Consider the following 288,358-nt stretch of genomic DNA (forward strand, 5'->3'; position numbering starts at 1 on the left):
TTTATTATTTTGCTAAGTACGTGGATTATACAAAGAACAGAAGGTACACTGGATTATGTGAGTATAATTTTTTTTTTCCACAGGTACCCCTAGGATTCTACATGGAGAAGAGGACCGAGCCTCGTGGGAACATAGTTAAGTATGTGTGTATGTTGGTGTGCATGTATGTAATAAAGTTGTACTGTCACGGTGTTTGTGTCCTGTTTTTATTGGGGTATTTTTTTAGTAGTAGTACTACAGGTACCAGCGGGCCCGGTTTTCCACCGCATGCTGGTACTTGTGGTTGTCCAAGTACCAGCTTGCGGGGGAGGCTTGCTGGGACTTGTAGTACTGCTACTAAAAACAATATTCACATTTTGTAAACAAGGCTATCAGCCCCCCATCCGCCGCCCTTGGATGGGGGGACAGCCTCGGGCTTCACTCCTGGAGCTTGGGTGGCTGGAGGGGGAGGATCCCTTGATTGAAGGGGTCCCCACTCCTCCAGGGTACCCCGGCCAGGGGTGACTAGTTGGGGTTTTAATTAGAGATGAGCGGGTTCGGTTCCTCGGAATCCGAACCCGCCCGAACTTCAGCTTTTTTTACACGGATCCGAGCGACTCGGATCTTCCCGCCTTGCTCGGTTAACCCGAGCGCGCCCGATCGTCATCATGACGCTGTCGGATTCTCGCGAGGCTCGGATTCTATCGCGAGACTCGGATTCTATATAAGGAGCCGCGCGTCGCCGCCATTTTCACACGTGCATTGAGATTGATAGGGAGAGGACGTGGCTGGCGTCCTCTCCATTTAGATTAGAAGAGAGAGAGTGAGATTGAGACAGAGACACTTGATTTACTGGAGCTTAGGAGTACTAGAGAGTGCAGAGTTTACTAGTGACTGACCACTGACCAGTGACCACCAGTGCAGTTTTATTTAATATAATTCGTTCTCTGCCTGAAAAAAACGATACACAGTGACTCAGTCACATACCATATCTGTGCTCAGCCCAGTGTGCTGCATCATCTATGTATAATGGCCCTCATTCCGAGTCGTTCGCTCGGTATTTTTCATCGCATCGCAGTGAAATTCCGCTTAGTGCGCATGCGCAATATTCGCACTGCGACTGCGCCAAGTATCTTTGCTATGAAGAAAGTATTTTTACTCACGGCTTTCTCATCGCTCCGGCGAACGTAATGTGATTGACAGGAAATGGGTGTTACTGGGCGGAAACACGGCGTTTTATGGGCGTGTGGATGAAAACGCTACCGTTTCCGGAAAAAACGCAGGAGTGGCCGGAGAAACGGGGGAGTGGTTGGGCGAACGCTGGGTGTGTTTGTGACGTCAAACCAGGAACGACAAGCACTGAACTGATCGCACAGGCAGAGTAAGTCTGGAGCTACTCTAAAACTGCTAAGTAGTTTGTGATCGCAATATTGCGAATACATCGGTCGCAATTTTAAGATGCTAAGATACACTCCCAGTAGGCGGCGGCTTAGCTTGTGTAACTCTGCTAAATTCGCCTTGCGACCGATCAACTCGGAATGAGGGCCAATATCTGACTGTGCTCACACAGCTTAATTGTGGGGGAGACTGGGGAGCAGTTATAGGTTATAGCAGGAGCCAGGAGTACATATTATTAAAATTAAACAGTGCACACTTTTGCTGCAGGAGTGCCACTGCCAGTGTGACTGACCAGTGACCTGACCACACTGACCACCAGTATAGTATACTATATTGTGATTGCCTGAAAAAGTTAAACACTCGTCGTGTGACTTGTGTGGTGTTTTTTTATTCTATAAAAAACTCATTCTGCTGACAGACAGTGTCCAGCAGGTCCGTCATTATATAATATATACCTGTCCGGCTGCAGTAGTGATATATATATATTTTTTATATCATTATTTATCATCCAGTCGCAGCAGACACAGTACGGTAGTTCACGGCTGTAGCTACCTCTGTGTCGGCACTCGGCAGTCCATCCATAATTGTATACCACCTACCCGTGGTTTTTTTTTTCTTTCTTCTTTATACATACTACATCTCATTATCATCCAGTCTATATTAGCAGCAGACACAGTACAGTACGGTAGTCCACGGCTGTAGCTACCTCTGTGTCGGCACTCGGCAGTCCATCCATAATTGTATAGCACCTACCCGTGGTTTTTTTTTTCTTCTTTATACATACTACATCTCATTATCATCCAGTCTATATTAGCAGCAGACACAGTACAGTACGGTAGTCCACGGCTGTAGCTACCTCTGTGTCGGCACTCGGCAGTCCATCCATAATTGTATACCACCTACCCGTGGTTTTTTTTTCTTTCTTCTTTATACATACTACATCTCATTATCAACCAGTCTATATTAGCAGCAGACACAGTACAGTACGGTAGTCCACGGCTGTAGCTACCTCTGTGTCGGCACTCGGCAGTCCATCCATAATTGTATACCACCTACCCGTGTTTTTTTTTTTCTTTCTTCTTTATACATACTACATCTCATTATCATCCAGTCTATATTAGCAGCAGACACAGTACAGTACGGTAGTCCACGGCTGTAGCTACCTCTGTGTCGGCACTCGGCAGTCCATCCATAATTGTATACCACCTACCCGTGGTTTTTTTTTTCTTCTTTATACATACTACATCTCATTATCATCCAGTCTATATTAGCAGCAGACACAGTACAGTACGGTAGTCCACGGCTGTAGCTACCTCTGTGTCGGCACTCGGCAGTCCATCCATAATTGTATACCACCTACCCGTGGTTTTTTTTTTCTTTCTTCTTTATACATACTACATCTCATTATCATCCAGTCTATATTAGCAGCAGACACAGTACAGTACGGTAGTCCACGGCTGTAGCTACCTCTGTGTCGGCACTCGGCAGTCCATCCATAATTGTATACCACCTACCCGTGGTTTTTTTTTTCTTCTTTATACATACTACATCTCATTATCATCCAGTCTATATTAGCAGCAGACACAGTACAGTACGGTAGTCCACGGCTGTAGCTACCTCTGTGTAGGCACTCGGCAGTCCATCCATAATTGTATACCACCTACCCGTGGTTTTTTTTTCTTTCTTCTTTATACATACTACATCTCATTATCAACCAGTCTATATTAGCAGCAGACACAGTACAGTATGGTAGTCCACGGCTGTAGCTACCTCTGTGTCGGCACTCGGCAGTCCGTCCATAATTGTATACCACCTACCCGTGGTTTTTTTTTCTTTCTTCTTAATACATACTACATCTCATTATCATCCAGTCTATATTAGCAGCAGACACAGTACAGTACGGTAGTCCACGGCTGTAGCTACCTCTGTGTCGGCACTCGGCAGTCCATCCATAATTGTATACCACCTACCCGTGGTTTTTTTTTTCTTCTTTATACATACTACATCTCATTATCATCCAGTCTATATTAGCAGCAGACACAGTACAGTACGGTAGTCCACGGCTGTAGCTACCTCTGTGTCGGCACTCGGCAGTCCATCCATAATTGTATACCACCTACCCGTGGTTTTTTTTTCTTTCTTCTTTATACATACTACATCTCATTATCATCCAGTCTATATTAGCAGCAGACACAGTACAGTACGGTAGTCCACGGCTGTAGCTACCTCTGTGTCGGCACTCGGCAGTCCGTCCATAATTGTATACCACCTTCCCGTGGTTTTTTTTTCTTTCTTCTTTATACATACTACATCTCATTATCATCCAGTCTATATTAGCAGCAGACACAGTACAGTACGGTAGTCCACGGCTGTAGCTACCTCTGTGTCGGCACTCGGCAGTCCGTCCATAATTGTATACCACCTACCCGTGGTTTTTTTTTCTTTCTTCTTTATACATACATACTACATCTCATTATCAACCAGTCTATATTAGCAGCAGACACAGTACAGTACGGTAGTCCACGGCTGTAGCTACCTCTGTGTCGGCACTCGGCAGTCCATCCATAATTGTATACCACCTACCCGTGGTTTTTTTTTCCTTCTTTATACATACTACATCTCATTATCATCCAGTCTATATTAGCAGCAGACACAGTACAGTACGGTAGTCCACGGCTGTAGCTACCTCTGTGTCGGCACTCGGCAGTCCGTCCATAATTGTATACCACCTACCCGTGGTTTTTTTTTCTTTCTTCTTTATACATACATACTACATCTCATTATCAACCAGTCTATATTAGCAGCAGACACAGTACAGTACGGTAGTCCACGGCTGTAGCTACCTCTGTGTCGGCACTCGGCAGTCCATCCATAATTGTATACTAGTATCCATCCATCTCCATTGTTTACCTGAGGTGCCTTTTAGTTGTGCCTATTAAAATATGGAGAACAAAAATGTTGAGGTTCCAAAATTAGGGAAAGATCAAGATCCACTTCCACCTCGTGCTGAAGCTGCTGCCACTAGTCATGGCCGAGACGATGAAATGCCAGCAACGTCGTCTGCCAAGGCCGATGCACAATGTCATAGTACAGAGCATGTCAAATCCAAAACACCAAATATCAGTAAAAAAAGGACTCCAAAACCTAAAATAAAATTGTCGGAGGAGAAGCGTAAACTTGCCAATATGCCATTTACCACACGGAGTGGCAAGGAACGGCTGAGGCCCTGGCCTATGTTCATGGCTAGTGGTTCAGCTTCACATGAGGATGGAAGCACTCAGCCTCTCGCTAGAAAAATGAAAAGACTCAAGCTGGAAAAAGCACAGCAAAGAACTGTGCGTTCTTCGAAATCCCAAATCCACAAGGAGAGTCCAATTGTGTCGGTTGCGATGCCTGACCTTCCCAACACTGGACGTGAAGAGCATGCGCCTTCCACCATTTGCACGCCCCCTGCAAGTGCTGGAAGGAGCACCCGCAGTCCAGTTCCTGATAGTCAGATTGAAGATGTCAGTGTTGAAGTACACCAGGATGAGGAGGATATGGGTGTTGCTGGCGCTGGGGAGGAAATTGACCAGGAGGATTCTGATGGTGAGGTGGTTTGTTTAAGTCAGGCACCCGGGGAGACACCTGTTGTCCGTGGGAGGAATATGGCCGTTGACATGCCTGGTGAAAATACCAAAAAAATCAGCTCTTCGGTGTGGAAGTATTTCACCAGAAATGCGGACAACATTTGTCAAGCCGTGTGTTCCCTTTGTCAAGCTGTAATAAGTAGGGGTAAGGATGTTAACCACCTCGGAACATCCTCCCTTATACGTCACCTGCAGCGCATTCATAATAAGTCAGTGACAAGTTCAAAAACTTTGGCCGACAGCGGAAGCAGTCCACTGACCAGTAAATCCCTTCCTCTTGTAACCAAGCTCACGCAAACCACCCCACCAACTCCCTCAGTGTCAATTTCCTCCTTCCCCAGGAATGCCAATAGTCCTGCAGGCCATGTCACTGGCAATTCTGATGATTCCTCTCCTGCCTGGGATTCCTCCGATGCATCCTTGCGTGTAACGCCTACTGCTGCTGGCGCTGCTGTTGTTGCTGCTGGGAGTCGATGGTCATCCCAGAGGGGAAGTCGTAAGCCCACTTGTACTACTTCCAGTAAGCAATTGACTGTTCAACAGTCCTTTGCGAGGAAGATGAAATATCACAGCAGTCATCCTGCTGCAAAGCGGATAACTGAGGCCTTGACAACTATGTTGGTGTTAGACGTGCGTCCGGTATCCGCCGTTAGTTCACAGGGAACTAGACAATTTATTGAGGCAGTGTGCCCCCGTTACCAAATACCATCTAGGTTCCACTTCTCTAGGCAGGCGATACCGAGAATGTACACGGACGTCAGAAAAAGACTCACCAGTGTCCTAAAAAATGCAGTTGTACCCAATGTCCACTTACCCACGGACATGTGGACAAGTGGAGCAGGGCAGGGTCAGGACTATATGACTGTGACAGCCCACTGGGTAGATGTATGGACTCCCGCCGCAAGAACAGCAGCGGCGGCACCAGTAGCAGCATCTCGCAAACGCCAACTCTTTCCTAGGCAGGCTACGCTTTGTATCACCGGTTTCCAGAATACGCACACAGCTGAAAACCTCTTACGGCAACTGAGGAAGATCATCGCGGAATGGCTTACCCCAATTGGACTCTCCTGTGGATTTGTGGCATCGGACAACGCCAACAATATTGTGTGTGCATTAAATATGGGCAAATTCCAGCACGTCCCATGTTTTGCACATACCTTGAATTTGGTGGTGCAGAATTTTTTAAAAAACGACAGGGGCGTGCAAGAGATGCTGTCGGTGGCCAGAAGAATTGCGGGACACTTTCGGCGTACAGGCACCACGTACAGAAGACTGGAGCACCACCAAAAACTACTGAACCTGCCCTGCCATCATCTGAAGCAAGAAGTGGTAACGAGGTGGAATTCAACCCTCTATATGCTTCAGAGGTTGGAGGAGCAGCAAAAGGCCATTCAAGCCTATACAATTGAGCACGATATAGGAGGTGGAATGCACCTGTCTCAAGCGCAGTGGAGAATGATTTCAACGTTGTGCAAGGTTCTGATGCCCTTTGAACTTGCCACACGTGAAGTCAGTTCAGACACTGCCAGCCTGAGTCAGGTCATTCCCCTCATCAGGCTTTTGCAGAAGAAGCTGGAGACATTGAAGGAGGAGCTAACACGGAGCGATTCCGCTAGGCATGTGGGACTTGTGGATGGAGCCCTTAATTCGCTTAACAAGGATTCACGGGTGGTCAATCTGTTGAAATCAGAGCACTACATTTTGGCCACCGTGCTCGATCCTAGATTTAAAGCCTACCTTGGATCTCTCTTTCCGGCAGACACAAGTCTGCTGGGGTTGAAAGACCTGCTGGTGAGAAAATTGTCAAGTCAAGCGGAACGCGACCTGTCAACATCTCCTCCTTCACATTCTCCCGCAACTGGGGGTGCGAGGAAAAGGCTCAGAATTCCGAGCCCACTCGCTGGCGGTGATGCAGGGCAGTCTGGAGCGACTGCTGATGCTGACATCTGGTCCGGACTGAAGGACCTGACAACGATTACGGATACGGACATGTCGTCTACTGTCACTGCATATGATTCTCTCCCCATTGAAAGAATGGTGGAGGATTATATGAGTGACCGCATCCAAGTAGGCACGTCACACAGTCCGTACTTATACTGGCAGGAAAAAGAGGCAATTTGGAGGCCCTTGCACAAACTGGCTTTATTCTACCTAAGTTGCCCTCCCACAAGTGTGTACTCCGAAAGAGTGTTTAGTGCCGCCGCTCACCTTGTCAGCAATCGGCGTACGAGGTTACATCCAGAAAATGTGGAGAAGATGATGTTCATTAAAATGAATTATAATCAATTCCTCCGCGGAGACATTGACCAGCAGCAATTGCCTCCACAAAGTACACAGGGAGCTGAGATGGTGGATTCCAGTGGGGACGAATTGATAATCTGTGAGGAGGGGGATGTACACGGTGATATATCGGAGGATGATGATGAGGTGGACATCTTGCCTCTGTAGAGCCAGTTCGTGCAAGGAGAGATTAATTGCTTCTTTTTTGGGGGGGGTCCAAACCAACCCGTCATATCAGTCACAGTCGTGTGGCAGACCCTGTCACTGAAATGATGGGTTGGTTAAAGTGTGCATGTCCTGTTTTGTTTATACAACATAAGGGTGGGTGGGAGGGCCCAAGGACAATTCCATCTTGCACCTCTTTTTTCTTTTATTTTTCTTTGCGTCATGTGCTGTTTGGGGAGGGTTTTTTGGAAGGGCCATCCTGCGTGACACTGCAGTGCCACTCCTAGATGGGCCCGGTGTTTGTGTCGGCCACTAGGGTCGCTTATCTTACTCACACAGTCAGCTACCTCATTGCGCCTCTTTTTTTCTTTGCGTCATGTGCTGTTTGGGGAGGGTTTTTTGGAAGGGACATCCTGCGTGACACTGCAGTGCCACTCCTAGATGGGCCCGGTGTTTGTGTCGGCCACTAGGGTCGCTTATCTTACTCACACAGTCAGCTACCTCATTGCGCCTCTTTTTTTCTTTGCGTCATGTGCTGTTTGGGGAGGGTTTTTTGGAAGGGACATCCTGCGTGACACTGCAGTGCCACTCCTAGATGGGCCCGGTGTTTGTGTCGGCCACTAGGGTCGCTTATCTTACTCACACAGTCAGCTACCTCATTGCGCCTCTTTTTTTCTTTGCGTCATGTGCTGTTTGGGGAGGGTTTTTTGGAAGGGCCATCCTGCGTGACACTGCAGTGCCACTCCTAGATGGGCCCGGTGTTTGTGTCGGCCACTAGGGTCGCTTATCTTACTCACACAGTCAGCTACCTCATTGCGCCTCTTTTTTTCTTTGCGTCATGTGCTGTTTGGGGAGGGTTTTTTGGAAGGGACATCCTGCGTGACACTGCAGTGCCACTCCTAGATGGGCCCGGTGTTTGTGTCGGCCACTAGGGTCGCTTATCTTACTCACACAGTCAGCTACCTCATTGCGCCTCTTTTTTTCTTTGCGTCATGTGCTGTTTGGGGAGGGTTTTTTGGAAGGGACATCCTGCGTGACACTGCAGTGCCACTCCTAGATGGGCCCGGTGTTTGTGTCGGCCTCTAGGGTCGCTTATCTTACTCACACAGTCAGCTACCTCATTGCGCCTCTTTTTTTCTTTGCGTCATGTGCTGTTTGGGGAGGGTTTTTTGGAAGGGACATCCTGCGTGACACTGCAGTGCCACTCCTAGATGGGCCCGGTGTTTGTGTCGGCCACTAGGGTCGCTTATCTTACTCACACAGTCAGCTACCTCATTGCGCCTCTTTTTTTCTTTGCGTCATGTGCTGTTTGGGGAGGATTTTTTGGAAGGGCCATCCTGCGTGACACTGCAGTGCCACTCCTAGATGGGCCCGGTGTTTGTGTCGGCCACTAGGGTCGCTTATCTTACTCACACAGCGACCTCGGTTCAAATTTTAGGACTAAAAATAATATTGTGAGGTGTGAGGTATTCAGAATAGACTGAAAATGAGTGGAAATTATGGTTTTTGAGGTTAATAATACTTTGGGATCAAAAAGACCCCCAAATTCTATGATTTAAGCTGTTTTTTAGGGTTTTTTGAAAAAAACACCCGAATCCAAAACACACCCGAATCCGACAAAAAAAATTCGGTGAGGCTTTGCCAAAACGCGGTCGAACCCAAAACACGGCCGCGGAACCGAACCCAAAACCAAAACACAAAACCCGAAAAATTTCCGGCGCTCATCTCTAGTTTTAATGGCATGACCGCAGGGACCGATATCAAAGTGTCCCCCGGCTGTGGCATTATCTCCCCAGCTAGTGGAGCCCGGTGCTGGTTTCAAAAATACGGGGGACCCCTACGCTTTTTGTCCCCCATATTTTTGGAACCAGGACCAGGTGCAGAGCCCGGTGCTGGTTGATTAAATATGGGGGAACCCATGTAATTTTTCCCCCCATATTTTTGTAACCAGGACCGGCTCAAAGAGCAATTTTTTATTCAGATTTTACACTAAACAGACCCTTTCCCAAAGATAACCATGCACAGATCTCACTGATCCGTGCATGGTTATCCAAACTCGACTGGAAAAAGCAGGTCTATTTTATTGCTGCTTTTTTTAACGAATCGAAAAAAAAACAGACCCGCACTTGAGCACTCAGAAACTAACACCCAAATACGAATGAATAGTGAATGCCCGTATTCTATGAAATAACAGCCGCGTTTTACCGATGGTCTATTCATTCGTATTTCTGAACGTTGTCATTCAAACCATTACGAATAGTCCAAACACTGCCGAGATTGGTGCTTAGTGAATTCCCGGATTGGGACTTAGAAAAAAAACCACAAATTGGCCAAACTCGGATTTTTAGTAAATACTGGCCCTGGTCTCCACAGCTATAGCTGGTAATTCTGATCTTTTGCCTTATATTCCCGCACAGCCTAAGAAAGCACAACATTATCAAATGCAGTCCTTTCGATCACAAAGCAAGAAAGTCCGAGGTGCGTCCTTACTTGCCAGAGGCAGGGGCAGAGGAAAGAAGCTGCACAACACAGCTAGTTCCCAGGAACAGAAGTCCTCCCCGGCCTCTACAAAATCCACCGCAGGTCGCTGGGGCTCCACAGGCGGAACTAGGCCTGGTGGGGGCACGTCTTCGAAATTTCAGCCACAAGTGGGTTCACTCCCAGGTGGATCCCTGGGCAATAAAAATTGTGTCTCAGGGATACAAGCTGGAAGTCGAAGAGTTCCCCCCTCACCGATACCTCAAATCGGCCCGACCAGCTTCCCCCCACGAGAGAGAAATAGTGTTAACTGCAATTCACAAATTGTATCTTCAACAGGTGGTGGTCAAGGTTCCCCTCCTTCAACAGGGAAGGGGTTATTATTCGACCATGTTTGTAGTCCCGAAACCGGACGGTTCGGTCAGACCCATATGGAATTTAAAATCCCTGAACATATACCTGAAAAGGTTCAAGTTCAAGATGGAATCGCTGATAGCGGTCATCGCAAGCCTGGAAGGGGGGGATTTTATGGTGTCTCTGGACATAAAGGAAGCATACCTTCATGTCCCCATTTATCCACCTCATCAGGCGTACCTCAGATTTGTGGTACAGGATTGTCATTACCAATTTCAGACGTTGCCGTTTGGTCTCTCCACGGCACCGAGAATATTTACCAAGGTAATGGCGGAAATGATGGTACTCCTGAGGAAGCAAGGGGTCACAATTATCCCATACTTGGACGTTCTCCTCATAAAGGCGAGATCAAGAGAGCAGTTGCTGATCAGCGTAGCACTTTCTCTGGAAGTGTTACGGCAACACGGCTGGATTCTAAATATTCCAAAGTCGCAGTTGGTTCCTACGACTAGTCTGCCTTTCCTGGGCATGATTCTAGACACAGACCAGAAAAGGGTCTATCTCCCGATAGAGAAAGCTCAGGAACTCATGATACTGGTTAGGAACCTATTAAAACCAAAACAGGTGTCAGTGCATCACTGCACTCGAGTCCTGGGAAAGATGGTGACATCATAGAGGCCATTCCCTTCGGCAGGTTCCATGCGAGGACCTTTCAATGGGACTTACTGGACAAGTGGTCCGGATCACATCTTCAGATGCATCGGTTAATCACCCTATCCCCCAGGGCCAGGGTGTCTCTTCTGTGGTGGCTGCAGAGCGCTGACCTTCTAGAGGGCCGCAGATTCGGCATTCAGGACTGGGTCCTGGTGACCACGGATGCAAGCCTCTGAGGGTGGGGAGCAGTCACACAGGGAAGAGATTTCCAAGGGCTGTGGTCAAGTCAAGAGAATTGCCTTCACATCAACATCCTGGAACTAAGGGCCGTATACAACGCCCTGCGTCAAGCGGAGAACTTGCTACGCGACCAACCGGTTCTGATTCAGTCAGACAACATCACCGCAGTGGCTCATGTAAACCGACAAGGCGGCACAAGGAGCAGAGTGGCGATGGCGGAAGCCACCAGAATTCTTCGCTAGGCGGAGAATCACGTAAGCGCACTGTCAGCAGTGTTCATCCCGGGAGTGGATAACTGGGAAGCAGACTTCCTCAGCAGACACGACCTCCACCCGGGAGAGTGGGGACTTCATCAGGAAGTCTTCGCACAGATTACAAGTCGGTGGGGACTGCCACAGGTGGACATGATGGCATCCCGCTTCAACAAAAAGCTACAGAGGTATTGCGCCAGGTCAAGAGACCTTCAGGCGATAGCTGTAGACGCCTTGGTGACACCGTGGGTGTTCCAGTCGGTCTATGTATTCCCTCCTCTTCCTCTCATACCCAAGGTGCTGAGGATAATAAGAAAAAGAGGAGTGAAAACAATACTCATTGTTCCAAATTGGCCACGAAGGACTTGGTATCCAGATCTGCAAGAAATGCTCACAGAGGACCCGTGGCCTCTTCCTCTAAGACAGGACTTGTTGCAACAGGGGCCCTGTCTGTTCCAAGACTTGCCGCAGCTGCGTTTGATGGCATGGCGGTTGAACGCCAGATCCTAGCAGAGAAAGGCATTCCGGATGAGGTCATTCCTACGCTGATAAAGGCTAGGAAGGACGTAACAGCTCAACATTATCACCGTATATGGCGAAAATATGTTGCTTGGTGTGAGGCCAGGAATGCCCCTACGGAGGAATTCCAGCTGGGCCGTTCCTTCACTTCCTACAGTCAGGAGTGAATTTGGGCCTAAAATTGGGTTCCATTAAGGTCCAGATTTCGGCCCTATCCATTTTCTTTCAAAAGGAGTTGACTTCTCTACCTGAAGTTCAGACGTTTGTAAAGGGAGTGCTGCATATTCAGCCCCCTTTAGTGCCTCCAGTGGCACCTTGGGATCTTAACGTGGTGTTGAGTTTCCTGAAATCCCACTGGTTTGGACCACTCAAAACGGTGAAGTTGAAATATCTCACGTGGAAGGTGGTCATGCTATTAGCCTTGGCTTCGGCTAGGCGTGTGTCAGAATTGGCGGCTTTGTCACATAAAAGCCCCTATCTGGTTTTCCATGCGGATAGAGCAGAATTGCGGACCCGTACATAATTTCTGCCGAAAGTGGTTTCATCCTTGCATATAAACCAACCTATTGTGGTGCCTGTGGCTACTACTGACTTGGAGGATTCCGAGTTGCTTGATGTGGTCAGGGTTTGAAGGTTTATGTAGCTAGAATGGCTAGGGTCATTAAAACAGAGTCTTTGTTTCTCCTGTATGCTTCCAACAAGCTTGGTGCTCCTGCTTCAAAGCAAACTATTGCTCGCTGGATCTGTAAGACGATTCAGCAGGCTCATTCTGCGGCTGGATTGCCGCTGCCAAAATCAGTTAAGGCCCATTCCACTAGGAAGGTGGGCTCTCCTTGGGCGGCTGCCCGAGGGGTCTCGGCATTACAGCTTTGCCGAGCGGCTACTTGGTCAGGTTCAAACACTTTTGCAAAGTTCTACAAATTTGATACCCTGGCTGAGGAGGACCTTGTGTTTGCTCAATCGGTGCTGCAGAGTCATCCGCACTCTCCCGCCCGTTTGGGAGCTTTGATATAATCCCCATGGTCCTTACGGAGTCCCCAGCATCCACTAAGACGTTAGAGAAAATAAGATTTTACTTACCGGTAAATCTATTTCTCGTAGTCCGTAGTGGATGCTGGGCGCCCGTCCCAAGTGCGGACTTCTTCTGCAATGCTTGTATATAGTTATTGCTTCAATAAGGGTTATGTTATGGTTGCATCAGGGTTGGACCTGATGCTCTGTTGTTGTCATACTGTTGACTGGTTGTTATAAACTCATGTTATACGGTGTGATTGGTGTGGCTGGTATGAATCTTGCCCTGGATTACCAAAATCCTTTCCTTGTACTGTCAGCTCTTCTGGGCACAGTTTCTCTAACTGAGGTCTGGAGGAGGGGCATAGAGGGAGGAGCCAGAGCACACCAGAACCTAAATTCTTTCTTAAAGTGCCCATGTCTCCTGCGGATCCCGTCTATCCCCATGGTCCTTACGGAGTCCCCAGCATCCACTACGGACTACGAGAAATAGATTTACCGGTAAGTTAAATCTTATTTTGTTAATTAAATACTTGTGTATTACTATTAACCTATAAATCCAGCGCTGGTATATCACCCTTTTTTCACATATTTTGCGAATTCACCTTGTTTTATCTCCTCCTTCAATTTCTCCGGTTGTTTTTCCAAAAGCCTAATTTGGGGAACCACCTAGCTCAAGCTAGCAGTGTTGGAACTCACTTCACAGGTGGCTACTTCGAAGGGTTTGAGCACCAGCTTCGCCCACACTGCGTGGCGCCAGACCGCTTTCACACATGGTACTATAGTTTGGTGTACTGGGGTGCAGTGCACACCAGGGGCGTATCTACCATTTGGCCAGGATGGCACTCGCCAGGGGCGCCCGTAGAAGGGGGGCGCCGCCCGGATGTGCCACCTGCGGCCAAGTGATAGAGCAGTCCGGATGGGCAGGGAGTGAAGCAAAGGCTGCACAACTTACACGGAGTTTAATCAGCGGCTGGAGGAGACAGAAGCTGTGTGCTGCCGAGTCCTGACTTAAAGTCCTGGCTGCAGCAGTTTCTGCTACAGCTGAATATATCGCTCCCCTCAGCTCCTGCACCTCCGAGTCACTCCCTCCCTCCACTGTTCCCTTGAAAGCAGTTAGCCCTGCCCCCTGGAGGCGGAGATCCAGCCCAGGCCCATGATTACCAGGGCAGTGTGAGGAGGATTACTGGGGGTGCCTGCAAGGAATCACACCGCGGGAGGAGGAGAGACTATGGCTGGAGACTGATGGACAGACCCCTTGAAGTGCTGAGACACCATGGTGAGTCCTTGTCCCAAGAAGTCCGTGACAGCTGTCTGTGTGGAGGAGGGGATATGTGTGGGTGGGAAGTGAGAAAGATGTCAGTATGGGGGGGGGGGGGGGGTGTTGATGGATGTGTGTGAGCCTGTGAGGGAGCTGTTGGTGGACAAGGGAGGAAGGGGAGATCTATGCATGTGACACACACAGTACATCAATACCTGCAAATATCCCACATTTCAGACCCCCCCCCAATCATTACAGTAATACCATCCACATAACAATAATCGTTTCTTCTGCACAGTATGTGTGCTGTCAGTGTGTGTGTGTGTGTGGGGGGGGGGGGGGTCGGGGGGTTGAGAAAATTGTCAGTATTGGGACTGGGGCATGTATATATGAGAGCTGTCAGTGTGGAGGGGGGGAAGGGGGAATTGGTGTGATGGAGCTGACAGTGTGGAAGGGGGGGATTGGTGTGATGGAGGTGTCAGCATGGATGGGAGGAAGGGGGGGATTGGTGTGATGGAGCTGTCAGTGTGGAGGGGAGGAAGGGGGGATTAGTGTGATGGAGGCGTCAGTGTGGAGGGGAGGAAGGGGGGATTAGTGTGATGGAGGCGTCAGTGTGGAGGGGAGGAAGGGGGGATTGGTGTTATGGAGGTGTCAGTGTGGAGGGGGGGAAGGGGGGATTGGTGTGATGGAGGTGTCGGTGTGGAGGGGAGGAAGGGGGGATTGGTGTGATGGACGTGTCGGTGTGGAGGGGAGGAAGGGGGGATTGATGTGATGGAGGTGTCAGCGTGGAGGGGTGAAGGGGTGGATTGGTGTGATGGAGCTGCCAGTGTGGAGGGGAGGAAGGGGGGATTGGTGTTATGGAGGTATCAATGTGGAGGGGGGGAAGGGGGGATTGGTGTGAGAGAGGTGTCAGCATGGATGGGAGGAAGGGGGGATTGGTGTGATGGAGGTGTCAGTGTGGAGGGGAGGAAGGGGGATTGGTGTGATGGAGGTGTCAGTGTGGAGGGGAGGAAGGGGGATTGGTGTGATGGAGCTGTCAGTGTGGAGGGGAGGAAGGGGAGCGTGGTGTGATGGAGGTGTCGGTGTGGAGGGGAGGAAGGGGGGATTGGTGTTATGGAGGTTTCAGTGTGGAGGGGAGGAAGGGGGGATTGGTGTTATGGAGCTGTCAGTGTGGAGGGGAGGAAGGGGGGATTGGTGTGATGGAGGTGTCACTGTGGAGGGGAGGAAGGGGAGATTGGTGTAATGGAGGCGTCAGTGTGGAGGGGGGGGAGGGGGGATTGGCGTGATGGAGGTGTCAGTGTGGGAGTGGTAAGAGTTGTCAGTGGGGGAGGTATGTTTGTGTTTAGATTTGTGCGTATGAGGGTAATGTGTGTTAGAGAGTTTTCAGGGGGGGGCACATTGTTCATAATTGTTTTGACAAGAAGAACTACATCTCCCAGCATCTGCAGCGTGCTGGAGATGCTGATAAGCTTTATCAAAAAGTTTAAAACGCTTATTGCTTTTAAAACTGGGTGGTTAATAAGGGAGAGCTGTACAGTACGGCATTTTTCCAGTGCATATGTTTGCCAGTTGAGCTGCCACATTTCACTGAACCATCCCCAAATGTAATTGCACCCACCTCCGTCCTCCTAGAGGGAGATAGTTACAGCTGTTATACTAATAGTGGGTTGTTGAATGTAGGCCCTCATTCTGAGTTGCTCGCTCGCAAGCTGCTTTTAGCAGCATTGCACACGCTAAGCCGCCGCCTACTGGGAGTGAATCTTAGCGTCTTAAAATTACGAACGAAAGATTCTCAAAATTGCGATTACACACCTCTTAGCAGTTTCAGAGTAGCTCCAGACTTACTCGGCATCTGCGATCAGTTCAGTGCTTGTCGTTCCTGGTTTGACGTCACAAACACACCCAGCGTTCGCCCAGACACTCCTCCGTTTCTCCAGCCACTCCTGCGTTTTTCCCAGAAACGGTAGCGTTTTTTCGCACACACCCATAAAACGGCCTGTTTCCGCCCAGTAACACCCACTTCCTGTCAATCACATTACGATCACCAGAACGATGAAAAAGCCGTGAGTAAAATTCCTAACTACATAACAAATTTACTTTGCGCAGTCGCAGTGCGGACATTGCGCATGCGCATTAGCGACTAATCGCTCCGTTGCGAGAAAAGAAGTCAACAGTACTTATGTCGACACTACAATGCCAGCACCAGATTCCCAACTCAGTTCTAAGGCTGCTTAAAGTATTTTTTCCCTATCCTACCACTCACTACTAGACACCTACCTCCACCCCTCCACGCACGCGCACACACACACACACACACACACACACACACACACACACACACACACACGCACGCACGCACGTACGTAGAAGTGAGCCAGTGGAGAAATTTCCCCATCAACCAATCAGCAGCTCTGTATAATTTAATACAGGTTGAGTATCCCATATCCAAATATTCCGAAATACGGAATATTCCGAAATACGGACTTTTTTGAGTGAGAGTGAGATAGTGAAATCTTTGTTTTCTGTGGCTCAGTGTACACAAACTTTGTTTAATACCCAAAGTTATTTAAAATATTGTATTAAATGACCTTCAGGCTGTGTGTATAAGGTGTATATGAAACATAAATGAATTGTGTGAATGTACACACACTTTGTTTAATGCACAAAGTTATTAAAAATATTGGGTAAAATGACCTTCAGGCTGTGTATATAAGGTGTATATGAAACATAAATGCATTCTGTGCTTAGACTTACGTCCCATCGCCATGGTATCTCATTATGGTATACAATTATTCCAAAATATGGAAAAATCCGATATCCAAAATACCTCTGGTCCCAAGCATTTTGGATAAGGGATACTAAACCTGCAGTATGCAAATTATAGATGTTACTTCAGTGCTGATTGGTTGCCATGGGCACTTCTCCACTGGCTCACTTCTCCGCTCTTATCACTGCTTAGTAAATGTACCCCTTAGACTCTCTCCTCTGTCTAGACTGCAGTGGTTCTCAAACTCGGTACTCGACAGTTCCAGGTCACCTGTGGATTTTTAAAATGTGGCAGTTGGTGATACACAGTACACATGCCGTGTGACATGGAAAACGTGACTTGTTAGGGATCCTTCAGGACCGAGTTTGAGAACCACTGGTCTAGCGTGTCAGTATCTGTTGTCCACTGTATCCTTTGTCTTATTTTTCGCAGTATTTCTCTGTCTCTGATGTAGTGCGGAGAGGTAGTACAGTGATGTTTTACAGTGTAGTGTAACCTATAGAAGGGTCAGCAATTAGTGTAGGGTGTAGAGGCGTCAGTGATGTAGTGTAGGGAGGTCGGTTATGTAGTGTAGGGTGTAGAGGCGTCAGTGATGTAGTGTAGGGAGGTCGGTCATGTAGTGTAGGGTGTAGAGGCGTCAGTGATGTAGTGTAGGGAGGTCAGTTATGTAGTGTAGGGTGTAGAGGCGTCAGTGATGTAGTGTAGGGTGTAGAGGCATCAGTGATGTAGTATAGGGTGTAGAGAAGTCAGTGATGTAGTGTAGGATATAGAGGGGTCAGTAAATATACTAATCCCAAGTACTTACTACACTTATTAAATTAAAACACAAACTGCAGGAAAAAGTATGCAATCTGGGTCAAAGAAAAAAAGCAAAGGGCAGAGGTTAATAAGAGTGACCAACGCCATGCCTTGCGCCACATAGCATTATGTTAAACTGAGATGTTCCATAGTCTGGGGTGGGTGGAACACCATGACACATAGTCTGGGGCAGGCAGGTTAGCTAGCCTATAGAAGTCTGTTGATAGCAGAGGTTGGGGGGGGGGGGGGGTGGACTGATCCAGTGAGGGTAGGCAGGGGAGGCAGAGCCTCACCTGTTATACTCGAGTATTCTCCAGTTTTTTTTTTACTATAAATAACATATATAGGGTAACAAAATATGTACAACCATGTTTCATGCCCACATGAACCCTACGGTTCATATGGGATGTGAGTCTTCGCATCCACCCCCTGCGATTAGCCATAGCTGCCCCCCCCCCCTGAGTTTTAGCCCTAGCCACCTACCCAGGGTGGTTAGGGTAGGGGGCAGAGGAGGGGTAAATTAATTACCTTGTCCTCTGTCAGCATTCTAAAAATCACAATGTCGCAGTTTGTCATCTGACCGCCTGCATCCCGAACATCACCATTTTCTAACACACCCATTCATATATGTGTATGTAACTCTGACTCTGATACTAGCCAGTGCCTCCTCAGCCACTGACCTCACCGCACCTCACTGGGCAGTTCATGATCCAATGCTGCTTGTTTTCCTGTCTGCTGTTGCTACCAGCCAGTTCCCGTTGACAGTGAGTCCCAAACAGCAATGTTTGGCAGCGTTTGTGGGATGCAGTTGGTGTGGCCCCCTATTTCAAATTGGGGGGGGGGGGGGGCGCCGGGCCCTTACTTTGCCAGGGGCTCTCGGACCCCTAGATACACCCCTGGTGCACACAACAAAACATTGTAAACAGCAAACAAGTTTTTATTAAAAATTTTTAGGGACGCAGCTTGTCCCACACTGCGTGGAGTTAGACCACTTTCACACACGGTACTATACAACTATGGTGTACTGGGGTGCGGTGCACACAACAAACAATTTTATTTTATTTTTGGGGGGATGCGCCTTTTCTGCCACTGCGTGGAGTCAGACCGCTTTAATACAGAGTAATATACAGCTATGGTGTAAAGGGGTGCTGTGCACACAACAAACAATGTTATTTTTTTTGGGGGGGCATGCACCTTGTCTCACACTGCGTGGAGTCAGACCGCTTTCACACACGGTACTATACAATTATAGTGTACTAGGGTGCAGTGCAAACAACAAACAATTTTATTTTATTATTTTGGGAACGCACTTTATCACACACTGCATGGAGTCAGACCGCTTTCACAGGGTACTATACAACTATGGTGTACTGGAGTGCAGTGCACACAACAAACAATGGCCCTCATTCCGAGTTGTTCGCTCGTTCTTTTTCATCGCATCGCAGTGAAAATCCGCTTAGTACGCATGCGCAATGTTCGCACTGCGACTGCGCCAAGTAACTTTACTATGAAGAAAGTATTTTTACTCACGGCTTTTTCTTCGCTCCGGCGATCGTAATGTGATTGACAGGAAATGGGTGTTACTGGGCGGAAACACGGCGTTTCAGGGGCGTGTGGCTGAAAACGCTACCGTTTCCGGAAAAAACGCAGGAGTGGCCGGAGAAACGGTGGGAGTGCCTGGGCGAACGCTGGGTGTGTTTGTGACGTCAACCAGGAACGACAAGCACTGAACTGATCGCACAGGCAGAGTAAGTCTGGAGCTACTCTGAAACTGCTAAGTAGTTAGTAATCGCAATATTGCGAATACATCGGTCGCAATTTTAAGAAGCTAAGATTCACTCCCAGTAGGCGGCGGCTTAGCGTGTGTAACTCTGCTAAATTCGCCTTGCGACCGATCAACTCGGAATGAGGGCCAATGTAAAGAAAGAAGAGCAAACAATTTTTTCCATTTTTTTTGAGGATGCAGCTTGTCCCACACTGCATGGAGTCAGACCGCTTTCACACACAGTACTTTAATATTAACTATGGTGTACTGGGGTGCAGTGCACACAACAAACAATGTAAAGAAAGAAAAGCAAACTGTTTTTTACATTTTTTGGGGGATGCAGCATGTCTCACACTGCGTGGAGTCAGACCGCTTTCACATACAGGTTGAGTATCCCTTATCCAAATATTCCGAAATACAGAATATTCTGAAATACGGATTTTTTTGAGTGAGAGTGAAATAGTGAAACCTTTGTTTTCTGATGGCTCAATGTATACAAACTTTGTTTAATACAGAAAGATATTAAAAATATTGTATTAAATGACCTTCAGGCTGTGTGTATAAGGTGTATATGAAACATTAATGAATTGTGTGAATGTACACACACTTTGTTTAATGCACAAAATTATTAAAAATATTGACTAAAATGACCTTCAGGCTGTGAGTATAAGGTGTATATGATACATAGATTCATCCTGTGCTTACTGCTTAGACTTGGGTCCCATTGCCATGATATCTCATTATGGTATGTAATTATTCCAAAATACGGAAAAATCCGATATCCAAAATTAGAGATGAGCGGGTTCGGTTTCTCTGAAACCGAACCCGCACGAACTTCATGTTTTTTTCACGGGTCCGAGCAGACTCGGATCCTCCCGCCTTGCTCGGTTAACCCGAGCGCGCCCGAACGTCATCATCCCGCTGTCGGATTCTCGCGAGGCTCGGATTCTATCGCGAGACTCGGATTCTATATAAGGAGCCGCGCGTCGCCGCCATTTTCACACGTGCATTGAGATTGATAGGGAGAGGACGTGGCTGGCGTCCTCTCCATTAGAAATTAGATTAGAAGAGAGAGAGAGATTGTGCAGAGTCAGACAGAGTTTACCACAGTGACCAGTGCAGTTGTTGTTAGTTAACTTTTATTTATTTTAATATAATATATCCGTTCTCTGCTATATCCGTTCTCTGCCTGAAAAAAAACGATACACAGCAGCAGCCAGTCACACAGTGTGACTCAGTCTGTGTGCACTCAGCTCAGCCCAGTGTGCTGCACATCAATGTATAAAAGGCAAAGCTTATAATAATTGTGGGGGAGACTGGGGAGCACTGCAGGTTGTTATAGCAGGAGCCCCCAGGAGTACATAATATTATATTAATTTAAAATTAAACAGTGCACACTTTTGCTGCAGGAGTGCCACTGCCAGTGTGACTAGTGGTGACCAGTGCCTGACCACCAGTATAGTAGTATATTGTTGTATGTATTGTATACTATCTCTTTATCAACCAGTCTATATTAGCAGCAGACACAGTACAGTGCGGTAGTTCACGGCTGTGGCTACCTCTGTGTCGGCAGTCGGAACTCGGCAGGCAGTCCGTCCATCCATAATTGTATTACAATATATACCACCTAACCGTGGTATTTTTTTTTCTTTCTTTATACCGTCGTCATAGTGTCATACTAGTTGTTACGAGTATACTACTATCTCTTTATCAACCAGTGTACAGTGCGGTAGTTCACGGCTGTGGCTACCTCTGTGTCGGCAGTCGGCAGGCAGTCCGTCCATCCATAATTGTATTATTATTATAATATATACCACCTAACCGTGGTTTTTTTTTCATTCTTTATACCGTCATAGTGTCATACTAGTTGTTACGAGTATACTACTATCTCTTTATCAACCAGTGTACAGTGCGGTAGTTCACGGCTGTGGCTACCTCTGTGTCGGCAGTCGGCAGGCAGTCCGTCCATCCATAATTGTATTATTATTATAATATATACCACCTAACTGTGGTATTTTTTTTTCTTTCTTTATACCGTCGTCATAGTGTCATACTAGTTGTTACGAGTATACTACTATCTCTTTATCAACCAGTGTACAGTGCGGTAGTTCACGGCTGTGGCTACCTCTGTGTCGGCAGTCGGCAGGCAGTCCGTCCATCCATAATTGTATTATTATTATAATATATACCACCTAACCGTGGTTTTTTTTTCATTCTTTATACCGTCGTCATAGTGTCATACTAGTTGTTACGAGTATACTACTATCTCTTTATCAACCAGTGTACAGTGCGGTAGTTCACGGCTGTGGCTACCTCTGTGTCGGCAGTCGGCAGGCAGTCCGTCCATCCATAATTGTATTATTATTATAATATATACCACCTAACTGTGGTATTTTTTTTTCTTTCTTTATACCGTCGTCATAGTGTCATACTAGTTGTTACGAGTATACTACTATCTCTTTATCAACCAGTGTACAGTGCGGTAGTTCACGGCTGTGGCTACCTCTGTGTCGGCAGTCGGCAGGCAGTCCGTCCATCCATAATTGTATTATTATTATAATATATACCACCTAACTGTGGTATTTTTTTTTCTTTCTTTATACCGTCGTCATAGTGTCATACTAGTTGTTACGAGTATACTACTATCTCTTTATCAACCAGTGTACAGTGCGGTAGTTCACGGCTGTGGCTACCTCTGTGTCGGCAGTCGGCAGGCAGTCCGTCCATCCATAATTGTATTATTATTATAATATATACCACCTAACCGTGGTTTTTTTTTCATTCTTTATACCGTCGTCATAGTGTCATACTAGTTGTTACGAGTATACTACTATCTCTTTATCAACCAGTGTACAGTGCGGTAGTTCACGGCTGTGGCTACCTCTGTGTCGGCAGTCAGCAGGCAGTCCGTCCATCCATAATTGTATTATTATTATAATATATACCACCTAACCGTGGTTTTTTTTTCATTCTTTATACCGTCGTCATAGTGTCATACTAGTTGTTACGAGTATACTACTATCTCTTTATCAACCAGTGTACAGTGCGGTAGTTCACGGCTGTGGCTACCTCTGTGTCGGAACTCGGCAGGCAGTCCGTCCATCCATAATTGTATTATTATAATATATACCACCTAACCGTGGTTTTTTTTTCATTCTTTATACCGTCATAGTGTCATACTAGTTGTTACGAGTATACTACTATCTCTTTATCAACCAGTGTACAGTGCGGTAGTTCACGGCTGTGGCTACCTCTGTGTCGGCAGTCGGCAGGCAGTCCGTCCATCCATAATTGTATTATATACCACCTAACCGTGGTTTTTTTTTCATTCTTTATACCGTCGTCATAGTGTCATACTAGTTGTTACGAGTATACTACTATCTCTTTATCAACCAGTGTACAGTGCGGTAGTTCACGGCTGTGGCTACCTCTGTGTCGGAACTCGGCAGGCAGTCCGTCCATCCATAATTGTATTATTATAATATATACCACCTAACCGTGGTTTTTTTTTCATTCTTTATACCGTCATAGTGTCATACTAGTTGTTACGAGTATACTACTATCTCTTTATCAACCAGTGTACAGTGCGGTAGTTCACGGCTGTGGCTACCTCTGTGTCGGCAGTCGGCAGGCAGTCCGTCCATCCATAATTGTATTATATACCACCTAACCGTGGTTTTTTTATACCACCTAACCGTGGCAGTCCGTCCATAATTGTATACTAGTATCCAATCCATCCATCTCCATTGTTTACCTGAGGTGCCTTTTAGTTCTGCCTATAAAATATGGAGAACAAAAAAGTTGAGGTTCCAAAATTAGGGAAAGATCAAGATCCACTTCCACCTCGTGCTGAAGCTGCTGCCACTAGTCATGGCCGAGACGATGAAATGCCAGCAACGTCGTCTGCCAAGGCCGATGCCCAATGTCATAGTACAGAGCATGTCAAATCCAAAACACCAAATATCAGAAAAAAAAGGACTCCAAAACCTAAAATAAAATTGTCGGAGGAGAAGCGTAAACTTGCCAATATGCCATTTACCACACGGAGTGGCAAGGAACGGCTGAGGCCCTGGCCTATGTTCATGGCTAGTGGTTCAGCTTCACATGAGGATGGAAGCACTCAGCCTCTCGCTAGAAAACTGAAAAGACTCAAGCTGGCAAAAGCACCGCAAAGAACTGTGCGTTCTTTGAAATCCCAAATCCACAAGGAGAGTCCAATTGTGTCGTTTGCGATGCCTGACCTTCCCAACACTGGACGTGAAGAGCATGCGCCTTCCACTATTTGCATGCCCCCTGCAAGTGCTGGAAGGAGCACCCGCAGTCCAGTTCCTGATAGTCAGATTGAAGATGTCAGTGTTGAAGTACACCAGGATGAGGAGGATATGGGTGTTGCTGGCGCTGGGGAGGAAATTGACCAGGAGGATTCTGATGGTGAGGTGGTTTGTTTAAGTCAGGCACCCGGGGAGACACCTGTTGTCCGTGGGAGGAATATGGCCGTTGACATGCCTGGTGAAAATACCAAAAAAATCAGCTCTTCGGTGTGGAGGTATTTCACCAGAAATGCGGACAACAGGTGTCAAGCCGTGTGTTCCCTTTGTCAAGCTGTAATAAGTAGGGGTAAGGACGTTAACCACCTCGGAACATCCTCCCTTATACGTCACCTGCAGCGCATTCATAATAAGTCAGTGACAAGTTCAAAAACTTTGGGTGACAGCGGAAGCAGTCCACTGACCAGTAAATCCCTTCCTCTTGTAACCAAGCTCACGCAAACCACCCCACCAACTCCCTCAGTGTCAATTTCCTCCTTCCCCAGGAATGCCAATAGTCCTGCAGGCCATGTCACTGGCAAGTCTGACGAGTCCTCTCCTGCCTGTGATTCCTCCGATGCATCCTTGCGTGTAACGCCTACTGCTGCTGGCGCTGCTGTTGTTGCCGCTGGGAGTCGATGGTCATCCCAGAGGGGAAGTCGTAAGCCCACTTGTACTACTTCCAGTAAGCAATTGACTGTTCAACAGTCCTTTGCGAGGAAGATGAAATATCACAGCAGTCATCCTACTGCAAAGCGGATAACTGAGTCCTTGACAACTATGTTGGTGTTAGACGTGCGTCCGGTATCCGCCGTTAGTTCACAGGGAACTAGACAATTTATTGAGGCAGTGTGCCCCCGTTACCAAATACCATCTAGGTTCCACTTCTCTAGGCAGGCGATACCGAGAATGTACACGGACGTCAGAAAAAGACTCACCAGTGTCCTAAAAAATGCAGTTGTACCCAATGTCCACTTAACCACGGACATGTGGACAAGTGGAGCAGGGCAGGGTCAGGACTATATGACTGTGACAGCCCACTGGGTAGATGTATGGACTCCCGCCGCAAGAACAGCAGCGGCGGCACCAGTAGCAGCATCTCGCAAACGCCAACTCTTTCCTAGGCAGGCTACGCTTTGTATCACCGCTTTCCAGAATACGCACACAGCTGAAAACCTCTTACGGCAACTGAGGAAGATCATCGCGGAATGGCTTACCCCAATTGGACTCTCCTGTGGATTTGTGGCATCGGACAACGCCAGCAATATTGTGTGTGCATTAAATATGGGCAAATTCCAGCACGTCCCATGTTTTGCACATACCTTGAATTTGGTGGTGCAGAATTTTTTAAAAAACGACAGGGGCGTGCAAGAGATGCTGTCGGTGGCCAGAAAAATTGCGGGACACTTTCGGCGTACAGGCACCACGTACAGAAGACTGGAGCACCACCAAAAACTACTGAACCTGCCCTGCCATCATCTGAAGCAAGAAGTGGTAACGAGGTGGAATTCAACCCTCTATATGCTTCAGAGGTTGGAGGAGCAGCAAAAGGCCATTCAAGCCTATACAATTGAGCACGATATAGGAGATGGAATGCACCTGTCTCAAGTGCAGTGGAGAATGATTTCAACGTTGTGCAAGGTTCTGATGCCCTTTGAACTTGCCACACGTGAAGTCAGTTCAGACACTGCCAGCCTGAGTCAGGTCATTCCCCTCATCAGGCTTTTGCAGAAGAAGCTGGAGGCATTGAAGAAGGAGCTAACACGGAGCGATTCCGCTAGGCATGTGGGACTTGTGGATGCAGCCCTTAATTCGCTTAACAAGGATTCACGGGTGGTCAATCTGTTGAAATCAGAGCACTACATTTTGGCCACCGTGCTCGATCCTAGATTTAAAGCCTACCTTGGATCTCTCTTTCCGGCAGACACAGGTCTGCTGGGGTTGAAAGACCTGCTGGTGACAAAATTGTCAAGTCAAGCGGAACGCGACCTGTCAACATCTCCTCCTTCACATTCTCCCGCAACTGGGGGTGCGAGGAAAAGGCTCAGAATTCCGAGCCCACCCGCTGGCGGTGATGCAGGGCAGTCTGGAGCGACTGCTGATGCTGACATCTGGTCCGGACTGAAGGACCTGACAACGATTACGGACATGTCGTCTACTGTCACTGCATATGATTCTCTCAACATTGATAGAATGGTGGAGGATTATATGAGTGACCGCATCCAAGTAGGCACGTCACACAGTCCGTACTTATACTGGCAGGAAAAAGAGGCAATTTGGAGGCCCTTGCACAAACTGGCTTTATTCTACCTAAGTTGCCCTCCCACAAGTGTGTACTCCGAAAGAGTGTTTAGTGCCGCCGCTCACCTTGTCAGCAATCGGCGTACGAGGTTACATCCAGAAAATGTGGAGAAGATGATGTTCATTAAAATGAATTATAATCAATTCCTCCGCGGAGACATTGACCAGCAGCAATTGCCTCCACAAAGTACACAGGGAGCTGAGATGGTGGATTCCAGTGGGGACGAATTGATAATCTGTGAGGAGGGGGATGTACACGGTGATATATCGGAGGGTGAAGATGAGGTGGACATCTTGCCTCTGTAGAGCCAGTTTGTGCAAGGAGAGATTAATTGCTTCTTTTTTGGGGGGGGTCCAAACCAACCCGTCATATCAGTCACAGTCGTGTGGCAGACCCTGTCACTGAAATGATGGGTTGGTTAAAGTGTGCATGTCCTGTTTTGTTTATACAACATAAGGGTGGGTGGGAGGGCCCAAGGATAATTCCATCTTGCACCTCTTTTTTCTTTTCTTTTTCTTTGCATCATGTGCTGATTGGGGAGGGTTTTTTGGAAGGGACATCCTGCGTGACACTGCAGTGCCACTCCTAGATGGGCCCGGTGTTTGTGTCGGCCACTAGGGTCGCTAATCTTACTCACACAGCTACCTCATTGCGCCTCTTTTTTTCTTTGCGTCATGTGCTGTTTGGGGAGGGTTTTTTGGAAGGGACATCCTGCGTGACACTGCAGTGCCACTCCTAGATGTGCCCGGTGTTTGTGTCGGCCACTAGGGTCGCTAATCTTACTCACACAGTCAGCTACCTCATTGCGCCTCTTTTTTTCTTTGCGTCATGTGCTGTTTGGGGAGGGTTTTTTGGAAGGGCCATCCTGCGTGACACTGCAGTGCCACTCCTAGATGGGCCCGGTGTTTGTGTCGGCCACTAGGGTCGCTAATCTTACTCACACAGCTACCTCATTGCGCCTCTTTTTTTCTTTGCGTCATGTGCTGTTTGGGGAGGGTTTTTTGGAAGGGACATCCTGCGTGACACTGCAGTGCCACTCCTAGATGGGCCCGGTGTTTGTGTCGGCAACTAGGGTCGCTTATCTTACTCACACAGCGACCTCGGTGCAAATTTTAGGACTAAAAATAATATTGTGAGGTGTGAGGTATTCAGAATAGACTGAAAATGAGTGTAAATTATGGTTTTTGAGGTTAATAATACTTTGGGATCAAAATGACCCCCAAATTCTATGATTTAAGCTGTTTTTTAGTGTTTTTGGAAAAAAACACCCGAATCCAAAACACACCCGAATCCGACAAAAATAATTCGGTGAGGTTTTGCCAAAACGCGTTCGAACCCAAAACACGGCCGCGGAACCGAACCCAAAACCAAAACACAAAACCCGAAAAATTTCAGGCGCTCATCTCTATCCAAAATACTTCTGGTCCCAAGCGTTTTGGATAAGGGATACTCAAACTGTACAATACTATAAAACTATGGTGTACTGGGGTGCAGTGCACACAACAAACAATGTAAACACCAAACAATTTTTTATATATATATATATATATATATATATATATATATTTTTTTTTTTTTTTTTTTTGGGGGGGGGGAGACGCAGCTTGTCCCACACTGCGTGGAGTCAGACCGCTTCCACACACGGTACTATACAATTATAGTGTACTAAGGTGCAGTGCAAACAACAAACAATTTTATTTTATTATTTTGGGAACGCACTTTATCCCACACTGCATGGAGTCAGACCGCTTTCACAGGGTACTATACAACTATGGTGTACTAGAGTGCAGTGCACACAACAAACAATGTAAAGAAAGAAGAGCAAACAATTTTTTACATTTTTTTTGATGACGCAGCTTGTCCCACACTGCATGGAGTCAGACCGCTTTCACACACAGTACTATTAATATTAACTATGGTGTACTGGGGTGCAGTGCACACAACAAACAATGTAAAGAAAGAAAAGCAAACAGTTTTTTACATTTTCTTGGGGATGCAGCTTGTCCCGCACTGCGTGGAATCAGACCGCTTTCACATACAGTACTATAAAACTATGGTGTACTGGGGTGCAGTGCACACAACAAACAATGTGAACACCAAACAATTTTTTTTATATATATATATATTTTTGGGGAGACGCAGCTTGTCCCACACTGCGTGAAGTCAGACCACTTTCACACACGCACTGTGATGGACTTAGGGAACTAGTCACTGGACACAGTGACAGCACCACAGCCCATTTGATGGACAGTGACAGCACCAAAAAACCAATTAGCTGTACTGGACACAATGACTGACAGTCCCTTAGATGTACAGTACTGTCTGACAACCTCTTATAATATGTACACTACTACACTGACTGACACAGCCCCAGGCTGTTAAACAGATGTACTGTAGCCATGTTTATTTTTCTTGCGATACGACACACCACATCATGACTTGCTGCATGGTGTACTAGGCTGCGACTATTCGCAGCCAGCGATTGCTCCATTAATTCCTATAGACTTGCGGTGCGTACTCCTGCACATGTCCAACGATGAGCATGGCTACATCTGTACCTGTTTAAATATGGTGGGAGCTACTGCACTGTCCACATGTATGCTCGAAAAGTGAAGCATTCTTTTACCAAGTTACTATAACCACTATTTTGGTATTCTGAATAAACATAGCACCATTTTGTTACTGTGTTTGACCCTGTATTATATCTTGCAAATATCCGGCATTATATCCTGCATATGCCACTGTAGTTCTGAACCGATACACTCATACATGACTGGCTGTTTCTCTGGATGTTCTGCTTAATAGACCATTCCACCCAGATCCACTGATGGCATATCTGTGAGTACGGCTGTACACAGGCACACAACAAAGAAAAAATTCTGGTTAAGTACTTGAGCTGTCAGCTGTATGTGAATTTAGCTGGTATCTACTACTTATAACCAGAGCCGGCCCTAACCGACATGATGCCCTAGGCAAGATTTTGGCTGGTGCCCCCTAGCACCGCCGCTAGTTCTGCAGGAGATGCCTGGCATGAGTCATGGCAGCTCTGCTAACGTCGGGCACCGTTTGTTTATGAAGATGAATCTTATTTGCATTACTATGTGGCTAGGACGCACAAGCAGCTTCTGCTGATTAAAATTATATGCAGCATGTCTATATTCTGTGTGCGACTGCGGCTGTATCTGCATACAAAATGCTACATTACTGTGATTTCCAGGAATACACTGCAACGTAGCATTTCGTATGCAGATACAGCCACAGTCACACAGAATATAGGCATGCCGCATATCATTTTAATCAGCAGAAGCTGCTGGTGCCCCTAAGCATACCAAATGCCCTAGGCATTTGCCTAGTTTGCCTATGCCTAAGGCCGGCCCTGCTTATAACCTGGGTTTCACTACACACATTAACAGTTCTTAGGGCCACCATCTTGGGGAGGGGAGGGGGGGTCTGTAGTATGGGGAAAGAAAGGACCAAGGGCCTGGCATGAAACAGACATACTAAAGGGGCTCTTAGAAAAATTGCAGCTTCTAACATGCAATAGCTAAGATAATGGTAGCATACTTCCCAGCCATCCCAGTTTTGTCTGGACAGTCCCTCTTTTTGGGCACTGCTACCCTGAGGCCACAGTTTTCCACAAAGGAAGGAAAGTTGGGGGAGCACTCTATCTCACCACTGCTCTGCATGGTATGGCAGAGCAGCAGCACAGGGAAGCTGTGCACATATATGGCATCTAAACACTAAATAGAAGGGCTAGGGTCAACCCAGCAGCTTGGGAAGTGCGGGGCCAGCCCCCAGAGTAATGTGTGGGGAAAAATTGTATAGCCTCATCCACATTATGACACCCTGCGATCACATCTCAGGAAGGGACAGGAAGGACTAGGAGGCAGCTGGCATTGGGGAAAAGGACTGTTTCCTTCACAGTTTCTTTGGTGTCGCTAGCTTCCATGCGACTGCAAGTCTGAGTAATGTCAGATTTACGCAGACTGCAGTCGCAGATGAACATCATGACCAATGGTCACGATGTTCATTATGAACTGTGATAGCATCGCTGTTTTTAGCAATCGCAAATGCAGGAAGAAGATGGTATGCACCTCATTCTGTATTTGCATTGCAAAGAATCGTAAAGCAAAACTGCTAAGAGCAGCTTTGCAATTACGATCCAACCTGAATAAGGCACTTAGGCTCAGTGTGGTTTGCAACTTTGCATCAGAGATGCAATCACATACTGACGATTTCCTGTCCAGTGTACATGCACAAGGCCCGTTCTGCATGTGCGTGGGCAGGGCAATATGATCACATCGCACTGATGCGAACGTCTCTGTAGGGCGGTCGAAGGCAGCACTGCGAGGAGCATGACATCCGAAGTGGGGGTTCAACTGCCTTTGCAGCCAGGCTGCTTAGGCAGGGGGGCTTCCCTTATTCAGCAACTCAATCGCAATTGAATTGCAACTGCATTGCTGGCAGTCATTAGTAGTGATGAGCGGGTTCGGTTCCTCGGAAACCGAACCCCCCCGAACTTCACCCTTTTTACACGGGTCCGAGGCATACTCGGATTCTTCCGTATGGCTCGGTTAATCCGAGCGCGCCCGAATGTCATCATCCCGCTGTCGGATTCTCGTGAGATTCGGATTCTATATAAGGAGCCGCGCGTCGCCGCCATTTTCACTCGTGCATTGGAAATGTTAGGGAGAGGACGTGGCTGGCGTCCTCTCCGTTTATTAATGTTGCTGCAAATATTTGTGCTTATTGCTTAATTGTGGGGACTGGGGAGCAGCTGTATTATATAGGAGGAGTACAGTGCAGAGTTTTGCTGATCAGTGACCACCAGTTTTATCCGTTCTCTGCCTGAAAAACGCTCAATATCTGTGCTCAGTGTGCTGCATATATCTGTGCTCACACTGCTTTATTGTGGGGACTGGGGACCAGCAGTATTATATAGGAGGAGTACAGTGCAGAGTTTTGCTGACCAGTGACCACCAGTATTATACGTTGTCTGCCTGAAAAACGCTCCATATCTGTGCTCAGTGTGCTGCATATATCTGTGCTCACACTGCTTTATTGTGGGGACTGGTGACCAGCAGTATTATATAGGAGGAGTACAGTGCAGAGTTTTGCTGACAGTGACCACCAGTATATATAGCAGTACGGTACGGAAGGCCACTGCTCTACCTACCTCTGTGTCGTCAAGTATACTATCCATCTAGATTCTATACCTGTGGTGCATTTTAGTTTTGCAGTTTTCTGACAGTGACCACCAGTATATATAGCAGTATGGTACGGAAGGCCACTGCTCTACCTACCTCTGTGTCGTCAAGTATACTATCCATCTAGATTCTATACCTGTGGTGCATTTTAGTTTTGCAGTTTGCTGACAGTGACCACCAGTATATATAGCAGTACGGAATGGAAGGCCACTGCTCTACCTACCTCTGTGTCGTCAAGTATACTATCCACCTAGATTCTATACCTGTGGTGCATTTTAGTTTTGCAGTTTGCTGACAGCGACCACCAGTATATATAGCAGTACGGTACGGAAGGCCACTGCTCTACCTACCAGTGTGTCGTCAAGTATACTATCCATCTAGATTCTATACCTGTGGTGCATTTTAGTTTTGCAGTTTGCTGACAGTGACCACCAGTATATATAGCAGTACGGTACGGAAGGCCACTGCTCTACCTACCTCTGTGTCGTCAAGTATACTATCCATCTAGATTCTATACCTGTGGTGCATTTTAGTTTTGCAGTTTGCTGACAGTGACCACCAGTATATATAGCAGTACGGTACGGAAGGCCACTGCTCTACCTACCTCTGTGTCGTCAAGTATACTATCCATCCATACCTGGGGTGCATTTCAGTTGTGCGCAGTATATATAGTAGTAGGCCATTGCTATTGATACTGGCATATAATTCCACACATTAAAAAATGGAGAACAAAAATGTGGAGGTTAAAATAGGGAAAGATCAAGATCCACTTCCACCTCGTGCTGAAGCTGCTGCCACTAGTCATGGCCGAGACGATGAAATGCCATCAACGTCGTCTGCCAAGGCCGATGCCCAATGTCATAGTAGAGAGCATGTAAAATCCAAAACACAAAAGTTGCCAACATGCCATTTACGACACGGAGTGGCAAGGAACGGCTGAGGCCTTGGCCTATGTTCATGGCTAGTGGTTCAGATTCACATGAGGATGGAAGCACTCATCCTCTCTCTAGAAAACTGCAGTGCCACTCCTAGATGGGCCAGGTGTTTGTGTCGGCCACTTGGGTCGCTTAGCTTAGTCACACAGCTACCTCATTGCACCTCTTTTTTTCTTTGCATCATGTGCTGTTTGGGGACTATTTTTTAAATCTGCCATCCTGTCTGACACTGCAGTGCCACTCCTAGATGGGCCAGGTGTTTGTGTCGGCCACTTGTGTCGCTTAGCTTAGTCACACAGTGACCTTGGTGCGTCTCTTTTTTTCTTTGCATCATGCGCTGTTTGGGGACTATTTTTTTGAAGTGCCATCCTGTCTGACACTGCAGTACCACTCCTAGATGGGCCAGGTGTTTGTGTCGGCCACTTGTGTCGCTTAGCTTAGTCACACAGTGACCTTGGTGCGCCTCTTTTTTTCTTTGCATCATGTGTGTCACGATCCGGGTATCTGGACGCCATTTCTTACCTATCAGATGCCTCCTAAGGCTGGCTCAGCGCTCCAGGACCGGATCCCATCTGTCATCCTGATGTGCACATTCCCGCATCCTCACCTGTCTCTCTGGACGCAGTCACAGTAACGCCTTATACATCTGGCATGGCGTCTCCCGCGGCCTCCGCCGCCGTCCCTGAGCTTCTGCATTCAGAGTGGCGATTACGTCAGCCGCGGCCTCCGCTGTGTCCGCGTGGTTGGACGTGCATCTGTCAGCCTGGCGTCTCCTGTCTCCGGTGGCCGGCGCCGCCATTACTGTTTTCCAGACCACATGGATTACAATCCAAACTTCCCTCCAAGTGTCTGCATGGGCGCAGCCATCTTGGATTCTGTCAGCTGATCATTCCTACCAATCCGATGTCAGTATTATTAATTTGCATAATTGCCTAGCCAATGCCTTCCTTGCTGCAGGTATAAATAGGTTGTGCCTGAGCAAGGAAGGCGTCAGTGCTTTGGTTGTCAAACCTAGTTCCAGTTTGTCTCTCTTCTGTGAATGTCTTCCAGGTTCCAGCTCCTGTTTCCAGACTTCTGCTATAGAGACCCGCACCAGCATTCCATCTGCGGTGTAGCCTGACTCTCCGATCCATACTGGACTCACCTGTTTCCAGCTACAACATCACCTGCTTCCAGCTCAGCTTCCAGCAGTGTACAGCTTCTCTTAAAGGGCCGGTGTCCTTTCTGCAGTTTACCACTCTCCACCGGTATTATTATTTCTCCGCTCTCAAATTCTACATTTCATCTACATTGCATCGCTCTCAAGCTTTATTTATTATTTAACTGGTTCCAGCCAGTATCCACTCCGTGCCAACACCTGTCTGGTTCCAACCAGTACCCACAGCAGCATTTTATCTACAGCAGTCCAGCTTTCCCTGGAACACCAGCTGGTACGACCCTGGGCTTTCCTCATTGCTACAGTTGAGCCTGGTAAGGACTTTCCAACTTGCAGATAATAAGAACTGTCTCATACCACCAGAGCTCTGTGGCCCCTGCCACCCTGTAGTACCCAGGAACTGTATTATTATTTCTCTGCTGATTTTTATGTTACTTTTTACTGCTACTGTGATGCATGGAGTTTGTCATAAATAAATATCATTGACTTTTACTCAAGTTGTCGTGGTCACGCCTTCGGGCGGTTTCTCTTCATGTTACTTACATGTCCAGGGGTCTGATACAACCTCCCAGGTTCCGGTACATCTCAGCCCCTACAACTGAGGCTGCCTTCCGTCAGCTCAGGCCCTCAGTTGTGACAGTAAGCACTGACCTAATGAATCCAGACGGAGACCAGGATCAAGCGGCCAGGCCGATGCAAGAACTGGCAGCCCGACTTGAACATCAGGAGGCTGCACAGGGCCACATCATCCGCTGTCTCCAGGATCTCTCTACTCGGCTGGATGGGATTCAGACAACTCTCCGTGGATCAGGCGCATCTGGGGCGTCAACCACAGTGACTCCAACTATAACCCCACCCACCTTACCCGTTTCTGCTCCACGTCTTCAGCTTCCAACGCCAGCAAAATTTGACGGATCTCCAAGACTCTGCAGGGGATTTCTCAACCAGTGTGAGATTCAGTTTGAGCTACAACCTGGCAATTTCCCCAGTGACCGTACAAAAATTGCCTACATCATCTCACTTCTCAGTGGCTCAGCCCTTGACTGGGCATCACCGTTATGGGAGAGGTCCGACACCCTGCTATCTTCTTACACTGCATTCGTGTCAACATTCAGGCGCATCTTCGACGAGCCAGGCCGGGTAACTTCAGCTTCGTCTGAGATTCTCCGCTTATGCCAGGGATCACATACTGTAGGACAATATCTTATACAGTTCCAGATCCTGGCATCTGAACTGGCATGGAACGACGAGGCCCTGTATGCTGCATTCTGGCATGGTTTATCCGAGCGTATTAAAGATGAGTTAGCTACCAGAGACTTACCCTCCAAGTTAGATGAGCTAATCTCACTTTGTACAAAAGTTGACTTACGTTTCAGAGAGAGAGCAACTGAGCGTGGAAGATCATCTGCTCCAAAATCTTCTGCTCCTCCTCCTCGCCAACTGTCACCAACTAAAGATGAACCCATGCAAATTGGCCGTTCCCGTTTAACTCCTGCTGAGCGCCGAAGACGTCTCTCTGAGTCTCTCTGTCTGTATTGTGCAGCCCCGTCTCACACTATTAATGCCTGTCCCAAACGTCCAGGACTCCAGACCCTAGCTCGCCAAGGAGAGGGCCGGCTAGGAGTCATGATCTCCTCTCCATCTCCTCAAGATTGTAATCTCCCAGTCTCGCTTCAAGTTGCTCAACGTTATCGGAACGTCATTGCCCTCCTTGATTCCGGAGCAGCTGGGAACTTTATTACCGAAGCCTATGTTAAACGGTGGTCCCTACCCACCGAGAGACTTCCTTCCTCCTTTTCCTTAACTGCCGTGGATGGCAGTAAAATTTTTGATACAGTTATTGCTCTAAGGACTCTACCAGTTCGTCTGAGAGTGGGAGTTCTTCATTCCGAACTTATTTCACTTTTAGTGATTCCAAGAGCCACACATCCTGTGGTCCTGGGCCTTCCATGGCTCCGTCTTCACAATCCTACAATTGATTGGACGACTACGCAAATTCTGGCATGGGGTCCCTCCTGTGCTGAGACATGTTTGTTTAAAGTGTTGCCTGTCTGTTCTTCCTCCCCCAGGTCGTCTGATGATCCACCTCCTCCATATCAAGATTTCACGGATGTGTTCAGTAAAGCTTCTGCTGATATCCTTCCTCCTCATAGAGAATGGGACTGCCTGATTGATCTCGTTCCAGGGAAGGTTCCACCTCGAGGCCGAACTTATCCGTTGTCTCTGCCCGAGACGCATTCTATGGAGGAATACATTAAAGAGAACCTAGCAAAGGGGTTCATTCGACCTTCTTCTTCTCCTGCCGGCGCAGGCTTCTTTTTTGTAAAAAAGAAAGATGGTGGTCTGCGGCCGTGCATCGACTACAGAGGTTTGAACGACATTACCATCAAGAACCGCTATCCTTTACCCCTGATTACTGAGCTCTTTGACAGAGTTAGCGGAGCTACCATCTTTACAAAGCAGGACTTGAGAGGTGCATACAATCTCATCCGGATCCGTGAGGGTGTTGAGTGGAAGACCGCATTTAACACCCGTGACGGACATTATGAGTACCTCGTCATGCCCTTCGGATTGAGCAATGCTCCAGCTGTCTTCCAGCATTTCGTCAATGAGATCTTCAGAGACATTCTATACCGTCATGTCGTGGTCTATCTAGATGATATCCTCATTTTTGCCAACAATTTAGAGGAACATCGTTTTTGGGTAAAGGAGGTTCTGTCCCGTCTCCGTGTCAATCATCTCTATTGCAAATTAGAGAAATGCGTCTTTGAAGTCAAGTCCATTCCGTTTCTAGGGTACATTGTGTCCGGTTCCGGACTAGAGATGGATCCTGAGAAACTACAAGCAATCCAGAATTGGCCGGTACCCTTAACCCTTAAAGGGGTCCAGAGGTTCTTGGGGTTCGCCAATTATTACCGAAAGTTTATACGAGACTTTTCCACCATTGTGGCGCCTGTTACTGCTTTCACCAAGAAGGGTGCTAACCCGTCCAAGTGGTCTGAAGAAGCCATGCAAGCTTTTCATCTTTTAAAACAGAGGTTCATCTCTGCGCCTGTCCTGAAACAGCCTGACATCGACTCTCCTTTCATCCTAGAGGTGGATGCCTCCTCCGTTGGAGTAGGAGCGGTGTTATCTCAGAGGGCTAAAGATGGCCATTTACATCCTTGCAGTTTCTTCTCACGGAAGTTCTCCCCAGCGGAGCGCAACTATGCCATTGGCGACCAGGAGTTGCTAGCCATCAAGCTCGCTCTAGAGGAGTGGAGATATCTGTTGGAGGGAGCTTCTCATTCAATCACCATCCTTACAGACCACAAGAACCTTCTATATCTGAAAGGCGCACAATGTCTCAACCCTCGTCAGGCCAGATGGGCACTTTTCTTTTCCAGGTTCGACTTTAAACTCCAGTTCTGTCCGGGCTCTCAGAATTGCAAGGCCGATGCCCTTTCCCGCTCATGGGAGCAAGAAAATGAGTCAGAGTCTTCAGACAAGCATCCTATTATAAATCCGTTGGCATTCTCCACGGTAGGGATGGACTCTACGCCCCCATCAGGGAAAAGTTTTGTGAAGCCGACACTAAGGAAGAAGCTCATGCATTGGGCCCATGCTTCCCGCTTTGCCGGACATACAGGTATCCAAAAAACCCTGGAGTTTATCTCTAGGTCCTATTGGTGGCCAACTCTGAAAAAGGACGTTTTGGAGTTCATTGCATCTTGCCCAAAGTGTGCTCAACATAAAGTATCCCGCCAGTCGCCTGCGGGGCAACTGGTTCCACTATCTGTTCCCCGTCGTCCATGGACCCATTTGTCGATGGATTTTATTACAGATTTGCCCATGTGCAACAAGTTTAATACCATCTGGGTGGTAGTTGACCGGTTCACCAAGATGGCACACTTCATTCCTCTCACCGGTCTTCCGTCAGCTTCCAAGTTGGCTCAAGTATTCATACAAGAGATCTTTCGACTCCACGGTCTTCCAGAAGAAATTATCTCAGATCGAGGAGTTCAATTCACAGCCAAATTCTGGCGAAGTTTATGTCAAGCCCTCCAAGTCAAGCTAAAGTTTTCCACGGCTTACCATCCTCAGACCAATGGTCAAACTGAGAGGGTGAATCAGGACTTGGAGTCCTTCCTCCGCATCTATGTGTCCTCCTCTCAAGATGACTGGGTTCAATTACTTCCCTGGGCCGAGTTCTGTCATAACAACCAGTATCATTCTTCATCTTCTTCAACACCATTCTTCACCAACTTTGGATTCCACCCTAAAGTCCCTGAGTTTCAACCGCTTCCAGCAACTTCTGTTCCCGCAGTGGATATCACCTTGCATCAGTTTGCCAATATCTGGAAGAGCGTACGATCAGCTCTGCTCAAGGCATCGTTCAGATACAAGAAGTTTGCGGATAAGAAGCGTCGAGCAGTTCCTGCTCTCAAGGTGGGTGATCGGGTATGGTTATCCACGAAGAATTTGAGGTTAAGAGTTCCCAGTATGAAGTTTGCACCTCGCTACATCGGTCCTTTTAAAATTGATCAGGTCATCAATCCTGTTGCTTACAGACTCCAGTTGCCTCCCTTCTTAAAGATACCCAGGACATTCCATGTTTCCCTGTTGAAACCGCTAATCTTGAATCGGTTTCATTCCTCACTTCCTCCAACTCCGAAAGTCCAAACTCAACGAGGCGTTGAGTATGAAGTAGCCAAGATCCTGGACTCACGTCACCGTTACGGTCAACTTCAGTATCTTATTGACTGGAAGGGTTATGGCCCTGAGGAACGTTCATGGACCAATGCTTCTGATATCCATGTTCCTGCCTTGGTCCGGAGATTCCATTCCAAGTTTCCTCAAAAGCCAAAGAAGTGTCCTGGGGCCACTCCTAAAGGGGGGGGTGCTGTCACGATCCGGGTATCTGGACGCCATTTCTTACCTATCAGATGCCTCCTAAGGCTGGCTCAGCGCTCCAGGACCGGATCCCATCTGTCATCCTGATGTGCACATTCCCGCATCCTCGCCTGTCTCTCTGGACGCAGTCACAGTAACGCCTTATACATCTGGCATGGCGTCTCCCGCGGCCTCCGCCGCCGTCCCTGAGCTTCTGCATTCAGAGTGGCGATTACGTCAGCCGCGGCCTCCGCTGTGTCCGCGTGGTTGGACGTGCATCTGTCAGCCTGGCGTCTCCTGTCTCCGGTGGCCGGCGCCGCCATTACTGTTTTCCAGACCACATGGATTACAATCCAAACTTCCCTCCAAGTGTCTGCATGGGCGCAGCCATCTTGGATTCTGTCAGCTGATCATTCCTACCAATCCGATGTCAGTATTATTAATTTGCATAATTGCCTAGCCAATGCCTTCCTTGCTGCAGGTATAAATAGGTTGTGCCTGAGCAAGGAAGGCGTCAGTGCTTTGGTTGTCAAACATAGTTCCAGTTTGTCTCTCTTCTGTGAATGTCTTCCAGGTTCCAGCTCCTGTTTCCAGACTTCTGCTATAGAGACCCGCACCAGCATTCCATCTGCGGTGTAGCCTGACTCTCCGATCCATACTGGACTCACCTGTTTCCAGCTACAACATCACCTGCTTCCAGCTCAGCTTCCAGCAGTGTACAGCTTCTCTTAAAGGGCCGGTGTCCTTTTTGCAGTTTACCACTCTCCACCGGTATTATTATTTCTCCCCTCTCAAATTCTACATTTCATCTACATTGCATCGCTCTCAAGCTTTATTTATTATTTAACTGGTTCCAGCCAGTATCCACTCCGTGCCAACACCTGTCTGGTTCCAACCAGTACCCACAGCAGCATTTTATCTACAGCAGTCCAGCTTTCCCTGGAACACCAGCTGGTACGACCCTGGGCTTTCCTCATTGCTACAGTTGAGCCTGGTAAGGACTTTCCAACTTGCAGATAATAAGAACTGTCTCATACCACCAGAGCTCTGTGGCCCCTGCCACCCTGTAGTACCCAGGAACTGTATTATTATTTCTCTGCTGATTTTTATGTTACTTTTTACTGCTACTGTGATGCATGGAGTTTGTCATAAATAAATATCATTGACTTTTACTCAAGTTGTCGTGGTCACGCCTTCGGGCGGTTTCTCTTCATGTTACTTACATGTCCAGGGGTCTGATACAACCTCCCAGGTTCCGGTACATCTCAGCCCCTACAACTGAGGCTGCCTTCCGTCAGCTCAGGCCCTCAGTTGTGACAATGTGCTGTTTGGGGACAATTTTTTTGAAGTGCCATCCTGTCTGACACTGCAGTGCCACTCCTAGATGGGCCAGGTGTTTGTGTCGGCCACTTGTGTCGCTTAGCTTAGCCATCTAGCGACCTCGGTGCAAATTTTAGGACTAAAAATAATATTGTGAGGTGTGAGGTGTGGCTATGCGAACGCTGGGCGGGTGTGTGACGTCAAATCCGGAACTGAATAGTCTGAAGTGATCGCAAGCGCTGAGTAGGTTTTGAGCTACTCTGAAACTACACAAAAAATTTTTGCAGGTACTCTGCGATAAAACTATTCGCACTTCTGCTAAGCTAAAATACACTCCCAGTGGGCAGAGGCATAGCGTTTGTATGGCTGCTAAAACTAGCTAGCAAACGATCAACTCGGAATGACCACCTATGTGCACTGCAGAGTGGGCAGATATAACGTGCAGAGAGAGTTAGATTTGGGTGGGTTATTTTGTTTCTGTGCAGGCTAAATACTGCCTGCTTTTTCTCAAACGTCCTAGAGGATGCTGGGGACTCCGTAAGGACCATGGGGTATAGACGGGATCCGCAGGAGACATGGGCACACTATAAGACTTTGAATGGGTGTGAACTGGCTCCTCCCTCTATGCCCCTCCTCCAGACCTCAGTTAGATTATGTGCCCAGGAGTGACTGGACACACACTTGGGGAGCTCTACTGAGTTTCTCTAAAGACTTTATTGTTAGGTTTTTTATTTTCAGGGAGACCTGCTGGCTACAGGCTCCCTGCATTGTGGGACTGAGGGGAGAGAAGTCAGACCTACTTCTTCTTAGTTCAAGGGCTCTGCTTCTTAGGCTACTGGACACCATTAGCTCCAGAGGGTTCGATCACTTGGTGTGCCTAGCTGCTTGTTCCCGGAGCCGCGCCGTCACCCCCCTCACAGAAGCCAGAAGAAAGAAGCTGGGTGAGTATTAGAAGAACAGAAGGCTTCAGACGGCAGAAGACTTCAGTACCGGAGGTACAGCGCAGCGGTAGCGCTGAGCTCCATGCTCCCACACACCAACGGCACTCACAGGGTGCAGGGCGCTGGGGGGGGGGGGGGGGGGGAGCGCCCTGGGCAGCAGTTACTGAGGATCTCTTTTATACTGGCAAGAAAGCATATTCATTGCCCGGGCACCGTGTACGATACCCCCGCCAGTATAACGGCAGCGGTCGCGCTGCGCGCCATTGCTCCCACACACCAACGGGTTTACATGGGTGCAGGGCGCAGGGGGGAGCGCCCTGGACGGCGGAATATATATATCAATCGAGTCAGGAAAAACAGGTATACAGTGCATAGACACTATGGCCCTCATTCCGAGTTGATCGGTCGCAAGGCGAATTTAGCAGAGTTACACACGCTAAGCCGCCGCCTAGGAGTGAATCTTAGCTTCTTAAAATTGCGACCGATGTATTCGCAATATTGCGATTACTAACTACTTAGCAGTTTCTGAGTAGCTCCAAACTTACTCTGCCTGTGCGATCATTTCAGTGCTTATCGTTCCTGGTTGACGTCACAAACACACCCAGCGTTCGCCCAGGCACTCCCACCGTTTCCCCGGCCACTCCTGCGTTTTTTCCGGAAACGGTAGCGTTTTCAGCCACACGCCCCTGAAACGCCGTGTTTCCGCCCAGTAACACCCATTTCCTGTCAATCACATTACGATCGCCGGAGCGAAGAAAAAGCCGTGAGTAAAATTACTTTCTTCATAGTAAAGTTACTTGGCGCAGTCGCAGTGCGAACATTGCGCATGCGTACTAAGCGGATTTTCACTGCGATGCGATGAAAAATACCGAGCGAACAACTCGGAATGAGGGCCAATATACGGGTCCCCTGCCTGCATACCAAGCTATATTCATAACGGGGCTGAAGCGCGCCAAAAAGGGGCGGGACTTAGCCCTCACAGCTGTGTTCAGCGCCATTTTCTCTCTGTCCCCACCAAAAATGTGTACAGTGCAAATGAGGGGGGGGGGGGGGGGGGGCACAGTGTTTTAGTGTTATATTGAGGGAAATAGAGCACTATTTCTCTAACGTCCTAGTGGATGCTGGGGACTCCGTAAGGACCATGGGGAATAGACGGGCTCCGCAGGAGACATGGGCACTTTAAGAAAGAATTTAGATTCTGGTGTGCTCTGGCTCCTCCCTCTATGTCCCTCCTCCAGACCTCAGTTTTGAATCTGTGCCCGGACGAGCTGGGTGCTACTTAGTGAGCTCTCCTGAGCTTGCTATAAGAAAATATTTTGTTAGGTTTTTTATTTTCAGGGAGCTCTGCTGGCAACAGACTACCTGCATCGTGGGACTGAGGGGAGAGAAGCATCCCTACTCTCTGAAGATAGGTCCTGCTTCTTAGGCTACTGTACACCATTAGCTCCAGAGGGATCGTACACAGGATCTCACCCTTTGTCGTCCGATCCCGGAGCCGCGCCGCCGTCCCCCTCGCAGAGCCGGAAGACAGAAGCCGGGTGAAAGAAGCAAGAAGACTTCAAAATCGGCGGCAGAAGACTCCAGTCTTCACATTAGGTAGCGCACAGCACTGCAGCTGTGCGCCATTGCTCCCACACTACACCAGGGACGTGCAGTCAGGGGAGGCAGTGCCTCCCCAGTCATTAATGATTAAGTTAATACAAAGAAGATGCATATGACACATATTCTGTGTCATATGTATCTTCTTAATATTATTCTTTACATTGCTCCCCTCTGTATGTGTTTGGGAGGCACCGATCGTGGTGCCTCCCGTTGTCACTGGGGAAAGGTATGGGAGCGGGGGGCGGGCACGGGCGGGGACTAGCCATGGGCTGTAAAAGCCCATTGAAAATATATGGGAAAGCGGCACCATTAGAGGTGCCGCTTTCCTACAGGGACGTGCTGTCAATCACTGTGTCGGCGACGCTGGCGGAGCAGGTGCGGGCGGCTGGATGCGGCGATGGTGCGGGCGGCGGGATGCGGCGGTGGTGCGGGCGGCGGTGAAGCGGGCGGCGGCAATGCGGGTGGCGGGTTGCGGCGGCGGTGCGGCGGCGGAAATGTACCTTTATCTGCAGAGTTTGGCCGCGGAGCGGTTCCAGATTAAAAAATGGCGCCTCAGCGTAATTTTTTTAATTCAAGATGGCCGCCGCGAGCCAATCACGGCTCGCCGCGTCATCGCCCCGCCCCCTCCGGCTGACTTATATAAGTCAGCGCGAGGCGGAGGAGAGTCAGTCCGACGGCGGAGGAGGAGCAGTGAAGAGCTCCTGAAGAAAGAAGACGGCGGAAGTCCTGGCTGGGTGGCGGCTATGCAAAAGAGCTTAGCAGCCGCCGCCCACCAGGTGAAGACGCTGGAAGCCCTGGGGGGGGTGGCGCTCCCCAGGTGAAGACGCCGGAAGCCCTGGGAAGGCAGCGGCCGCGCAAAAGAGCTTAAAGGCCGCCGCCCCCAGGTGAAGACTCAGTTTAATAAAGCTTATTTTTGTGTGGTGTTTTATTTTAATATTTTCTTTACAGGTGGACTACTGGTGCCAGCGGGCCCTTTATGTCCGGGCATGCTGGCACTTGTGGTTCTCCAAGTGCCAGCATGCTGGGGCAGGCTTGCTGGGACCTGTAGGCTACCTGTAAAGAACAATATTACTATTCTTTGCAGGTGGACTACAGGTGCCAGCAGGCCCTTTATGTCCGGGCATGCTGGCACTTGTGGTTCTCCAAGTGCCAGCATGCTGGGGCAGGCTTGCTGGGACCTGTAGGCCACCTGTAACGAACAATATTTACGCACAATGAACCCCGCACCCACCGCCACCAGGGGTGCGGGGCATAGCACTGGGCTATCAGCCCAGTGCTGGTTATTGCTCGGGAGGGGGGACCCCATTTTTATTTTTTGGGGCTCCCACTTTCCGAGGAATTCCAACCCTGGGCTGACTGGCAGATCAATGTTATGGCAGGGGGACACCACACTGAGCGTCTCCCCTGCTATGGCATTACTCCCCCTGGCTGGTTCTGCCTAGTGCTGGTTTTACTGATGTGTTGGGGGGACCACACTTTTTTTTTTTCTTCTCGGGGGGGGGGGGGGGGGGGGGCTTGTTAGCTGCCAATGCCTCCCCAACCAGTGACCTCACCGCACGTCACTGCACTACACCCACATACTCCGGTCACTGTAAGGGTACAGGGCGCAGGGGGGGGGGGGGGCGCCCTGGGCAGCAATTAGAGACCTCTTTGGCAAAAGTTTGCATAATATACAGTTGGGCACTGTATATATGTATGAGCCCCCGCCAAAATTGTACATGAAAGCGGGACAGAAGCCCGCCGTCGATAGGGCGGGGCTTCTTCCTCAGCACTCACCAGCGCCATGTTTTTTCTCCACAGCCCCGCTGAGAGGAAGCTCCCCAGTCTCTCCCCTGCAGTTACACGGTAGAAGAGGGTAAAAAGAGAGGGGGGGGGCACATAATTAGTAGTGATGTGCACCGGAAATTTTTCGGGTTTTGTGTTTTGGTTTTGGGTTCGGTTCCGCGGCCGTGTTTTGGGTTCGAACGCGTTTTGGCAAAACCTCACCAAATTTTTTTTGTCGGATTCGGGTGTGTTTTGGATTCGGGTGTTTTTTTTCAAAAAACCCTAAAAAACAGCTTAAATCATAGAATTTGGGGGTCATTTTGATCCCATAGTATTATTAACCTCAATAACCATAATTTCCACTCATTTTCAGTCTATTCTGAACACCTCACACCTCACAATATTATTTTTAGTCCTAAAATTTGCACCAAGGTCGCTGGATGGCTAAGCTAAGTGACACAAGTGGCTGACACAAATACCTGGCCCATCTAGGAGTGGCACTGCAGTGTCAGGCAGGATGGCAGATTTAAAAAAATAGTCCCCAAACAGCACATGATGCAAAGAAAAAAAGAGGTGCACCAAGGTCGCTGGATGGCTAAGCTAAGCGACACAAGTGGCCGACACAAACACCTGGCCCATCTAGGAGTGGCACTGCAGTGTCAGGCAGGATGGCACTTCAAAAAAATACTCCCCAAACAGCACATAATGCAAAGAAAAATGAAAGAAAAAAGAGGTGCAACATGGAATTGTCCTTGGGCCCTCCCACCCACCCTTATGTTGTATAAACAGGACATACACACTTTAACGAACCCATCATTTCAGCGACAGGGTCTGCCACACGACTGTAACTGAAATGACTGGTGGGTTTGGGCCCCCACCAAAAAAGAAGCAATCAATCTCTCCTTGCACAAACTGGCTCTACAGAGGCAAGATGTCCACCTCCTCCTCATCGTCCGATTCCTCACTCCTTTCACTGTGTACATCCCCCTCCTCACAGATTATTAATTCGTCCCCACTGGAATCCACCATCTCAGGTCCCCGTGTACTTTCTGGAGGCAATTGCTGCTGGTGAATGTCTCCATGGAGGAATTGATTATAATTTATTTTAATGAACATCATCTTCTCCACATTTTCTGGAAGTAACCTCGTACGCCGATTGCTGACAAGGTGAGCGGCGGCACTAAACACTCTTTCGGAGTACACACTGGAGGGAGGGCAACTTAGGTAGAATAAAGCCAGTTTGTGCAAGGGACTCCAAATTGCCTCTTTTTCCTGCCAGCATACGTACGGACTGTCTGACGTGCCTACTTGGATGCAGTCACTCATATAATCCTCCACCATTCTTTCAATGGTGAGAGAATCATATGCAGTGACAGTAGACGACATGTCAGTAATCGTTGGCAGGTCCTTCAGTCCGGACCAGATGTCAGCATCAGCAGTCGCTCCAGACTGCCCTGCATCACCGCCAGCGGGTGGGCTCGGAATTCGTAGCCTATTCCTCGCAGCCCCAGTTGCGGGAGAATGTGAAGGAGGAGATGTTGACGGGTCGCGTTCCGCTTGACTTGACAATTTTCTCACCAGCAGGTCTTTGAACCTCTGCAGACTTGTGTCTGCCGGAAAGAGAGATCCAACGTAGGTTTTAAATCTAGGATCGAGCACGGTGGCCAAAATGTAGTGCTCTGATTTCAACAGATTGACCACCCGTGAATCCTGGTTAAGCGAATGAAGGGCTCCATCCACAAGTCCCACATGCCTAGCGGAATCGCTCTGTTTTAGCTCCTCCTTCAATGCCTCCAGCTTCTTCTGCAAAAGCCTGATGAGGGGAATGACCTGACTCAGGCTGGCAGTGTCTGAACTGACTTCACGTGTGGCAAGTTCAAAAGGTTGCAGAACCTTGCACAACGTTGAAATCATTCTCCACTGCGCTTGAGACAGGTGCATTCCACCTCCTTTGCCTATATCGTGGGCAGATGTATAGGCTTGAATGGCCTTTTGCTGCTCCTCCATCCTCTGAAGCATATAGAGGGTTGAATTCCACCTCGTTACCACCTCTTGCTTCAGATGATGGCAGGGCAGGTTCAGGTGTTTTTGGTGGTGCTCCAGTCTTCTGTACGCGGTGCCTGTACGCCGAAAGTGGCCCGCAATTCTTCTGGCCACCGACAGCATCTCTTGCATGCCCCTGTCGTTTTTTAAATAATTCTGCACCACCAAATTCAAGGTATGTGCAAAACATGGGACGTGCTGGAATTTGACCAGTTGTAATGCACGCACAATATTGCTGGCATTGTCCGATGCCACAAATACCCAGGAGAGTGCAATTGGGGTAAGCCATTCTGCGATGATCTTCCTCAGTTGCCGTAAGAGGTTTTCAGCTATGTGCGTATTCTGGAAAGCGGTGATACAAAGCGTAGCCTGCCTAGGAACGAGTTGGCGTTTGCGAGATGCTGCTACTGGTGCCGCCGCTGCTGTTCTTGCAGCGGGAGGCAATACATCTACCCAGTGGGCTGTCACAGTCATATAGTCCTGAGTCTGCCCTGCTCCACTTGTCCACATGTCCGTGGTTAAGTGGACATTGGGTACAACTGCATTTTTTAGGACACTGGTGAGTCTTTTTCTGACGTCCGTGTACATTCTCGGTATCGCCTGCCTAGAGAAGTGGAACCTAGATGGTATTTGGTAATGGGGGCACACTACCTCAAGCAATTCTCTAGTTCCCCGTGAACTAACGGCGGATACTGGACGCACGTCTAACACCAACATAGTTGTCAAGGCCTGAGTTATCCGCTTTGCAACAGGATGACTGCTGTGATATTTCATCTTCCTCGCAAAGGACTGTTGGACAGTCAATTGCTTACTGGAAGTAGTACAAGTGGTCTTCCGACTTCCCCACTGGGATGACGATCGACTCCCAGCAGCAACAACAGCAGCGCCAGCAGCAGTAGGCGTTACACTCAAGGATGCATCGGAGGAATCCCAGGCAGGAGAGGACTCGTCAGACTTGCCAGTGACATGGCCTGCAGGACTATTGGCTTTCTTGGGTAAGGAGGAAATTGACACTGAGGGAGTTGGTGGTGTGTTTTGCGTGAGCTTGGTTACAAGAGGAAGGGATTTACTGGTCAGTGGACTGCTTCCGCTGTCGCCCAAAGTTTTTGAACTTGTCACTGACTTATTATAAATGCGCTGCAGGTGACGTATAAGGGAGGATGTTCCGAGGTGGTTAACGTCCTTACCCCTACTTATTACAGCTTGACAAAGGCAACACACGGCTTGACACCAGTTGTCCGCATTTCTGTTGAAATAATTCCACACTGTAGAGATGATTTTTTTTGTATTTTGACCAGGCATGTCAATGGCCATATTCCTCCCACGGACAACAGGTGTCTCCCCGGGTGCCTGACTTAAACAAACCACATCACCATCAGAATCCTCCTTGTCAATTTCCTCCCCAGCGCCAACAACACCCATATCCTCATCCTGGTGTACTTCAACACTGACATCTTCAATTTGACTATCGGGAACTGGACTGCGGGTGCTCCTTCCAGCACTTGCAGGGGGCGTGCAAATGGTGGAAGGCGCAAGCTCTTCGCATCCAGTGTTGGGAAGGTCAGGCATCGCAACCGACACCATTGGACTCTCCTTGGGGATTTGTGATTTCGAAGAACGCACAGTTCTTTGCTGGGCTTTTGCCAGCTTAAGTCTTTTCTTTTTTCTAGCGAGAGGATGAGTGCTTCCATCCTCGTGTGAAGCTGAACCACTAGCCATGAACATAGGCCAGGGCCTCAGCCGTTCCTTGCCACTCCGTGTCGTAAATGGCATATTGGCAAGTTTACGCTTCTCCTCAGACGCTTTTAATTTTGATTTTTGGGTCATTTTACTGAACTTTTGTGTTTTGGATTTTACATGCTCTGTACTATAACATTGGGCATCGGCCTTGGCAGACGACGTTGATGGCATTTCATCGTCTCAGCCATGACTAGTGGCAGCAGCTTCAGCACGAGGTGGAAGTGGATCTTGATCTTTCCCTATTTTTTTAACCTCCACATTTTTGTTCTTCATATTTTAATGCGCACAACTAAAAGCCACCACAGGTATACAATGTAGATGGATGGATAGTATAGTATTATATTACTTATGGACGACGAGTGCACTGACGACACAGAGGTAGGTACAGCCGTGGCCTACCGTACTGCTATATATATATAATATACTGTATAATAATAACGGACCTGGTGGACACAGTCAGCAGACTGCTAAACTAGTATGAAGAAAAAAAAAGCCACCACAGGTATACAATGTAGATGGATGGATAGTATAGTATTATATTACTTATGGACCACGAGTGCACTGACGACACAGAGGTAGGTACAGCCGTGGCCTACCGTACTGCTATATATATATATAATATACTGTATAATAATAACGGACCTGGTGGACACTGTCAGCAGACTGCTAAACTAGTATGAAGAAAAAAAAAGCCACCACAGGTATACAATGTAGATGGATGGATAGTATAGTATTATATTACTTATAGACAACGAGTGCACTGACGACACAGAGGTACGTACAGCCGTGGCCTACCGTACTGCTATATATATATATATATATATATAATATACTGTATAATAATAACGGACCTGGTGGACACTGTCAGCAGACTGCTAAACTAGTATGAAGAAAAAAAAAGCCACCACAGGTATACAATGTAGATGGATGGATAGTATAGTATTATATAACTTATGGAGGACGAGTGCACTGACGACACAGAGGTAGGTACAGCCGTGGCCTACCGTACTGCTATATATATATAATATACTGTATAATAATAACAACGGACCTGGTGGACACTGTCAGCAGACTGCTAAACTAGTATGAAGAAAAAAAAAGCCACCACAAGTATACAATGTAGATGGATGGATAGTATAGTATTATATAACTTATGGAGGACGAGTGCACTGACGACACAGAGGTACGTACAGCCGTGGCCTACCGTACTGCTATATATATATATATAATATACTGTATAATAATAATGGACCTGGTGGACACAGTCAGCAGACTGCTAAACTAGTATGAAGAAAAAAAAAGCCACCACAGGTATACAATGTAGATGGATGGATAGTATAGTATTATATTACTTATGGACGATGAGTGCACTGACGACACAGAGGTAGGTACAGCCGTGGCCTACCGTACTGCTATATATATATATATATATATATACTGTATAATAATAACGGACCTGGTGGACACTGTCAGCAGACTGCTAAACTAGTATGAAGAAAAAAAAAGCCACCACAGGTATACAATGTAGATGGATGGATAGTATAGTATTATATTACTTATGGACGACGAGTGCACTGACGACACAGAGGTAGGTACTGCCGTGGCCTACCGTACTGCTATATATAATATACTGTATAATAATAACGGACCTGGTGGACACTGTCAGCAGACTGCTAAACTAGTATGAAGAAAAAAAAAGCCACCACAGGTATACAATGTAGATGGATGGATAGTATAGTATTATATTACTTATGGAGGACAAGTGCACTGACGACACAGAGGTAGGTACAGCCGTGGCCTACCGTACTGCTATATATATATATATATAATATACTGTATAATAATAACGGACCTGGTGGACACTGTCAGCAGACTGCTAAACTAGTATGAAGAAAAAAAAAGCCACCACAGGTATACAATGTAGATGGATGGATAGTATAGTATTATATTACTTATGGACGACGAGTGCACTGATGACACAGAGGTAGGTACAGCCGTGGCCTACCGTACTGCTATATATATATATATATATATATATAATATACTGTATAATAATAACGGACCTAGTGGACACTGTCAGCAGACTGCTAAACTAGTATGAAGAAAAAAAAAGCCACCACAGGTATACAATGTAGATGGATGGATAGTATAGTATTATATTACTTATGGACGACGAGTGCACTGACGACACAGAGGTAAATACAGCCGTGGCCTACCGTACTGCTATATATATATATATATATATATATATATATACTGTATAATAATAACGGACCTGGTGGACACTGTCAGCAGACTGCTAAACTAGTATGAAGAAAAAAAAAGCCACCACAGGTATACAATGTAGATGGATGGATAGTATAGTATTATATTACTTATGGACGACGAGTGCACTGACGACACAGAGGTAGGTACAGCCGTGGCCTACCGTACTGCTATATATAATATACTGTATAATAATAACGGACCTGGTGGACACTGTCAGCAGACTGCTAAACTAGTATGAAGAAAAAAAAAGCCACCACAGGTATACAATGTAGATGGATGGATAGTATAGTATTATATTACTTATGGAGGACAAGTGCACTGACGACACAGAGGTAGGTACAGCCGTGGCCTACCGTACTGCTATATATATATATAATATACTGTATAATAATAACGGACCTGGTGGACACTGTCAGCAGACTGCTAAACTAGTATGAAGGGAAAAAAAGCCACCACAGGAGTGTTTTTCAGGCAGACAAACGTATACTGGACTGGTGGTCACTGTCAGCAAAACTGTGCACTGTACTCCTGCTATAACTGCTCCCCAGTCCCCACAATTAGGCAGTGTGAGCACTGCAGTGCACTCAGCACAGATATATCATGCAGCAGTGCAGCACACTGAGCACAGATATGGTGGAGCGTTTTTTTTCCAGGAAGAGAAACAACGGATTAAACTCACTGGTGGTATTATAATCAAAACCCTGCACTGTACTCCCTAACAGCTGCTCCCCGTCCCCAATCCTCCCCACAATTATAACTAAGTCACTCTTTTCTACTATAACGGAGAGGACGCCAGCCACGTCCTATCCCTATCAATCTCAATGCACGTGTGAAAATGGCGGCGACGCGCGGCTGCTTATATAGAATCCGAATCTCGCGAGAATCCGACAGCGGGATGATGACGTTCGGGCGCGCTCGGGTCAAACGAGCAAGGCGGGAGGATCCGAGTCTGCCTCGGACCCGTGTAAAAAGGCTGAAGTTCGGGTGGGTCGGTTTCCGAGAAACCGAACCCGCTCATCACTAATAATTAGGCGCAAAAATCAATATAAACAGCAGCTACTGGGTTAACATTAAGTTACTGTGTTATTCCTGGGTTAATAGCGCTGGGGTGTGTGCTGGCATACTCTCTTTCTGCCTCTCCAAAGGGCCTTATGGGGAATTGTCTTCAGATGAGCATTCCCTGAGTGTGTGGTGTGTCGGTACGTGTGTGTCGACATGTCTGAGGTAAAAGGCTCCCCTAAGGAGGAGATGGAGCAAATATGTGTGTGAGAGGGTGTCTCCGTCGACAACGCCGACACCTGTTTGGATATGTGTAATTAAGTGCTAAGGTGAATTTATTGCACAAAAGATTAGAGAACAGACAGGAAATCTACACATGTCTGTCCCTATGTCGCAGAGACCTTCAGAGTCTCTCAATGCTCACTATCCAAAATAATAGACACTGATATCGACACGGAGTCTGACTCCAGTGTCGACTACGATAATGCAAAGTTACAGCCAAAATGGCAGAAAAGTATTCAATATATGCTTATTGTAATAAAAGATGATTTGCATATCACTGATGACTCATCTGTCCCTGACACAAGGGTACACATGTTTAAGGGGAAGAAAGCTGAGGTAAATTTCCCTCCTCTCATGATGAAAAAGAGTGGGAATCTCCAGACAAGAGACTGCAGTTTCCCACAAATAATTCTCAGGCAGTATCCTTTCCCCACTAGGGCCAGGATATGATGGGAATCTTCCCCTAGGGTGTCACCTTTGCCCAAAAGGTAGCCCTGACATAACAGCTATTCCCAGGGATCCTGCAGATAGCGTGCACATTCTGGTACACTACTCAGACCGGCGATTGTGACGGCATGGGTTTATAGCGCAGTGGCAGCGTGGACAGGTACCTTATCAGCAGAGATTGAGACCCTAGTATGTATATATATATATATATATATGTATATATAGAGATATATATATTAAAGATGCTGTCTTAAGAGATATATATATATATAAAACATGCCCAAAGAGACATGAGTATACTTGGTCCTAGAGTCAAAGCTATGTCGATTTCTGCTTGACGTGTCCTGTAGAATATGCAATGGACAGATGATGCCGACTTAAGAGGCATATGGAAGGCTGAGGATTGTGTGGAGAAGGGTTCTCGGACCTGGTCTCCACAGCTATAGCTGGTAATTCTGATATTTTGCCTTATATTCCTGCACAGCCTAGGAAAGCACGACATTATCAAATGCAGCCTTTCGAACAAAGAAACAAGAAAGTCCGAGGTGCGTCCTTTCTTGCCAGAGGCGGGGGCAGAGGAAAGAAGCTGCACAACACAGCTAGTTCCCAGGAACAGAAGTCCTCCCCGGCCTCTACAAAATCCACCGCATGTCGCTGGGGCTCCACAGGCGGAGCTAGGCCCGGTGGGGGCACGCCTTCGTAAGTTCAGCCACAAGTGGGTTCACTCCCTGTTAGATCCCTGGGCAATAGATATTGTGTCTCAGGGATACAAGCTGGACTTTGAGGAGATGCCCCCTCACCGACGGCCCTGCCGGCTTCCCCCCACGAGAGGGAAACAGTGTTAACTGCAATTCACAAATTGTATCTTCAACAGGTGGTGGTCAAGGATCCCCTCCTTCAACAAGGAGGGGGTTATTATTCGACCATGTGATAGTCCCGAAACCAGACGGTTCGGTCAGACCCATATTGAATTTAAAATCCCTGAACATATACCTGAAAAGGTTCAAGTTCAAGATGGAATCGCTAAGAGTGGTCATTGCAAGCCTGAAAGGGGGAGATTTTATGGTGACTCTGGACATAAAGGATGCATACCTTCATGTCCCCATTTATCCACCTCATCAGGCGTACCTCAGAATTGCGGTACGGGATTGTCATTACCAATTTCAGACGTTGCCGTTTGGTCTCTCCACGGCCCCGAGAATATTCACCAAGGTAATGGCGGAAATGATGGTGCTCCTGTGGAAGCAAGGTGTCACTATTATCACGTACTTGGACGATCTCCTTTTAAAAGCGAGATCAAGAGAGCAGTTGCTGAACAGCGTATCACTTTCTCTGGAAGTGTAACGGCAACACGGCTGGATTCTATATATTCCAAAGTCGCAGTTGGTTCCTACAGCTCATATGCCCCTCCTAGGCATGATCCTAGACACAGACCAGAAAAGGGTTTATCTCCCGATAGAGAGAGCTCAGAAGCTCGTGACACTGGTCAGGAATCTATTAAAACCAAAACAGGTGTCAGTGCATCACTGCACTCGAGTCCTGGGAAGGATGGTGGCATCATATGAGGCCATTCCCTTCGGCAGGTTCCATGCGAGGACCTTCCAATGGGACTTACTGGACAAGTGGTCCGGATCACATCTTCAGATGCATCGCTTAATCACCCTATCCCCCAGGGCCAGGGTGTCTCTCCTGTAGTGGCTGCAGAGTGCTCACCTTCTCGAAGTTCGCAGATTCGGCATTCAGCTCTGGGTCCTGGTGACAACGGATGCAAGCCTCTGAGGGTGGGGGGCAGTCACACAGGGAAGAAATTTCCAAGGGCTGTGGTCAAGTCAGGAGACTTGCCTTCACATCAACATCCTGGAACTAAGGGCCATATACAATGCCCTACGTCAAGCGGAGTCCCTGCTTCGCGACCAACCGGTTCTGATTCAGTCAGACAATATCACCGCAGTGGCTCATGTAAACCGCCAAGGCGGCACAAGGAGCAGGGTGGCGATGGTAGAAGCCACCAGAATTCTTCGCTGGGCGGAGAATCACGTAAGCGCACTGTCAGCAGTGTTCATTCCGGGAGTGGACAACTGGGAAGCAGACTTCCTCAGCAGGCACGACCTCCACCCGGGAGAGTGGGGACTTCATCAAGAAGTCTTCATGCAGATTGCAAGTCGGTGGGAACTGCCACAGGTGGACATGATGGCATCCCGCCTCAACAAAAAGCTGCAGAGATATTGCGCCAGGTCAAGAGACCCTCAGGCGATAGCTGTGGACGCACTGGTGACACCGTGGGTGTTCCCGTCGGTCTATGTATTTCCTCCTCTTCCTCTCATACCCAAGGTGCTGAGAATCATAAGGAAAAGAGGAGTGAGAACAATACTCTTTGTTCTGGATTGGCCAAGAAGGACTTGGTTTCCAGATCTGCAAGAAATGCTCACAGAGGATCCGTGGCCTCTGCCTCTAGGACAGGAGTTGTGCAACAGGGGCCCTCTCTGTTCCAAGACTTACCGCGGCTGCGTTTGACGGCATGGCGGTTGAACGCCGGATCCTAGCAGAAAAAGGCATTCCGGATGAGGTCATTCCTACGCTGATAGAGGCTAGGAAGGATGTGACGGCTCAACATTATCACCGTATATGGCGAAAATATGTGGCTTGGTGTGAGGCCAGGAATGCCCCTACGGAGGAATTCCAGCTGGGCCTTTTCCTTCACTTCCTACAGTCGGTAGTGACTTTGGGCCTTAAATTGGGTTCCATTAAGGTTCAGATTTCGGCCTTATCCATTTTCTTTCAAATAGAACTGGCTTCTCTGCCTGAAGTTCAGACGTTTGTAAAGGGAGTGCTGCATATTCAGCCCCCTTTTGTGCCTCCAGTGGCAGCTTGGGATCTTAACGTGGTGTTGAGTTTCCTGAAATCACACTGGTTTGAACCACTGAAAACGGTGGAGTTGAAATATCTCACGTGGAAGGTGGTCATGCTATTAGCCTTGGCTTCGGCTAGGCGTGTGTCAGAATTGGCGGCTTTGTCACATAAAAGCCCTTATCTGGTTTTCCATGCGGATAGAGCAGAATTGCGGACCCGCCCACAATTTCTGCCGAAAGTGGTTTCATCCTTTAATATAAACCAACCTATTGTGGTGCCTGTGGCTACTACTGACTTGGAGGATTCCGAGTCACTGGATGTAGTCGGGGCTTTGTAGGTTTATGTAGCCAGAACGGCTAAGGTCAGGAAAACAGAATCTTTGTTTATCCTGTATGCTTCCAACAAGCTTGGGGCACCTGCTTCAAAGCAAACTATTGCTCGCTGGATCTGTAACACGATTCAGCAGGCTCATTCTGCGGCAGGGTTGCCGCTGCCTAAATCAGTTAAGGCCCATTCCACAAGGAAGGTGGGCTCTTCTTGGGCGGCTGCCCGAGGGGTCTCGGCATTACAGCTTTGCCGAGCGGATACTTGGTCAGGTTCAAACACCTTTGCAAAGTTCTACAAGTTTGATACCCTGGCTGAGGAGGACCTTGTGTTTGCTCATTCGGTGCTGCAGAGTCATCAGCACTCTCCCGCCCGTTTGGGAGCTTTGGTATAATCCCCATGGTCCTTACGGAGTCCCCAGCATCCACTAGGACGTTAGAGAAAATAAGATTTTACTTACCGGTAAATCTATTTCTCGTAGTCCGTAGTGGATGCTGGGCTCCCGTCCCAAGTGCGGACTTCTTCTGCAATGCTTGTATATAGGCCCTCATTCCGAGTCGTTCGCTCGGTAATTTTCATCGCATCGCAGTGAAATTCCGCTTAGTACGCATGCGCAATATTCGCACTGCGACTGCGCCAAGTAATTTTACAATGAAGATAGTATTTTTACTCACGGCTTTTTCTTCGCTCCGGCGAACGTAGTGTGATTGACAGGAAATGGGTGTTACTGGGCGGAAACACGGCGTTTTCGGGGCGTGTGGATAAAAACGCTACCGTTTCCGGAAAAAACGCAGGAGTGGCCGGAGAAACGGGGGAGTGTCTGGGCGAACGCTAGGTGTGTTTATGACGTCAAACCAGGAACGACAAGCACTGAACTGATCGCAGATGCCGAGTAAGTCTGAAGCTACTCTGAAACTGCTAAGTAGTTTGAAATCGCAATATTGCGAATACATCGGTCGCAATTTTAAGAAGCTAAGATACACTCCCAGTAGGCGTAGGCTTAGCGTGAGCAACTCTGCTAAATTCGCCTTGCGAGCGATCAACTCGGAATGAGGGCCATAGTTATTGCTTAAATAAGGGTTATGTTATAGTTGCATCAGAGTTTATCTGATGCTCTGTGATTGTTCATACTGTTAACTGGGTAAAGTTATCACAAGTTATACGGTGTGATTGGTGTGGCTGGTATGAGTCTTACCCTGGATTCCCAAAATCCTTTCCTTGTACTGTCCGCTCTTCCGGGCACAGTTTCTCTAACTGAGGTCTGGAGGAGGGACATAGAGGGAGGAGCCAGAGCACACCAGAATCTAAATTCTTTCTTAAAGTGCCCATGTCTCCTGCGGAGCCCGTCTATTCCCCATGGTCCTTACGGAGTCCCCAGCATCCACTACGGACTACGAGAAATAGATTTACCGGTAAGTAAAATCTTATTTCTCTAACGTCCTAGTGGATGCTGGGAACTCCGTAAGGACCATGGGGATAGCGGGCTCCGAAGGAGGCTGGGCACTCTAGAAAGATCTTAGACTACCTGGTGTGCACTGGCTCCTCCCACTATGACCCTCCTCCAAGCCTCAGTTAGATTTCGTGCCCGGCCGAGGTTGGATGCACACTAGGGGCTCTCCTGAGCTCTTAGAAAGTTATAGTCTTAGAATTTGTTATTTTCAGTGAGACCTGCTGGCAACAGGCTCACTGCAGCGAGGGACTAAGGGGAGAAGAAGCGAACTCGCCTGCTTGCAGCCGGATTGGGCTTCTTAGGCTACTGGACACCATTAGCTCCAGAGGGATCGACCGCAGGCCCAGCCTTGATGTTCGGTCCCGGAGCCGCGCCGCCGTCCCCCTTACAGAGCCAGAAGCAAGAAGATGGTCCGGAAAATCGGCGGCATGAAGACTCTGTCTTCACCAAGGTAGCGCACAGCACTGCAGCTGTGCGCCATTGCTCCTCTCACACACTTCACACTCCGGTCACTGAGGGTGCAGGGCGCTGGGGGGGGCGCCCTGAGGCAGCAATAAAAACACCTTGGCTGGCTAAAATACCTCAATATATGGCCCCAGGGGCTATATATGAGGTAAATACCCCTGCCAGAATTCCATAAAAAACGGGAGAATAGGCCGCGAAAAAGGGGCGGAGCCTATCTCCTCAGCACACTGGCGCCATTTTTCCCTCACAGCTCGGCTGGAGGGAAGCTCCCTGGCTCTTCCCTGCAATTCTACAGTACAGTAAGAGGGACAAGAGAGGGGGGGCATTAAAATTGGCACTGTATACAGTATATTATATAAAAGCTATTAGGGACATAACTCAGTTAGTCCCTGTATATATATAGCGCTCTGGTGTGTGCTGGCATACTCTTACTCTGTCCCCCCAAAGGGCTTTTGTGGGTCCTGTCCTCGTTTAGAGCATTCCCTGTGTGTCTGCGGTGTGTCGGTACGGCTGTGTCGACATGTTGAATGAGGAGGCTTATATGGTGACAGAACAGAGGCCGATATATGTGATGTCGCCCCCTGTGGGGCCGACACCAGAGTGGATGGATAGGTGAAAGGTATTAACCGACAGTGTCAACTCCTTACATAAAAGGGTGGATGACGTAACAGCTGTGGGACAGCCGGCTTCGCAGCCCGCGCCTGCCCAGGCGTCTCAAAGGCCATCAGGGGCTCAAAAACGCCCGCTCTCTCAGATGGCAGACACAGATGTTGACACGGAGTCTGACTCCAGTGTCGACAAGGTGGAGACATATACACAATCCACTAGGAACATCCGTGACGTGATCCCGGCAATAAAAAATGTGTTATACATTTCTGACTTTAACCCAAGCACCTCTAAAAATGGGTTTTAGGTTTGGGGAGAAAAAACAGGCAGTGTTTTGTTCCCCCATCAGATGAATAAATGAAGTGTGTGAAAGCGTGGGTTCCCCCGTTAAGAAACTGGTAATTTATAAAAAGTTACTGATGGCGTACCCTTTCCCGCCAGGTGGATAAGTTACGCTGGGAGATATCCCCTAGGGTGGATAAGGCGCTCACACGTTTGTCAAAAAAGGTGGCACTGCCGTCTTAGGATACGGCCACTTTAATAGGTACCTGTTGATAAAAAACAGGAGGCTATCCTGAAGTCTGTATTTACACACTCAGGTACTAGACTGAGACCTGCAGATAGTGCTGCTGCAGCGTGGTCGGTGACCCTGTCAAACAGGGATACTAGTTGGAAAACATAAAAACATATTAAAGACGTCGTCTTATATATGGGGGATGCACAGAGGGATATTTTGCCGGCTGGCATCCAAAATAAATGTAATGTCCATTCTGTCAGGAGGGTATTAGAGACCTGTCACTGGACAGGTGATGCTGACTTAAAAAGCGCATAGAGAGCCTTATAAGGGTGAGGAATTATTTGGGGATGGTCTCTGGGACCTCGTATCCACAGCAACTGCTGGGAAGAAATAATTTTACCTCAGGTTTCCTCACAGACAAAGGTACAGTCCTTTCGGCTTCAGAGTCAGCCTGTTCCCAGAATCAAGATTCTTCCCCCGCCTCCTGTGAGGCCACACCATGACGCGGGTGCTCCACAGGTGTAGCCAGGTACGGTGGGGGGCCGTCTCAAAAATTTCAGCAATTAGTGGGCTCGCTCACAGGTGGATCCCTGTTTCTTTCAAGTAGTATTTCAGGGGTACAAGCTGGAATTCGAGATGTCTCCCCCCAGCCGTTTCCTAAAATATGCCTTGCTGACAACTCCCTCAGGCAGGGAGGCTGTGCTAGAGGCAATTAATAAGCGGTATTCCCAGCAGGTAATACTCAAGGTGCCCCTACTTCAACAAGGACGGGGTTACTATTCCACACGGGTTGGGGTACCGAAACCGCATGGTTCGGTGTGACCCATTTTATATTTAAAATCCTTGAACACAAAAATTCAAGTTCAAGATGGAATCGCTCAGGGCGGTTATTCCAAGCCTGGACGAGGGGGATTACATGGTATCCTGGGACATCAAGGATGCTTACCTGCATGTCCCCATTTACCATCCTCGCCAGGAGTACCTCAGATTTGTGGTACAGGATTACCATTACCAAGTCCAGACACTGCCGTTTGGACTGTACATGGCACCGAGGGTGTTTTATCAAGGTAATGGCCGAAATGTTGATACTCCTTCAAAAAAAGGGAGTTGTAATTATCCCGTACTTGGACAATCTCGTTATAAGGGCGAGGTCCAAGGAGCAGTTGGTAGTCGGGGTAGCACTATTTTGGAAAGTGCTACAACAGCATGGTTGGATTCTAAACAGTCCAAAGTCACAGCTGGTTCCTATGACACGTCTACTGTTCCTGGGGATGGTTCTGGACATAAACCAGAAATAGTGTTTCTCCCGGAGGAGAAAGCCAAGGAGTTGTCATCTCTAGTCAGAGACCTCCTGAAGCCAAAATAGGTAGCGGTGCATCATTGCACGCGAGTCCTGGGAAAAATGGTAGCTTCCTACGAAGCAATCCCATTAGGCAGGTTCCATACAAGAACTTTTCAGAGGGACCTGTTGGACAAGTGGTCCGGATCGCATCTTCCGATGCATAGGCTGATAACCCTGTCTCCAAGGACCAGGGTATCTCTACTGTGGTGGCTGCAGAGTGCCCATCTTCAAGAGGGCCGCAGGTTCGGCATACAGGACTAGGTCCTAGTGACCATGGATTCCAGCCTTTGAGGCTGGGAGGCAGTCACACAGGGAAGAAATTTCCAGGGACTTTGGTCAAGTCAGGTTATTTCCCTACACATAAATATTCTGGACCTGAGGGCCATTTACAATGCCCTGAGGCCGGCAAGGCCTCTGCTTCAAAACCAGCCGGTACTGATCCAATCAGACAACATCACGGCAGTCGCCCATGTAAACCAACAGGGCGGCACAAGAAGCAGGATGGCGATGGCAGAAGCCACAAGGATTCTCCGATAGGCGGAAAATCATGTGTTAACACTGTCAGCAGTGTTCATTCCCGGAGTGGACAACTGGGAAGCAGATCTTCTCAACAGACACGACCTCCACCCGGGAGAATGGGGACTTCCTCCAGAAGTCTTCCAATAGGATTGTACACCATTGGGAAAGGCCACAGGTGGACATGATGGCGTCCCGCCTCAACAAAAAGCTATAAAAGATATTGCACCGGGTCAAGGGGCCCTCAGGCGATAGCTATGGACGCTCTGGTAACACCGTGGGTGTACCAGTCGGTTTATGTGTTCTCCCCTCTGCCTCTCATACCAAAGGTACTGAGAATAATAAGAAGGCGAGGAGTAAGAACGATACTCGTGGATGGCCAAGAAGAGCTTGGTACCCAGAACTTCAAGAATTTATATCAGAGGACCCATGGCCTCTGCCACTCAGACAGGACCTGCGGCAGCAGGGGCCCTGTCTGTTCCAAGACTTACCGCGGCTGCGTTTGTCGGCATGGCGGTTGAACGCCGGATCCTGAAGGAAAAGGGCATTCCGGAGGAAGTCATTCCTACGCTTACTAAAGCCAGGAAAGAGGTTACAGCAACTCATTATCACCGCATATGGCGAAAATATGTTGCATGGTGTGAGGCCGAAAGGGCCCCAACAGAGGAATTTCAACTAGGTCGATTTCTGCATTTCCTGCAAGCAGGAGTGACTATGGGCCTTAAATTGGGTTCCATTAAGGTACAGATCTCGGCTCTGTCGATTTTCTTTCAAAAAGAACTAGCTTCAGTACCTGAAGTTCAGACATTTATAAAAGGAGTGCTGCAGAGTCAGCCCCCGTTTGTGCCTCCTGTGGCACCTTGGGATCTCAACGTGGTGTTGAGTTTCTTAAAATCACATTGGTTTGAACCACTAAAAACCGTGGATCTGAAATATCTCACGTGGAAGGTGGTTATGTTATTGGCCTTGGCTTCTGCCAGGCGAGTATCAAAGTTGGCGGCTTTGTCTTGTAAAAGCCCTTATTTGATTTTCCATATGGATAGGGCAGAATTGAGGACTCGTCCCCAGTTTCTCCCAAAGGTGGTGTCAGCGTTTCACCTGAACCAGCCTATTGTGGTGCCTAGGCTACTAGGGACTTGGAGGACTCCAAGTTGCTAGACGTTGTCATGGCACTGAAAATATATGTTTCCAGAACGGCTAGAGTCAGAAAATCTGACTCGCTGTTTATCCTATATGCACCTAACAAGCTGGGTGCTCCTGCTTCTAAGCAGACTATTGCTCGTTGGATTTGTAGTACAATTCAGCTTGCACATACTGTGGCAGGCCTGCCACAGCCAAAAATCTGTCAATGCCCATTCCACAAGGAAGGTGGGCTCATCTTGGGCGGCTGCCCGAGAGGTCTCGGCTTTACAACTTTGCCGAGCAGCTACTTGGTCAGGGGCAAACACGTTTGCAAAATTCTACAAATTTGATACCCTGGCTGAGGAGGACCTGGAGTTCTCTCATTCAGTGCTGCAGAGTCATCCGCACTCTCCCGCCCGTTTGGGAGCTTTGGTATAATCCCCATGGTCCTTACGGAGTTCCCAGCATCCACTAGGACGTTAGAGAAAATAAGAATTTACTCACCGGTAATTCTATTACTCGTAGTCCGTAGTGGATGCTGGGCGCCCATCCCAAGTGCGGTTTATCTGCAATACTTGTACATAGTTATTGTTAACTAAATCGGGTTATTGTTGAGCCATCTGTTGAGAGGCTCTATTGTTTCATACTGTTAACTGTGTTTCATATCACGAGTTGTACGGTGTGATTGGTGTGGCTGGTATGAGTCTTACCCGGGATTCAAAATCCTTCCTTATTGTGTACGCTCGTCCGGGCACAGTACCTAACTGAGGCTTGGAGGAGGGTCATAGTGGGAGGAGCCAGAGCACACCAGGTAGTCTAAGATCTTTCTAGAGTGCCCAGCCTCCTTCGGAGCCCGCTATCCCCATGGTCCTTACGGAGTTCCCAGCATCCACTACGGACTACGAGAAATAGAATTACCGGTGAGTAAATTCTTATTTTTTTTAGATAATGGGCATGTAAACATTGTTGTACATGTTTCTCTGTGTGTTCCCTGTCAGATATACCCACTATAGTCCACATGTGTCGACATGCGTGAGTGCTCTGTCACAAACAGCTATGGGGATCACTGTCGGCATCGCCGACGCCTGTTGGTACTTGATACAGTAGATGCAGAGTTAACAGGTCGGTAGTTGTATACTTGTCAAAAGTAAACACTGTATGGGAGACACAGTTGTATGTGGGTGACCCTGTCGGCACCAACTGTTATTACTGGGTGTAAATTAACATGCGGTAACTGTCTTATACCTGTATATATATTTATATGTATATGTATGGTACGGTTCCATGGGCCTGTAGCTCGAGCACAGACATGGTAGTATATGTGGGGGAGTGTTATCAAACTATTTATGTATACTTCCCTAGGAACCCTCGGGGTCGAAAATATGTTATTTTGCCTGGTTACTACTCCCTGCCGTCGACGAATACTAGGTGTTCTGTCGACCATAAGGTTTCCTGTTAGATCCACAAATGGGGCATTCAGTACATCAGTGATTTTCAACCTTTTTCAAGTTGGGGCACACCAGCCAAGATCTTAAAATTGCCAAGGCACACCATCAGTAACACTCCCCCCCCAAAATAAAACACAAAAAACCCCACACATTGGCCCACACGGGGATAAAACACACACATTGGTCCCCACAGTAATTGAACACATTGCCCCCCCCCAGTAGTGCCACACATTTGCCCCCACAGTAATACCACACATTAGCTCCCACTGTAATAAAACAGATTTATAGTAATGGCACACACCTGCCCCCATAGTAATTATACACGCCTGCCCCCATAGTAATTATACACGCCTGCCCCCATAGTAATTATACACACTTGCCCCATAGTACTTATACACACCTGCCCCCATAATAATGACACACACCTGCCCCCCAGTAATGCCACACACCTGCCCCCCATAGTAATGCTACACACCTGCCCCCCCCCCCCTGTAATTCCACACATTGCCTGCCTGCCCCCACCCACTGTAATTACACAGATTAATATATATATTTTGATATACAGTTACACAGTACCTGTTCAAAGGGAACCTGAAATATTTCCCTTTCAGTGGGGAGAAGTGAAAGCAGGCAGCACGGAGCGAGGAGCAGCAGTGGGCGGGCAGACATGAATGTGACGGCCTGGGTAGCATAGCGCTGCACTTCCGTGAAAACAAGCCTGCTCTCACGGAAGTGTAGCACTGTGCTACTCGTGCACTGGATAGTAAGGGCGGCAGAAGTCATCTGGGGCTGGCGGCAGCGGCGGGTCTCTAGCGGCGCGGAGGGCACCTCTGGCCGGCAGCAGCGGCGGGTCTCTAATGGCGGCGGAGGGCACCTCTGGCTGGCGGCAGCGGCGGGTCTCTAGTGGGCGGCGGCAGGCATCACGGGCGGCGATGGCGGCACACCTGGCAATGCCTCGCGGCACACTAGTGTGCCGCGGCACACCTGTTGAAAAACACTGCAGTAAATGGTCATACACATTCAGAACACAGTAATGTCACTAGGGACCCGACGGTTCCGGACAATCCGCTTATATGTATGTTTTATATATATATATATTAGTGATGAGCACCGGAAATTTTTCGGGTTTTGTGTTTTGGTTTTGGGTTCGGTTCCGCGGCCGTGTTTTGGGTTCGAACGCGTTTTGGCAAAACCTCACCGAATTTTTTTTGTCGGATTCGGGTGTGTTTTGGATTCGGGTGTTTTTTTCAAAAAACCCTAAAAAACAGCTTAAATCATAGAATTTGGGGGTCATTTTGACCCCAAAGTATTATTAACCTCAATAACCATAATTTCCACTCATTTTCAGTCTATTCTGAACACCTCACACCTCACAATATTATTTTTAGTCCTAAAATTTGCACCGAGGTCGCTGGATGGCTAAGCTAAGCGACCCAAGTGGCCGACACAAACACCTGGCCCATCTAGGAGTGGCACTGCAGTGTCACGCAGGATGGCCCTTCCAAAAAACACTCCCCAAACAGCACATGACGCAAAGAAAAAAAGAGGCGCAATGAGGTAGCTGTGTGAGTAAGCTAAGCGACCCTAGTGGCCGACACAAACACCTGGCCCATCTAGGAGTGGCACTGCAGTGTCACGCAGGATGGCCCTTCCAAAAAACACTCCCCAAACAGCACATGACGCAAAGAAAAAAAGAGGCGCAATGAGGTAGCTGTGTGAGTAAGCTAAGCGACCCTAGTGGCCGACACAAACACCTGGCCCATCTAGGAGTGGCACTGCAGTGTCACGCAGGATGGCCCTTCCAAAAAACACTCCCCAAACAGCACATGACGCAAAGAAAAAAAGAGGCGCAATGAGGTAGCTGTGTGAGTAAGCTAAGCGACCCTAGTGGCCGACACAAACACCTGGCCCATCTAGGAGTGGCACTGCAGTGTCACGCAGGATGGCCCTTCCAAAAAACACTTCCCAAACAGCACATGACGCAAAGAAAAAAAGAGGCGCAATGAGGTAGCTGTGTGAGTAAGATAAGCGACCCTAGTGGCCGACACAAACACCTGGCCCATCTAGGAGTGGCACTGCAGTGTCACGCAGGATGGCCCTTCCAAAAAACACTCCCCAAACAGCACATGACGCAAAGAAAAAAAGAGGCGCAATGAGGTAGCTATGTGAGTAAGCTAAGCGACCCTAGTGGCCGACACAAACACCTGGCCCATCTAGGAGTGGCACTGCAGTGTCACGCAGGATGGCCCTTCCAAAAAACACTCCCCAAACAGCAGCACATGACGCAAAGAAGAAAAAAAAGAGGCGCAATGAGGTAGCTGTGTGACTAAGATAAGCGACCCTAGTGGCCGACACAAACACCTGGCCCATCTAGGAGTGGCACTGCAGTGTCACGCAGGATGGCCCTTCCAAAAAACACCCCCCAAACAGCACATGACGCAAAGAAAAAAAGAGGCGCAATGAGGTAGCTGTGTGAGTAAGCTAAGCGACCCTAGTGGCCGACACAAACACCTGGCCCATCTAGGAGTGGCACTGCAGTGTCACGCAGGATGGCCCTTCCAAAAAACACTCCCCAAACAGCAGCACATGATGCAAAGAAAAAAAGAGGCGCAATGAGGTAGCTGTGTGAGTAAGCTAAGCTACCCTAGTGGCCGACACAAACACCTGGCCCATCTAGGAGTGGCACTGCAGTGTCACGCAGGATGGCCCTTCCAAAAAACACCCCCCAAACAGCACATGACGCAAAGAAAAATGAAAGAAAAAAGAGGTGCAAGATGGAATTGTCCTTGGGCCCTCCCACCCACCCTTATGTTGTATAAACAGGACATGCACACTTTAACCAACCCATCATTTCAGTGACAGGGTCTGCCACACGACTGTGACTGAAATGACGGGTTGGTTTGGACCCCCACCAAAAAAGAAGCAATTAATCTCTCCTTGCACAAACTGGCTCTACAGAGGCAAGATGTCCACCTCATCATCATCCTCCGATATATCACCGTGTACATCCCCCTCCTCACAGATTATCAATTCGTCCACACTGGAATCCACCATCTCAGCTCCCTGTGTACTTTGTGGAGGCAATTGCTGCTGGTCAATGTCTCCACGGAGGAATTGATTATAATTCATTTTAATGAACATCATCTTCTCCACATTTTCTGGATGTAACCTCGTACGCCGATTGCTGACAAGGTGAGCGGCGGCACTAAACACTCTTTCGGAGTACACACTTGTGGGAGGGCAACTTAGGTAGAATAAAGCCAGTTTGTGCAAGGGCCTCCAAATTGCCTCTTTCTCCTGCCAGTATAAGTACGGACTGTCTGACGTGCCTACTTGGATGCGGTCACTCATATAATCCTCCACCATTCTTTCAATGGGGAGAGAATCATATGCAGTGACAGTAGACGACATGTCAGTAATCGTTGGCAGGTCCTTCAGTCCGGACCAGATGTCAGCATCAGCAGTCGCTCCAGACTGCCCTGCATCACCACCAGCGGGTGGGATCGGAATTCTGAGCCTTTTCCTCGCACCCCCAGTTGCGGGAGAATGTGAAGGAGGAGATGTTGACAGGTCGCGTTCCGCTTGACTTGACAATTTTGTCACCAGCAGTTCTTTGAACCCCAGCAGACTTGTGTCTGCCGGAAAGAGAGATCCAAGGTAGGTTTTAAATCTAGGATCGAGCACGGTGGCCAAAATGTAGTGCTCTGATTTCAACAGATTGACCACCCGTGAATCCTTGTTAAGCGAATTAAGGGCTCCATCCACAAGTCCCACATGCCTAGCGGAATCGCTCTGTGTTAGCTCCTCCTTCAATGTCTCCAGCTTCTTCTGCAAAAGCCTGATGAGGGGAATGACCTGACTCAGGCTGGCAGTGTCTGAACTGACTTCACGTGTGGCAAGTTCAAAAGGTTGCAGAACCTTGCACAACGTTGAAATCATTCTCCACTGCGCTTGAGACAGGTGCATTCCACCTCCTATATCGTGCTCAGTTGTATAGGCTTGAATGGCCTTTTGCTGCTCCTCCAACCTCTGAAGCATATAGAGGGTTGAATTCCACCTCGTTACCACTTCTTGCTTCAGATGATGGCAGGGCAGGTTCAGGCGTTTTTGGTGGTGCTCCAGTCTTCTGTACGTGGTGCCTGTACGCCGAAAGTGTCCCGCAATTCTTCTGGCCACCGACAGCATCTCTTGCACGCCCCTCTCGTTTTTTAAATAAATCTGCACCACCAAATTCAAGGTATGTGCAAAACATGGGACGTGCTGGAATTTGCCCATATTTAATGCACACACAATATTGCTGGCATTGTCTGATGCCACAATTCCACAGGAGAGTACAATTGGGTTAAGCCATTCTGCGATGATCTTCCTCAGTTGCCGTAAGAGGTTTTTAGCTGTGTGCGTATTCTGGAAAGCGGTGATACAAAGCGTAGCCTGCCTAGGAAAGAGTTGGCGTTTGCGAGATGCTGCTACTGGTGCCGCCGCTGCTGTTCTTGCGGCGGGAGTCCATACATCTACCCAGTGGGCTGTCACAGTCATATAGTCCTGAGCCTGCCCTGCTCCACTTGTCCACATGTCCGTGGTTAAGTGGACATTGGGTACAACTGCATTTTTTAGGACACTGGTGAGTCTTTTTCTGAGGTCTGTGTACATTTTCGGTATCGCCTGCCTAGAGAAATGGAACCTAGATGGTATTTGGTACCGGGGACACAGTACCTCCAACAAGTCTCTAGTTGCCTCTGCAGTAATGATGGATACCGGAACCACGTTTCTCACCGCCCAGGATGCCAAGGCCTCAGTTATCCGCTTTGCAGCAGGATGACTGCTGTGATATTTCATCTTCCTCGCAAAGGACTGTTGGACAGTCAATTGCTTGGTGGAAGTAGTAAAAGTGGTATTACGAGTACGACTTCCCCTCTGGGATGACCATCGACTCCCAGCAGCAACAACAGCAGCGCCAGCAGCAGTAGGCGTTACACGCAAGGATGCTTCGGAGGAATCTCAGGCAGGAGAGGACTCGTCAGAATTGCCAGTGACATGGCCTGCAGGACTATTGGCATTCCTGGGGTAGGAGGAAATTGACACTGAGGGAGTTGGTGGGGTGGTTTGCGTGAGCTTGGTTACAAGAGGAAGGGATTTACTGGTCAGTGGACTGCTTCCGCTGTCGCCCAAAGTTTTTGAACTTGTCACTGACTTATGATGAATGCGCTGCAGGTGACGTATAAGGGAGGATGTTCCGAGGTGGTTAACGTCCTTACCCCTACTTATTACAGCTTGACAAAAGCAACACATGGCTTGACAAATGTTGTCCGCATTTCTGTTGAAATACTTCCACACTGAAGAGCTGATTTTTTTGGTATTTTCACCAGGCATGTCAATGGCCCTATTCCTCCCACGGACAACAGGTGTCTCCCCGGGTGCCTGACTTAAACAATCCACCTCACCATCAGAATCCTCCTGGTCAATTTCCTCCCCAGCGCCAGCAACACCCATATCCTCATCCTGGTGTACTTCAACACTGACATCTTCAATCTGACTATCAGGAACTGGACTGCGGGTGCTCCTTCCAGCACTTGCAGGGGGCGTGCAAATGGTGGAAAGCGCATGCTCTTCCCGTCCAGTGTTGGGAAGGTCAGGCATCGCAACCGACACAATTGGACTCTCCTTTGGGATTTGTGATTTCGAAGAACGCACAGTTCTTTGCTGTCCTTTTGCCAGCTTGAGTCTTTTCATTTTTCTAGCGAGAGGCTGAGTGCTTCCATCCTCATGTGAAGCTGAACCACAAGCCATGAACATAGGCAAGGGCCTCAGCCGTTCCTTGCCACTCCGTGTGGTAAATGGCATATTGGCAAGTTTACGCTTCTCCTCAGACGCTTTTAATTTTGATTTTTGGGTCATTTTTTTCCTGATCTTTTGTGTTTTGGATTTTACATGCTCTGTACTATGACATTGGGCATCGGCCTTGGCAGACGACGTTGATGGCATTTCATCGTCTCGGCCATGACTAGTGGCAGCAGCTTCAGCACGAGGTGGAAGTGGATCTTGATCTTTCCCTATTTTTTTAACCTCCACATTTTTGTTCTCCATATTTTGCGCACAACTAAAAGCCACCACAAGTATACAATGTAGATGGATGGATAGTATAGTATTACTTATACTTATGGACGACGAGTGCACTGACGACACAGAGGTAGGTACAGCCGTGGCCTACCGTACTGCTGCTTAGTGCTTATATATAAATATAATATACTGTATAACGGACCTGGTGGACAGTGTCAGCAGACTGCTAAACAAACTAGTATGAAGAAAAAAAAAAAAAACACCACAGGTATACAATGTAGATGGATGGATAGTATAGTATTACTTATACTTATGGACAACGAGTGCACTGACGACACAGAGGTAGGTACAGCAGTGGCCTACCGTACTGCTGCTTAGTGCTTATATATAAATATAATTTACTGTATAACGGACCTGGTGGACAGTGTCAGCAGACTGCTAAACAAACTAGTATGAAGAAAGGAAAAAAAAAACACCACAGGTATACAATGTAGATGGATGGATAGTATAGTATTACTTATACTTATGGACGACGAGTGCACTGACGACACAGAGGTAGGTACAGCCGTGGCCTACCGTACTGCTGCTTAGTGCTTATATATAAATATAATATACTGTATAACGGATCTGGTGGACAGTGTCAGCAGACTGCTAAACTAGTATGAAGAAAGAAAAAAAAAACACCACAGGTATACAATGTAGATGGATGGATAGTATAGTATTACTTATACTTATGGACGATGAGTGCACTGACGACACAGAGGTAGGTACAGCCGTGGCCTACCGTACTGCTGCTTAGTGCTTATATATAAATATAATATACTGTATAACGGACCTGGTGGACAGTGTCAGCAGACTGCTAAACTAGTATGAAGAAAGAAAAAAAAAAACACCACAGGTATACAATGTAGATGGATGGATAGTATAGTATTACTTATACTTATGGACGACGAGTGCACTGACGACACAGAGGTAGGTACAGCCGTGGCCTACCGTACTGCTGCTTAGTGCTTATATATATGATATACTGTATAATGGACCTGGTGGACACTGTCAGCAGACTGCTAAACAAACTAGTATGAAGAAAGAAAAAAAACCCACCACAGGTATACAATGTAGATGGATGGATAGTATAGTATTACTTATACTTATGGACGACGAGTGCACTGACGACACAGAGGTAGGTACAGCTGTGGCCTACCGTACTGCTGCTTAGTGCTTATATATAAATATAATATACTGTATAACGGACCTGGTGGACAGTGTCAGCAGACTGCTAAACAAACTAGTATGAAGAAAGAAAAAAAAAACACCACAGGTATACAATGTAGATGGATGGATAGTATAGTATTACTTATACTTATGGACGACGAGTGCACTGACGACACAGAGGTAGGTACAGCCGTGGCCTACCGTACTGCTGCTTAGTGCTTAATTATATATATAATATACTGTATAACGGTCGGACCTGGTGGACACTGTCAGCAGACTGCTAAACAAACTAGCATGAAGAAAGAAAAAAAAAACACCACAGTGTTTTTCAGGCAGACAAACGTATACTGGACTGGTGGTCACTGTCAGCAAAACTGTGCACTGTACTCCTGCTATAACTGCTCCCCAGTCCCCACAATTAGGCAGTGTGAGCAGTGCACTCAGCACAGATATATGATGCAGCAGTGCAGCACACTGAGTGAGCACAGATATGGTGGAGCGTTTTTTTTCAGGCAGAGAAACAACGGATTAAACTCAAAACCCTGCACTGTACTCCCTAACAGCTGCTCCCCGTCCCCAATCCTCCCCACAATTAAAACTAAGTCACTCATTTTTTTTTTTTTCTAATACAACGGAGAGGACGCCAGCCACGTCCTCTCCCTAACAATCTCAATGCACGTGTGAAAATGGCGGCGACGCGCGGCTCCTTATATAGAATCCGAGTCTTGCTAGAATCCGACAGCGGGATGATGACGTTCGGGCGCGCTCGGGTTAACCGAGCAAGGCGGGAGGATCCGAGTCGCTCGGACCCGTGTAAAAAAAAGGTGAAGTTCGGGCGGGTTCGGATTCCGAGGAACCGAACCCGCTCATCACTAATTTGCAGTGACAATCCATCAATATGTTCCGTTGATGAAGAAGATCGGTGCGGCCTAAGAGGCCTTTTCGGTGAGCAGGTCAAATGCCAGAGTGGTTTCCACGGGGCCAGTTGGAAATGTGGTCCGGATCTCACCTGCGCATGCGCCGGAATATAATCCTAATGGCCAGGTTTTCGCTCCTGTGGTGTCGGCTCAGTTCTCACCTCCTAGAGGGACGAAGATTCGGAATCCAGGATGAGATCCTGGTGTCCATGCATGCAGATCTCCGAGACTGGGGAGCAGTCCTTGCAAGGGAAGTATTTACAGAGGAAAAGGTCGAGCTGGAAGGCTTGTCTGCAATAAGCTTTCTTGAATTAAGAGCTATTTTCAATGAACATATGCTTTGTGATCTGTCCGTGTTAATTCTGTCGGACGACTTGACAGCAGTGGTGTAAGTAAGCCGCTAGGGCAGAACAAGGAGCAAAGTGGCAATGACAAAATAGATTCCTCTGCAGATGCGATCTCCATCTGGGAGAAATACGGTCGTCATCGAGAAGTTTTCGCTGAAGCGACAAGTCGTTGAGGAGTGCCTCAATTGGACATGTTGGCGTCTCGCCTCAACGAGAAATCTCAGAGATATTGTTCCAGGTCAGAGGACACTCAAACTATAGCAGTGGACGTCCTCAGGACACCTTGGGTGTTTTCAGTTGGTCTATGTGTCCCCTCCGGTGTCACTCTTCTGAAGGTGATAAACGTAAGAAGAACAAAGGTTCAGGGGATCCTCATTGTTCCGGTCTAACCGAGGAGGGCTTGGTATCCAGTTCTTCAAGATTTACTCATAGAAGATCCCTGGCCTCTTCCTCTACATGAGGAACTGTTACAACAAGATCCGGGTGTGTATAAAAACTTACCGCGGCTGCATTTGACGGCATGGCGGTTGAACGCCATATCCTAACCAGAAAGGATTTTGCCAGTGAAGTTGTTTCCACACTTCTTCGGGCTAGAAAAGATGTAACGGCAAAGCCTTACCACCATGTTTGGAGAAAATGTGTGTCTTGGTGTGAATCCAAGAAGGCTACTACGGAAGTTTCAACTGGGTCGTTCTTCTCCATTCTTTGCAAGCAGGTGTGGGTGCATGCCTAAAGTTAGGCTCTATTTCAGTGCGGCTTTGGCCTTGTAAATTTTCTTTCGAGAAAAAATTGGCAACCTTTCCGGAAGTTCGGACCTTCATGGAAGGAGTACTGGACATCCAATCTCCATTTGTGCCCCCATTGGCACCGTGGGACCTTGACGTGGTGTTGCGGTTTCTTGTGTCAAAATGTTTGGAACCTTTATGAAAGGTTGTGTTAAAGTTTCTCTATTGGAGAGTGGTCATGCTTTTGGCTTTGGCGTCCGCAGGGCGGATGTCGAAAGTAGCGGCTGGGTCTCACAAGAGCCCCTGTTTGATCTTCCAGGTGGATAGAGCGGAATTGAGAACTCGGATAATAGTTCTGCCAAAAGTGGTTTCGGTATTTCGCAGAAACCTGCCTATTTGATGCCTGTGGTTGCTTAAGCATTGGCTGATTCAAGGTCTCTCGATGTGGTCAGGGCTTTGAATATTTATGTAGCCAATTTGGCTCAGATTGGGGAATCAGAGGCTCTGTTTGTCCGGTATGCCCCAGCGTGATTGGGGCACCTGCGTCTCTGCAGTCTGTTACACGCTAGATTTGTGACACGATTCGGCGTGCTCATTCTACGGCTGGATTGCCGTTACCGAAGTCGGTGGTGACCCATTCTACTAGGTAGATGGGCTCTTCTTGGGCGGATGCCCGAGGAGTCTCGCCGGTTCAACTTTGCCGAGCGGATACTTGGTCGGGTTCAAACACTTTGACTAAGCTATACAAGTTTGATACCCTGGCTGATGGGGACCTCATGTTTGCTCAATCGGTGCTGCAGAGTCGTACGCACTCTCCCGCCCGGTCTGGAGCTTTGGTATAAGCCCCATGGTCCTTACGGAGTCCCCAGCATCCTCTAGGACGTTTGAGAAAATAGGATTTTAATACCTACCAGTAAATCCTTTTCTCTTAGTCCGTAGAGGATGCTGGGCGCCCGTCCCAGTGCGTACTGTGTCTGCAGTTATTGGTTATGGTTACACTCTTGTGGTGTTTCTTTTCTGTCAGGCTGTTGCTGACGTTGTGCATATCATGGCATGCGGTGTCTTATTATTGGTTGTGTTGACACACTGGTTGTGTTACATATTCTCTCAGCATGCGGCTGTGTATTGTCCATGTTGTGGGCTGGTATTCTTTTGAATACCACGTTCTGCTGTATGTTCGTGGTGTGAGCTGGTATGACACTCACCGTGTTTAAACAATAAATCTTTCCTCGAAATGTCAGTCTCCCTGGGCACAGTTTTCTAACTGAGGTCTGGAGGAGGGGCATAGAGGGAGGAGCCAGTTCACACCTATTCAAAGTCTTATAGTGTGCCCATGTCTCCTGCGGATCCCGTCTATATCCCCATGGTCCTTACGGAGACCCAGCATCCTCTACGGACTAAGAGAAAAGGATTTACCGGTAGGTATTAAAATCCTATTATTTCTACACTGCAATTTAGATTTCAGTTTGAACACAACCCACCCATATCTAACTTTCTCTGCACGTTATATTTGCCCCACCTACAGTGCACATGCTTTTACCCATTAGAGAACAAATTTGCCGATCAGGTCTGAATTAGACCCACTGGCTGCTATTAGAGATGAGCGGGTTCGGTTGCTGAGGAACCGAACCCCCCCTGAATTTCCCTATCCGAGCCGGGATACGAGTCTGGCTCAGGACTTCCCGCCTTCCTCAGATCCCAAAACGAGGCAAAACGTCATCATTCCGTAGTTGGATTCTCACAGGTTTTGGATTCTTTATAAGTCCTGGTGATCGGTGCCATCTTCACTACGGCTTTAGATGTTGTACAGTATGGACGTATCCGCAGACTTGCCTACTCTCCCGGAATGGCCGGGAGGCTCCCGAAAATCGGGTGACCCTCCCGGCCCCCCGGAAGAGCAGGCAAGTCTCCCGATTACAGGGGTCCCCCCAAGCCCGGCCGCCCACTTAGCGAGTAAAGTGGGCGGTCCGGGCAGGCGATGACGCGATTCTTGTTGAATCGCGACATCGTAGACATGCCCCCTGCTGTACAATGCCATAATAGCGGCATTACACAGCGGGGGTGGGGCTTACACGGCACGACCCCCGTAGCCATGCCCCCGACCCGCCTCCGCCACGCCCCCGGACCGCCTCCGGTCCGCCCCCCTCTGCACACACATCGCAGCCCGCCCTCCTGCCGAACCGACCTGGCTGCTCTCTCCCGGAGAGAGCAGCAAAAAAGTCGGTAAGTATGCGTATCCGTGCTCTCTGCTGCTGCGGGCTCACATTTAGGGGCTGTTTTGACATCTATTTAAGGGGCTGCACTGACATCTAAGGGGCTGCTGTTGGCTCACATTTAGGGGCTGCTGTGTCATCTAAGTGGCTGTTGTGTCCTCATTCAAGGGCTTCTGTGTCCTCCAGGGGCTGCTCTGTCTGTCAAGGGGGTGCTCTCAGTCAATCCACCCAGGGGCTTTGCCCCAGTGTTAAAAAAATAAATAAATCTGTATATTCATTTCTATTTTGTGCTGTACCCCAGTATACATCCAGAGGCTGCTGCTGCTGGTCCTTCAAGGGGCTGATCTGTCCATTAAGGGGTGCTCTGTCGGTCCATCCAGCGGCTCTGCCTAAGTGTTAAAAATATATATAAAAAATATAAATGTAATTCTATTTTGTGCTGTACACAAGTATACATCCAGAGGCTGCTGCTGGTCCATCAAGGGGCTGCTCCGTCCATTAAAGGGTGATCTGTCCGTCCGTCCATCCATCCATCTATCCAGGGGCTCTGCCCCAGTGTTAAAAAAATATAAAAAATGTATATTTACAGTAACTTTATTTCTCATACGTCCTAGAGGATGCTGGGGTCACATCAAGAACCATGGGGTATAGACGGGATCCGCAGGAGACATGGGCACTTTAAGACTTTGAATGGGTGTGAACTGGCTCCTCTCTCTATGCCCCTCCTCCAGACTCCAGTTTAAAATCTGTGCCCAGGCAGACTGGATGCACACTGAGGAGCTCTACTGAGTTTCTCGGAAAATACTAGTGATGTGCACCGGAAATTTTTCGGGTTTTGTGTTTTGGTTTTGGGTTCGGTTCTGCGGCCGTGTTTTGGGTTTGGACGCGTTTTGGCAAAACCTCACCGAAATTTTTTTGTCGGATTCGGGTGTGTTTTGGATTCGGGTGTTTTTTTCAAAAAACCCTAAAAAACAGCTTAAATCATAGAATTTGGGGGTCATTTTGATCCCATAGTATTATTAACCTCAATAACCATAATTTCCACTCATTTTCAGTCTATTCTGAACACCTCACATCTCACAATATTATTTTTAGTCCTAAAATTTGCACCGAGGTCGCTGGATGGCTAAGCTAAGCGACCCAAGTGGCCGACACAAACACCTGGCCCATCTAGGAGTGACATTGCAGTGTCAGACAGGATGGCCCTTCAAAAAAATTGTCCCCAAACAGCACATGATGCAAAGAAAAAAAGAGGCGCAATGAGGTAGCTGTGTGACTAAGCTAAGCGACCCTAGTGGCCGACACAAACATCTGGCCCATCTAGGAGTGGTACTGCAGTGTCACGCAGGATGGCCCTTCAAAAAAATACTCCCCAAACAGCACATGATGCAAAGAAAAATGAAAGAAAAAAGAGGTGCAAGATGGAATTGTCCTTGGGCCCTCCCACCCACCCTTATGTTGTATAAACAGGACATGCACACTTTAACGAACCCATCATTTCAGTGACAGGGTCTGCCACACGACTGTGACTGAAATGACTGGTTGGTTTGGGCCCCCACCAAAAAAGAAGCAATCAATCTCTCCTTGCACAAACTGGCTCTACAGAGGCAAGATGTCCACCTCCTCCTCATCGTCCGATTCATCACCCCTTTCACTGTGTACATCCCCCTCCTCACAGATTATTAATTCATCCCCACTGGAATCCACCATCTCAGGTCCCCGTGTACTTTCTGGAGGCAATTGCTGCTGGTGAATGTCTCCACGGAGGAATTGATTATAATTCATTTTAATGAACATCATCTTCTCCACATTTTCTGGAAGTAACCTCGTACGCCGATTGCTGACAAGGTGAGCGGCTGCACTAAACACTCTTTCGGAGTACACACTGGAGGGAGGGCAACTTAGGTAGAATAAAGCCAGTTTCTGCAAGGGCCTCCAAATTGCCTCTTTTCCCTGCCAGTATACGTACGGACTGTCTGACGGGCCTACTTGGATGCGGTCACTCATATAATCCTCCACCATTCTTTCAATGGTGAGAGAATCATATGCAGTGACAGTAGACGACATGTCAGTAATCGTTGGCAGGTCCTTCAGTCCGGACCAGATGTCAGCACTCGCTCCAGACTGCCCTGCATCACCGCCAGCGGGTGGGCTCGGAATTCTTAGCCTTTTCCTCGCACCCCAAGTTGCGGGAGAATGTGAAGGAGGAGCTGTTGACGGGTCACGTTCCACTTGACTTGACAATTTTCTCACCAGCAGGTCTTTGAACCCCTGCAGACTTGTGTCTGCCGGTAAGAGAGATACAACGTAGGTTTTAAATCTAGGATCGAGCACGGTGGCCAAAATGTAGTGCCTGAACGCCGAAAGTGGCCCGCAATTCTTCGGGCCACCGACAGCATCTCTTGCATGCCCCTGTCGTTTTTTAAATAATTCTGCACCACCAAATTCAAGGTATGTGCAAAACATGGGACGCGCTGGAATTTGCCCAGATGTAATGCACGCACAATATTGCTGGCGTTGTCCGATGTAACAAATCCCCAGGAGAGTCCAATTGGGGTAAGCCATTCTGCGATGATCTACCTCAGTTGCCGTAAGAGGTTTTCAGCTGTGTGCGTATTCTGGAAAGCGGTGATACAAAGCGTAGCCTGCCTAGGAACGATTTGGCGTTTACGAGATGCTGCTACTGGTGCCGCCGCTGCTGTTCTTGCAGCGGGAGGCAATACATCTACCCAGTGGGCTGTCACAGTCATATAGTCCTGAGTCTGCCCTGCTCCACTTGTCCACATGTCCGTGGTTAAGTGGACATTGGGTACAACTGCATTTTTTAGGACACTGGTGAGTCTTTTTCTGAGGTCTGTGTACATTTTCGGTATCGCCTGCCTAGCGAAATGGAACCTAGATGGTATTTGGTACCGGAGACACAGTACCTCAATCAAGTCTATAGTTGGCTCTGAATTAACGATGGATACCGGAACCACGTTTCTCACCGCCCAGGCTGCCAAGGCCTCAGTAATCCGCTTTGCAGCAGGATGACTGCTGTGATATTTCATCTTCCTCGCAAAGGACTGTTGGACAGTCAATTGCTTACTGGAAGTAGTACAAGTGGTCTTCCGACTTCCCCTCTGGGACCAGCAAGAGGAAGGGATTTACTGGTCAGTGGACTGCTTCCGCTGTCGCCCAAAGTTTTTGAACTTGTCACTGACTTATGATGAATGCGCTGCAGGTGACGTATAAGGGAGGATGTTCCGAGGTGGTTAACGTCCTTACCCCTACTTATTACAACTTGACAAAGGCAACACACGGCTTGACACCTGTTGTCCGCATTTGTGTTGAAATAATTCCACACCGAAGAGCTGATTTTTTTTGTATTTTGACCAGGCATGTCAATGGCCATATTCCTCCCACGGACAACAGGCGTCTCCCCGGGTGCCTGACTTAAACAAACCACTTCACCATCAGAATTCTCCTTGTCAATTTCCTCCCCAGCGACAGCAACACCCATATCCTCATCCTGGTGTACTTCAACACTGACATCTTCAATTTGACTATCAGGAACTGGACTGCGGGTGCTCCTTCCAGCACTTGCAGGGGGCGTGCAAATGGTGGAAGGCGCCCAGTGTTGGGAAGGTCAGGCATCGCAACCGACACAATTGGACTCTCCTTGGGGATTTGTGATTTCGAAGAACGCACAGTTCTTTGCTGTGCTTTTGCCAGCTTAGGTCTTTTCTTTTTTCTAGCGAGAGGATGAGTGCTACCATCCTCATGTGAAGCTGAACCACTAGCCATGAACATAGGCCAGGGCCTCAGCCGTTCCTTGCCACTCCGTGTCGTAAATGGCATATTGGCAAGTTTACGCTTCTCCTCAGACGCTTTTAATTTTGATTTTTGGGTCATTTTACTGATCTTTTGTGTTTTGGATTTTACATGCTTTGTACTATGACATTGGGCATCGGCCTTGGCAGACGACGTTGATGGCATTTCATCGTCTCGGCAGTGACTAGTGGCAGCAGCTTCAGCACGAGGTGGAAGTGGATCTTGATCTTTCCCTATTTTTTTAACCTCCACATTTTTGTTCTCCATATTTTAATGCGCACAATTAAAAGCCACCACAGGTATACAATGTAGATGGATGGATACTAGTATACTTATGGATGACGAGTGACGACACAGAGGTAGGTACAGCAGTGGCCTACCGTACTGCTATATACAGTATAATGGACCTGGTGGACACTGTCAGCAGACTGCGTTTATACTTAGTATAAAGAAAAAAAGACACCACAGGTATACAATGTAGATGGATGGATACTTAGTATACTTATGGACGACGAGTGACGACACAGAGGTAGGTACAGTAGTGGCCTACCGTACTGCTATATACAGTATAATGGACCTGGTGGACACTGTCAGCAGACTGCGTTTATACTTAGTATAAAGAAAAAAAGACACCACAGGTATACAATGTAGATGGATGGATACTTAGTTTACTTATGGACGACGAGTAACGACACAGAGGTAGGTACAGCAGTGGCCTACCATACTGCTATGTACAGTATAATGGACCTGGTGGACACTGTCAGCAGATTGCGTTTATAGTATCAAGAAAAAAAGACACCACAGGTATACAATGTAGATGGATGGATACTTAGTATACTTATGGACGACGAGTGACAACACAGAGGTAGGTACAGCAGTGGCCTACCGTACTGCTATATACAGTATAATGGACCTGGTGGACACTGTCAGCAGACTGCGTTTATAGTATAAAGAAAAAAAGACACCACAGGTATACAATGTAGATGGATGGATACTTAGTATACTTATGGACGACGAGTGACAACACAGAGGTAGGTACAGCAGTGGCCTACCGTACTGCTATATACAGTATAATGGACCTGGTGGACACTGTCAGCAGACTGCGTTTATAGTATAAAGAAAAAAAGACACCACAGGTATACAATGTAGATGGATGGATACTTAGTATACTTATGGACGACGAGTGACGACACAGAGGTAGGTACAGCAGTGGCCTACCGTACTGCTATATACAGTATAATGGACCTGGTGGACACTGTCAGCAGACTGCGTTTATACTTAGTATAAAGAAAAAAAGACACCACAGGTATACAATGTAGATGGATGGATACTTAGTATACTTATGGACGACGAGTGACGACACAGAGGTAGGTACAGCAGTGGCCTACCGTACTGCTTTATACAGTATAATGGACCTGGTGGACACTGTCAGCAGACTGCGTTTATAGTATAAAAAAAAAAGACACCACAGGTATACAATGTAGATGGATGGATACTTAGTATACTTATGGACGACGAGTGACGACACAGAGGTAGGTACAGCAGTGGCCTACTGTACTGCTATATACAGTATAATGGACCTGGTGGACACTGTCAGCAGACTGCGTTTATAGTATAAAGAAAAAAAGACACCACAGGTATACAATGTAGATGGATGGATACTAGTATACTTATGGACGACGAGTGACGACACAGAGGTAGGTACAGCAGTGGCCTACCGTACTGCTATATACAGTAAAATGGACCTGGTGGACACTGTCAGCAGACTGCGTTTATAGTATAAAGAAAAAAAGACACCACAAGTATACAATGTAGATGGATGGATAGTATACTTATGGACGACGAGTCATGACACAGAGGTAAGTACAGCAGTGACCTACCGTACTGCTATGTACAGTATAATGGACCTGGTGGACACTGTCAGCAGACTGCGTTTATAGTATAAAAAAAAAGACACCACAGGAGTGTTTTTCAGGCAGACAAACGTATACTGGTGGTCACTGTCAGCAAAACTGTGCACTGTACTCCTGCTATAGCTGCTCCCCAGTCCCCACAATTAAGCAGTGTGAGCACTCAGCACAGATATCTCATGCAGCACTGCACACTGAGCACAGATATGGTATGGAGCGTTTTTTTCAGGCAGAGAACGGATAAAAAACTGGTGGTCACTATTAGCAAAACTCTGCACTGGACTCCTCCTAACAGCTGCTCCCCAATCCTCCCCACAATAAGCTAAGCAATCAGATCAACTGTGTAGTATATAACTAGTATATAAACGGAGAGGACGCCAGCCACGTCCTCTCCCTATCAATCTCAATGCACGTGTGGAAAATGGCGGCGACGCGCGGCTGCTTATATAGAATCCGAATCTCGCGAGAATCCGACAGCGGGATGATGACGTTTGGGCGCGCTCGGGTTAGCCGAGCAAGGCGGGAGGATCCGAGTCTGCTCGGACCCGTGTAAAAAAGGTAAAACTCGGGTGGGTTCGGTTTCTCGGAAACCGAACCCGCTCATCACTAGAAAATACTTTATGTTAGGTTTTTTATTTTTAGGGAGATTGCTGGCAACAATCTCCCTGCATCGTGGGACTTAGGGGAGAGAAGTCAGACCTACTTCTAGGGAGTTTTTAGGCTCTGCTACTTGGCTACAGGACACCATTAGCTCCTGAGGGTTTGGAACAATAGGTACGCCTAGGGGTTCACTCCCAGAGCCTGCCGTCACCCCCCTTGCAGAGCCAGAAGTCAGAAGACAGGTGAGTAGAAGAAGTAAAGAAGACTTCAGTGACGGCTTCTGAGGTACCGCACAGCGATCGCGCTGCGCGCCATGCTCCCACACGCACAGCGGCACTATAGGGTGCAGGGCGCAGCGGGGGCGCCCTGGGCAGCATATAAATCCTCATTAAGGCTGGCAATGTGGATAATAAGTAGTGATGTGCACCGGAAATTTTTCGGGTTTTGGTTTTGGATTCGGTTCCGCGGCCGTGTTTTGGATAAGGACGCGTTTTGGCAAGACCTCCCTGAAAATTTTTTGTCGGATTCGGGCGTGTTTTGGATTCGGGTGTTTTTTTACAAAAACCCTCAAAAACAGCTTAAATCATAGAATTGGGGGGTCATTTTGATCCCATAGTATTATTAACCTCAATAACCATAATTTCCACTCATTTTCAGTCTATTCTGAACACCTCACAATATTATTTTTAGTCCTAAAATTTGCACCGAGGTCGCTGGATGGCTAAGCTAAGCGACACAAGTGGCCGACACAAACACCTGGCCCATCTAGGAGTGGCACTGCAGTGTCAGGCAGGATGGCACTTCAAAAAAATAGTCCCCAAACAGCACATGATGCAAAGAAAAAAAGAGGCGCACCAAGGTCGCTGTGTGACTAAGCTAAGCGACACAAGTGGCCGACACAAACACCTGGCCCATCTAGGAGTGGCACTGCAGTGTCAGACAGGATGGCACTTCAAAAAAATTGTCCCCAAACAGTACATGATGCAAAGAAAGAAAGAGGCGCACCAAGGTCGCTGTGTGACTAAGCTAAGCGACACAAGTGGCCGACACAAACACCTGGCCCATCTAGGAGTGGCACTGCAGTGTCAGACAGGATGGCACTTCAAAAAAATTGTCCCCAAACAGCACATGATGCAAAGAAAGAAAGAGGCGCACCAAGGTCGCTGTGTGACTAAGCTAAGCGACACAAGTGGCTGACACAAACACCTGGCCTATCTAGGAGTGGCACTGCAGTGTCAGACAGGATGGCACTTCAAAAAAATAGTCCCCAAACAGCACATGATGCAAAGAGAAAAAGAGGTGCACCAAGGTCACTGTGTGATTAAACTAAGCGACCCAAGTGGCCGACACAAACACCTGGCCCATCTAGGAGTGGCACTGCAGTTTTCTAGCGAGAGGATGAGTGCTTCCATCCTCATGTGAATCTGAACCACTAGCCATGAACATAGGCCAGGGCCTCAGCCGTTCCTTGCCACTCCGTGCCGTAAATGGCATATTGGAAAGTTTACGCTTCTCATCAGGCGCTTTCAATTTTGATTTTTGTGTCATTTTACTGAACTTTTGTTTTTTGGATTTTACATGCTCTCTACTATGACATTGGGCATCGGCCTTGGCAGACGACGTTGATGGCATTTCATCGTCTCGGCCATGACTAGTGGCAGCAGCTTCAGCACAAGGTGGAAGTGGATCTTGATCTTTCCCTATTTTAACCTCCATTTTTTGTTCTCCATTTTTTAATGTGTGGAATTATATGCCAGTATCAATAGCAATGGCCTACTACTATATATACTGCGCACAACTGAAATGCACCACAGGTATGGATGGATAGTATACTTGACGACACAGAGGTAGGTAGAGCAGTGGCCTTCCGTACCGTACTGCTATATATACTGGTGGTCACTCTCAGCAAAACTCTGCACTGTACTCCTCCTATATAATATACTGGTGGTCCCCAGTCCCCACAATAAAGCTGTGTGAGCACAGATTTATGCAGCACACTGAGCACAGATATGGAGTGTTTTTCAGGCAGACAACGTATACTGGTGGTCACTGGTCAGCAAAACTCTGCACTGTACTCCTCCTATATAATATACTGGTGGTCCCCAGTGCCCACAATAAAGCAGTGTGAGCACAGATATATGCAGCACACTGAGCACAGATATGGAGTGTTTTTCAGGCAGACAACGTATACTGGTGGTCACTGGTCAGCAAAACTCTGCACTGTACTCCTCCTATATAATATACTGGTGGTCCCCAGTGCCCACAATAAAGCAGTGTGAGCACAGATATATGCAGCACACTGAGCACAGATATGGAGTGTTTTTCAGGCAGACAACGTATACTGGTGGTCACTGGTCAGCAAAACTGCACTGTACTCCTCCTATATAATATACTGGTGGTCCCCAGTGCCCACAATAAAGCAGTGTGAGCACAGATATATGCAGCACACTGAGCACAGATATGGAGTGTTTTTCAGGCAGACAACGTATACTGGTGGTCACTGTCAGCAAAACTCTGCACTGTACTACTCCTATATAATACAGCTGCTCCCCAGTCCCCACAATTAAGCAGTGTGAGCACAGATATATGCAGCACACTGAGCACAGATATGGAGTGTTTTTCAGGCAGACAACGTATACTGGTGGTCACTGTTCAGCAAAACTCTGAACTGTACTCCTCCTATATAATATACTGGTGGTCCCCAGTGCCCACAATAAAGTAGTGTGAGCACAGATATATGCAGCACACTGAGCACAGATATGGAGTGTTTTTCAGGCAGACAACGTATACTGGTGGTCACTGTCAGCAAAACTCTGCACTGTACTCCTCCTATATAATACAGCTGCTCCCCAGTCCCCACAATTAAGCAGTGTGAGCACAGATATATGCAGCACACTGAGCACAGATATGGAGTGTTTTTCAGGCAGACAACGTATACTGGTGGTCACTGGTCAGCAAAACTCTGCACTGTACTCCTCCTATATAATATACTGGTGGTCCCCAGTGCCCACAATAAAGCAGTGTGAGCACAGATATATGCAGCACACTGAGCACAGATATGGAGTGTTTTTCAGGCAGACAACGTATACTGGTGGTCACTGTCAGCAAAACTCTGCACTGTACTCCTCCTATATAATACAGCTGCTCCCCAGTCCCCACAATTAAGCAGTGTGAGCACAGATATATGCAGCACACTGAGCACAGATATGGAGTGTTTTTCATGCAGACAACGTATACTGGTGGTCACTGTCAGCAAAACTCTGCACTGTACTCCTCCTATATAATATACTGGTGGTCCCCAGTGCCCACAATAAAGCAGTGTGAGCACAGATATATGCAGCACACTGAGCACAGATATGGACTGTTTTTCAGGCAGACAACGTATACTGGTGGTCACTGTCAGCAAAACTCTGCACTGTACTCCTCCTATATAATACAGCTGCTCCCCAGTCCCCACAATTAAGCAATAAGCACAAATATTATTAATAAACGGAGAGGATGCCAGCCACGTCCTCTCCCTAACATTTCCAATGCACGAGTGAAAATGGCGGCGACGCGCGGCTGCTTATATAGAATCCGAATCTCGCGAGAATCCGACAGCGGGATGATGACGTTCGGGCGCGCTCGGGTTAACCGAGCCATACGGGAGAATCCGAGTATGCCTCGGACCCGTGTAAAATGGGTGAAGTTCGGGGGGGTTCGGTTTCCGAGGAACCGAACCCGCTCATCACTAATAATAAGTGCCTAGGCCCTTAATCCTAACCATCGCCAGTGTCATTATAGTAATAAATAGTGGGCTGAATCGCACCTTTAAGGGTGCGGGGCTTAGCCCTCACAGCTCACACAGCCAGCGCCATTTTCTCTTGTAAAAATGCTGGTCCTCCCTCACACTGCTGAAAGTATCAGGGTGAAAAACGGGGGGGGGGGGGGGGGGGGCGAAATATATGTTTAATATAAACTGCTGCAGGTTTGGGGCATTCTATAATGTTCAAGACCGCTATTAAGCGCTGGGTTATGAGCTGGCAAACTCTTTCTGTGTCTCTCTGACAGAATTTACTGTGAGTCTGTCCCCTATATGTCGGTGGGTGTTTAGTACACGTGTGTCGGCATGTCTGTGGCGGAGTGCTTCCCGCAAACGGCTGTGGGTCTGCACCACCGACTCCTTATAGTACTTGGTACAAGTGTGTCAACAGGTCGGGGGATGAATGTTTTTCCTAAGAGAAAAGTATATTAGGGAAACAGACGTGTGTGGGTGGCCCTGTCGGCACCACCAATATCAGACTGGGTAAAAGAATTGCATGTGAATGTGATGCATATCAGAAAAGGCTATGTATGTATATACAGTATTTATATATATATGTAGTAAGGTTGCATAAATCGTGTCACAAGACGTAGAAATATCTGTGGAGGATATTTCCCTCAGACCCCTTGGGGTCGCAAAAATGTTATTTTGCCCAGTTACTACTCCCTAATACCAACACAGATGCGGCTTCCTATGTCGACAATAATGTTTCCAGAGGAGATCCCCCCCTCCAAAAAAAGGAGCATTTAGGGCATGATTAGTGTATGAGGAGGACGTACAGTATTAACGTCCCTGAGGACCCTGCTGTTCCGAACAGAGGGGTCTATGTGTGTGTATGTGTATACATATATATATATATATATATATATATATATGTTGTACACATGCATACAGGTACACATACATTTATAATACAGCTGAAGTAACATTCCTCATTTTCATGTGCTGAACGCTCTGTTGAGAAGGTCTGGGTTGGCCCTGACATGATGGTTTCAAATCCTCAGGAGGATATCGATTGTTTGTTCTTTTCCCGCCGTGGATATAATAAAGTGGGAGTCACCCCCTGTTCTGCATGGGGCGCTGTCACAAAGCCAGTGGATCAAGTGTAGGAAACTGTTAGGGTCTCCTGCTCTGTGCTGCCACGTCGTCATGACAACCGGGAGACAAGTGCTAGCGGAGTAACCTGAGCGTAGCTGATACTCCGGTTCGGGTCTTTTGCTGTGCAGTGGTTACAGGCTCTGTGCACGGCAGGGGACCCGTGGCTGGTTTTTGTGCTCACAGTCTGTGAGGTCTGAGTGGGGCGTGGACAGCACCTGCTATATAAACCCTCTTCTCAGGTTAGGCAGATGCTGCGGAATCTTTGTTGGTTAGTCAGTTCCTGAAAGCTAGCTAGTACTGTGTAAACTTTGTATTTGTTTGTTGCTTACTGCAAATAGGCCTTGGGATTTGGTATTACACTCTGCCAATCCAGACCTAGCAGTAAGACTGGAGTCAGTCGTTTAACTTGCTGGGGTTCTTTTGCTACTCTATGAACCTAGCAAGTTTGCGGCTGTATTCTCAGACTTGCCTGCCAAAATCCTTTCTCACTGTGCAAGGTGTTCAGGTGTCAGTTTAGTGGCAGTAAGCTGAACCAGTGCACTGCAAGTGAGGACTAGGATTGTGGAGACTCTCCTTGTGTCTATTATTCCATCTCTGACCAAGGAGTTTACTGCCACACCCGTTGGTAACCCTTTAGGGTTTTGCTGTTGCCCTTAGCAACAGCATTTTGGGTTCTCTACGTATTAAATCACAACATCTCGCTTCTTTCCATCTGAGCATTCCTAATACTAGGGAGACACCCAGTTTCTTAGCCTTTGGGCTTCTCTGTTCACGTTGTGTTTATTTTGTTACCCTATCACCTTCTATGTATTTAATGTCATATTCCCCAGTCTGTCTGTGAGTTCATTTGTTTGGCATCCCTCTCCGTTCAGACACCAGTACATTCCTGCTGGCACTGGTGTGCATAACATATTCAGCAGCCTAATACTCCTGTTGAAATTTTGTGGGAATATGGAGCATACCCCTCAAAATACTTTGCAACAGGTGGTCGATCAGGTGCAGGTCCTGATTCGACAATTTAATGATTTGTCCATTAAAATGCACACCTCGTAGGCCGCTGGCGGAGCTCCCGCAGCAGCAGTGCCTTCAGGGGTTAAGGAGCCGAAAGTAAATCTTCCGGATCGTTTTTCTGGAGATCGCTCGCAGTTCTTTTGTTTCAAGGAGAGCTGCAAGCTATATTTCCAGCTTAGGCCTCAGTCTTCTGGGTCGGAGATTCAGCGGGTGGGCATAGTGATTTCCTTGCTACAAGGAGACCCACAGGTCTGGGCATATGGGTTGCAGCCTGACTGTCCGTCGCTTAAAAGTGTTGATGCTTTTTTTACGGCACTGGGCATGTTGTATGATGACCCTGACAAGACGGCCTCAGCCGAGGCTCAGATTTCGATCCTTAAGAAAGGGCGAAGTCCAGTTGAGGTTTATTGTACGGAGTTTCGGAGGTTGGCCCATGATACCCAGTGGAATGACCCAGCCCTGAGACACCAGTACCGAAGAGGTCTTTCTAACCAGTTAAAAGACCAACTGGTACAATATCCCTTGCCTGATAGCTTGGATCAGCTCATGCAGTTATCCATTCGGTTGGATAGACGGCTGAGAGAGCGCAGGCTTGAAAGGGAGACCGAGGTTTCCTTCTTTCCCAAGGGAACCTCAGACTCTGAGGAATTTTCCGAGGAGCCTATGCAGATTGGGGCTACCCGCCTCTCCTCGCGTGAGAAGACGCGGAGGAGACAGCAGGGGTTCTGTTTGTACTGTGGGAATAAAGGTCATGTGGTAGTATCATGCCCAGAAAAGCCGGAAAACTTCAGGGCCTGAGGGTGATGGGAAATATCCTGTCAGGCCAGAAGTCAGAATTTCCCAAGAAGACTTTTATCATTCCGGTGACCTTGAAGATCCTCGGTCAAACTGTCAAGACTGAGGCCTTTGTGGACAGTGGGGCCGACGGGGTTTTTATGGACCGCCAATTTGCCCTGAAACACTCTGTTCCCTTAGTACCCTTGGCATCGGAAATTGAGATTTGTGGGTTAAACGGGGAACCATTATCCCAGGGTAAAATTACCTCTTGCACTAGCCAGATTTCTTTGTTTATTGGAGCCACACACTCTGAAAAATTGTCCTTTTATGTGACTGTCTGTACTTTTGCCCCATTGGTGTTGGGGTTACCCTGGTTAATGGCCCACAATCCTCAATTTGACTGGGTCTCTGGGGAGATTCTTAGTTGGGGTACTGATTGTTTCAGGAGTTGCTTGAGCCTTCCAGTCAGGCTTTCGCAGCTAAGTTTGCCAGGATTGCCAGGATGTTATGCAGATTTTGCGGACGTGTTCTCCAAAAGAGTTGCAGAGGTACTACCTCCACATCGCCCCTATGACTGTGCCATTGATTTGTTGCCGAATTCTAAGCTTCCCAAGAGCAGGTTGTACTCCCTGTCACGTCCTGAGACTCAGGCTATGGCAGAGTACATTCAGGAGAACTTGGCTAAGGGATTTATCAGACCTTCACAGTCTCCAGTTGGGTCGGGGTTCTTCTTCGTGGGTAAAAAGGACGGTTCGTTGCGACCCTGCTTCGACTTCAGGGAATTGAACCGTATCACGATTAAAAACTCATACCCACTGCCTCTCATTTCGGTCTTGTTTGACCAGCTTCGTACTGCCACCATTTTTTCTAAGATTGACCTACGCGGTGCGTACAATCTAATCCAAATAAGAGAGGGGGTGAATGGAAGACTGCCTTTAATACCCACTCAGGGCATTATGAATATTTGGAGCCTTTTGGGCTCTGTAATGCCCTGGCAGTCTTCCAGGACTTCATGAACGATGTGCTCAGGGAATATTTGGATAGATTCTTAGTTGTATACTTAGATGACATCCTAATCTTCTCCCATTCCCTGGAGGAACATCGGAAGCATGTACGCTTAGTCCTCCAGAAACTCAGAGACCACCGGCTTGGGGCGAAGCTGGAGAAGTGCGAATTTGAAGTTCAGCAAATTGCATTTCAAGGATATATTATCTCCCCAGAAGGTTTCCAAATGGAGGGTTCCAAGGTACAGGCAGTCCTGGATTGGGTGCAGCCCACTAGTTTGAAGGCGCTTCAGCGTTTTCTGGGCTTTGCGAATTTTTATAGACGATTTATCGCTGGATTTTCGTCTATAGTGGCGCCCTTGGTGGCACTCACTAAGAAAGGGGCGGATGTTGCTCACTGGTCTTGTGAGGCCAAAGCGGCTTTTGCCCGTCTCAAAAGGGCATTTGTCTCGGCCAAGGTGCTGCGACACCCAGATCCAGAGCGTCCTTTTGTGGTGGAGGTGGATGCCTCTGAGATGGGTATTGGGGCAGTGCTCTCTCAGATGGGGGTGTCTGATAATCGCCTTCATCCCTGTGCTTACTTTTCCCGTAAATTTTCGCCTGCCGAGATGAATTATGACGTGGGTAACCGGGAATTGTTGGCTATTAAGGATGCACTCGAGGAGTGGAGACACTGGCTTGAGGGGGCTAAGTTTGTGGTCTCAATTCTCACCGACCATAAGAATTTGGCATATTTAGAGTCAGCGAAGCGCCTCAATGCCAGGCAGGCACGATGGGCTTTGTTTTTTGCTTGCTTTAATTTTTTGATAACATATCGCCCTGGGTCAAAAAACATCAAGGCTGATGCGCTATCGCTGAGTTTTGCTCCAATCCAGGAGACCACCGAGGAGCCATTGCCCATTGTGTCCCCATCATGTATTAAAGTGGGCATTACCCAGGACCTCTTGTCATTAGTCCTTAGAGCACAGGAGCAGGCTCCTCCAGACCTTCCGGTAGGTCTTTTGTTTGTGCCTCCTAGGTTAAGACAGCGAGTGTTCCTGGAATTCCATGCCAAGAAGTCGGCAGGTCACCCGGGTATTGCAAGAACTCAGGAGTTGCTATCTAGGGCGGTGTGGTGGCCCTCGGTGGCTAGGGATGTGGATCAGTGGGTTCGGGCATGTGACATCTGTGCCCGAAATAAGACTCCTAGAGGGGTTCCTGTTGGCCCATTACATCCACTCTCTATTCCATCTAAGCCATGGTCCCACATTTCAATGGATTTTGTGGTGGACTTGCCCAAATCCTCGGGGATGACAGCCATCTGGGTTGTCGTTGACAGGTTTTCGAAGATGGCACACTTCGTTCCATTGGTTGGGCTGCCATCGGCCAGACGCCTGTCTGAATTATTTATGCTGCATGTTGTGCGCCTCCACGGGTTGCAACTTGATGTGGTCTCTGACCGCGGATCCCAGTTTGTGGCCAAATTCTGGAGGGCATTTTGTTCCGATCTCCAGATTTCTGTCAGCTTGTCATCAGGCTACCATCCGCAGTCTAATGGGCAGACTGAAAGGGTGAACCAGTCCTTGGAGCAGTTCCTCAGGTGTTATGTCTCCAAGTGTCAGACTGACTGGGTTGCTCATCTGTCCATGGCGGAGTTTGCCTATAACAACGCGGCTCACTCTGCTACAGGGATCTCTCCCTTCCTTGGTGTGTATGGGCATCATCCTAAGGCCAATTCTTTTGACCCCCAGGACTCCACGCCTGGTGGTTCCTCTGTGGTTTCGGTCCTTAGAGGTATTTGGAGGAAAGTGAAGAAAGCCCTTGTGTCTGTGTCATTAGTGACCAAAAGGGTTTTTGATAAGTGGAAAAGACCCTGCAGCTTCAAATTAGGAGACTTCGTCTGGTTGTCTACCAAGAATTTGAAGTTGAGACAGCCATCTCATAAGTTAGGCCCCCGGTTCATCGGTCCTTATAAGATCACTAGGGTTATCAATCCGGTGGCATTTCAGTTAGATCTACCCCGTTCTTTGGGTATCAATAAAACATTTCATTGTTCCCTTTTAAAACGGGCGATTAGTAATCCTTCTTCCAGTGGAAGACCTTCCCCTCTTCTGATACGTGGCCAGAGGGAGTTTGTTGTTGAAAGGATTCTTGACTCCAAGATGGTTCGCGGTCGGCTGTCATTTTTGGTGCACTGGAAGGGGTATGGCCCGGAGGAGCGGTCGTGGGTGCGCAGTTGTGATCTTCATGCCCCCAGACTGTTACGCTCTTTCTTCTCGCAGTTCCCAGATAAACCCGGTGGTAGGGGTTCTTTGACCCCTCGTCAGAGGGGGGGGGTACTGTTAGGGTCTCCTGCTCTGTGCTGCCACGTCGTCATGGCAACCGGGAGACAAGTGCTAGCGGAGTAACCTGAGCGTAGCTGATACTCCGGTTCGGGTCTTTTGCTGTGCAGTGGTTACAGGCTCTGTGCACGGCAGGAGATCCGTGGCTGGTTTTTGTGCTCACAGTCTGTGAGGTCTGAGTGGGGCGTGGACAGCACCTGCTATATAAACCCTCTTCTCAGGTTAGGCAGATGCTGCTGAATCTTTGTTGGTTAGTCAGTTCCTGAAAGCTAGCTAGTACTGTGTAAACTTTGTATTTGTTTGTTGCTTACTGCAAATAGGCCTTGGGATTTGGTATTACACTCTGCCAATCCAGACCTAGCAGTAAGACTGGAGTCAGTCGTTTAACCTGCTGGGGTTCTTTTGCTACTCTATGAACCTAGCAAGTTTGCGGCTGTATTCTCAGACTTGCCTGCCAAAATCCTTTCTCACTGTGCAAGGTGTTCAGGTGTCAGTTTAGTGGCAGTAAGCTGAACCAGTGCACTGCAAGTGAGGACTAGGATTGTGGAGACTCTCCTTGGGGTAAATTTACTAAGATTCGTATTTTCCCGTTTCAGGTCAAAGTTCAATCACGAATGACATCGAAAGTGTAAAACTGCAACTTTTTGAATTTGTTACGATGGATTTACTAAGCTGTCGTATTCGGGTTTTTCTTTTCTTCCGATGTCGATGTCATTCGTGTTTTTTTTGTGTTTTTTACGGCAGTGATTAGCAAAACACTGCCGACTTTTTTACAATTAATCTCGGCCGGATCTGTGTGATCCGTGCTGGGGTTCTATTTTTTTTTTTTTTTTAATTAAACACTGTAAAATTTTAAAAAAAAATTGCGTGGGGTCCCCCCTCCTAAGCATAACCAGCCTCGGGCTCTTTGAGCCGATCCTGGTTGCCGAAATATGGGAAAAAAATTGACAGGGGTTCCCCCATATTTAAGCAACCAGCATCGGGCTCTGCGCCTGGTCCTGGTTCCAAAAATACGGGGGACAAAAAGAGTAGGGGTCCCCCGTATTTTTAAAACCAGCACCGGGCTCCACTAGCTGGACAGATAATGCCACAGCCGGGGGTCACTTTTATATAGTGCCCTGCGGCCGTGGCATCAAAAATCCAACTAGTCACCCCTGGCCGGGGTACCCTGGGGGAGTGGGGACCCCTTCAATCAAGGGGTCCCCCCCCCCAGCCACCCAAGGGCCAGGGGTGAAGCCCGAGGCTGTCCCCCCCCATCCAATGGGCTGCGGATGGGGGGGCTGATAGCCTTTGTTGTAAAAGAAAAGATATTGCTTTTAGTAGCAGTACTACAAGTCCCAGCAAGCCTCCCCCGCATGCTGGTACTTGGAGAACCACAAGTACCAGCATGCGGCGGAAAAACGGGCCCGCTGGTACCTGTAGTACTACTACTAAAAAAATACCCAAAAAAACACAAGACACACACACCGTGAAAGTATAATTTTATTACATACATACACACATACATACATACTTACCTTATGTTCCCACGCAGGTCGGTCCTCTTCTCCAGTAGAATCCAAGGGGTACCTGTTGAAGAAATTATACTCACGAGATCCAGGGGTCCAGGGTCCTCGGGGAATCCAGGTGTAATCCACGTACTTGAAAAAAATAACAAAACGGACACTCGAGCCACGCACTAAAAGGGGACCCATGTTTGCACATGGATCCCCTTTTCCCGACTGCCAGAAACCCACTCTGACTGATGTCTAAGTGGGTTTCTTCAGCCAATCAGGGAGTGCCACGTTGTAGCACTCTCCTGATCGGCTGTGTGCTCCTGTACTGAGTGACAGGCGGCACACGGCAGTGTTACAATGTAGCGCCTATGCGCTCCATTGTAACCAATGCTGGGAACTTTCTTGCTCAGCGGTGACGTCACTTTAGGTCAACCGCAGGGCAGAAAGTTCCCATCATTGGTTACAATGTAGCGCATAGGCGCTACATTGTAACACTGCCGTGTGCTGCCTGTCAGTGAGGACAGGAGCACACAGCTGATCAGGAGAGTGCTACAACGTGGCACTCCCTGATTGGCTGAAGAAACCCACTTAGACATCAGTCAAAGTGGGTTTCTGGCATTCGTGGAAAGGTGACCCATGTGCAAACATGGGTCCCCTTTCAGTTCGTGGTCGGGACACCGTTTTTTTTTTTTTTTTCAAGTACGTGGATTACCCCTGGATTTCCCGAGGAGCCTGGACCCCTGGATCTCGTGAGTATAATTTATTCAACAGGTACCCCTTGGATTCTACTGGAGAAGAGGACCGACCTGCGTGGGAACTTAAGGTAAGTATGTATGTATGTGTGTATGTATGTAATAAAATTATACTTTCACGGTGTGTGTGTCTAGTCTTTTTTTGGGTATTTTTTTAGTAGCAGTACTACAGGTACCAGCGGGCCCGTTTTTCCGTCGCATGCTGGTACTTGTGGTTCTCCAAGTACCAGCATGCGGGGGAGGCTTGCTGGGCCTTGTAGTACTGCTACTAAAAACAATATATTTTCTTTTACAACAAAGGCTATCAGCCTCCCCATCCGCAGCCCATTGGATGGGGGGGACAGCCTCGGGCTTCACCCCTGGCCCTTGGGTGGCTGGGGGGGGGACCCCTTGATTGAAGGGGTCCCCACTCCCCCAGGGTACCCCGGCCAGGAGTGACTAGTTGGATTTTTTATGCCACGGCCGCAGGGCACTATATAAAAGTGACCCCCGGCTGTGGCATTATCTGTCCAGCTAGTGGAGCCCGGTGCTGGTTTTAAAAATACGGGGGACCCCTACTCTTTTTGTCCCCCGTATTTTTGGGACCAGGACCAGGCGCAGAGCCCGATGCTGGTTGCTTAAATATGGGGGAACCCCTGTCATTTTTTTCCCCATATTTCTGCAACCAGGATCGGCTCAAAGAGCCCGAGGCTGGTTATGCTTAGGAGGGGGGACCCCACGCAATTTTTTTTGAAAAAATAAGCACTTTCCCACCCCTTCCCACTGATATACATGCACGGATCTCATGGATCCGTGCATGCCTATCCAATCACGAATAAAAAAAAAAGGTCTGTTTTTTTTAGCACTTTTTTACGAGTTGTAATTTTTCACGGCAGTGTTTGTTTGTTTTTTGCTTTGCACTTCTTAGTAAATGACCGAGATTCATACTTAAACAGCCGCGTTTTGACCGATGGTGTATTCATTCGTAATTTTTTACTTGGACTTGCAAAAAATTACGAATGCCCTCATCTCTGCCGTGATTAGTGTTTAGTAAATTACCGAGATGACACTTTGATGAAAAAACGGCATCTCGGTCAAAATCGGGAGCTTAGTAAATTTCCCCCCTTGTGTCTATTATTCCATCTCTGACCAAGGAGTTTACTGCCACACCCGTTGGTAACCCTTTAGGGTTTTGCTGTTGCCCTTAGCAACAGCATTTCGGGTTCTCTACGTATTAAATCACAACATCTCGCTTCTTTCCATCTGAGCATTCCTAATACTAGGGAGACACTCAGTTTCTTAGCCTTTGGGCTTCTCTGTTCACGTTGTGTTTATTTTGTTACCCGATCACCTTCTATATATGTAATGTCATATTCCCCAGTCTGTCTGTGAGTTCATTTGTTTTGCATCCCTCTCCGTTCAGACACCAGTACATTCCTGCTGGCACTGGTGTGCACAACAGAAACTATGTTATATTCTAGTTATGTGTCCACGCATACATCAGTTAGACCCAGAGCCGGCCATAGGCATAGGCAATCTAGGCAATTGCCTAGGGCATTTGATATGCCTAATGGCATCAGCAGCTTCTGCTGATTAAAATGATATGCGGCATGCCTATATTCTGTGTGTGTAGCATTTTATATGCAGATACAGCCACAGTCTCACACAGTATATAGGCATGCTGCATATCATTTTAATCAGCAGAAGCTGCTTGTGCTTCATAGCCACATAGCAATGCAAATAAGATGCATTTTCATAAAAAAGGGTGTGCCCGATGTTAGCATTGAGGCAAGATTTATGAGGACACATCTGTATCCAAGCAGAGGCAGAGGTCACATTGTTAGTGGCAGTGTGAGTGCTGTGTGCATGTGAGTGGGTTGGTTGAGCAGTAGTGTTTGGAATATGTGTAAGGAGCATTATGTGTGTCATGTAAAAATGCATTAATAATGTGCAACATATGTGTAAGGGGCACTATGTGTATAAGGACATTAATAATGTGCGGCATATGTGTAACAGGGTACTACTGTATGTGTGTCATTATGTGTATAGGGGTACTAATAATGTGCAGCAAATGTGTAGGGGCACTATGCGTGTCATTATATGTATAACTGCATTAATGTGCGGCATATCTGTACTGTAAGGGACATTATGTGTAAAAGGGCATTAATAAAGGTTGTCATAATGTGTAAGGCGCATTATGTTTATAAGGACAGTAATAAGGTGTCTCATATGTGTAAGGGGCATTACTGTGTGGAATGTGTATAAATGCATTACTAATGTGTGGCATTATGTTTATAAGGTGCTCTACTATGTGGGGTTGCGTATAGAACGGGCACTACTGTGTTGTCTAATGTGAATAAAGAGCAATAGGGTGTGGTGTAATGTGAATAAGAAGCAATTCAGTGTGATGTAATGTGAATAAGGGGCTCTACTGTAATGTAGAGATGTGCACTTGAAATTTTTCGGGTTTTGTGTTTTGGTTTTGGGTTCGGTTCCGCGGCCGTGTTTTGGGTTCGACCGCGTTTTGGCAAAACCTCACCGAATTTTTTTTGTCGGATTCTGGTGTGTTTTGGATTCGGGTGTTTTTTTAAAAAAACCCTAAAAAACAGCTTAAATCATAGAATTTGGGGGTCATTTTGATCCCAAAGTATTACTAACCTCAAAAACCATAATTTCCACTCATTTTCAGTCTATTCTGAACACCTCACACCTCACAATATTATTTTTAGTCCTAAAATTTGCACCGAGGTCGCTGGATGACTAAGCTAAGCGACCCAAGTGGCCGACACAAACACCTGGCCCATCTAGGAGTGGCACTGCAGTGTCATGCAGGATGGCCCTTCCAAAAAACACTCCCCAAACAGCAGCACATGACGCAAAGAAAAAAAGAGGCGCAATGAGGTAGCTGTGTGAGTAAGCTAAGCGACCCTAGTGGCCGACACAAACACCTGGCCCATCTAGGAGTGGCACTGCAGTGTCACGCAGGATGGCCCTTCCAAAAAACACTCCCCAAACAGCACATGATGCAAAGAAAAAAAGAGGCGCAATGAGGTAGCTGTGTGAGTAAGCTAAGCGACCCTAGTCGCCGACACAAACACCTGGCCCATCTAGGAGTGGCACTGCAGTGTCACGCAGGATGGCCCTTCCAAAAAACACTCCCCAAACAGCACATGATGCAAAGAAAAAAAGAGGCGCAATGAGGTAGCTGTGTGAGTAAGCTAAGCGACCCTAGTCGCCGACACAAACACCTGGCCCATCTAGGAGTGGCACTGCAGTGTCACGCAGGATGGCCCTTCCAAAAAACACTCACCAAACAGCACATGACGCAAAGAAAAAAAGAGGCGCAATGAGGTAGCTGTGTGAGTAAGCTAAGCGACCCTAGTGGCCGACACAAACACCTGGCCCATCTAGGAGTGGCACTGCAGTGTCACGCAGGATGGCCCTTCCAAAAAACACTCCCCAAACAGCACATGACGCAAAGAAAAAAAGAGGCGCAATGAGGTAGCTGTGTGAGTAAGCTAAGCGACCCTAGTGGCCGACTCAAACACCTGGCCCATCTAGGAGTGGCACTGCAGTGTCACGCAGGATGGCCCTTCCAAAAAACACTCCCCAAACAGCACATGACGCAAAGAAAAAAAGAGGCGCAATGAGGTAGCTGTGTGAGTAAGATAAGCGACCCTAGTGGCCGACACAAACACCTGGCCCATCTAGGAGTGGCACTGCAGTGTCACGCAGGATGGCCCTTCCAAAAAACACTCCCCAAACAGCACATGACGCAAAGAAAAAAAGAGGCACAATGAGGTAGCTGTGTGAGTAAGATAAGCGACCCTAGTGGCCGACACAAACACCTGGCCCATCTAGGAGTGGCACTGCAGTGTCACGCAGGATGGCCCTTCCAAAAAACACTCCCCAAACAGCACATGACGCAAAGAAAAAAAGAGGCGCAATGAGGTAGCTGTGTGAGTAAGATAAGCGACCCTAGTGGCCGACACAAACACCTGGCCCATCTAGGAGTGGCACTGCAGTGTCATGCAGGATGGCCCTTCCAAAAAACACTCCCCAAACAGCACATGACGCAAAGAAAAAAAGAGGCGCAATGAGGTAGCTGTGTGAGTAAGCTAAGCGACCCTAGTGGCCGACACAAACACCTGGCCCATCTAGGAGTGGCACTGCAGTGTCACGCAGGATGGCCCTTCCAAAAAACACTCCCCAAACAGCACATGACGCAAAGAAAAAAAGAGGCGCAATGAGGTAGCTGTGTGAGTAAGCTAAGCGACCCTAGTGGCCGACACAAACACCTGGCCCATCTAGGAGTGGCACTGCAGTGTCACGCAGGATGGCCCTTCCAAAAAACACTCCCCAAACAGCACATGACGCAAAGAAAAAAAGAGGCGCAATGAGGTAGCTGTGTGAGTAAGCTAAGCGACCCTAGTGGCCTACACAAACACCTGGCCCATCTAGGAGTGGCACTGCAGTGTCACGCAGGATGGCCCTTCCAAAAAACACTCCCCAAACAGCACATGACGCAAAGAAAAATTAAAGAAAAAAGAGGTGCAAGATGGAATTGTCCTTGGGCCCTCCCACCCACCCTTATGTTGTATAAACAGGACATGCACACTTTAACCAACCCATCATTTCAGTGACAGGGTCTGCCACACGACTGTGACTGAAATGACGGGTTGGTTTGGACCCCCACCAAAAAAGAAGCAATTAATCTCTCCTTGCACAAACTGGCTCTACAGAGGCAAGATGTCCACCTCATCATCATCCTCCGATATATCACCGTGTACATCCCCCTCCTCACAGATTATCAATTCGTCCCCACTGGAATCCACCATCTCAGCTCCCTGTGTACTTTGTGGAGGCAATTGCTGCTGGTCAATGTCTCCACGGAGGAATTGATTATAATTCATTTTAATGAACATCATCTTCTCCACATTTTCTGGAAGTAACCTCGTACGCCGATTGCTGACAAGGTGAGCGGCGGCACTAAACACTCTTTCGGAGTACACACTTGTGGGAGAGCAACTTAGGTAGAATAAAGCCAGTTTGTGCAAGGGCCTCCAAATTGCCTCTTTTTCCTGCCAGTATAAGTACGGACTGTCTGACGTGCCTACTTGGATGCGGTCACTCATATAATCCTCCACCATTCTTTCAATGGGGAGAGAATCATATGCAGTGCCAGTAGACGACATGTCCGTAATCGTTGGCAGGTCCTTCAGTCCAGACCAGATGTCAGCATCAGCAGTCGCTCCAGACTGCCCTGCATCACCGCCAGCGGGTGGGCTCGGAATTCTGAGCCTTTTCCTCGCACCCCCAGTTGTGGGAAAATGTGAAGGAGGAGATGTTGACAGGTCGCGTTCCGCTTGACTTGACAATTTTCTCACCAGCAGGTCTTTGAACCCCAGCAGACTTGTGTCTGCCGGAAAGAGAGATCCAAGGTAGGTTTTAAATCTAGGATCGAGCACGGTGGCCAAAATGTAGTGCTCTGATTTCAACAGATTGACCACCCGTGAATCCTTGTTAAGCGAATTAAGGGCTCCATCCACAAGTCCCACATGCCTAGCGGAATCGCTCTGTGTTAGCTCCTCCTTCAATGTCTCCAGCTTCTTCTGCAAAAGCCTGATGAGGGGAATGACCTGACTCACGCTGGCAGTGTCTGAACTGACTTCACGTGTGGCAAGTTCAAAGGGCAGCAGAACCTTGCACAACGTTGAAATCATTCTCCACTGCGCTTGAGACAGGTGCATTCCACCTCCTATATCGTGCTCAATTGTATAGGCTTGAATGGCCTTTTGCTGCTCCTCCAACCTCTGAAGCACATATAGGGTTGAATTCCACCTCGTTACCACTTCTTGCTTCAGATGATGGCAGGGCAGGTTCAGGCGTTTTTGGTGGTGCTCCAGTCTTCTGTACGTGGTGCCTGTACACCGAAAGTGTCCCGCAATTCTTCTGGCCACCGACAGCATCTCTTGCACGCCCCTCTCGTTTTTTAAATAATTCTGCACCACCAAATTCAAGGTATGTGCAAAACATGGGACGTGCTGGAATTTGCCCATATTTAATGCACACACAATATTGCTGGCGTTGTCCGATGCCACAAATCCACAGGAGAGTCCAATTGGGGTAAGCCATTCCGCGATGATCTTCCTCAGTTGCCGTAAGAGGTTTTCAGCTGTGTGCGTATTCTGGAAACCGGTGATACAAAGCGTAGCCTGCCTAGGAAAGAGTTGGCGTTTGCGAGATGCTGCTACTGGTGCCGCCGCTGCTGTTCTTGCGGCGGGAGTCCATACATCTACCCAGTGGGCTGTCACAGTCATATAGTCCTGACCCTGCCCTGCTCCACTTGTCCACATGTCCGTGGTTAAGTGGACATTGGGTACAGCTGCATTTTTTAGGACACTGGTGACTCTTTTTCTGAGGTCTGTGTACATTTTCGGTATCGCCTGCCTAGAGAAATGGAACCTAGATGGTATTTGGTACTGGGGACACAGTACCTCCAACAAGTCTCTAGTTGGCTCTGCAGTTATGATGGATACCGGAACCACGTTTATCACCACCCAGGATGCCAAGGCCTCAGTTATCCGCTTTGCAGCAGGATGACTGCTGTGATATTTCATCTTCCTCGCAAAGGACTGTTGGACAGTCAATTGCTTGGTGGAAGTAGTAAAAGTGGTCTTACGACTTCCCCTCTGGGATGGCCATCGACTCCCAGCAGCAACAACAGCAGCGCCAGCAGCAGTAGGCGTTACACGCAAGGATGCATCGGAGGAACCCCAGGCAGGAGAGGACTCGTCAGAATTGCCAGTGACATGGCCTGCAGGACTATTGGCATTCCTGGGGAAGGAGGAAATTGACACTGAGGGAGTTGGTGGGGTGGTTTGCGTGAGCTTGGTTACAAGAGGAAGGGATTTACTGGTCAGTGGACTGCTTCCGCTGTCGCCCAAAGTTTTTGAACTTGTCACTGACTTATTATGAATGCGCTGCAGGTGACGTATAAGGGAAGATGTTCCGAGGTGGTTAACGTCCTTACCCCTACTTATTACAGCTTGACAAAGGCAACACACGGCTTGACAAATGTTGTCCGCATTTCTGTTGAAATACTTCCACACCGAAGAGCTGATTTTTTTGGTATTTTCACCAGGCATGTCAATGGCCCTATTCCTCCCACGGACAACAGGTGTCTCCCCGGGTGCCTGACTTAAACAAACCACCTCACCATCAGAATCTTCCTTGTCAATTTCCTCCCCAGCGCCAGCAACACCCATATCCTCCTCATCCTGGTGTACTTCAACACTGACATCTTCAATCTGACTATCAGGAACTGGACTGCGGGTGCTCCTTCCAGCACTTGCAGGGGGCGTGCAAATGGTGGAAGGCGCATGCTCTTCACGTCCAGTGTTGGGAAGGTCAGGCATCGCAACCGACACAATTGGACTCTCCTTGTGGATTTGGGATTTCGAAGAACGCACAGTTCTTTGCTGTGCTTTTGCCAGCTTGAGTCTTTTCTTTTTTCTAGCGAGAGGCTGAGTGCTTCCATCCTCATGTGAAGCTGAACCACTAGCCATGAACATAGGCCAGGGCCTCAGCCGTTCCTTGCCACTCCGTGTGGTAAATGGCATATTGGCAAGTTTACGCTTCTCCTCCGACAATTTTATTTTAGATTTTTGAGTCCTTTTTTTACTGATATTTGGTGTTTTGGATTTTACATGCTCTGTACTATGACATTGGGCATCGGCCTTGGCATACGACGTTGCTGGCATTTCATCGTCTCGGCCATGACTAGTGGCAGCAGCTTCAGCACGAGGTGGAAGTCGATCTTGATCTTTCCCTATTTTTGGAACCTCAACATTTTTGTTCTCCATATTTTAATAGGCACAACTAAAAGGCACCTCAGGTAAACAATGGAGATGGATGGATACTAGTATACTTATGGATGGACGAGCGACTGCCGACACAGAGGTAGCTACATCCGTGGACTACCGTACTGTGTCTGCTGCTAATATAGACTGGATGATAATGAGATAAAAATAAAATATATATATATATATATATCACACTAGTACTGCAGCCGGACAGGTATATATATATATTATGTAATGACGGACCTGCTGGACACTGTCTGTCAGCACTGCAGACTCCTAAAGTAAGCTACTAGTATCAAGAAGATAGAAAAAAAAACCACGGGTAGGTGGTATACAATTATGGATGGACCAGCGACTGCCAACACAGAGGTAGCTACAGCCGTGGACTACCGTACTGTGTCTGCTGCTAATATAGACTGGATGATAATGAGATAAAATTAGAATATATATATATATCACACTAGTACTGCAGCCGGACAGGTATATATATATTATGTAATGACGGACCTGCTGGACACTGTCTGTCAGCACTGCAGACTCCTAAAGTAAGCTACTAGTATCAAGAAGATAGAAAAAAACCCCACGGGTAGGTGGTATACAATTATGGATGGACCAGCGACTGCCGACACAGAGGTAGCTACAGCCGTGGACTACCGTACTGTGTCTGCTGCTAATATAGACTGGATGATAATGAGATAAAGTTAAAATATATATATATATCACACTAGTACTGCAGCCGGACAGGTATATATATATTATGTAATGACGGACCTGCTGGACACTGTCTGTCAGCACTGCAGACTCCTAAAGTAAGCTACTAGTATCAAGAAGATAGAAAAAAAACCACGGGTAGGTGGTATACAATTATGGATGGACCAGCGACTGCCGACACAGAGGTAGCTACAGCCGTGGACTACCGTACTGTGTCTGCTGCTAATATAGACTGGATGATAATGAGATAAAATTAAAATATATATATATATCACACTAGTACTGCAGCCGGACAGGTATATATATATTATGTAATGACGGACCTGCTGGACACTGTCTGTCAGCACTGCAGACTCCTAAAGTAAGCTACTAGTATCAAGAAGATAGAAAAAAACCCCACGGGTAGGTGGTATACAATTATGGATGGACCAGCGACTGCCGACACAGAGGTAGCTACAGCCGTGGACTACCGTACTGTGTCTGCTGCTAATATAGACTGGATGATAATGAGATAAAGTTAAAATATATATATATATCACACTAGTACTGCAGCCGGACAGGTATATATATATTATGTAATGACGGACCTGCTGGACACTGTCTGTCAGCACTGCAGACTCCTAAAGTAAGCTACTAGTATCAAGAAGATAGAAAAAAAACCACGGGTAGGTGGTATACAATTATGGATGGACCAGCGACTGCCGACACAGAGGTAGCTACAGCCGTGGACTACCGTACTGTGTCTGCTGCTAATATAGACTGGATGATAATGAGATAAAATTAAAATATATATATATATCACACTAGTACTGCAGCCGGACAGGTATATATATATTATGTAATGACGGACCTGCTGGACACTGTCTGTCAGCACTGCAGACTCCTAAAGTAAGCTACTAGTATCAAGAAGATAGAAAAAAAAACCACGGGTAGGTGGTATACAATTATGGATGGACCAGCGACTGCCGACACAGAGGTAGCTACAGCCGTGGACTACCGTACTGTGTCTGCTGCTAATATAGACTGGATGATAATGAGATAAAAATAAAATATATATATATATCACACTAGTACTGATGCCAGACAGGTATATATATATTATGTAATGACGGACCTGCTGGACACTGTCTGTCAGCACTGCAGACTCCTAAAGTAAGCTACTAGTATCAAGAAGATAGAAAAAAAAAACACGGGTAGGTGGTATACAATTATGGATGGACCAGCGACTGCCGACACAGAGGTAGCTACAGCCGTGGACTACCGTACTGTGTCTGCTGCTAATATAGACTGGATGATAATGAGATAAAATTAAAATATATATATATATCACACTAGTACTGCAGCCGGACAGGTATATATATATTATGTAATGACGGACCTGCTGGACACTGTCTGTCAGCACTGCAGACTCCTAAAGTAAGCTACTAGTATCAAGAAGATAGAAAAAAAAACCACGGGTAGGTGGTATACAATTATGGATGGACCAGCGACTGCCGACACAGAGGTAGCTACAGCCATTGACTACCGTACTGTGTCTGCTGCTAATATAGACTGGATGATAATGAGATAAAAATAAAATATATATATATATATATATCACATTAGTACTGCAGCCGGACAGGTATATATATATTATGTAATGACGGACCTGCTGGACACTGTCTGTCAGCACTGCAGACTCCTAAAGTAAGCTACTAGTATCAAGAAGATAGAAAAAAAACCACGGGTAGGTGGTATACAATTATGGATGGACCAGCGACTGCCGACACAGAGGTAGCTACAGCCGTGGACTACCGTACTGTGTCTGCTGCTAATATAGACTGGATGATAATGAGATAAAATTAAAATATATATATATATATATATATATATATATCACACTAGTACTGCAGCCGGACAGGTATATATATTATGTAATGACGGACCTGCTGGACACTGTCTGCAGAATGCGTTTATAAAAACACCACACGACGAGTGTTTAACTTTTTCAGGCAGACAATCACAATATACTGGTGGTCAGCAGACAATCACAATATATTGGTGGTCAGTGGTCAGTCACACTGGCAGTGGCACTCTGGCAGCAAAAGTGTGCACTGTACTTAAAATATGTACTCCTGCTGTAACTGCTCCCCAGTCTCCCCCACAATTAAGCTGTGTGAGCAGTGAGCACTCAGCACAGTCAGATAATGATATACAGTATTACATATGATGCAGCACACTGGGCTGAGCACAGATATGGTATGTGACTGTGTCACACTGTGTATCGTTTTTTTTTCAGGCAGAGAACGGATTAATTAAACTGGTGGTGGTCACTGGTCACACTATCAGCAAGTAGTACTCCGTCCTAAGCAGACAATCACAATATACTGGTGGTCAGTGTGGTCATAGGTCAGTCACACTGGCAGTGTGGCACTCTGGCAGCAAAAGTGTGCACTGTACTTAAAATATATTATTTATTTATGTACTCCTGCTCTAACTGCTCCCCAGTCTCCCCCACAATTAAGCTGTGTGAGCAGTGAGCACTCAGCACAGTCAGATATACAGTATTACATATGATGATGCAGCACACTGAGGCTGAGCACAGATATGGTATGTGACTGTGTCACACTGTGTATCGTTTTTTTTCAGGCAGAGAACGGATTAATTAAACTGGTGGTCAATGGTCACACTATCAGCAAGTAGTAGTACTCCAGTCCTAATATGCTCCCCAAAATTAGTAAATACCAAATAGTGTCTCTAACTCTCTACTCTCTTCTCTATAAACGGAGAGGACGCCAGCCACGTCCTCTCCCTATCAATCTCAATGCACGTGTGAAAATGGCGGCGACGCGCGGCTCCTTATATAGAATCCGAGTCTCGCGATAGAATCCGAGCCTCGCGAGAATCCAACAGCGTGATGATGACGTTCGGGCGCGCTCGGGTTAGCCGAGCAAGGCGGGAAGGTTCGAACCTGCCTCGGACCCGTGTAAAAAGGCTGAAGTTCGGGGGGGTTCGGTTTCCGAGAAACCGAACTCGCTCATCACTACTGTAATGATTAACGTTTATAAGGTAAAGTGATACTACTGTAGGATGTAATATGAATTATGGACACTATCGCATGATCAAATGTGAATAAAGTTGCAGTACTGTGTGGCGTAATTGGAATTAGGGTTATTGTGTGGCCATACCCCTTGCCAGCAAACACACCCCTTTTTGGTCTGTGCGCCAAATGTGGGAACTGTTCCTATTTAAAATATAGGGGGTACAAACACCAAAATAAGGACAGATATGGGTAAGGGGTGATGGTGCTGGGAAAGAGGTGCAAGGTCAGAGGCGGAACCAGCGGTGGTGCTAGGGGGCACCAGCCAAAATCTTGCCTAGGGCATCATATTGGTTAGGGCAGGCTCTGGTTAGACCAGCCATTGCATGTGCATGGGGGAGTAGTACAGGTTGAGTATCCCATATCCAAATATCCGAAATACGGAATATTCCGAAATACGGACTTTTTTGAGTGAGAGTGGGATAGTGAAACTTTTGTTTTTTGATGTCTCAATGTACACAAACTTTGTTTAATACACAAAGTTATTAAAAATATTGTATTAAATGACCTTCAGGCTGTGTGTATAAGGTGTATAAGAAACATAAATGAATTGTGTGAATGTACACACACTTTGTTTAATGCACAAAGTTATAAAAAATATTGGCTAAAATGACCTTCAGGCTGTGTGTATAAGGTGTATATGAAACATAAATACATTATGTGCTTAGACTTGGGTCCCATCACCATGATATCTCATTATGGTATGCAATTATTCCAAAATACGGAAAAATCCCATATCCAAAATACCTCTGGTCCCAAGCATTTTGGATAAGGGATACTCAACCTGTAGTATTCAAAAATGGTTGGTTACCTGGTCATCCGTTATAGATACCTTGGGGAGAGATGAGATACTCCGTATGTTGGGTCATATCAAGGACGCTGCAGCATACTTTCGTGCGACTGCAGGGGATATGGGACTCTTTGGTTCGCGACCCAATTCCATGGTGGTCTCAGCTAGGAGGGCGTTGTGGATTCACCAATGGAATGCTGATGCTGACTCCGAGAAGAAATGGAGTCTCTTCCCTAGGAAGGTGAAGCCTGATTTGGTGACGGCCTAGTTATTTTGATCTCGGCAAATACCGCTGGTAAGTCTACCTTCTTGCCCTATGTTCCCTCACAACGGATGATGACACATCATTGTCGGATGCAGTCATTGAGGACCAATTGATACAGATTCCCTTTTTCTTTGCAGGTAGAGGAAGGAGAAAAGGGAAGAGGTCCGCAACCTCTTCAAGATCAAAGGAGCAGACATCATCCTCTGTTCTGCCACATCCACTGCATGATGCTGGGACTCTCTTGCGGGAGCCCACACCGGTGGGGCCATGTCTAAAACTCTTCAGTCAGTCCTGGAATGGACCTGGACCCGGGGGTTTTGCGAATAGTGTCCCAAGGGCACATACTGGAGTTTCCAGACGTTTCTCCTCACCAATTTTTCAAATAAACTGATTCTCCTCCGGATGGGGAGGTAGTATTCGACGCAACACAAGTGTTGTGTCAGGACCAGGTCATTGGCCAGGGAGAAGACTTTTATTCAAGCCTCTTTGTGGTCCCGAAGCCAGACGGCTCGGTCAGACCAATCCTAAATCTGAAATCACTCAATTTATACTTAAAGAAATTCAAATCCAAGATGGAATCTCTCAGGGCAGTGATCTCCAATCTGGAAAAAAGGATACAGGAGGTCAACTTACATTTTCCTCCGCATTAGATTTACCTGAGGTTTTCTGTTCAGGATGGTCATTACCAATTTCAGCAGGGTGATGGCGGTAATGATGGTTCTCCTTTTCTAGTACGGAGTCACATTTATCCCGTGCTGGGACGGTCTCCTGATAACGGCGAGATCAAGAAACCAGTTGGTGCAAAACGTTGCACTCTCCCTGACAGTTCTTCAACAACCGGGTTGGCTCCTGAACTGGCCGATTCACTGATGGTTCCATCGACGCGGTTGTCAGTTTTGGGAATAATACTAGACACAGACCTACAGAGAGTTTTTTCTTCCAGTGGAAAAGGCTCTGGAGAGCCAGAGTCTTGTAAAACAAATTCCGAGACCAGCAAGAGTGTCAATTCATCAATACATTCGGTTGCTGGAAAAGATGGTTGCGGCCTACGAGGCCACTCTGTTTGGCAGGTTTCATGCCAGGATGTTCCAGTGGGACCTGTTGGACAAGGAGTCTGGTTCCCACCTACACATACACCGGAGGATAATCCTGTCTTCCAAGTCCAGAATCTCACTCCTGTGGTGGCTGCGCAGTTCTCACCTCCTAGAGGGGCGCTGGTTCGAAATCCAGGACTGGATCCTAGCGACCACGGATGCAAGCCTCCGAGGCGGGGGGGGGGGGGGGCAGTCACACAGGGGGGAAAACTTCCAAGGAAGATGGTCAAGTTAGAAAACTTGTCACCACATAAACGGTCTAGAGTTAAGGGCCATTTACAACAGTTTTCTACAAACAAAAACCAGAACGGCAATGGCAGAAACCACAAGGATTTTCCGCTGGGCGGAAAAACATACAAGCACTCTGTCGGCGATGTCGTTCCAAGAGTGGACAACTGGGAAGCAGACTTCCTCAGCAGACACGATCTCCATCCAGGAGAGGGGAAACCTCCTCCAAGTAATCTTCGGAGAAGTGACATGTCGGTGGGATTTCCTCAAGTAGGAATGATGGCATCTCGTCTCAACAAGAAGCTTCAGAATTCCAGGTCAAGGGACCCTCAAACAGGAACAGTGAATGCACTGGTGACACCGTGGGTGTTTTCAGTCGGTATATGTATTCCATACATTTTCTCTCATTCCAAAAGTTCTGGGATCATAAAAAGGAAATTCGAGCGAGCCTCATGGTCTCAGACTGGCCAAGGAGAGCTTGATATCCAGATCTCAGGAATTACTCATAGGAGATCCCTGTTTTTTTCCTTTGCGCGTGGACCTGCTGCAGCAGGGGCTGTGTGTGTATTAGGATTTACCGCGGCTACATCTGATGACATGGCGGTTGACTGCCAAATCCTAGTCCGTAAGAGTATTCCCACGGTATTTGTTCTCCACGCTTATTTAGGATGGAAAAAGGAGTTACGTCTAAATATTACTACCGTAGTTGGAGAAAATAAATTTCTTGGTGTGAATCCAAGAAGACTCCTACGGCAGACTTGTCAGCTAGGACGTTTTCTCCATTTCCTACAAGCCGGTGTGGATGCGGGCCTAACCTTGGGCTCAATTATAATCGTCCTTATCGGGTTTCTTTCAGAATAAATTGGACTCCCTTCCAGAAGTTCAGACTGTCGTGAAGGGCGTGTTGCACATCCAACCTCCATTTGTGCCCCAGTGGCACCATGGGATCTTAACGTGGTGTTGCAGTTCCTTCACTCACATTGATTTGAACCTTTACAGAATGTGGAGTTGACATTCATCACTTTGGAAGTGGTCGTCAGGTTGGCCTTGGCATACGCAAGGCGAGTGTCTGAGTTAGTAGCCTGGTCTCACAAGAGACCTTATTTGATCTTCCATGAAGATAGAGCAGAGTTGGAAACTCGTCAAAAATATCTACCGAAGGTAGTTTCTTCTTTCCACATGTACCAACCTATTGTGGTGCCTGTGACTACCGACGCCTTCGCTGAGTCGAAGTCTCTGCATGTGGTTAGAGTTTTGAAAATTTATGTCGCCAGGACGGCTCCGTTTAGGAACACAAGCTCTGTTGTTCTGCTTCCAAGCAGACCGTTGCGCGCTGGATCTGTGGTACGATACAGCATGCTCATCTCACGGCAGGATTGCCGTTACCGAAATAGGTGAAGGCCCATTCTACTACTTTGCCGACCAGCTATTTAGCAAACAATTTGGCTAAGTTTTACAGGTTTATTACCTTGGCCGAGGTTGACCTCACATTTGGTCCTTCGGTACTGCAGAGTCGTCCGCACTCTCCCGCCGATTGTAGAGCTTTGGTATAACCCCATGGTTCTTGATGTGACCCCAGCATCCTCTAGGACGTATGAGAAAATAGGATTTTAATACCTACCGGTAAATCCTTTTCTCTTAGTCCGTAGAGGATGCTGGGCGCCCTCCCAGTGCGTACTGTATCTGCAGTAATTCTTTGTGGTTACACACATGTTGTGTTACGTTTCTTGTCAGCCTGGTGCTGCAATTGTTCATGCCGTTGGCTTGTATTCTGTTGAATGCCACGTTCAGCGGTATGCTTGAGGTGTGAGCTGGTAAGATGCTCACCATGGTTTAACAATAAATCCTTTCTCGAAATGTCCGTCTCCCTGGGCACAGTTCATATAACTGGAGTCTGGTGGAGGGGCATAGAGGGAGGAGCCAGTTCACACCCATTCAAAGTCTTAAAGTGCCCATGTCTCCTGCAGATCCCGTCTATACCCCATGGTTCTTGATGTGACCCCAGCATCCTCTACGGAATAAGAGAAAAGGATTTACCGGTAGGTATTAAAATCCTATTTTTGTGGTGTACCCCATTATACATCCAGAGGCTTCTGCTGTTGGTCCATCAAGGGTCTGCTCCATCCATTAAGGGGTGCTCTCTTCTTCGATCCAGGGGCTCTGTCCAAGTGTTAAAAAATAATAATAAAAATATACTGTATATCTGTTTCTATTTTGTGCTGTACTCCAGTATGCATCCAGAGGCTGCTGCTGCATCCGTCCGTCCATTAAGGGGTGCTCTGTCCATCCATCCAGGGGCTCTGCTTCAGTGTTAAAAAAATAAAAATAAAAACAAATAATAAAAAAATAAATATATATATATATATATATATATATATATATATTTATTCCATTTTGTGCTATACCCCAGTATACATTCAGAGACTGCTGCTGTGTCCGTCCATCAAGGAGCTGCTCCATCTATTAAGAGTTGCTCTGTCTGTCCATCCAGGGGCTCTGCCCCAATGTTAAAAAAAATAATAAAAATATATATTTAATTCAATTTTGTGCAGTACCCCAGTATATATCCAGAGGCTGCTGCTGTGTCCGTCCATCAAGGGGCTGCTTTGTCCATTATGGGGTGGTATGTCCATCCATCCAGGGGCTCCGCCCCAGTGTTAGAATATATATATATATATATATATATTTCATTATATTTTGTGCTGTATCCCAGTATACATCCAGAGGCTGCTGCTGTTGGTCCATCAAGGGGCTGCTCCATCCAACCGCAGTGTGTAATTATTATATATATTTCTGACTCATTTGTGCGACACTGTTGCTGTACCCCACTTCGTGTCGATAGAAATGGAGGACAAAAAATTGAAAGATCAGGAAACACTTCCCACTACTAGTGCTGAAGCTGATGCCACTAGTCATGACATTGACAATGCAAGTCCGTCAACGTCATCTGCTAAGGCCAATGCCCAATGGTGTAGATGACATGTAAAAGCAAGGAAGTCTTATTTCACGGCGATAAATTAATAAAGGTAAAGTTAGCTGATGAGAAACGTAAAATTGGCAATATGCTATTCACTACACAAAGTTGCAAGGATAGGTTAAGGCCTTGGTCTGTGTTTATGACTGGTGGTTCTGCTTCTCATAGTGATCATGTAAGCCCTCCTGCCTGTAGTAGAGTTAAAAAAATAAAACTTGTTAAGGAACAGGAACTAACTGTGCATTCAGAAATATCACCAATCCCCAAGGAGAGTCCTAGTGTGTCTGCGGTTGCGATGCATAAGCCTTACCTTTCCAATACTGTGTGAGAAGAGGAGGCTCCTTTCAATATTTGCATGCCCTCTGCAAGTGTTGGGAGGAGCAGCGCAATTCAATGTGCTGACATTGAGATTGAGGATGTCATTGTAGAAGTACACCAGGAGAAGGAGGATATTGGTGTAGCTGGCACTAATGAGAATGTTGACGATGAGGATTTTGATGATGGGGATGTGGTTTGTTTAAATAAGGCTCCAGTAGAGACAGTTGTTGCCTATTGTATGAAAAACAAGCACATTGTCGTGCCTGGGCTAAAGACAAAAAAATCCACCTCTTCTGTATAGAATTATTTCTTCCCACACCCGGACAATTACTGTGTAGCCATCTGCAGCCTTTGTAAGGCCATTGTAAGTAGAGGTGGGGACTGTAACCACCTAGGAACCTCTACTCTGTTACGCCACTATCACAAGTTGTTGAAACATTCAGAAACATTGGCTAAAAATGTAACCAGTCCAGCAACACCTAGCTCCCTTTTCTCTGTTGGATCAAAACACCTGCAATCCCCACCACCAACACCCTCATTGTCAATTTCCTCCTTAATCAGGATCGGAAGTAGCCCTGTATCCAATTCCTCCAGATGATCCTTGAGTGTTACGTCTACTGTTGCTGCTGGGAGTTGATCTTCATCCCAGAAGGGGAACAGGAAGACTACTTGTAGTTTAACAAAACAATTGACTGTTCAACAATCCTTTGCGAGGAAATAGAAGTTTGGCAGCAGTCACCCAGTTGCAAAGAAAATTACTGAGGTCATAACAACTATGCTGGTGTTAGACGTGTGTCCAGTATCCGCTATTATTGCAGTGGGATTTAGACAGTTGATTGACGTGCTGGGTCCCCGGTACCAAATCCCGCCTAGATTCCACTTCACTAGACAAGCAATTCCCAGCCTGTACAAGGACATTAAAAAAGTGTTTTTAGTGTACTCAGAAATGCCGTTGTACCCACTGTCCACTTTACCACGGATATGTGGGCAAACTAAAGATTATATGACTGTGACAGTCCACTGGGTAGATGTATTGCCTTCTGCAGCACCAACAGCAGCAGCATCTCACAAATGCTAACTCATTCAGAGGCAGGCTATGTGTTTATCTCCGGTTTCAGTAAAAGGCACACTGCTGAAAACCTCTTAGAAAAAATCATTACACAATGGCTTACCCCACTTGGACTCTACTCAGGATTTGTGATATCTGACAATGCCACCAATATTGTGAGGGTATTATATCTGGGCAAATCCCAACACGTCCCATGTTTTGCTCACACAATTAATTTGGTGTTGCAGATTTTTTTTTTAAATGACAGGGGCGTGCAGGAGATGCTGTGTCATAGCCCTAAAATTTTGTTGAAAAATTTGTTACAATTTCTGACATTCAGCAACTGCATGTCGAAGACTGGAGCACCACCAAACACTCTTGAATTTGCACTGCCATCAGCTGAAGCAAGAGGTCATAACAAGGTGGAATTCTACCCTTTATGTGTTTCAGCGGATGGAGGAGCAGCAAAAGGCCAATCAAGCCTACATATCCACCTATGACATAGGGAAAGGAGTGGGAATGCACCACAGTCAAGCGCAATGGAGAATAATTTCCATGTTGTGCAAGGTTCTCAAACCCTTCGAAGTTGCCACATATACAGTTAGTTCAGACACTGCCAACCTGATTCAGGTCATTTCCCTCATCAGTCTTTTGCAAAGTGGCTAGAGAAAATGAAGAAGGAGATGAAATGAAGCGATTCCGCTAAGTACTGTATGTCGGACTTGTAGATAAAGCCCTACATTCGCTTTGCCAGGATTCAAGGATCGTCAATCTCTTGAAATCAGGTCACTATATTTTGGCGACTGTACTTGATCTTAGGTTTAAGTCATATGTTGTGTCCTACTTTCCAATGGGCACAAATCTGCAGAGATGCAAAGAGCTGTTGGTGAGAAAATTGTCAGTTCAAGCGGAACGTGACACGACAACATCACCTACTATACTTTCTTCTCTGGCAACTGCGAGGAAAAAAAATACATTTTCCTAAGAGACCCGCTGGCAGTGATGCAGATCAGTCAGGAATAAGTTTTGACATCTGGTCCGTACTGAGAGCTGCCTACAATTACTGACATGTCTATTGTTACATATGATGCTGTTACCATTGAAAGAATGGTTGATAACTATTTCAGTGATAGCATCCAAATAGGCATGTCAGACACTCCGTTTCAATACTCGCAGATAAAAGAGGCAATTTGGAGACCCTTGTACAAACTGGCTTTGTTTTACTTAAGTTTTCCACCCTCCAGTGTGTACTCAGAGAGCATTTTAAGCACAGCTGTAAACCTTGTCAGCGATCTACGTAGGAGGTTACTTACCAAAAATGTAGAAAAGATGAGGTTCATCAAAATTAATAACAAATTCCACAAGGAAGACCTTTACCAGCAATTACCTCCAAAAAGTAGGGAAGAACCTGTGATGGTGGATTCCAGCGGGGACAAATTAATAGTCTGTGAAGCAGAGGATGAAAACAGTAATGGGGGTGAGGAATCAGATGTTGATGACAACACTGGGCCTATCGAAAGTACTAAAGCCAGTTTGTGCACTGCTCATTGCCAGCTTGTTTTGTGGGGGTCCAAACAAATAAATTATTTCAGCCACAAGTGACAGTCTCTGTCACTGAAATGATTGGTTTGTTAAACTGTGCATGTTCTGTTTAATATATACAACATAAGGGTATGTGGGAGGGCCTAAGGACAATTCCATCTTGCCCCTCTTTTCTGTGCATTATGTGCTCTTTGGAGCATTTTTTGGCATAGGGCATAGTTTAAAAAACTGATAACCTGTCTGTCACTGCAGTGCCACTCCTAGATATGCCAAGAGTTTGTGCCACACCACTTCTGTCGCTTAGCTTAGTCATCCAGCTACCTCAGTGCAACCTATTGACCTAAACTGGATGAAAACAATATTGTGAGCTGTGAGGTGTTCAAAATAGATTATAAATGAGTGGAAATGTATGTTTTTGAGGTTAATAATACTGTAGGAACAAAAGCACCCCCAAATTCTGTGATTATCGCTGTTTTTATGATTTAAAAAAAAACAACACAGATCCAAAACCAAAACCTGCAAGGGCGGTTTTGGCAAAACCAATACAAATCCAAAACACGCAGGAGATACAGATCCAAAACCAAAACACGAAAATTGGCCCGGTGCACACCCCTAGCTGCTATACATGTCATCAACCATCATACTGATAATGTCCATTATTACCATTAAACATAAAGCTATACACTATTACAGACTGAGTACGCTATTTGCGTACTGAGTACCGTAGGCTAGGCCGTGGGCGCGACGCACGAGCGACACGTACGCTCACGGATTCACGCTTCATATCAAGCATGCTATAGGCGTACCGAGTACCATACTGCTACGCTATTGGCGTAGCGGACGCTGCGCCGTGAGAGTGAGACACGAGCGGCGCAGACGCTCACAGAAGGATATGCAGTAAACCTTATTAATAAAACACAGTAAGAATATGCTTATACTCTAAACCTTAGTAGTCAGATACTACAATGATGTAACGCTTAAAAACCTTAACAATGTGTATGCTGTTTGAGCGATTGAGACGCTAAGAAAAGCCCTTTGCAGTAAACAGTGAAAACACAAGACCTGGTTTGGATTTAAAAACCACAGCAGCTCTAACACCGCCGTGGATGGTTTAGAGAAAAAGGGAAACACAATACAAGTTATACACTACAAACTAACATAGAAATCTAAACAGAATAACAGAAAATAATGTGAACAATGGCGAACAATGGTTACAAGAGCGAACAAATGAGAACATAAATGGCGAACAAAATGGCTACAGAGAATAATAAATACGTGGGGATGATTCGCAAGCGCGACCTGGATCCAGTCCTCAGCATTCAGGGAGAAAGCCTTCAGAAAGAGTGAGGCTGGCCAGGCACCGGTGGTCTTTATATACACAACATACATTCACAATACAATGGTCCCTGTATAATCTCATTGTTCATTGGACACAGGAATGTGTCTCCACATTATAGCAAAGGTCATAGGTGGATTTGAACAGGTGGGCTGTGTCTTTCCCCAACTGCTCTGGTGGGAGGTATCCTCAGGATTCCCGCCGCATGTGTAATTTACAGCAAATACAGTTAATGTTCATAAACTACATTTGTACATAACTATACGCAGGAGCGAGCGATCCTTTCCTAACTAGCATCGGAATGTTACCCTTAAAATAGCCTACAGCTGGATACTAGACACCACCTTTCAACCTTTGTCTGACCCTTCCTATCATGTAAAGAGGAATCTCTCTGTCCAGGAACAGTTTAAACGAAACATACTCGCTGACATTGTCTAGGGGAATATTAACTACAAAACACACTATATGGGTTAAATATGCTATGATCGAGTCGCACGCTAGACGCTCACAAACTCTACCGTAAATGCGCATACCACGCGCGTGATCGCCGGAGCGATCTTTACGCAAATTGTGGATATGTGCACGCACGGCAGAATGTGTGCACGAGCAGCGGGCATGTGCATGAGGGGTTAGTACAAGGCATATGAATCATGATATTTTTCGACTTTGACAATACCAAGTAGGGCCACTGGCAGGAGCATTCTAAAAAGTAGATAAGTGACATTATGGGCCAGTTTCATCGATAGTGTCAGACTGAAGCATGGATGGCCCACCTAGAGAGTGCATATATATAAGTTCCGGTGCACATACTCTGAGCAACACTAAATTAGGCCCCACAAAGTAATGCCCCTGTCACCATATTATGCCCGACACAGTAATGCCCCTGACACCATATTATGCCCCTACATTAATCCCCCTGTCACCATACTATGCACCTACTGTTATGCCCCTATCGCCATATTATGGCCACATAGTAAAAAGACACAAGACACAGCTAGTGAAAGCATTGTACTTTTCAAACTCAGGCATAAATACCCTTAGAAGTATCGGGTTTTACAACCCAACTCTCTGTAAAAAAAAGCAAATTTCTTGTGCCCCCTCAGTCCACTTGTGCTTTTTTTCCTTTCATACAAATAGACACAGCCTATTAATGAACAGCTTTAAGGGGCCAAATTCTACCCAACGTAGCCCTACATATTAAAACAATACTTTTCAACTAGTAACATACAGCAAAGATAATGCAGTATTTTCAGATGTTAGTTGTAAAGTATGAGATGAATGGTTTTATTGCCAGAACTATCAGTAATTTAATAGGCTGAAATAGCTTAGATTTAATTAGGTGAAACGTTTTTTAAAAAGTAATCCACACGAAGCTTGCTCATCCTTAACTGAACTGTGGGGTCCATTTTCTGGAATTCTGATCCCTCTCAGGGGTTCTGCTCATTGTCTGGGGTTTTACTTGTAGTCAGGGAACCCCCCCACCTCCTCCGGCCACCACTGCCATGGATTAACAGTCCAGGCGGGTGAAAATGTTTGTGCCTCCCCCTTCCACCATTTGAAAATGTCCCTCCCAAAATGGCCACCTCCTCTAGCATTTAAAATAACTGTCTCCTCTGAGGCAGTGGTCATTTTGGGAGTGACATTTCCAATACTTAGATCGGGGTCCCTCTCAGCAGCGGGCGGCCGTGGACAGCAGCGGATCGTATGTGGCCCAGGCCCTCCCCTCTTTGTCAGAGTGGCCAGGCCCAAGACAGTAGTACCCTCCAGCACCCCTCTCATGGCAGCCCTGCCTGCAGACATCATGAGTGCTACAGTCAAGGCCGGGCTGCCCATCTGGCAAATGCCAGAAGGCCGATGGGCTAGTAGTTCAGACCTGTCACACAGAGAGCGGGGAAGGCCATGTGCAGCACAGCTTCCAGCTCTCTGGTCCTGCCACTCCCCTGCACCCCAGCCCATCTCCATGCCCTTTGACTCGCAGCACAATTCCATGTGCCGTGTCACATGCTCCCGCCTCCTGCCCATCTCCATGTAAATGGGGGAATGCTGTAAGTCCACACCCACCTGACTCATGGCACGCCCCCGTGGGTAGTGTACGTACACATGCCATGGACGATTTTCGGCCCCAGTCAGTCCCTGGCAACAATGCATAGTCTGGGCCCCTATATAAATATATAGTAAGTACTAGAGCTGTGCGCGGCCCCCATGATTTTGGTTTGGATCTGTATCTGCCTTGTGTTTTAGATTTATATTTGGATTTACAAGTACCACCCTTGTATGTTTTGGTTTTGGATCTGTAATCATAAAACAACTAAAATCACAGAATCTGGGCTTGTTTTTGTTCCTACAGTATTATTAACCTCGATAACATTAATGCCCAGTTAGTTACAGTAAATTTTGTCCACATCAGAGATACAATATTGCTTTAACCATTTTAGGCCAAAGGCTGCAGGGAGCCGGTTGGTTACTAACCTACACAGCAATGGCACAAACACATGGCAGTTTCTAGCACATCTATGAAACATTGCCACGCAGCAGTGTAGAAATGAAAAGTGGTGCAAGATGGACTTGTCCTTGGGCCCGGCCTCCTAACCTTATGTTGGATATTAAAATGGACATGCAGTTTAACAAACCAAATACTTTAGCGACAGGGACAGACACTTTTGTGGCTGAAGTGCTTGCTTTGTTTGGGCCCCCATAAAACAATTTTTTTTGGAAGGACTACTGCTGATTGCTAATGAAAAGGTTGATTATGAGGGTGTTAATTACGCAAGTGATGTAACATGGAGGAGTTGCCTAGATAGTAAACATCCCTACCTCCACGGTCGGACTGGCCCACAGGGGTACAAGGGAAACCACCGGTAGGCCCCACTGCCTGAGGGCCCATTCCTTCCTCTAGCGATCAGGTTCCAGACTATGCACTTGTATTATACATGGTAGATATGTTGCATTACACTGCACTAAACTATTGTGTATTTCAAGCCTCTGTGGAGGCTGGCCACACTACTAAGTATGGGCCCCTATAACTGCATTCCCCCGGTGGGCCCTTCATGTCCCAGTCCGACACTGCCTACCTCTACTAACTTTGGCCTCACAAATGGAGTAGGTGCCTTGACAAATGTTGTTAGAATTTGGGTAAAAATAATCCTGCACCCAAGAGGTGGCTTTTTTGGTCTTAAGGCCAGTACTCACGGGCCGATGTGGGAGAGATGTGTGCTGAGCGAACTGCTCAACATACATCTCTCCCACCGCTCAGCACAGCGCGATGTGTGCTGAGCGTGCGGGGCGAGATTGGGGGGGACGCTCATTTCACCCAGCGGGTGAAATGAGAGACCTACTAGATTGGCCTGCATGGCAGGCCAATCTAGCACCAGCGATAGCGATGCGTGGGGCTGCGCATCGCTATCGCTGTGGGGGGAACACACGGAGCGATCATGCTTACAATCTAGTCAGATTGCTTAGATTTTAAGCAGCGATCGCTTCATGAGTACCCCCCTTTTTGCCCAGGCATCACATGGCTATCTTTTTATCACATCAAGAACTGCAGCCACTGGTGGCTGACTTACTCAAACAACATCCTAAGGGTCAGATAGTAGTACATACATATCCCCTTCATCCTGTTCCACTTCCACACATGAATCATCAATTTCTATTATGCCCTAATCATCACCATCTTTACTTGTTCTGCTCCCCAGAGGTGCAGATGGTGCAGAGATAGTGGAAGGAGGTGAAAGAGGCCTCTCTGCGAGGGCAGTGTGAGAAATATCAGACTCACACATAGCTGATGTGGACACCCCTAAATGTTCCTCATTAATGTGTGATGTTTCTGAATGCTTAACTTGCTTTTACCACCTCTTCTAGACTCTGGGTGAAAAATTCTTGTATCGTCATGAGATGCAGAAGAAGATAACTCACTGACAGTTGCAGAACCACCACTTAAAGGCCAAGACCTGAGTATTTCCTTGCCACTTTCATGTTTCTTTGCAGCTATCTTTCCTTTTGATGTTTTTTTTCTTTACCACTGTAAAATTATAAAATAGATAAAGGTCGCACAAGTTAGCTTATGTTCAAGAGCGACCCCCAAAGATTCCTAATACAAAAAGTATTTGTACATTTACTTAATATAGTAGTAGAAGTAGGGGGGTGCTACCACAGGCAAAATAGGAATCAATTACATATACAGAGAGAGAGAGAAGAATTGCCTTAAAGTGGTGCACATTACAACATATAAAATATATCCTTTAATTCAAATGATATTAAAAACTAGAGAAACATAAGATAAAAGTACATATAGGTGAAGGAAGATAAGAAAAGTGTTTAAAATATGGCTCTTCCGCAAACAGAGTATCCGCTAAACATAGGACTAATCTGACTTTTAACAATAGTATATTCGTGTTTGTACCTTTGTTTATTGTTATCAGATATTATACAATATTGACATGATTTACATGTTCTTTATTGTTCGTAAATATTTATACACTGGGGGATGTTCTGCATATAATTGGCACACATTTGTATGTCTTGTTGTAATCATGTATCATCCGAGTATCATATATAGGAATCTTGTTACTTCAGAAAGCTGATCAGTGTAATTGAGAGTGATCTTAAATGAAATACTCCTTAAATAAATGGGCCTCTCTATAATGCTGGAATAATAGAGAGGAATGCTGATAATTATAGATAGCATGAAATTCATACAATTAGTAATAATATTGCACTAAATCTGTGTCTCCATATAGGTCTATATACTAAGTATGCATATTGCATTCAGCATAATATACTTTTAGAATCCCATAGAAGTCACTGTTAGTGTTGTGTTTGAATTATACTTGGCACATTGTTCCTTTACTCCTTCTGGAAATAATGATTAAACACATATAATCTAACTGACCAGGTTTTCATGTAACTGCCTATTTGTCTCAGATGATCACTTGGAATAATAGACTCTCAATTTTATATCATTAAGCAGTTTCCAGGTATTTGTCATGTGCCAATGAGTTCATACATATAATACACATGGTCAGGGATATATTGTTACAACCGTTATCAAGCAGTTTCCAGGTATTTATCATGTGTTAGTGATTTGATGCGTAAGGTACACATAGTCAGGGATATATTGTTACAAAGTATCAATGTTCCCTGCATACAGACATTAGAGATATCCTCTCTGTAACTCATATAAAGCTGCTAAGTATTGAACACTGTAGCTATCTCAACAAGTCACATCGGTGATCTCTCTCCTTAGTGTATGATTGCTGAACTTAAACTGGCTAAACACACATTTTAAATTGCATCCTCCCGGGACTATACATAAGGTCTAATATAACTGTAATATCATTAAGCTACACAGCGGACATCGTGTGCGCAGAATGCCTGACGCACGTTTCGCTGTTGCTTTTTCAGAGGCTAACCCGATTGCTTCCTGGATCTGGAATATAAACTGGTGCACTTTCCGCTTCACCAATCCCAGACATGTCAGTTGATGACATCTGATAACTCCGTATTCTATAGTTGAGCAGTCTCCGGTCACGTGACCAGCAGATTCATGTTTGCCAGCAAGTCTTAGTTAGATGTCATGATCGATTGTCGAATGTAGTGAATGTGGAACAGCGCATTCAGACCTGCTACATTCAGCACCTATCTGAAATTGAAAGTATTCCATACACAAAAAGTCTCATATTAATTCCTACATGTATTAAAAAAGAAAGTTTGTTTTGATACTGTCTCATGTGGTAGTGTATGGTCTTAAGGAGATTATATACATTGTTTCCTGTCCTGCCATAGACATATACAGGTTGAGTATCCCTTATTCAAAGTTCAAAATCCCACATTTTTTAATCCCCTACTGAGATATTTACATATATATTATATATTATGTGTATATATAGATATATTATATAGATATATAATATAATATACATATATATAGTAGGGGAACCAAACATGTGTGATTTTGAATTTTGGATAAGGGGTACTCAACCTGTAGTTCTAATGATACATGTAATTGAAAAATGTTCATATACATAATAAATAAACCCTCTATAAACTGTAAACCATGCATTTATGCCTGTGATCATTTGTAATCAATTTCCACAATAATTACTGTATCATCCTTTGGTGTGGAACCCCCAGTAATTACAAATATAAATATATAACTAGTGTGAAGATAGATCTTTAATAATCATTATTGGTTATAAAAATACATATCTCTCGACCCTCAATTCTGGTGTATATTGGGAACTCATATAATTATATATATATTTAATTATAATGAAGGTGAAGATATCTGCAGTGTATAAAAAACAACGTATAGTACTGAATATCAAAATTGAACTTCTGTGTCTGTGTCCAGTGCATGTTGAATATTTGAACATATTTTGTGATATCTTTCAATTTGTGCACAAGTGAAAGGGAAATGTTATATTATGAATACAAACAACTTGTGTATCTTACGTGCTTATAATGGTGTGATGTATAATCAAATTAAGTGTACAAAAAGTGAACAGAAAAAGTGATAAAAAGCAAAATAACAAAAAAAACACTCTGGTGTGACTCAAAATAAGTGATGTGACCAGGATAGTGAGTGTAAAGAGAAAAATTATAATTTGTGCATGTGGACTTTTTAATTCAATGAAGGTCATTAATTAATTGTCCGCAATATTATATATTGTATATTTACCCATTCTCTTATTTTGTTTTTTCATTTCAGATGGATCGTAAGATCATCATCTGGGGATGTATTCTCGGATACATAGGGCGGCTCACAGGTAAGTATTTATAAAAAGAACATGTTATATTCTATGTAGTAAAGTGCATTCCATTATTGACAGATATTAGTTACCTTGTTCATAACTGAGTATTAAAAAATTCCATTACATTAGCAGAATAGTGTGGTATTGTAACCATTGGGGAGAAAAGAGGACCACCAGGTGTTTGGTTTTTTAATTGGAATATATGTCAAACAGACTCTATTATTAAAAAAAATATATATATGTATTCTCTTCATTCGGTCCTCCCCATTATCTCCTGTTGTAATTTCCATTTCAGATGGGTCATAAAATCATCATCCGAAAATGGATTCTCAGACACATGAAGTATTTGTAAAAATGACGTATCATACTATATGAATATTGGAATAAATTATGTTATTCACAGGTGTTAGTTTCATTGTTCACTGGTAAATATTTAGATGTTCCATTACATTGGCAAAATAATATACTCTTGTATCTTTAAGGAAGAGGAGAAGGCAGCCAGAGTGTGAGCTTGATAATTGAAAAATATATCAGATAGACAATATTATTCCAAGAAAGCAGTATATGTGTTCTCTTCATTCAAACCTCTTGGTTTGAGAGTGTTCATCAAAAAGATTAACCTTGTCTCCTGTTTCAGTAGTTCACAATCCACATCACCTCCTCGAATGTTCATAACTACTCTCTTCATACCGAAAACTGTCAGGCCCATAGATTCAGCTTGATGGTACTTCAGAAAGTGGCGTGCTATAGGGGTTAAAGGATTAAAAAGTCCCGGATCTCGTTCGGGATTCCTAATACTGCCAATATGTTCCAAAATCCTTCTTTTTAATGGTCTATTTCACAGGTTCTCAAACTCGGTCCTCAGGACCCCACACGGTGCATATTTTGCAGGTCTCCTCACAGAATCACAAGTGAAATAATTAACTCCACCTGTGGACCTTTTAAAATGTGTCAGTGAGTAATTAATACACCTGTGCACCTGTTGGGTTACCTGCAAAACATGCACTGTGTGGGGTCCCGAGGACCGAGTTTGAGAACCTATGGTCTATTTGTTTTTCCAATGTAACTCTTGTAACATGGACATGTAAGATTGTATATAACTGCAGATGTTTTACACCATGCCATCAGGCTACCTCCCACTTGCTCGCACCTCATGTCATCTGTCTGTCACCCCTTCCCACTAGATTGTTAGCTCTTCAGAGCAGGGCCCTCTTTCCTCTTGTTGTCAAAGCCCTCTTCTTGACACATTTCACTCACAGCTCTCTCCTACTCAGCGACCATCTTTACCCGCTTTTTCTCCTGCTGGTCAAGGCTCATCTCCATCTATGGCCACTAGCCCCAAGTAGTACGCTGATTACTCCCTCACTACTTACCTCTTTGCTGTATTATGCTTTGAGAATTGTGGTGCTCTTTGTTACATGTACACTATTTTTGTTATTTATTTACTGTAATGCTAAGTATTGTCTCCCTGTACTGTCCTTTGTACGGCGCTGCGAAACACTTGTGGCACCTTATAAATAAAATATAATAATAATAATAATAATAATAACAATATTACAATTTATGTGTTCTCCAATCTGCCATGTTCTGTTAAATTTATCTGTATATTTGGTTGTAGGTATCATTGTAGTGCATGCTTTGCATGTGCCACATTTGTGTGAACCTTTTTTCTTACAAACTGATTTTTTGGTTCCCAAATGGTTCTCAACCAAAAGATCTTTCACATTTTTGGGCCTTCTCCAGTTGATACTGATGTCTTTTCCCAGTGCGGCAGCTAAATCTGGATCCGTATTCAGCACAGAGTGTGTCTGTAAAATTCTCTGAATATCTTTCCACTCCTGACAGAACATTCCTATGAAACAGATCTTCTCTGTTTCTTTTTTTGGTACCCATTGGTGTCAGTATCTTGTCTCTGGCATGTTTTCTGGTCACATTTAAGGCTTTTTGATGGATCTCTTGCTGTATCCGCAATATTCCAATCTCCCACTTAATTATTTTGCTCTCATATGAAAGGTTTCATCTTTGGAGCAATTCCTCCAATTCTCCCTTGGGTAATCCTCTCAAAACTGGTGGGTGGTGGGAGCTGTCGTTGTGGAGAATGCTATTAATCTTATGAAAAAGATCTGAAGATATGTGGCCATCCTCCTCTAGGGTGAGTGACACATCGAGAATATTGACTTTTCTTCTGTCTATCTCATAAGCGCCTTGAGTCCTGTTGGAGAAAAAGCGCTATATAAATAAAATAAAATTATTATTATTATTATTATTATTATTATCAGTCATATAATGAGGAGATCGTCGCTGTATCTCAGCAACATAATTACATGAGTAGTGTAAACGTCATTCTCTTCACAAAATACCAGCTCTCCCACCACCCCAGGTACAGATTGGCATACGTAAAGGCACATGTTGTGCCCATAGCCGTGCTCTGTACCTGGAGATAGAAGTTGTTGTTACATTCTTCATCAATACAAATTGCAAGAGTTTCAGGAGAAAGGTGTTAAAATCAGAGGAATGGTCCATGCTTAAAAAATAGTTAACTGCCTGGATGCCATATTCATGTTTAATATTCGTATAGATACTTTGTACATAACAGGTTATCAAATATATGTCAGTACTCAGAATCACATCTTGGATTTTATTCAGGACATCTAAAGTGTTTCTTGTGTAGGAAGGTAAACTTGTCACATATTTCCTCAGATGCGAGTCCACAAACATGCTAGCCTTCTCTGTCAAACTTCCCATACCCGAGACAATGGGTCTGCTGGGTGGGTTGCCCTCATCTTTATGAATCTTCGGAATATGATATAGAGTCGGTACCTTGGGATATTCAGTTACCAAAAATTCAAAGTCCCTTTTGGAGATGATTCCATTATCATCTGCTCTCTGTATGATTTTTTTGTACAGTTCCAAAAAGTCACTAGGAGGGTTCAGTAAGTTTTTTAATAACAAATTTTGTTGTTAAGCTGTTTTTCCAATTCCTTTATATATCTATCTCAAGACCAAAATGCCACGTTCCGCCCTTTGTCTGAGGGTTTGACAATGGTATCCTCTCAGCTTAGTATATCACTTAATGCTTTCTTTTGCTCCTTGCTTAGATTTTTTTGGTATTTAGTACTTTTCTTCTTTTGTTCAAGATTATCTAAGTCCTTGCTTACAGGATCCACAAAGATCTTAACTTGTGAAGACAGCTTCCGTGGTTTTTAATGATACCTGCATCGGAGTTCCACTTATACTTTCGTGTGGTTCATATGGGGGACCTTCTAGTTCATCCTAGATGGCTTCTATATCTTCCTTTGTAAGATTCTGAGGGGTTGAACCCCAAATTTCTTGACCATCTCTTCTCGAGAAGAATTTTTTCAGGAGTAATTTCCTAGCAAAAAGGTTCAAATCCTTCTCTAAATTGAATCTATCGAAGGATTGGGTAGGTGAGAAAGAAAGCCCTTTGTTTAAAATTTCTATTTGAGTAGGGTTAAGGAATCATTCAGTTACATTTATAATTCTCAGGGAGTCGGTGGCAATTACTTCCTGTAGCGTCTGTACTCCCTGTGGTCCTCCCTCCATTTTCTTGGGCCTCTCTTTCCTCTTTTGATATTCTTATATTGCGTCCTATAGTATCTCTGATCTCTCTTGGTGTAGCCCCTAAAAAATCCTTCTATTGGTTTTGAAAGGAGGATTGCCCACTGGTAGCTTCATTCTCTGATGAATCCATCTCTGAAGTGGTATAGCCATCATGATTATCTGTTGTATTTCTTCGTTTAATATGGCTCCATCTGTAGAATGTATTAGAGAGAAAGTAATTCTTATCTCTTGTAATTTTCCCTTTTTCCTGTTGATTACCTCCTTCTCAATGGACTTGATTTCTTGTTTGTACTTATATGTTTTTTTAAACTTTTCCAAATTTTCATGATTCTTTAATTTATCCCCTATGATTGAGATTTCTTGTCTGTATTTTTCCAACATAATTTTGTCATGTTTGATCAAAATATTTATTAGGCTAAGAGACCATGGGAGTAATTCCAAGTTGATCGCGCAGCAGGATTTTTGATAGCAATTGGGCAAAACCATGTGCACTGCAGGGGAGGCAGATATAACATGTGCAGAAAGAGTTAGATTTGGGTGGGTTATTTTATTTCTGTGCAGGGTAAATACTGGCTGCTTTATTTTTACACTGCAAATTAGATTGCAGATTGAACACACCCCACCCAAATCTAACTCTCTCTGCACATGTTATATCTGCCTCCCCTGCAGTGCACATGGTTTTGCCCAATTGCTATCAAAAATCCTGCTGCGATCAACTTGGAATTACCCCCCATGTTGTCAACGTTTTTTCTCATTCATTTTTTAACGTCTGAGTGGCTAACTCAAAGGATGGAAAAACACAAGGCCTCAAACCCCTAGGTGTTATGGACAGTTGAACGTAGTTCTCGAATGTCAGTTACATAAAAACCTGGTCAGTTAGATTATATGTGTTTACTCATTATTTCCCGAAGGAGTAAAGGAACAATGTGCCAAGTATAATTCAAGCACAACACTAACAGTGAACCCTATAGGATTCTAAAAGTATTTAATGCTGAATTAAATATACATACTTAGTATATAGCGCTATATGGAGACACAGACTAAATTCAATAATATTAATGTGACACACTAATTGTATGAATTTCACACTATCTACAATTATCAGCATTCCTCTCTATTATTCCAGCATTATAGAGAGACCCATTTATTTAAGATCACTCCTGATTACACTGATCAGCTTTCTGAAGTAACAACATGATTCCTATATATGATACTTGGATGATACATGATTACAACAAGACACACAAATTTGTGTCAATTATATGTTGAACATCCGCTAGTGTGTAAATATTTGCGAACAATAAGGAACATGTAAATCATGTCAATATTGTAAAATATCTGATAACAATAAACATAGGTACAAACACATGAATATGCTATTTTTAAAAGTCATATTAGTCCTACGTTTAGCGGATATTCTGTGTGTGGAAGAGTTATATTTTAAACACTTTTCTTATCTTCTTTCACCTACTGTATTTGTATTTTTATCCTGTATTTTGCTACCTTTTAATATCAATTGAATTAAAGGTTGTGTTTTATATGTTGCAATGTGCACCAGTTTAAGGCAATTCTTCTCTCTCTTTATATACTTAATCCACTGTAAAATTAAAATGCTTCTTTGATTTTACATGCCCTGACCTAAGCCATCTATGCCCTTGGGCATTGGCCTTAGTAGATGACGTTCACAAACTTGTATCATCATGGCTGATGTCAGCACCTGCAGCATTAGTATGTGCTTCCTGCTCTCTTCTCAATTGTTCGTCCTCCATAGCTATCAACAAACAAGAACCAAGTGGGGTACAGCACACACCACAATTTGTACAAAAATATGTTCCACCAACAGTGTCACAAAATTCGTGTATGAGTCAGAAATAGTAATCGAACACTGCATTTTAATTTCACAGTGTCGCACAATATGTGTATGAGTATGAAATAAAATAAAATATATTACTGTGGTACCACCTTCACCCACAGCATCACAAAATGTGTGTATGAGTCAGAAATAGTAATCGAACATTGCAGTTTAATTTCACCAACAGCATTGCACAATATGTGTATGATTACAAAATAAAATATATTACTGTGGTACCTCCTTCACCCACAGTGTAACACAATAAGTGTGTGAGTCAGAAATAGTAATCGAACACTGCTATTCAATTTCACCCACAGTGTCACACAATACGTACAGTATATGAGATTATATTCTGTGGTCTGACCGGCAGTGTTTCAGAAAAATAATAAAAACACTGGAGTTCAGCACCAAAAAACAAATATATTTTTTTAAATGATATATTTTTTACTGTAGCTATAACTGGTACACCCCAAAGTTGGCAGAGAATGCCTTTATGTCACAATATGTGTATGACTACTCTGCGGTCTGACCGGCAGTGTCACAGAAAATATTAAAATAATAGTATAGTACACTGGAGTGTAGCACCCAAAAAAATCTCTCAATCTCTCTCTTTATGTATATATATATATATATATATTACCTTAATGCGCTCTGAATTTGAAACTAGTGTTTTATTTATTCAAAATCAGTTAGTATGTTTTGAATCACTTTCTTTAACACTACACCTTTATCAATGGGCAAGCTTCAACACAGAGATGATCTCCTGTCGATAGAGACTAACATTAAATATAAACCAAAAAGTATCTCTGTGGAGCGCACTTATTAGAAAATGATTTATTATATTTACAATATTTTTACCTGATTGCTGGTAAAGAGAGGATGGCCTTACAAAACACTAGTGATGAGTGGATTCGGTTTTACTCGGTTTTACTCGGTTCTCAAAACGGCATCTTATTGGCTCACGGATGTGACATCCGTGAGCCAATAAGATGCCGTTTTGAGAACCGAGTAAAACCGAGTAAAACCGAATCCGCTCATCACTAGTGTTTTGTAAAGTCATCCTTACTGGCATCTTATTGGCTATCAAAACATGTGACGTGTTTTGATAGCCAATAAGATGCCGTTTTGAGAACCGAGTAAAACCGAGTAAAACCGAATCCGCTCATCACTACAAAACACCCTTTATTTTAAAACACTTGCATCTTTTTATTGTTTAAGAAAAAATGATTCAAATTTACATATACATTAAAAAAAATTGGTAAACATCATTACTATGTGATATTGCTAAAAAATACAATGTAAAGTTTCAACTTTTTAAATAAAGTATTGAACTGCTTTATATTAGAGATGTGCGGCTGGCACTTTTCATGTTTTGTGTTTTGGTTTTGGGTCTAATTCTACTTTCGTGTTTTGGTTTTGGCTTGGTTTTGCCAAAACACCCTTTCGTGTTTTGGTTTTGGATCTGGATGATTTTTGAAAAAAACATAAAACAGCTAAAATCACACAATTTGGGGGTAATTTTGCTCCTACTATATTATTAACCTCAATAACATTAATTTCCACTCATTTCCAGTCTATTCTGAACACCTCACACCTCACAATATTGTTTTTAGGCCAAAAAGTTTCACTGAGATGGCTGTATGACTAAGCTAAGCGACACAAGTGTGCGGCACAAACACCTGGCCCATCTAGGAGTGGCACTGCAGTTGCAGACAAGATGGCACTATTCAAAAACTAGTCCCCAAACAGCACATGATGCAAAGAAGAAAAAGAGGTGCAATTAGGTAGCTGGATGGCCAAGCTAAGCGACACAAGTCTGCGGCACAAACACCTGGACCATCTAGGAGTGGTACTGCAGTGGCAGACAGGATGGCAGATTTAAAAAATAGGCCTAAAACAGCACATGATGCAAAGAAGTAAAAGAGGTGCAATGAGGTAGCTGGATGGCCAAGCTAAGCGACACAAGTGTGCGGCACAAACACCTGGCCCATCTAGGAGTGGCACTGCAGTTACAGACAGGATGGCAGATTTAAAAAAATAGGCCCCAAACAGCACATGATGCAAATAATAAAAAGAGGTGCAAGATGGAATTGTCCTTGGGTCCTCCCACCCACCCTTATGTTGTATAAACAGGACATGCTCACTTTAACAAACCAATCATTTCAGCGACGGTGTCTGCCACATGGCTGTGGCTGAAATTACTGTTTTGTTTAGGCCCCACCTAAAAAGAAGCAATCAATCTCTCCTTGCACAAACTGGCTCAACAGAGGCAACATGTCAACCTCATCCTCATCGTCTGATTCCTCACCCCTTTCACTGTGTACATCCTCCTCCTCACAGAGTATTAATTCGTCCCCGCTGGAATCCACCATCACAGGTCCCTGTGTACTTTCTGGAAGCAATTGCTGGTAAAGGTCTTCCCAGAGGAATTTCTAATTCATTTTGATGAACATCATCATCTCTACATTTAGTGGAAGTAACCTCCTACGCCAATCGCTGACAAGGTTACCAGCTGCACTAAACACTCTTTTGGAGTACACGCTGGAGGGGGGGACAACTTAGGTAAAATAAAGCCAGTTTGTGCAAGGGCCTCCAAATTGCCTCTTTTTCCTGCCAGTATACATACGGACTTTCTGACGTGCCTACTTGGATGCTGTCACTTATATAATCCTCCACCATTCTTTCAATGGTGACAGAATCATATGCAGTGACAGTAAACATGTCAGTAATCGTTGGTAGGTCCTTCAGTCCGGACGAGATGTCAGCTTTCACTCCTGACTGCCCTGCGTCACTGCCAGCGGGTGGGCTAGGAAATCCTTTTCCTTGCAGCTTCAGTGGCGGGAGAAATTGAAGGAGGAGCTGTTGACCGGTCACGTTCCGCTTGAGTTGACAATTTAATAACCAGCAGGTCTTTGCACCTCTGCACACTTGTGTCTGCTGGAAAGAAAAATACAACGTAGGCTTTAAACCTAGGATCGAGCACGGTGGCCAAAATGTAGTGCTCTGATTTCAACAGATTGACCACCCGTGAATCCTGGTTAATCGAATTAAGGGCTCCATCCACAAGTCCCACATGCCAAGCGGAATCACTCTGTTTTAGCTCCTCCTTCAATCTCTCCAGCTTCTTCTGCAAAAGCCTGATGAGGGGAATGACCTGACTCAGGCTGGCAGTGTCTGAACTGACGTCACGTGTGGCAAGTTCAAAGGGTTGCAGAACCTTGGACAATGTTGAAATCATTCTCCACTACGCTTGAGTCAGGTGCATTCCCCCTCCTTTGCCTATATCGTAGGTAGCTGTATAGGCTTGAATGGCCTTTTGCTGCTCCTCCATCCTCTGAAGCATATAGAGGGTTGAATTCCACGTCATTACCACCTCTTGCTTCAGATGATGGCAGGGCAGGTTCAGGAGTGTTTTCTGGTGCTCCAGTCTTCGGCACGCGGTGGCTGAATGCCGAAAGTGGCCCGCAATTCTTCGGGCCACCGACAGCATCTCTTGCACGCCCCTGTCGCTTTTTAAATAATTCTGCACCACCAAATTCACTGTATGTGCAAAACATGGGACGTGCTGGAATTTGCCCAGATGTAATGCACGCACAATATTGGTGGCGTTGTCCGATGTCACAAATCCCCAGGAGAGTCCAATTGGGGTAAGCCATTCTGCGATGATGTTCCTCAGTTTCCGTAAGAGGTTATCAGCTTTGTGCCTTTTATGGAAAGCGGTGATACAAAGCATAGCCTGCCTAGGAACGAGTTGGCGTTTGCGAGATGCTGCTACTGGTGCCGCCGCTGCTGTTCTTGCTGCGTGAGGCAGTACATCTACCCAGTGGGCTGTCACAGTCATATAGTCCTGAGTCTGCCCTGGTCCACTTGTCCACATGTCCGTGGTTAAGTGGACATTGGGTACAACTGCATTTTTTAGGACACTGGTGACTCTTTTTCTGACGTCTGTGTACATTTTCGGTATCGCCTGCCTAGAGAAATGGAATCTAGATGGTATTTGGTACCGGGGACACAGTACCTCAATCAATTCTCTAGTTCCCTGTGAATTTACAGTGGATACCGGAAACACGTTTCTCACCACCCAGGCTACCAAGGCCTGAGTTATCCGCTTTGCAGCAGGATGACTGCTGTGATATTTCATCTTCATCGCAAAGGACTGTTGGACAGTCAATTGCTTACTGGAAGTAGTACAAGTGGTCTTCCGACTTCCCCTCTGGAATGACGATTGACTCCCAGCAGCAACAACAGCAGCGCCAGCAGCAGTAGGCGTTACACTCAAGGATGCATCAGAGGAATCCAGGCAGGAGAGGACTCATCAGACTTGACAGTGACATGGCCTGCAGGACTATTGGCTTTCCTGTCTAAGGAGGAAATTGACACTGAGGGAGTTGGTGGTGTGGTTTGCAGGAGCTTGGTTACAAGAGGAAGGGATTTAGTTGGCAGTGGACTGCTTCCACTGTCACCCAAAGTTTTTGAACTTGTCAATGACTTCTGATGAATGCGCTCCAGGTGACGTATAAGGGAGGATGTTCCGAGGTGGTTAACGTCCTTATCCCTACTTATTACAGCTTGACAAAGGCAACACACGGCTTGACACCAGTTGTCCACATTTCTGTTGAAATAATTCCACACCGAAGAGGTGATTTTTTTGGTATTTTGACCAGGCATGTCAATGGCCATATTCGTCCCACGGACAACAGGTGTCTCCCCGGGTGCCTGACTTAAACAAACCACCTCACCATCAGAATCCTCCTTGTCAATTTCCTCCCCAATGCCAGCAACACCCATATCCTCATCCTGGTGTACTTCAACAGTGACATCTTCAATTTAACTATCAGGAACTGGACTGCGGGTGCTCCTTCCAGCACTTGCAGGGGGCGTGCAAATGGTGGAAGGCGCCACCTCTTCCCGTCCAGTGTTGGGAAGGTCAGGCATCGCAAACTGACACAATTGGACTCTCCTTGGGGATTTGTGATTTAGAAGAACGCACAGTTCTTTGCTGTGCTTTTGCCATCTTAACTCTTCTAAGTTTTCTAGCAGGAGGATGAGTGCTTCCATCCTCATGTGAAGCTGAACCACTAGCCATGAACATAGGCCAGACCCTCAGCCGTTCCTTGCCACTCCGTGTCGTAAATGGCACATTGGCAAGTTTACGCTTCTCCTCAGACGATTTTGATTTAGATTTTTGGGTCATTTTACTGAGCTTTATTTTTTGGGATTTTACATGCTCTCTACTATGACATTGGGCATCGGCCTTTGCAGACGACGTTGATGGCATTTCATCGTCTCGGCCATGACTAGTGGCAGCAGCTTCAGCACTAGGTGGAAGTGGATCTTGATCTTTCCCTATTTTACCCTCCACATTTTTGTTCTCCATTTTTTAATGTGTGGATTTATATGCCAGTAATATATCAATAGCAATGGCCTACTACTATATATACTGCGCACAACTGAAATGAACCACAGGTATGGATGGATAGTATACTTGACGACACAGAGGTAGGTAGAGCAGTGGCCTACTGTACCGTACTGCTATATATTATATACTGGTGGTCAGCAAACTGTGCAAAACTGAAATGCACCACAGGTATTGATGGATAGTATACTTGACGACACAGAGGTAGGTAGAGCAGTGGCCTACTGTACCGTACTGCTATATATATTATATACTGGTGGTCAGCATACTGTGCAAAACTGAAATGCACCACAGGTATGGATGGATAGTATACTTGACGACACAGAGGTAGGTAGAGCAGTGACCTACTGTACCGTACTGCTATATATTATATATACTGGTGGTCAGCAAACTGTGCAAAACTGAAATGCACCACAGGTATGGATGGATAGTATACTTGACGACACAGAGGTAGGTAGAGCATTGGCCTACTGTACCGTACTGCTATATATTATATATACTGGTGGTCAGCAAACTGTGCAAAACTGAAATGCACCACAGGTATGGATGGATAGTATACTTGACGACACAGAGGTATGTAGAGCAGTGGCCTACTGTACCGTACTGCTATATATTATATACTGGTGGTCAGCAAACTGAGCAAAACTGAAATGCACCACAGGTATGGATGGATAGTATACTTGACGACACAGAGGTAGGTAGAGCATTGGCCTACTGTACCGTACTGCTATATATTATATATACTGGTGGTCAGCAAACTGTGCAAAACTGAAATGCACCACAGGTATGGATGGATAGTATACTTGACGACACAGAGGTAGGTAGAGCAGTGGCCTACTGTACCGTACTGCTATATATTATATATACTGGTGGTCAGCAAACTGTGCAAAACTGAAATGCACCACAGGTATGGATGGATAGTATACTTGACGACACAGAGGTAGGTAGAGCAGTGGCCTACTGTACCGTACTGCTATATATTATATATACTGGTGGTCAGCAAACTGTGCAAAACTGAAATGCACCACAGGTATGGATGGATAGTATACTTGACGACACAGAGGTATGTAGAGCAGTGGCCTACTGTACCGTACTGCTATATATTATATACTGGTGGTCAGCAAACTGTGCAAAACTGAAATGCACCACAGGTATGGATGGATAGTATACTTGACGACACAGAGGTAGGTAGAGCAGTGGCCTACTGTACCGTACTGCTATATATTATATATACTGGTGGTCAGCAAACTGTGCAAAACTGAAATGCACCACAGATATGGATGGATAGTATACTTGACGACACAGAGGTAGGTAGAGCAGTGGCCTACTGTACCGTACTGCTATACATTATATACTGGTGGTCAGCAAACTGTGCAAAACTGAAATGCACCACAGGTATGGATGGGATAGTATACTTGACGACACAGAGGTAGGTAGAGCAGTGGCCTACTGTACCGTACTGCTATACATTATATACTGGTGGTCAGCAAACTGTGCAAAACTGAAATGCACCACAGGTATGGATGGGATAGTATACTTGACGACACAGAGGTAGGTAGAGCAGTGGACTACTGTACCGTACTGCTATATATATAGTTATACTGGTGGTCAGCAAAATTCTGCACTGTCCTCCTACTATTATTATTATTATTATTATTATCCTTTATTTATATGGCGCCACAAGGGTTCCGCAGCGCCCAATTACAGAGTACATATGCACATAATCAAAACAGGAAAACAGTGACTTACAGTTGAAGACAATATAGGACAAGTACAGGGCAACTAAGCATAACTACACCAGTAAACATAGAGATAAGTTCCAGGTGGCCAAAAAACTGCGGGATCTGGGCAGTTGAGGATTATTAAAGTAAGAAAAGTATAAGCACATGAGGGAAGAGGGCCCTACTCGTGAGAGCTTACATTCTAAGGGGAGGGGTAGACAGACAGGGGTGACACAGATGGGGTACATAGAGAGCATGGAACAGAGGGTTAGGTTGAGATTTGGCTAGGTTTGGTAAAGAAATGGGTCTTAAGAGCCCGTTTGAAGTTTTGTAGAGAGGTGGAGAGTCTGAGGGGGAGATGTAAAGAATTCCAGAGAAAGGGAGCAGCACGTGAAAAATCTTGGAGACAGGAGTGGGAGGAAGTAATCAGTAGACAGGAGAGTCGGCGTGCATTAGCAGAGCGAAGAGGATGGGTGGGAGAGTAAAGGGAGATAAGGTCAGAGATGTAGATGGGAGAGGAGTGGGTGAGAGCTTTGTAAGTGAGTGTGAGAAGTTTGAATTGGATTCTGAAAGGGAAGGGAAGCCAGTGGAGGGCCTGTAGGAGAGGGGAGGTAGATGTAGTGCGTTTGGTGAGGAAGATGAGCCGGGCAGCAGCATTGAGGATAGATTGGAGTGGAGAGAGGTAATTGTCAGGGAGGCCAGTTAGGAGGAGATTACAGTAGTCCAGTCTGGAAATAATCAGTGAGTGAATAATGATCTTAGTGGCATCCTGGGTGAGAAAGGGTCTGATTCTAGAAATGTTTTTGAGATGAAAATGACAGGTTTGTGAGAGGTGCTGAATGTGTGGTTTGAAGGAGAGGGAGTAGTCAAGGATTACACCAAGACAGCGTACTTGGGGGCTAGGGGAGATAGTCGTGCCATCAATGGATAGTGAGATTGTGGGAGGTGAGGCTGTGCGGGAGGGTGGGAAGATGAACAGCTCAGTCTTAGACATGTTGAGTTTAAGAAAGCGCTGAGACATCCAGGAAGAGATAGCAGAAAGACAGTTTGAGGTCCGAGTGAGGAGAGCCATGGAGAGATCAGGGGAGGAGAGGTAGATTTGAGTGTCATCAGCATAGAGGAGGTATTGGAAGTTAAAAGAACTAATGAGTTCACCTAAAGAGGACGTATAGAGAGAGAAAAGGAGAGGACCAAGAACAGAGCCTTGGGGGACACCAACAGTTAGTGGAAGTGGGGGGGAGGTAGCATCATGAGAGGAGACAGAGAAGGAACGATCAGAGAGGTAGGAGGACAGCCAGGAGAGGGCAGTATCACGCAGACCAAGAGAGTGAAGGATTTGCAGAAGGAGAGGGTGGTCCACAGTGTCAAAAGCAGCAGAGAGGTCAAGAAGAATAAGCAGAGAGTAGTGGCCCTTAGATTTGGCTGCATGGAGGTCATTGCAGACTTTTGTGAGGGCAGTTTCAGTGGAGTGGAGAGAACGGAAACCAGACTGGAATGGGTCAAGCAGTGAGTGAGAGGAAAGAAAGGCAGTGAGGCGATTATAGACAATACGCTCAAGAAGTTTGGAGGCAAAGGGGAGGAGAGAGATGGGTCGATAGTTGGAGAGAGTGTTAGGATCAAGGTAGGTTTTTTAAGAATAGGGGAGACAAGAGCATGCTTGAAGGCAGAGGGGACAGTGCCTGATGAAAGGGAGAGATTGAGAAGGTGGGCAAGATGGGAACAGGCAGAAGGAGAGAGGTAGCGGAGGAGGTGGGAGGGGATAGGGTCGAGCGGGGAGGTTGTGGGGGGGGGGGGGGGGAACGGATGAGGGCCATGACTTCCTCGCCAGATACATGGGAGAAAGATGTCAGAGTTGGTAAGAGGGAAGGGGAGGGGTGGCAAGGGATGGGTGGTGGCTGGTTGCTGGTCTGGTGGGATGTGATATCCTGACGTATGGAGTCAATCTTGGATGTGAAATAAGTGGCAAAGTCAAGAGCAGACAATGAGGAAGGGAGAGGAGGTGGTGGTGGGCAGAGGAGGGAGTTAACAGTGGCAAAGAGGCGCCGGGGGTTGGAAGACTGGGTAGAAATGAGGATTTTGAGGTATGATTGTTTAGCAAGGGAAAGGGCAGTACTGAAGGATGAGAGCATGAATTTGAAATGGAGGAAGTCTGCTTTAGAGCGTGATTTCCTCCACTGTCGCTCGGCAGTACGTGAGCATTTTTGTAGATATCTGGTGCATTTGTTGTGCCAGGGTTGAGGTGTTGATCTGCAAGGGTGAATAGTGGTTGGCGGAGCAACAGAGTCAAGGGCAGAAGTAAGAGATGCATTGTATAGGGATGTGGCTTGTTCAGGGCATGTAAGAGAGAGAAGAGGAAAGAGAAGGGCGTCAAACAGGGAGGATAGGGATGAGGTGTCAATAGCCTCAATGTTACGCTTCGTGATGGTAGCCTTAGGAGGGAGAGATGGGGAAGCAGAGATAGATAAGTTGAAAGAGAGCAAGTGGTGGTCAGAGAGGTGAAAAGGGGAATTGGAGAAATCAGAAATATCACAGCGGTGAGTGAAAACCAGATCCAGTGAGCTCCCGTTCACATGGGAGGGTGAGGTGGTCCACTGGGAGAGACCAAGTGAAGAGGTGAGGTTAAGGAGTTTAGACGAGGCAGGTGATTTTGTGGGGTTATCGATAGGGATGTTGAAATCACCTAGAATAATGGAGGGAATGTCAGAAGAGAGGAAGTGAGGTAGCCAGGAAGCAAAGTTGTCGAGGAATTTGGAGGAAATGACAGGTGGACGGTAAATTACAGCAACTCGAAGATTAGTAGGTTGGTAGAGGCGTATTGCATGGACCTCAAATGTAGAGAATGTAAGAGAAGGTTCTGGAGGTATAAGTTGGTATGTGTAGCTTGAGGGTAAAAGGATCCCAACACCACCCCCATGGCGACCCCCGGGTCGGGGTGTGTGTGAGAATGTGAGGCCCCCAGCAGAGTAGTACTATATACTACAATGCAGCACAGATATGGAGCGATTTTTAGGCAGAGAACGTATAATACTGTTGGTCACTGGTCAGCAAAACTCTGCACTGTCCTCCTACTATATAATACTGCTGGTCCCCAGTCCCCACAATAAAGCAATTAGCACACTGAGCACAGATATTTGCAGCACACTGAGCACAGATATGGAGCGTTTTTCAGGCAGAGAACGTAGATATTTGCAGTTGCAGCACACTGAGCACAGATATTTGCAGCACACTGAGCACAGATATTTGCAGCACACTGAGCACAGATATTTGCAGCACACTGAACATAGAAACTGAGAGGACGCCAGCCACGTCCACTCACGATCATCTCCAATGCACGAGTGAAAAATGGCGGTGGCGCGCAGCTCCTTATATAGAATACGAATCTCGCGAGAATCCGACCGCGGGATGATGACGTTCGGGCGCACTCGTGTTAACCGAGCAAGGCGGGAGGATCCGAGTCTATTTAGAACCGTGTAAAAAAAGGTGAAGTTCGGGGGGGGTTGGGGGGGTTAGGTCGGATTCCGATGAACAGAACCCGCTCATCACTAATATATATATATATATATATATATATATACACATACATACACTCACTTTTGCAAAAGAAAAGAAAATGAGACCAGCACTCACGTTTTGATGATGAAAAGAAAAAAGGGTTTATTCCTTACAGAACAACCATCTGGACATGATCCTAGTACTACAGCCCGACGGCCGTTTCAACTCTCCGTGGTTTTCGTCAGGGGCAACAAACAACAAAGCAGGGACCATCTACAGTGTCCCTCACAATACGTGTATGATATATGATTATAGTACACTGTATGGGTACACTGATTATACAGCAGCCCCTTTAGGGATTAAGAGAGTACCCCTAAACACAGCAGCCCAGGACACAAGTACCCTTTTGGCCGCTGCAGCCCCATGATGGACAAAAACAGAGCACCCCCTGGATGGACATTGCAGTGACACATCCGTTTACTACAACCTCGACAGCTGGAGTAAATTGGCCTTATATAGAATCCAAAACCCATGAGAATCTGACAGGGGGAGGATGATTTTTTGCCTCAATCTGGGATCCGAGTAAACCATGAAAACCCTAGCAGTTCTGGGACCCCGCTTCAATGTTCGGTTGGGTCTGGTTCTTGGAGAACTGGACCCACTCATCTCTAGTAAGTACTGAAAGTTGATACAAACTAACCTGCCAGATTATTGGTGTGAATACATCATGCCATAGTTATAGGATTGCAGTATAATGTAACATATGAATAATAACAATGCACATGCTGGTGATTATTCTGTATATACCACATTAATGCACTCTACATATGACAGGGGAATCACGTACACACCAGGTACTGTCTAAAATTTATGATAAATGCATTACGTCTAGTAAAGGTCAAATAAATGCCATTGCAAAAAAAATAAAGGTTCAATTAACCACAGGGATGACTTTTATTTATTTTTTACAACTACATTGTAGTTTGCAGTGTGGTATATTTTACATTTTATTTTCACACAAGAAAACATTAGAGGGAAATTCAATTACCCGCAATCCATTTTCGCAGTCAAAAACACAGTAAATTCCAGTTTCACTGCATTTTTATCAGGATAATTCTATTATCTCCCCATTTTTTTCACACCCAGTTTCACACAAAAATACTCAGGATCCAGGGTAAATTCTTGGGTTCACATGTTTTCATGATCATGGCTGCGAAAACACGTCATTTATTGGGGATTTTGTTTCTCCTGCATCGAGGCAGGAGAAACAAAATCCCAGATAGTACCAGTTATCAGGGATAATTGAATTAACCCACAGGAATCAGTTAGCCACAACAATTTACCATGGCTAATTAAATTTCTCCCTAGATCTTTTAATTCAGTTGTTCAATTAGATTGTCAGGAGGCCTATTTTTGGTGTAGATTTTATAGAAACAGACCAAGCACCCATGTTCATCCGTGTTCCTTCTCTACCAGGCAACTGCAACTCTAATATACAGTGATAACAATGTATAATTCAAGCACATGGCCTGGATCCTGACATTAGAGGATGGGGTGGGCCTCTCATACAGTGGGGCCCACCTAGGAATTCCGTTGTACCCATGTTGGCCAATATAACTCTTGGATGCAGTTGCAACCAGGACTGTGTCTTTTGCCGTAGCTGCAACTGTGTCTTTATGCTAATGTGCAGCTGATGGCCTTCCTACTGTGGAGCCCACTCACTGCTTATTAAGATGCACCATCTGTTGACCAATCAGAGATTGAACCAGCTGTATGATGATTCTCTGTCTGAACATGGCTACGTTTGTCAGTGCAATTCACACAGCTGACCATCAACGCGCCTGCCAGAAATGCCCACTGACATTGCATATCCCTGCGTGTAATTTCAGTCTATGAGGTAAATTTACCAACATTCGTGTTGCAGCCGATTTCACCTGAGACCAATCTCAGCCGTTTGAGTTTGCAACTTTTTGAGAAAATATATGTTAATTTACTTAACTACCATGTTTTATCAATTCCAGTTCACCAGTGTCGATGTAATTCGTATTTTCAGGCAGTGCCAGACATGACAAAATGAAACCTGTCCGGATCAGTGAGATCTGTGCAGAGCTTCAATGTGTAAAGTATTTAAATAGTTAAAAATGAGGAAAATAAATTGCTTGGGGTCTCTCCTGCAAAGTAAATCCAGCCTTGGGCTCTTTGAGCTGGTCCTGGTTGTTAAAATATTGTGGGAAAAATGTGTAGGGCTTCCCAGTATTTTAAAAACCAGCACCGGGCTATTGGACCGGTCCTGGTTCCAAAAATACAGGGGAAAAAGGACCTAGGGGTCCCCCGTATTTTTGAAACCGGCAACAGGCTCCACTATCAAAAGGAAGAGCGACCGGGCACTGGTGTGTGATAAATTGCAACAAATTATGAAGAACCAAAAGTGGACAATTATAATTGCTGGAAAGGAAATTGAAGCCTTTCAATTGTAGTCCCTATTGGTGGTGCGCCCAGAGCTAGAAAGTACAAGTACTGACAAGGGGAGAGAGAGAAAGCTCTTGTGTGGGCGCACTCTTATGAAAAGAAGAAATATTCTTCAGTTATGAAAGGAAAATTAAAATGTATGTTTATTGATCAAAATTAAAAAGTTACCCCTCTGCGATCCAAAGAAAGGTGTAAAAATAGGAGAGATGTGAGAAAATATTTAAAATGTTCTGGTCTGTTAATCACACGAGAAGGATTAGAAAGGCTGCAGACACCTGATAGTCTGACACCCGTTTCTCCTGACCAGTACAGATATTCTGTATTAATGAGACCAACCAAGGAGGTCAGTATTGTGTCTTAGAAAACCACTTAGATTGGGTTAATACTAAGCAATTTGTTATTCACCCGTTTATCCATATTGCACAAATTGGAGATGTCTATAATGGCATGACCTGAACGCTGGTGAAAGTAAAGAAAAAGTTAAAAAGAAAAGAACAAATAGTGGTGATACTGCTGTTGGTGTCCACCCTTCAAAGGAAGGGGAATAGTCCCTACTCTACAACACCGGGTATTCCCAGGGAGTCTCCTCTCAAGGTACTAACCCGACCCGACGCTGTTTTGCTTCCAAGATCGGACGAGATCGGGCATTAGCAGCGTGGTATGATAGTAGAGAGGCTATCTACCAATGAGAGTGCACCTATATAGGAATAGTAAAATAGGGAGATTAGAAAGATGAAGCCATATAATGTGTGGATTTGCTTTCCACGTTAGGCAGGGTGAAGCAATTGCCACTCAGTGGCGAAGTACACCCTGGATCATGGATAAGAGTCCATGGTAAAAACAGTAAGCAATGGAAAGGAGAAGAAAAAATGTTCAGAAGGATTTTACACTAATTAGAATTCGACTATTGGTTAGTGTCCCTAGGGAGAAACCAAGTCACAAGATATGGAGCGTCAGGTAGATTTGTGAATCCAAATATAAATCACATATATATTCCTTTTGTGCAAAAGACACTTGTGAGTACAGTAGCAGAAAATCATTACTTTGGGTAAGGGATTAAACCAACCTATAAAGTGTAACACACTGCGTAAATAATCAAAAATGGGAGCAGTGTGCAAAGAATAGGTCTAACCTGCAATCTATAGGATTAATAGGCTGTAATATGCATAGAAAATCCCAACTGCATAATATGCAGTATTAATTAGTGTGCCCAATGCAATAGGCACATAAAGCAGTGGTAATTCAAACCTTAATTAAAGATAAGAAAAAATGATACTCAAAGTGTCAGGTTCAGGAGACAGGTGGTAGTAAACGATCCTCCAAGGAAAGGTCCCATTGTAAAGTCCGTGAAAAACGCTTTTCGCCCGCTGGGCTTATTCACTTCCGGGATCTCACAGCTGATACAGCATGTGGGGTTTAAAAACCCTGCTAGCATAGGTAGCAGCCAATGGGCTGTTCGTGTCTAATTAGGCATAGGGCGGGAGTGCTGGAGGTTCCCATTGAGGCGCATGAGGCCTATGAGAACGAGTGTGTGGCGCATCCCAGCCATTCAAAGCGTGGGTGCGCTTGATAACAGTGGCATGTGGGCGGACTGGAAGCAGGGAAAGGGGCTCGCGAGCATACGTAAAGGGAGTGGCCCATGTGATCTGGGCAATGAGAGGAGCCTGGTCACGGAGAAAATGGTGGCGCCATGTTGGAAATGGGATTGCCAGGAGTGCCTCTTGTTGTAAAACATACGATTGTTATGATTCCAGCACTCTGGTCAGAGGAGATCTTATGGCAAGGACCGGAGCACTGGAACGGAATGCTGGGGAAGGGAGCAGGACAGGAAAATAGCCCCTGGCGCCCTAACTCTGTTGTCTCACCCGTGTTGTCAGAAATCCCCTGCGAGACTATGGTTTCTTGAGCCCTTGGCAGCCGCGTTTGAAGGGCGGATTATGTCTGCCTAACTTCGATGCCCCCCGGTCTTAATGAGAGACAAAGGGAAACCCGAGACAGGGTGATAACAAGAGGCCCTCTAACTAAACAACCAGGCCAGGGGCTAAGCAAACTCAAAACTATAATATGTGCGGAAAAACCGCCAAGGAAAAGGACAACCAAAATATCCACTTGTCCAATTCTCCTACCCGGCACCGCCGAGTACCAGAGAGGACTTGTGGAAGCGGAACCCTCCGCAAATGCTCCAAACACAAAATATTAAAGGTAAAGCGGCTGAGCCGCAACACACGGCAGAGCCGCAACTCACGAACACCACTGGATATAAAACGGTGATCAGTCAGGACTACTGGGACGAGATGGTAACTCCCGAGTACAGGACTTCTGAGGACTGGAATGACCGGATACAGCAGGACTAGAAACAGACTCTCAGCAACCAAAGGCAGCATGCAGGAAGCAAATACCGGCGTCTGTGAGAAGCCCTGGGAGTGTACTTAACAGGGAGTCCTCCAATCAGCTGTTAAGAGGCTGATTGGACTAAATGCCATGCAGCTGCCTTGCTGCACGGCCAGAGAACAGGTGAACGCATTAATCCTAAAACCAAGCAACGGGGAACGCGGTCCGCCAGTGGCGTCCCCGTTGCTAGGGTCCGTGCGGCTTCAGCGCGCCCCGCGTCTAGCGTTGCTAGGGAGCCGGCGGCTGTACGTGCACGGCGTCCCTAGTTGCTAGGCGCCGGGTCGCGCGGACAAGCGGACCCCGGCGCCTAACAGTACCCCCCCCTTGAGGAGGGGTCAAGGAACCCCTAAAGCCAGGTTTCCGAGGAAATTCCCGAAAAAATGCCCTCTTGAGCCTCGGGGCATGAAGATCCTTATCCAGGACCCAAGACCTTTCCTCCGGACCATAGCCTCTCCAGTGAACCAGAAAATAAAGCCGGCCCCGGGACAATTTGGAATCGAGAACCTTCTCCACCAAGAACTCCTGTTGTCCCTGTACATCCACCGGAGATCTACCCTGAGAGATCCTCCGAGGAAATCTACTGGAAGAAACGTATTGTTTCAACAGGGAACATTGAAACGTATTTCCAATCCTGAGAGATCTTGGTAAACGTAACCGAAAGGCAACTGGGTTGACTCTTTTAATAATAAGAAATGGCCCAATAAATTTGGGTCCCAATCTAGCCGAGGATTGTCAAAGCCTGATGTTACGAGTCGACAACCATACCCTATCTCCCACCTTAAAAGTGCAAGGACGTCGGAGCCTGTCAGAAAATGTCTTCTCTCGAAAAGGCCGCTTTTCTGAGAGCAAGGTGCACTTTTTTCCAAATGGCTCTGAGATGGGAGGTTAAGGTTAGCGAGGAGACTGAAGATTGATGAAAAAAAAAATTAGCTCTGGGGTGAAAACCAAAAACTGAAAAGAATGGAGACTCTTTAGTGGAGGAATGACAAGAATTATTGTAAGCAAACTCCGCCAACGGAAGAAACTCGGACCAATCATTCTGGAGTTTGGCAGAATACAAGCGCAAATACTGTTTCAATGATTGGTTAACTCGCTTGGTTTGCCCGTTGGATTGTGGGTGGTAACCGGATGTTAACGACAATTTCATCTTTAATGAGGCACAAAAACATTTCCAGAATTGTGCGATAAATTGTGGACCCCGATCAGAAACAATATCAGTAGGCAACCCATGAAGTCTGAAAACATGGCGGAGAAACAAAACTGCCAACCCTTGATCAGAAGGCAATCGGGGGAGAGCCTTAAAATGAGCCATCTTGCTAAAACGGTCCACTACCACCCATATGACTCGGAATCCGGCTGAAAGGGGAAGGTCAACCACAAAATCCATGGAAATATAAGACCATGGCCTGAGAGGAACATTTAAGGGCATAAGTTGCCCGATAGGCAAGGAACGGGGAACCTTATGCTGTGCACAAACCTGACATAAATAAACAAACTCCTTAACGTCTTTAGAAAGACCAGGCCACCATACTGAGCGAGAGACTAACTCCAAAGTCTTAGAGATTCCCGGATGCCCGGAAACTTTGTTATCATGGAATTCCGTTAAAACAGTAGCTCTCAAAAACTCAGGGACGTAAAGACGACCAGCAGGAGTATTTCCAGGAGCTTGGTGTTGAAGCTGTTTTAACTGGGTAAATAAATCTTGTGTGAGGCCTGCCCAGATGACCGAAGATGGAAGTATGGGAGTAACAGGACTGTTATTGTGAACCGGAAGAAAGCTGCGTGACAGGGCATCAGCCTTAGTATTCTTGGAACCAGGCCTGAAAGTGATTATAAATTTGAAACGAGTAAAAAATAAAGCCCAACGTGCCTGCCGGGCATTAAGCCGTTTAGCCGATTCGATGTATTGCAGGTTTTTATGGTCAGTCAATACTGAAATAGTATGTTTTGCTCCCTCCAGCCAATGCCTCCACTCCTCGAAAGCCCACTTTACCGCCAGTAACTCCCGATTACCAACGTCATAGTTGGATTCAGCGGAGGAGAATTTCCTGGACATAAAGGCACAAGGATGTAACTCCAGAGACTTCGGATCCTTTTGAGAAAGGATAGCCCCCACTCCAACCTCCGAGGCATCAACCTCCACAACAAAGGGCAATTCCGGATTGGGATGTCTGAGGACTGGAGCCGAGACAAAGGCTTGTTTCAAGGCCCGGAAGGACAACTCAGCTTCACGCGACCAGTTAGTAGGAACCGCTCCTTTCTTTGTCAGAGCTACAATGGGAGCAACCAGGTCAGAAAAAGAATGAATGAACCTCCTATAATAATTCGCAAACCCTAAAAAACGCTGAATTGCTTTTAAATTGGTGGGTTGCGCCCAACTAAGGATGGCCTGGAGCTTCTTTGGTTCCATGGAAAATCCCCGAGGGGAAATAATGTACCCTAAAAAAGATACTTCCGTGACATGAAACTCACACTTCTCCAGCTTGGCATATAAATGATTCTCACGTAACTTTTGAAGAACCAGACGCACCTGGGTAACATGTTGTTCCATTGATTCAGAATAAATCAGGATGTCGTCTAAGTAAACGACCACGAATTTCCCTAGGAAGTCACGGAGCACATCGTTAATGAGGTCTTGAAAAACTGCTGGAGCATTAGACAAGCCGAACGGCATCACCAGGTACTCGTAGTGACCCGACTGAGTACTGAAGGCCGTTTTCCACTCATCTCCAGATTTAATTTGGATGAGGTTGAACGCTCCTCTAAGGTCAATTTTAGAAAAAATCACAGCAGAACGTAACTGATCAAAGAGTACAGAAATCAACGGCAAAGGATAGGTGTTTTTAACTGAGATCTTATTCAGGGCTCTAAAATCAATGCAAGGTCTAAGCGAGCCATCCTTTTTCTCCACAAAGAAGAAGCCTGCACTTAAAGGAGATTTTGATGGTCTAATAAATCCTTTCTCAAGGCTCTCCTTTACATAATCATTCATAGCCGCAGTTTCTGGCCCGGATAATGCATATATTCTTCCCTTTGGCAATGCGGCACCAGGAATTAACTCAATAGCACAATCATAAGGCCGATGGGGAGGCAGAATGTCCGCATTGCCTTTGGAGAAAACATCAGCAAACTCCTGGTATTCCACCGGAATGGGTTCTGGAATAATAGCTGCTACTCTGACTGGAAACGTGATACATTCCTAATCACAAAAAGTACCCCATTGTGAAATCTCCCCCGACCGCCAATCAATGGTGGGATTATGAAAGGCCAGCCAAGGGTGACCCAGAACAACTGGAACTGCAGGGCAATGTGTAAGAAAGAACTCGATTTTCTCGGAATGTAGAGCTCCTACTGTAAGTAGTACAGGGGGTGTACGGAGAGAAATAATCCCATTAGACAGCGGACTCCCATCTAAGCCATGCATGGTGACACACCTACCCAAAGGTAACTGAGGAATGCCTAAGGCCTTAGCCCAAGTTAAATCCATAAAGTTTCCTGCAGCTCCACTGTCAACAAAAGCCGACACCGAAGAACTGAGGCTGCCAAAGGAAACTTTAACTGGGACTAAAAGGGAGTTATTCGAGGAGATAAGCTGCAGACCTAGGTGAACCCCCTCACAATTCACCTGGTCAAAGCGTTTCCCGACTTGTTCGGACAATTACGAGCAAAATGTCCCTTACCCCCACAGTACAGACAAAGACCAGAATTTTGCCTTCTGGCTCTTTCTTCAGGAGACAGCCGGGAGAGACCCATCTGCATGGGCTCCTCTACGTCTTCAGGAATGGAATATACACACGGACTTGACCTTACAGGTGCTCCTTTTTCAGCCCTCCGCTCTCTGAGATGACGATCAATCTTAATAGAAAGCTCCATGAGTTTATCGAGAGTCTCAGCAGCGGGGTACTGAAGGAGACTGTCTTTTATAGACTCTGATAAGCCGAGGCGAAACTGACTGCGCAGGGCTGGGTCATTCCAGCCACAGTCGTTCGACCAATGGCGAAACTCCGTACAATAAACCTCTGCAGGATTTCTACCCTGTCTGAGAGCGCGCAACTGACTTTCAGCGGACGCCTCTCTATCAGGGTCATCATACAAGAGCCCTAAAAACTCAAAAAAAGCGTCAACTGACAACAATGCCGGATCCTCTGCTCTTAAACCAAATGCCCAGGTCTGAGGATCCCCCTGGAGCAAAGAAATAATAATCCCGACCCGCTGAGATTCAGTACCCGAGGAAGTCGGTCTTAAACGAAAATAAAGTTTACAGGATTCTTTAAAATTAAAAAACTCTTTTCTATCACCAGAAAAACGGTCAGGCAAATGCATCTTTGGTTCAGAGACTACCCTTGGGGAAGCTCGCAAAAGATCTTCCTGCGACTTCACCCGAAGAGAAAGATCCTGAACCATCTGAGTGAGTTCTTGAATCTGGCTGACTAAGAGCTGACCAGGATTTGGCCCTAAACCTGTTGGATTCATGAGGCCGAAAAAACTCTCACAAAACTGAATGAGAAAAAATTAAACCCTGTTTAATTTTAAGTTTTGGTATGGCCGGTAATAATGTTATGATTCCAGCACTCTGGTCAGAGGAGATCTTATGGCAAGGACCGGAGCACTGGAACGGAATGCTGGGGAAGGGAGCAGGACAGGAAAATAGCCCCTGGCGCCCTAACTCTGTTGTCTCACCCGTGTTGTCAGAAATCCCCTGCGAGACTATGGTTTCCTGAGCCCTTGGCAGCCGCGTTTGAAGGGTGGATTATGTCTGCCCAACTTCGATGCCCCCCGGTCTTAATGAGAGACAAAGGGAAACCCGAGACAGGGTGATAACAAGAGGCCCTCTAACTAAACAACCAGGCCAGGGGCTAAGCAAACTCAAAACTATAATATGTGCGGAAAAACCGCCAAGGAAAAGGACAACCAAAATATCCACTTGTCCAATTCTCCTACCCGGCACCGCCGAGTACCAGAGAGGACTTGTGGAAGCGAAAGCCTCCGCAAATGCTCCAAACACAAAATATAAAAGGTAAAGCGGCTGAGCCGCAACACACGACAGAGCCGCAACTCACGAACACCACTGGATATAAAACGGTGATCAGTCAGGACTCCAGGGACGAGATGGTAACTCCCGAGTACAGGACTTCTGAGGACTGGAATGACCGGATACAGCAGGACTAGAAACAGACTCTCAGCAACCAAAGGCAGCATGCAGGAAGCTATTACCGGCGTCTGTGAGAAGCCCTGGGAGTGTACTTAACAGGGAGTCCTCCAATCAGCTGTTAAGAGGCTGATTGGACTAAATGCCGTGCAGCTGCCTTGCTGCACGGCCAGAGAACAGGTGAACGCATTAATCCTAAAACCCAGCAACGGTGAACGCGGTCCGCCAGTGGCGTCCCCGTTGCTAGGGTCCGTGCGGCTTCAGCGCGCCCGGCGTCTAGCGTTGCTAGGGAGCCGGCGGCTGTACATGCACGGCGTCCCTAGTTGCTAGGCGCCGGGTCGCGCGGACAAGCGGACCCCGGCGCCTAACAACGATAGTGGGAATAAGGTATATTTAAGTTAAATAAACTCATGGAGCACCCAAGTGTTGCTGTTAAGGACTGGACTTGCTGAAATGCAAAACCGAGGTTGCCGACTTTTATGAAAACTATGGGCGGAAGGTTTGGGAAAACCTATGGGCGCTTGGGGCCAATGGGGACGTGATTGCAGTCGCTCCAGACTGCCCTGCATCACCGCCAGCGGGTGGGCTCGGAATTCTGAGCCTTTTCCTCGCACCCCCAGTTGCGGGAGAATGTGAAGGAGGAGATGTTGACAGGTCGCGTTCCGCTTGACTTGACAATTTTCTCACCAGCAGGTCTTTGAACCCCAGCAGACTTGTGTCTGCCGGAAAGAGAGATCCAAGGTAGGTTTTAAATCTAGGATCGAGCACGGTGGCCAAAATGTAGTGCTCTGATTTCAACAGATTGACCACCCGTGAATCCTTGTTAAGCGAATTAAGGGCTCCATCCACAAGTCCCACATGCCTAGTGGAATCGCTCTGTGTTAGCTCCTCCTTCAATGTCTCCAGCTTCTTCTGCAAAAGCCTGATGAGGGGAATGACCTGACTCAGGCTGGCAGTGTCTGAACTGACTTCACGTGTGGCAAGTTCAAAGGGCAGCAGAACCTTGCACAACGTTGAAATCATTCTCCACTGCGCTTGAGACAGGTGCATTCCACCTCCTATATCGTGGTCAGTTGTATAGGCTTGAATGGCCTTTTGCTGCTCCTCCAACCTCTGAAGCATATAGAGGGTTGAATTCCACCTCGTTACCACTTCTTGCTTCAGATGATGGCAGGGCAGGTTCAGGCGTTTTTGGTGGTGCTCCAGTCTTCTGTACGTGGTGCCTGTACGCCGAAAGTGTCCCGTAATTCTTCTGGCCACCGACAGCATCTCTTGCACGCCCCTCTCGTTTTTTAAATAATTCTGCACCACCAAATTCAAGGTATGTGCAAAACATGGGACGTGCTGGAATTTGCCCAGATTTAATGCACACACAATATTGCTGGCGTTGTCCGATGCCACAAATCCACAGGAGAGTCCAATTGGGGTAAGCCATTCCGCGATGATCTTCCTCAGTTGCCGTAAGAGGTTTTCAGCTGTGTGCGTATTCTGGAAACCGGTGATACAAAGCGTAGCCTGCCTAGGAAAGAGTTGGCGTTTGCGAGATGCTGCTACTGGTGCCGCCGCTGCTGTTCTTGCGGCGGGAGTCCATACATCTACCCAGTGGGCTGTCACAGTCATATAGTCCTGACCCTGCCCTGCTCCACTTGTCCACATGTCCGTGGTTAAGTGGACATTGGGTACAGCTGCATTTTTTAGGACACTGGTGACTCTTTTTCTGAGGTCTGTGTACATTTTCGGTATCGCCTGCCTAGAGAAATGGAACCTAGATGGTATTTGGTACCGGGGACACAGTACCTCAAACAAGTCTCTAGTTGGCTCTGCAGTAATGATGGATACCGGAACCACGTTTCTCACCACCCAGGATGCCAAGGCCTCAGTTATCCGCTTTGCAGCAGGATGACTGCTGTGATATTTCATCTTCATCGCAAAGGACTGTTGGACAGTCAATTGCTTGGTGGAAGTAGTAAAAGTGGTCTTACGACTTCCCCTCTGGGATGACCATCGACTCCCAGCAGCAACAACAGCAGCGCCAGCAGCAGTAGGCGTTACACGCAAGGATGCATCGGAGGAATCCCAGGCAGGAGAGGACTCGTCAGAATTGCCAGTGACATGGCCTGCAGGACTATTGGCATTCCTGGGGAAGGAGGAAATTGACACTGAGGGAGTTGGTGGGGTGGTTTGCGTGAGCTTGGTTACAAGAGGAAGGGATTTACTGGTCAGTGGACTGCTTCCGCTGTCGCCCAAAGTTTTTGAACTTGTCACTGACTTATGATGAATGCGCTGCAGGTGACGTATAAGGGAGGATGTTCCGAGGTGGTTAACGTCCTTACCCCTACTTATTACAGCTTGACAAAGGCAACACACGGCTTGACAAATGTTGTCCGCATTTCTGTTGAAATACTTCCACACCGAAGAGCTGATTTTTTTGGTATTTTCACCAGGCATGTCAATGGCCATATTCATCCCACGGACAACAGGTGTCTCCCCGGGTGCCTGACTTAAACAAACCACCTCACCATCAGAATCCTCCTGGTCAATTTCCTCCCCAGCGCCAGCAACACCCATATCCTCCTCATCCTGGTGTACTTCAACACTGACATCTTCAATCTGACTATCAGGAACTGGACTGTGGGTGCTCCTTCCAGCACTTGCAGGGGGCGTGCAAATGGTGGAAGGCGCATGCTCTTCACGTCCAGTGTTGGGAAGGTCAGGCATCGCAACCGACACAATTGGACTCTCCTTGTGGATTTGTGATTTCGAAGAACGCACAGTTCTTTGCTGTGCTTTTGCCAGCTTAAGTCTTTTCATTTTTCTAGCGAGAGGCTGAGTGCTTCCACCCTCATGTGAAGCTGAACCACTAGCCATGAACATAGGCCAGGGCCTCAGCCGTTCCTTGCCACTCCGTGTGGTAAATGGCATATTGGCAAGTTTACGCTTCTCCTCCGACGATTTTATTTTAGATTTTTGAGTCCTTTTTTTACTGATATTTGGTGTTTTGGATTTTACATGCTCTGTACTATGACATTGGGCATCGGCCTTGGCAGACGACGTTGATGGCATTTCATCGTCTCGGCCATGACTAGTGGCAGCAGCTTCAGCACGAGGTGGAAGTCGATCTTGATCTTTCCCTATTTTTGGAACCTCAACATTTTTGTTCTCCATATTTTAATAGGCACAACTAAAAGGCACCTCAGGTAAACAATGGAGATGGATGGATACTAGTATACTTATGGATGACGAGTGACTGCCGACACAGAGGTAGCTACAGCCGTGGACTACCGTACTGCGTCTGCTAGTATAGACTGGATGATAATGATATAAAAAATATATATATATATCACTACTGCAGGACAGGTATATATTATATAATGACGGACCTGCTGGACACTGTCAGCAGCAGACTCCTAAACTACTAGTATGAAGAAGATAGAAAAAAAAAACCCACCACAGGTAGGTATACAATTATGGACGAGCACTGCCGACACAGAGGTAGCTACAGCCGTGGACTACCGTACTGCGTCTGCTAGTATAGACTGGATGACAATGATATAAAAAATATATATATATCACTACTGCAGGACAGGTATATATTATATAATGACGGACCTGCTGGACACTGTCAGCAGCAGACTCCTAAACTACTAGTATGAAGAAGATAGAAAAAAAAACCCCCACCACAGGTAGGTATACAATTATGGACGAGCACTGCCGACACAGAGGTAGCTACAGCCGTGGACTACCGTACTGCGTCTGCTAGTATAGACTGGATGATAATGATATAAAATATATATATATATATATATCACTACTGCAGGACAGGTATATATTATATAATGACGGACCTGCTGGACACTGTCAGCAGCAGACTCCTAAACTACTAGTATGAAGAAGATAGAAAAAAAACCCCACCACAGGTAGGTATACAATTATGGACGAGCACTGCCGACACAGAGGTAGCTACAGCCGTGGACTACCGTACTGCGTCTGCTAGTATAGACTGGATGATAATGATATAAAAAATATATATATATCACTACTGCAGGACAGGTATATATTATATAATGACGGACCTGCTGGACACTGTCAGCAGACTCCTAAACTACTAGTATGAAGAAGATAGAAAAAAAAAAACCCACCATAGGTAGGTATACAATTATGGACGAGCACTGCCGACACAGAGGTAGCTACAGCCGTGGACTACCGTACTGCGTCTGCTAGTATAGACTGGATGATAATGATATAAAAAATATATATATATCACTACTGCAGGACAGGTATATATTATATAATGACGGACCTGCTGGACACTGTCAGCAGCAGACTCCTAAACTACTAGTATGAAGAAGATAGAAAAAAAAACCCCACCACAGGTAGGTATACAATTATGGACGAGCACTGCCGACACAGAGGTAGCTACAGCCGTGGACTACCGTACTGCGTCTGCTAGTATAGACTGGATGATAATGATATAAAAAATATATATATATCACTACTGCAGGACAGGTATATATTATATAATGACGGACCTGCTGGACACTGTCAGCAGCAGACTCCTAAACTACTAGTATGAAGAAGAAAGAAAAAAAAAAAACCACCACAGGTAGGTATACAATTATGGACGAGCACTGCCGACACAGAGGTAGCTACAGCCGTGGACTACCGTACTGCGTCTGCTAGTATAGACTGGATGATGATGATATAAAAAATATATATATATCACTACTGCAGGTATATATTATAATATAATGAATGACGGACCTGCTGGACACTGTCTGTCAGCAGAATGCGTTTATAGAATAAAAAAAAAAACACCACACGAGTGTTTAACTTTTTCAGGCAGACAATATACTGGTGGTCACTGGTCAGTCACACTGGCAGCAAAAGTGTGCACTGTTATGTACTACTGCTATAACTGCTCCCCAGTCTCCCCCACAATTAAGCTGTGTGAGCAGTGAGCACTCAGCACAGTCAGATATACATAGATGATATTATCATGCAGCACACTGAGGCTGAGCACAGATATGGTATGTGACTGTGTATCGTTTTTTTTCAGGCAGAGAACGGATTTTAAATAATAAATAAAACTGGTGGTTACTAGTATAACTATCAGCAAAACTCTGCACTCTCTGAGTACTCCTAATGCTCCCCAAAATTACTAAAATTAAATTACTAGTAAATCAAGTGTCTCACTCTCTATCTAAACGGAGAGGACGCCAGCCACGTCCTCTCCCTATCAATCTCAATGCACGTGTGAAAATGGCGGCGACGCGCGGCTCCTTATATAGAATCCGAGTCTCGCGATAGAATACGAGCCTCGCGAGAATCCGACAGCGGGATGATGACGTTCGGGCGCGCTCGGGTTAGCCGAGCAAGGCGGGAAGATCCGAGTCTGCCTCGGACCCGTGTAAAAAGGCTGAAGTTCGGGGGGGGGGTTCGGATTCCGAGGAACCGAACCCGCTCATCTCTACTAAAGACATGTACTATTTCTCAAGCAATGGTCGTTGTTGATGTATTGCACAATTATATCAATTCCGGGTATCTGGTATTGTATTCCATTATCACCAAAATATATTGATGGCCCCAGGTGGATTTTATTAGATGTCCAACCAAATCTATAGCTATTCTTTCAAACATAACCTCAATAATTGGTACAGGGACAAGCAGACTTTTAAAATGTGGCCTTGAAGCATGATACTGACATTTAAGACAGGATGCACAATTCTCAGATACCTCCTTATGGATAACTACCTGAAAAACCTCTGTAAAATCCTCTCTGTTTTGTTTCTACCTATAGGTGACCTGCAGTTACAGTATGTGACCATTAGCTAGGTCTAATTTAATTCTTCTATAATGTATGCCTTGGAGACTACCATTTGTTCCCCAATCTCTTCCCCTTTCTAAGTCACTTGATAAGAAAAATACTGGCATGTTGTCATGTGAGGATATGACAACTAACTATCAGGGTCTACAGAGTTTACATCATAACTTTTACATTTTCTCTAGTTTTACCAGAATAAGGCCATTTAACTCCTCTAAGGCAAAGATCTCTTTTATGACTTCAAGATCAGGCAGACAATTAACCGGTTCAACAACTTTTTCTACTTCAGTAAGAGGTATATCACTACCCCACTACTGTTCTTATAATTCTCTGGCTCCCCAATCATGCTTAAGAAAGGGCACATTTCAGACTCATAAGACACTCCCACTGCCACTGTATCAGTAACATTCTCAAATAGGTCTGGGTTATTTACTTATGTAACAAATTGGCTTTTCCATAGCTTCCAGTCTCTCCCCAAAATCACATCATACATCAAGCCAGGAACCAACCCCAGAAAGAATACAGTGGAACCACACTGTGTTTCTATATCTACCTATGCAGTAACATACAGTACTACCAAGTATCCCCATGTATGCAAGTCACACCAAAAGTTTTCCCCTTACAGTTCAAGGGGTTTACCAATTTGGCTTTCATAAGAGTAACAGGCTACCAGAATCTAAGAAAGCCTCTACCTGGTTGCCTTCAATAGTGACTAAACACATTTACTTATTTGGAACAGTCTAACCAGTGATCACTGGAGATCGCTGTTGCAGGAATAGAGCCTAGTGGGGTACACTCAATACTTCCTTAATCACCACATACCTTTTAACCATTTCAAACAATTTGACTGCTGTTTTAGGATCCGTGTTGCGCACCCACTTGCGCAGAGTTAGGTACAGTATCAATCCATAATGTCCCTTTTGTCTGGCTGTAGCCACTTTGTGGTAAAATACATGAGGTCATGCTTTTAAGAGCAGAGAGGCTTTTCTGTTTGGTATTTCCAGCAGTGAGCTTGTTGGGCACGCTGAGCCCCATGTTAGATTGGGCGAGTGGCGTTACCGCTGGAGCAACTGGTGTGCTTGAGTAGACAGCATGAAAAACTGTCAGTCCAGATGAGAACCTGACTTGGATCAATGAAGAAAAGTCTGGTGTTGAAGTGATCTGGCATGAAATCTGCAGAAGATGACCACTTCAAAAGCAGCAGCTATCTTCCATAGTGGCCTGTTGCAGTTGAAGAAGAGACCGCATTCTGGACTAGAGGTCACGGATTTTCTGCGATGGAAGGAAGACATGTTGAGACTCTGTATTGAAAAGAAGACACAGAAACAACATCAGATGAGAGGGAAGTAGGTTCGATTTTAGAAAATTGACAATTTAACCATGAGTCTGCAGAGTAGAATGCATGACCTGCAGGTGATGTAGCAGGAGGGCATCCGACAGAACCTTGAGAAGTAGTTTGTCCATATATGTAATGATGGTGACACCCATGATCCTTAGCATAGAGACCATATGAGCCATGACCTTCATGAAAAGCCTTGGACCTGGGAGCCGGTATTTTGGTCTCACCCCTCAGCAGATAACACCTAAGTGCGGCCCATACCCCCCTTGTGATGATACTGGGTTCTGGTTCTAGTGAGGACAGGGGTGCTGGCAGGAGAGGACCTCCCATGATTTGAATGTAATTATGATTGGCCACTAGGTTACTCACATGATCCCTAGCAGAAGAACATCTTTGTGGTGATGAGGGCACCAACAGAAGGGCCCTCTCTCCTGTGCTAATTTGCATGCTGTTTATTACCACAGCCAATTTATTTCTTCAGGGGTTGCAGCTCTTCCTCTTCACATGCTGCACCCCCTGATCTCTGTTCTGCTCAAGGGAAGACTAGATTGCGGGGCATGTACCGCTAGGATAAAAAATTTTTACTGAATTTTGCCATGCCATTTGTGTAGTCAGCATGGAAAAAGATGTGGATCAGGGAAGCAGCGGAATGCAGGATTGACGTGAAGATTTGAAAATCATGAGCTAAAGCCTAAATTCTATCCTCCCTCTTCTTTTCTATGTCTTATTTTGTCTGGTCACACATCATCTGGTAGCTGGACATGTCCCTTCAGTAGTACTGTACTCACACCATACAATTCCATACTTTCAGTGTTTCCTTCATGCATCAGTACAATACTGCTACTAATATTGTTTTTCTGCAGCGGGGTACACTGTGGTGTAGAGTTGGATCTTGATCCGAGGCACCAAAAGGCTAAAAGCTTTGACTGTTCCCAAGATGCACAGCGCCGCCTCCTCTATAACCCTGCCTCCGTGCACAGGAGCTCTGTTTGTAAGTTGGTACCTCTAGAGCAGACTGACAACAGGGGAGCTGCGCTGGGCAGCCCTAAAAAGAGCTTTCAATTGAAGAAAGAAGACTTCAGAGCAGCAGCATAGGCACTTAAAAGTGCTAAGTGTCATTATGACACATTGTGCTGCGGCTCCCCCACCTCCCAGCGGCGCTGTACACTCCCGCGCCCTGGTTGCCGGGTAACTACAGCAGAGGGCTCCGGTTCTTACTTAGGGCACACACACACACCGTCGCTGCTCTCCAGGATCGCGTGGCTGCTGCAAGGAGGAGGTAAGAGGGTTCCTCAGGTGGGACCCACTGCAAACTGTGATCCGGCGCGGTCTCTGGGAGGCAGACCGCACGCGCTGGCATGGACACTGTGGCCGTGCAGGAACCCCACTAGACCACCAGGGCAAGGGCACAGGTCGGATTTTAGTAATAATCCGTTTCTATACTGCCCACAGTACCCAGTGGTGAAGTCCAGCAAGAGGATCTGGCTCTGACCTGTAGCCCCTCCCCCCGATCCCCAGGGCACCATTTACTGCTAATGTTCCTGCCCTGGAGCTGCATCTCTCTCTCTCCTTCTCTCCCTGTCAGTGTTTGGGTGCCATTACACACACAGCTGCGCTTATCTGGGACTGCTGGGCAATGCTTCCTCTGTAAAGCCGCCTGCAAAATCAGCGCTGTGCATTTACAGGACACTTAAGTATTCTACATGTCGTTAGACAGTGGTAGTTAAGAACAACTAGGGATATTTAGTACAAGTACCCTGTGATATACATCCAGTCTTTACTGTGCATTGATATATCTATATACCTAATTAGCTTTACTTGTGTAATGCAGGTACTACAGTATTACAGTATTGCTAGTCCAGTGCAGTTTTATTGTTATTTGTGATAATTTCTGCATTGTACATGTGAGTGTGTGTGTGCTAATTAGAGATGAGCGGGTTCGGTTCCTCGGAATCCGAACCCCCCCGAACTTCAGCCTTTTTACACGGGTCCGAGGCAGACTCGGATCTTCCCGCCTTGCTCGGCTAACCCGAGCGCGCCCGAACGTCATCATCCCGCTGACGGATTCTCGCGAGGCTCGTATTCTATCGCGAGACTCGGATTCTATATAAGGAGCCGCCATTTTCACACGTGCATTGAGATTGATAGGGAGAGGACGTGGCTGGCGTCCTCTCCGTTAGAATAGATAGAGACACTTGAGTTGATTACTTAGTAATTTTGGGGAGCATTAGGAGTACTCAGAGTGCAGAGTTTTGCTGATAGTTAGTTACTAGTGACTGACCACCACCAGTTTTATTTATTATTTAATATAATCCGTTCTCTGCCTGAAAAAAAACGATACACAGTCACATACCATATCTGTGCTCAGCCTCAGTGTGCTGCATGATAATATCATCTATGTATATCTGACTGTGCTGAGTGCTCACTGCTCACACAGTTGAATTGTGGGGGAGACTGGGGTGCAGTTATAGCAGGAGTACAGTGCACACTTTTGCTGCCAGTGTGACTGACCAGTGACCACCAGTATATTGTCTGCCTGAAAAAGTTAAACACTCCTGTGGTGTTTTTTTTATTTATTCTATAAACGCATTCTGCTGACAGTGTCCAGCATGTCCGTCATTCATTATATTATATAAATATTTACCTGCAGTAGTGTTATATTTTTTTTGTTCATCTCTATCATCTTTATCATCTCTATATTAGCAGACGCAGTACGGTAGTCCACGGCTGTGGCTACCTCTGTGTCGTCAGTGCTCGTCCATAATTGTATACCTACCTGTGGTGGTTTTTTTTTTTTTCTATCTTCTTCAAACTAGTAGTTTAGGAGTCTGCTGACAGTGTCCAGCAGGTCCGTCATTATATTATATATACCTGCAGTAGTGATATATATATATTTTTTATATCATTATCATCTCTATACTAGCAGACGCAGTACGGTAGTCCACGGCTGTAGCTACCTCTGTGTCATCAGTGCTCGTCCATAATTGTATACCTACCTGTGGTGGGTTTTTTTTTTCTATCTTCTTCATACTAGTAGTTTAGGAGTCTGCTGACAGTGTCCAGCAGGTCCGTCATTATATTATATATACCTGCAGTAGTGATATATATATATATTATATATCATTATCATCTCTATACTAGCAGACGCAGTACGGTAGTCCACGGCTGTGGCTACCTCTGTGTCGTCAGTGCTCGTCCATAATTGTATACCTACCTGTGGTGGGGGTTTTTTTTCTATCTTCTTCAAACTAGTAGTTTAGGAGTCTGCTGACAGTGTCCAGCAGGTCCGTAATTATATTATATATACCTGCAGTAGTGATATATATATATTTTTTATATCATTATCATCTCTATACTAGCAGACGCAGTATGGTAGTCCACGGCTGTGGCTACCTCTGTGTCGTCAGTGCTCGTCCATAATTGTATACCTACCTGTGGTGGGGTTTTTTTTTCTATCTTCTTCATACTAGTAGTTTAGGAGTCTGCTGACAGTGTCCAGCAGGTCCGTCATTATATTATATATACCTGCAGTAGTGATATATATATATATTTTTTATATCATTATCATCTCTATACTAGCAGACGCAGTACGGTAGTCCACGGCTGTGGCTACCTCTGTGTTGTCAGTGCTCGTCCATAATTGTATACCTACCTGTGGTGGGGTTTTTTTTTCTATCTTCTTCATACTAGTAGTTTAGGAGTCTGCTGACAGTGTCCAGCAGGTCCGTCATTATATTATATATACCTGCAGTAGTGATATATATATATTTTTTATATCATTATCATCTCTATACTAGCAGACGCAGTACGGTAGTCCACGGCTGTGGCTACCTCTGTGTCGTCAGTGCTCGTCCATAATTGTATACCTACCTGTGGTGGGTTTTTTTTTCTATCTTCTTCATACTAGTAGTTTAGGAGTCTGCTGACAGTGTCCAGCAGGTCCGTCATTATATTATATATACCTGCAGTAGTGATATATATATATTTTTTATATCATTATCATCTCTATACTAGCAGACGCAGTACGGTAGTCCACGGCTGTGGCTACCTCTGTGTCGTCAGTGCTCGTCCATAATTGTATACCTACCTGTGGTGGGGTTTTTTTTTCTATCTTCTTCATACTAGTAGTTTAGGAGTCTGCTGACAGTGTCCAGCAGGTCCGTCATTATATTATATATACCTGCAGTAGTGATATATATATATTTTTTATATCATTATCATCTCTATACTAGCAGACGCAGTACGGTAGTCCACGGCTGTGGCTACCTCTGTGTCGTCAGTGCTCGTCCATAATTGTATACCCACCTGTGGTGGGTTTTTTTTTTCTATCTTTTTCATACTAGTAGTTTAGGAGTCTGCTGACAGTGTCCAGCAGGTCCGTCATTATATTATATATACCTGCAGTAGTGATATATATATATTTTTTATATCATTATCATCTATATACTAGCAGACGCAGTACGGTAGTCCACGGCTGTAGCTACCTCTGTGTCGTCAGTCACTCGTCATCCATAAGTATACTAGTATCCATCCATCTCCATTGTTTACCTGAGGTGCCTTTTAGTTGTGCCTATTAAAATATGGAGAACAAAAATGTTGAGGTTCCAAAAATAGGGAAAGATCAAGATCCACTTCCACCTCGTGCTGAAGCTGCTGCCACTAGTCATGGCCGAGACGATGAAATTCCATCAACGTCGTCTGCCAAGGCCGATGCCCAATGTCATAGTACAGAGCATGTAAAATCCAAAACACCAAATATCAGTAAAAAAAGGACTCAAAAATCTAAAATAAAATCGTCGGAGGAGAAGCGTAAACTTGCCAATATGCCATTTACCACACGGAGTGGCAAGGAACGGCTGAGGCCCTGGCCTATGTTCATGGCTAGTGGTTCAGCTTCACATGAGGATGGAAGCACTCAGCCTCTCGCTAGAAAAATGAAAAGACTTAAGCTGGCAAAAGCACAGCAAAGAACTGTGCGTTCTTCGAAATCACAAATCCACAAGGAGAGTCCAATTGTGTCGGTTGCGATGCCTGACCTTCCCAACACTGGACGTGAAGAGCATGCGCCTTCCACCATTTGCACGCCCCCTGCAAGTGCTGGAAGGAGCACCCGCAGTCCAGTTCCTGATAGTCAGATTGAAGATGTCAGTGTTGAAGTACACCAGGATGAGGAGGATATGGGTGTTGCTGGCGCTGGGGAGCTAATTTACAATGAGGATTCTGATGGTGAGGTGGTTTGTTTAAGTCAGGCACCCGGGGAGACAACTGTTGTCCGTGGGAGGAATATGGCCATTGACATGCCTGGTGAAAATACCAAAAAAATCAGCTCTTCGGTGTGGAAGTATTTCAACAGAAATGCGGACAACAGGTGTCAAGCCGTGTGTTGCCTTTGTCAAGCTGTAATAAGTAGGGGTAAGGACGTTAACCACCTCGGAACATCCTCCCTTATACGTCACCTGCAGCACATTCATCATAAGTCAGTGACAAGTTCAAAAACTTTGGGCGACAGCGGAAGCAGTCCACTGACCAGTAAATCCCTTCCTCTTGTAACCAAGCTCACGCAAACCACCCCACCAACTCCCTCAGTGTCAATTTCCTCCTTCCCCAGGAATGCCAATAGTCCTGAAGGCCATGTCACTGGCAATTCTGACGAGTCCTCTCCTGCCTGGGATTCCTCCGATGCATCCTTGAGTGTAATGCCTACTGCTGCTGGCGCTGCTGTTGTTGCTGCTGGGAGTCGATGGTCATCCCAGAGGGGAAGTCGTAAGACCACTTTTACTACTTCCACCAAGCAATTGACTGTCCAACAGTCCTTTGCGAGGAAGATGAAATATCACAGCAGTCATCCTGCTGCAAAGCGGATAACTGAGGCCTTGGCATCCTGGGCGGTGAGAAACGTGGTTCCGGTATCCATCATTACTGCAGAGCCAACTATAGACTTGATTGAGGTACTGTGTCCCCGGTACCAAATACCATCTAGGTTCCATTTCTCTAGGCAGGCGATACCGAAAATGTACACAGACCTCAGAAAAAGACTCACCAGTGTCCTAAAAAATGCAGTTGTACCCAATGTCCACTTAACCACGGACATATGGACAAGTGGAGCAGGGCAGACTGAGGACTATATGACTGTGACAGCCCACTGGGTAGATGTATTGACTCCCGCCGCAAGAACAGCAGCGGCGGCACCAGTAGCAGCATCTCGCAAACGCCAACTCTTTCCTAGGCAGGCTACGCTTTGTATCACCGCTTTCCAGAATACGCACACAGCTAAAAACCTCTTACGGCAACTGAGGAAGATCATCGCAGAATGGCTTACCCCAATTGGACTCTCCTGTGGATTTGTGGCATCGGACAACGCCAGCAATATTGTGTGTGCATTAAATATGGGCAAATTCCAGCACGTCCCATGTTTTGCACATACCTTAAATTTGGTGATGCAGAATTATTTAAAAAACGAGAGGGGCGTGCAAGAGATGCTGTCGGTGGCCAGAAGAATTGCGGGACACTTTCGGCGTACAGGCACCACGTACAGAAGACTGGAGCAACACCAAAAACGCCTGAACCTGCCCTGCCATCATCTGAAGCAAGAAGTGGTAACGAGGTGGAATTCAACCCTCTATATGCTTCAGAGGTTGGAGGAGCAGCAAAAGGCCATTCAAGCCTATACAACTGAGCACGATATAGGAGGTGGAATGCACCTGTCTCAAGCGCAGTGGAGAATGATTTCAACGTTGTGCAAGGTTCTGCAACCTTTTGAACTTGCCACACGTGAAGTCAGTTCAGACACTGCCAGCCTGAGTCAGGTCATTCCCCTCATCAGGCTTTTGCAGAAGAAGCTGGAGACATTGAAGGAGGAGCTAACACTGAGCGATTCCGCTAGGCATGTGGGACTTGTGAATGGAGCCCTTAATTCGCTTAACAAGGATTCACGGGTGGTCAATCTGTTGAAATCAGAGCACTACATTTTTGCCACCGTGCTCGATCCTAGATTTAAAACCTACGTTGTATCTCTCTTTCCGGCAGACACAAGTCTGCAGGGGTTCAAAGAACTGCTGGTGAGAAAATTGTCAAGTCAAGCGGAACGCGACCTGTCAACATCTCCTCCTTCACATTCTCCCGCAACTGGGGGTGCGAGGAAAAGGCTCAGAATTCCGAGCCCACCCGCTGGCGGTGATGCAGGGCAGTCTGGAGCGACTGCTGATGCTGACATCTGGTCCGGACTGAAGGACCTGACAACGATTACGGACATGTCGTCTACTGTCACTGCATATGATTCTCTCACCATTGAAAGAATGGTGGAGGATTATATGAGTGACCGCATCCAAGTAGGCACGTCAGACAGTCCGTACGTATACTGGCAGGAAAAAGAGGCAATTTGAATTGGAGGCCCTTGCACAAACTGGCTTTATTCTACCTAAGTTGCCCTCCCACAAGTGTGTACTCCGAAAGAGTGTTTAGTGCCGCCGCTCACCTTGTCAGCAATCGGCGTACGAGGTTACTTCCAGAAAATGTGGAGAAGATGATGTTCATTAAAATGAATTATAATCAATTCCTCCGTGGAGACATTCACCAGCAGCAATTGCCTCCACAAAGTACACAGGGAGCTGTGATGGTGGATTCCAGTGGGGACGAATTGATAATCTGTGAGGAGGGGTATGTATACGGTGATGAATCGGAGGATGATGATGAAGTGGACATCTTGCCTCTGTAGAGCCAGTTTGTGCAAGGAGAGATTAATTGCTTCTTTTTTGGTGGGGGTCCAAACCAACCCGTCATTTCAGTCACAGTCGTGTGGCAGACCCTGTCACTGAAATGATGGGTTGGTTAAAGTGTGCATGTCCTGTTTATACAACATAAGGGTGGGTGGGAGGGCCCAAGGACAATTCCATCTTGCACCTCTTTTTTCTTTCATTTTTCTTTGCGTCATGTGCTGTTTGGGGAGTGTTTTTTGGAAGGGCCATCCTGCATGACACTGCAGTGCCACTCCTAGATGGGCCAGGTGTTTGTGTCGGCCACTAGGGTCACTTATCTTAGTCACACAGCTACCTCATTGCGCCTCATTTTTTTCTTCTTTGCGTCATGTGCTGTTTGGGGAGTATTTTTTGGAAGGGCCATCCGGCCTGACACTGCAGTGCCACTCCTAGATGGGCCAGGTGTTTGTGTCGGCCACTAGGGTCGCTTAGCTTACTCACACAGCTACCTCATTGCGCCTCTTTTTTTCTTTGCGTCATGTGCTGTTTGGGGAGTGTTTTTTGGAAGGGCCATCCTGCGTGACACTGCAGTGCCACTCCTAGATGGGCCAGGTGTTTGTGTCGGCCACTAGGGTCGCTGAGCTTAGTCACACAGCTACCTCATTGCGCCTCTTTTTTTCTTTGCGTCATGTGCTGTTTCGGGAGTGTTTTTTGGAAGGGCCATCCTGCGTGACACTGCAGTGCCACTCCTAGATGGGCCAGGTGTTTGTGTCGGCCACTTGGGTCGCTGAGCTTAGTCATCCAGCGACCTCGGTGCAAATTTTAGGACTAAAAATAATATTGTGAGGTGTGAGGTGTTCAGAATAGACCAAAAATGAGTGGAAATTATGGTTATTGAGGTTAATAATACTTTGGGATCAAAATGACCCCCAAATTCTATGATTTAAGCTGTTTTTTAGGTTTTTTTGAAAAAAACACCCGAATCCAAAACACACCCGAATCCGACAAAAAAAATTCGGTGAGGTTTTGCCAAAACGCGTTCGAACCCAAAACACGGCCACGGAACCGAACCCAAAACCAAAACACAAAACCCGAAAAATTTCCGGTGCACATCTCTAGTGCTAATAGCTGCTGTGTGATCTCACATCTACTGCTATCCCTATATTCTGTACCCTGAGGGGGGCTCTGTGTGTCAGGGTTTTCATATAATTAATATAGTGGTTATCACAGGATATACTCTTTTGGTATTTTCTCTGTGTATTACAGTCACCATACACCTCTTAAATCCTCTTAAATCCTCCATGTGTGCTCTTCCTGTAGTTACACTATCCGGAGGGATTTTTGTTAGGTACTTTGTCTGCTTATATTGTACTGTTCCACCCTAAGGTAAAGCTTTCTTGTAATGTCAGCTCAACAGGGTGAGGGTTCTGTGGCTGACCCTGCGTCCTGCAGCGTTCATGCTATGGATGTCTCTGAGGAAAATATTGCAGCTGAGGGTTCAGTTGCTGGGGGCTTTGTACCCCTCAGTCAGTCTATTACAACAGGGTCAACTACTAACCCGCCGTGGGCTACTTTTTCTAATTTACTGACTACGCTGGTAACTAGACTTGTGCCTCTTATGGGACCTCCTGTGCCATTACAGCCACATATTGTCCCTGCTGTTAATCCACCATGAGCAGATACTTTGTCCTCTCGGTTATAGTAATTAAAACTGTCATTGGCCAAGTAAAATCCTAACCCTCTCCTGCCTAAGACCAAGGAGTCACTTAAGCGGCCCATTACGTCCTCACAATCCACTCATGTTACAGACACTACTTCTGATGAAGATGGCGCATATACTGATTCCTCAGACACTGATGCAGATGCTTCTGATGGGAATCCCTGACCCAAGTGGATGTTCCTGACCTCTTAGAGGCTATAGGGCTGATTCTTCAAATTGATGATAAAGAACCACCTGCTCCCTCTAAGAAACCAGATAAGTTCAAGCATCAGAAGGTTACTAAGTTAGTTTTACCACATTCTGACCATTTAGTTGACATAAGTCAGGAATCCTGGGAATATCCAGGAAAGAAATTCTCTCTGTTTAAGAAGATGCTAGCTCGCTGTCCCCTTGCTGCAGAGTTAAGCAAAAATTGGGAAACGCCGCCACCGGTGGACTCACAGGTCGCACGTCTGGTGGTATCATCTGCTCTGCCTGTCACTACCGTCACCTCTCTGAAAGAACCGATGGATAAGCGTGTTGAGGGTTGCTTGTATTCCATTTACACTCTGGCTGGAGCTGTGCATAGGCCTACTATTGCGGCCTCTTGGGCTGCTAAAGCTATAGAGGCCTGGGTTGAGGAAGTTGAATCGGAGCTACCGTTAAATTTTCCTGATAATGCAAAACAGTGTCTTTCGTACATTGTTACAGTCTCTCATTATATTCAAGAGGCAGCATCGGAGGCAGGTATCCTAGCGGCCAAGGCATCTACCATATCTATTCTGGCTCGCCGGATCCTCTGGTTGCGGTCCTGATCGGTAGACTTGGAGGTAATCCCTTTTAAGGAAAACATTCTTTTTGGGGAAGATCTCAAAAACTCTCCATATGGTGGTACAATCCCTCCTGGATACGGGAGTGGTAGTGCCGTTGCCTCTGGAAACTCTTCGCTCTATTGTTCTGGTCCTGGAGCCCAAGGACTACATGGTATCCCTGGATATACAGGATGCTTACCTGAATATACCTATTGCAGTGTCGCATCAGCAATACCTGCAGTTTGCTATTGGCAACCTATATTTTCAATTCCAGGCATTGCCTTTTGGTCTGACCTCGGCTCCTCGAGTTTTCACCAAGGTCATGGCGTCATGATGGCCTTACTCCACCATCAGGGTATCAGGATGCTGCCGTATCTCGATGACTTGTTGATCCTGGTGAACTCCCCAGAGGTTCTCCTTCATCACCTGGACCTGACGGTCTAATTCCTGCAAGCCCACGAGTGGCTCATCAACTGGAAGAAGTCTTCCCTGAATCCTGGGAGCACTATTGGACACACACAACCAGCGGTTATTTTTGTCTCCGTACAAGGTCTTGAAGCTTCAGGACAAGATAAGATGCTTCCTCTCTCGCCCACGTGTGTCAATTCACTCGGCGATGCAAGTACTAGGCCTCATGGTGTCGGCTTTTGACATGGTGGAGTACGCTCAATGTCATTCCTGCCCTCTGCAGAGGTTAATTTCTCTCTGAGTGGGACGGCCTGCCTCCCCGGATCAGGTCTCACATGATATCCTTGACTCCGGAGGTCTGTCTGTCACTGACTTGGTGGCTGCAGGACCATCAACTGAGCATGGGTCGTCCATTCTGGATCTCCAACTGGGTCATTCTGATGACAGATGCCAGTCTGCAGGGTTGGGGCATGGTGTTGGAGCAACACTCTCTTCAGGGTCGGTGGACCAGGGAGGAATCTCTCCTCCCAATGAACTTTCTGGAATTGCGGGCAGTGCTCAATGCGTTGACACTAGCCCTGCCTCTGGTACAGAACAAGCATGTTCAGGTACAGTCAGACAATGCCACCACGGTGGCGTACATAAATCATCAAGGCAGCACCCGAATCTGCAAAGCACTGATAGAAGTGTCAAAGATTCTGCGTTGGGCAGAACGCCATCTGCCAGCCATATTGGCAGTGTTCATTCCGGGGGTCCTAAACTGAGAAGTGGACTTCCTCAGTCATCAGGACATACACACCGGAGAGTGGAGCCTTCATCCGGAGGTCTTTCAACTCCTTGTGGAACAGTGGGGTCTGCCAGATGTAGACCTGATGGCGTCTCGACACAATCACAAGGTTCCGGTCTTCGGAGCAAGGAAAAGGGATCCTCAAGCAGCATTCGTGGATGCACTGGCAATTCCATGGAACTTTCGGCTGCCGTACGTGTTCCCTCCGGTGTCACTTCTGCCCAGGGTGATAAGGAAGTTCAAGCAAGAAGCAGGAATACTACTTCTAATCGCTCTGGCGTGGCCCAGACGGCATTGGTTCTCAGACCTGCAGGGTTTACCGATAGAGTGTCCTCTTCTGCTTCCGTAGCACCCAGGCCTCCTCGTTCAGGGCTCTTGTGTCTACCAGGATTTGGCCCGGCTGGCTTTGACGGCATGTCTCTTGAAGCTTCCGTACTAAGGGCCAAAGGTTTTTCTGAGGCGGTCATTCAAACTATGTTGAAGGCCTGTAAGCCGGCTTCTGCTTGGATATATCATAGGGTCTGGAATTCTAATTTTGCTTGGTGTGCAACTAATAATTATGATGCATACAAGTTCAGTACCACCAAACTCTTGGCTTTTCTGCAACAGGGCCTGGACTTACGCCTTCATCTGGCCTCCATCAAGGTTCATATTTCTGCCTCATAGATAGGGTTTCTGCCTGATGTTCATACATTCACTCAGGGTGTTTTATGGATTCAACCTCCCTATGTCCATATGTCCCGCCTGCGGCTCCTTGGGATTTGTTGGTTGTTCTGGATGCCTTACAAGAGTCTTCGTTTGAGCCTCTTGAGTCTGTAGACCTTAAATGGCTTACACTTAAGGTCTTGTTTCTGCTGGCTATTGCCGCTGATAGATGGGTTTCAGACTTGGGTGGCTTGTCCTGTTGGTCACCCCTTCTGATTTTTCACACCGTGACCGTGCGGGTTATCCTCCAAAGAGCGGTCTTTGGATGTGGTACGGGCTCTCCGTATTTATGTGAAGACGACAGCTTCTCTTTGGAGATCTGATTCTCTCTTTGTCCTTTTTGGTTTTCGCAAACATTGGCTGGCCTGCTAACAAGCAGACCTTGACCAGATGGATTAGAATGGTGATTGCACATGCTTATGTACAGGCTGGCCTTCCAGCTCCTGCTACCATCAAAGCCCATTGTACTTGGTCTGTTGGACCTTCTTGGGTGGCCCGCTGTGGTGCGACTCTTGAACAATTTTGCAAGGCAGCTACGTGGTCCTCAGAGAACACGTTCATAAGGTTCTATGCCGTCGATACTTACGCCTCCCAGGATGCCTCCTTTGGACACCAGGTTCTTGTGCCTGCTGCAGTGCGTCCCCTCCCATGAGGAACTGCTTTAGGACATCCCCGATGTTATCCCTGTGGAACCCCAGTATACCCTGCTGCAGAAAAGGAGATTTATGGTGAGAAATTACCTTTGTTAAATCTCTTTCTGCGAGGTACACTGGGTTCCACAGTGTGCCCACCCTGACGCACTTAGCTTCTTTGGGTTGGTATGGCATTAGCCGCTGATAACTTCTCCTGTAGTGAGAATGTGGTGTATGTGGCTACTAACGGTTGTCGTCTCTTTTACCTGCTACTGCATTGGACTGGTTAATAAAACTGAGCTCAAGTGCACGGAGGCGGGGATATAGAGGAGGCGGCGCTGTGCATCTTGGGAACAGTCAAAGCTTTTGGTACCTCGGATCAAGATCCTACTCTACACCCCGATGTTATCCCTGTGGAAACCAGTGTACCTCGCAGAAAGTAATTTAACAAAGGTAAGTTCTTATCATAAATCTCCTTTTTTCTTCATTACAGTGTGCCACCTACATGTTGCCCATGTTCACCCTGGCACAGTATAGTTCTGAGGGATGGGGACGCTACTCATGCACTTTCTCTGGGTGACATAGCCCTCTGCTCATTGTTTGGCTAAAACACTTTGTCACTGTTTAGAGATTTTATGATGGTCGGTTACGGTACATTCAGCCACAAAACACTGATATTTGTTAGTTGAAATTCATTTAGCTGGAATTTAATCTTGGCTTAAAGAACTATATCAAATGTGCATCAAGAGATCATGCAATACTTTATTGAGAAGTTGAACATACTTTAGGTACAAAATGTATGGTATTGTATATTTAATAATATCTGACTGACACGAGCATGAGTTGGTTATTACTTGTTACATATACTCACTTGCTGTTGAGTTGTCTGCATATAGAAATAGTGACCTGATAAAGCGAAGCGTGAATTATAATCACGATATATCACTTCAAGCACATTCTCATTAGCAGTTACTTGTACTGATTTGTATAAGTAAAATGTGCCACAGACATTGAAAGCAGTATGATATTTATATGAATTACAAATATGAAAACATGTAGGCTATTACTGAGTGCATTTCCTGAATAGATTTCAATTTTACACTGAATGGATTTCAATTTTTGGCTTGTTAGAAATATATTCTAATGTGCTACGCATAGCAATACAGAAAACTGACATATTTCAAGCAACGTGTAAAAAAGAAATAAATTAATATTTTATAATATTGGAAAATATACAGGACCATCAAGTAGAACCTTTTTCAAATTCTAATTGTTTTGATCAGAGGAAGGGAAACAAAATCTCCTGTGACAGCTGCTAATTTATAGGCATAAAATGAAAGAGATGTCTGGGTCAGGTGTGAAGGGGAGAGTTAACAGATAAAAGATGGAAATATGGATGGTAGTGGATGTTTTATTCCTTCATTATTAATTTTTGTGTTTGGTTGTGTTTTGTTTAATTCTCAAAGCTAGCAGTGGCTTTTACTGGTTTTGACATATGATATGTTTGCACCTACCTTTACTAAATAAACCTTTTAGAATTTTTTTCTGGCCATTGACACCACTTTGTCAGGATTCAGACTAGAGTCTGCAGTTTCTCGCCTTTATGCGGGTTTCTACATCCATCTCAGGGGTGCTGTCAGTCACCACCTACAGCGCCGATCGGGACCTTGATGCATGCTCTTGTTTTCATGTTTAGATCACACTGTTTGAGAATGCTTAGAGTTTACAGAATGCTGGCAGCCATGTTCAGTGTCAGCTGACTGCAGCCATATCCAGTGGGAGTCCTGGAAGTACTCAGCTGACTACTCTATCCAATGGCTGTCGGTCTCTGGGTATATCTGTAGGATCCTGGGAACAGGAAGTTGCCTGTACAACTTCTTCTTTCTACAGTGCATGCTGCTGTATGCTAAAGCTCTAGGGGGGTAATTCAGACCTGATCGTAGCAGCAATTTTGTTAGCAGATGGCCAAAACCATGTGCACTGCAGTGTGGGGAGGGTGGAGGGGTAAGGCAGATATAACATGTGCAGAGAGAGTTAGATTTGGGTGTGGTGTGTTCAAACTGAAATCTAAATTGCAGTGTAAAAATAAAGCAGCCAGTATTTATCCTGCACAGAAACAAAATAACCCACCCAAATCTAATTCTCTCTGCACATGTTATATCTGCCTCCCCTGCAATGCACATGGTTTTGCCCATCTGCTAACAAAATTGCTGCTACTGTTAAGTCTGATTAACTTTCAGGAAAAGAGCAATACCTTAAATACACAAATGTTCAGGCAGCTGCAACCTCTAATCGTGTGTCAGTTAAACCTTTATGAAATGCGTACATGTTGCATAAGCACGACGACACGCTGTAAGCACAATGTAGCTACACATGCGGTGGAATACACTTTATAACCTCTAACAGGAAAGGAAATGCGACACCAATTGTATATGTTATATTGAGGTCCAACCCAGCAACAATTATTTACTTAAAAGGGGGTACAACAGAAATACAATAATACAATAGAAGAAGCTACAACCAATGGATACATACGTTTGTTCGCCTGCGCAACCCGGTTCCGGTCCTCAGACAATCTGAATAGATGACCTTCAGAGAAAAAAGACTGAGGCCAGCCAGGAAGCTTGGTTTTATACAATGGTCCAAAGCATGAAACAAAGGAAACTGTAATCTCTTCATCCATAGGTAAAAGGGCTGGTCATTTACAGTACATGAGGGGTCATAGGTCGGTTTGAATAGGTGGGCGATGCCTGGTCCAGGTGCACTTGCAGATGTTCTCCACTGGGTTCCCGCCGAATATCAAGAGTACAGTAAATACAGTGTAATATTTATATTGTACTCCTGCGCATATCCATGCGCAGGAGCATGCTACTTTCTGCAAACTGCCATTGGAATATTGCCCTTGAAATACTGTACAACTGGATACCAAACACCACCTCCTAACCTAATTCTGTCCCCTCATATCCTGTAAAGTTGAATATTTCTATTGTTCCCTTTCCAAAGTAAATGTAACTCGCTGGTGTGGTGCATGTAGGCTATGTGTAAATTATGCACTATGTGGATTAAATATGGAATATGTCTTTATGGCTTTTCCATGCGAATGCGTATGCTACCGTATTTACGCATACCACGCGCTAATATACAGGATCGCATGAGCGAACATACGTAATGTGCGAGCATGAGCACACACGGCGGAACAAGCACCCGCACGGAGGCCATCTGTGTGGTGTTTGTACGTGATGCATGTGGCTATAATATTTTCGACTTCGACACTACGATCAGGTCTGAATTAGGCCCCAGGTTCTAGGTTCCCTTCTGTGTTTCCATGTGCTTATTTTTTGCATTACTTAGTGTGCATCATTCATAACTTCAAGTATCTCAAGTTCACCTATTCGCAAGTACCATGTGCCATCGGTCAAATTTCATTCATTTCTTCAGGTATCTCAAGTTCATCTATTCGCAAGCACCATGTGCCATCGTTCAAGCTTCATTCATATCTTCAAGTATCTCAAGGTCACCTGTTCGTAAGTACCGTGTGTTATCGGTCAAGTTTCATTCATTTCTTCAGGTATGTTAATTGCAAGTACCGTGTGCCATCGGTCAAATTTCATTCATTTCTTTAGGCATCTCAAGTTCATCTATTCGCAAGTACCTTGTGCCATCGGTCAAGCTTCATTCATTTCTTCAAGTAACTCAAGTTCACCTATTTGCAAGTACCATTTGCCATCAGTCAAGCTTCATTCATCTCTTCAAGTATCTCAAGTTCACCTGTTCGCAAGTACCATGTGCCATAATTCAAGCTTCATTCATTTCTTCAAGTATCTCAAGTTCACCTATTCACAAGTACCATGTGCCATCGGTCAAGCTTCATTCATCTCTTCAAGTATCTCAAGGTCACCTGTTCGTAAGTACCATGTGCCATCGGTCAAGCTTCATTCATCTCTTCAAATATATCAAGGTCACCTGTTCGCAAATTCCCCTGTGCTGTCAGTCAAGCTTCATTCATTTCTTCAAGTAACTCAAGTTCACCTATTCTCAAGTGCCGTGTGCCATAGGTCACGCTTCATTCATCTCTTCAAGTATCTCAAGGTCACCTGTTCACAAGTACATTGTGCTGTCGGTCAAGTATTAATCATATCTTCAAGTATCTCAAGTTCACCGTGACCTGCCTTCTGGAAGCAGCGAAACCCAAATCCCCATGGGAAGGGGTCACTGGTGAAAACCTTCTGGTGGGTTAGATTCCATGCCTCTGGACAGGTCTCGCCAACACTCGGTATATCAACACACGAGGAAGTCTTATATTTGTCCTCCCAGTTTAGTGTGGCAGTCTAATTCCATAAACGCATGCCAGAAACCATCATCTGAGTACACAGGGACCCAGGACATGACACACTTCACTCTAACGTCCTAGTGGATGCTGGGGACTCCGTAAGGACCATGGGGATAGATGGGCTCTGCAGGAGACATGGGCACTTTAAGAAAGAATTTAGGTTCTGGTGTGCACTGGCTCCTCCCTCTATGCCCCTCCTCCAGACCTCAGTTTGATACTGTGCCCAGACGAGCTGGGTGCTTTTCAGTTAGCTCTCGTGAGTTTGCTGAGAGAAAGTATTTTGTTAGGTTTTTTATTTTCAGGGAGCTCTGCTGGCAACAGACTCCCTGCATCGTGGGACTGAGGGGAGAGAAGCAGCCCTACTCTCTGAAGCTATGTCCTGCTTCTTAGGCTACTGGACACCATTAGCTCCAGAGGGATCGGTACGCAGGATCTCACCCTCGCCGTCCGGTCCCGGAGCCGCGCCGCCGTCCCCCTCGCAGAGCCGGTAGACAGAAGCCGGGTGAGTATGAGAAGCAAAAAAGACTTCACAGGCGGCAGAAGACTCCATGTTCTTCACTGAGGTAACGCACAGCACTGCAGCTGTGCGCCATTGCTCCACACACCTACACATACTCCGGCCACTGTAATGGTGCAGGGCGCGGGGGGGGGGGGGGGCTGGGCAGCATTTGGGACCTCTTTTGGCAAAGTTAAGCATATATACAGCTGGGCACTGTATATATGTATGAGCCCCCGCCAAAAAATTGCATATTTAAGCGGGACAGAAGCCCGCCGCCGAGGGGGCAAGGCTTCTTCCTCAGCACTCCGCTGAGAGGAAGCTCCCCAGGCTCTCCCCTGCAGATACACGGTAGAAGAGGGTAAAAAGAGAGGGGGGGCACATAATTAGGCGCAAAAAGCAATATAACAGCAGCTACTGGGTTAACATTAAGTTACTGTGTTATTCCTGGGTTTATAGCGCTGGGGTGTGTGCTCTCTCTCTCTGTCTCTCCAAAGGGCCTTGTGGGGGAACTGTCTTCAGAGAGGGCATTCCCTGTGTGTGTGGTGTGTCGGTACGCTTGTGTCGACATGTCTGATCAGGAAGGCTATGTGGAAGCAGAGCGGGAGCAAATGAATGTGGTGTCTCCGCCGACGGCGCCGACACCTGATTGGATGGATATGTGGAAGGATTTAAATGATAATGTTAATTCCTTGCATAAAAAGTTAGAAAAAGCTGAAGCCTCGGGACAGTCAGGGTCCCAACCCGTGCCTGATCCTATGTCGCAGAGGCCGTCATGGTCTCAGAAGCGCCCACTATCCCAAACTGTTGACACAGATACCGACATGGATTCTGACTCCAGTGTCGATTACGATGATGCAAAGTTACAGCCAAAATTGGCTAAATCCATCCGTTATATGATTATAGCAATTAAGGATGTGTTGCACATCACAGAGGAAACCCCAGTCCCTGACAAGAGGGTGCATATGTATGGGGGAAAGAAGCCGGAGGTAACCTTTTCCCCCTCACACGAGCTAAATGAGTTATGTGAAAAGGCTTGGGAATCTCCAGATAAAAAACTGCAGATTTCCAAAAGGATTCTTATGGCGTATCCTTTCCCGCCAACGGACAGGTTACGCTGGGAATCCTCCCCTAGGGTGGACAAAGCTTTAACACACTTATCCAAGAAGGTAGCCCTGCCGTCACAGGATACGGCTACCCTCAAAGATGCTGCGGATCGCAAACAGGAGGTTACCCTGAAGTCCATTTATACACATTCAGGTACCTTACTGAGGCCAGGAATCGCTTCGGCCTGGGTGTGTAGTGCTGTAGCAGCATGGACGGATACCTTATCTGAGGAAATTGATACCTTAGACAAGGATACTGTATTGTTGACCCTGGGGCATATTAAAGACGCTGTCCTATATATGAGAGATGCTCAAAGAGACATTAGTCTACTGGATTCTAGAATAAATGCTATGTCGATTTCTGCCAGAAGGGTCCTGTGGACTCGACAATGGACAGGTGATGCCGACTCAAAAAGGCATATGGAGGTTTTACCTTACAAGGGTGAGGAATTGTTTGGGGAGGGTCTCTCGGACCTGGTCTCCACAGCTACAGCTGGAAAGTCAAATTTTTTGCCTTTTATTCCCTCACAGCCTAAGAGAGCACCGTATTATCAAATGCAGTCCTTTCGATCACAAAGGAACAAGAAAGTCCGAGGTGCGTCCTTTCTTGCCAGAGGCAGGGGCAGAGGTAAGAAGCTGCACAACACAGCTAGTTCACAGGAACAGAAGTCCTCCCCGGCCTATACAAAATCCACCGCATGACGCTGGGGCTTCACAGGCGGAGCTAGGCCCGGTGGGGGCACGTCTTCGAAATTTCAGCCACAAGTGGGTTCACTCCCAGGTGGATCCCTGGGCGATAGAAATTGTGTCTCAGGGATACAAGCTGGAATTCGAAGAGATGCCCCCTCGCCGATACCTCAAATCGGCCCTACCAGCTTCCCCCCACGAGAGGGAAATAGTGTTAACTGCAATTCACAAATTGTATCTTCAACAGGTGGTGGTCAAGGTTCCCCTCCTTCAACAGGGAAGGGGTTATTATTCGACCATGTTTGTAGTCCCAAAACCGGACGGTTCGGTCAGACCCATATTGAATTTAAGTCCCTGAACATATACCTGAAAAGGTTCAAGTTCAAGATGGAATCGCTGAGAGCGGTCATCGCAAGCCTGGAAAGGGGGGATTTTATGGTGTCTGGACATAAAGGATGAATACCTTCATGTCCCCATTTATCCACCTCATCAGGCGTACCTCAGATTTGTGGTACAGGATTGTCATTACCAATTTCAGACGTTGCTGTTTGGTCTCTCCACGGCACAGAGAATATTTACCAAGGTAATGGCGGAAATGATGGTACTCCTGCGGAAGCAAGGGGTCACCAATATCCCGTACTTGGACGATCTCCTCATAAAAGCGAGATCAAGAGAGAAGTTGCTGAACAGCGTCGCACATTCTCTGGAAGTGTTACGGCAACACGGCTGGATTCTGACTATTCCAAAGTCGCAGTTGGTTCCTACGACTCGTCTGCCTTTCCTGGGCATGATTCTAGACACAGACCAGAAAAGGGTTTATCTCCCGATAGAGAAAGCTCAGGATCTCATGACACTGGTCAGGAACCTATTAAAACCAAAACAGGTGTCAGTACATCACTGCACTCGAGTCCTGGGAAAGATGGTGGCATCATACGAGGCCATTCCCTTCGGCAGGTTCCATGCGAGGACTTTTCAAGGGGACTTACTGGACAAGTGGTCCGGATCACATCTTCAGATGCATCAGTTAATCACCCTATCCCCCAGGGCCAGGATGTCACTCCTGTAGTGGCTGCAGAGCGCTTAACTTCTCGAGGGCCGCAGATTCGGCATTCAGGACTGGGTCCTGGTGACCACGGATGCCAGCCTCCGAGGTTGGGGAGCAGTCACACAGGGAAGAAATTTCCAAGGTCTGTGGTCAAGTCAAGAGACTTGCCTTCACATCAACATCCTGGAACTTAGGGCCATATACAACGCCCTACGTCAAGCGGAGACCCTGCTTCGCGACCAACCGGTTCTGATTCAGTCAGACAACATCATGGCTTATGTAAACCGACAAGGCGGCACAAGGAGCAGGGTGGCGATGGCGGAAGCCACCAGAATTCTTCGCTGGGCGGAGAATCACGTAAGCGCACTGTCAGCAGTGTTCATGCCCAGAGTGGACAACTGGGAAGCAGACTTCCTCAGCAGACACGACCTCCACCCGGGAGAGTGGGTACTTCATCAGGAAGTCTTCGCACAGATTACAAGTCGGTGGGAACTGCCACAGGTGGACATGATGGCATCCCGCCTCAATAAAAAGCTACAGAGGTATTGCGCCAGGTCAAGAGACCCTCAGGCGATAGCTGTGGACGCCCTGGTGACACCGTGGGTGTTCCAGTCGGTCTCTGTATTTCCTCTTCTTCATCTCATACCCAAGGTGCTGAGGATAATAATAAAAAGAGGAGTGAGAACAATCCTCATTGTTCCAGATTGGCCACGAAGGACTTGGTATCCAGATCTGCAAGAAATGCTCACAGAGGACCCGTGGCCTCTTCCTCTAAGACAGGACTTGTTGCAGCAGGGGCCCTGTCTGTTCCAAGACTTACCGCGGCTGCGTTTGACGGCATGGTGGTTGAACGCCGGATCCTAGCAGAGTAAAGGCATTCCGGATGAAGTCATCCCTACGCTGATAAAGGCTAGGAAGGACGTGACAGCTCAACATTATCACCGTATATGGCGAAAATATATTGCTTGGTGTGAGGCCAGGAATGCTCATACGGAGGAATTCCAGCTGGGCCGTTTCCTTCACTTCCTACAGTCCGGAGTGAATTTGGGCCTAAAATTGGGTTCCATTAAGGTCCCGATTTCGGCCCTATCCGTTTTCTTTCAAAAGGAGTTGGCTTCTCTACCTTAAGTTCAGACGATGGTAAAGGGAGTGCTGCATATTCAGCCTCCTTTGGTGCCTCCAGTGGCACCTTGGGATCTTAACGTGGTGTTAAGTTTCCTGAAATCCCACTGGTTTGAACCACTTAAAACGGTGGAGTTGAAATATCTCACGTGGAAGGTGGTCATGCTATTAGTCTTGGCTTCAGCTAGGCATGTGTCAGAGTTGGCGGCTTTGTCACATAAAAGCCCCTATCTGGTTTTCCATGTGGATAGAGCAGAATTGCGGACCCGTCCACAATTTCTGCCGAAAGTGGTTTCATCTTTTCATATAAACCAACCTATTGTGGTGCCTGTGGCTACTACTGACTTGGAGGATTCCGAGTTGCTTGATGTGGTCAGGGCTTTGAAGGTTTATGTAGCCAGAACGGCTAGGGTCAGGAAAACAGAGTTGTTGTTTATCCTGTATGCATCCAACAAGCTTGGTGCTCCTGCTTCAAAGCAAACTATTGCTCGCTGGATCTGTAACACGATTCAGCAGGCTCATTCTGTGGCTGGATTGCCGCTGCCAAAATCAGTTAAGGCCCATTTCACTAGGAAGGTGAATTATTCCACACCAACATAGACATTACAATATTTCAGATACACAAAGAACCAAAAAAACGAAAGAACAAGATTGTCTTTTGTGTTGGCGCACTTAGAAAGAAGATATATGTAGTTTAATGGTATCAATGTAATGATTATTTGCTTAAAACTTAGCTTTTATTCTTAATTTCCTAAAATATCCTGTTTCATGAAATATAAACATATATATATATATATATATATATAAAGTGTGAATCATATATATATATATATATATATATATATAAAGTGTGAATCAATAAAAGTTGATTATAATATCAAATGGGCTCACTGTGTTATTATTCTATTCTATTATATTACTCAATAAATGATTGGTAAGTTTGACGTTAATCATAAATATTTTTATTTTCATATGGGGGATCAGTAGTTCTATGTATGTTATATTCTATATCTATAGTGTTGTTGAATCATAGAAGGATGAATGGTTAGAATGTATTGATATTTTCATATGCACAAGAAAATACTTCCACTAAATTGAATTGTTTTTTTATAAAGGAAGACAAGAGAAACACTTCCACACACCACGTCTATTGTGCAAACTTATGATGTGTTTGAGGTCTGCTGACAAGGTTTATCTGGTTCCTGTGGATAATGAATATATTCCACAGTACGATTTCCTACCTTGTCTAATATACAGACTGATGCCTCCTAAGATTGATGTACAGTATCTTAGTTGTGCAAACCTATAATTGCCTGCTGACAAGGTTATCTGATCCCTGTGGATAATATATACAATTTTATGAGTCCCCTTCAAGGGTGTATCTCCTCACAATCATTCCACAGTACAGTCTCACACCTTGTCTATTACGCAGACTGGTTCCTACTAAGAGTAGTGTACGTTATTCTAATGTCATAAATATTCCAAAGGAAAAAGAACAATAGTTTGCTGACAATGGGTTGGAAATATATGCAGTTTCTCTACTATGCATTCATATCCTGTCTAATTATGTAGATCATATGTAATCATGTGTACATATGTATATCATATCCTTTTCCCTCTATGAATTTTCCATATACAGATATTAGGTATATAGTATATTATTTTAATCCAGATTTTGATAAAATTTCTTATTATGGCAGGATGTGTATGTCTGTGTTTATTATCAATTGTACTAGTCAGTGGGAACAGGAGCAGATGTGGATCTAGGAGAATGACTCAGTACAGGTTTGCTCTGTGTCAGATTGTTAGTTACAATGATCTCAGTTTAGTAATAGTTCTCTATTGATACATTGAATAAAATTCCTGTTACAATTGCACAGCAGTTAGGAATAAAGTATCTCTTTAGTTCTGTATACTACTGAGCAACCGATACACAGTGCCAAGAATATTATCAGTGAGTCATTATTGATCATGACAGGTCTCGATTTCTGAGACGTTTACACTACAATTATGAGTAGAAATACCATTTATGTTTGGTGTTTTAATATATGGCTGATACACAGTGACAGTGGTATTGCTAATAAATAGGGATAGGGACATAAAGAAATTGTATGCTATTCCAAACTCAATTATATAGCTATTAAACATGTCCCTTATATTCCATGTGACACAGTGCTGGAATCGTAATATCTGCCGCTTATATAACCCACGCGATTCCTGGGTATTTCTATATGATGTTCTAGTATAGCTCCTGTTAATCACGCTCCTAAAATCCTCCCTTGACTAGGGTCACAGATCTATTACACATTTTATATAGTCTACAATCCCCTCTTCCCATTCATTATTGGATGAGTTGTATTATTTCATTTTATAACATTTCTTATAAACAAGTGAGCCCGGGAAACGCCGGCGTGCACGTTTCACGAACAGGCTTCGTCAGGGCGAACCAAATTGTTGCATTCAGTAAGGGTTTAAGGTTTCACATAACCAATAAGAACAAGTGTACAGATCATCTGTTTAGCTCAACCAATGATTCTCCGTCCTAGGCTATCGCTAAGAATGCCGGGATATGTAGTTACATTCTACTCTGGTCACGTGCGGACAAGTGTACATATCATCTGTTTAGCTTAACCAATGATACTTCCTCCTGGGCTATTGCTCAGAATGCCGGGATACGTAGTTGCATTTTACTCCAGTTACGTGCTTTTTATACCCAATGACGCGAGTCCTTCAAATAATCACGTGGTGCCTGTGGGCTCTCGGGAAATGTAGTTTTTGCTCCTGTATTCTTTCTCTTTCAACGTTATTCATTCCCTATGTTTATGTTTCTGTTATTAAATATTGTTTCTAAAATGTTGGTATCATGTAAGTCATGTAGACATATCTAAAACTATATGGCATGATTGAAATCTCTTCCAAATGCAAAAGTACTTTGCATAGTCCCATACTTTATTGTATAGAATATTTTATTTACAATTACATGATCCAACCATCTATAGTTAATTGTATATGTACCAAGGAGGTTTTCTGTAGATGTCAGGAAATTAATGAAAATTAACAGAACATCAATAAATAAAAATGATATCTTTTCAACTTTTTGATTACACATATATATATTTTTTTTATCAATAATTGTAAATGAATATAATAGTGTGTAAGTGTAACGATACACTGATTATGTTTAAATTAGGTTAGATATACAGCATATGAATTATTGTAGTTATATTTAGTGTGTCAGATGTGAAAATTAAGAAAGAGTGAATAAATACGTGATTGATAATTGAAAGAAATGTGAGAGCTGTGAGTGTATAACTTATATCATGATGTGTTTTAATTCTGTATTGGTGACTTTAGTGAAAGGGGACATGATTGATATATTAATTGAATTAAATGTAATAATTAGTGCATGATCCAAAAATACATCGTGCTGGATCCTTAGGTGCTCCTATATATTTTAGAAAATCTGAACATTACAGTTCTTGTGACCACACTAGTGATACAAAAGGAAGAAAAAAGTGTTTGATAAAATAATGGTGAGGCATTGGTAATTAAATAATGGTAATTTAATAAACATTTAACATAAAATAAATTTCTTTTATATATATATATATATATATATATAAAAGAAATTTATTTTATGTTAAATGTTTATTAAATTACCATTATTTCCTGTTCCATATACCAATATCCTTGATGTTCATTAAAATGTCCATTACTACTGATTTCCATAATCATCTTATACTGGGGGTTGAGAGAAAGATATACAGTTTAAGTGAAATGAAATAAGAAAATGACAAAAAGTGACACAAAGTTGGAAATTATTAATCCTCTTTTCACATCTTGGGCCATGGCCCAATACTGATCAAAGGAAAGGCAGATAGCTGTTATTTTCATTCAGTCCCCTTGGGTGTTGGCTATCCATTAAGAATATCATTTTTGTTTCAAACTGTAAGAGCTGTTTGTCAGTGTTCCCTCCTCTGATGCCAGCTTGTATGCTCTTCAAAGGCTTGTAGTCCTTTCGGATTGCCATTATGATGGTGTAAAAAGTGGTTGGCAACGGGAGTTAGAGACTTGAATTGGCTCTTATCTTGTTTGGCATTTCTTATGCTTCATAAGTGTTCCAATAGTCTCACCTTCAGGGGTCTGATCATTTTGCCGATATAAATTCTATTGGAGGGACAAATCAGTTGATATACTACTCCCGTAGTGGTACAATCAATATACCCTTCAATTTTCCATCTTTTGCCATATTTGTCATAGAATTCAGTCTTGCGTGTCATATGTTGGCAGGCTTTACATTGTCTACAGCAAAAGGAGCCTTGTTTATGATGTATCTTTTTCTTCAAGGATGGTAAGTGGCTCTGTACTAAGATGTCTTTTAAATTTTGGGATTTTCTCCAACTGGTTTCCACTCTATCTGGCAAGATCTCTTTTAAATCCATATCAGTATGGAGGACTGACCAGCGTTTTTGTAGGATGGAATTAATTTTACGCCATTGATTGTTGAAGGTTCCTATGAATCTGACAGGTTCCTCTTTTTGGACCTTCATTTTTGGTACAAGTAGGGATTCCCTAGTGTATGATTTGACTACGTGTCTTGCAGTTTTTATAATGCGGTTGCTGTAACCTCTTTGTTTCAGTCTATCACATAGTTGTCTTTCTCTTTCACGAAAGCTCTGTGCACTGGAACATTTCCTCTTGGTACGTAGTAATTCTCCCTTTGGAATCACCTTCAAAGTGGCTGGTAGATGAGAACTGCTGTAATGTAAGATACTATTTGTTGCAGTTTGTTTCCTGAACATGTCGGTGGATATTGATCCATCCTCCTCTATTTTAATGGTAAGATCCAGAAAGTTAACTTGTTCTTGGCTCATCTCGCCAGTAAGTTTTAAGTTCAAATCATTAGTGTTGAGGTTTGAGATTAGCTGTTTATACTGATCTTGTTCTCCATCCCATACCATTAAGATGTTGTCGATATATCTCAAGTAAATGAGAATATGGTCAATGTAGATCTCGTTCCTCTCATGTAAAAGAAACTATCTCTCCCACCATCCCAGGTAGAGGCCGGCATATGTAGGGGCACATGCTGTCCCCATCGCCGTGCCTCTAACCTGGAGGTAGAACTTCTCATTACAAGTGAAGTAATTTCGGGTTAGTATAAATTTTAGTAATGAGAGGAGGAAGGTATTAAAATCATGTTGTCTGGGCATATTCAGGAAATATTCATCTGCCAGAAGTCCTTTCTCATGGTCAATACTTGTCTAAAGACTCTCAACATCATATGTTGCTAGCCAAGTCCCTTGACTAACTGATAGATTCTGGAGTTTGTTCAAGACATCCATTGTGTCCCTAACGTATGAGGGCAAGGGTATTACAAAATGTCATAGATATTGATCAGCATATGTGCTTGCCTTCTCTGTTAGGCTTCCCATTCCCGAGACTATCGGTCTCCCTGGGGGGATGGTCTCATTTTTATGGACTTTTGGGAGTAGATATAAAGTTGGTATCTAAGGTTTATTAGTATATAGAAAGTTAAAATCTTTCTTAGTTATTGTTCCACTCTCCAGAGCATTCGTGATGATGTCAATATATTTGTTTTGAAAATCTGAGGTTGGGTTAAACAGCAACTGTTTGTAACATGAACGGTCATTAAGCTGCCTGTTTAATTCTTCTATATACATGGTTCTGGGCCACAGCACCACATTGCTCCCTTTATCCGAGGGCTTAATGGTAGTGTCGTGCCATTAAGAAATTTGTTGGAGAGCAGGTCTCTCACCTATAGTCAGATTGTCATTCTGAAATTCAAAAGAATTCAGTCAGCTAAATAATTTATCCATATCTCTGGATACAAGATCCAAATATACCTTTACAGGTGGGCAAATCTTAAAATCAGGAAAAATGAAGATTTGTTCTTGAGCTGTATCGAAAGGATGTATGTTATGACTGACATCATCTTGTTCCAATTCGAGTTCTTCCAAAATTTGTATCATGGTTTGATCTTCCTCAGTAAAGGATGATGTCAGGCCCAGGGATTCGGCTGCTTGTGATCGTTTACAAATTTCTGTTGATTACTATAGAATTTTTTCAGTAATATTTTTCTCACAAAAAGTTGGATATCTTTCTCACAGTCGAATCTGTTGGGTTTATGAGAGGGGGAGAAAGAAAGTCCCTTAGACAATAAGGAGGTTTGTTCATCAGTAAGGGTTTTATCTGTTAAGTTGATTATTCTTAGGTTATCATCCCCTATTTCCTGTGGCGTCTCTGCTCTCTTTTTGTCATTTTCTTATTTAATTTCACTTAAACTGTATATCTTTCTCTCAACCCCCAGTATAAGATGATTATGGAGATCAGGAGGAATGGACATTTTAATGAACATTAAGGATATTGGTATATGGAACAGGAAATAAGGGTAATTTAATAAACATTTAACATAAAACAAATCTCATATATATATATATGAATTTTTTTGTGTTTTTTTCTTTTTTCACTTTTATTTTATCAAACACTTTTTTCTTCCTTTTTTTATCACTAGTGTAGTCACAAGAACTGTGATGTTCAGATTCTCTAAAATATATAGGAGCACCTAAGGATCCAGCATGACGTATTTTTGGATCATGCACTAATTTTTACATTTAATTCAATTAATATATTAATCATGTCCCCTTTCACTAGAGTCACCAATACAGAATTAAAACACATCATGATATAAGTTATACACTCACAGCTCTCACGTTTCTTTTAATTATTATCAATCACGTATTTATTAACTCTTTCTTAATTTTCACATCTGACACACTAAATATAACTACAATAATTCATATGCTGTATATCTAACCTAATTTAAACATAATCAGTGTATCGTTACACTAACACACTATTATATTCATTTATAATTATTAATAAAAAATATATATGTGTGTAATAAAAAAGTTGAAAAGATATAATTCTTATTTATTGATGTTCTGTTAATTTTCATTAATTTCCTGACATCTTCAGAAAACCTCCTTGGTACATATACAATTAACTATAGATGGTTGGATCATGTAATTGTAAATAAAATATTCTATACAATAAAGTATGGGATTATACAAAGTACTTTTGCATTTGGAAGAGATTTCAATCATGCCATTTAGTTTAAGATATGTCTACATGACTTAAATGATACCAACATTTTAGAACCAATATTTAATAACAGAAACATAAACATAGGCAATGAATAACGTTTAAAGAGAAAGAATACAGGAGCAAAAACTACATTTCCCGAGAGCCCACAGGCACCACGTGATTATTTGAAGGACTCGCGTCATTGGGTATAAAAAGCACGTGACCGGAGTAGAATGTAACTACATATCCCGGCATTCTTAGCGATAGCCTAGGACGGAGCATCATTGGTTGAGCTAAACAGATGATCTGTACAATTGTTCTTATTGGTTATGTGAAACCTTAAACCCTTACTGAATGCAACAATCTGGTTCGCCCTGACGAAGCCTGTTCGTGAAACGTGCACGCCAGCGTTTCCTGGGCTCACTTGTTTATAAGAAATATTATAAAATGAAATAATACAACTCATCCAATAATGATTGGGAAGAGGAGATTGTAGCCTATATAAAATGTGTAATAGATCTGTGACCCTAGTCGAGGGAGGATTTTAGGAGCGTGATTAGCAGGAGCTATACTAGAACATCATATAGAAATACCCAGGAATCGCGTGGGTTATATAAGCGGCAGATATTATGATTCCAGCACTGTGTCACATGGAATATAAGGGACACGTTTAATAGCTATATAATTGAGTTTGGAATAGCATACAATTTCTGTATGTCCCTATCCTTATTTATTAGCAATACCACTGTCACTGTGTATCAGCCATATATTAAAACACCAAACATAAATGGTATTTCTACTCATAATTGTAGTGTAAACATCTCAGAAATCGAGACCTGTCATGATCAATAATGACTCATTGATAATATTCTTGGCACTGTGTATCGGTTGCTCAGTAGTATACAGAACTAAAGAGATACTTTATTCCTAACTGCTGTGCAATTGTAACAGGAATTTTATTCAATGTATCAATAGAGAACTATTACTAAACTGAGATCATTGTAACTAACAATCTGACACAGAGCAAACCTGTACTGAGTCATTCTCCTAGATCCACATCTGCTCCTGTTCCCACTGACTAGTACAATTGATAATAAACACAGACATACACATCCAGCCATAATAAGAAATGTAATCAAAATCTGGATTAAAATAATATACTATATACCTAATATCTGTATATGGAAAATTCATAGAGGGAAAAGGATATGATATACATATGTACACAGGATTACATATGATCTACATAATTAGACAGGATATGAATGCATAGTAGAGAAACTGCACCTATTTCCAACCCACTGTCAGCAAACTATTGTTCTTTTTCCTTTGGAATATTTATGACATTAGAATAACGTACAGTACTCTTAGTAGGGACCAGTCTGCATAATAGACAAGGTGTGAGACTGTACTGTGGAATGATTGTGAGGAGATACACCCTTGAAGGGGACTCATAAAATCGTATATATTATACACAGGGATCAGATAACCTTGTCAGCAGGCAATTATAGGTTTGCACAATTAAGATACTGTGCATCAATCTTAGGAGGCATGAGTCTGTATATTAGACAAGGTGGGAAATCATACTGTGGAATATATTCATTATCCACAGGAACCAGATAAACCTTGTCAGCAGACCTCAAACACATCATGAGTTTGCACAATAGACGTGGTGTGTGGAAGTTTTTCTCTTGTCTTCCTTTATAAAAACCAATTCAATTTAGTGGACGTATTTTCTTGTGCATATGAAAAAATCAATACATTATAACCATTCATCCTTTTATGATTCAATAACACTGTAGATATAGTATATAACATACATAGAACTACTGATCCCCCATATGAAAATAAAAATATTTATGATAAACTTCAAACTTACCAATAATTTATTGAGTAATATAATAGAATAGAATAATAACACAGTGAGCCCATATGATATTATAATCAACTTTTACTGATTCACACATATATATATATATATATATATATATATATATATATGTGTGTTTATATTTCATGAAACAGGATATTTTAGGAAATTAAGAATAAAAGCTAAGTTTTAAGCAAATAATCATTACATTGATACCATTATACTACATATATCTTCTTTCTAAGTGCGCCAACACAAAAGACAATCTTGTTCTTTCGTTTTTTTGGTTCTTCAGTATTATTGTCTTAGGCAGCACCCCCAGTTTCTAGATTCTAATCAATGACGTTATGAATAATTGGGGACCCAACAAACAATAAAACTCGTGCAGAAGTATACTATCCGATCCCCCTTTCCCTTTCTTTCCCTTATGAGAACAGATACACAAAGAACCTACTTTCAGATTATTTAGTACTCCAGTGGCTGAGCACAGTACAAATATCCATTACCAGTCATTATATGTAGGTAGGGTCACCTACAAGTACGGCAGTTCACCAAAAAAATCCCATTTACTCACTGGCTCAATGTGTCGAAACCCTGTGTTCAGTTCTGTAGGAGCTTCAGTTAACGATGCGGAGGATGCAATGGTGATGCTACAGAACCTAATATCTGAATTTTATTTCATAGAATCTAATACAATTATTATGTCTCTAGGAGACCTATTCGCCCCATCCTCTCTTTTATCTTTCCCTGACCTCTGCCCTAAATGTAACTTAGGTCTATCAGCCTGGTTCTATTAGCTTTAGCTTAAACATTGGGTTGACCAACTGACTACTACCCCTACTACCTTCCAGACTTCCCTGAACCGAATTGTAGGCAGATTATCTGCATCTTCCTCTCACGGTGCTATATCCTATTGGTACTGCTTACTGTCGTGCCCTGACCTGACAGATAAGTCCCCCATTCAGCTGCAATGGAAAAATGACCTCCAAAGTACCTTGTGGGAATCCATCCATTTTTCTTCCTTTTCCTTTTCTCTATCTAATGCACGTTTGAGATGCACTTCACACTTTAAATAGACTCTACTGTACCTGACCCCTTCTAAATTGTATAAAATATCGCCTGCAAGCTATGTTGGTATCTCTGCAACTTTGAAGGTACAGTACAATCTTCCATGTCCTCTAGTGCTGTCCTGTTTTATTCCCCATGTTCGCGGTCATGCAAGACATTCTAGGCCTTTCTTTAGCTCCAGACAGATCCCTAGCACTTCTACACATCACAGTCCCGATATCCTCAAATAGTGGACACTGGACACACAATGTAGAAGGTCCTTAACCAGTATTTGGTATGATATAGGAGTGAGACAGTAGCAATATCAATTGATGCTATTAATTGCATATTAAACTATTAGTATATCATCTTTAGCATATACTTATTTAAACACAATTTTCTTATTTCTTTCTTTCTTTATTTTTGATAAATTGTTTTATTTTATTTCAAACTGTCCATTTCTTGTTATATGTTCTTTTCAGCAAGCCCTGGTACTTTTTTCTTTGTACTTTCACTTTACGTGAATTGGCAAACGCCATACAAGGTGCTTTTGACAACTCGCCTAATCTGTGCGTATTTTCTACTGTTTAGCAGTCCCCAAATTAGCCCTCTTTGTCCGCGGTCATATTCTAATATCTGCCAGGGCTACTATAGCCCTACATTGGAAATATCCTTCTCACCCTCCATTTGCTAAAGTTGTTTCTAAAACCCAATTTCATTTAGAAATGTAGACTCTGGAGGTACCATACTCCATAACTCCCTTCCCTTCAATCATGAAATGGTACCCATGGCACCTATATGTAACAGATGGCAGGGTTCCCCTGCTGCTGACCCTGTTACTCTGAGTCCTCTACTCCTTTCACCTTAAATGAACCTCCAAATGTGGACTCTGATGCCTGAGTTGTCACTACTTTAAGTTCTCTGTTTCATATTTGATTTCTGCAGAAGTCCTGTCTTCCCTATTTTTGTTTTCTGGTACCCCATTGTCCTTTTTGTTTTTGCATATATTCAATAAAAATGTGATGTTAGAAAAAAAAAGGATCTAACATTAAACTGTGGCAGCTCCAAGAATAAATGCCAGTTGAAGAAAGTAATGAGAGTAATGCATTACACACAAGAAGTACCAAGCCAAAGGTCAGGTGTTATATTTGTCACAAAATTGGACACAAAACCTCAGAATGCAGGAAAAACAAGTTAGCCTTAAGTGACACAGAAAGTCAAAGAAGATAATGTTGGTACATAGATTTAGGAGCAACAGGGCACTTCAGTTATAACCAGAAGTGGTTCAAATTATTGACCACATTTTATCACAGGCACGGGAGACAAGGTACTTACACAGCCACTATAGTCAGGATCACAGTTTGACTGAAGATTAAAATCCACAAGGACTTTTATTTTTAGGCACTTATGTGTTGTTGTGGTCAGTGTTAACACTATACTTGATGAAATTAGCGCTGGGCGGTACCCCCTCCTTTTTTATCTGTATATATTGAGAGGAACGTGGAATCCTTTCACCCCTCCATAGCAGCTTAATTTATCAAGTGAGGCAATAAGCGCAGCCCCCAACCCTTTTTATCTAGGGCTTGTTCACAAACAAGCCCTACCAGGCAAAATGCGCGTTCTTGTGAATACTGTTGGTCCTTGTGCACTGGACCCAGTCTCACGAACACTGGGAGTATGATAAGTAATATACTGTACTTTGTTATAAAAAATTTTTAATGTGTACATTATTCTTGTTTTTGGTATGTGTATCTAAATTATTATTGTAACCTACCTGCATACTCAGTATATACCTCTATACCTTCAATCTAATTTTTCCTACTTTCTGAGGGACTCTCATTGTGCAGCACTCACCTAAATTAACCTGCACTGGCAGATACGCCAACAGGTTTATAAGTGTGAGTTGCAGCATAAAAGCAGATCTCTCCCTTAACCGTAAAGGGGGTACTCACAGAGAGATCTATGCTTAAAATCTAAGCAATCTGACTAGATTGCTTAGATTTTAAGCACAGATCATCGCTATCGCCGGTGCTAGATTGGCCTGCATGCAGGCTCAATCTAGCACATCTCTCATTTCACCTGCTGGGTGAAATGAGCGACCCCCCCCCATCCTCCCCCGCATCGCTCAGCACACATTGCGCTGTGCTGAGCGAGGGAGAGATGTGTGCTGAGCGGTTCGCTCAGCACACATCTCTCCCGTGTATATGGCCCTTTACTCACTCACCTCTAACCCACCTTCCATAATCTCATCCTCCTGTTCACTGTCCATAGTGACACACAGGAGGGCAGCAGAATTGTGGATGAGCAATGTGAGACTATTATTAACTTTAACTTTTGCTTCTTTAGGCTTATATACTGTCACAGGAGGTGATACATGTAATTGCTAAAACATCCTGTGTTTTTTGTACTAATTAGGACAACATAAGATATACCCTCTAGCATCAATACAATATGATATAACCATGAGGATTTATTGATCTCATGCTCACAATACATGTCCTTATAATGATACAAACTGTTATGACAAGCAATACAGCCACAACACAATCAATATATGATTAACAGGATACTCACACCATCCAAAATTTGGGAATAATAGATATCTTTGGCTGTTGCATTCACCAATTTTTTTTTCATAAAACTTCATTAATCTTTTTATAGTTTTACGTGTTGTGCAATCTGACTGTATCGTATCTCACCACTAGTATGAATAACAATACATATATTCTCAGTTTGTACTACCTGTATTGTTTATTCTTTGTAAATTGTGATTTTATGTAACAATTGGAGATTACACTTTGGGGGAAATTCAAATGTTTGAAAAGTCAGTTGGGTGTCTGGTTTTTCCTACCTAACAGACAGGAAAAAACAGACACCCAACCAACTTTCAAACATTTGAATTCCCCCTTTTGACTTAATTTTAAGGCATATCAATAAAATGTAATTTTAATTCATCAATAAATCAAAAAGAGTGCCCCAGAAAAAAGTCTTCTTCTCTAATCTATTTTTTCATGATTTACTTCTGCCAACAGTCTGCAGTCCAGTGTTTCTGCTTACTGGGTTTAGCCCAGCAAACCAGTTCTAATATATTCTGTCTGGCAGTATTTATTGTCTGGAGCAGTAGCGGATCTTGCCACGGGCAAGCAAGACTTTTGCCCGGGGCGCCGCCCCATGGCAAGATCCATTACTGTGCCCCCTGCTGCCGCTGTGTCCCCCGCTGGTCCCCCGCTGTGAAGGGAACTAGACGCTAAACGTCTAGTTTCCCTTCGTGGAGAGAACCTTTGCTGTGCGGTGCACGATGACATCATCGCGCACCGTACAGCACTGTGGGACTGGCACAGAAGTTAGGGGTCATAGTTGACCTCTAGTGTCTATGCTGTGCTATGGGAGAGACATCATGACGTCTCTCCCATAGATCTGAGGAGAGAAGCGGCGCCGGCGGAGGTCTGCAGCGGTCGGGAATCGGGAGCGGGGATAGTAAGTATTAATTTTTTTTTTCTTTCAGCGGCGCTACTCTACAAGGGGCACAAATGGGGGCGTAACTGACCACGCCCCTGTAGGAAGCCACGCCCTATTTTTTGCCCGGGGCGCCATAAGGGCTAGAACTGGCCCTGGTCTGGAGGTTTGTTGAATATACAAGCTGCAGTCTGTGTTGCTAACTGCTGATTAGCCACCTGTGTGAGTAATCAGCAGAGTTCAGCAGTGAAGTCTGCCAATGCTGCCCTCGCACAGTGAGCTTAGCATTACCTGCCGTCTCCTGTCCCAACGCTCCACAGTGTTCTGCTCATTCTCCTATCCCTGTATTCAGGCCTCTTTCCTCCATACCATTGCTCCCTCCAAAATCTAGGCTTGGACACCACCATGTTATTTACACTTACGAGACCAGTTCTCAGCCAATCAGAGTCAGCCAGTTTTTTCAGCTGATCACAGCAATCAATCTCTGACCTCCTCAGGGTAAAAATGGGATTGAATTATATTCACAAGCTGCTAGATCAATGATGTCCACAGCCTAGCTGGATGTCTGTTGGGAAGCTCCTGTGGATTCTTCTCCTTCTTAGAGACCTCAGTGCAGATCTCCATCCTGCTGCACCATCTGTCTCTGGTTCCAGTCCAATACCCTGTGCCATTGGTTCCAGTCTGATACTCTGTGCCATCAATTCCAGTCTGATACTCTGTGCCAACAGTTCCAGTCCAATACTCTCTGCCATTGGTTCCAGTCCAATACTCTCTTCCATAAGTTCCAGTCCAATACTCTATGCCATCGGTTCCAGTCCTATACTCTCTGCTAGTGGTTCCAGTTTGATACATAACCAACAGCCCAGAACCTACACCAGAGTCTTATAACTGTCTTGCAGCTGTGATTTCCAGATCTTTTCTGCCAGTATCTTGCCTCTCCATTCTCTAGTGCTAATACTGGGTAATGTTGAAGTCAAATTGCATATTTTGATATTTAGAATACGCTATGGCATTTATTAATGGATGCATCTACGATGCATGCGTCAAATACGCATGCTATTAGAGGATGCATTTGTTAATAAATAAAATGCTGTAACAAAATAGCAAATATTTCTTACACACACTCAAATGTGGGACATCCTGGAATACAAATCAAATAGTGTCTTAAACATATCAGATTGTCTTGTTCAAGCAGGCATTGTGTCCATGGAAGATGGACCTTTGACTGATTGAATGTATAAATACCATTGTTTTCATCAAGTGTTGCCATTGTCTCTAAAAAACAAGAGTCCAGATACCATACAAATTGCTAAGGACATGCAGATTCCGGATTGTGTGCTGTAACAGAATCTTGTGTGCATTTAAAGTGACCTAAGCCAGGTGACCATGAAGTTATACTAATAGTGATATGTCATATGTATACTGGCTTTATGATTTACACAGCACTGACCTGTCCCCTACACAATAAGTTATACATAGCCTTTACACAACTGGTTAACTGTATGTGTATATATATATATATATATATATATATATAATCCATAGAAGCCGGCTCGCCTGTGAAAATAGACAGCTCCACTCCGTGCCTGAGTAAATATTCAAGCATAAGGGTCCATAGGCACTGGAGACTTTCATCTGACAAAAAACACTTGTATTGTAGGTAGACGTTTCGGAGCTCACGCCCCGTCCTCAGTACCAAACACAATCACATTACATAGCACAAACAGACATTTAAATACCTGTACATGTCCACGCTGACCTCGTCGCTGCACACCGGCATTTCCGGCAATCGCTTCTCACCTCCCCTTCTCCTTATCTCCATATATATATATATATATATATATATATAAAAAAAAGTTATTGTTCCATTAAATATCAAGGACACCGTGTAAGGACACCATGTGTGGGATCAAATTGTTCAGGGTCACATAAGAAATAATTCGGTGGTTGCAAGGACATTGTCACCTATCGTGGCAGCAAGTTATTAGCGATACCGGATTCATGTATATTCCTGTATGATACTGTGGTCGGTTTGAACTGGTCTTTAGGTGGGAGCCCAGAAGTAAACAACTGTAATCACATCACAATATTAGGTATTGCCCAGTGTTCGAACTGACCAATAACACACAATGAATGAGAAACCTCCCTCTCCTGGACCAATAACAGAAGACCCAGCCCCAGATGTGTACCTTCTCCAATACACAGTATATAAGTACTTTCCCTTACCAAGGAAGCTCAGTGTTGCTGATTCTAAATGGTGATGACTGTACTCTGAGCTAAGGGTGATATATACTGGCTATGAATGTTTCTTATGTAGCTGTAACTGTTTCTTAGGTAACTATTTCTTATGTAACTGTAACTCTGTACCACTTACTTAGGCTTATATATGCTATACTGAAAGATATACTGTACATATGTTATTTTGTATCAATACCTTTTAATATCAAATACATATATATATCTCTGAGAGTTGGACCTCAGTAAACCATGTGTGTGACTACTTGCTCTCTCTTAAGGGACATAGTGCTGCAACATATAGCGCACTATTATCATATATGGTAATTAGACGCAACTTGCATCTTCAGTATATAATAACACTGGTATGTAACTGTTAAAATAATGAAATTTCACAGTAACCCAGGCAGGGGGCTGCAAACTGCACATCGGGAGCAGCAAACCCAAATGGGGGTCCCTGCTGAAAACCACTGGCATGTTTAGAATCTGCGCCCCTGCTCTGGGTCACCACCAACTACCTAGTTAAAGTTTACCCATAGCTTAAGCACAGGAGTTATATTAAACCAGCTATCTTAAAGATCTTGTGAACAAAATCTGCACCTTTTGCGAATCTGAGATCGGAATCACAAAAGACCCAAAGTGTGACACCAGATATGGGAACAAACATCATTGCCATAAAAGTAATTTAGCAATAAGTTTTAAAAGTCAAATTCACAGAGGGCAAATGTGTTGTGCAGAATAGAAGAGGGTCTGTGATAGCAACAGTAACCTCATTCCATAAACTGTAATGTACTAGACACAGAAGAGTGTTGTGTGATGATAGACATTGATTTAAGTCAGTCTATGGAACTCTGGAACATGTGGCTAGACTACCTTGGATAGCATTATGCCAGTCTTCTTGCTGCCAGAGAGGAAGGGGCCCGCAACGCAGGCTGCATGTGGGTACCCTCCTCTCTTAAAATTTCCCTGGTTGCAGCCCAGTTTCCATAGTACACTTTTTGTGGTGTTTTGCTGAAATCTGGAATGTGTATTAGGTGCAACATTTAATGAAAAAGACAATATGCTACACCTCTCAGATGGGCAAGGTCATGCCGGGCATCCTGAGACTTAAGGGTGTATTGGGTCTTAGGAGTATATTCAATTGGTGTCGGATCCTCTCCGACAGAGAAGTTCCGACATAGCACTATTAAATTTTCAGGCATTTTCGTTAGAGATGTGCGGCGGGCACTTTTCGTGTTTTGTGTTTTGGTTTTGGGTCTGGTTCCATGCTCGTGTTTTAAATCTGGATTGGTTTTGCCAAAACCACCCTTTTCGTGTTTTGGTTTTGGATCTGGATTATTATTGAAAAAAACATGAAAACAGCTAAAATCACAGAATTTGGGGCAATTTTGATCCTACGGTATTATTAACCTCAATAGCATTCATTTTCACTAATTTCCAGTCTATTCTGAACAAGTCACACCTCACAATATTGTTTTTAGGCCAAAAGGTTGCACCGAGGTGGCTGTATGACTAAGCTAAGTGACACAAGTGGGCGGCACAAACACCTGGCCCATCTAGGAGCAGCACTGCAGTGGCAGACAGGATAGCAGATTTAAAAAACTAGACCCCAAACAGCACATCATGCAAAGAAGAAAAAGAGGTGCAATGATGTACTGCAGATACATGTTCCTACTATCTGTATGTGACACCTACACAGTATCACTTCTCTCATTCTGTACAAACAGTGTAATTATACTGCAGATACACATTCCTACTATCTATATGTGACAGCTGCACAGTATTGCTTCTCTCATTCTGTATGATCAGTCTAATTATACTGTAGATACATGTTCCTACTATCTGTATGTGACACCTGCACAGTATCACATCTCTCATTCTGTATGATCAGTGTAATTATACTGTAGATACATGTTCCTACTATCTGTATGTGACACCTACACAGTATCACTTCTCTCATTCTGTATGATCAGTCTAATTATACTGTAGATACATGTTCCTGCTATCTGTATGTGACAGCTGCATAGTATCACGTCTCTCATTCTGTATGATCAGTGTAATTATACTGCAGACACACATTCCTACTATCTATATGTAACAGCTGCATAGTATAACCAAACAAGAAGTAAGACAGCGCTTCTCACTTTGTATAAAATCTTTTTACTTTTATATATATGTCTCATAAAATATATGCACAAATATCACATTAAAATACCAGCCAGTATCAATTTTATCTACAATAAACAAATAATAATACTGTTAAAACACAACTCCACAATAGGATTATGTAATCCACATTAATACTACTAAATTAACACATGTATGCAGTACAGCTTTATCCCCGTCTCAAAGAGGCTCTCAATAAGAAACTTCCTAAACTTTCAATGCAACATGTTTAGCATGCATAATCAGTTGGTAAGTCATTAGTAAGTCTGCATGCAAGAAATTCAAGATGTCAGTCAAGCAGTGTTGAAGCAAGTAAGTATTCTCTTTTATAATGGATAATGTCCATCAATAATAGCAGGCTGGTTGTTAAATGCACTATGCATGTGATTAGTAGTGCAGCTGTTAATTTGAACTCAGCTATTTATCCAAGGAGCACATATGAATGGCAATATCAGACACTAAAGTCCAAAGTCCACCTAGAGTACAATGAGCTATGTACCCAATGGTATACCTCTCCTCAAATTGCTGTGGGCATGGCAGCCTCTCCAATGGATGGTAATGGTGGCTTGAAATCTATGCAGCACTCCCTGGTAAAAAGTGCTTCTCCTCAGTGCAGCAGTGACCGATTTTCCAGCACTTCAATCAGCAGCAAAATGTGGTTTTAGCCAACAGCTAAGTCTCCAAATGCATTTCTCTGCCTACCCTCCAGTTTCAGCGGCTTCCTCAGCCTCTACTTCTACTATCAAGTATTTGCTTGTGCTCAGCAACTCATGTGTATCTCAGCACTTCTAGTTTTGTCATCTAACCTACTCATTGCAATTCCATGCAAGTTGTCTCACTATCTGTACTACCAGTACTCACCTTCTGCTCTACCTCTCAGTCAGTATACATCTGAATCAATACCAACTTCTGAGACAGACGCTAACCATTGGACTATCAGTGGTACCATCAATGGTGCTAGATTGTACTTTTGGCTCTACTGATTGTTTGCTGAGGCATTTGCTGAGTTTCTTCTGGTTGAGCCAGCCTAGGGGTTGTGTTCTTATATTAGGAAACACATTTCAGCAACCAAGCCTGGGTTCCTGTGAAGTGTACCTTTGTAAGATTCCAGACTGGTTACAGTTTGCTTGGTTAGACTAGTTCAGTTCCCTGAGTTCCTGGTTGATTGTTTCAGCTTCTGGTGTTCAGCCCTGAAGCTACAGTAAGTTTCATTCACTGGTTCCAGGGGCTGACTGGTGAGTTTTTGCTCCCTTGTCTAGTAGAGATGTACGGTGACTCCTGTGTTTTGTTTTTGGATCTGTATAGCCTTCTTGTTTTGGATCTTTATTTGGTATTGACAAAACTGCCCTTGCATATTTCGGGTTTGTTTTTGAGTGTGCAGGGCCTTCACATACTAGACAGCAGATATTTCAAAGCAATCTCATTTTCTTACTAATCTTCTTGAATATAAGATGCCACTCTGTATTAAGGGCATGTTCATCATTGGAGTGAGTTAGGGTTTTTATTATTTTCTACAGTGAGTTGCCTATATGTGTATATATATATATATATATATATATATATATATATATAAAAGGACTCGGTAGGCAGACTTCCGGGGAATATACAGTGTCCTTTTACTGGCAGCAGACACTGAAGAACAGCATGCCCAGACATGCATGGAAATACAGGTACATACATAAAATAAGTAAAGGATCATAAAAGGTCCCAGCACTCCTCATGCAGTCAGTCCACTACGGTGGTTTGCATCCACAATCGCCCGTACTCTCACAGCATAGCCCTTGGTCCCTGGCACTACAGTCACTTTTTCTACTAACTGGCCTCTAGCAGGTGTCAGTACACGGAAGACTAGATGAATGAGAGTTTTAAACTTCCTCTGATGCTGATTTCCTAATGGCACTGAGTGACCTAAAAAACCTGGAATTCCATATTTCCACTTTGAGCTGTGCAGCCCAGAAAACCCAAAATTCCAAACTTCTATTGCAACAGCAGAATTTGCCCATTTCCCTCTCCCTTGGAGGGAGCTTAGCCCACCAGAAACCACCCCTCTCACCAATAAATATATATATATATATATATAAATATATATATATATATATGCAAAGAAACGGCAGCAAACCTTATCTTCAACGTTTCAGTTTTATCCACTGTTTTCAAGATCATAAATACAAACAACATAAAATAGCTCACCTTAACATATCAAACATGATCACCATATGAGTTCCTGCAGCCACGCTGCCCTGGTCTCGGGCGTGTCCAATAATGTCACTGTTTTGTTCATATGTTTGTAAATCCAGTCATCAGGACACAGAGACATGTAAGTTCACTGCTGTGCTGTTTTATTTCGTCACCAACTCCAGGCACACTGCACACTGGACCACCCACTTCCCAGCATCCCCCTGGTCCCAGGGACCATCACTGAAGATTCAGGCTTACACAGATTAGTAAGGGAGTGTCTACAAATATTAAGCATTCTAATACACTAACATCACATCCTCTTTTCTTTAAAGATAAGCCCTGTATGCTTCAATGCAACAATTAACAACATCATATTAAGAACATCATCTAACACATTTCAATGAGTCTCTCAGGTCTGCGTATTTCCCTTTTGGGTCTTTCATACACAGTCTGTGTTTCATCTACCATGTTGGACCTTTCTAGAATTGTGGTTTGTTCACCATTATGAGGATCATCATACATGTCAGATGAAGGGTATTCTTCAGTCATGTTGTCTTCATTATGGTTAGGTTGAGATCTTAAATCCACGCGATTTCTTCTTACTTCCGTTCCATGCTCTGTACGTAAAGTAAAAGATCTTGGTGCTACTTGTGCTTGCACAATACCTTTCTGCACCCAAATACCTTTCTCGTGATCTCTGAGACGGACTTGGTCACCCGATTTTAGATCAGATAAGCTTTTTGCTCGCCTGTCATGGAACAGTTTCTGTTTCACCTGTTGACGTTCCTTACTCAGTCTCACCAACGCTGAGTTATGTGTATTAAGCAGTTCATCATGTATCGGGAGATTTGCTCTAATCCTCCTTCCCATCAGCATTTGTGCAGGAGAAAGTCCATTCTGTAAAGGTGTACTGCGGTAGATTAAAAGACTTTTGTAGAAATCTTCTTTACCTTCTTGAGCTTTTTTCATGAGACTCTTTACAGTTTTTACTGAACTTTCCACCAACCCATTTGAGCGTGGATAGTGGGGACTTGACATAGTATGGATAAATTCCCACTCATCAGCAAATTGTCTAAATTCAGCACTGGAAAACTGAGGACCATTGTCAGTGAACACTTCCGTAGGAACACCATGCCTTGCAAAGATTGACTTCATGCAATTGATTACGGCTTTACTAGTAGTTGTATGTAGTGTCTTCACCTCAGGGTAATTAGAGTAATAATCAGTCACGACAATGTACATTTTCCCATTACAATCAAACAAATCTGCGCCAACTTTCTGGTACGGTCTCTCTGGCACTGTGTGAGGACTCAGTGGCTCAACTTGTTGTTTCGGTCTATATGTAAGACATAATTCACATGTAGCTGTAGTCTGTGCTATGTCTTGGTTCATTCTTGGCCAATACATAACTTCACGCACTCTCCGCTTACATTTTTTTTCTCCTACGTGGCCTTCATGTATCTTGCACAGCATAGTTTTTCTTAGTCGTGCAGGTATGACAAACCTATTGCCTTTGTAAATAATACCATCAAGAACTGTAAGGTCACTGCGGTACATCCAATAATCATGGATAGACAGCGGGCATGCATGTTTTTCTGCTGGCCAACCTTTCAGAATAATATCTTTCAACACTTTCATTGTGTCATCTGTCTCAGTTTCTTTCCTAATCTGTTCTTGTCTTGCAAGAGACACTGGTAGAGAGGCTACGATCAAATTAACATAGGCTTCTATCTCTTCATCCATCAGACTTTTGGAACCTTCACTTTTGTCCACAGCACGAGAAAGTGTATCAGCAATGTACATGTATTTGCCGGGACAGTACAGCAAGTGTACATCATATTTCTGTAGTCTGATAAGCATTCGTTGAATTCTCATGGAACAGTCATGTAATGATTTAGTCATGATAGCTACCAATGGCTTGTGGTCAGTTTCCACTGTAAATGTTTGACCATACACAAACTGATGAAAAGGCTGACATGCATATGTGATCGCTAGAAGTTCTTTTTTTATCTGAGCATACCTTGTTTCAGCACTTGTCAGTGCTCTTGAAGCATAGATTACTGGTTGCCATGTATCCTCATGTTCTTGTAACAGCACTGAGCCTTGGCCAAATTGCGAAGCATCCGCTGAAATTCTTATTTTCGCAGGATCAAAGAATTTTAGCACTGGTTGCTCTGTAATGATCTGTTTCAAGTTTTGCCAACTTTCTTCTTGTTCATGTGACCACATCCACTCGTTATCTTTGTCCAACAACCATCTAAGAGAGGCTGTTCATTCAGAGAGTTTAGAAATTATCTTTCCTAAGTAAGTAATCATTCCTAGGAATCTTCTGATGTCGTCTTTTTTGTTAGGATGTTCCATGTTCACTATGGCTGATATTTTTCTTGGGTCTGATTTTACACCTTGATCCGAGACCACGTCGCCCATAAACGTAAATGTATTCATGCCAAATTCACATTTGTCCTATTTTAGCTTTAGATTCACTTTCTTGACAAGTTCCATTACTTGTCTAAATCTAGAATCATGTTCTTCCTTTGTAAATCCCCACACAATAATGTCATCAATCATTGTTTCAACACCTGGAATATGTTCAAAAATCATGTGTATCTTTTTGTGATATACTTCTGGAGCAGACAATATTCCATATGGTAGTCGAAGAAATCTGTATCGACCTTCTGGGTATTAAATGTACAAAGCTTTGAGCTGGCCTCATCTAGCTTAATTTGCCAGAATCCTGAAGATGCATCCAATTTACTGAACCATTTTGCTCCCACAAATTGCGACATGATTTCATCTCTGGTTGGTAGTTTGAAATGTTCTCGTTTAATAGCTTTGTTTAAATCTCTGGGGTCTAGACATATTCTGAGTTGTCCATTTTTCTTTTCAACAATTACTAAGGAGCTTACCCATTCAGTAGGCTCATCAACTTTCTGTGTCACACCCAAGGCTTCCATGTGATTTAACTCTTGTTTCAGTTTTTCTCTCAGCGCAAACTGCACTTTTCTACAGGGGTGTATCACTGAAGAAACTTGCGTGTCTATATTTATTTTATGCTCTCCAGGCAAACAACCTAGACCTTCAAACAAGTCTCTGTATTCTGTAAACATCGATTTGCAGTCATCTTCTACTTGTGACGTCACCATATAAACCTTCTTTAGCAAGCTTAGTTTCTCACAGGAACTTAATCCTAGAATCGGTTGCACATTTTTATCCACAATCAGTAGAGATGTTTTAAACTGTTGTCCCTTATATTTCAGTGTCACTAAGCATGTACCTTTCACAGGAATTTCCTCCCTAGTGTACCCTGTAACTTTCACTTTGGCTGGATGAATTTTAGGTTTTACTCTAAAAGTCTTATAGTCTTGAAACGATATTAAATTCACCTGCGCGCCAGTATCAAGCTTAAAGGGAATGACAATCTAGTTCACAGTTAAAGGGACAATCCATTTTTTCTTATCTGCACTGCAAAGTTCAATGCAATCCACAAAGAATTCCTCTGTTTGTTTAACAGCATGCACATTGGTTGTTTCACTTTTGATTTTAACACATTTGGCAAAGTGATTAAGTCTACCACATTTCATGCAGGTTTTACCATAAGCCGGGCACATTTTAGGATTGTGAGCATTTCCACATCTCCTACACATTTCCTTATTAGACTGTGGCTTAGACTGCTTCATTCTTGAGAATGGAGGTTTGCTTGGCTCTGTTTCCTGCACTACATGGACAGCAGCATCAACTTCCTTGTGTAACATTTTGGCTTGAAATCTAGTTATTTCTGCAGATCTACACATAGTCACTGCCTTGTCTAGTGTTAGGTCTAGCTCTCTCAGCAGTCTCTCTCTCAGTCCATTATCAGGTTTTCCACAGACAATACGATCTCTAATCAGTGAATCCTTTAAATCACCAAACTCACAGGTTTTACTGAGTGATTGCAGCTCTGTAACATACTGATCAAATCCATCTACAGACTTCTGATCACATGTGAAAAACTTATATCTTTCATTTGTCACATTTTTCCTTGGCACAAAGTAATCTTCAAACTTGCATTATAGAAGATAGCACCATATTCTGCCCCTCATCAAACTGAAAACTATTATAAATGTCCAGCACATCCTCTCCTATCACATGGAGGAAAATGGATGCCTTAGTTTTGTCAGCCTCTGTATCAGCTCCACATGTAGCAAGATATATATTAAACCTTTGCGTAAATCTTTTTCAGTTCTCAGACAAGTTACCAGACATCAGCATGCCAGTTGGAGGAGCTAGTTTATCCATGGTAACTCACTGTTTGAAGAGAGGAGCACATGGCAGGCTTTGCAGACACTGAGTATCACAGCCTTACAGACTTCTGCAAGATTCTTTCACACTCTGAGAGCACTAGCAGTCCAAGTTAAACTTCTTCTGACACCATGTTTTGTTTATATGTTTGTAAATCCAGTCATCAGGACACAGAGACATGTGAGTTCACTGCTGTGCTGTTTTATTTCATCACCAACTCCAGGTACACTGCACACTGGACCACCCACTTCCCAGCATCCCCCTGGTCCCAGGGACCATCACTGAAGATTCAGGCTTACACAGATTAGTAAGGGAGCGTCTACAAATATTAAGCATTCTAATACACTAACATCACAGTCACCATGCCTCCGTCGCATCAAGTGACATCTACACGCCGCACACCATGTTATTGTCACCAAGCATATGTTGCCAAGCAACCGTACATAACGACAACACAATGCGGCAATGTATATATAACAGTACATCAACCTCATGTATAGTACATAAGCTAAATATGGATCAGTGTATACAAACATTAAGTTAGTAAGGGCATAGATATACAATAAGAGATGCAAACATAACATCCAATAAGCACCACAGACATCAACATGTTAATGGCATGGTAACAAAATGGGTTATTATGGTACAATATATTAAAAATGAAGCAACTCACGTATCACATTAATCACATGATACTTCAATGCATATGGAGCGCATAAAAACAATCTGAATCACACCTGTCATAATGATATAAATGCCACACTGATGATTGCAAAACACACCTAGAGGGAGCTCTAGTCTGAGAGTGGCAAGGCACACTAACTTTTTAATAATCTATAAGAAACAGGTAAAAGAAATTGATTCATTAAGACCCTTGAGAAAAACAACATCAAGCTTAGAGAGCCAATAAGTTTCCCTACGTAAAAGTGCCTTATTGCAGTCACCTCCTCGACTATTTTTCTCTTTCATGTGTCTTGCGACTGGCTGGTCGCTAGTACCACTTGCTAAGGACAGGAGTATCACATGGCGATGATTAGCCATCCTTTCCTTAAATTTAGTTTGCGTTTTTACCAATATAGGATAAACCGCACTGGCAAATGAGCTAGTAAATGACAAAGCTACTATTGCACGTAAGGTGGTATTTGAACTTAATTGGTTTACCCATATGAGGGTGGTTGAAAGTGTCCCCAGCGATCATAAAGCTACATGTCACACAGCCACATCTAAAACAAACAGTTTTTTTGCAAGCCCTAGAGAAGCAGGGCATTAAAGAAGTATCAGACAATCTGACATCTGGGTCTGATGTAATCAGTGGCCACAATTTATAAAAAATTGATCGAACCGCTGGTGAGGTTGTGGTATATTGGGACACCCATGGTAGTTTGTTACTCACTCTATCCCTAGGATTAAGCTTGAGCAGATTACACCTATCAATGGCTATTACGCGTTTCTTGGTGTTCAACAGGTGTTGTTTGTTGTACCCTCTCATAATAAATTTGTCCTTCATAGTGTCCTGTTGACTCACGGTTCTATCGATATTGCTATATAATCTGTGAACCCGGAGCATTTGAGAGTACGGTAGACCAAGTTTGAGCCTCCGTGGATGACAGCTCCGATATTCCAATAAGGAATTTCTATCTGTAGATTTTGTAAATAATGTAATCATAAGGGTGTTCCCATTCTTCATTATTCATACTTCAAGGAAATCAATTACCTCCTGATTCATGGTGTAGGTGAACTTAACTGGACTACATGTTAGATTATGGACCTCCATCAATCTGACAAATTTATCACACGGTCCATTCGAAAAAATCAGGAGATCATCGATAAACCTGGTGTAAAACAAAATATTAGCAGAAATATCAGGAGCCCTAAAAAACAATTCATCCTTAATTTGGAACATGTATGTATTTGCATACACGGGGGCCACTGAGGACCCCATAGCACAGCTAGTTAACTGCAAATAGTAAATACCGTCAAACATAAAGTAATTATTTTTAAGGATCATTTCCATGAACAGTAAAATAATCTCACCATGACTTGGTTCCATGGACCCTTCACCCCTTAGTAGCTCCCTAACCGAGGCAATTCCCTCATTGTGTGGTATTACCATGTATAGACTGTATACATCAGCAGTGATGAACCAGAGATCATCTGGTATGTCTGTTAGCTGTTCCAATTTGTTTAAAAGCATGGTGCGATCTAGTAAGAAATGCCAATGCTTCTGAACAATCAGTAGTAATATCGAGTCTATCCAGATTGATGTTGGCTGAAAAAGGGAGCACGTACCGATATGATCGGTCTTCCAGGGGTGGGGTCACCCCCTAATGTATTTTTGGAAGTATGTAAAGCATGGGGGCCACCAGGTGTTAAGGTACCAGTACCGATGATAATTCATCATTAATCAATGTAGCATCACAAGCCAAAGTTAGGACTTAATGTAGCTGTTTCCTGAATACAGAGGATGGTCACCATTCAATTTTTTATAGACTGAAAGATCAGATAGTTGACGATAGATCTCAATCTCATAATCAGTAGCATCCTGCAATATGATGCCCCCATCTTTGTCGGCTGGGCGAATAATTAGGGACGTATTATTAGACAAAGTGCGCAGTGCTTGTGTTTCCAAAGGGCAGAGGTTCGGATGTGTGTCTAACCCACTCTTAACTTTGCCTTTTACTTCATGATCCAAAGTACGTATAAAAGTTTTAATTAAAGCATTAAAAGATATTGGATCAAATGTAGACTTCTCACAAAATTGTTCAAGCTTGTGTGGTATACTAACTCCTGTGGTAGTTATAGAATTACTGTTCTTATGAAAAAAATCTTTCAGTTTTAATTGTCGATGTAGTTTAAATTTGTCGATTTGCCATCTAAAATCATCATGGGTATTAGACGGAATAAATGATAAACCTTTCCGAACGACACTTACATGTATCTCACTTGGAGATAAAGTGTATGAAGACAAATGAACAACTATTTCTTCTGTGGGAGGGGTGGTCTTCCACGTTTGCCCCTTTGGTTCTGTTTGCCTCGTCTGGTGTTACACCTTGTGACATTGGGCTTCTGTTCCTGGTGGTTACGCCTAAAGGGCCAGATTATTGCCTCCTGGAAGATAATTTAAATGACTCAGCATCGCTAGTATTACTGTATGTTTCCTGAGAGGAGTCAGTATCAGTTTGTGTTTTGGGATAGTTTCTCCTAAAGAAAGGTTTGCGCCATTTGTACTCTATCTGACTACCTGAGATTCATCTGTAGACTTGATGTCTCTCATAGTCCATCTCAGCTTTTCATAGTGCTTCTTTTTTAAATCTGATGAGATCTTTCTTATATGTACTTAGTTGTGTAGAAATTTTGTCAACCCAATTCATCTCGGTATCAGCATGTAAAACAGGCAAAAAGGTGGTTTCGGATTTCTCAATTTTGTCAGATAGAAACATAGAAACATAGAATTTGACGGCAGATAAGAAACACTTGCCCCGTTTTGTATCCTTTAGGTAATCTCAACCCTTTTTGAACCTTAATTCTTTGTAAGGATATTCATATGCCTATCCCAAGCATGTTTAAATTGGTCTATCAGCTTAGCCTCTACCACCTCTGATGGGAGGCTATTCCACTTATCCACTACCCTTTCTGTGAAGTAATTTTTCCTTAAATTTCCCCTAAACCTGCCGCCCTCCAGTTTCAGTGTATGTCCTCGAGTTCTAATACTTCTCTTCCTTTGAAGAATGTTTCCCTCCTGAACTTTGTTAAGACCGTTGGTATATTTGAACGTTTCTATCATGTTCCCCCTTTCCCTTCTCTCCTCCAAACTATACATGTTAAGATCTTTTAGCCTTTCCGGGTAAGTTTTGTGATGTAGGCCTTGCACCATTTTAGTTGCCCTTCTTTGTACACTCTCTAATGAATTTATGTCCTTCTGGAAATATAGGCCCTCATTCCGAGTTGTTCGCTCGCTAGCTGCTTTTAGCAGCAGTGCAAACACTAAGCCGCCGCCCTCTGGGAGTGTATCTTAGCTTAGCAGAAGTGCGAACGAAAGGATCGCAGCGCTGCTACAAAAAAAATTGTGTAGTTACAGAGTAGCTGCAGACCTACTCCTAGCTTGCGATCACTTCAGACTATTTAGTTCCTGTTTTGACGTCACAAACACGCCCTGCGTTTGGCCAGCCACACCTACGTTTTTGCAGCCACTCCTGCGTTTTTATCAGGCATGCCGGCGTTTATTCACACACTCCCCGAAAACGGTCAGTTACCACCCAGAAACACCCACTTCCTGTCAATCACTCTGCGGCCAGCAGTGCGACTGAAAAGCGTTGCTCAAGCTTGTGTAAAACTGCATTGGCTTTTGTGAAAGTACGACGCGCGTGCGCAGTGTGCCCCATACGCATGCACGTTATTGACCATTTCTCAAGCCTACCTAGGTCATCAATCATTTGTTTTACCCCTTCCGGTGTGTCTACCTTGTTGCATATATTTGTATCATCTGCAAAAAGGCATATTTTCCCTTCAATACCATTTGCAGTGTCACCAACAAAGATATTAAAGAGAACTGGTCCAAGTACAGATCCCTGGGGTACTCCACTGGTAACATTTCCCTCCATAGATTGCACTCCATTTACAACAACTGTCTGTTTCCTATGCTGCAACCAGGTTCTTATTCATTTAACGGTTTTCTTATCCACCCCTATGCTTTCTAGTTTATTTAGCAGTCTGCGATGTGGGACAGTGTCAAATGCCTTACTAAAGTCTAGATATGCTACATCTACAGCTCCCGCTTGATCTATTATTTTCGTCACAGAGTCAAAAAAGTCAATAAGATTTATTTGACATGATCTCCCACCAGTAAATCCATGCTGTTTTGGATTCTGTAAGTTGTTTGATTTAAGATATTCCACAACTCTTTCTTTTAATAGTTTTTCCATTACTTTCCCTACTACTGATGTAAGGCTTACTGGTCTGTAGTTAATTGCTTCTTCCTTGATTCCACTTTTGTGCAGTGGAACTATGTTTGCTCTTTTCAAGTCTTCTGGAATGGCACCGGCATTTAGTGACTGGTTAAATAATTCTGTTAAAGGTGACACTAGCACATCTTTTAGCTCTTTTAGTATCCTTGGGTGTATCCCGTCTGGCCCCATTGATTTATCCACTTTTAGTTTTGATAGTTCTGTTAGGACCTTTTCCTCTGTAAATGTAGTTTAATCTACCTTTTTTATGAATGTCCTTGCAACGTAACTGTGGCCCCTTCCCTTCTCCTTCTGTAGTAAATATTGAGTAAAAATAATTATTTAGGTGATCTATTGCCTTATCTCCCACCACCAAATGCTCACTTTCTGTCTTAAGTCTTATTATTCCTCATTTGATTTTCTCCTTTCACTTATATACTTTAAAAAGTTTTGCCCCCTTTATCTACTGACTGGGCCATTTTCTCCTCAGCTTCTGCCTGTGAACGTCTGATCACTTTCTTAGCATCCTTCCATCTGTCAAGATACACCTCTTTGTCATTATTTTTTGAGTCTGTTTGTATTTCCTAAAAGCCATCTTTTTTGCTTTCACACTAGTTGATACTTCTTTTTTGAACCACATTGGTTTCCTTTTCCTGATATTTTTCCAAACCCTTTTGATACAAAGGTCTGTTGTCCTTAGTATTGCACTTTTTAGTTTTTCCCACCTCTCCTGCACTCCTTCCAAGTTCCTCCAGTCCACCAATGAATCACTTAAACATCTCCCCATTTTTGCAAAGTCAGCATTTCTAAAATCCAACTCCTTTGTTTTTGTGTGACTAGAGTTGAATCATGTCTTTATACTAAACCATACTGCTTGATTATCACTGGATCCCAGTTGCTCACCCATATATATGTCTGATATCCTGTCACCATTTGTAAGAATTAAATGTAATATTGAGTCTTTGCAAGTGGGCTCCCTCATCAATTACTTGAGAGATGCTCTCTGTAAGGAATTTAGAAATTTGCCACTTGTAGCTGAACTTGCAAAAGACCCCTCCCAATTTACATCAGGTAAAATAAAGTCTCCCATGATTATGACTTCTACCTTTAAAGACATTTTAGTAATGTCCAACAATAGGTTCCTGTCCAAATCCTGCCCCTGGCCTGGTGGTCTATAGATCACCCCAATGCGAATAATGTCCTTCTTCCTGGTTTCCATGGTGACCCAAAGGGCCTCAGTTTTGTCTTCAATATTTAGTAATAACGTAGCATTTATGCTTTTTTTCACATACATTGCTACCCCTCCTCCTATTCTTCCCATTCTATCATTCCTAAATAAATTGTATCCTGGTATAGTTATGTCCCAGTCATGATTCTCATTGCACCATGACTTTGTAATTGCCACAATATCCAGGTTATCCCTTGTCATTATCGCAATTAGCTGTGGAATTTTATCTCCTGAGCTCCTAGCATTTGCACACATAGCTTTAAGAATTTTGTCTGTGCATCTGTTATTAGTAGCAATGTCCAGACAGTACAAAATAAATGACAAGTTTAAAGTTGAAATTACCTGTTTGGTGTCATTGCTCAGTGTTTGGTATTTGTTGTTGTTTTTTACTAATCAGGAATCACACTCTGTCCTTTACACCACGACAACACCTCACTAAATGTTAAAGATATAGCACACCTGACCACAAATGGCCAAATGATCAAAGGAGGTAAACACCAGACAGCATGCCATAATAAACTATGTTTCACTGAGCAACTTCCCCACACATGCAATGCCAATTACAAGCAAATCATTACATCAAAAAACATATATGAGTTTGCATAAGAGAGAACTGTAGTGAGCAGATTGGGGATGTCTTTTCATAGTTTAAAAAGACATATAACATTGGAACAGGTGAGAATTCAGATGTTTTTGGTAAGCTATAGCTATAGATTTGAGTAGTTGCGGATGAAGTGGAAAGGTCTTGCAGCGTTCCTAACTCAGATTTAAGTTATGGATGTTATTGTTTTAGAGAAAAAACTATGGAGTACACTGAAGAAAATTAACTTGTGGTACATGGTTCATTTCAGATAAAAGTACAGTTCTTTAGGCTTGGAGTGTAAAATGTTGCAATATTTAAATTAGAGATGAGCGGGTTCGGTTCGCCAAGAACAGAACCCCCCCGAACTCCACGTGGCAAACACGGGTCCGAGCCTGGCTCGGTTATTCCCGCCTGACTCAGAAAACCAAAATGAGGCAAAACATCATCATTCCGCTGTCGGATTCTCGCGAGATTCGGATTCCATATAAAGAGCCGCGCGTCGCCGCCAATTTCCCTCGGCATTGTAGAGAGTACAGAGAGAACGTGGCTACGTTCTCTTAGTGTCAGTTCTCAGTATCAGTGCTCAGTATCAGTGCTTATTGCTGCTCAGTAATACTAGCACAGTGTCTCTCTTGTGCTGTATCTTGGTGCTGTAGGGTGCTGTGGTAGTAGTGTCCTGTGACTGTGGATCGGTCATCATCATTCCAGTCATAGTGGTATCTGGGGGGTGACAATTCCAGAGTGCTTTTGTGCTGCTCACACTAGTACAGTGTCTTGTGCTGCATCGTGCTGCTCAGTGTCAGTTCTCAGTAGTATCATCAGTGCTCAGTATCACTGATCATTGTCTTGTGCTGCTCAGTAATACTACATTACTTATACTAGTACAGTGTCTTGTGCTGCATCGTGCTGCTCAGTGTCAGTTCTCAGTAATATCATCAGTGCTCAGTATCACTGCTCATTGTCTTGTGCTGCATCGTGGTGCTCAGTAATACTACATTACTAATACTAGTACAGTGTCTTGTGCTGCATCTTGCTGCTCAGTGTCAGTTCAATGTAGTATCATCAGTGCTCAGTATCACTGATCATTGTCTTGTGCTGCATCGTGGTGCTCAGTAATACTACATTACTAATACTAGTACAGTGTCTTGTGCTGCATTGTGCTGCTCAGTGTCAGTTCAATATAGTATCATCAGTGCTCAGTATCACTGGTCAGTGCTCAGTGTCTTGTGCTGCATCTTGCTGCTGTAGGGTGCTGTGGTAGTGTCCTGTATTCATCATTCCAGTCACAGTGGTATCTGGTTTCTATCTAGTGGTATCTAATTCCAGGCATTACTGCCGTCTAATTCCAGATATATTACTTTCATATAATTCCACACAAAAAATGGAGAACAAAAATTTGGAGGGTAAAATAGGGAAAGATCAAGATCCACTTCCACCTAGTGCTGAAACTGCTGCCACTAGTCATGGCAGAGATGATGAAATGCCATCAATGTCGTCTGCCAAGGCTGATGCCCAATGTCATAGTAGAGAGCATGTAAAATCTAAAAAGCAAAAGTTCAGTAAAATGACCCAAAAATCTAAATTAAAATTGTCTGAGGAGAAGCGTAAACTTGCCAATATGCCATTTACGACACGGAGTGGCAAGCAACGGCTAAGGCCCTCTCCTATGTTCCTCATGACTAGTGGTTCAGCTTCACATGACAATGGAAGCACTCATCCTTCCGCTAGAAAAATTAAAAGAGTTAAGCTGGCAAAAGCACAGCAAAGAATTGTGCGTTCTAAATCACAAATTTCCATGGAGAGTCCAAATTTTTCGGTGGGTGCGATGCCTGACCTTCCCAACACTAGACGGGAAGAGGTGGCTCCTTCCACCATTTGCACGCCCCCTGCAAGTGCTGGAAGAAGCACCCACAGTCCAGTTCCTGATATTCAAATTGAAGATATCACTGTTGAAGTACACCAGGATGAGGATATTGGTGTTGCTGGCGCTGAGGAGGAAGTTGACGATGAGGATCCTGATGGTGATGTGGTTTGTTTAAGTCAGGCACCCGGGGAGAAAGTTGTTGTCCGTGGGATGTATAAGGCCATTGACATGCCTGGTCAAAATACAAAAAAAAATCACCTCTTCGGTGTGTAATTATTTCAACAGAAATGCAGACAACATGTGTCAAGCCGTGTGTTGCCTTTGTCAAGCCGTAATAAGTAGGGGTAAGGACGTTAACCACCTAGGAACATCCTCCCTTATACGTCACCTGGAGCGCATTCATCAGAAGTCATTGACAAGTTCAAAAACTTTGGGTAACAGCGGAAGCATTCCACTGACAACTAAATCCCTTCTTCCTCTTGTACGTAAGCTCCTGCAAACCAGACAACCAACTCCCTCAATGTCAATTTCCTCCTTAGACAGGAACGCCAATAGTCCTGCAGACCATGTCACTGGCAAGACTGATGAGTCCTCTCCTAACTGGGATTCCTCCGATGGATCCTTGAGTGTAACGCCTACTGCTGTTGTTGCTGCTGGGAGTCGATCGTCATCCCAGAGGGGAAGTTGGAAGACCACTTGTACTACTTCCATTAAGCAATTGACTGTCCAACAGTCCTTTGCGAGGAAGATGAAATATCACAGCAGTCATCCTGTTGCAAAGTGGATAACTCAGGCCTTGACAACTATGTTGGTGTTAGACGTGCATCCGGTATCCACCGTTAGTTCACAGGGACTTAGAGAATTGCTTGAGGTAGTGTGTCCCCGGTACCAAATCCCATCTAGGTTCCACTTCTCTAGGCAGTCGATACCGAGAATGTACACAGACGTCAGAAAAAGTGTCCTCAGTGTCCTAAAAAATGCAGTGGTGCCCAATGTCCACTTAACCACGGACATGTGGACAAGTGGAGCAGGGCAGACTAAGGACTATATGACTGTGTCAGCCCACTGGGTAGATGTATTGCCTCCCGCAGCACCAACAGTGGCGGCACCAGTAGCAGCATCTTGTAAACGCAAACTCGTTCCTAGGCAGGCTACGCTTTGTATCACCACTTTCCATAAGAGGCACACAGTTGACAACCTCTTACAGAAACTGAGGAACATCATCACAGATTGGCTTACCCCAATTGGACTCTCCTAGGGATTTGTGATATCGGACAACGCCACCAATATTGTGCGTGCATTACATGTGGGCAAATTCCAGCATGTCCCATGTTTTGCACATACAATTAATTTGGTGGTGCAGAATTTTTTGAAAAATGACAGGGGCGTGCAGGAGATTCTGTCGGTGGCCCGAAAAATTGTGGGCCACTTTCAGCATTCAGCCACCGCGTGCTGAAGACTGGAGCACCACCAAACACTCCTGAACATGCCCTGCCATCAGCTGAAGAAAGAGGTGGTAACAAGGTGGAATTCAACCCTCTATATGCTTCAGTTTATGGGGGAGCAGCAAAAGGCCATTCAAGCCTATACATCTGCCTACGATATAGGCAAAGGAGGGGAATGCACCTGACTCAAGCACAGTGGAGAATGATTTCCATGTTGTGCAAGGCTCTCCAACCCTTTGAACTTGCCACACATCAAGTCAGTTCAGACACTGCAAGCCTAAGTCAGGTCATTCCCCTCATCAGGCTTTTGCAGAAGCAGCTGGAGAGATTGAAGGAGGAGCTAAAACGGAGCGATTCTGCTAGGCATGTGGGACTTGTGGATGGAGCCCTTCATTTGCTTAACCAGGATTCATGGGTGGTCAATCTGTTGAAATCAGAGCACTACATTTTGGCCACCGTGCTCGATCCTAGGTTTAAAGCCTACATTGTAGCTCTCTTTCCTGCAGACACAAGTCTGCAGATGTTCAAAGACCTGCTGGTGAGACAATTGTCAAGTCAAGCGGAACGTGACCCGCCAACAACTCCTCCTTCATTTTCTACTGTCACTGGAGCTGCTAGGAAAAGGATAAAATTTCCAAAACCACCCACTGGCGGTGATGCAGGGCAGTCAGGAGCAAGTGCTAACATCTGGTCCGGACTGAAGGACCTGCCAACGATTACTGACATGTCTACTGTCACTGCATATGATTCTGTCACCATTGAAAGAATGGTGGAGGATTATATGAGTGACATCATCCAAGCAGGCATGTCAGACAGTCCGTACGTATACTGGCAGGTAAAAGAGGCAATTTGGAGGCCCTTGCACAAACTGGCTTTATTTTACCTAAGTTGCCCCTTCTCCAGTGTGTACTCTGAAAGAGTGTTTAGTTCAGCTGGTCACCTTGTCAACGATTGGCGTATGAGGTTACTTCCAGAAAATGTGGAAAAGATGATGTTCATCAAAATGAATTATAAATTCCTCCGTGGAGACATTTACCAGCAATTGCCTCCAGAAAGTACACAGTGACCTGTGTTGGTGGATTCCAGTGGGGACAAATTAATACTCTGAGAGGAGGATGTACTTTACACAGTGAAAAGGGTAAAGAATCGGAGGATAAGGATGAGGTGGACATCTTGCCTCTGTAGAGCCAGTTTGTGCAAGGAGAGATTGATTGCTTCTTTTTTGGTGGGGGCCCAAACCAACCAGTCATTTCAGCCACAGTCGTGTGGCAGACCCTGTCGCTGAAATGATTGGTTTGTTAAAGTGTGCATGTCCTGTTTATACAACATAAGGGTGGGTGGGAGGGCCCAAGGACAATTCCATCTTGCACCTCTTTTTTAATTTATCTTTGCATCATGTGCTGTTTGGGGACTATTTTTTTTAGTGCCATCCTTTCTGACACTGCAGTGCCACTCCTAGATGGGCCAGGTGTTTGTGCCGCCCACTTGGGTCGCTTAGCTTAGTCATCCAGCGACCTCGGTGCAAATTTTAGGTGTGAGGTGTTCAGAATAGACTGGAAATTAGTGGAAATTATGTTTTTTGAGCTTAATAATACTATAGGATCAAAATTACCCCCAAATTCTATGATTTTAGCTGTTTTTGAGGTTTTTAAAAAAAATCACCCGAATCCAAAACCCGAACGGGTGGTTTTGCCAAAACGCGTCCAAATCCAAAACACGACCGCGGACCCGAATCCAAAACCAAAACACAAAACACGAAAAATGCCCGCTGCACATCTCTAATTTAAATGTAAACATTCAAAAACCTGTTTACTGGTGTTGTTCAGCTGTTCATTTACAAACACTTAGTTTTATGAATAATTTACGTACAGTATGTGAAGGGAAATTGATCAGCACAGCTGACCCTAGATTGCATCTAAAGGAATTCTTGGAAAATGAATAAAGGCTACCAGTGTGGCCAATGTTTTGTTGGTTATAGGTGAAAGTGAGTACTTTGTGAGTATGCAAACACCAGACCAGCATGCTTTCATTGACTATGCATAGGTAAGCAAAAATTGCAAACCCAGGTATTAAATTGCAAGCAAATCATGATGTAACAACTGTTCTTAGACTGCATGAGGGTGTGAGAGAGAAACATATGTACATACGTTTAAATCTACAGATGAGTTTGCATGAGGTTGAAAGGCATGCTGTATGTCTGTTCCTTACATAGGACAACCAATACTTTCTTGGACTGTTCTATTACCAAAAGTATCAAATCAAACAAACATTTATTTAGGATAGCGATTCATTTTTTACAGAAGGTGCGGTTGAGGTGCCCAATCATGGGGCATTTTCGAACACGAAATCTACTTGGGATCTTTTTCGATTTAAAATAATCACTAAATGAGATTCCATGGAGTTTAAAGTTAATTTCCTTTTTCTTAAGGCGTAGTAAATCATGAAAGGCCACCTCAGCAGACCCAGATTCCACTTGATTATCAAGGTCCTCTTTATATAAAATGTAATCGGCTTCAGTTTCAGAGAATGAAAACACATCCCCCACAGGATAATTCAAAGGGTTAAACAACAAATCACTCTCATCAATAGGTAATACAGCCACCGTAGGTAAACAAGATCATATATTTATAAATTGAGTAACGTCAATATTCCATATGGAAATATGTATCACCAACACATTCACAGATATGACGGTCGTGCAAAAGATGCATAAAGTGCAAAAAGTGAAAAAAAGTTTTTTATAAAAATGTGCAAAGTGGAGGACAACAATATGGTCCAAAGGGAATCTTGTACAGTAATTAGGTCCTCCTCAGCGGAGGTGTAGAGGTATTATATTACCACCATATAGGGGGTCAGGTGCCATGACCGAGACTATGTATTTCACAGGAAAAACTAATCCCAATAACACAATAAAGGAAAGGTCCGGCACTCACATAAACAGAGTGACTTGATCCGGTGCCAGCATAGGAATACTGTAGTAGTTTCACCAAGGATGCGGCACTCATGACTCATTCACAACAAAGAAACAACAGCAAACCTTATCATCAACGTTTCAGTTTTATCAACCGTTTTCAAAATCATAAATACGAAATAACATGCTTACCTTAATATACCAAACACCATCACCATGTGAGTTTCCGCAGCCGCGCTGCCCAGGTCTAGGCCATGTCCGATGATGTCAATATGCCTCCGTTGCGTCAGGTGTCTTCATACACTTTATCTCCAAGTGAGATAAGTGTCGTTCGGAAGGTTAGTCATTTATTCCGTCTAATACCTATGATGATTTTAGATGGCAAATCGACAAATTTAAACTACAATACATCGCCAATTAAAACTGAAAGAATTTTGTTCATAAGAATAGTAATTCTATAACTACCACAGGAGTTAGTATACCACACAAGCTTGCACAATTTTGTGAGAAGTCTACATTCGATTCAATATCTTCTAATGCTACTATTAAAACTTTTATACGTACTTTGGATCATGAAGTAAAAGGCAAAGTTAAGAGTGGGTTAGACACACATCCGAACCGTTCGCCTTTGGAAACACAAGCACTGCGCATTTTATCTAACAATACTTCCCTAATTATTCGTCCAGCCGACAAAGGTGGGGGCATCATATTGCAGGATGCCACTGATTATGAGATTGAGATCTATCGTCAACTATCTGACCTTTCAGTCTATAAAAAATTGAATGGTGACCATCCTCTGTATTCAGGAAACAGCTACATTAAGTCCTAACTTTGGCTTGTGATGCTACATTGATTAATGAGGAATTATTATCGTTACTGGTACCTTCACACCTGGTGGCCCCCATACTTTACATACTTCCAAAAATACATAAGGGGGTGACCCCACCCCTGGAAGACCGATCATATCGGTACGTGCTCCCTTTTTCAGCCAACATCAATCTGGATAGACTCGATATTACAACCGATTGTTCAGAAGAATTGGCATGCTTTTGAACAAATTGGAACAGCTAACAGACATACCAGATGATCTCTGGTTCATCACTGCTGACATATCCAGTCTATACACAGTAATACCATGCAATGAGGGAATTGCCTCAGTTAGGGAGCTACTGAGGGGAGAAGGGTCCATGGAACCGAGTCATGTCGAGATTGTTTTACTGGCATTTGAAATGATCCTTAAAAATAATTTCTCTATGTTTGACGGTATTTACTATTTTCAGTTAACTAGCTGTGATATGGGTCCTCAGTGGCCGCCGCGTATGCAAATACATACATGTTCCAAATTGAGGACGAATTGTTTTTTAGGAATCCTGATATTTCTACCAATATTTTTTTTTACACCAGGTTTATCGATGATCTCCTGTTTTTTTGGAATGGACCGTGTGATAAATTTGTCAGATTGATGGAGGTCCATAATCTAACATGTAGTCCGGTTAAATTCACCTATACCATGAATGAGAAGGTAATTGATTTCCTTGATGTACAAATAATGAAGAATGGGAACACCCTTATGACTACATTATTTACAAAATCTACAGATAGAAATTCCTTATTGGAATATCGGAGCTGTCATCCGCAGAGGCTCAAACTTGGTCTACCGTACTCTCAAATGCTCCGGGTTCACCGATTAAATAGCAATCTCGATAGAACCGTGAGTCAACAGGACACTATGATAGAGAAATTTATTATGAGAGTATACAACAAACAACACCTGTTGAACACCAAGAAACGCGTACTAGCCATTGATAGGTGTAATCTGCTCAAGCTTTATCCTAGGGATAGAGTGAGTAACAAACTACCATGGGTGTCCCAATATACCACAACCTCACCAGCGGTTCGATCAATTTGTAAAAAAATTGGGGCCACTGATCACATCAGACCCAGATGTCAGATTGTTTTATACTTCTTTAATGCCCTGCTGCTCTAGGTGGAGAAATTTACGTGATATTCTTGTTAAGACTAACTATAACTCGTAGTCCTTACCCACTAAAAGTCACTTTATGGCTTGCAAAAAACCTGTTTGTTTCAGATGTGGCTGTGTGACATGTAGCTTTATGATCACTGGGGACACTTTCAACCACCCTCATATGGGTAAACCAATTAAGATCAAATACCACCTTACGTGCAATAGTAGCTTTGTCATTTACCAGCTTATTTGCCCATGCGGTTTCTCCTATATTGGTAAAATGCAAGGAAAGGACGGCTAATCATCGCCACATGATATGCCTGGCCTTAGCAAGTGGCAAGTGGTACTAGTGACCAGCCGGTCATGAGACACTTTCAAGAGAAAAAACATCCATTGGCATCCTTGAGATATAGGATGATCGACCAGATTCCTTTAAATAGTCGAGAAGGTTACCGCAATAAGGCACTTTTACGTAGGGAAACTTATTGGATCCCTAAGCTTGATGTTGTTTTTCTCAAGGGTCTTAATAAGTTAATTTGTTTTACCTGTTTCTTATAGATTATTAAAAAGTTACATTGTGCCTTGCCACTCGCAGACTAGATGTACCTATAGGGGCGTTTTGCAATCATCAGTGTGGCATTTATATCATTATACAAGTGTGATTCAGATAGGTTTTTCTGCGCTCCATATGCATTGAAGTATCATGTGATTAATGTATTTAAATATGATACGTGAGTTGCTGCATTTTGACAAATTGTAACCTAATAACCAACCGTTTTTGTTACCATGCTATTAGCATGTTTATGTCTGTGGCACTTACTGGATGTTATGTTCGCTTTCTCTTATTGTATATCTATGCCCTTACTATCTTAATGTTTGTATACATTGATCCATATTGAGCTTATGTACTATACATGAGGTTGATGTACTGTTATATACTGTATACACTGCAGCATTGTGTTGTTGTTATGCACATTTGCTTGGCAACGGGTGCTTGGTGATGGTCACATGGTGTGCAGCGTGATGATGTCACCTGATGCGACGGAAGCGTAGTGACATCATCGGACACGCCCGAGTCCAGAGAAGCGCGGCTGCGTAAACTCACATGGCGATAGTGTTTGGTATATTAAGGTGAGCATGTTGTTTGTATTTATGATCTAGAAAACAGTTGATAAAACTGAAATGTTGATGAAAAGGTTTGCTGCTGTTTCTTTGCTGTGAATGAGTCCTGAGTGCCGCATCCTCTGTGAATTATTACAATATTCCTTATGCTCGCAGCAGATCAAGTTACTCTGTTTATGTGAGTGCCGAACCTTTCCTTTATTACATATATATATATATATATATATATATATATATTAGAGATGAGCGGGTTCGGTTTCTCGGAAACCGAACCCCCCCGAACTTCACCCTTTTTACACGGGTCCGAGGCAGGTTCGAACCTTCCCGCCTTGCTCGGCTAACCCGAGCGCGCCCGAACGTCATCATCCCGCTGTCGGATTCTCGCGAGATTCGGATTCTATATAAGCAGCCGTGCGTCGCCGCCATTTTCACTCGTGCATTGGAGATGATAGGGAGAGGACGTGGCTGGCGTCCTCTCCGTTTATTGTTGAAGTTGATTGGTTTATTGCTTAATTGTGGGGAGGACTGGGGAGCAGCTGTTAGGAGGAGTACAGTGCAGAGTTTTGCTGATAAGTGACCACCAGTTTTTATCCGTTCTCTGCCTGAAAAAAACGCTCCATACTATATCTGTGCTCAGTGTGCTGCATAATATATCTGTGCTGAGTGCTCACACTGCTTAATTGTGGGGACTAGGGAGCAGCTATAGCAGGAGTACAGTGCAGAATTTTGCTGACAGTGACCACCAGTATACGTTGTCTGCCTGAAAAATACTCCATATCTGTTCTCAGTGCGCTGCTTTATTGTGGGGACTGGGGACCACCAGTATAATTAATATTATATAGGAGGAGTACAGTGCAGAGTGCACTGCTGTACCTACCTCTGTGTCGTCATCCATTAAGTATACTATCCATCTACATTCTATACCTGTGATGCATTTTAGTTTTGCAGTTTGCTGACACAGTGTCCACCAGTATACTATATATAGCAGTACGGTAGGCCACTGCTGTACCTACCTCTGTGTCGTCATCCATTAAGTATACTATCCATCTACATTCTATACCTGTGGTGCATTTTAGTTTTGCAGTTTGCTGACACAGTGTCCACCAGTATACTATATATAGCAGTACAGTAGGCCACTGCTGTACCTACCTCTGTGTCGTCATCCATTAAGTATACTATCCATCTACATTCTATACCTGTGGTGCATTTTAGTTTTGCAGTTTGCTGACACATTGTCCACCAGTATACTATATATAGCAGTACGGTAGGCCACTGCTGTACCTACCTCTGTGTCGTCATCCATTAAGTATACTATCCATCTACATTCTATACCTGTGGTGCATTTTAGTTTTGCAGTTTGCTGACACAGTGACCACCAGTATACTATATATAGCAGTACGGTAGGCCACTGCTGTACCTACCTCTGTGTCGTCATCCATTAAGTATACTATCCATCTACATTCTATACCTGTGGTGCATTTTAGTTTTGCAGTTTGCTGACACAGTGACCACCAGTATACTATATATAGCAGTACGGTAGGCCACTGCTGTACCTACCTCTGTGTCGTCATCCATTAAGTATACTATCCATCTACATTCTATACCTGTGGTGCATTTTAGTTTTGCAGTTTGCTGACAGTGTCCACCAGTATACTATATATAGCAGTACGGTAGGCCACTGCTGTACCTACCTCTGTGTCGTCATCCATTAAGTATACTATCCATCTACATTCTATACCTGTGGTGCATTTTAGTTTTGCAGTTTGCTGACACAGTGACCACCAGTATACTATATATAGCAGTACGGTAGGCCACTGCTGTACCTACCTCTGTGTCGTCATCCATTAAGTTTACTATCCATCTACATTCTATACCTGTGGTGCATTTTAATTTTGCAGTTTGCTGACACAGTGACCACCAGTATACTATATATAGCAGTACGGTAGGCCACTGCTGTACCTACCTCTGTGTTGTCATCCATTAAGTATACTGTCCATCTACATTCTATACCAGTGGTGCATTTTAGTTTTGTAGTTTGCTGACACAGTGTCCACCAGTATACTATATATAGCAGTACGGTAGGCCACTGCTGTACCTACCTCTGTGTCGTCATCCATTAAGTATACTATCCATCTACATTCTATACCTGTGGTGCATTTTAGTTTTGCAGTTTACTGACACAGGGACCACCAGTATACTATATATAGCAGTACGGTAGGCCACTGCTGTACCTACCTCTGTGTCGTCAAGTATACTATCCATCCATACCTGTGGTGCATTTCAGTTGTGCGCAGTAAATATAGTAGTAGGCCATTGCTATTGATACTGGCATATAATTCCACACATTAAAAAATGGAGAACAAAAATGTGGAGGTTAAAATAGGGAAAGATCAAGATCCACTTCCACCTTGTACTGAAGCTGCTACCACTAGTCATGGCCGAGACGATGAAGTGCCATCAACGTCGTCTGCCAAGGCCGATGCCCAATGTCATAGTAGAGAGCATGTAAAATCCAAAACACAAAAGTTCAGTAAAATAACCCAAAAATCAAAATTAAAAGCGTCTGAGGAGAAGCGTAAACTTGCCAATATGCCATTTACAACATGGAGTGGCAAGGAACGGCTGAGGCCCTGGCCTATGTTCATGGCTAGTGGTTCAGCTTCACATGAGGATGGAAGCACTCATCCTCTCGCTAGAAAAAAGAAAAGACTTAAGCTGGCAAAAGCACAGCAAAGAACTGTGCGTTCTTCTAAATCACAAATCCCCAAGGAGAGTCCAATTGTGTCGGTTGCGATGCCTGACCTTCCCAACACTGGACGGGAAGAGCTTGCCCCTTCCACCATTTGCACGCCCCCTGCAAGTGCTGGAAGGAGCACCCGCAGTCCAGTTCCTGATAGTCAAATTGAAGATGTCACTGTTGAAGTACACCAGGATGAGGATATGGGTGTTGCTGGCGCTGGGGAGGAAATTGACAAGGAGGATTCTGATGGTGAGGTGGTTTGTTTAAGTCAGGCACCCGGGGAGACACCTGTTGTCCGTGGGAGGAATATGGCCATTGACATGCCTGGTCAAAATACAAAAAAAAATCATCTCTTCGGTGTGGAATTATTTCAACAGAAATGCGGACAACAGGTGTCAAGCCGTGTGTTGCCTTTGTCAAGCTGTAATAAGTAGGGGTAAGGACGTTAACCACCTCGGAACATCCTCCCTTATACGTCACCTGCAGCACATTCATCATAAGTCAGTGACAAGTTCAAAAACTTTGGGTGACAGCGGAAGCAGTCCACTGACCACTAAATCCCTTCCTCTTGTAACCAAGCTCCTGCAAACCACACCACCAACTCCCTCAGTGTCAATTTCCTCCTTACCCAGGAAAGCCAATAGTCCTGCAGGCCATGTCACTGTCAAGTCGGACGAGTCCTCTCCTAACTGGGATTCCTCCGATGCATCCTTGAGTGTAACGCCTACTGCTGCTGGCGCTGCTGTTGTTGCTGCTGGGAGTCGATCGTCATCCAAGAGGGGAAGTCGGAAGACCACTTGTACTACTTCCAGTAAGCAATTGACTGTCCAACAGTCCTTTGCGAGGAAGATGAAATATCACAGCAGTCATCCTGCTGCAAAGCAGATAACTCAGGCCTTGGCAGCATGGGCGGTGAGAAACGTGGTTCCGGTATCCATCGTTAATTTAGAGGCAACTATAGACTTTATTGAGGTACTGTGTCCCCGGTACCAAATACCATCTAGGTTCCATTTCTCTAGGCAGGCGATACCGAAAATGTACACAGACCTCAGAAAAATACTCACCAGTGTCCTAAAAAATGCAGTTGTACCCAATGTCCACTTAACCACGGACATGTGGACAAGTGGAGCAGGGCAGACTCAGGACTATATGACTGTAACAGCCCACTGGGTAGATGTATTGCCTCCCGCAGCAAGAACAGCAGCGGCGGCACCAGTAGCAGCATCTCGCAAACGCGAAGTCGTTCCTAAGCAGGCTACGCTTTGTATCACCGCTTTCCATAAGAGGCACACAGCTGACAACCTCTTACGGGTACTGAGGAAGATCATCGCAGAATGGCTTACCCCAATTGGACTCTCCTGGGGATTTGTGACATCGGACAACGCCAGCAATATTGTGTGTGCATTACATCTGGGCAAATTCCAGCACGTCCCATGTTTTGCACATACATTGAATTTGGTGGTGCAGAATTATTTAAAAAACGACAGGGGCGTGCAAGAGATGCCGTCGGTGGCCCGAAGAATTGCGGGCCACTTTCGGCATTCAGGCACCGCGTACAGAAGACTGGAGCACCACCAAAGATTCCTGAACCTGCCTTGCCATCATCTGAAGCAAGAGGTGGTAACGAGGTGGAATTCAACCCTCTATATGCTTCAGAGGATGGAGGAGCAGCAAAAGGCCATTCAAGCCTATACATCTGCCCACGATATAGGCAAAGGAGGGGGAATGCACCTGACTCAAGCGCAGTGGAGAATGATTTTAACGTTGTGCAAGGTTCTGCAACCCTTTGAACTTGCCACACGTGAAGTCAGTTCAGACACTGCCAGCCTGAGTCAGGTCATTCCCCTCATCAGGCTTTTGCAGAGGAAGCTGGAGACATTGAAGGAGGAGCTAAGACAGAGCAATTCCGCTAGGCATGTGGAACTTGTGGATGGAGCCCTTAATTCGCTTAACCAGGATTCACGGGTGGTCAATCTGTTGAAATCAGAGCACTACATTTTGGCCACCGTGCTCGATCCTAGATTTAAAACCTACGTTGTATCTCTCTTTCCGGCAGACACAAGTCTGCAGAGGTTCAAAGACCTGCTGGTGAGAAAATTGGCAAGTCAAGCGGAACGTGACCCGTCAACATCTCCTCCTTCACATTCTCCCGCAACTGGGGGTGCGAGGAAAAGGCTAAGAATTCCTAGCCCACCCGCTGGCGGTGATGCAGGGCAGTCTGGAGCGAGTGTTGACATCTGGTCCGGAATGAAGGACCTGCCAATGATTACTGACATGTCGTCTACTGTCACTGCACATGATTCTCTCACCATGGAAAGAATGGTGGAGGATTATATGAGTGACCGCATCCAAGTAGGCACGTCAGACAGTCCGTACGTATACTGGCAGGAAAAAGAGGCAATTTGGAGGCCCTTGCACAAACTGGCTTTATTCTACCTAAGTTGCCCTCCCTCCAGTGTGTACTCCGATAGAGTGTTTAGTGCAGCCGCTCACCTTGTCAGCAATCGGTGTACGAGGTTACTTCCAGAAAATGTGGAGAAGATGATGTTCATCAAAATTAATTATAATCAATTCCTCCGTGGAGACATTCACTAGCAGCAATTGCCTCCAGAAAGTACACGGGGACCTGAGATGGTGGATTCCAGTGGGGACGAATTAATAATCTGTGAGGAGGGGGATGTACACACTGAATGGGGTGAGGAATCGGAGGATGATGATTAGGTGGACATCTTGCCTCTGTAGAGCCAGTTTGTGCAAGGAGAGATTGATTGCTTCTTTTTTGGTGGGGGCACAAACCAACCAGTCATTTCAGTCACAGTCGTGTGGCAGACTCTGTCGCTGAAATGATGGGTTCGTTAAAGTGTGCATGTCCTGTTTATACAACATAAGGGTGGGTGGGAGGGCCCAAGGACAATTCCATCTTGCACCTCTTTTTTCTTTCATTTTTCTTTGCATCATGTGCTGTTTGGGGACAATTTTTTGGAAGTGCCATCCTGTCTTGATTGACACTGCAGTGCCACTCCTAGATGGGCCAGGAGTTTGTGTCGGCCACTTGTGTCGCTTAGCTTAGTCACACAGCGACCTTGGTGCGCCTCTTTTTTTCTTTGCATCATGTGCTGTTTGGGGACAATTTTTGGGAAGTGCCATCCTGCCTGACACTGCAGTGCCACTCCTAGATGGGCCAGGTGTTTGTGTCGGCCACTTGTGTCGCTTAGCTTAGTCACACAGCAACCTTGGTGCGCCTCTTTTTTTCTTTGCATCATGTGCTGTTTGGGGACAATTTTTTGGAAGTGCCATCCTGCCTGACACTGCAGTGCCACTCCTAGATGGGCCAGGTGTTTGTGTCGGCCACTTGTGTCGCTTAGCTTAGTTACACAGCCACCTTGGTGCGCCTCTTTTTTTCTTTGCATCATGTGCTGTTTGGGGACAATTTTTTGGAAGTGCCATCCTGTCTTGATTGACACTGCAGTGCCACTCCTAGATGGGCCAGGTGTTTGTGTCGGCCACTTGTGTCGCTTAGCTTAGTCACACAGCGACCTTGGTGCGCCTCTTTTTTTCTTTGCATCATGTGCTGTTTGGGGACAATTTTTTGGAAGTGCCATCCTGTCTTGATTAACACTGCAGTGCCACTCCTAGATGGGCCAGGTGTTTGTGTCGGCCACTTGTATCGCTTAGCTTAGTCACACAGCGACCTTGGTGCGCCTCTTTTTTTCTTTGCATCATGTGCTGTTTGGGGACAATTTTTTGGAAGTGCCATCCTGCCTTGATTAACACTGCAGTGCCACTCCTAGATGGGCCAGGTGTTTGTGTCAGCCACTTGTGTCGCTTAGCTTAGTCACACAGCGACCTTGGTGCGCCTCTTTTTTTCTTTGCATCGTGTGCTGTTTGGGGACAATTTTTTGGAAGTGCCATCCTGTCTTGATTGACACTGCAGTACCACTCCTAGATGGGACAGGTGTTTGTGTCTGCCACTTGTGTCGCTTAGCTTAGTCACACAGCCACCTTGGTGCGCCTCTTTTTTCTTTGCATCATGTGCTGTTTGGGGACAATTTTTTGGAAGTGCCATCCTGTCTTGATTGACACTGCAGTGCCACTCCTAGATGGGCCAGGTGTTTGTGTCGGCCACTTGTGTCGCTTAGCTTAGTCACACAGCGACCTTGGTGCGCCTCTTTTTTTCTTTGCATCATGTGCTGTTTGGGGACAATTTTTTGGAAGTGCCATCCTGCCTGATACTGCAGTGCCACTCCTAGATGGGCCAGGTGTTTGTGTCGGCCACTTGTGTCGCTTAGCTTAGTCACACAGCGACCTTGGTGCGCCTCTTTTTTTCTTTGCATCATGTGCTGTTTGGGGACAATTTTTTGGAAGTGCCATCCTGCCTGACACTGCAGTGCCACTCCTAGATGGGCCAGGTGTTTGTGTCGGCCACTTGTGTCGCTTAGCTTAGTTACACAGCCACCTTGGTGCGCCTCTTTTTTTCTTTGCATCATGTGCTGTTTGGGGACAATTTTTTGGAAGTGCCATCCTGTCTTGATTGACACTGCAGTGCCACTCCTAGATGGGCCAGGAGTTTGTGTCGGCCACTTGTGTCGCTTAGCTTAGTCACACAGCGACCTTGGTGCGCCTCTTTTTTTCTTTGCATCATGTGCTGTTTGGGGACAATTTTTGGGAAGTGCCATCCTGCCTGACACTGCAGTGCCACTCCTAGATGGGCCAGGTGTTTGTGTCGGCCACTTGTGTCGCTTAGCTTAGTCACACAGCAACCTTGGTGCGCCTCTTTTTTTCTTTGCATCATGTGCTGTTTGGGGACAATTTTTTGGAAGTGCCATCCTGCCTGACACTGCAGTGCCACTCCTAGATGGGCCAGGTGTTTGTGTCGGCCACTTGTGTCGCTTAGCTTAGTTACACAGCCACCTTGGTGCGCCTCTTTTTTTCTTTGCATCATGTGCTGTTTGGGGACAATTTTTTGGAAGTGCCATCCTGTCTTGATTGACACTGCAGTGCCACTCCTAGATGGGCCAGGTGTTTGTGTCGGCCACTTGTGTCGCTTAGCTTAGTCACACAGCGACCTTGGTGCGCCTCTTTTTTTCTTTGCATCATGTGCTGTTTGGGGACAATTTTTTGGAAGTGCCATCCTGTCTTGATTAACACTGCAGTGCCACTCCTAGATGGGCCAGGTGTTTGTGTCGGCCACTTGTATCGCTTAGCTTAGTCACACAGCGACCTTGGTGCGCCTCTTTTTTTCTTTGCATCATGTGCTGTTTGGGGACAATTTTTTGGAAGTGCCATCCTGCCTTGATTAACACTGCAGTGCCACTCCTAGATGGGCCAGGTGTTTGTGTCAGCCACTTGTGTCGCTTAGCTTAGTCACACAGCGACCTTGGTGCGCCTCTTTTTTTCTTTGCATCGTGTGCTGTTTGGGGACAATTTTTTGGAAGTGCCATCCTGTCTTGATTGACACTGCAGTACCACTCCTAGATGGGACAGGTGTTTGTGTCTGCCACTTGTGTCGCTTAGCTTAGTCACACAGCCACCTTGGTGCGCCTCTTTTTTCTTTGCATCATGTGCTGTTTGGGGACAATTTTTTGGAAGTGCCATCCTGTCTTGATTGACACTGCAGTGCCACTCCTAGATGGGCCAGGTGTTTGTGTCGGCCACTTGTGTCGCTTAGCTTAGTCACACAGCGACCTTGGTGCGCCTCTTTTTTTCTTTGCATCATGTGCTGTTTGGGGACAATTTTTTGGAAGTGCCATCCTGCCTGATACTGCAGTGCCACTCCTAGATGGGCCAGGTGTTTGTGTCGGCCACTTGTGTCGCTTAGCTTAGTCACACAGCGACCTTGGTGCGCCTCTTTTTTTCTTTGCATCATGTGCTGTTTGGGGACAATTTTTTGGAAGTGCCATCCTGCCTGACACTGCAGTGCCACTCCTAGATGGGCCAGGTGTTTGTGTCGGCCACTTGTGTCGCTTAGCTTAGTTACACAGCCACCTTGGTGCGCCTCTTTTTTTCTTTGCATCATGTGCTGTTTGGGGACAATTTTTTGGAAGTGCCATCCTGTCTTGATTGACACTGCAGTGCCACTCCTAGATGGGCCAGGTGTTTGTGTCGGCCACTTGTGTCGCTTAGCTTAGTCACACAGCGACCTTGGTGCGCCTCTTTTTTTCTTTGCATCATGTGCTGTTTGGGGACAATTTTTTGGAAGTGCCATCCTGTCTTGATTAACACTGCAGTGCCACTCCTAGATGGGCCAGGTGTTTGTGTCGGCCACTTGTATCGCTTAGCTTAGTCACACAGCGACCTTGGTGCGCCTCTTTTTTTCTTTGCATCATGTGCTGTTTGGGGACAATTTTTTGGAAGTGCCATCCTGCCTTGATTAACACTGCAGTGCCACTCCTAGATGGGCCAGGTGTTTGTGTCAGCCACTTGTGTCGCTTAGCTTAGTCACACAGCGACCTTGGTGCGCCTCTTTTTTTCTTTGCATCGTGTGCTGTTTGGGGACAATTTTTTGGAAGTGCCATCCTGTCTTGATTGACACTGCAGTACCACTCCTAGATGGGACAGGTGTTTGTGTCTGCCACTTGTGTCGCTTAGCTTAGTCACACAGCCACCTTGGTGCGCCTCTTTTTTCTTTGCATCATGTGCTGTTTGGGGACAATTTTTTGGAAGTGCCATCCTTTCTTGATTGACACTGCAGTGCCACTCCTAGATGGGCCAGGTGTTTGTGTCGGCCACTTGTGTCGCTTAGCTTAGTCACACAGCGACCTTGGTGCGCCTCTTTTTTTCTTTGCATCATGTGCTGTTTGGGGACAATTTTTTGGAAGTGCCATCCTGCCTGATACTGCAGTGCCACTCCTAGATGGGCCAGGTGTTTGTGTCGGCCACTTGTGTCGCTTAGCTTAGTCACACAGCCACCTTGGTGCGCCTCTTTTTTTCTTTGCATCATGTGCTGTTTGGGGACAATTTTTTGGAAGTGCCATCCTGTCTTGATTGACACTGCAGTGCCACTCCTAGATGGGCCAGGTGTTTGTGTCGGCCACTTGAGTCGCTTAGCTTAGTCACACAGCGACCTTGGTGCGCCTCTTTTTTTCTTTGCATCATGTGCTGTTTGGGGACAATTTTTTGGAAGTGCCATCCTGTCTTGATTGACACTGCAGTGCCACTCCTAGATGGGCTAGGTGTTTGTGTCGGCCACTTGTGTCGCTTAGCTTAGTCACACAGCCACCTTGGTGCGCCTCTTTTTTCTTTGCATCATGTGCTGTTTGGGGATAATTTTTTGGAAGTGCCATCCTGTCTTGATTGACACTGCAGTGCCACTCCTAGATGGGCCAGGTGTTTGTGTCGGCCACTTGTGTCGCTTAGCTTAGTCACACAGCGACCTTGGTGCGCCTCTTTTTTTCTTTGCATCATGTGCTGTTTGAGGACAAATTTTTGGAAGTGCCATCCTGTCTTGATTAACACTGCAGTACCACTCCTAGATGGGCCAGGTGTTTGTGTCGGCCACTTGTGTCGCTTAGCTTAGTCACACAGCGACCTTGGTGCGCCTCTTTTTTTCTTTGCATCATGTGCTGTTTTGGGCCAATTTTTTGGAAGTGCCATCCTGTCTTGATTGACACTGCAGTGCCACTCCTAGATGTGCCAGGTGTTTGTGTCAGCCACTTGTGTCGCTTAGCTTAGTCACACAGCGACCTTGGTGCGCCTCTTTTTTTCTTTGCATCATGTGCTGTTTGGGGACAATTTTTTGGAAGTGCCATCCTGTCTTGATTGACACTGCAGTGCCACTCCTAGATGGGCCAGGTGTTTGTGTCGGCCACTTGTGTCGCTTAGCTTAGTCACACAGCGACCTTGGTGCGCCTCTTTTTTCTTTGCATCATGTGCTGTTTGGGGACAATTTTTTGGAAGTGCCATCCTGTCTTGATTGACACTGCAGTGCCACTCCTAGATGGGCCAGGTGTTTGTGTCGGTCACTTGTGTCGCTTAGCTTAGTCACACAGCGACCTTGGTGCCCCTCTTTTTTTCTTTGCATCATGTGCTGTTTGGGGACAATTTTTTGGAAGTGCCATCCTGCCTGATACTGCAGTGCCACTCCTAGATGGGCCAGGTGTTTGTGTCGGCCACTTGTGTCGCTTAGCTTAGTCACACAGCCACCTAGGTGCGCCTCTTTTTTTCTTTGCATCATGTGCTGTTTGGGGACAATTTTTTGGAAGTGCCATCCTGTCTTGATTGACACTGCAGTGCCACTCCTAGATGGGCCAGGTGTTTGTGTCGGCCACTTGTGTCGCTTAGCTTAGTCACACAGCGACCTTGGTGCGCCTCTTTTTTTCTTTGCATCATGTGCTGTTTGGGGACAATTTTTTGGAAATGCCATCCTGTCTTGATTAACACTGCAGTGCCACTCCTAGATGGGCCAGGTGTTTGTGTCGGCCACTTGTATCGCTTAGCTTAGTCACACAGCGACCTTGGTGCGCCTCTTTTTTTCTTTGCATCATGTGCTGTTTGGGGACAATTTTTTGGAAGTGCCATCCTGTCTTGATTAACACTGCAGTGCCACTCCTAGATGGGCCAGGTGTTTGTGTCAGCCACTTGTGTCGCTTAGCTTAGTCACACAGCGACCTTGGTGCGCCTCTTTTTTTCTTTGCATCGTGTGCTGTTTGGGGACAATTTTTTGGAAGTGCCATCCTGTCTTGATTGACACTGCAGTACCACTCCTAGATGGGCCAGGTGTTTGTGTCGGCCACTTGTGTCGCTTAGCTTAGTCACACAGCCACCTTGGTGCGCCTCTTTTTTCTTTGCATCATGTGCTGTTTGGGGACAATTTTTTGGAAGTGCCATCCTGTCTTGATTGACACTGCAGTGCCACTCCTAGATGGGCCAGGTGTTTGTGTCGGCCACTTGTGTCGCTTAGCTTAGTCACACAGCGACCTTGGTGCGCCTCTTTTTTTCTTTGCATCATGTGCTGTTTGGGGACAATTTTTTGGAAGTGCCATCCTGCCTGATACTGCAGTGCCACTCCTAGATGGGCCAGGTGTTTGTGTCGGCCACTTGTGTCGCTTAGCTTAGTCACACAGCCACCTTGGTGCGCCTCTTTTTTTCTTTGCATCATGTGCTGTTTGGGGACAATTTTTTTGAAGTGCCATCCTGTCTTGATTGACACTGCAGTGCCACTCCTAGATGGGCCAGGTGTTTGTGTCGGCCACTTGTGTCGCTTAGCTTAGTCACACAGCGACCTTGGTGCGCCTCTTTTTTTCTTTGCATCATGTGCTGTTTGGGGACAAATTTTTTGGAAGTGCCATCCTGTCTTGATTGACACTGCAGTGCCACTCCTAGATGGGCCAGGTGTTTGTGTCGGCCACTTGTGTCGCTTAGCTTAGTCACACAGCCACCTTGGTGCGCCTCTTTTTTCTTTGCATCATGTGCTGTTTGGGGACAATTTTTTGGAAGTGCCATCCTGTCTTGATTGACACTGCAGTGCCACTCCTAGATGGGCCAGGTGTTTGTGTCGGCCACTTGAGTTGCTTAGCTTAGTCACACAGCGACCTTGGTGCGCCTCTTTTTTTCTTTGCATCATGTGCTGTTTGGGGACAATTTTTTGGAAGTGCCATCCTGTCTTGATTGACACTGCAGTGCCACTCCTAGATGGGCCAGGTGTTTGTGTCGGCCACTTGAGTTGCTTAGCTTAGTCACACAGCGACCTTGGTGCGCCTCTTTTTTTCTTTGCATCATGTGCTGTTTGGGGACAATTTTTTGGAAGTGCCATCCTGTCTTGATTGACACTGCAGTGCCACTCCTAGATGGGCCAGGTGTTTGTGTCGGCCACTTGAGTCGCTTAGCTTAGTCACACAGCGACCTTGGTGCGCCTCTTTTTTTCATTGCATCATGTGCTGTTTGGGGACAATTTTTTGGAAGTGCCATCCTGTCTTGATTGACACTGCAGTGCCACTCCTAGATGGGCCAGGTGTTTGTGTCGGCCACTTGTGTCGCTTAGCTTAGTCACACAGCAACCTTGGTGCGCCTCTTTTTTTCTTTGCATCATGTGCTGTTTGGGGACAATTTTTTGGAAGTGCCATCCTGTCTTGATTGACACTGCAGTGCCACTCCTAGATGGGCCAGGTGTTTGTGTCGGCCACTAGTGTCGCTTAGCTTAGTCAAACAGCCACCTTGGTGCGCCTCTTTTTTTCTTTGCATCATGTGCTGTTTGGGGACAATTTTTTGGAAGTGCCATCCTGTCTTGATTGACACTGCAGTGCCACTCCTAGATGGGCCAGGTGTTTGTGTCGGCCACTTGTGTCGCTTAGCTTAGCCATCCAGCGACCTCGGTGCAAATTGTAGGACTAAAAATAATATTGTGAGGTGTGAGGTGTTCAGAATAGACTGTAAATGAGTGGAAATTATGGTAATTGAGGTTAATAATACTATGGGATCAAAATGACCCCCAAATTCTATGATTTAAGCTGTTTTTTAGGGTTTTTTGAAAAAAACACCCGAATCCAAAACACACCCGAATCCGACAAAAAATTTTCGGTGAGGTTTTGCCAAAACGCGTCCGAATCCAAAACACGGCCGCAGAACCGAATCCAAAACCAAAACACAAAACCTGAAAAATGTCCGGTGCACATCACTAATATATATATATATATACACTGTGACTCCGGCACTCCAGGCATCCCCCGCAGGGTGTAACTTGCTCCAGTGCCCTCCCCAGGACCACGTTCCTTGTATTGTACAGGAGAAAGAAGAGGCGGCATTCAGAGACTTGTGATTCAAATAAACGATGTATTCAGTGTGCACTGAATACATCATTTATTTGAATCACAAGTCTCCGAGTGCCGCCTCTTCTTTCTCCTGTATACAAAGAAAGCCAACAGCACCAAGATGCAGTATCCACTAAAAAGACTACCAGTTTGAACCACAGGATAATAATAAATATTGTCTCCTTATTGACACTCCCTATGTCTCCTTATTGACACTCCCTATGTCTGCTAAAACCTTAAATTAACTAAACACTGGTATGAGTGCTTAAAACAGATATTAGAAAAAGGGGATAAGATTATTTTAAGTGACCAATGGTGTCATATAGAATAGGAGACTATATGTATAAAATATGACTTATTTACAGAACATACACTGGGTAAAAATGACTGTAAGAGTTCACAAATGTATAGAACTAGAAATTTTAAAAAAATACAAAAAGTTAAAAAAATATACATAAAAAAGCACAAGATACATAAAAAACAAGAGAGGAGATAAATATCTTAACTTGTGAGGATGAGTTACTGTAGATAAAGTAGCATCCAACGCATTTCGTCCTAACTCATCCTCACAAGTTAAGATATTTATCTCCTCTCTTGTTTTTTAATGTATCTTGTGCTTTTTATGTATATTTTTTCACCTTTTGTATTTTTTACATTTCTGTTTTTTTTTTTATACATATGTGAACTCTTACAGTCATTTTTACCCAGTGGTATTTTGTTTTAGTGCTACTTTCTGTAAATAAATCATTGTGCAACTTTTATATTTTATACGTATAGTCTCCTATTTTATATGACACCATTGGTTGCTTAAAATGATCTTATCACCTTTTTCTAACATATATATATATATATATATATAGTGCGCAAAACAGTTGAATTCCCCCCAGAGTGGTGAGGAGCAGCATTACCCTTATATAATATACAATATATATCCACTGACCATCCATAGTACTTATGCTTTTTATACTGTACTAGCTGAATACCCGTGCTTTCCTACGAAATGTAAAGAATAATGCCAATCTTTGTCAGGCCGCACCTCTGGGCTTCCCCGGATTGATGCTGTCAAAATGCTGGTGCTGAGGAGAATAATCCGCCTCCTTCTCTGCGCCGTCCCACCTCTGATGCTGCCCTACTCAGTGCTTTAAATGCTGGGATAACAGGCCAAGCTCCGCTCACTGTATGTTAAATATGTTAGGTTTGCAGGCTGACTATGTCAAAGGGCTCTAGGTCTCCTTGCTTAGCTTTGAAAATAAAGTATACCTCTGTCCCACCCATGTGTGCCCCTACCCATGTGTGCATCTGGCCTTACCCATAGGTGCCTCTGCTCCTACCCATATGCCTATGCCCCTACCTGTATTTGCCTCTACCCCTATCCATGTGTGCCTCTATCATTTCCTGTGGGTGCATCTACCCCTACCCATGTGTGCCTCTGCCCCTACCCATGGGTGCCTCTGCCCCTGCCTCTGCGCCTACTCATGGGTGCCTCTATCCTTACCTGTCAGTACCTCTGCCCCTACCCATTGCCCCTACCTCTGTGTGCCTCTGCCCCTACCCATGGGTGCCTTTGTCCCTACCCATGTGTGCCTTTATCCTTTCCTGTGGGTGCCTCAGCCCCTACCTATGTGTGCCTCTGCCCCTACCCATGGGTGCCTCTGCTCTTACATGTGGGTGCCTGTGCCCCTACTCATGTGTGCCTCTGCCCCTGCCCATGGGTGCCTCTGCCCTTACACGTGGGTGCCTCTGCCCTTACCCATGTGTGCCTCTGTGTACTTTGCTCCAGCCATTCAAGAGTTATGCTGAAAACTGGATTTTTACATGTCACCCCCTCCTCCCACCCTTAGGGGTGCTAAGGGTGTCTTACCCCCACAGTATTTTTTTTCTAGATTGTAAATCATATGTGTACCAAGCTTGGTGTAATATAAATAGCTCCAGGCATTCCAGGGTTATGCCAAAAAACTATGGATTTTTACATGTCACCCTCTTACCCCCAAAATATTTGTTTCCATATTGTAAGACATCTATGTACCAAGTTTGGCATTCCAGAGTTATGCTGGAACACACACACACACCTACTCGTGTGTGCCTCTGCCCCTACTCATGTGTGCCTCTGTCCCTACCCGTGTGTGCCTCTATCCTTACCTGTGGGTGCCTCTACCCCTACCTATGTGTTCCTTTATCCTTACCTGTGGGTGTCTCTGCCCTGCCCATGTGTGCCTTTGCGCCTACCCGCGGGTGCCTCTGCCCTTACACGTGGGTGCCTGTGCCCCTACCCATGTGTGCCTCTGTGTATATTGCTCCAACCGTTCCAGAGTTATGCCGAAATGATGGATTTTTACATGTCACTCCCTTCCCATCCCCACCCCTAGGGGTGCTAGGGGTGTCTTATCCCCACAGTATTTCTTTCCAGATTGTAAGTCATCTGTGTACGAAGTTTGCTGTAAATTGCTCCAGGCGTTCCAGAGTTATGCTGGAACAAACACACACACACACACACACACACACACACACACACACACACACACACACACGTATATATATATATTAGAGATGTGCACCGGAAATTTTTCAGGTTTTGTGTTTTGGTTTTGGATTCGGTTCCGCGGCCTTGTTTTGGATTCGGACGCATTTTAGCAAAACCACCTTGAAATTTTTTTCTTGGATTCGTGTGTGTTTTCGATTTGGCTGTTTTTTTCCAAAAAACCCTCAAAAACCGCTTAAATCATAGAATTTGAGGGTAATTTTGATCCTATAGTATTATTAACCACAATAACCATAATTTACACTCATTTCCAGTCTATTCTAAACACATCACACCTCACAATATTATTTTTAGTCCTAAAATTTGCACCGAGGTCCCTGGATGACTAAGCTAAGTGACCCAAGTGGGAGGCACAAACACCTGGCCCATCTAGGAGTGGCACTGCAGTGTCAGACAGGATGGCCCTTCAAAAAAATACTCCCCAAACAGCACATGACGCAAAGAAAAAAAGAGGCGCAATGAGGTAGCTGTGTGACTAAGCTAAGCGACCCTAGTGGCCGACACAAACACCTGGCCATCTAGGAGTGGCACTGCAGTGTCACGCAGGATGGCCATTCAAAAAAATACTCCCCAAACAGCACATGACGCAAAGAAAAAAAGAGGCGCAATGAGGTAGATGTGTGACTAAGCTAAGCGACCCTAGTGGCCGACACAAACACCTGGCCCATCTAGGAGTGGCACTGCAGTGTCAGGCAGGATGGCCCTTCAAAAAAATACTCCCCTAACAGCACATGACGCAAAGAAAAAAAGAGGCGCAATGAGGTAGCTGTGTGACTAAGCTAAGTGACCCTAGTGGCCGACACAAACACCTGGCCCATCTAGGAGTGGCACTGCAGTGTCACGCAGGATGGCCATTCAAAAAAATACTCCCCAAACAGCACATGACGCAAAGAAAAAAAGAGGCGCAATGAGGTAGCTGACTAGCTGTGTGACTAAGCTAAGCAACCCTAGTGGCCGACACAAACACCTGGCCCATCTAGGAGTGGCACTGCAGTGTCAGGCAGGATGGCCCTTCAAAAAAATACTCCCCAAACAGCACATGACGCAAAGAAAAAAAGAGGCGCAATGAGGTAGCTGTGTGACTAAGCTAAGCGATCCTAGTGGCCGACACAAACACCTGGCCCATCTAGGAGTGGCACTGCAGTGTCACGCAGGATGGCCCTTCAAAAAAATACTCCCCAAACAGCACATGAGGCAAAGAAAAAAAGAGGCGCAATGAGGTAGCTGTGTGACTAAGCTAAGCGACCCTAGTGGCCGACACAAACACCTGGCCCATCTAGGAGTGGCACTGCAGTGTCACGCAGGATGGCCCTTCAAAAAAATACTCCCCAAACAGCACATGACGCAAAGAAAAATGAAAGAAAAAAGAGGTGCAAGATGGAATTGTCCTTGGGCCCTCCCACCCACCCTTATGTTGTATAAACAGGACATGCACACTTTAACGAACCCATCATTTCAGCGACAGGGTCTGCCACACGACTGTGACTGAAATGACTGGTTGGTTTGGGCCCCCACCAAAAAAGAAGCAATCAATCTCTCCTTGCACAAACTGGCTCTACAGAGGCAAGATGTCCACCTCATCATCATCGTCCGATTCATCACCCCTTTCACTGTGTACATCCCCCTCCTCACAGATTATTAATTCGTCCCCACTGGAATCCACCATCTCAGGTCCCCGTGTACTTTCTGGAGGCAATTGCTGCTGGTGAATGTCTCCACAGAGGAATTGAATCTTATATATTATATATATTGAATTAAGTCTTTTCATTTTTCAAGCGAGAGGATGAGTGCTTCCATCCTCATGTGAAGCTGAACCACTAGCCATGAACATAGGCCAGGGCCTCAGCCGTTCCTTGCCACTCCGTGTCGTAAATGGCATATTTGTTATGCACACCAGTGCCTGCAGGAAAGTACTGGTGTTTGAACTGTTATGCGAAACAAATGGACTCACAGACAAACTGGGGAATATGACATAACGTACACAGAAGGTGATAGGGTAACAAAATACACACAAAGTGAACAGAGAAGCCCAGAGGCTAAGGAACTGGGTATCTCCCTTGTATTAGAACTGCACAGATGGAAAAGCAAGATGTTGTGTTTTAATACGTAGAGAACCCGAAATGCTGTTGCTAAGGGCAACAGCAAAACCCTAAAGGGTTACCAACGGGTGTGGCAGTAAACTCCTTGGTCAGAGATGGAATGATAGACACAAGGAGAATCTCCACAATCCTAATTCTCACTTGCAGTGCACAGGTTTTAGCTTACTGCCACTAAACTGACCCCTGACACCTAGCACAGTGAGACAGGATTTAGGCAGGCAAGTCTTAGAATACAGCCGCAAACTTGCTAAGTTCACAGAGTAGTAACAGAACCCCAGCAAGCTAAACGACTGACTCCAGTCTTACTGCTAGGTCTGGATTGGCAGAGTGTAATACCAAATCCCCAGGCCTATTTGCAGTAAGCAACAAACAAATACAAAGCTACACAGTACTGGCTAACTTTCATGAACTGACTAACCAACAAAGATTCAGCAGCATCTGCTTACTCTGAAAAGAGGCCTTATAAAGCAGGTGCTGTCCACGCCCCACTCAGACCTCACAGACTGTGAGCACAAAAACCAGCACCGGATCCCCTGCTGTGCACAGAGCCTATAACCACTGCACAGCAAAAGACCCGAACCGGAGTATCAGCTGCGCTCAGGTTAATCCACTAGCACTTGTCTCCCGGTTGCCATGACGACGTGGCAGCACAGGGCAGGAGACCCTAACAGTACCCCCCCTCTGACGAGGGGTCAAAGAACCCCTACCACCGGGTTTATCGGGGAACTGCGAGAAGAAAGAGCGTTTCAGTCTGGGGGCATGAAGATCACAACTGCGCACCCACGACCGCTCCTCCGGGCCATACCCCTTCCAGTGCACCAAAAATGACAGCCGACCCCGAACCACCTTGGAGTCAAGAATCCTTTCAACAACAAACTCCCTCTGGCCACGTATCAGAAGAGGGGAAGGTCTTCCACTGGAAGAAGGATTACTAATCGCCCGTTTTAAAAGGGAACAATGAAATGTTTTATTGATACCCAAAGAACGGGGCAGATCTAACTGAAATGCCACCGGATTGATAACCCTGGTGATCTTATAAGGGCCGATGAACCGGGGGCCTAACTTATGAGATGGCTGTCTCAACTTCAAATTCTTGGTAGACAACCAGACGAAGTCTCCTAATTTGAAGCTGCAGGGTCTTTTCCGCTTATCAAAAACCCTTTTGGTCACTAATGACACAGACACAAGGGCTTTCTTCACTTTCCGCCAAATACCTCTAAGGACCGAAACCACAGAGGAACCACCAGGCGTGGAGTCCAGGGGGTCAAAAGAATTGGCCTTAGGATGATGCCCATACACACAAAGGAAGGGAGAGATCCCTGTAGCAGAGTGAGCCGCGTTGTTATAGGCAAACTCCGCCATGGACAGATGAGCAACCCAGTCAGTCTGACACTTGGAGACATAACACCTGAGGAACTGCTCCAAGGACTGGTTCACCCTTTCAGTCTGCCCATTAGACTGCGGATGGTAGCCTGACGACAAGCTGACAGAAATCTGGAGATCGGAACAAAATGCCCTCCAGAATTTGGCCACAAACTGGGATCCGCGGTCAGAGACCACATCAAGTGGCAACCCGTGGAGACGCACAACATGCAGCATAAATAATTCAGACAGGCGTCTGGCCGATGGCAGCCCAACCAGTGGAACGAAGTGCGCCATCTTCGAAAACCTGTCAACGACAACCCAGATGGCTGTCATCCCCGAGGATTTGGGCAAGTCCACCACAAAATCCATTGAAATGTGGGTCCATGGCTTAGATGGGATAGAGAGTGGATGTAATGGGCCAACAGGAACCCCTCTAGGAGTCTTATTTCGGGCACAGATGTCACATGCCCGAACCCACTGATCCACATCCTTAGCCACCGAGGGCCACCACACCGCCCTAGATAGCAACTCCCGAGTTCTGGCAATACCCGGGTGACCTGCCGACTTCTTGGCATGGAATTCCAGAAACACTCGCTGTCTTAACCTAGGAGGCACAAACAAAAGACCTACCGGAAGGTCTGGAGGAGCCTGCTCCTGTGCTCTAAGGACTAATGATAAGAGGTCCTGGGTAATGCCCACTTTAATACATGATGGGGAAACAATGGGCAACGGCTCCTCGGTGGTCTCCTGGATTGGAGCAAAACTCCGCGAGAGCGCATCAGCCTTGATGTTTTTTGACCCAGGGCGATATGTTATCAAAAAATTAAAGCGAGCAAAAAACAAAGCCCATCGTGCCTGCCTGGCATTGAGACGCTTCGCTGACTCTAAATATGCCAGATTCTTATGGTCAGTGAGAATTGAGACCACAAACTTAGCCCCCTCAAGCCAGTGTCTCCACTCCTCGAGTGCATCCTTAATAGCCAACAATTCCCGGTTACCCACGTCATAATTCATCTCGGCAGGCGAAAATTTACGGGAAAAGTAAGCACAGGGATGAAGGCGATTATCAGACACTCCCATCTGAGAAAGCACTGCCCCAATACCCATCTCAGAGGCATCCACCTCCACCACAAAAGGACGCTCTGGATCTGGGTGTCGCAGCACCTTGGCCGAAACAAATGCCCTTTTGAGACGGGCAAAAGCCGCTTTAGCCTCACAAGACCAGTGAGCAACATCCGCCCCTTTCTTAGTGAGTGCCACCAAGGGCGCCACTATAGACGAAAATCCAGCGATAAATCGTCTATAAAAATTCGCAAAGCCCAGGAAACGGTGAAGCGCCTTCAAACTAGTGGGCTGCACCCAATCCAGGACTGCCTGTACCTTGGAACCCTCCATTTGGAGACCTTCTGGGGAGATAATATATCCTAGAAATGCGATTTGCTGAACTTCAAATTCGCACTTCTCCAGCTTCGCCCCAAGCCGGTGGTCTCTGAGTTTCTGGAGGACTAAGCGTACATGCTTCCGATGTTCCTCCAGGGAATGGGAGAAGATTAGGATGTCATCTAAGTATACAACTAAGAATCTATCCAAATATTCCCTGAGCACATCATTCATGAAATCCTGGAAGACTGCCGGGGCATTACAGAGCCCAAAAGGCATCACCAAATATTCATAATGCCCTGAGTGGGTATTAAAGGCAGTCTTCCATTCATCCCCCTCTCTTATTCGGATTAGATTGTACGCACCGCGTAGGTCAATCTTAGAAAAAATGGTGACAGTACGAAGCTGGTCAAACAAGACCGAAATGAGAGGCAGTGGGTATGAGTTTTTAATTGTGATACGGTTCAATTCCCTGAAGTCGATGCAGGGTCGCAACGAACCGTCCTTTTTACCCACGAAGAAGAACCCCGACCCAACTGGAGACTGTGAAGGTCTGATAAATCCCTTAGCCAAGTTCTCCTGAATGTACTCTGCCATAGCCTGAGTCTCAGGACGTGACAGGGAGTACAACCTGCTCTTGGGAAGCTTAGCATTTGGCAACAAATCAATGGCACAGTCATAGGGGCGATGGGGAGGTAGTACCTCTGCAACTTTTTTGGAGAACACGTCCGCAAAATCTGCATAACACCCTGGCAATCCTGGCAAATTTAGCTGCAAGACTGACTGGAAGGCTCAAGCAACTCCTGAAACAATCAGTACCCCAACTAAGAATCTCCCCAGAGACCCAGTCAAATTGAGGATTGTGGGCCCTTAACCAGGGTAACCCCAACACCAATGGGGCAAAAGCACAGACAGTCACATAAAAGGACAATTTTTCAGAGTGTGTGGCTCCAATAAACAAAGAAATCTGGCTAGTGCAAGAGGTAATTTTACCTTGGGATAATGGTTCCCCGTTTAACCCACAAATCTCAATTTCCGATGCCAAGGGTACTAAGGGAACAGAGTGTTTCAGGGCGAATTGGCGGTCCATAAAAACCCCGTCGGCCCCACTGTCCACAAAGGCCTCAGTCTTGACAGTTTGACCGAGGATCTTCAAGGTCACCGGAATGATAAAAGTCTTCTTGGGAAATTCTGACTTCTGGCCTGACAGGATATTTCCCATCACCCTCAGGCCCTGAAGTTTTCTGGCTTTTCTGGGCATGATACTACCACATGACCTTTATTCCCACAGTACAAACACAACCCCTGCTGTCTCCTCCGCGTCTTCTCACGCGAGGAGAGGCGGGTAGCCCCAATCTGCATAGGCTCCTCAGAAAATTCCTCAGAGTCCGAGGTTCCCTTGGGAAGGAAGGAAATCTCAGTCTCCCTTTCAAGCCTAAGCTCTCTCAGCCGTCTATCCACCCGGATGGATAACTGCATGAGCTGATCCAAGCTATCAGGCAAGGGATATTGTACCAGTTGGTCCTTTATCTGGTTAGAAAGACCTCTTCGGTACTGGTGTCTCAGGGCTGGGTCATTCCACTGGGTATCATGGGCCAACCTCCGAAACTCCGTACAGTAAACCTCAACTGGCCTTCGCCCTTGCTTAAGGATCGAAATCTGAGCCTCGGCTGAGGCCGTCTTGTCAGGGTCATCATACAACATGCCCAGTGCCGTAAAAAAAAGCATCAACACTTTTAAGCGACGGACAGTCAGGCTGCAACCCATATGCCCAGACCTGTGGGTCTCCTTGTAGCAAGGAAATCACTATGCCCACCCGCTGAATCTCCGACCCAGAAGACTGAGGCCTAAGCCGGAAGTATAGCTTGCAGCTCTCCTTGAAACAAAAGAACTGCGAGCGATCTCCAGAAAAACGATCCGGGAGATTTACTTTCGGCTCCTTAACCCCTGCAGGTGCTGCTGCTGCGGGAGCTCCGCCAGCAGCCTGGGAGGTGTGCATTTTAATGGACAAATCATTAAATTGTCGGGTCAGGACCTGCACCTGATCGACCACCTGTTGCAACGTATTTTGAGGGGTATGCTCCATATTCCCACAAAATTTCAACAGGAGTATTGGGCTGCTGAATATGTTATGCACACCAGTGCCTGCAGGAAAGTACTGGTGTTTGAACTGTTATGCGAAACAAATGGACTCACAGACAAACTGGGGAATATGACATAACGTACACAGAAGGTGATAAGGTAACAAAATACACACAAAGTGAACAGAGAAGCCCAGAGGCTAAGGAACTGGGTATCTCCCTTGTATTAGAACTGCACAGATGGAAAAGCAAGATGTTGTGTTTTAATACGTAGAGAACCCGAAATGCTGTTGCTAAGGGCAACAGCAAAACCCTAAAGGGTTACCAACGGGTGTGGCAGTAAACTCCTTGGTCAGAGATGGAATGATAGACACAAGGAGAATCTCCACAATCCTAATTCTCACTTGCAGTGCACAGGTTTTAGCTTACTGCCACTAAACTGACCCCTGACACCTAGCACAGTGAGACAGGATTTAGGCAGGCAAGTCTTAGAATACAGCCGCAAACTTGCTAAGTTCACAGAGTAGTAACAGAACCCCAGCAAGCTAAACGACTGACTCCAGTCTTACTGCTAGGTCTGGATTGGCAGAGTGTAATACCAAATCCCCAGGCCTATTTGCAGTAAGCAACAAACAAATACAAAGCTACACAGTACTGGCTAACTTTCATGAACTGACTAACCAACAAAGATTCAGCAGCATTTGCTTACTCTGAAAAGAGGCCTTATAAAGCAGGTGCTGTCCACGCCCCACTCAGACCTCACAGACTGTGAGCACAAAAACCAGCACCGGATCCCCTGCTGTGCACAGAGCCTATAACCACTGCACAGCAAAAGACCCGAACCGGAGTATCAGCTGCGCTCAGGTTAATCCACTAGCACTTGTCTCCCGGTTGCCATGACGACGTGGCAGCACAGGGCAGGAGACCCTAACAATATTGGCTAGTTTACGCTTCTCCTCAGACGCTTTTAATTTTGATTTTTGGGTCATTTTACTGATCTTTTGTGTTTTGGATTTTACATGCTCTGTACTATGACATTGGGCATCGGCCTTGGCAGACGACGTTGATGGCATTTCATCGTCTCGGCCATGACTAGTGGCAGCAGCTTCAGCACGAGGTGGAAGTGGATCTTGATCTTTCCCTATTTTTTTAACCTCCACATTTTTGTTCTCCATATTTTAATGCGCACAACTAAAAGCCACCACAGGTATACAATGTAGATGGATGGATAGTATAGTATTATATTACTTATGGACGACGAGTGCACTGACGACACAGAGGTAGGTACAGCCGTGGCCTACCATACTGCTATATATATATATATATATATAATATACTGTATAATAATAATAACGGACCTGGTGGACACTGTCAGCAGACTGCTAAACTAGTATGAAGAAAAAAAAAACCACCACAGGTATACAATGTAGATGGATGGATAGTATAGTATTATATTACTTATGGACGACGAGTGCACTGACTACACAGAGGTAGGTACAGCCGTGGCCTACCGTACTGCTATATATATATATATATATATATAATATACTGTATAATAATAATAATAACGGACCTGGTGGACACTGTCAGCAGACTGCTAAACTAGTATGAAGAAAAAAAACCACCACAGGTATACAATGTAGATGGATGGATAGTATAGTATTATATTACTTATGGACGACGAGTGCACTGACGACACAGAGGTAGGTACAGCCGTGGCCTACCGTACTGCTATATATATATATATATATATATATATATAATATACTGTATAATAATAATAACGGACCTGGTGGACACTGTCAGCAGACTGCTAAACTAGTATGAAGAAAAAAAAAAGCCACCACAGGTATACAATGTAGATGGATGGATACTATAGTATAGTATTATATTACTTATGGACGACGAGTGCACTGACGACACAGAGGTAGGTACAGCCGTGGCCTACCGTACTGCTATATATATATATATATATATATATAATATACTGTATAATAATAATAACGGACCTGGTGGACACTGTCAGCAGACTGCTAAACTAGTATGAAGAAAAAAAAACCCACCACAGGTATACAATGTAGATGGATGGATAGTATAGTATTATATTACTTATGGACGACGAGTGCACTGACGACACAGAGGTAGGTACAGCCGTGGCCTACCGTACTGCTATATATATATATATATATATATATATATATATATAATATACTGTATAATAATAATAACGGACCTGGTGGACACTGTCAGCAGACTGCTAAACTAGTATGAAGAAAAAAAAAGCCACCACAGGTATACAATGTAGATGGATGGATAGTATAGTATTATATTACTTATGGACGACGAGTGCACTGACGACACAGAGGTAGGTACAGCCGTGGCCTACCGTACTGATATATATATATATATATATAATATACTGTATAATAATAATAACGGACCTGGTGGACACTGTCAGCAAGCTGCTAAACTAGTATGAAGAAAAAAAAAGCCACCATAGGTATACAATGTAGATGGATGGATTGGATACTATAGTATAGTATTATATTACTTATGGACGACGAGTGCACTGACGACACAGAGGTAGGTACAGCCGTGGCCTACCATACTGCTATATATATATATATATATAATATACTGTATAATAATAATAACGGACCTGGTGGACACTGTCAGCAGACTGCTAAACTAGTATGAAGAAAAAAAAAACACCACAGGTATACAATGTAGATGGATGGATAGTATAGTATTATATTACTTATGGACGACGAGTGCACTGACTACACAGAGGTAGGTACAGCCGTGGCCTACCGTACTGCTATATATATATATATATATATATATATATATATATATAATATACTGTATAATAATAATAATAACGGACCTGGTGGACACTGTCAGCAGACTGCTAAACTAGTATGAAGAAAAAAAACCCACCACAGGTATACAATGTAGATGGATGGATAGTATAGTATTATATTACTTATGGACGACGAGTGCACTGACGACACAGAGGTAGGTACAGCCGTGGCCTACCGTACTGCTATATATATATATATATATATAATATACTGTATAATAATAATAACGGACCTGGTGGACACTGTCAGCAGACTGCTAAACTAGTATGAAGAAAAAAAAAAGCCACCACAGGTATACAATGTAGATGGATGGATACTATAGTATAGTATTATATTACTTATGGACGACGAGTGCACTGACGACACAGAGGTAGGTACAGCCGTGGCCTACCGTACTGCTATATATATATATATATATATATATATATATAAAATATACTGTATAATAATAATAACGGACCTGGTGGACACTGTCAGCAGACTGCTAAACTAGTATGAAGAAAAAAAAAAGCCACCACAGGTATACAATGTAGATGGATGGATACTATAGTATAGTATTATATTACTTATGGACGACGAGTGCACTGACGACACAGAGGTAGGTACAGCCGTGGCCTACCGTACTGCTATATATATATATATATATATATAATATACTGTATAGTAATAATAACGGACCTGGTGGACACTGTCAGCAGACTGCTAAACTAGTATGAAGAAAAAAAAAACCACCACAGGTATACAATGTAGATGGATGGATAGTATAGTATTATATTACTTATGGACGACGAGTGCACTGATGACACAGAGGTAGGTACAGCCGTGGCCTACCGTACTGCTATATATATATATATATATATCAACGATAGGGGGGAAAAATATTTGCGCCACTTGTGTACAACACCAAATGATCTAGGATCCACGTATAGAAAATTAATGACACTCCCTAGGAATTAGCACAGGGCGTCAGCTGTCCCCCAAAGAACACAGGGATGGTAATTCCCTGAAACAACGAGTAATGCACACAGGGGGGTGGGGGATATAGCGACCGTCGGTGTCTTAAAATAGTTCAGTAAGTGTGGATCTAAAAAAGTGTATCTAAAAATGAGTAACCAGATCGAAAAAAAGTGAATAAAAAGGGGGGATATTTATTTAGACACTAAAACAGATAATAATTAAATACAGTAGCTAAAATTTAAACAGCACTTCTTCTTAAAAAATGGGACTAAAACAACATACACAATGCTTTAAAATACCAGTTAAAATATGTTAAAAATATATAAAACAATTTTAACTTAACTTGGTATGAGGTCACTGCCAGGTAGCCCAACGCGTTTCGTCCTTAAGACTTCATCAAGTCTTAAGGACGAAACGCGTTGGGCTACCTGGCAGTGACCTCATACCAAGTTAAGTTAAAATTGTTTTATATATTTTTAACATATTTTAACTGGTATTTTAAAGCATTGTGTATGTTGTTTTAGTCCCATTTTTTAAGAAGAAGTGCTGTTTAAATTTTAGCTACTGTATTTAATTATTATCTGTTTTAGTGTCTAAATAAATATCCCCCCTTTTTATTCACTTTTTTTCGATCTGGTTACTCATTTTTAGATACACTTTTTTAGATCCACACTTACTGAACTATTTTAAGACACCGACGGTCGCTATATCCCCCACCCCCCTGTGTGCATATATATATATATATATATATATATATAAAATATACTGTATAATAATAATAACGGACCTGGTGGACACTGTCAGCAGACTGCTAAACTAGTATGAAAAAAAAAAAGCCACCACAGGTATACAATGTAGATGGATGGATACTATAGTATAATATTATATTACTTATGGTTGACGAGTGCACTGACGACACAGAGGTAGGTACAGCCGTGGCCTACCGTACTGCTATATATATATATATATATATACATATATATAATATACAGTATAATAATAATAACGGACCTGGTGGACACTGTCAGCAGACTGCTAAACTAGTATGAAGAAAAAAAAAACACCACAGGTATACAATGTAGATGGATGGATAGTATAGTATTATATTACTTATGGACGACGAGTGCACTGACGACACAGAGGTAGGTACAGCCGTGGCCTACCGTACTGCTATATATATATATATATATATATATAATATACTGTATAATAATAATAACGGACCTGGTGGACACTGTCAGCAAGCTGCTAAACTAGTATGAAGAAAAAAAAAGCCACCATAGGTATACAATGTAGATGGATGGATTGGATACTATAGTATAGTATTATATTACTTATGGACGACGAGTGCACTGACGACACAGAGGTAGGTACAGCCGTGGCCTACCGTACTGCTATATATATATATATATATATATAATATACTGTATAATAATAATAACGGACCTGGTGGACACTGTCAGTAGACTGCTAAACTAGTATGAAGAAGAAAAAAAACCACCACAGGTATACAATGTAGATGGATGGATACTATAGTATAGTATTATATTACTTATGGACGACGAGTGCACTGACGACACAGAGGTAGGTACAGCCGTGGCCCACCGTACTGCTATATATTATATATATATATAATATACTGTATAATAATAATAACGGACCTGGTGGACACTGTCAGCAGACTGCTAAACTAGTATGAAGAAAAAAAAACCACCACAGGTATACAATGTAGATGGATGGATAGTATAGTATTATATTACTTATGGACGACGAGTGCACTGACGACACAGAGGTAGGTACAGCCGTGGCCTACCGTACTGCTATATATATATATATATATATATATATATACCAAAAGATAAAGTACCCTTTTTTTTGCGCTAATAATATTAAAGCTCGTACCGCTGAGAAATGCCTCCTGTCAGACAAGGCACAGAATTAGGAATAAAAAAAGGAGATTCTCATGGGAGCAAAACCACCTCAGATGTCACAAACAAATGTGTTTATTTTTAAAATTTAACAGTAAAATCTGTAACCATATAAAAAAAACATCAGTAAAACATACACATGGCTTTGTGCTATAGATGAACAATACAGACTGATAGTTATCTTGATGAATTTTGTATTGATGATATCCACAATTGAATCCAATATCAATTCTTCCAATAAAGCGTTCAGATGTATGTTGAATTCACATACAGCTGTGAATGAGAATCCTGAGAGAGCACTAGGGATATTGACTCAGTTGGAGTCTACTATAGTACACTCATTCAGAATTGGATTTGTCAATTTACACCCAAAAGGTCACTGTCACAGCAATTTTTCTTCTTTTTATATACATTGGTGAACTTTATATGATAGACACGAATATTGGAATATCTTCTATCTTTGAGAATATTGCACACACCCACGGCAAAAGCTGGATGGGATATTGAATCTTACAAACTTTGACCTTATTGATTACGACCCCTGATGAAGTCCTGTATGGACGAAACGCGTTGGTCATTCACGTATTTGTGAATTCAACATACATCTGAACGCTTTATTGGAAGAATTGATATTGGATTCAATTGTGGATATCATCATTATTATATACTGTATAATAATAACGGACCTGGTGGACACTGTCAGCAGACTGCTAAACTAGTATGAAGAAAAAAAAAGCCACCACAGGGGTGTTTTTCAGGCAGACAAACGTATACTGGACTGGTGGTCACTATCAGCAAAACTGTGCACTGTACTCCTGCTATAACTGCTCCCCAGTCCCCACAATTAGGCAGTGTGAGCAGTGCACTCAGCACAGATATATGCAGCAGTGCAGCACACTGAGTGAGCACAGATATGGTGGAGCGTTTTTTTCAGGCAGAGAAACAACGGATTAAACTCACTGGTGGTATAATCAAAACCCTGCTCTGTACTCCCTAACAGCTGCTCCCCGTCCCCAATCCTCCCCACAATTATAAGTCACTCAGTCTTTTCTACTATAACGGAGAGGACGCCAGCCACGTCCTCTCCCTATCAATCTCAATGCACGTGTGAAAATGGCGGCGACGCGCGGCTCCTTATATAGAATCCGAATCTCGCGAGAATCCGACAGCGGGATGATGACGTTCAGGCGTGCTCGGGTTAACCGAGCAAGGCGGGAGGATCCGAGTCGCTCGGACCCGTGTAAAAAAAGGTGAAGTTTGGGCGGGTTCGGATCCCGAGGATCCGAACCCGCTCATCACTAATATATATATATATATATATATATATATATACTGCTCACATCAATGCAGCACAGATATGGACACTTGAAGTGACACGGAGCTGCAAGATACAGCAATGGCCTACTGTACTGTACTACTATACTGGTGGTCACCAAAATGCTGCACTGTAATACTATATATATATATATATATATATATATATATAGTATATACTGGTCACACAACAATTCAGAAGATATTGAGCACTGATGATCAGGTATACTGTCTAGAACTGAGTCTGACACGGAGCTGCAAGATACAGCAATGGCCTACTGTACTGTACTACTATAATTATATACTGGTGGTCCCCACAATGCAGCACACTGAGCACAGATATTTGCAGCACACTGAGCACAGATATTTGCAGCACACTGACCACAGATATGGAGCTTCTCAGGCAGAGAACGTAGATATTTGCAGTACACTGTGCACAGATATGGAACTTTTCAGGCAGAGAACGTAGATATTTGCAGCACACTGAGCACAGATATTTGCAGCACACTGAGCACAGATATGGAGCTTTTCAGGCAGAGAATGTAGCCACGTCCTCTCCGTTCAATTTCCAATGTACGAGTGAAAATGGCGGCGACGCGCGCTCTTTATATAGAATACGAATCTCACGAGAATCCGACAGCGGGTTGATGACGTTCAGCCTCGTTCGGGTTAACCGAGCAAGGCGGGAAGATCTGAGGCTGCCTTGGACCCATGTAAAATAGGTAAAGTTTGGGGGGTTCGGATCTCGATGAACCGAACCTGCTCATCTCTAATATATATATATATATATATATATATATATACTGTGCACATATATATATATATATACTGTGCACATATAAATATATATATATATATATATATATTTATATATGTGCACAGCATATATATATATATATATATATATATACAGCAGCAGGACCCGGCACAACCACTTAGAGAATAGAAATATTCTGGGTGCCTTCACAGAGCATCATAGACAGGTGCAGTAGGTGCGGCACTCCAATAATTGGAGTGCCGCACCTATTGCACCTGTGTATATATATATATATATATATATATATTACACAACATTCTAAATTAACCTGTCAAAAGATAATAAAACTGTTCTACACAAAATGTACAACCCCCTCCCTCATATCTGAAAACCTATAACTATGGCCCCTCCCCATCCATATATTGTTTCCCCTGCCCATCACTTTACTCATTATCGTGGTCCCCTCTATATCTGTATAACCATTACTGGCGCACTCTCCCTATCTCTATACAAATTGCCATCTGAGTATTTTCTTATATCTGCCCCCTCCCCTGAAGGAGATAACTTACCTGATTTCTCAAGTTGCAGTGTTTCAGTGCTGCAGCTCGGTGGCATCTACAGTCAGTTCAATCTACTCCAGCCACAGCTGCAGAGCATTCTTACTCCAGCCACCGCTGGTTGCACAGGCAGCTGCACGTAAACTTAACGACATCTTTGCCACAAAAACACACACTTAAACCAGGCGCTAATAAAATTTAAAAATACTTTATAGATGATACTGATATAAATTAGCCGCAGGAGGGTTTATGACCTGGGGTTAGCAGGTCAATCTATATGCACTAGAATCAACAAGTGCAATAAACTACAAACAAACACAAATAATTACTCTCTATCGCTATACTAAAATATATGATATGGCTGACAATAATATCAAAACTTCTATTCATTTAGTATAATAAAATTTTTTATTTGTAAGTGAAGAAATAACACAATATAAAACGAGTCCGGTCTTAATATCATAAAAACCTTTGAATAAGAAAAGTAGATATATAATTTTTGTTCTACACTATAAGGAGGTGGACTTAAGCATAATCTGTGCACATAATTATATAGACTATCTCTGTAAATATACAACTCAGTCCATAAATAAAACTCAATAGTTAACTCGTAACAGCTGCCAGTGGAACCCGTATATTGATTCAGTATCCGCAAATTGTTACTTTAAATCATAGTTCCTTTACAAAAGTAACCATCCAATACAATACATTTGGCTATGTGAGAGCCGCTCCCAGCAGAATTTGCGATTTGGACCCCTGCTTGAATTGGACCCGTACTTTACATCAGCTTTTATCCATTTGTTGCCGCTAAGTAGTATTGCCGGGAGGAAAGAAGCCGCCCAGCGGTGCCTGCATACGGCACGTAGAGGTGTGGATCCGGGGAGCACAGAAGTCGTGCAAGACTCTTCAGGGCAGGCGCCAGTTCTGTGCCGCTCTCCCTACAGCCAGAAACCACAGTGGTAATTACTGGGATCCTCGTTCTGCTGACTGTATCAGCTTTAGCCTCACGTAAGATTCTGCTGGGAGCGGCTCTCACATAGCCAAATGTATTGTATTGGATGGTTACTTTTGTAAAGGAACTATGATTTAAAGTAACAATTTGCGGATACTGAATCAATATACGGGTTACACTGGCAGCTGTTACGAGTTAACTATTGACTTTTATTTATGGACTGAGTTGTATATTTACAGAGATAGTCTATATAATTCTGTGCACAGATTATGCTTAAATCCACCTCCTTATAGTGTAGAACAAAAATTATATATCTACTTTTCTTATTCAAAGGTTTTTATGATATTAAGACCGGTCTCGTTTTATATTGTGTTATTTCTTCACTTACAAATACATTTTTTTATTATACTAAAATAATAGAAGTTTTGATATTATTGTCAGCCATATCATATATTTTAGTATAGCGCAAGAGAGTAATTATTTGTGTTTGTTTAACGACATCTTACCCGACATCTGCGGTGTTACCAGCAGCAAGTGGCACCAGCAGGAGGAAAGAGAGCTCTTTCACTTTAGGAGGTGCAAAACAATAACTGGTGCCATTGGAGCATTGGTGACTGGCTGTGGCAACACCTACACAGAGTCCTGCATCCTGGGTGACCCCTCTTAATCGCATGTCTGTTGGCCGGGAGATAATCCCCGGCTGCTCAGTTTGTGTTACAAGGAAAATCAGAGTGACCAATCAGCCTGATCAACGGCACTGGTTATCCTTGTAACACAAACTGAACGGCTGGGGATCATCCTCTGCTTGTCTCCATGCCCTTTATGGCACACACAGCAGCTGGCAACTGGCAGCCCTTCCAGCAGCACTGAAATCATACCATCCCAGGGGGCAGATGGCTCCCTGCCCCCTGGCCCATGCCCGCCACTGTTTGCATTAGATGCAACACTGATGTTAATCTTAAATATTCTCTGTACAGCTCTGCAAAATCAATGACTCTGATAAATAAAGAATCATAAATAATAAAATAAGTGAAATAAGTATAACATATCTAAATTATGTGGAATATTATATTTTTTGTGATAAAAATACTAGAGATGAGCGGGTTCGGTTTCTCTGAATCCGAACCCGCACGAACTTCATGTTTTTTTTCACGGGTCCGAGCTACTCGGATCTTCCCGCCTTGCTCGGTTAACCCGAGCGCGCCCGAACGTCATCATGACGCTGTCGGATTCTCGCGAGACTCGGATTCTATATAAGGAGCCGCGCGTCGCCGCCATTTTCACACGTGCATTGAGATTGATAGGGAGAGGACGTGGCTGGCGTCCTCTCCATTTAGATTAGGAGAGAGAGAGAGAGATTGACCTGAGGCTGATACTGTAGAAGAGAGTGCAGAGTTTAGTGACTGACCACAGTGACCACCAGCAGTGCAGTTGTTTTATTTAATATATCCGTTCTCTGCCTGAAAAAAACGGTACACACAGTGACTCAGTCACATACCATATCTGTGTGCACTGCTCAGCCCAGTGTGCTGCATGCCTGCATCTTCTATGTATATATTATATATCTGACTGTGCTCAGCTCACACAGCTTATAATTGTGGGGGAGACTGGGGAGCACTGCAGTGCCAGTTATAGGTTATAGCAGGAGCCAGGAGTACAAGACAGTCACATACCATATCTGTGTGCACTGCTCAGCCCAGTGTGCTGCATCATCTATGTATATATTATATATCTGACTGTGCTCAGCTCACACAGCTTATAATTGTGGGGGAGACTGGGGAGCACTGCAGTGCCAGTTATAGGTTATAGCAGGAGCCAGGAGTACATATTATATTAAAATTAAACAGTGCACACTTTTGCTGCAGGAGTGCCACTGCCAGTGTGACTGACCAGTGACCTGACCACACTGACCACCAGTATAGTTAGTAGTATACTATATTGTGATTGCCTGAAAAAGTTAAACACTCGTCGTGTGACTTCACTTGTGTGGTGTTTTTTTTTTTATTCTATAAAAAACTCATTCTGCTGACAGACAGTGTCCAGCAGGTCCGTCATTATATAATATATATACCTGTCCGGCTGCAGTAGTGATATATATATATTTTTTATATCATTATTTATCATCCAGTCGCAGCAGACACAGTACGGTAGTTCACGGCTGTAGCTACCTCTGTGTCGGCACTCGGCAGTCCATCCATAATTGTATACCACCTACCCGTGGTTTTTTTTTCTTTCTTCTTTATACATACATACTACTACATCTCTTTATCAACCAGTCTATATTAGCAGCAGACACAGTACGGTAGTTCACGGCTGTGGCTACCTCTGTGTCGGCACTCGGCAGTCCGTCCATAATTGTATACCACCTAACCATGGTTTTTTTTTCTTTCTTCTTTATACATACATACTACGACATCTCTTTATCAACCAGTCTATATTAGCAGCAGACACAGTACAGTACGGTAGTTCACGGCTGTGGCTACCTCTGTGTCGGCACTCGGCAGTCCGTCCATAATTGTATACCACCTAACCGTGGTTTTTTTTTCTTTCTTCTTCATACATACATACTACGACATCTCTTTATCAACCAGTCTATATTAGCAGCAGACACAGTACAGTACGGTAGTTCACGGCTGTGGCTACACCTCTGTGTCGGCACTCCGTCCATAATTGTATACCACCTAACCGTGGTTTTTTTTTCTTTCTTCTTCATACATACATACTACGACATCTCTTTATCAACCAGTCTATATTAGCAGCAGACACAGTACAGTACGGTAGTTCACGGCTGTGGCTACCTCTGTGTCGGCACTCGGCAGTCCGTCCATAATTGTATACCACCTAACCGTGGTTTTTTTTTCTTTCTTCTTCATACATACATACTACGACATCTCTTTATCAACCAGTCTATATTAGCAGCAGACACAGTACAGTACGGTAGTTCACGGCTGTGGCTACCTCTGTGTCGGCACTCGGCAGTCCGTCCATAATTGTATACCACCTACCCGTGGTTTTTTTTTCTTTCTTCTTTATACATACATACTACTACATCTCTTTATCAACCAGTCTATATTAGCAGCAGACACAGTACAGTACGGTAGTTCACGGCTGTGGCTACCTCTGTGTCGGCACTCGGCAGTCCGTCCATAATTGTATACCACCTAACCGTGGTTTTTTTTTCTTTCTTCTTCATACATACATACTACGACATCTCTTTATCAACCAGTCTATATTAGCAGCAGACACAGTACGGTAGTTCACGGCTGTAGCTACCTCTGTGTCGGCACTCGGCAGTCCGTCCATAATTGTATACTAGTATCCATCCATCTCCATTGTTTACCTGAGGTGCCTTTTAGTTGTGCCTATTAAAATATGGAGAACAAAAATGTTGAGGTTCCAAAATTAGGGAAAGATCAAGATCCACTTCCACCTCGTGCTGAAGCTGCTGCCACTAGTCATGGCCGAGACGATGAAATGCCAGCAACGTCGTCTGCCAAGGCCGATGCCCAATGTCATAGTACAGAGCATGTCAAATCCAAAACACCAAATATCAGTAAAAAAAGGACTCCAAAACCTAAAATAAAATTGTCGGAGGAGAAGCGTAAACTTGCCAATATGCCATTTACCACACGGAGTGGCAAGGAACGGCTGAGGCCCTGGCCTATGTTCATGGCTAGTGGTTCAGCTTCACATGAGGATGGAGGCACTCAGCCTCTCGCTAGAAAAATGAAAAGACTCAAGCTGGCAAAAGCAGTAGCACCGCAAAGAACTGTGCGTTCTTCGAAATCCCAAATCCACAAGGAGAGTCCAATTGTGTCGGTTGCGATGCCTGACCTTCCCAACACTGGACGTGAAGAGCATGCGCCATCCACCATTTGCACGCCCCCTGCAAGTGCTGGAAGGAGCACCCGCAGTCCAGTTCCTGATAGTCAGATTGAAGATGTCAGTGTTGAAGTACACCAGGATGAGGAGGATATGGGTGTTGCTGGCGCTGGGGAGGAAATTGACCAGGAGGATTCTGATGGTGAGGTGGTTTGTTTAAGTCAGGCACCCGGGGAGACACCTGTTGTCCGTGGGAGGAATATGGCCGTTGACATGCCTGGTGAAAATACCAAAAAAATCAGCTCTTCGGAGTGGAACTATTTCAACAGAAATGCGGACAACAGGTGTCAAGCCGTGTGTTCCCTTTGTCAAGCTGTAATAAGTAGGGGTAAGGACGTTAACCACCTCGGAACATCCTCCCTTATACGTCACCTGCAGCGCATTCATAATAAGTCAGTGACAAGTTCAAAAACTTTGGGTGACAGCGGAAGCAGTCCACTGACCAGTAAATCCCTTCCTCTTGTAACCAAGCTCACGCAAACCACCCCACCAACTCCCTCAGTGTCAATTTCCTCCTTCCCCAGGAATGCCAATAGTCCTGCAGGCAATGTCACTGGCAATTCTGACGAGTCCTCTCCTGCCTGGGATTCCTCCGATGCATCCTTGCGTGTAACGCCTACTGCTGCTGGCGCTGCTGTTGTTGCTGCTGGGAGTCGATGGTCATCCCAGAGGGGAAGTCGTAAGCCCACTTGTACTACTTCCAGTAAGCAATTGACTGTTCAACAGTCCTTTGCGAGGAAGATGAAATATCACAGCAGTCATCCTGCTGCAAAGCGGATAACTGAGGCCTTGACAACTATGTTGGTGTTAGACGTGCGTCCGGTATCCGCCGTTAGTTCACAGGGAACTAGACAATTTATTGAGGTAGTGTGCCCCCGTTACCAAATACCATCTAGGTTCCACTTCTCTAGGCAGGCGATACCGAGAATGTACACGGACGTCAGAAAAAGACTCACCAGTGTCCTAAAAAATGCAGTTGTACCCAATGTCCACTTAACCACGGACATGTGGACAAGTGGAGCAGGGCAGGGTCAGGACTATATGACTGTGACAGCCCACTGGGTAGATGTATGGACTCCCGCCGCAAGAACAGCAGCGGCGGCACCAGTAGCAGCATCTCGCAAACGCCAACTCTTTCCTAGGCAGGCTACGCTTTGTATCACCGCTTTCCAGAATACGCACACAGCTGAAAACCTCTTACGGCAACTGAGGAAGATCATCGCGGAATGGCTTACCCCAATTGGACTCTCCTGTGGATTTGTGGCATCGGACAACGCCAGCAATATTGTGTGTGCATTAAATATGGGCAAATTCCAGCACGTCCCATGTTTTGCACATACCTTGAATTTGGTGGTGCAGAATTATTTAAAAAACGACAGGGGCGTGCAAGAGATGCTGTCGGTGGCCAGAAAAATTGCGGGACACTTTCGGCGTACAGGCACCACATACAGAAGACTGGAGCACCACCAAAAACTACTGAACCTGCCCTGCCATCATCTGAAGCAAGAAGTGGTAACGAGGTGGAATTCAACCCTCTATATGCTTCAGAGGTTGGAGGAGCAGCAAAAGGCCATTCAAGCCTATACAATTGAGCACGATATAGGAGGTGGAATGCACCTGTCTCAAGCGCAGTGGAGAATGATTTCAACGTTGTGCAAGGTTCTGATGCCCTTTGAACTTGCCACACGTGAAGTCAGTTCAGACACTGCCAGCCTGAGTCAGGTCATTCCCCTCATCAGGCTTTTGCAGAAGAAGCTGGAGACATTGAAGGAGGAGCTAACACGGAGCGATTCCGCTAGGCATGTGGGACTTGTGGATGGAGCCCTTAATTCGCTTAACAAGGATTCACGGGTGGTCAATCTGTTGAAATCAGAGCACTACATTTTGGCCACCGTGCTCGATCCTAGATTTAAAGCCTACCTTGGATCTCTCTTTCCGGCAGACACAAGTCTGCTGGGGTTGAAAGACCTGCTGGTGAGAAAATTGTCTAGTCAAGCGGAACGCGACCTGTCAACATCTCCTCCTTCACATTCTCCCGCAACTGGGGGTGCGAGGAAAAGGCTCAGAATTCCGAGCCCACCCGCTGGCGGTGATGCAGGGCAGTCTGGAGCGACTGCTGATGCTGACATCTGGTCCGGACTGAAGGACCTGACAACGATTACGGACATGTCGTCTACTGTCACTGCATATGATTCTCTCACCATTGAAAGAATGGTGGAGGATTATATGAGTGACCGCATCCAAGTAGGCACGTCACACAGTCCATACTTATACTGGCAGGAAAAAGAGGCAATTTGGAGGCCATTGCACAAACTGGCTTTATTCTACCTAAGTTGCCCTCCCACAAGTGTGTACTCCGAAAGAGTGTTTAGTGCCGCCGCTCACCTTGTCAGCAATCGGCGTACGAGGTTACATCCAGAAAATGTGGAGAAGATGATGTTCATTAAAATGAATTATAATCAATTCCTCCGCGGAGACATTGACCAGCAGCAATTGCCTCCACAAAGTACACAGGGAGCTGAGATGGTGGATTCCAGTGGGGACGAATTGATAATCTGTGAGGAGGGGGATGTACACGGTGATATATCGGAGGGTGATGATGAGGTGGACATCTTGCCTCTGTAGAGCCAGTTTGTGCAAGGAGAGATTAATTGCTTCTTTTTTGGGGGGGGGTCCAAACCAACCCGTCATATCAGTCACAGTCGTGTGGCAGACCCTGTCACTGAAATGATGGGTTGGTTAAAGTGTGCATGTCCTGTTTTGTTTATACAACATAAGGGTGGGTGGGAGGGCCCAAGGACAATTCCATCTTGCACCTCTTTTATCTTTTACTTTTCTTTGCGTCATGTGCTGTTTGGGGAGGGTTTTTTGGAAGGGACATCCTGCGTGACACTGCAGTGCCACTCCTAAATGGGCCCGGTGTTTGTGTCGGCCACTAGGGTCGCTAATCTTACTCACACAGTCAGCTACCTCATTGCGCCTCTTTTTTTCTTTGCGTCATGTGCTGATTGGGGAGGGTTTTTTGGAAGGGACATCCTGCGTGACACTGCAGTGCCACTCCTAAATGGGCCCGGTGTTTGTGTCGGCCACTAGGGTCGCTAATCTTACTCACACAGTCAGCTACCTCATTGCGCCTCTTTTTTTCTTTGCGTCATGTGCTGATTGGGGAGGGTTTTTTGGAAGGGACATCCTGCGTGACACTGCAGTGCCACTCCTAAATGGGCCCGGTGTTTGTGTCAACCACTAAGGTCGCTAATCTTACTCACACAGTCAGCTACCTCATTGCGCCTCTTTTTTTCTTTGCGTCCTGTGCTGATTGGGGAGGGTTTTTTGGAAGGGACATCCTGCGTGACACTGCAGTGCCACTCCTAAATGGGCCCGGTGTTTGTGTCGGCCACTAGGGTCGCTAATCTTACTCACACAGTCAGCTACCTCATTGCGCCTCTTTTTTTCTTTGCGTCATGTGCTGATTGGGGAGGGTTTTTTGGAAGGGACATCCTGCGTGACACTGCAGTGCCACTCCTAAATGGGCCCGGTGTTTGTGTCGGCCACTAGGGTCGCTAATCTTACTCACACAGTCAGCTACCTCATTGCGCCTCTTTTTTTCTTTGCGTCATGTGCTGATTGGGGAGGGTTTTTTGGAAGGGACATCCTGCGTGACACTGCAGTGCCACTCCTAAATGGGCCCGGTGTTTGTGTCGGCCACTAGGGTCGCTAATCTTACTCACACAGTCAGCTACCTCATTGCGCCTCTTTTTTTCTTTGCATCATGTGCTGATTGGGGAGGGTTTTTTGGAAGGGACATCCTGCGTGACACTGCAGTGCCACTCCTAAATGGGCCCGGTGTTTGTGTCGGCCACTAGGGTCGCTAATCTTACTCACACAGTCAGCTACCTCATTGCGCCTCTTTTTTTCTTTGCGTCATGTGCTGATTGGGGAGGGTTTTTTGGAAGGGACATCCTGCGTGACACTGCAGTGCCACTCCTAAATGGGCCCGGTGTTTGTGTCGGCCACTAGGGTCGCTTATCTTACTCACACAGTCAGCTACCTCATTGCGCCTCTTTTTTTCTTTGCGTCATGTGCTGATTGGGGAGGGTTTTTTGGAAGGGACATCCTGCGTGACACTGCAGTGCCACTCCTAAATGGGCCCGGTGTTTGTGTCGGCCACTAGGGTCGCTTATCTTACTCACACAGTCAGCTACCTCATTGCGCCTCTTTTTTTCTTTGCGTCATGTGCTGATTGGGGAGGGTTTTTTGGAAGGGACATCCTGCGTGACACTGCAGTGCCACTCCTAGATGGGCCAGGTGTTTGTGTCGGCCACTAGTGTCGCTTAGCTTAGTCATCCAGCGACCTTGGTGCAAATTTTAGGACTAAAAATAATATTGTGAGGTGTGAGGTATTCAGAATAGACTGAAAATGAGTGGAAATTATGGTTTTTGAGGTTAATAATAATATGGGATCAAAATGACCCCCAAATTCTCTGATTTAAGCTGTTTTTTAGTGTTTTTTTAAAAAAACACCCGAATCCAAAACACACCCGAATCCGACAAAAAAAATTCGGTGAGGTTTTGCCAAAACGCGGTCGAACCCAAAACACGGCCGCGGAACCGAACCCAAAACCAAAACACAAACCCCGAAAAATTTCAGGCGCTCATCTCTAAAAAATACGTTAAAGACTTGTCTATTTCAGTAAAGTATAGGAAGCTTTCTGCACTTGGTATAGATACAGTGACTAAGCTGCTCAATTGAAGTAGGTGATACAGTATAGTATAGGACAGTAAAATAATGAGTGCTTGTGCATGGTAGAAAAAAATAAAGATAAAAATAATAAATATAAAATAAAATAAAGTTTGGCAATGTCTTTCATTGCCAATCTTTTTATTTTATATTGATTTTTATTTTTATCTTTATTTTTTTGTCTTCTACTATAGGACTTATTATTTTACTTTCCTATTTTCTGTTTCAGTGCAAATTTTGCACTTTTCAACATTTTAAGCAGAGATTTCCAGTGATATAGCACTCTTCTCTCTCGTAGTATCAGCTTGAGAGATATACGCTGTTTTTTAGGGTGTAGAGTTTGTGAAACTGAATTTAAATGTTTATTATAACATGACAATCTTAGAGATGGAGCACTGGAAATGTGAAGGACAAATATGTTTTTAAACATAAAATCAATGATAACAAACTCAGGCTGAATGCAAAGAACCATTCAGTTACAGAATGACAGTTTGTCCTGCTAATGGGTGACAGAATTAGAGGAAAATAAACAATTTACAACCCCTTTACCATGCATCTCTGCCTGCTCACAGTAAATTGCTTTAACTAAAAGCTTTAGAAATCATTTAAATAATAAATCTTTGTTAGGTTTACAAACATTTATATAATTCAAATCTGAGCTGCATTGCAGCTCTCTAATCCTCAAAATGATGTATTAACGTATCGAAATAAAACACAATAACCTATTCAAGTATATTAATCCCATCCCACTTTCCTTTTCACTGACTTACAAACACCTCATTATACACATGCAATTGCCATATATACAGAGACCATGAAGTGTAAAGATCCTGCCAAAGCAAAGCAATCATTACACAGCATTTAGTCAGTGTTACCTATTTGATATGTTTTTATAATCTCTGACATTATTTATTAATTCAATTGTCCTGCAATAGTAAAACTATGGAAACACTTTTCTCTGACGTCCTAGTGGATGCTGGGAACTCCGTAAGGACCATGGGGAATAGCGGCTCCGCAGGAGACTGGGCACAAAAATAAAAGCTTTAGGACTACCTGGTGTGCACTGGCTCCTCCCCCTATGACCCTCCTCCAAGCCTCAGTTAGATTTTTGTGCCCGAACGAGAAGGGTGCATACTAGGTGGCTCTCCTGAGCTGCTTAGAGTAAAAGTTTAAATTAGGTTTTTTATTTTCAGTGAGTCCTGCTGGCAACAGGCTCACTGCACCGAGGGACTAAGGGGAGAAGAAGCGAACTCACCTGCGTGCAGAGTGGATTGGGCTTCTTAGGCTACTGGACATTAGCTCCAGAGGGACGATCACAGGCCCAGCCATGGATGGGTCCCAGAGCCGCGCCGCCGGCCCCCTTACAGAGCCAGAAGACAGAAGAGGTCCGGAAAATCGGCGGCAGAAGACGTCCTGTCTTCAATAAGGTAGCGCACAGCACCGCAGCTGTGCGCCATTGCTCTCAGCACACTTCACACTCCGGTCACTGAGGGTGCAGGGCGCTGGGGGGGGGGCGCCCTGAGACGCAATAAAAACACCTTAGATGGCTAAAAATACATCACATATAGCTCCTGGGCTATATGGATGCATTTAACCCCTGCCAGTTTTTCCTTAAAAAAGCGGGAGAAAGGCCGCCAAGAAGGGGGCGGAGCCTATCTCCTCAGCACACAAGCGCCATTTTCCCTCACAGCTCCGTTGGAGGGAAGCTCCCTGGCTCTCCCCTGCAGTCCTGCACTACAGAAACAGGGTAAAACAAGAGAGGGGGGGCACTAATTTGGCAGATTAATAAATACAGCAGCTATATAAGGGAAAAACCACTTATATAACACTTATATAAGGTTATCCCTGTATATATATAGCGCTCTGGTGTGTGCTGGCAAACTCTCCCTCTGTCTCCCCAAAGGGCTAGTGGGGTCCTGTCCTCTATCAGAGCATTCCCTGTGTGTGTGCTGTGTGTCGGTACGTTGTGTCGACATGCATGAGGAGGAAAATGGTATGGAGGCGGAGCAATTGCCTGTAATAGTGATGTCACCCCCTAGGGAGTCGACACCTGACTGGATGGTCTTATGGAAGGAATTACGTGATAGCGTCAGCACTTTACAAAAGACTGTTGATGACATGAGACAGCCGGAAAAACAGTTAATACCTGTCCAGGCGTCTCAAACACCGTCAGGGGCTCTAAAGCGCCCGTTACCTCAGATGGTCGACACAGACCCAGACACGGACACTGACTCCAGTGTCGACGGTGAGGAAACAAACGTATTTTCCAGTAGGGCCACACGTTACATGATCACGGCAATGAAGGAGGTTTTGAACATTTCTGATACTACAAGTACCACAAAAAAGGGTATTATGTGGGGTGTGAAAAAACTACACGTAGTTTTTCCTGAATCAGATGAATTAAATGAGGTGTGTGATGAAGCGTGGGTTTCCCCCGATAAAAAACTGCTAATTTCTAAAAAAAATTATTGGCATTATACCCTTTCCCGCCAGAGGTTAGGGCGCGTTGGGAAACACCCCCTAGGGTAGATGAGGCGCTCACACGCTTATCAAAACAAGTGGCGTTACCGTCTCCTGATACGGCCGCCCTCAAAGAGCCAGCTGATAGGAAGCTCGAAAATATCCTAAAAAGTATAAACACACATACTGGTGTTATACTGCGACCAGCAATCGCCTCAGCCTGGATATGCTGTGCGGGGCTGGCTTGGTCGGATTCCCTGACTGAAAATATTGATACCCTGGACAGGGACAGTATATTATTGACTATAGAGCATTTAAAGGATGCATTTCTATATATGCGAGATGCACAGAGGGATATTTGCACTCTGGCATCAAGAGTAAGTGCGCTGTCCATTTCTGCCAGAAGAGGGTTATGGACGCGACAGTGGTCAGGTGATGCGGATTCCAAACGGCATATGAAAGTATTGCCGTATAAAGGGGAGGAGTTATTTGGGGTCGGTCTATCGGACCTGGTGGCCACGGCAACGGCTGGGAAATCCACCTTTTTACCCCAGGTCACCTCTCAGCAGAAAAAGACACCGTCTTTTCAGGCTCAGTCCTTTCGTCCCCATAAGGGCAAGCGGGCAAAAGGCCACTCATATTTGCCCCGGGGCAGAGGAAGGGGAAAAAGACTGCAGCAGGCAGCCTCTTCCCAGGAACAGAAGCCCTCCCCCGCTTCTGCCAAGTCCTCAGCATGACGCTGGGGCCTTACAAGCGGACTCAGGTACGGTGGGGGGTCGTCTCAAGAATTTCAGTGCGCAGTGGGCTCACTCGCAAGTGGACCCCTGGATCCTGCAGGTAGTATTTCAGGGGTACAAATTGGAATTCGAGACGTCTCCCCCTCGCCGGTTCCGGAAGTCTGCTTTACCAACGTCTCCCTCCAACAGGGAGGCGGTATTGGAAGCCATTCACAAGCTGTATTCCCAGCAGGTAATAATCAAGGTACCCCTCCTACAACAGGGAAAGGGGTATTATTCCACGCTGTTTGTGGTACCGAAGCCGGACGGCTCGGTGAGACCTATTTTAAATCTGAAATCATTGAACACTTACATACAAAGGTTCAAATTCAAGATGGAGTCACTCAGAGCAGTGATAGCGAACCTGGAAGAAGGGGACTATATGGTGTCTCTGGACATCAAGGATGCTTACGCTGCCGTTTGGATTGTCCACGGCACCCCGGGTCTTTACCAAGGTAATGGCCGAAATGATGATTCTTCTTCGAAGAAAAGGCGTCTTAATTATCCCTTACTTGGACGATCTCCTGATAAGGGCAAGGTCCAGGGAACAGTTAGAGGTCGGAGTAGCACTATCTCAAGTAGTACTACGACAGCACGGGTGGATTCTAAATATTCCAAAATCGCAGCTGATTCCGACGACACGTCTGCTGTTCCTAGGGATGATTCTGGACACAGTCCAGAAAAAGGTGTTTCTCCCGGAGGAGAAAGCCAGGGAGTTATCTGAGCTAGTCAGGAACCTCCTAAAACCAGGCTAAGTGTCAGTGCATCAATGCACAAGGGTCCTGGGAAAAATGGTGGCTTCTTACGAAGCGATTCCATTCGGCAGATTCCACGCAAGAACTTTTCAGTGGGATCTGCTGGACAAATGGTCCGGATCGCATCTTCAGATGCATCAGCGGATAACCCTGTCTCCAAGGACAAGGGTGTCTCTCCTGTGGTGGTTGCAGAGTGCTCATCTTCTAGAGGGCCGCAGATTCGGCATTCAGGACTGGGTCCTGGTGACCACGGATGCCAGCCTGAGAGGCTGGGGAGCAGTCACACAGGGAAGAAATTTCCAGGGCTTGTGGTCAAGCATGGAAACGTCATTTCACATAAATATCCTGGAACTAAGGGCCATTTACAATGCCCTAAGTCAAGCAAGGCCTCTGCTTCAGGGTCAGCCGGTGTTGATCCAGTCGGACAACATCACGGCAGTCGCCCACGTAAACAGACAGGGCGGCACAAGAAGCAGGAGGGCAATGGCAGAAGTTGCAAGGATTCTTCGCTGGGCGGAAAATCATGTGATAGCACTGTCAACAGTGTTCATTCCGGGAGTGGACAACTGGGAAGCAGACTTCCTCAGCAGACACGACCTCCACCCGGGGGAGTGGGGACTTCACCCAGAAGTCTTCCACATGATTGTGAACCGTTGGGAAAAACCAAAGGTGGACATGATGGCGTCCCGCCTCAACAAAAAACTAGACAGATATTGCGCCAGGTCAAGGGACCCTCAGGCAATAGCTGAGGACGCTCTGGTAACACCGTGGGTGTACCAGTCAGTGTATGTGTTCCCTCCTCTGCCTCTCATACCCAAGGTACTGAGAATCATAAGAAGGAGAGGAGTAAGGACTATACTCGTGGCTCCGGATTGGCCAAGAAGGACTTGGTACCCGGAACTTCAAGAGATGCTCACGGAGGACCCGTGGCCTCTACCTCTAAGAAAGGACCTGCTCCAGCAGGGACCCTGTCTGTTCCAAGACTTACCGCGGCTGCGTTTGACGGCATGGCGGTTGAACGCCGGATCCTGAAGGAAAAAGGCATTCCGGATGAAGTCATCCCTACCCTGATCAAAGCCAGGAAGGATGTAACCGTGCAACATTATCACCGTATTTGGCGTAAATATGTTGCGTGGTGTGAGGCCAGGAAGGCCCCTACAGAGGAATTTCAACTGGGTCGTTTCCTGCATTTCCTGCAAACAGGACTGTCTATGGGCCTAAAATTAGGGTCCATTAAGGTTCAAATTTCGGCCCTGTCGATTTTCTTCCATAAAGAACTGGCTTCAGTTCCTGAAGTTCAGACGTTTGTCAAGGGGGTACTGCATATACAGCCTCCTTTTGTGCCTCCAGTGGCACCTTGGGATCTCAATGTAGTTTTGGGGTTCCTAAAATCACATTGGTTTGAACCACTCACCACTGTGGACTTAAAATATCTCACATGGAAAGTGGTAATGCTGTTAGCCCTGGCGTCAGCCTGGCGTGTCTCAGAATTGGCGGCTTTATCCTATAAAAGCCCTTACCTAATTTTTCATACGGACAGGGCAGAATTGAGGACTCGTCCTCAATTTCTCCCTAAGGTGGTTTCAGCGTTTCACTTGAACCAGCCTATTGTGGTACCTGCGGCTACTAGGGACTTGGAGGACTCCAAGTTGCTGGACGTAGTCAGGGCCCTGAAAATATATGTTTCCAGGACGGCTGGAGTCAGAAAATCTGACTCGCTGTTTATCCTGTATGCACCCAACAAGCTGGGTGCTCCTGCTTCTAAGCAGACTATTGCTCGTTGGATTTGTAGTACAATTCAGCTTGCACATTCTGTGGCAGGCCTGCCACAGCCAAAATCTGTAAAAGCCCATTCCACAAGGAAAGTGGGCTCATCTTGGGTGGCTGCCCGAGGGGTCTCGGCTTTACAACTTTGCCGAGCAGCTACTTGGTCAGGGGTAAACACGTTTGCTAAATTCTACAAATTTGATACCCTGGCTGAGGAGGACCTGGAGTTCTCTCATTCGGTGCTGCAGAGTCATCCGCACTCTCCCGCCCGTTTGGGAGCTTTGGTATAATCCCCATGGTCCTTACGGAGTTCCCATCATCCACTAGGACGTCAGAGAAAATAAGAATTTACTTACTGATAATTCTATTTCTCATAGTCCGTAGTGGATGCTGGGCGCCCATCCCAAGTGCGGATTGTCTGCAATACTTGTACATAGTTATTGTTACAAAAATCGGGTTATTATTGTTGTGAGCCATCTTTTCAGAGGCTCCTCTGTTATCATGCTGTTAACTGGGTTCAGATCACAGGTTGTACGGTGTGATTGGTGTGGCTGGTATGAGTCTTACCCGGGATTCAAAATCCTTCCTTATTGTGTACGCTCGTCCGGGCACAGTATCCTAACTGAGGCTTGGAGGAGGGTCATAGGGGGAGGAGCCAGTGCACACCAGGTAGTCCTAAAGCTTTTATTTTTGTGCCCAGTCTCCTGCGGAGCCGCTATTCCCCGTGGTCCTTACGGAGTTCCCAGCATCCACTACGGACTATGAGAAATAGAATTATCGGTAAGTAAATTCTTATTATTCTTTACATCAGGCATTAAGCATGTATCCAAATGTACTAATGCAGATACTATATTTGTGGAATACATACAGGTGACCGGCTGACGGGATTCTGGCTGTCACTATACCGACAGCGACATCCCATAAGCCGGAATCCCGGCAGCGAGGCAACGAGTTCCCTCGTGGGCTCGCTGCGCTTGCCACGCTTAGGACCTGATGGCGAGCTTTGCTTGCGACAGGTTATATTACCACTCGGGTGGTGGCGTGAACCCACCACCCGAGTGGAAATACAGGGCTGTGGTCAGGATACCGACCTCCAGCATTTCCCCGCCTGTCGGAATCATGAACACCAGAATCCCCGACAGGTGGTATATTAACCGCATCCCCTTATGTGTGTATGGCTTATTAAAATATGCAAAATTCCATTTAAAGTTTATATATATTGTGGTGAGAGGGCATGTGTCTCACCGCAATCGCACAAACTCTGGTGGGAACAGTTCCCTCCAAGGGAGTAGAGAAACAAGACCTGCACACTCTGCAGCTACAGTAGAGATTTTGGGGGTCATTCCGAGTTGATCACTAGCTGCCGTTGTTCACAATGCTGCGATTAGGCTAAAAATCAGCATTTCTGTGCATGCGTATGCACCGCAATGCGCATGCGCAACGTACGGGTACAAAGAGCATCGTGGTTTTGCACAGGTTCTAGCAAAGTTTTCAGTCGCATGGCCAAACACAGAAAGATTGACATGAAGTGGGCGTTTCTGGGTGTGAACCAACCATTTTCAGGGAGTGTTTGGAAAAACGCAGGCGTGTCTGGATAAACGCAGGTGTGGCTGGGTGAACGCTGGGCGGGTGTGTGACGTCAAAAGCCGTCCCTCCGTCATTAGGATCAATGCACACGAAGAGTAACTACGGGCTGGTCTTGTTTTGCACAAAATTATTTTGCAGGCGCTCTGCTGCACAAGCGTTCGCACTTCTGCAAAGTGAAAATACACTCCCAAGTGGGTGGCGACAATGCGTTTGCACGGCTGCTAAAAGTAGCCAGTGAGCAATCAACTCGGAATGACCCCCTTTGTCAGTTACCCAGATCTAGCAGGAACTCATCAGTGAGAACAGGAAGAGTTTAAAACTCTCATTCACCCATTCTGTGCGCTGATGCCTGTTAGAGGCCAGTGAGTAGGATGCAGTTGGTAGTGCCAGGGACTGTGGATGTTAGCTGTGCCAGGAGAGCAAGGAGACCTGCCTTACGAGTCCTATTTAAATTATATATATTTTTAATTAAGCAGTCTGGATCCCAGCTGTCAGAATACCGACGCCGGAATACCAGCACAGGTAAGCCATGGGGGTGGGGGGTGGGTTAGGTTTAGGTAAGGCTGCGTCCCGGGGGTTAGGGTTAGGCAGAGGGGAGGGGGGGTTAGAGTTAGGCACCCCCATCGGAGGGTTAGGGTTAGGCTTCATCCCGGGGTTAGGCAGCAGGGCGGTGGGTTGGGGTTAGGCACCCCCCTCAGAGGATTAGGGTTAGGCTGCGGAGAGGGAGGGTTAGGTTTTGGCAGTGGTGACACAGAGTCAGATTTAGGCACCACCGGGGGGTGGTTAGGGTTACGCACCAAGGGGAGCGGTTAGGGTTAGGCTGCAGATAGGGAGGGCTAGGGGTTGAGGAGAGGGGAGAACACCCCTTACTCAACCCTGTGTCTGCATGTGTGTATATATATACACTGCTCAAAAAAATAAAGGGAACACTTAAACAACACATCCTAGATCTGAATGAATGAAATATTCTTATTAAATACTTTGTTCTTTACATAGTTGAATGTGCTGACAACAAAATCACACAAAAATTATCAATGGAAATCAAATTTATTAACCCATGGAGGTCTGGATTTGGAGTCACACTCAAAATTAAAGTGGAAAAACACACTACAGGCTAATCCAACTTTGATGTTATGTCCTTAAAACAAGTCAAAATGAGGCTCAGTAGTGTGTGTGGCCTCCACGTGCTTGTATGACCTCCCTACAATGCCTGGGCATGCTCCTGATGAGGTGGCGGATGGTCTCCTGAGGGATCTCCTCCCTGACCTGGACTAAAGCATCCGCCAACTCCTGGACAGTCTGTGGTGCAACGTGGCATTGGTGGATGGAGCGAGACATGATGTCCCAGATATGCTCAATTGGATTCAGGTCTGGGGAACGGGCGGGCCAGTCCATAGCATCAATGCCTTCGTCTTGCAGAAACTACTGACACACTCCAGCCACATGAGGTCTAGCATTGTCTTGCATTAGGAGGAACCCAGGGCCAACCGCACCAGCATTTGGTCTCACAAGGGGTCTGAGGATCTCATCTCGGTACCTAATGGCAATCAGGCTACCTCTGGCGAGCACATGGAGGGCTGTGCGGCCCCCCAAAGAAATGCCACCCCACACCATTACTGACCCACTGCCAAACCGGTCATGCTGGAGGATGTTGCAGGCAGCAGAACGTTCTCCTTGGCATCTCCAGACTCTGTCACGTCTGTCACATGTGCTCAGTGAGAACCTGCTTTCATCTGTGAAGAGCACAGGGCGCCAGTGGCGAATTTGCCAATCTCGGTGTTCTCTGGCAAATGCCAAACGTCCTGCACGGTGTTGGTCTGTAAGCACAACCCCCACCTGTGGACGTTGGGCCCTCATACCACCCTCATGGAGTCTGTTTCTGATCGTTTGAGTAGACACATGCACATTTGTGGCTTGCTGGAGGTCATTTTGCAGGGCTCTGGCAGTGCTCCTCCTGTTCTTCCTTGCACAAAGGCGGAGGTAGCGGTCCTGCTGCTGGGTTGTTGCCCTCCTACGGCCTCCTCCACGTCTCCTGATGTACTGGCCTGTCTCCTGGTAGCACCTCCATGCTCTGGACACTACGCTGACAGACACAGCAAACCTTCTTGCCACAGCTCGCATTGATGTGCCATCCTGGATGAGCTGCACTACCTGAGCCACTTGTGTGGGTTGTAGACTCCATTTCATGCAACCACTAGAGTGAAAGCACTGCCAGCTTTCAAAAGTGACCAAAACATCAGCCAGAAAGCATAGGAGCTGAGAAGTGGTCTGTGGTCACCACCTGCAGAACAACTCCTTTATTGGGGGTGTCTTGCTAATTGCCTATAATTTCCACATGTTGTCTATTCCATTTGCACAACAGCATGTGAAATTGATTGTCAATCAGTGTTGCTTCCTAAGTGGACAGTTTGATTTCACAGAAGTGTGATTGAATTGGAGTTACACTGTGTTGTTTAAGTGTTCCCTTTATTTTTTTGAGCAGTGTATATATATATGTATATATATATATATATACTGTATATATATAATAGGGACGTGCATGCAGTCAGGGGAGGCAGGAGAGGGAGTTCCTTACCTGTCACAATGTTTAATATAATACAAAGATGATATTTATAACACATGTTCTATGGGCCCGATTCAGGTTGGATCGCTAATCGCATGACAGTGTGAACGGGGGGCGTGACCGGGCCAGTCTGCGCCGGCAGAAGGCAACCTTAATTTTAGTGATCAGCAGCTTGCGGTTTGACCGCAATTTCTGCTTGATTGAGGGGGGGGGGGGAGCGGCGGTCAGCATGCTGGGCCTCCCACTGACAATGATAAAGTGGCTGAGGCTGGGGGTGGACAGGGGGCGGGGCCAAGTGGGAGCAGAAAAATCTCATTCAAAAACACATGAGAGGTGGCACCAGCACATCTGCCTCAGTGACAGGGACGTGCCTTCAGCCCACATAAAAACACGCCCCTATCAGTCAAGCATACGTGATTGGACAGCACTGAGCTGTCTCTGTCCCTCCCCAGTGTCAGTGCTTCTGAGCCGCGGGCACTAATCCACCCTGCCGGAGTCTGCAGCTTGAGACCTGACCCCCGTCTGAGCTTGCAGCTGCAGGGACTAAGGCCCCCCCCTGCTGTCAGTAACATGCACCCCCATCATTGTCTAGGTAACAAAGATGCAGTACAATGTAAAATAGTGATATGCATATAGTTAACAAACACAACAAAATAACAAACGAAACTGTAAATTAGGAATTCTGAGAACGGACTAGTTACAGAAACAGTATCAATTTGAATAACGCAATATAATATTGTATTTGTCTCTATGCCAGTTGCTCCTTACAGTATGTAGGAAAAACTGAATGTCAGTTCAAGGAGCGAATGTTGCTCCACATATCTGCTATCAAAGCTGTCATTATGAAGGTCACTAGCGATTAGTCACTTGCAAGGCATTTTGCTGTTGCTAAACACAACATCACAAGTATAGGATAAGTGGCGTAACTACCGAGGGTGCAGTTGCTATGGGGCCCTGGCTGCTTCAAAGGTACCTCCGAGGCCTGCTGCTCCCCCTCCACCCCCGGTCACAGAGAAGAACATCCTTGGGGGATGCAGCAGGGTCCACACAATGGCAAATATTATCCCAGCATGTGTAGTCCACTCTGCCCCTCCCCGTACACAGCTGTCAGCAGGGAGTGTAGTGCAGCAATTCACGGGTATTTCGGAGGCAGGCCTAATGCCGTGAAGTGCCCGCCCCCATCAGAGGAATGTGCAGTGTGCAGTCATCAGGTAATGTCTCTCCTGCTCACTCCCTCTCTCACTCCTGCTCACTCCTGCTCTCCCCCTTTCACTCTCTACCCTGCTCACTCCACCTCCCTCTCTTTCCTGCTCACCACCTCCCCTCACTCTCTCCCCTTCTCTCATTCCTGCTCACTCCCCCTCCCTCTCTTCTCTCCTGCTCACTCCCTCTCCTGCTCACTACCACTCTCTCTCTCTTCTTGACACTATCTCTCTCTGACACTGTCTCTCTGTCCCTGACGCTGCTTCTCTCTCTATGTCACTTACTCCTTCTCTCTTCAACACACACTCTCTCTCTCTTCGACATACACTCTCTCTCTCTCTCCGCCTGACACACCCTCTCTCGCTCTGTCTCTACCTGTTTCTCTATTATGTTCTCTCTTTTTCTTCCTCCCTAAAACTCTGTCTCTCTCCTACTCACTCCTCCCTCTCACTCTCTCCGAAACTCTCTCTCTCTCTTCCTGACACTGTCTCTCTGTCTCTCTCTACCTGACACTGTCTCTATCTCTCTCTCCTCCTGACACTGTATTTCTCTCTTACGCACACTATTTCTCTCTCTCTCTCTCTCTCTGACACTCTCTCTCCCCCTCAATCTCCCTGACACTGTAATTTCATCTCTCTGTCTCTCTCTAACACTGTATCTCAATCTCTCTCTCCCTGACACTGTTTCTGTGTCCCTGACACTTTCTCTCTCTCCCTGGTTCTTTCTCTCTGCCTGACACCCCCTCTCTCGCCCTTGTTCTCACTCTTTCTTCTTGACACCCTTTATCTCTCCCCCTCTGTCTCTCACTGACGCTCTCACTCTCTCATTCCCCTCTCTATCTCTTTCCTTCCCTCCCTGACACTCTCTCACTCATGCCTGCTCGCTCCCCTCCCTATCTCTCTTATTCCTCCCACCTCTCTCTTTCATACCCTCTCTCTCTCTCCCTGATGCACTGTCTCTACCCTCTCATACCTTTCTTTATCTATCTCCTTGACAACCTCTCTCTGTCTAGTTTCTCTCTTTCTCTCATCCTCTATATATCCATGAAACCCTCCTCTCTCTCTCTCTCTCTCTCTTTGTCGCTCCTCTATCTCTCTCTCTCCCCTCGCACTCTTTCTCTTGCTCCCATAAATGGCATTGGATGATAGGGGCAAATGTTTATTGCAGCTTGAAACCAAGCGGATAGACAGATTAGGTAGTTTATCACCACAGGGATTCAATAAGACACTTGGTCTCCATTGCTTCTTATAACCCTTGGACAATGATCCGGTCAAACTTCTGTATGATTCCCTTACAGATAATATATGTGTTGTGATCCTTTTTATGAATTATTATAGCAGTGTACTAACTATTTATGCAACATTTTTACAATTGTTTTAGAGACATACAAAGATTGCTACACACATTATATACTCACCTACAGATGTGTCATTGGGGGTAATTCAGACCTGATCGTAGCAGCAAATTTGTTAGCAAATGGGCAAAACCATGTGCACTGCAGGTGGGGCAGATGTAACGTGCTGAGAGAGTTAGATTTGGGTGGGGTGTGTTCAAACTGAAATCTAAATTGCAGTGTAAAAATAAAGAAGTCAGTATTTACCCTGCACAGAAACAAAATAAAACACCCAAATTGAACTCTCTCTGCACATGTTATATCTGCGCCCCCTGTAAAGCACATGGTTTTGCCCATCTGCTCACAAATTTGATGCTACGGTCTAAGATGGTCATTCCGACCTGATCGCACACTAGGTTTTTTTGCTGTGCTGCGATCAGGTATGCACCGCAAAGCGCAGGCGTGTCGTACGGCTACACAGCGGATCATTGCTTGGCGATGGATTGTACGAAGAATCCATTCACACAGCTAATCGCAAGGAGATTGACAGGAAGAATGCGTTTGTGGGTGTCAACTGACCATTTTCTGGGAGTGTTTGGAAAAAGGCAGGCGTGTCCGAGAATTTGCAGGGCGGGTGTCTGACGTCAATACCGGCCCCGGACAGGCTGAAGTGATCGCAAGGGCTGAGTAAGTTCAGACCTACTCAGAAGCTGCACAAAAAGTTTTTGCACAGCTTGGCTGCACATGCGATCGCACACTTGCAAGGCTAAAATACACTCCCCTGTGGGCGACGACTATGCGTTCGCACGGCTGCTAAAAACAGCTAGCGATCAATCAACTCAGAATGACCCCCTAAATTAGACCCATTTTCATATCGTGAGCCAATACGAAAGCATGTTCCTGCTTCCCATACACTTTGCATTGCAAACCTGCGGCTGCAACTACTTGCAGCCTAGCGGGTCATTGTGCTGCCGTGATGCATGTGACCGTGCCTACGCATCACAAAAGCACTGTAAAAGGTCAAACCTGTAATTACAATCTAAACTATATTTCATTTAAATTCAGGGAATTTGTAGTCACATGCAAAATGATTATTTTTTAAACAAAAAGTGGACTTCAGTCCCAGCTGGTCACTTTGTGCACCTGAAAAAAAAAGTAGGAAAATGTATCCTTAGTTCTCACAAAACTATCTACAGTATAAGTATCATAGATGGATGTAATGTGGTGATCTGAAAGAGCTGGTTCTGCTGCTAGGGCAGCAAGTAGGATTAGCAAAGTACCAATTCTTATTTCAACACTTGATCAAAAAACAATGAACAATTAGGGTTGATTTACAATCTTGATTAAAATGTTATCTGGGAAAGTTTGATGATTTGAAGGTTTGTTGATCACAAAAAAGTGTGTTAATATCTGTGTACTATTTATGGTATTCACATGTTGGATAATAGTAGACACCAGCGGAATCAGCATATGAAGTGAGTCATGCAGTGATACTTAAGTAGGGTTTTATGTTTATTGCAGTGTGCAGGTGTACAGCCGTACTCACAGTATTGGAGGTGTAGAGGAACATACAAGACCATCTGATCATTTACTTGCAGCAATAGGCTAAACAGGATAACACAGTATTATACAGCCATGTAGTACTGTGGTGCTCAAACACACAGTGGCAAGATGGCACTGCACATGTGCAAAAGACATATTGACAACCATTTTGGCAAAGGGCCTGAGGTCTCAGAAAATTCGATTATGGAGATATCGCAGGAGCACACTCCATTATCAACAAAGCGGTGCATGCTAAATCCGGGTGGTTTGGTATGGGAGATTACTGTTCAATGCTGCACAGCAAAGACTTGCAAGCAGTGTATAGAATAAACAAATGAAAAGGGCAGTGTAAGGATTCATTATAAATTAACACCAGAATACATGTGAATAGCCTATTTTCCCATATGTTCACAACCATTTTGTGAAAAAGTCTTGTGTCTTAGAGCAAAATCACACTATTTTTTTAAATCAGCCCACAAATACCTTCAGCCAGGGCATTGTAGACAGAATCTGGTCATGCAGACCAACATACAGGATGCTGGAATCCCGACACTGGTCAGAAGACCAATGCCGAGATACCAACATGGATCCTGATTGCCAGCATCTCAATTGTATGTTAGGTTAGGGTCATGCTGTTGGGGGGGAGATTAGGTTTAGACTGTGTGGAGAGGGTTAAGTTGTGGGGAGGGGAAGGTTAGGGTTAGGCTGCGGTGAGGGAGGGTTAGGCACCACTGGGAAGGGTTAAGGTTAGGCGGGGGGGGGGGGGAGGTTCAGGCTGTGGAAAGATAGGGTTAGGGGTAGGGGGGTCATGGTTAAACTACTTACATGTCGGGATCATGCACATGAGGATGCTGCTTTCTGTATTCTGCCTGCCAGGATCCCAATACCATCCCATTGCACACAATATTCAGATAATGAGATTTTCTAGGCTGGTGCAATTATATTTAGAAATATATAATTGTCACCTTATTTTTTCACTTTTTTGAGATGTTTGCTAGAATGTATTTGAGGTAGCGCTCGGGGTTGTACCAGGCAACTCATGAACCAAGCTGCATGGGGCACTGGAGCTAAAGAAGCAGGTAGCCCCTGTAGCTTATAAGGCTCAGATTTTCTTGCACCACATGCATTCTTTTCTTGGCAGGACTTGGCCATTCATTGTAGAACATGCTCTACTCCTTCCATAGTTAGTTTTTCCTCTCATTTGCATGTACCAATTTCAATGAATAATTACATAGAAATAACAAAAATGATATCTGGGAACATGAGGTTACCGTCTGGAGCTTCTACATTTGATGGGCTGGCCCGTTTGTAGCTTATCACCTGAACTGCCTAATTTAGTGGGTGTCTAAAACACCTTAATGGAAATGTATCTCTAATTTTAAAGAGAACAAGTGACTGATGCCCATAGCAACCAATCACATTCTAGCTATGATTTTATAGAAATATAGATTTTGATTAAAATGTATTACCAAATGTATATACTTGATACATACATTATAACTGTGCAGTAAGTGTTACAGATGTAAACAGTATCTTTCATGGGTGGTCTTCTGTTTGCCGGCGGCCGGGCTCCCGACGAGCAGCATACCGGCGCCGGAATCCCGACCGCCGGCATACCGACATCTTTTCTCCCTCTTGGGGGTCCACAACCCCCCTGGAGGGAGAATAGATAGCGTGGCATGCGTAGCGTGCCACCGCGCCCGCAGCGTGGTAAGCACAGCGAGCCCACAAGGGGCTCATTTGTGCTCGCCCAGCTGTCGGTATGCCGGCGGTCGGGATTCTGGCGCTGGTATGCTGGTCGCCGGGAGTCCCGGCCGCCGGCATACCCTACTACACCCATCTTTCATAATGGTCATTAATTGTCTCATTACCATAGATGTGGAGAAATAACAACATCCGTACCAACCCAAAAAGTGAAGTCCCTCACAAGAGACACCACTAGCACTACCTTCCAGTCTCAACATCTGTATCTCCCAGGCCCAACATTCTCCACAAACCCCAGTTAGACAGCACTTCAGTGATGGAATATAATATCTATAAGTGATTCTGTGCCAAATACACCACAAGGGAAAGATTTAATAAACCTTCTAAAGAGAAAATATGGAGGTGCCATAGTAACCATTCACAATCCAGTTATCATTAATCTTGTATAATATATAAATGCGAAAGCCCTCACTCACTCAATGACTGACATACTCATCAATAGCTCTCTTACTTCCCAATATTAGGAAGTTAGGAAGCTGAAAGGTAACATAGGTATTCTTCAGGTGGGAAATAGGAAAACTACATAAATATATATTAAAAAAACCCTCCCCTAATGGGATGAAAAGGGGGTCTACAAAATGACGTCGTTACCGATGTGTGGTTTGCATTGCGTGAATGATAACGCCCAAACGGACAATCGGATCAAAATTTGTATTGCACCTCCAGTGGGTAGAATTTAATAAACTACAAAAATGATCCTGTCACTTTTTACCATATCTGCTATGGGTGCTCCTCGGGTAACGCCAAGAACCATGGATTAATATTTATTTACATTAAGACGTGTCAAATTTACATCTCTATAGATTTACCAAATCTTTAACCCTCAATTATATTTACAACCATGCGAAGAATGGATAGAACAGCTAGGAAGTGTATAAAAGGGAGATATGAAACTTATAAAAGAAGCAGCTAAAGACTGTCATATCTATTTTACCCGAGTTGAATGATTTTAGGTAGAGATCTCCGTTTAATGATCAATCAGAGTGAATAAACACAAGTCAACTGTTTGTGTATCAGATATTCAGTGAAGTTTAATGGGTGGATACAGTGCCTTTATAAGAATTTCAAACAGTGTAATACATATGCGTACGTGTTATCTTGTGCGTACATGTTAATCATTTTTAATAAACAATCACTCAAATATTTCCTTATCTGTTGTTTAAAACTTTACTTAGGTCATATAATTTTCTGGCCAAAATGTCAGCGCATCCCCACATTCTTTTAATTAGCAGGTGGTAGCCTTATCTTTGTTTTTCAAAATTCCTTCCATAGGCGTATGTGAACATTAATTATTCAGAAAAATACTTTTTACTGGAAACAAAACTTCTGTTGTAATACCACTTATGAATAATGCGCCATTTTGTGTCAAGATGGAGTCTTGCTCGATGGACATCCCTGTATCAGATCTTACAAGACAAATGTTGAATATTCACATTCTCTATAATCTAAAGTCTAAATAAAATAACTATAATCAATAAAATGTTAAAAGTACCTGCAGCAACGCATACTAAAGGCAACAGCTAGGGTCACTTGTTGCCATTTGTGTCCTTATGTCATTTATAAATGTGGACAATTTTTGTATTCTTAAATAAATGTGTATTTTTATCTGGAGTAGTGTCCCATTTTTAATACAATTGTTTGTATCAAATATATTATGGGGAATGCAGTCAAAATCCTGGCAGTTGGGATCCCGAAAGTCCGAAGAGCGACAGCAAAATCTCAACAGACAGAATCCAAATAGATCTCAATGGTAAGTACTGGGATCGGGATTAGGCACTAGGAGTAGGGTTATGGTCAAGCTGAAGGGGTGGGGGAAGTTAGGGTTAGGCTACGGGGGGGATTTGGTTAAGATAAGGCTGTGGTACATGATGGTTAGGGTTAGGCTGTGGGAAGAGGAGTTTAGGTTTAGGCTGAAGGATGGGTGTTTTAGGGATAGTGTAAGGGATAGGGGTAGGGTTAAAATACTTACTGGGATCCATCCGTATTCTATTTCAGTCTTCCAGCTGTCGGGATCGCGGCTGCCGGGAGTTCGCACCCAACCCATACTATAATGCCAATGTACGTATACTGGAAACAAAAAGTATAGTCCCTAACATGTTGAAGTGGGCAAACACACAGTAAGATAGAGGGCCCGGCAAGTAAGAGGTGAATAAAATATTTACCTGTAGCTATGTTTTCCTGTGGGGCACAGGGACAGGGTGGACTATCAGTGTCTGCTCCTCACACACACCAGCATCTACCAAGTTGTTCCACCTCCTGATAAGATAAACTGTCTGTCTTTTATTTTCCTAAAGCTTGGAGTTGTTCAGGGTGCCTGGGATGACTTGGCATGAAGTGTCTGGTTGACAGTTGGAGATTTGGTGATTTTACTTGGCTTGAATGGGCCTGGCAGTTAAAGCTGTTTAGCTGGAGTTGCAAGGCTTTCTTCTGTATGCTATCTTGCAGTGTTGCTTCTCCAACAACAATACAGAAATGGAAGTTGCTCAATCAATTTCTGAGTTCCCAGCAGGTGCTGGAAACAGGGGCGGAACTACTGGCGGGGCAGGCAGTGCATTGCACTGGGGCCCCGCCGCACTCAAGGGCCCACAGCCGCCGGCCGGCATTACATGAATGAGTCACAATGACTCATTGTATGTCATGCCGCAGCCGCACACCAGCGCTCCCGTGACCCGCCCGTCATAAGGAACGATTCTAGTCACCCGCACACGAAGGAGGGAGGAGGGTCCGTCCCTCCCTCCCTCATATACAAACAGGTCACAGTCTCTCAGTGAAGGAGAGAGCCGCAGCAGCGCTTTGTTACTGGTGGAGGCGCTGCTGCTGCTGCTCCTCTGCTTCACTATAGGCTGTCTCTGAGAACAGCCTATAGGGAAGCAGAGGGGCAGCAGCAGCAGCGCCTCCACCAGTAACACAGCGCTGCTGCGGCTCCCTCCTTCACCTCCCTCCTCCTTCTTCTCTACTGCCCGGGAAGCTGCACCGAGGAGCCTGAGCCAACAGAGAGGGTAAGTATAATTCTTCTTTCTTTCTTTCTTTCTTTCTTTCTTTCTTTCTTTCTTTCTTTCTTTCTTTCTTTCTTTCTTTCTTTCTTTCTTTCTTTCTTTCTTTCTTTCTCTTTCTTTTTTTATTTGTTGGGACTGCCTGCCGCAATGTGTAAAAAGGGGGGACTGCCTGCCGCTATGTATAAAAATGGGGAATCTGCCTGCCGCAATGTAAAAATGGGGAATCTGCCTGCCGCAATGTGTAAAAATGGGGAATCTGCCTGCCGCAATGTAAAAATGGGGAATCTGCCTGCCGCAATGTGTAAAAATGGGGAATCTGCCTGTCGCTATGTATAAAAATGGGGAATCTGCCTGCCGCTATGTATAAAAATGGGGAATCTGCCTGCCGCTATGTGTAAAAAGGTAGAATCTGCCTGCCGTAATGTGTAAAAAGGGCACGCTATCTGCCGTTATGTGTAAAAGTGTATGGTGTCTGCCGTAATGTGTAAAATGGGGACGCTGTCTGCCGTAATGTGTAAAATGGGGACGCTGTCTGCCGTAATGTGTAAAAAGTGCACGCTGTCTGCCGCTATGTGTAACGAGGGCACGCTGTCTGCCGCTATGTGTAACGAGGGCACGCTGTCTGCCATTGTGTAAAAAGTGTATGCTGTCTGCCGCTATGTGTAACGAGGGCACGCTGTCTGCCGTTATGTGTAAAAAGTGCACACTGTCTGCCGTTATGTGTAAAAAGGGGAATCTGTTCGCTGTAAGGAGTAAAAGGGTCTCTACCTGGTGTAGTGGTGCTACTGTGCGGCGTAATTTGAAGAATGGAGACTACTGTGCACCGTTTTATGAATTGGTATTATTTTGTGGACACACCCCTTCCCCACGAAGCCACGCCACTATGTATTTTTGCGCGCGCCTACGGCGCGCACTGCCCATGGGGTGGACTTGGATGGGATGGGGGGGGGGGGGCCCAAAGCATTTTGTTGCACCTGGGCCCACCGCTTGCTTGTTCCGCCACTGGCTGGAAAGTATTATCTAGAAAAGAGATGACATAAAAAGATTCCACCAGCACACCGCTGTGAACCCATAGAAAAAGCTGCTATTATATTTGTAGATAAAATGCAGGAGTCTCAGTTACACTCATTTGATTTGCAAATATGTAATGAGCATCAAGGGGCTGCTACTAATAGAGTGGACCTATCTCCAAAAGTCCCTATAATAGGTCACATATTCATGTATTTTTAAATCACTATAGTTTGTTCCTTTTGTCTTTGTTTATGTTGTTTCAGCCCAGGAAATAATGCAATAGTGTTACCTATTGGATAAATGCAGGGCTTAAAGTGGTCCTGGAGAGGTGGGGGAACTCATCGCCACTATCACCAGCGCGCCGTAGGCGCGCGCCGCAGAAAGGGGTGTGGCCTCACTAAGAAGGGGCGTGGTCACACAATAGTACCCCCAATTAAAAATCAGCTCCATTACACCTAATTACATCACTGTTACTTTAACATTAATGAAAAAACTGAGCCAGCCTAAAACTACACCTGCAACCTGGGAAGCATATAAGTTAACCCAATGCACAGCCAAGATGGGGGTAGGGGACCCCAGCTGGATACATACAGAGCAGTATCACTATATAAACACAGCGAGGGGGTCTCAGCCCCGGTACTCACAGAAAGATCCCGAACAGCAGTGCAACAACTCCGAGCTCCTGTAGCTGCACCCTCATCGTCCACTGCAGGGGCAAACACAGGATTTGGTAGGGTGGGGGGCGTGTGTGTGTGTGTCATATATAAATAAAATGCCCCCGCACACACACTGGGACTGCAGACTGTACATACACACACACACTGGGACTGCAGTCTGCCCCACCACACCATGACTGCAAATTACAAACACACACTGGGACCGCAGACTGTCCCCCCCACACACTCACAGACACTTAAACTGCAGAATACATTACACACATGCTCATTCCCCCCCCCCTCCCACACACACACACACACACACACACACACACACACACACACACACACACACACACACACACAATAGGACTGCAAATTACACACACACACATATGCTGGGACTGCAGATAGTACACACACACTCCCCTTCTCCCTCCTTCCCCAGGGACAGCAGCAGCTCACATCTGACCTGTGTAAGTGTAATTATGGGAGGCACTGGCAGCTGTGGACTGGAGCCGAGGAAGACGGGAGTTCCTGCCGAGGAGTAGTGCAGTGAGTGTCCCCTGCACTGCTTGGGAAATGAAAGGGCTGCACGGAGCTGTGCCGCGGCAGCACAGATCACAGTTCAAGCTTGAGGCTTCTCTCACAAATAAACAATAATCGGTGCACTGCGATGGGTCTGCCTGTCAGTCCTCCTGCACCGCAGTGCAATGATTATTGTTTATTTATTTGTGAGAGAAGCCACAAGCTTGAACTGTGAAATGTGCTGTCCACCGGCATCATAGAGATGGGGACAGCCGGTGGCACTGCACTGGAGGGAGGCGGCTATCCGGGGACTGCTAGACGCGGGAGAGAGGAGGGAGTACACCTCTGTCAGTGGGACGGAGGAGTAGCAGAGTGCGTCAGTGGGTCCCAGCTGTAGTGAGGTTTGACGTTGTCTGCAGCCGTCAGCCATTCCTGCGGACCGGCTGCTGATCAAAAGAAGAGGCCGCTCTTTGAATCTGATTATGGCGCCGATTGTGCACCAATCACGGCTAGCGGACCGCCAGCCAATGAGAAGGTGCCACTAGGCAGCTTCTCATTGGCTGGCGGTGCGCGAGCCATGATTGGCTCACATGCTCACCCACTTTTTTTTTTAAAAAAGCCTTGCTTTCTTTTTATTGGCAGCCGGTCCGCCCATGAGCCAGGATTGGCTGGCGGCTGCTGCAAGTTTCCAAGTACACTGAGCAGACGCTAGTGGCCGGACGGAGGCGGAACTGGTTCCGCCTTCAATTTGAAGTGACGGAACGCAGTTCCGCCCCGTTCCGGCCCACTTTAAGCACTGGATAAATGGGTTTATTTAATTGTTTTGGCCTTTTTATCATTAAAAACTTATTTTCAATGTGATATTTTCACTAGGGCTGGTGCTACACAACTTTTGTGACACCATACTGTAGTTATAGAGTCACAATTCAAAAAGGTATTCCACTTTTGGGAGTAGCATCTTAGTTACATTATTCACACAGACAGGGTTAAACAATGGTCAGCTAACTATATATGTTTTATTTGGATGATCGCATTGACACAAGGAGCACAGAAGCTTTTAGTAGCTAGTTGATGATGAGTTTGTACACTTTGTACACATTGCTGCAAAATACAATGGGGGTAATTCCAAGTTGATCGCAGCAGGACATTTTTTAGCAGTTGGGCAAAACCATGTGTACTGCAGGGGGGCAGATATAACATTTGCAGAGAGAGTTAGATTTGGGTGGGTTATTTTTTTTCTGTGCAGGGTAAATACTGGCTGCTTTATTTTTACACTGCAATTTAGATTGCAGATTGAACTCACCACACCCAAATCTAACTCTCTCTGCAAATGTTATATCTGCCTCTCCTGCAGTGCACATGGTTTTGCCCAACTGCTAAAAAATTTCCTGCTGCGATCAACTTGGAATTACCCTCAATGAGCGCACGCTATTGCTGGGACTTTGGACCTCATTCAGGTTCAGTAGCAGATTCTGCTATTTTGCAAAATCTGCTACTGCTTCCTATCGCATGATGGTGGCCACCCAGCACAGGGCAGACCACCCAGCATTCAAAGTGCTACTCAGCGATGCAATCACAAATCAATTGGGATCGCAGCGCAGAACAGGAAATTAAGGTAGACAACCACCTTCTTTTTCTTCACACCGGCTGTGTGTGACATCATGCAACCGACACGCCTGCTTTGTCTGGACCACTGCCCCCAAAATACCACGCTGACGCCCCGCCAACAGGCCACTTCTGTCAATCATAGTGCGATCACATCCATCTGGGATGCGATCGCACTTTGAAAGATGACGCACGCTAGCTGTTGTCGCTGCGCATGTGCAAAAGTCTGAAAATCGCTCAGTTGTGATTCTTGACTTTTGCGCTCCGTCTCGAATTAGATCCTTTATTTGCACTTGACAAGCGTCTCAGGGGCCTAATTCAACTTGGTCGCTGCAGCAGCAGTGTACGCAGGCTGAAGGCCAGTGCAGCGTGCGCACGCACAGAAGCCACACTGCGCGTGCGCACACAGTGAGATGCGGCGGCATTTCACTTGAGCGATCGCCTCTGCCTGGTTTACTGTGAACACTTTGTGAATTAATAATCTCTGTGACCGCAATGCAACTCAGGCGCATGTGCAGTCAGACGATAACTGCTAATTTGCGAAAACATTGGGTTTACGCACAAGTCTAAATCAGGCCTTAGTAGTAACAGCCATGCCTTTGTAGCAGCAGCAGAAATAAAAGTACTATGGTCCTTATTCAGACTTAATCGCAGAAGCAATTTGTTAGCTGGTGGGCAAAACCATGTGCACTGCAGGTGTGGCAGATATAACATGTGCAGAGACGTAAGATGTGGGTGGGTTATATTGTTTCTGTGTAGAGCAAATATTGTCTGATATATTTTTACACTGCAATTTAGTTCTCAATTCGAACACACCCCACCTGAATCTAACTCTGCACATGTTATGTCTGCCCCCCCCCCCCCCCCCCCCCAACCTGCAGTGCACATGGTTTTGCCCATTAGCTAACAAATTTGCTGCTGAGATCAGGTCTGAATTAGGCCCTATGATTGCAAGAAGGTTGCTTTGTAGTTATTTTGCATCTGAATTATGTCAAATTCTGCAGCCCTATGTGATGCATTTCACCAATTCTAGTTTGAAACAGCTTAAGCGGAAACAAACACTAAAACAGATTAGCAAACATTGGTGGTCATTCCGAGTTGATCGCTCACTAGCTACTTTTAGCAGCCATGCAAACGCATTGTCGCCGCCCACTGGGGAGTGTATTTTCGCTTTGCAGAAGTGCAAACGCTTGTGCAGCAGAGCACCTGCAAAATAATTTTGTGCAAAACAAGACCAGCCCTGTAGTTACTCTTCGTGTGCGTTGATTCTAACGACGGAAGGACGGCTTTTGACGTCACACCCCAGCCCAGCGTTCGCCTAGCCATGCCTGCATTTTCCCCGACACGCCTGCGTTATTTTAAGCACTCCCTAAAAACGGTCGGTTGCCACCCAGAAACGCCCACTTCGTGTCAATCTTCCTGCATTTTGCCATGCGACTGAAAGCTTCGCTAGAACCTGTGCAAAACCACAAAGGACTTTGTACCCGTACATCGCGTGTGAGCATTGCGGTGCATACGCATGCGCAGAAATGCTGATTTTTAGCCTGATCGCTGCGCTGCGAACAACGGCAGCTAGCGATCAACTCGAAATGATCCCCATAGTCTCCAAAATGATGAATAAGAAGCCCAGTAGCATGCCTCCCAACTTTCAGGAGGACGGTATTCGGGACCAGAATAGTTCAATCCTGATAGGGATGATTTATTTAAGATCCCCCACTTTTATATGATCTGCAGGTTAGACTATCTATTTTGGAGGGGGTCTGTACCAGATATTTATCATACCATACACATTGCAGTATATGGGTATGTATTATAAATCACCTGTCCTTTCGCCTACCTGTTCATTAGTCCTTTGTATTGGTAATATACCTGATCTTTAAATGTATAAATATTATACACTACTCTTCTAAAATACTCTTTGTTCAAATGTGTATATAACATTATTGCTCTCTGATATTGCGCTTTGTTATTTGTTACTGTTTCTCGATATGCCAGTATCAGTGGTATTTTTCAATGTTGCCTAAAATTGTGATTACATAAATTATGATCCTTTTCATGTCAATGTTATGTTTACCACCTAGATTTATCCCTGAGGAAGTCATTTTGATGAAACATGTTGGGTATTTATTTAATCAATTTCATCTGTCTCATCCTGTTTTTAAAGGCCTAGAGCCAACCACAAGTGGACACGATTGTAAAAGTTTCTTGTATACATATACACCTTGACAAAGGGGCGGCTGAGCCCCGAAACGTTGGAGTTTTCATGTTGGTGTATTGAAATACATTTGTCACATTCAAGTCTCCGAGTGCCGCAGTGTTTCTTCATCTTTCTCTCTCTCTCTCTCTCTCTCTCTCTATATATATATATACAGGTTGAGTATCCCTTATTATAATATGTATATACATGTGTCATTATCTCAGTAGAATTACCAAAAATGTGGGATTTTGAATTTTCGATAAGGGATACTCAACCCGTATATATATATATATATATATATATATATATATATATATATATATATATAAAATCATGTGTACTTTTATTTGACCTTGAATGGGCCAGAAACCTTTTTTTTTTTAAATTAAAACAAATTCTTCTCACTGTTTAGTACTGTATGACATAACACTAATTTAGTCTGTCGGTAGCGCCTTCAGATTCTGTCTTTCTATATTATTTTATTAACCTATTCTAACATGGGGTTCTTCTAGAGGTGCTGCTTAGACTCACTTTAGCGAAAGACAGGGCATTTTCTTTTATATACTGTATGTGTATACACAGTATATATGTGATGAATATGATTATGCTGGTTTCCTTTTAGCATGACAGAATATTAACATTGTTGTCGTTTATGATAATAAATGTTTTTTCATCAAATTTTGCCAAAAAGTAATTATTTTCTTAAGACATTTCATATGTAAAGGTACTGTTATTGAAAATGTAGTGAAAACCACCAAAATCTCTGCATGGTTAATTATATTATTACACCTTTAAGGAAATTGTGTAATATACGGTAGTCTCCAACCTGTAAAAAAAAAAAACGTAATTTAGTATAAAACAAAAACTATCCAAATATGGCATCCACATCCAAACATATATTTATATATCATAACACATACCCTTTTATTTAGAGATTAATGGGCAGATTTATCACCATCCGCATCCAAAGATGCGGATGGGAGGTGATAAAATCGATCCAGTCCGCACTGTGATAATTGATTACATCGCACAGAGCAAGCTCTGTCCCTGCGGAGCCACTCCACAGCACTATCAGGGTATTTTTCATAAAAAATAACCTGATGTCCTGCTGCACATGTGCTGCTGCTGACATCACCCCCCCCCCCCCCCCCCCCCCCCACACACACACACACACACACACACTGTGAACATCTCCCAACCAGTGAACATGATCACCAAACCCTGGGATCGGTGACTGGAGCTCCTTCAGGGCAGCTGGTCGTCGGGGCTCCCTGCTGCTGTGACCTCCAGTGCTGTAAAGTAAGCTGCTGCTGTGCAACATCACATTACTGCATTGGACGTCACAGGAGCAGCAGGGAGCCCAGATTACTTGCAGCCTGCATTGGAGCACTGATTACTGGACCATGGGGAGGTAAGGGTTTGGGAATTTTTTTAACACAATGATCAGCTTGTGTGTCCATCGGACACACACAGCTAATCACATTGCTGGCTCTCTGCACAGCTTTCTCTGCCTAGCTTGAGTAATTCAGGCTGGCGTAATTATTTCAGGGCTCACTGAAATATTTATTTTGGGGCTGCGCATCACTATCAATATGGAGCATCAACACGGAGAGATTTGTGCTTAATTTCTAAGAAATCTAGTCAGATTGCTTAGAAATTTAGCATACATCTCTGCGTGTCTACCCCCCTTTAGTTTAAAGGCAAAGCCAGGTTAGTTTTTCCTTTTAACTAATTTCTGTTTTAAATTTAATGACTATCTCACCGGAATCGTGCTGGCTTTCACAAATAGCAGACTATTAGATTTGGCCCATACTGTAGTTCGAAAGCATAGTGTGAAATCGATTAGAAAGGCTTTAGGGCACATCTCAATACACGTCCCCTATAAAAGTATTCACATAAAAATAGGTGCACAAAATTAAACTGAGATTATCCAGGACCAATGAAGATAGTCCCCCTGCCTCATGCCTTGAACATCTCTGCTTTGCTTGCATACTGCCATCAGGCTTCCTCCTGCTTGCTTGCACCTCATGTCATCTGTCTGTCACCCCTCCCCACTAGATTGTTAGCTCTTCAGAGCAGGGCCCTCTTTCCTATTGTTGTCTAAGCCCTCATCTCAACACATTTCACTCAGCGACCATCTTTACCTGCTTTTTCTCCTACCCGTAAAGGCTCCTCTCTATCTATGGCCGCCAGCCCCAAGTAGTACAATGATTACTCCCTTGCTACTTACATCTAAGCTGTATTATTTTTTGAGAACTGAGGTGCTCTTTGTTACCTGTACTCTATTTGTTATTTAATTACTGTTATGCTAAGTTTTGTCTCCCTGTACTGTCCTTTGTACGGCGCTGCGTAACACTTGTGGCACCCTATAAATAAAATGTAATAATAATAATAATAATAATAATAATCATAATAGTTAAAATTTCTCAGAGGAATCATCACCAAAGCATAGGTATGCATCAGTTTCAATATTAGAAACCAGTATACAGGTTGAGTATCCCATATCCAAATATTCCGAAATACGGAATATTCCGAAATACGGACATTTTTTAGAGATGAGCGGGTTCGGTTCCTCGGAATCCGAACCCGCCCGAACTTCATGTTTTTTTTCACGGGTCCGAGCGACTCGGATCTTCCCGCCTTGCTCGGTTAACCCGAGCGCGCCCGAACGTCATCATGACGCTGTCGGATTCTCGCGAGGCTCGGATTCTATCGCGAGACTCGGATTCTATATAAGGAGCCGCGCGTCGCCGCCATTTTCACTCGTGCATTGAGATTGATAGGGAGAGGACGTGTCTGGCGTCCTCTCCATTAGAATAGAGATAGATTAGATAGAGAGAGAGAGATTGTGCAGAGTCGCAGACAGAGTTAGTTTACCACAGTCAGTGACCAGTGCAGTTGCTAGTTAACTTTTATTTAATATAATATATCCGTTCACTTCTCTCTGCTATATCCGTTCTCTGCCTGAAAAAAAAAACGATACACAGCACAGTCAGTCACACAGTGTGACTCAGTCTGTGTGCACTCAGCTCAGCCCAGTGTGCTGCACAGTCATCAATGTATAAATTAAAAGCTTATAATTAATTGTGGGGGAGACTGGGGAGCACTGCAGGTTGTTAGCAGGAGCCAGGAGTACAATTATATTAATTAACAGTGCACACTTTTGCTGCAGGAGTGGTGACCAGTGCCTGACCACCAGTATAGTATTGTTGTATACTACTAATATCTCTTTAAATATCAACCAGTCTATATTAGCAGCAGACACAGTACAGTGCGGTAGTTCACGGCTGTGGCTACCTCTGTGTCGGCACACGGCAGGCAGTCCGTCCGACCAGAATTGTATTATTTATTATTATATACCTACCACCTAACCGTGGTTTTTTTTTCATTCTTTATACCGTCATAGTGTCATCCTAATTGTTACGAGTATACTACTATCTCTTTATCAACCAGTGTACAGTGCGGTAGTTCACGGCTGTGGCTACCTCTGTGTCGGCACACGGCAGGCAGTCCGTCCGACCAGAATTGTATTATTTATTATTATATACCTACCACCTAACCGTGGTTTTTTTTTCATTCTTTATACCGTCATAGTGTCATCCTAATTGTTACGAGTATACTACTATCTCTTTATCAACCAGTGTACAGTGCGGTAGTTCACGGCTGTGGCTACCTCTGTGTCGGCACACGGCAGGCAGTCCGTCCGACCAGAATTGTATTATTTATTATTATATACCTACCACCTAACCGTGGTTTTTTTTTTCATTCTTTATACCGTCATAGTGTCATCCTAATTGTTACGAGTATACTACTATCTCTTTATCAACCAGTGTACAGTGCGGTAGTTCACGGCTGTGGCTACCTCTGTGTCGGCACACGGCAGGCAGTCCGTCTGACCAGAATTGTATTATTTATTATTATATACCTACCACCTAACCGTGGTTTTTTTTTTCATTCTTTATACCGTCATAGTGTCATCCTAATTGTTACGAGTATACTACTATCTCTTTATCAACCAGTGTACAGTGCGGTAGTTCACGGCTGTGGCTACCTCTGTGTCGGCACACGGCAGGCAGTCCGTCCGACCAGAATTGTATTATTTATTATTATATACCTACCACCTAACCGTGGTTTTTTTTTCATTCTTTATACCGTCATAGTGTCATCCTAATTGTTACGAGTATACTACTATCTCTTTATCAACCAGTGTACAGTGCGGTAGTTCACGGCTGTGGCTACCTCTGTGTCGGCACACGGCAGGCAGTCCGTCCGACCAGAATTGTATTATTTATTATTATATACCTACCACCTAACCGTGGTTTTTTTTTCATTCTTTATACCGTCATAGTGTCATCCTAATTGTTACGAGTATACTACTATCTCTTTATCAACCAGTGTACAGTGCGGTAGTTCACGGCTGTGGCTACCTCTGTGTCGGCACACGGCAGGCAGTCCGTCCGACCAGAATTGTATTATTTATTATTATATACCTACCACCTAACCGTGGTTTTTTTTTCATTCTTTATACCGTCATAGTGTCATCCTAATTGTTACGAGTATACTACTATCTCTTTATCAACCAGTGTACAGTGCGGTAGTTCACGGCTGTGGCTACCTCTGTGTCGGCACACGGCAGGCAGTCCGTCCGACCAGAATTGTATTATTTATTATTATATACCTACCACCTAACCGTGGTTTTTTTTTTCATTCTTTATACCGTCATAGTGTCATCCTAATTGTTACGAGTATACTACTATCTCTTTATCAACCAGTGTACAGTGCGGTAGTTCACGGCTGTGGCTACCTCTGTGTCGGCACACGGCAGGCAGTCCGTCCGACCAGAATTGTATTATTTATTATTATATACCTACCACCTGACCGTGGTTTTTTTTTCATTCTTTATACCGTCATAGTGTCATCCTAATTGTTACGAGTATACTACTATCTCTTTATCAACCAGTGTACAGTGCGGTAGTTCACGGCTGTGGCTACCTCTGTGTCGGCAGTCGGCAGGCAGTCCGTCCATCCATAATTGTATTATTATTATAATATATACCACCTAACCGTGGTTTTTTTATACCACCTAACCGTGGCAGTCCGTCCATAATTGTATACTAGTATCCAATCCATCCATCTCCATTGTTTACCTGAGGTGCCTTTTAGTTCTGCCTATAAAATATGGAGAACAAAAAAGTTGAGGTTCCAAAATTAGGGAAAGATCAAGATCCACTTCCACCTCGTGCTGAAGCTGCTGCCACTAGTCATGGCCGAGACGATGAAATGCCAGCAACGTCGTCTGCCAAGGCCGATGCCCAATGTCATAGTACAGAGCATGTCAAATCCAAAACACCAAATATCAGAAAAAAAAGGACTCCAAAACCTAAAATAAAATTGTCGGAGGAGAAGCGTAAACTTGCCAATATGCCATTTACCACACGGAGTGGCAAGGAACGGCTGAGGCCCTGGCCTATGTTCATGGCTAGTGGTTCAGCTTCACATGAGGATGGAAGCACTCAGCCTCTCGCTAGAAAACTGAAAAGACTCAAGCTGGCAAAAGCACCGCAAAGAACTGTGCGTTCTTTGAAATCCCAAATCCACAAGGAGAGTCCAATTGTGTCGTTTGCGATGCCTGACCTTCCCAACACTGGACGTGAAGAGCATGCGCCTTCCACTATTTGCATGCCCCCTGCAAGTGCTGGAAGGAGCACCCGCAGTCCAGTTCCTGATAGTCAGATTGAAGATGTCAGTGTTGAAGTACACCAGGATGAGGAGGATATGGGTGTTGCTGGCGCTGGGGAGGAAATTGACCAGGAGGATTCTGATGGTGAGGTGGTTTGTTTAAGTCAGGCACCCGGGGAGACACCTGTTGTCCGTGGGAGGAATATGGCCGTTGACATGCCAGGTGAAAATACCAAAAAAATCAGCTCTTCGGTGTGGAGGTATTTCACCACAAATGCGGACAACAGGTGTCAAGCCGTGTGTTCCCTTTGTCAAGCTGTAATAAGTAGGGGTAAGGACGTTAACCACCTCGGAACATCCTCCCTTATACGTCACCTGCAGCGCATTCATAATAAGTCAGTGACAAGTTCAAAAACTTTGGGTGACAGCGGAAGCAGTCCACTGACCAGTAAATCCCTTCCTCTTGTAACCAAGCTCACGCAAACCACCCCACCAACTCCCTCAGTGTCAATTTCCTCCTACCCCAGGAATGCCAATAGTCCTGCAGGCCATGTCACTGGCAAGTCTGACGAGTCCTCTCCTGCCTGGGATTCCTCCGATGCATCCTTGCGTGTAACGCCTACTGCTGCTGGCGCTGCTGTTGTTGCCGCTGGGAGTCGATGGTCATCCCAGAGGGGAAGTCGTAAGCCCACTTGTACTACTTCCAGTAAGCAATTGACTGTTCAACAGTCCTTTGCGAGGAAGATGAAATATCACAGCAGTCATCCTACTGCAAAGCGGATAACTGAGGCCTTGGCATCCTGGGTGGTGAGAAACGTGGTTCCGGTATCCATCATTACTGCAGAGCCAACTAGAGACTTGTTGGAGGTACTGTGTCCCCGGTACCAAATACCATCTAGGTTCCATTTCTCTAGGCAGGCGATACCGAAAATGTACACAGACCTCAGAAAAAGAGTCACCAGTGTCCTAAAAAATGCAGCTGTACCCAATGTCCACTTAACCACGGACATGTGGACAAGTGGAGCAGGGCAGGGTCAGGACTATATGACTGTGACAGCCCACTGGGTAGATGTATGGACTCCCGCCGCAAGAACAGCAGCGGCGGCACCAGTAGCAGCATCTCGCAAACGCCAACTCTTTCCTAGGCAGGCTACGCTTTGTATCACCGCTTTCCAGAATACGCACACAGCTGAAAACCTCTTACGGCAACTGAGGAAGATCATCGCGGAATGGCTTACCCCAATTGGACTCTCCTGTGGATTTGTGGCATCGGACAACGCCAGCAATATTGTGTGTGCATTAAATCTGGGCCAATTCCAGCACGTCCCATGTTTTGCACATACCTTGAATTTGGTGGTGCAGAATTTTTTAAAAAACGACAGGGCCATGCAAGAGATGCTGTCGGTGGCCAGAAGAATTGCGGGACACTTTCGGCGTACAGGCACCACGTACAGAAAACTGGAGCACCACCAAAAACTAC

General features: G+C 45.2%; 1 long non-coding RNA gene and 1 pseudogene across 1 annotated transcript; one reads left to right on the top strand and one right to left on the bottom strand.

The window, feature by feature from the left end:
* Positions 1-14,115: 14,115 nt before the first annotated feature.
* On the top strand, positions 14,116-120,809 carry LOC134970096 (uncharacterized). The gene is made up of 3 exons (XR_010189658.1): positions 14,116-14,237; positions 120,365-120,422; positions 120,703-120,809. It is a non-coding gene; the product is annotated as an uncharacterized LOC134970096 (long non-coding RNA).
* An 18,683-nt stretch (positions 120,810-139,492) lies between these two features.
* On the bottom strand, positions 139,493-139,611 carry LOC134970459 (5S ribosomal RNA; annotated as a pseudogene).
* Positions 139,612-288,358: the final 148,747 nt, after the last annotated feature.

The sequence above is a fragment of the Pseudophryne corroboree genome, chromosome 11 (assembly GCF_028390025.1).
Source record: "Pseudophryne corroboree isolate aPseCor3 chromosome 11, aPseCor3.hap2, whole genome shotgun sequence".
Lineage (NCBI taxonomy): Eukaryota > Metazoa > Chordata > Amphibia > Anura > Myobatrachidae > Pseudophryne > Pseudophryne corroboree.